The following is a 255891-nucleotide window of genomic DNA, read 5'->3' as shown; positions in this document are numbered from 1 at the left end:
TAGCATTAGTAGAATACGATTTGCAATTTGCCACGATAGTGCGGCAAAGATAGATTTGTATAAATTCATCCATTTTATTGATCAGACTGCGAGAGTTGATTTAAAGCGATTACATCATGTGAGAATGCTCAATCCTATATGTGGAATGTACAGTACAGTATGCAATGCACATAAACTCCACTCTCGAAAATCCATTGAATCCTTTTTCTGCTTCTTGAATACAGGAAATGTGCATCTAACGAGCAAAAACACGATATGGTAAAATCAATTTCTGTAGCGGAAGGATATTTGATATGGGACCTAAAGCTGCTGTTGCTGCTTTAAAAAAAATAAAAATAAAGATCGAACCGGACGGGTAAACTAACGAACGAGCGGACGGACATGATGTTTGCCAATTTTGCCCGAAAAGACAACAAACAACCACTAAGCAATGCTGACACAAAAAAAGTAAAATCCTTCAAATATCTTTGTATAGCTTCGACTGGACCTGTAGTTGGACCTGGACCTGGACAGGACAGAGACACGGGTTGAATGTTCATGTCGCTGTCATTTGCTGTTGCTTGCTGAAAACCAGGCAACGCCATCGTTCGCCATTCCCATTGTTAGCTGGGAGCATAGTTTTTTTGCGTTTGCTATTTTTTCTTTTCTTCGTCCTGGCGTGCGTTGATGTCGCCACTGCCGCGCTCCATGCCGCGCAACACCAATCCGTGCTATGATGTCCTGCTGGGTATATGACCGTTAAATCGGGTTTGAGACTTACGTTTAAGTGTGTGCTTGTTGGATAATCGAAGCATATGTCCAAAATCGGATTTTTAAATCCTTTTCTTTCAGGTTCCTCATGCGGAATGTTTTCTTCCATTGTAATTCTGTAATAATGTTTGTTCTTCCTGGAAAAAGGATTTTTATTCTCTCTCACACACACAATAGTCGTGTTTATTTTTGCTATTTATGCTGGTTGAATATCGTTTACTTTTATGTGTGCATTTTTGTTGTTGTTGTTGTTTTGTATTGAATTCAATATTTGATTGGGGATAACAATCATGACAGAAAATAAAGAAAAGAAAGGAATTTGACTTTTGAATAAACACATTCCATTCTTTGCGTAGTGTAGGAATTTATATTGGTTTGTGTCACGAAAAGGGTCACGGTTAAGCGGTTTTCCGGTTTGCCTTTGAATTGTCTTATAGCTCTTTGGTAAGGGGGTATGAGCGAAAAGATTTTAATGTTATTCCAGATGAAAAAAAGGGTTTAATTCCTCGATAAAATAAAAACAAGGCCATCGAATTTAAGGGGTTTGAAGGCATTTTAATTGTCGCTACCGACCTGATTTTTTAATAAAAATAAAACCTCACAATTTTATAGAAGATAGCTACTTAAAAATAAATGTTATCTTAATGAAGTTTTGACAGCAAAACATACATCATTAAGAGAATATTTTGTGTACCGATCTTAAATCTGGATTAAGAAACGAAATAAAAAAATGAAACTTCTCTGTTCTAACAAACAAATTGGTTTTTCAAGAGCTTGAGAACTTTAAAAATATTAGTAGGCAGAAATATTACTGAATTGACTGTTTTTTTTTTTTACTATCGGGTGGATAATTTTAATTTTAATTTCCAATTTCTCACAACTCTTTAGAATCTGGATGTGTTCCAATAAAATAAGTGCATCTCAGCCGCAAAATAAGTTAATTTCAATTGAGCTTGTATATTGTCGAACCCAATTTTAAGATGAAATCAATTTCATCCCTTTACACCGTAAATGAAGAATCACAAACAGATTTATTTTTTCGAAGTAAATTTTCACATTTTGGAAGCGTTAAAAGATTTATTGGGGCGTTTTGCTTCCCTGGGATTTTGTTATTCCCACGGAATTTTTCAATTAATCGTGAATTTCCCTGAACACACATTTGTTTCAAAAACAACTCAATTCAATGAAAGCTTAATTTCATTAAAATTTTGTTCTGATAATTCCGAGTTAAATTTCTGAGCATCATTCACGTTCTCAATGTTCGAGAGAATGAGCAATTTTGAGGAAACATTTTATCCACGGTATTAAGGAGGATATAAATTCTCAACTGTCGAACCATAAACAAAATCTATTAAAAGTTCTTATGAGCTAAAGAGACAACCTATACTTTTTATGTTTTTATATTAAATAATAATACATTTTTGTACTGCTTCCAAGATTTAGTGAGTACTCTTAATTTGTTTTTTTCAAATTATGAAAACTGAAGAGTTCTGAGCACAAATTCTGCTAATTGTTTAATAATTGCTACCTTTAACAGTTTTCTGAGAAATAATTAAACAAGTTTTGAAAAAATTTAACTAAGTTTAAACTAAAACGATTCATCAGCTTTTCAGAAAAGAAGGTTACGAAATAATTACCCAAGTATATTTCAAAATACTAAAAAATAGAACAACTTTATGTCGAGTTAAATATTCAGACATATATTTCTGAGAATAATGAGGACCGTCTTCTTGAACAGTTCTACGATAAAACCGTAGCCACTTTCTCTACAGTAAAGGTTTTCAACAGGCCATGTGTTTTTCAACTTGAAATTCGATTAAAGTCGTTTTAAAAAGAGTAAAACATACTTTTAGTAATTGGAAGCTGTTAATTTTATTTCCTTAATATTTTTGTCTAGAAATTAAATACATGTCTAATATTTACTTATATGTACTCAATGGCAAACTGAAAATCATTTTCATCCCTAACTTTTAATGTTCACACTTATATGATTAACTTAATCGAGGACCATTTTAACAAAAGATAGGACAAAAATTATATCATTGGAATTTTCCTTTTTCTTGTTGAGCAGCGGCGATAAGCAATAAAAGTTTCATGAAATTAGCAGTATGATGGAGAAAACTTCTTAAGTACTTATATATGTACATACATCTCTTAAGGACTCACCTTTAACATTAAGAAGAGGGTGACATCATTATTTCTAATTCTGAAACGATTCAAAGACGACTTCAGCTACTTCTTCTTTTTCTTCTACTTATAGTTCTCTATAAGAACAGTTTCGAATTGGTCGTGCCGTTAACACTTAAGGACAAAAAACACTCAATTTTACCCCAAAGCCGAATTGAACTTTGATAACAAACGCCAAAGATTAAGACTACACTCACAAAGCACCACTCACTGATATGTACCCCTAATGTCATTCAAATGAAACTCTTTTTCTAGCACTTTGGGGATGATTTTTTTAGTTCGCATGAAGGCATGAAGCTGAAAGAGGTTTGCGAAAGAATCCGCAAGAAGGAGGATAAAAAAAATTAAAATTAAGTGGAAAACTTTTTAACCTCCTTAATGCACATGCCAGTGATACGGTTGTGGTAGGTAAATTTATAGCTTAAAGCTGCAACTGATAGAATGGACCTATCTTAGCTTCGTCGTCGTTGTTGGCATTCAAGCCGGAGGAGTTTGATGCTAAAATTGCTTTTGGTTTGATGGTGCAAGAACACAATAGGAGGAGTATTTTTTTATCTCTTTATTCCTTTTGAGGATGAAATAAACAACTTTGTCTCCCATTGTGCATCATAAACAAAGTCCAGCAAAAAAATAAAAAAGATACACTCGAGTACCCTAGTGAGAACTATAAGAATCACACACAAATTCTATGTCTATGCATTGGGGTTTCTGGGGGGGGAAGATGGACAAATAGATATGCATTTTAGGTTGTATACATTTTGCCGTCACTTTTGCTGTCAATTCAAGTCCTGGTTTCAAACAAGAACCAGAAGCAAGAGAACTTAGATAGGATATATTCTAAACTCGATGCGAAAACTATCCAACCATCACATGTGTAGAGTAATCCTGTCCGACTGTTTAAAGATAATACATCCTGACAATGTATAAGAATTGCAAACACTTTTGACCAAGCTCCGTCCTAGTTATATGTCTTTATATCTCTTACTTACCCCCTGCTGCTATGTCACACTTCTCAAAAAATAAGTGGATATGTGGAAGTGATAGAAGGGGGAAAGGGGGGTTGGGTGTTGTAGAATTTGATGTGGCAGAACAACACACGAGTATATACTTGTATCTAAAACTATAATATACAAAGTGCTCGTCTGGTGGCAACTGTCCAGAGGAGTTGTGGCAAGTCAAGCGAATGAACTGAGATAATCAAATATAAGACTTTTATACATTTGATTGAGATAAGAGAGGTTAAAGCAGTTTATATCTATGGCAATAGACTTTGTATTAAAAATCAATCTTACAGGTTATATATAATTGATATAAATAACGTTTTGATTTTTTCTGTCCACATACAAATATGGTTGGTTTGGCAATGTGTGATTTTACAGCTTTTAAGGTTTTGAGGTATTTGTTTTATTTAATATTAAACAGATTAAGAAATATTTGTTTAACTGAATTATTATGTCCTTTTATTGATCGAAGCAAAAGATATCTAAATGTTAAATTTTTAACAGAATATTATAATGAAAAATATCTATGGTATACGCATTTTTTTTTTTTATGTTTGCATTTCCATTTTTTATTCCTGTAACATTTTAAAACCAATTTAGCAGACGATAGAAATAATTTTGGTTGAAAGGCTTAGTAGCCTACATCCCTCAATAATTCCTGAGCGCGAGTAATGTATGATTTGAAAGAGACTTAGGATTCTTATGCCAACGGCTAATTTGAGAAATCTCTTTTCATGATAAGAATTAGCCATGCAAGATTTTTCAATGCCTCGAAAGAGGCATTGCCTGTCAAAGAACGTTTAGGTGGCACCTGTAGGGATTAAATCCTGTCCTTTGACATGACAGTCCTACTCATTAGCCATCACGCCTCGGTTATGGAACTAAAAAACTTAAGAAACATTTTCTCAATGTTAAATTTTAACTTAAGAATATGCCACACTGTATTCTCCCCTGACATAAGAACATTAATGTCACACTAAGGAGTATACGTACTTTTTATTATAATTTTTCTTTCTGTTAAATTCTGTAAATCAATTTAGTAGAAAATAGAAGTAATTTTACTACTTTAACTTGAACATTTATATTCGAAAGTCTTTCGATTAATGCAATTAAATAATTTTACGGAAACATAATTAATAACTTAAATTCACTCAATTTTTAAATGAAATTATTTTCAATTCAACTGGAAGTGAAATTTTGACCCACATTTGGTAGTGTGCTATTTCTAATTTATATTTATATTCATTTTTAATCGTATCAATTTACAAAAACAAAGTTTTTATTATTTTGAAGTACATATTGAATTCAAAAACAATAATTAAGAAATGAAAAATGTAATCGTTACGTAAATTGTTGTTCTTTTTTCTTACTTGAAATTGTTTTGAAATTTCTCTAAGAAATCAAAATTCTACTTAAGATATTTCCAATCAATTAAGCTAATGAAAAACCTCTCTTCACCCATCTTCTCGAACACAATTTTATCATCACATCATTACTCGCACATTCAAAGGTACCTCCCCTATGGTGCTCCTCCTAAAGCACCTATCATCTTCATAAACATGTACTTGCTTTGCAATGCATCTTATGGATATTTTATCTTCAATATTGAGATTTTTTTTGAGAAGGTGAAGGAGAAATTGCCCCATTGACCAAAGTGTATCATCATTTTGCTTTCGTTAAAGACAAGACAAGAAAACACAAGAGACATAACAATGGCCCTCTTAAGGGGTTGGTTTCACACTTTGGCAAACAACACAAAACAGTTAATAATAAACTCCTTCTACTTAATGAAGTGGCTCTTAATAGCCTCTTTCAGCCGCAGGTATAAACATTATCCATGTGCCATGGCCTTTATCTTAATTCGAACCGGTGAAGTGCATTTATGTAGCTACATCTTTTTCTTCCTGTTCAAGAAGGTGGAAAACGGTACCTACTACTTTAAGTGACATTCTTTTTTCTTTTCAGTGTGTACCTAGTTTATTTTGTTTTCCATTTTTCTGATTAATGGGTGGAATGTAGTAAAAAAGAAATGAGGAATATATTGTTGAAGATACAAGGGAAAAAATATCATAATACTGCAGATGCAGAGTGCACATCGCACCAAGAACGAAAGCCACCCATACAAAGTTCACCATACGAGCATAGGATATGTAATGTGATGGCCTGAGAAAGGACAATTTAAAAGGAGAAGAAAACTGAATGAACCAACTCACAGAACTCAGAACATGGTTCAGCTATAATAGGCTTGCGTGTACTGTAGTAGCAAGTGAAGTCATTGAGTATGGCACTCGGAAGGATATGTTCTCTATAAATGTCAAATGACTTCCTCCATATAAGCTGAAAAGTTGTCAGGCATCGTCATTCTCATCGTCATCCGTTAGGGGGTCGAAGGAAAGGCTTCACTTAATTTTAAGTTTGTGTCATATAAAACAGAAAATGAATGTGAAAACATATTTTTTTATTTAGTTTCTTTTTTCAGTTTTAGATTTTTTATTTTCGTGTAGTTTAGTTTTTCTTCGTTTTTGTATATTCTTGGTAATATCTAGCTACACTTCCTGGGGAAAGTTTTATGTGTACGGCGGCTTTCAGAATGTTGCAATATCATGCGGATTAAAGTTTAGAAATGTTTGCTTTCAAAAGAAGAGCAGAAAAGAGATGTTTAGTTTTTAAAGTTGAATTTTGCATCCAGAACTTGTATTTAACTTGCTTTTCATGAAGAGTTTATGGGTTAACTTTTGTAGGTAAATATTGAGGTTTATGTACCTGAATGAATGTACATATATACATTACATTTATTCTGCCTCTGTACATGATATAACTTGTGTTTATTTTGAGTATTTTTAAGATCTTTTGTCCAAAGGAGTAAATTTTAATATGATGACTAAGCTAAAGACGGAATCTGCATTTTTGTTTTCCTTTGGATTTTTAAGGAAAAATGAACTAAATAATCAAAATAAATTAAATTTTCTTGATGAACTTATGGAGATGCATATACAAAGAATTCCAAATTTCACGAAACGAGGATAACAAAATTTAGTATCGTGTCTTGTGTCCTTCTAAACGTACGTGTTTTACGGAACACTAACACATTCCTTGTGTGACTCATTTTGAAATTAATAATTTTCAACATTCATCCGTTTGTATCTTAGAATTCGTATTTCCCGAAAAATTAATTCCTTAATTAAAACTTCAATTTAATATTCTCCAACTATAAATTCTAAATCTCAAATCATAAACTGCAATCGAATTAAGAAAACGAAATTGCTAAGTGCATTTATTTTTCATGAATTCAAGCAATTATTTTAGGTGCAGTAACATACTCGGATACTCTTGACGTGGTATATAAGCTTCTGTTGAGTTCACACCGAAAACTATTTCCCTTATTATGCAGCTGGTGGTTTCTTCATTAGTATTTTATAAATAATTATTCCCATTTGGGTGATTTTTCAAATTTTCACATTCCATCTTGAGATGGCAGAACTCCAGGACTCCACTCCAGCACCAGGAAGGAGCACAGTATAGGTACAAACATACATAATATAAGTATTTCAAAAACACTCTCACTGTTTAAGGTATACGTTACGTACATTATACTTCCTTGTTGTGAAATATAAAAAATTAAACAAACACACGCCATCCAAAGCTTAGCTACTCCATAAGGAAAATTCTGATGTACCTTATTGTTGCAAGAAAAAATATCGTTAGTCTTGGGCTTGGTATCTATAATGGCTCAGCAGAGTGTTGACTCTTTTGTAGCAATTTTTGAGTGTAGCATTTTAATTATTTAGCACGTAAATTTTCTTAAAACTCATGTTGGAGTATAATGAAGAAAATGCGAATGAAAGATTTCCCAAAGTGTACGTATTACATAAGGTACCAGTTTAGTAGTTCAGAATTCACTGAATGTGATGTGAATGGGGGGGCTTATATTTTTGACTTAATTATATTGCATTTTTGTGCTTCCTAATTTACAAAGAATTTGGGGGAATGTGAAACATTTTATAATCAAATATTGGGGGAGAATTCATTCGTGTTCTTTTCTTTTTTTTATTAATTTAACTTTAAAGTGAAGGTCTTATACATTTTTCCTAGGATTTCTGTCTTGAATATCGACAGAGCGATAACTTCAAAGGGCATTTAAATTTCTTACCTTGAAATTGAGGAGAGTGAATTATAATTAACTCGTCGCTAATGTACCAATCCAAGGAATTACTCGTACTTTTCTAAATTATATTAGGAGGATTCCAAAGATTTTGAATCTGATAGATGAAATTTTTGAATTTCTTTACAATTGCACAAAATAAAAATCTGTATTGGTTTTAGGAAACCAAAAGAAAAAAAGAAGCTAGGATGCTACCCAGACTGATAACTTCCTATCTCGTCTTGCCGATTCATCTTGTCTAAAAGGTTTGTAGGTTTTCGTGTTTTGTTAAAAAAGCTGTAAGTTAAATTATTCTAAGAAGGTTAAAAAACTACCAACAATATTTTGCAACATATGAAAATTATTTTATTTCAAAATCTTTTTTTTGTTAACGAGATTTTTAGTCGAAAACCAATTTTTACCAATTTTAGTAGCATTTTTATTTCTTATATTAATTTATTTTATAATTTTTTATAGATTTTATTTTTATATGCAAAAACGGACTGTCCAGTTTTTATTAAAAAAAAAAATCATTGAATTTCGAAAACAAAATTTTCTGTGAGATAAAATTAATTTGAAGCCAATTTTTTAATTTTTAAAAAGATAAAGTAAATTTTTACCAAGTTTTAGTATTGTTTTTTTTTTTGTTTTTATTTTTTGTACAAAAAACTAACAATTCAATTTTTTTCAAAACTTGGACGAATGCTTGAATGTCTTAAAATTAGTTTGAAGACATTATCTCAAGTTTTTGAAAAGATATTTGAGTCGTAAATCAATTTTTGGTTTTATTTTTTGTGAAAAAAAACTGTAAATGTTTTCGATAATATGAAAACATACATGTGTAAACGATTGTTCACTACTCCATGACAATTTTAGTCTCTTTATTTTGCGCAAAAATAATGGGTTAGACCTTAACTTGATCAAAAGTAATGCAAGCACATTAAACTTAGGGCGTATAAGCAGTTCAATTGATTAAAAAAAATCTCAGTACTTTTATGCATCGTTTTTATAATTTAAAATATATTGGAGTTCTTTTTGGGTTCTTATTTCAATTTTACTGAGAAAATTAGTAAAACTTACATCTAGCCATTTACTGGCAAGTTAAGGTTTTGAATGTTAATTTTAAAACAAAGATTAAGATAATAAAAGTATAATTGCGTACACACAAAAGTACATCACTGATAAAAAGTAGTGGTCCTAAACATCTACCCTGCGGAACTCCTCATTTAACAAAAAAGAACAAATTTCTTAATTTGGACTGGTAAGACATATATACAAAATAAGATAAATTGATAAGGAAAACCAAATGCCAGCTTTAGAATAGTCATTGTTAATACATATTATGTATGAGATACAATTTAGACCTAGTAGACTTATGGGTCACGTTTATGCCCTCTCACGTCTACCCCTGGATGAGTCAAGTGGTATCCCCGAAGACGAAATGGATTGTATAAATGTTTACAATTAAGGGAATGAAATTCCATTAGACTTCGAAGAGATTTGTAAATCGCTAAAATTGTGCACTGTCTTGAAGAAAATTTACAATTTTGCAAAATTCGTTTGGCCTTCAAAGAATGATGGTGAAATTAATTCATATTTTTTTAAAAAGGCACAATTTTCATACAGAAAATGGATGCTTGTAATATTTACATAGAATAGTTGTTCCAAATAATTTAAAAACATAAATGTTGAATGTTTTACATACGAATCATAATGGTATGGTCCTAATGAAAATGTTAGCTAAGTCATATGTTTGGTGAATGAAAAAAGACGATGACATTCAGTCATATGTGACAAATTATTTGACTTGTCAGTCAAATCGTAATGTTTCCACCAAGAAAATATATGCGTCTTGGCCAACTACACATTATCCTTATGAACGTTTTGATGTTGATTTCTCTATTTGAAAAATAAGAACTTTTTATTAATTTTCGACGTTTTTTCAAAATATCTTGATATTATTTTGTATGATATCAAATACAGCGAAAACAGTTATATCGAAACTTTGTAAAAATGTTAGTATTTTTGGTTTGCCAACTGTCTTGGTGTCGGACAATGGAGCTCAGTTTGATTCAATCAAGTTTACAACCTTTTTAAAAAATCAAAAAATGAAAAAGATACCCATCCCAGTATATCATCCATCTTCAAACGGTAGTGCTGAACGAGCTGTCCAAACCATAAAATCAAGTCTATTTTTTTTTTGAAAATCCTTTTATTTTGTTATAAAAGCTTAACGATACTACTTAAAGGATTCACATAGATCAAATAAGAAAACCCTCTCGCTCGGAGAAACTTTCTGCCAACTTTCACAATTTGCACGGCTCTGGTATCAAAAAAAGATGTCAAAAGGCAACACTAGAGTTAAAAACATCACCACAGTTCTGTTGTTCATCAACATTACCTCTCCAAACTCCTGGAATGTCCTTAAGACCAAGAAAAAATATAAAAAAAACGATAAGACTTGGATATGATACGTTTAAGAAATAAATCTGTATTACATTAGGAAATGTATTGTCTTGACAATAGTAATAAATAATATGTATTAAATAATGTGTTTTGAATAATAGATAAAAATAATAATAAAAAAAAATAATAGGCAACACTTATCCATGTACCTTCTTGATGAACGTCAAATAAAGAACTCTCTTCTGTATCAACCACCATCCGAGTAAGTCTTCTTTTTCTTGAGCTTAACTATATTTTAATACAGTCAACCTCTTGACCAACTTCTAGTACTCCAATATTCCTAAAATGATAAATTAAGTTCTTAACGATTGTAATTGGCCTTAGAAGGTTTATTTTATATGGGAAACTTATTTTGTCCTACCCTAATTCTGAAATAAAGTAACACTAGGCCAAGCTTTTAAGTATCTCATTAAAATATTTATTTTAATTTTTCAAGTTTTCCAATTTATATCGAAACATGTAAACGTGTCATGGTGTCAACAAGTTTAAATAAATCAATAATCTCAAAAAGAATACTCAACATTTAATTGTAGTAAAAAAATACAAAATGAAACCAAAAATATTTGATTCACAACTGCACTATGACATTCATTTTTAATCCTGTTTGAAATCAAAAAAACGAGAATAATTAAGAGTCAGAGTCCCATAACAATGACATCATCAGAATTAAATTTTATCGATTCATATTATAAAAGTATATCGGAATTCTCAGCTGTTACACAGATTTTGTTTATACAAATTATAAATAGCTCGCTTATTTCACATCATAAATATTATAATGGGAGTTTAATGCTCCCACTATTTCGATTGTTTGTTTACATTTTGTGTACACAATATAAATTCACTTCTCTGTTGTACTTTCATCCATTTTATCCTTAGAATATCATTGTCTTGCCAAAATATCCTGTTTAATGTCGATTTTAACTTGTAGTTCACCCAAATCCTTGTTAACGCTGTTCGCATACACTACTCGTAGGTGTACGTTATACGTACACGCATCACCCTTCAGCTTCTTCATCGTCATTTTTAAGTAGAGGAAACAGGAAATAGCGGCCATAAGCAGTTTAATACGATAGAGAGCCAAAACATACAAAACTATACCCACAGAGTTTACAATGTGTAAAATACACATTAAGCTTATTTACAACCGCATTGTGCTGCCGCATATTAAGCGGCTATTGGTGCGGCAATGGAGATGAAGAGGCCTGCTGCTGTACAATCAGTTGATAGGCATCAATGTCACGGTACGGCAATACCGCATGTTGCTGTGGCGTTTAAATGGTTTGCTGTGTAATGCAGCCCAAACTCCAGTGCTGCCAAACCCGAAAGCCACCTTCACCATCTACCATATCCACCATCGACCATCTACCATAACCATATCATCCTCCTTGTAGTGCAAACATCAACCACTATTTATGTTGTGTTCCCATAATCCCCTTAGCCCGCCCGCCCGTTCCAAGAGCAAAATAAAAACAACAACTCCACCGCATCAACCACAACCTGATACCTTCAAAAATATATAATAATATAGTGTTGCATGAATGCCTGCTTGCTGCCTGTAGCCTGTGTTGTGTCCTCTCTATCTCGGTTCAGAAGAGTACACGCAGATTTAACTGCAAAAATATATGAACAAAATAAATAAATAGAACAAAAAATACGACATCCTAGAGATGAATTATATTTGTTGTAGACTTTATAGCGATCCACCACCAACCACCACACCATATAACCCACTTTTTACCATAACCCGCCTGAAAATCCCACAAACGGGACCATAGACATGCACGCTTTGATTGTCCAGACCTTTTGTGCGGAAATATGTTTCTCAATGTTTCTCTTCTCAATCTCAATCAGGTGGCAATGAATTCGACCAACAGTCGGCTGATTTTTCAACCTCACACTGCAACTTGATTCCAATTCCCGCCGTGCGAGAACAGCTCAGTGCTTCGAACGCCACCCTGTCACCCCAGAGGGTGGGAAATTTACACCTAGCCCCCACCATGTCAACATCTTTATCGGCCGGTGGCAGCACAAATCGATACTTGACTCTGAGAAGCCCCATTCCCCCGATGCAGGGACAAGGCCAAAAGCCTCGAAATAGCTATCCGGAGTTTCTTCAGCCGAGGCTTTCGTTGAATGGAACCGTTTCGGGTCACCGGCACTTAGTGCCGTCTCCTCGGCCGTTGTTTCGGGAACAAAGTTCACGATCCTTTCAGCCATTTCTAGAGAGTTACACAGGCACAGTGGCTAGCGGCGGCGGCGGCAATGGCGTTGGCAGTGGCATGCACACGACAGAACTGTCAATTACGCCATCTGTCGCTGGCGACGAGCAGTATATTGATTTGGGCAGTTTAAGGCGCTTCTCAATAGATCGTCAGAGTTTCAATGGTAAGCAAACTTGACTGGTTCAAAAAAATGACATAGGAATTTCGACATCATCATTATAGACCTTTTTTAATTCAAACATCCCTTAATTTTTTATAAACTTAAGACCTAAGCAATTTTTAATTGAGATTTTAATTAACTTAGGTTATTTTTGTTTGTGTAATTTAATAATTTAGATCTTGGATCGAAATTTGGAATGTCGCGGCCGCAATTCGGTCAAAGCGTTTCACAGCAAGGTTTCTTTTCATCACACGACAGCCTAACAGCACCATGTGTAACACGTGCCTCAAATCCACATGTAGCCAGCACTGCCTCCGAAATGGATTTGACACGAAAGCCACAACGACGGAAATCAAGGGGCCGACTGAAAGCTGGCGAACAGCCTCTGCTCGGCTCATGGAATCGCACTGGAATGAGAGGCTCACAAGATAATACATTGGGCACTGGCGCTTTAGCGTCCAGTAATCAAATAAATAGTGGAAATTATTGCAATGGAACTGATAGGTAAGTTAATACCTAGAAATAAAATGGTTGTGTTTGAATGTGTTTTATTTTTGGAAAAATTAAACAAAACTTAATATATTTTACTGAGTAAATCTTCAGCTTTGTAGAAATTGAAATAAATATGAAGAACCAGCTTGGAATTCAAAAATTAAAGTTGAAAAACTTGAATTTAAAAAAAGAATTCTATCGAAAGTTTAGTGATAACATAAATTACGTTCGTGAATTGAATTTAGTTTTCCTTCAACTTTTTAAGTATTAACAGCAATCGCTAATTGACATAGGATTTTTTAAGACCTTTTAAGTCTTCTGTTCTTGAACATTTACTTCAATAAAAGGAAGATATAGAAATAAAAATTACACATTTTTTTTACAAATTCACAAAGGAAATTAGGTAAATAGTCGAACCAATAACCTTTATTTTAGATGTTCAAGGATATTAAGCTTGAACTCTTAAAGAATTTTGGGTACCTGTCATTTATATTACTACAGCGCCGGTCATTAGAATTAGGTTCACACCATTTAAAATAAACTAGAGCCGGAATAATTCTGTATTTGCATTTTTAAGAGTCCTCCTTTATTAACACTTTCTTCAAGGCATGAAGAATTGAATTCGTAAAAAATTTTAACTCGATATTTTAACCAAACATTACCACATTAACTTACGACGGAGGCGATAGAGAAGTCGAAAAAAGTGGATCCCCCTATTCCGTCCGTCTGTCTGTATATTTTCTTCCCTACAGCCCAAACATCGATTAACTTCAAATTTGGCAATTAAGGTTTTGTTACATTTTATGTTAGGTTTTTTTGATAAATTTAAGGCTAAAAATAGCAGTATACAAATGTTTTGGCCAAAAATCGTATTTTCTCACATACAAACCGATAAATTTTTCTCCCTAATTTTTTTTCTTAATTTCCCTTTTTTCAATTTAAAAAAAAAAATTTTTGTATTGGTCACTCCTATAGAATAGTTATTTTTTTTTAGTTTTCTTCTCAAAAACTAATAAACTGATTTCAATAAGTTTTTTCTGCACAAGCTCTTATAATATCTCAATAATATTTGGTCATCAAAAAAATCAAATTTTTGAAAACAGATTATTTGCAAACACATTTTTAAACCTTAAAATATATGAAATATTTTTAAACGACCTAATAGTGAATTTTATTAATCTTAAAATTTTTGCCTAGGCCTTTTGTCTTCACGTTCGAGTCATCCCCAAACAATAATATTTCGGTCAGGAAGACTATTCAATGTTTTGTTGTGTTATCTAAGCTTTCTTGGCTCTGTGGAAAGTCCTTTCATGAAAGTTCTTATAAGTATTTTTTGATATTTTTAATGAAAAAACTCTAATTCAATCGTTCTGAAACACAATACTATAACCTATACCAAAACAAGTGAATGCTTTATCCTTAATAACACTCTCTTAACGGTGAACCACTTTCTTTTTTTCTAATTGTAGACCTTATTTGAGGAGCTGACTGGCAACTACGCATAATTATTTACTTAAGGTGGCGCTATAGTCCTGTGTAAACTAGGGCCTCACCGAACAAACTACACCATCTAGATCGGTCTCAGCTCGATGTCTCCAGTTTCAAGCTCTAAATTGAGTGAGGTAACTTTCTAATTTCCACCAATGTGTGGATTCGAAAACTTTCCGGGCGGGAGCATTGGTTTCCGTGCGCTCTACGTAACCAGCCATCTTAGTCGTTGAACTTTTACACTTCTGGCTAAGTCTGTGTCGCAGTACAGCCCGTACAGCTCGTCATATCATCTTCTCCTCCACCCCCCTTCTATGCATACGGGACCTTAGATCACACGAAGAATTTTTTTTCTCGAAACGACCCAAACAGCTTTTATCCGCTTTTGTCATTGTCCATGGTTCAGCAGGACGGGGATGATGAGGGCCTTATATAGCAACTCTTGGTCCTTCGAGAGAGGGCTTTGCTACTCAATTGCTTTCTTAGCCCAAAGAAACAGCGCTTAGCAAAAGTTATTCTTCGTTTGATCTCAGCGATGGTGTTGTTTTCTGCATTTAAAGCGCATACTAGGAAGATGAAGTCCTTGACTACCTCATGCTATTAACCAACTTATCTCCAGCGAGTGGCTTTATTAGACTTCAGCTTAGATATGGCAATCTTTACTTCATCTAAGTCGGGAGGACGCGATTGTTGGCCTTCGTCGTTTATGTTGAATGGATCATCCTGCCTGACAGCGGAATTCGATTCGTCGTCGCCGTTATACAGTCTGCAGAAGTGGTCCTTCCATAGCTTTAGCATTGACTACGGTTCCACTATGATGTTTTCACTCTAGTCTTTGCAGCCTTCGGAATATTTGTCTGCCTTTATTTTTGTTACTAGATTTTCAATAAAACATGATTTCAAAAGAACATTGCTTTTTTTTTTGTTGTCTCTAAACTCTTGTTCTTGTTTGTTTCTTCTAAATATATAAGTGGAAAAAAGAAGGTTTTCCCTTATAAAAGCTGCGAAGCTATTCTATTCGACCGCAGTGTAAGACCTAATGATAAAATGTATGCAACTTTAATATGCTACCATGACTTGAATAACGTGTTTTACGGGCACCAACTGATCATGAGTTTGCTGTGCAATGCGTAGGGTATCGGCTCCAGTAGATTCTCCGTGTAGAAACTCTGATGTAGATACATCAAATTTCAGCCATCATAGTCAAGTTGTCTTTGAAGTATTCAAACCTTACAAATGTTTATATAGACGAGGGTTGGATGGCGTCTCATTGCTCGTATGGTAGTATATAAAACCAATTTCATATGCGTCCTTATACACAAAGCAAAAAAGGATTTTTTTAAACTATGCTCTCCATTCCGATATACTTTACTGCTCTCAGGTAAAACATACAATTACTATATTTAAAAAAAGTAGAAGAAAAAATAGTAATGAAGTCTTTGTTGATTTTAAAATAGCATAGCTCAAACTCTATTAATAGAAAACCGCACCGTCAATGAAACCAACTCATGAGCATGTCACAAAGCCAAAGAATACCCATCACTACATGTCAAAGTGGGTGCGTTTTTCCAGTCCCAATCCCAGTCCCAGTCAGAGTCCTTGTAGATACCTCTGTAATTATAATCAAAATCACAGGATATTTTTGCAGAACAAAAACAAAAATTAATATAAAAAAGTTTTCCTTTATTCCTCTCACAGGACTAAGGAGTGTATAATTAAATTTCTTTTTATTATTATTTTGGCTTAAAATATTCACTATGAAAAGAATAACATCTTTTTCCTTCTTTTTTATTTTGCACTGCTCACTGCTCAGCCATCTGGGGAAAATTAAAAACCTTTATGATGAATTATATTTTTGTGTACCGAAAAATGAGAGCTAGCCATTATATAGGGTGAAGAGGGGCAATGGGAGAGGGGTGCGAGTCTATTCTGAATAAATTGTTTTTAATTTAAGTCAATTTTATACGCGAGTCAAAAAGAAAATGAGCTTTCTGTGTCAAATGTATATGGATATTATTTTTGTTTAAATTAAAAACTCAAGTCACGTCGAGTTTTTTGAAAGTACTGAACCCCAGTATTCAGTACGACTACTGACTGATTATTGTACAATTGTCAAAAATTCCAATGAGAACGCTGCTGACTGCTTCGGCAATTACAAAACGGAATAGTGAAGAGAATTTTAAGCTTCTAATATTTCAGATTATTATCAAAATACAGTGGATTTTATTTAAGAATAAAGTAAAATTCCTACAATGGATCAGAAGTGGAATTAGCAAATAAAAATTTAATGAATTTAAGACAATTCTTCTTTCTTCAATTATATTTAATTTATAAATATTGTTGATCCTTATAAATGTTGTTTACTTTTGTTGTATATTTTCAGACTAAACCGACGTTCTGGTTGTGCGACAACAGCTAGCGGTTGTAATCCAAATAGTGGAAACACCTCAAATCTACGCTTTCGCAACAGTACTAGCTCAGCGATGACAGCCGGATCGGCGGCTAAATTCACATTCGTATTCGATCCGGCGGGCCGGCTTTGCTACTATTGGTCAATGGTTGTTAGTTTAGCATTTTTGTACAATTTCTGGGTGATAATCTACCGGTTCGCCTTCCAAGAGATCAACGGCAAGACCATTGTCGTATGGTTCTGCCTTGACTACCTCTCGGACTTTCTGTATCTTGTAGATATACTCTTCCACTTTCGAACCGGCTACCTCGAGGATGGCGTACTACAAACGGACTCCTCGAAACTCCGCCAACATTACATGAACTCAACGACATTCTACATTGATTGCCTGTGTCTACTGCCATTAGATTTTTTATACTTATCGATCGGTTTTAATTCGATACTGCGCTCGTTTCGTTTAGTAAAGATCTATAGGTTCTGGGCGTTTATGGATCGCACCGAACGCCATACGAACTATCCCAATTTATTCCGGTCAACGGCACTCATTCATTATCTCCTTGTGATATTCCATTGGAACGGGTGTTTATATCATATTATTCATAAGAACAACGGTTTCGGGTCCCGGAACTGGGTGTACCATGATTCGGAGTCGGCCGATGTAGTTAAACAGTATTTACAGAGTTATTATTGGTGTACGTTAGCTTTAACGACGATCGGTGATCTGCCCAAGCCCCGGTCGAAGGGTGAATATGTTTTTGTGATAATGCAATTACTTTTCGGTTTAATGTTGTTTGCAACGGTTTTGGGGCACGTGGCGAACATTGTGACATCGGTGAGTGCAGCGCGAAAGGAATTTCAAGGTAAGTTTTGTTTTTAAATATTTTCTTACTTGTTGTTTTTTGATTAACTATTTTTGTTTTTTGAATCTGAATCATGAGTAAAATGATAAATGATATGCGTGAATTGATTCTACAATTATTCGAATTAATAGTGCCTGCTTTAAGTGGGGTGGGAAACTTATTATAAATTCTAATTCAAACAATGGAAGGGCCTATAGAATAATGCGTAGGCAAGGTTCCTCATTTATCATTGAAGTTTTCTCCCTCACAAGTCACGACTGCTGATAAGAGATTTTCTTGTGGATTTAAATTTGTTAAAGTGAAGTGAAAAGTTGCTTCTAGGAAGAAAGGTCTGGTAGCTGTTGTGACTCTAACAAAACTCTATATAACCTAATCTGTCTGGGTGTTTGAAACACCTTTAATTTAAGAACTAATACTTTAAATAAATACAAGGGAACTTATTCCGACCAGAAACTTTTGAAAAGTGGTTTTAATTTCACGAGGGTAAGACTTTTAGGTATTTTGATTATTAATTGTGTCTAAGGATAAGCATTTGGTTTTTGATAAAGGAGTTTGGTATTAATTTTTCATTGATTTTCTAAAATTTTTAAAATCTTCATAAAGAGAGATTGTGATAAAAATAATCAGCATAGATATTTATTTGACAATGTTCCCAATTTTGGACATTATGCTGGCTGAATGCTTGATTTCCATACTCTGGGTAAACAATAGTACAACTTTTAAAATACATAAGAATTCAAAAATATTCTTAGAAATAACTTCAACATTTATATTTTCAAAATCTTATTTTTCCAAGAACTCTGACTTTGTCTGCCGTTCGTGTTTTTCTTTGCATTTTAAGTTACTTGTTTTTCTTTTTACTATTTTTCTCGCCAAGGGTGTCACCGCGAAAAAGTAAAATAACTCGAGTTAAAAATTCTCTGCACTCTCAAAACTCCATAGTGGTTCGTGGCTTTGTTTGAAAATTCCTTTTTGTTTTCTTTCTCTTTTAAGGAAAAGTTTAGTTTTTCTCTTGTTCTAACTCAATGGAGGAAATTAGAAGCGACAAGTAGGATTAAATCGTCATGGCTTTTCAGAAAATGCAAGACAAAAAGAAAAACTACACAAGTAAAGTGCAAAAAAAGAAGGGAAAATAGGTAACTTCCCTTTAGCATATAAAGTCAAAGGTAAGTTCCCTTCTAGGCAGCAAATTTTGTTTGGCTAATGGAAGCAGCTATGGTAGCGGCAGTTGGCAGTATGTACCTTTAGGTAATAGTAAGCGAGGAAGAGTGTAATATGAACGTGTTTGATGTGGGTAATGGCATAAAGGATAGGTAAATGTGTAAAAAGCATATAAAAGAGGAGCTTGGTTTCGATAAGTATGTTATATAAAAGTGCTGCTGTTGAAATTGGAATAAGGAAATTATTGAAGTTTTTTTTTCTTACTCAAGGAAAATGGTTTTTGAATCTTATGATTTTTTTTTGTTTTTTCTTTATTTTAGATTAAAGTCTTCAAGCTTAAGTTTCTGAGAAAAATGAGAAATAACGAACGATTTTGTTTTTGAGAATTAAGAGCAATAAAAAATGAAACTGATACGAGTTTGGTATCAGGATTTTGAACCGCATTCTGAAATATTATATGACCAACTGTACCTTTTGTACACAAGCCATCATCAGCTTTTTCGATTTGTAAAAACAGTAATGGTAAAATATGACTTCCTCTTTAACATGGAAATAAGATTATAAAAGTATTGTTTTTATATCCGAGTATGTATTTGTATTTGATATTTTTGAAACAATACAAAATAAAGAAGTATCGTGTTTTATAAGAGAATCTTAACTACTTTGTCCAACTTTTAACGAGTCTTTTCGATCTTTAGAAGATTAGAAGATTACGAAAGATAATATTTAGTATGAAGATAAAAGATTTTTCTTTGATAAACAGCTAATTTTTCATACTACTTTAGTACATTGCAAAAATCCATTTGGATCAATTGCAGGAAGAAGGAACCTTTTGCAAATTGAATCTTCAAGATAATCTCTAAATATATATGTAAAAAGCTCTAATAAGCACAACTATAGTGATTTTATCATATTCGTATATTATATGGTAAATTATTTTATGAGATAAAAATATAAGATTATATATAAAAACACAATTTGGATGTTACTATTTGGGGTTTCCATTAACCATTAACCTTTTTTCAAATATTAGGAACTTATACAAGTTAATAAAGAAAATAGAGTTGATTTAGAAGAAAAAACGTTTTGAAAACAAAATTCCAAATAACTAACACTATGTTCTTTATGATTCAATGGCCCTTTTAATAATAAGACAAAGCTTAAAAGGCTTATGTCAATATAAGAACATTATTAAAATGAATGAGTCTAAGAAACTCAAATTTTCAAATATAGAGCAAAATAAGAACTTTAAAGGACGAAAAACAGGCTTAAATATAAAAATAATTTTTTCAGTATAACATCATGTAGGTAAATTAACAACAATTTCAACCTTTCTTATTTTAGTTGGGTCAGATAGAATATCGTATTAAAACCTCGATTTCTTGATGATCCAAATAAAGAAGCCACACTTTTACTACTCTTAAAAAATCCATAAAGTTTCTGCACTAACACATTTCTGATGGAAGCGTATTGAAAAGTTTACAAGAAATAATAGAGTACGAGTTTCTGTAGTTTGTCGTGCAAAAAAGGGAATATTTATAAAGAAAGCGGAATTCCTATGTAGGTTTCTCATGTGCGAAAAAGGCTCTGTTGAAAAAAAAATGTCAATACTTTAAAATAATGTAAATGAAGTACAGATAAAACTTGCAAACATCGAAATGTTTCCATTGACTGCATTTAGCAATGATTTTTACAAATATTTCTTATGGATGGTTTTTAAATAATGTTGAGTTGTTGGAGATGGTTGACATATGCACCATCCCAGCAGCATATAGCATATTATTGTAGTTTTTAATTATTATTCTTCAAGAAATTAAAAGGGCATAGCTTTCTTAGCGACTGGGAGACAAAAGATCATTTTTAAAAATTGTTATTTTTTGGTCGAATTTAAATGTTGGACCATAGTAACACTAAGGTATTTAAAGTCTTCTACACTTTCAACTATAAACCAAATACTGTTGCAATCGAGGCTTCTTTCAAATGATTGACCTCTATCAGTATGTTTACTACAACTGTGTGAATGAACAATTATCGGAATGCCAGGCGATACTTTTCGGGTACGATTGAAAAAAAAACACAAGCTTTATTTTATTTCAGACGATTAGCTATGTTTCGCAAACTATAAGTAGGTGCAAATCATGATTTATAAAAGCAATTTGATTTTAGGGACCAGAAAATTTTACCTATCAAAGAGAACTTTAAAAAGGAGAATAAATGTAAATAAGAAAAAAAGGCTGAGATGCGAAACGTCTGAAAAGATATTTGAGTCGAAAATCAATTTTTACCAACTTTTGATAATTTTTGTGTTTAGTTTTTTATTTTTTGTCAAAAAACTGTCAATTCGTTTTTTTTTTTTCAAAATTGTGTGGACTGTTGAAAATATGTTTCTTATATTTAAAAATTTTAAATTATAATTATTATAATCTCAAATTTTTAAAAAGATATTCTAGTCGAAAATCAATTTTTAACAATTTTGATTAATGTTTTTTTTAGATTTGTATTTTTAATAAAAAAACCAGACGTTAAAAACTTTATTTTTCGTTGCACAAAATTGTTTTGGAGACAAAATCATTTTTTATTCGTAAAATTTCCGACGTGACAATTATTATTGTTCAGTTTTTTTGATTTATAAAAAAACCTTTAATAGGAGTTTTTTTTCAAAAATATACTTGTTTGGTATCACGTAACAATATATTATCTAAAATTTAATTTAAGTCTCTAGCGTTTTTGGATCGTGAGATATTAAGGGTTAACTACTATGTTCACCTTTTTTTAAACTGCTATGTTAAAAAAAAACCGCCTAGTAATTTTCTTGAGAGCCCTTTCTGCATCTTTCTGCCTTTTTGTCTGTATAACAAAATTTATTTGAAGTCGATATCTCTTCTGGTTCTTGACCTATGAACAACAAAAAAAACGTCACAAACGTACGGACGTACGTACACACGCACTTACAGACATCTTTGGACTCTAGGAACCTTGAGACGTCGAGAAATGCCAAAATTTTCAATTTGAGAAATCGGACCCATTAATAAAATGGGACCAAGTGCGGAACCCTGTGGAACTCTTAAGTGGTCAGTCTTAGGAAAACTATATCTGGACTGAATTTGTTTGCAACGCGTTCGAATCCACGGAAGCCAGCTTTATAAAGTTTATCTAGTAAAATGTTAAGACACCACGACGTACGTGCGTTTTGTTAACAAAGTTGTCAGTTGAATTATTCTAAACAATTTTAAAATTACTTAAAATATTTTGCATATAATGAAATTGTTTGATTTCAAAATCTATTTTTGTTAACGAGATTTTTAGTCCAATCAAATTTTAGTAGCATTTCTTAAAAGTTGATATTTCTTGTACAAACAAATACAAATTCGGTGAATTTAATTAATTTGAAGTCAATATCTTCTGTGATTTACGAGAATATCACTGAATGTTGAAAAAAATATTTCTAATAAGCCAAATTTAGTTTGAAGCCATCTCAATTTTTTTGAAACTTATTTGAGTCGAAATCAATTTTTAGCAACTTAAAGCAATTTTTTTTAAGGTTTTTAATTTTTATAAAAAAAATTACCAGATATCAAAAAATTTATTTTTTAAGGCACAAAATTATTTTGGAGATAAGATCACTATACGTTCGTAAATAATTCGTGGTGAATAATATTTTTCTTTTCAAATTGTAAAAAAATCGTTGATTGGATTTTTTCCAAAAATATATTTGTTTAGTATTACCTTACAATATATAATATAAAATTTAATTCAAGTCTCTAGCGTTACTGGTTTGTGAGATATTTAGGGTTAACCCAAATTGCTATGGTAAAAAACCAACCATCCATTTTTTTTTGAGAAATTAATTTTAACCAATTCTTAGCATTCGTTGTATTTCTATTTAGGTTTTTTTTTAACAGTCAATATAATTTTTTTAAAATTGAACAAAATGTCAAAATCGGAATTCTTTGTTGCAGGTACAAATAATAAGTTTAATTGTTTTAAGTTCACTCCGATTTGTAGTTGTTGACGTATTTAAATTTGGCATTATAAACAATATATAAAAACATTTCTTTGAAACATATTTATTAAATTTAAGTTTAAGGTATATACTGATTTAAATAAACGCTAATAGTATGCATAAAATTTCATATTTAATCCATTCAAAATATCCAATCATTTAATCGTTTTTAAAAAATATAATAAAATAAATTAATTAAAATAAAAAAAAATAAAGTTTTTGTTGTTATTTTAATCGTTGTTTGAGCCTAACAATTGTTTTATATTATATTTAACTAATTAATAATAATTATCAAGAAGACTGGGAAATAATCCTTTAAAGTTAAAAAATAAATACATTCATTGTATAAAATTAAATGAATATACAAATTAATTGATAAGAACAACAATACACAAAAGTAGAACAACATTTATGTTCACACATCAACAATTTTGAGTGCTCAAAAGTTAAAGTTTTTGAATTCAATTGAAGAGTTCAAATGAATGCACAATTATTGAACATTGTGTCAATTTAACAAGTAGAAAGTACACAATCATAAACTGATATCCTATCGACAGCGATTTTAATTCACAATTATCAAAAGTAACCTATTCTGATGTATTTACCTATACAGTTCGTGTCACATGAATAGGCACATGCTTTATACGTTTTTTATTTCCCGATATTTCTAAAACTCTTAGGTTTTTTTGGAAAAACCTAAATGTAGAACGAATGAGGTTTATATTAAATTTATATTTGAAAACAAAAATGTTTGGATTAAATTGATAAATTCAAGTTTTACGAAGGTTTTTCCAATGAACGTCATAAAAAGTACCAACAACTTCTTAATTTTGCAACAAATTACATCATTTGAAATCGAGAAAATCGGAATGGCAAATACCGTCGTCTTTTCCGATGAACAACAAACAAATTATTTGAATGGACCTGATGAATACAGCTCCTATTTTTATGATTTAAGAAAAAAGGAGATCTATCTTGCAAAACGGCACAGCCAAGGCGGCGGTACACAACATATCACAAAACTTTGTTTTTTAATTTTTTTCAGTACCGAAATCATTCTCCAAATTTTCAAAAATTTGTCGTTGGGATTCTACTGTGCATTCAGCTTTATGATTAAGAAGCCCTTGAAGTGAAACTTCAGCTAATGAATCCGATATTTTTATCGTTTCAAGTGGTGGGTAACAATCTTGTTTGGCATTAAGAACTTTTACATAGCTTGGAAAAACATCGATTTCAGTTTTTTGGTTTACCAAGTTCCTGATGATTTGGTACTGATGTTTTGACAATTTTGCTTTAACCTGTACTTGAAAGTATGATTTGTTTCAAGTGGTTTAATTTGAACACTTTCTTTGGACGCCTCCTCTTTGTTGTATACGAGCTTTCAAAAAATGGCTGTTTTGGTCTGTCTTGAGGTTTTTGTGAGATATTCACTTCTGATTGGTCTTGTACAGAATTAAAATCTTCTTCGAAGAAATCAAGCCAAGTACTAATTTTAGACAAAAGTACGTTTTTGTTCTTTGAAGAGGGCTCCCACCTTCTTTGAAAGCATTTACAAAGATTTATTATCTTCTTTTTTGCTTCCAAATCATGAATTGTATTAAATTGTTTAAAAATTGTCCAAGTTTAGTTGGCTTTTGAAGCACTACCAACTTTCTTAGCTGAATGCCAAATATTGAAAATATCGATTCCCTTTATCACATTGCCTGAATCTAAATCAGTGTTTTATTGCGGGTCAACATTTTAAGATTTGTGCCAATCTGCGCTCAATAAATCATATATATTCTGAAAGAAGAGAAATAGCACTAAATTTTGATGTATAGGTTATAATCGGAATTTAGCGGCATTTGATGGTTTTTTTCTTCAGAAAAACACAAATCATGCACCAGTTCTAATGAATGTTAAAAAAAAAGAAAAAAATATTCAGAAAACTATTTAAATGCCGTCATGATATATTGTTTCAATATTTAAATCACCTTTTTTCAAAAATTAACTTTGAACAATCTCCAAAAATTGATTTATGCGAAGTCGTTCTTTCAGATTTGTTTTTTATTCTAAAATGCGAAAAAAACACAACTTCGTGATGCGACTGAGAGCTAACAACTTATTATTAATGAGAAATCTTACTGTCACTTAACTGTCCCGTTGTCATAGATAAATTCTTCATTAAAAATAAGCAATTTGATTAACCTTGAAATTTTGACCTTTGACTTATGAGCGGAACCACTGTACAGTGTAATGGAATGGGGAACAAGGGAAACTATCACAGTGGAGCCGGATTTTCAAAGCTCTTAACTGACGGTAATAACTTACAAATCGATTCGGAATTATTTGGTGGACAAGGATAAACTTCCCAAAACAAGTTTAAATCTCTTGGATAGAATTCAAAAAAGGGCTTTTAAAATGATAGGCGACAGAACTATAATCGAAACATTTACATCGCAAGAACACCGCCGCAATGTTTCATGCCTTTCGTTGTGTAATCGATATTTTTACAAACAAAGTTCTGTCGAATTAGCCAGTCGCATTCCACCCCTTAAACAATTCAGCCGTAATACTCGCACTTCTAGGAATGCTCATCAGTTTACCCTTGAGCTCAATTTCGGACGTACTGTTAAGTACAGAGATTCTTTCTTAAATCGCACATCGAGAATGTGGAATGCTTTGGCCAACTCTGTTTTTCCCTCTCATTTTGATCTTCAGAACTTTAAGACCAATGTGCACCGGTATCTCCTTTTGAATCCTTCACTATTTTCCTAACGCTCGCATTGTGTTTAAATATAAACATATAAAGGGTACTAATAACCCCTTGAGTGCTTGTGAATTAAAAAAAAAAAAACAAGATAATGCACCTTTATTCAGGGCAAAATGTGAACCTTTTACCATGGCCCCCATATTCTTCTGAACTGAACATCATGGAAAACGTGAGAGGATGTCTTTCAAAAGAATTCTATAAAAGAGGACGGCAATACCAAAAAAACCGAAGAGATTATTGAAGCCATAAAACGGGCACAAATTTCGTTTATTATCTGACAGCACTCTATGAATCAATACACCACACGTCACTTGAAGTAATTCAGAAATCAAGAAATCATTAGGCATCACACTTTACTAAACATTTTTTCAATCCATTCGATTACACCAGTATTTACCCAAACCCTTGTTATTTTTTTTACTCTAAAAGGTCTTACAGGTAAATTTAGATCTTGTCCTTATTCATGTGACACGAAGTGTATGTTGTGTTTTATGTGAAAGGTACATATTTTATAAATACTCATTGTCATTATTATTGATGTTATCCTTGTTGAATTTACACATTCCACTCTCAATTCATATTTAATGTTCATGTGCATTATTGATGCAAAACGATTAGTATACATATATTTCATAATTTGAATATTAATTCAAGATTCAGAATGGAAACTAAAAAAAAAAAACAACAGGTCTGTTAACTTTATCATGATTTAAGGTTATTATACAAATAAGTGTGTCCTGATGGCTTGCTACTCCAAATTGTTTAAGAGTTTACTAGTTTTATTTATAAAAAATCATACAAAAAACTTCAATAAATATATTTATGATGAATTCAAGACAGTATAAATTATGCTCTTACAAAATAACAAATTCTTAATTTAATTATAGGGATATTCATTAAATTCATTGACAATTTCATGACACATAAATCCATCAAATTATTGTACTCAAACCAATATATTTATATAGGTTAGGTACTATGTCTCATTCCAACTTTCTATAATAGTCATGTAATACAGATTAACGATAGGAAATACTTTAATTGGAACCTATGTACTTTAGATACATATGCAGGTATATAATATATGCAATGAATAATCCCAATCGATGGACATTTGTAATAACGTGTTTAATAGCAATATATGTAAATTTAATTAATTTCAATTGACCAAATTGATGAGTTTACATTCTTGTAAGACAACAAATTCATTGTTTTCTATTTTAGTGCATCAAATTGCATAAGAAGAAAGGACTCAAATTTCAATATAACCATTTTCAAAATACATTAAGTTAATGGTGCACAAAAAATTATGATGCATTAGCAAAGAAAATAATGCAAACAAATTGAAATTGAGGTCAAAATGAAAAAGGAAGACGAAAAAATGAAAGAGGACGTCTCATAATTCTGTCCTCATAGCGGACTTCTTAAAAGTCACGCTGAATTAAAAAAAAAAAGAGTCTTGGATGTGACCAACTCTTATATCTTCCCATTTGTGCCCTTCAGTATGATTATTTTATTTTACAATAAGTGAAATTATAATTTAAGGAACTTCGAGAAGAATTAAATCAATAAATTGGAGCTGTTTTTGATCGAGACATTCAGAATCTTAAACAAATTTGATGGCACTTTTGGTATAGGATTAAATTTTTGTGTAAGAAATCTTTTAATAGATTAAACAAGAGTGAAGTCAATATCTTTATTTGTGTTCAAGATATTTGATTAAAAAATAAAATATAACTAATTTTAAGTAGTATTTCTCCAGTTTTTAGTTATTTTAAAAGATATTAACAACAAAATTCTTTTTAATTAAATAAAATTAGTTTGTAGTCAAAAGCTTTATATGTTCTCATGGTATTCAAATCACTTTTTGGATTTTATTTGTATCTTGAAAACTATTTATTGAATGTTTTTTAAAAATAAAACCATGTGTTAGAAACGTGCTTCTTTGCTGCACAAAATTATTCTACAGAGAGAATTTTTGTTTAATAAGGAATTCGGGGATACAAATACTTTTCTTCGGTCTCAGTTAAGGAAACACCGTATATAGAAAAAACCTTGTAAAATGTAAAGACTGTACATTTTTGGACTTAGGAATCAGACTTACTGATTATTTATTTATATTTTTCAAAACGGATTTTCTGAAGTCGAAAAATTGAATAATTTGTATTCATTTATAGAATTATCCTGCTTCCCATAGGAAGTTATTGTAATTGGTCCGATTTGTGGAATTTTTTTACATTTCTCTTACATTTGAATGTCCCAAAATATAAATACAAGATTTTTAGAGAAATGTATGTGCGTGCATGTGTACGTACGTTCGGGAAGCTTTTTTTCGTTGTCCATATTTCAAGGACCAGTAAAGACATCGACTTTAACTAAATTTAGTCATACAGACAATAATACAGAAACATGAAGAAAGGACTTTAAAAAAAAGTGCGGAAATGGTGGCTGGTGGAAAGCCGCTAAAACTATCACTGGAAGAACCAACACAATATTTCAGCAGAATTTTATAAAAATTGTTTCTTTGAATTCGTAGACAGCAACTGTTACTGCAAGCTTTAAAATGGCAATTATACCTAGGTATTAGGTATATCTACTACACAAAAAAGGATATTGTATGATCCCGAAAATAACAGCGCCATTCTCTTTTTTTGAATACATCGGCGAAGCTATTCAGTGCTCTGATTTTTAATAGGTTAACGCAGTGGGTAAATGACAAGGAAATACTACGCGAATTTCAAGCTGGGTTTAGGAGAAACTACCCGACCTTAGATCAAGTATTCAAACTCTTTAATATTGCGAAAAGCTTTAAACGCAGGAAGAAAAACTTTATGCTTTTTTCGTCGATTTTCGTGCAGCTTTTGATACAATCGCAAGTGAAGCACTCTTGTCATAAGCAATATTAATTAGGAATATCTTCCAAAATTGTAGTTCTATTAAAAGCAATGTACGAGAACAATGTGGCGTATGTATGGGATGGCGAGTTTGTTTCAGAGGAGTTAACAACACAAATGGGAGTAAAACAACGATGTGTCTTAAGCACTCTAATCTTCATCTTGTTTATAAATGATATCGTAGAAGCAACCGGTAGAGGAATCCAGTTTGGAAACATGCGAATACCTGCTTTAATGTTTGCTGATGACATAGTTTTTTGTCTGAATTTGTCGATGGATTGCAGCGAACGATGAATCGTCTTGAAAGCTTCTGTAAACTTTGGAATCTGTCCGTCAATCTGGAGAAAACTAAGGTGATGATCTTCAGGGAGAAGATAGTAGGCACGCAAACAACGAAAAGTGGAGATATCAAGAAGAGTATGTTACAATAGTGCGGGAGTATAAATACTTAGGGGTTAGAAAACATTTTCAAAGCTGGCCGATGTAAAAACGGCAATTTCTTCAGTGTGGAACCAATGCATTGATAATGAATACATTTATCATAGTTCGAAATTGAACAGTTTTCGTGCGACTGCTACCTCCATACTGCTTTATGGGGCACAAGGTTTGGGAATTCAAAGAAGTCGGAAGGTTTCTGAAGTATTTTTTAAAAAGTATTTTTCTATTACTAGCTTGCACACCAATAAATCACACTTACTATGACAAATTTAAGACGGAAGTACAATCATCACAGTACAAAATGATCTACAGCAAACTGAACTTCGACCTTAAAGAACTGACGTTCTTTCAAAACAGCTTTTCACTCAGCAAGCAAGAGGTGAAATCATCATTTTAAACTCATACTACACGTCGGACCTTCCAATTTTGTGTGACCTTTGGGAGAGAGAGGATATATATCATTTCATTGCCAGATGTCCCTTCCCAAAAGAATTCCGGGTTAGTAAGTTTGGTGTTACTTTGATGGATTTGGATGCAGTCATCGTGTTTTTTACACCTTCATGAAGATTTTTATCCCTTCTGATGTAGCTATAACCTACAAACCCTATATTCTTCCGAAACTTAAGTCCGATTTCCATATTTGGGCAGAAGATTCTATAACCCTTGAGTCTCTTGGACAGAATTTAAAAGAGAGCTTTAAAAATGAAAAGTGACCGTTGTCTAACTAAATTTCGTGCATCTCTCGAAAACCTTCGTAAGGTTTCATGCTTGCCATTATTTTATAGCTACTTTCATAAGCCATGCTTTAACGAAGTAGCTAGTTGCATTCCTCCCCTCAAACAATTCAACCGTAGTACCCGTTCTTCTGGGAATGCTCATCAGTTCACTTATGTACTTAAACTGGGACTTACTGTAAAGTAAATATATTCTTTCTTAAATCGCACTACACGAATGTGGAATGCTTTACCAGAATCAATATTTCTCACCTGGCATATAATGTAACGTGATACGAAACTTGTATAGTGTTGAAACGAATGTAATCAACGGTTTTTTATAAGTCAAAATAAACTGAACAAAAAAATTGTATCTCTAAAATATAATATATAAAATATTTGTGTTAAAGTTTTAAACAAAACAAGTTGACAGACGGGACGGGAAGTTATTAGTGTGGGTTGCATCCTAGAATATTTTTACTTTTTATTATGACATAAGTTTCATCAAGATGTTATTTTGAACAAGTTATTTTGAAAATTGATAATTTTTGAAAACGTGATAGTGAGATGAGACAAACCTCTCGCATACTAAATTCCACACGCTCAATCTTAATCTTCCTTATGAGACTCAAGTGGTTCTTGACATATGGCAAGATGATAAAGGGTTTCCCAATATGCAGACTTAGGACGATACTCGCTTAAGACTACGGATTTAGATTATATAGACCATGAAACTATTAGAAATATTTACCGATTACAATAACTTTTAATATTTGAAGTTAAAAATATTGATTGATTTTATTTTCGTTGCATTTTGTAACCGCAAACTATTCAAGCATATTTCTTGACAACAGTTTCTGTGATTTTTAAATGAGTCGAATTCAAATTAAATTTCTGTATTTTTCTTCATAAGATTTTATTCAAATAAACTTTTCCTTAGAGCAATTGTGCATTTATATAATTTCTTCATTGAATAATAATTTGATATTTTCAAGTGACTTCGACTACATACTGAAGGTTGTATAAAGTAGCATTCTTATACAACAAACAGGAATGTAGTTTTTTAAGTTGCTTGTTATGACCGCATTTATTTTTAACTTTCAACCATAATTTTATATACAAAATTCGAACCTTTTTACCTATGAACGTGAAAGAAAATAAATACAAAATAAAACTTCTGCATTTTTTAAACCACGTTTTGTAACATTTTTCAGCTGATGAATTTGGGACATCAAGTTTTGTTTGTTAAAAAAATTTGAACCAACCGAAATAGATAAACTTTTAAAAACTTTAATTTTATACCCTTTGTTATCCAGATTTTCTTCAAAATTATTATTCGCTTTCCCTAATAGGTATTTTACTACATTATTTTTATAGATATATATTTTACTTCGCGTTGTTGGTTGAACTTACGCGTATTTATAGTCGTCGTTGTCGTCACTGGTTGATAGATAAAGTTCTGATTAAAAGTTGGCAGTCTGTCGGCAGCTCTCAGAAGTTTTCAGTTTTCCAATTTAACGCGTCAATTCTTTTCTACCCACTGTACTCTACTTATACCCACAATCTAATTCTGAACTATACCTGATCCTTTTGGTGGAAAAGGATATACCCTTATTTTACTGTCTCTCAACACTTAATTAATTTAAACCTTTTCGTATATTATTGTGTGTTGAGCTCAGTTCCGTTTCCCGACAAACCAACCATTTTAATGGATTAAATGAAACTACTATAAAATGTTGCCAATTGGGTCCTTGAAATTCTTAAGTTCTACCGAAAAATCTTTTGGACATTTGTCAAGAGGAAGATATCTTTTCCTTCCTTAGAAATTTTAAAAAATTGTTAAAATTTTTCATAACAGTTGGCAACAATGAGTCAATCCTTGTATAATGAATAAGAAAACAAAAACAAGGTCCCAGCCCCCATCCTCCTCTGTTTTTCTGAGGGTTAAAAGAAGTTAAACAAAAATGTAGCAGATTCTCTTCAGGAGATTAAACCGAATGCCGACAAAGTTTACCCTGACTGATGATAGCGCTTTTGACATGTGTACCGAGGATATAAATTGTGTGGCCTGTCATCCTCATACAATGGATGAGAATGATTCGGTGTTCCGTTACGTTATATAATCATATCTCACCTATTTCCCCCTCCCACATCGCAGGATCCCCCCTATCTTAGAACATACCTTTCCCTCAGTCTTATTTATCATTTCTTCACTCAAGGCTCACAGTCACAGGGTAAGGATTAATGCTAGCTCACATTGAGATCCTTAAGTGTTCTGTTCGCTTTTCGAATTCGTTGAAGGAGTAGGAGTAGAAGTAGAAGTATAAAAATAATAATATTATATTGGTAACGAACGAACAAATAAAATATATATACATAGAAAGAAAAAATCTGACAGGGCTCTAAATGAAGGATGTGAATCAATATTATTATCGGCTTAATGGAGCGGCAGGATTGGATTAAGATTTACGTTTGCTGTCTAGGAACTTACGTATGCAGTGACAGGGCTGTTAATGGTGGAGATTGAAGGTGTCTGGGAAAAGAAAAGTGCTTAGCAATAGCAATCCCCTGATGGGAATTGGAAGTTACCTCCACCAATACTCCATTTCCACTGCCACTGCCACTTTCTCCGTCACCGCTTAATACTGACTACGTTCGTCTTCATCGGCGTCGCCGTCATCGTCGTAGTCGTAGTCGTCGCCATCACTTCACTTACATATTTATCAAATAAGTGAGAGTGATGAGGAACGTGCCTTATGATTAACGATAAGTGGGTCGATGAATAGGTGCCACATGAATAGTAATTCATTATCATCTATGGGTTTGTTCACTGATGAGAGCCTGATTGTAACATGTGTCGTACAAGCGATTGGATTAATCATCAGGATGATGTTCAGATTGATTTGGTTGGTGGCGGCGGCGGCGGCGTTGACGACGTTTTGTTGTGGAGCTATAGACACATAAGTGCTGTGCACAGATTTTCATACCGATACCTATAGGATTTTCTTTTTACAAAGGTAGTAATCTGTAATCATGAATTTAATTTTATTATTTATGATAGAAAATTAAGGACATGTTTCCTTTTTTGTCTTTTGATGTTATTTGTCATTTTAATCTGAGTAAAAAGAAGTTTTATTTGCAGAACAGTTAAGTTATTTATAAAAAAGGCTTTGAAGGTTACATGTCTGCTTATGATGAAGGGTCTATGCTAAAAATAAAAGCATTCAAGTATGTTGACCCCTTTTTTGGAGTTCATATTATTTTTGTTCGAAGAATGTTCGAGATGAGAAATATTTTTGTTCAGGTTTTTAATTTTGTGCTTAAAAATACTTTTGTTGGTTTTATTTTAAATTTGTACCAAATTTATATCACGGGATTTTGCGTGATATAAAATTTAATTGAAATTGATAGAAATTTTTCTTCTTAAAAAAGAAGGTGTAACGTTCAGCTTTTAAGGATCGTGGCAGAAGAAGTCGAAGTTGCAGGATATCAAAGTCGAGATACACTTTTTTGGTCGTCCACGGAGTTTTAGTGGTTCTTTTTCAGCTTTGCATAAATGCTCAGCTATTTCAAGTTTGAAATCGAACAAGGTTAGGTGAAATTGAAGTTGAAGCTTTGATCTCATTACAGACAGTCGATGCACTTCTTGCTTTTGTTTTCATTATGAACGTCCAATGCTCTCACTGTAATTTTCTAACTACAAAGTCTGATTTGATTAGTTGCGGTGTTTGCAATTCCGGTTTTCATATGAAATGTACTAAAATCAGTGATTCTGATCGGATCGCGCTCGAATCGAGTAGTGATTTGTTTTGGAAGTGTGATACATGTAAAAGCATTTCTTTTCTTGGATGCATTCCAAAGATCAAAGAACTTTATACTTTTTTTGTTGACCATAGTTCAGAATTTGATAATCTTGTGAAGCCTTCTCGTATAACGCGCTCTCAAGTTAAGCTTACGGCTGAACAAAAAAACAACAATAAACAATTACAACTTTTTAAAGAGAAGAATATTCCAACATCTTCTCCTAGAACATTGTCTTCTTCTTTAACTAAAAACACCTGCTCACTCTCATCATCTCCTGCTGTGAAGGGTGTTATTAAAAAGACACTTAAAGACAAAAAAAAGGAAAAACCGGTTTTCGCATCAAAGCTTAATACAAAAACAACAAGCAATTCGAACTCTTTAATAATACAGAGTGACGATTTTGCTGCTGCGTGTGATGTGAAAGCTGCGAATAATGGTGGGGATAGTGTGATTGCTGCTTGTGTCTCGTTTGCTGCTGTGACTGGTGCATCTTCTCTGTCCGCTGGTTCTGACAGAACTGATGAAAGCTTACTTCTAATTAGTAACGATCTGCGTACCTCTGATGACGTCAATAAAGAGCTTAATAATCAAGTAAAAAATTGTGATCATCATGTTGGTGGCGTTATTAATTTGGCTGGTAATGGGACAACAAATGGTGTTGCTGTAAATGATACTATTGTTGCCGATACTGTTGTTGCTGAAGGTGAAAATGGTGGTGTTGCTGGTGTTGTTGTTGCTAATGGTGTTGGTACTCAAAATGATGTTGCTGATCTCGATGAAGTTGCTGATGATGCTAATGTTGCTGGTTGCAGTGGTATTAGTACTGCTACTGATCCCAGTAGGAAATTTCAAAAAATTCATCGGTGAATCACCAACTTATTCCTTGGTGAATGGAAGCTACACCCCATGAAAACATGGTGAAAACATCAGTGAAATTAACATGAGGATTGGATTGGCGTTCACCAAGTTGTGAATTTCATGGTGACTGTTCAGTGAGGAAATCACCAAGCAAGTGCATTTGGTGTATTCCAAAGCGAATTGTAGTTGATGAAAAATACCGTGAACGCACACCGGGGAAATCACTGGGTTAGTGGAGTTGCTGATATACTTCTGTACTTTACATTGGTGAAAAATGTGATGAATGTTCACCAAGGAATTCACTTTGCAAAATTGAACGCCTTTTTCATAAATGAATATTGACCAGTGGTTTCCTTAGGGAAGCCAATGTAACTCATTCACTAATGCAAATTGACCTGGTGAAAAATGTAGTGAATGTGCATAAATGAAGTCAATCATGTTTTTATTATCGAATTATTTTTTACTCATACCTAAATCTTTGGATACAAATATTAAAAAAAAAACAGTCATGTAAATTTTTATGATTTTATTGAAAAAAATGATGCCAATGTGAAGATCCCATTTTTTAGCTGCTCCGTGGTGACACACAAACGTTTAATGTCCGCTCTCATTTCGTCTATCATATCTTGTTGATTCTATACAAAATGTAAAGCAGATATATATTAATTTCATTTAATAAAATAATAGTAGTTATAATTACCGTTTTCTTAAAAATCCGCCTTGCCTGCTTTGTGGGTGAAAATTCAATGGAGTCCATTGCCGACTGTTTAGATCCGGAAGCCTTTAGAAAAAGAGCAATAAAATATTACTAAATAATTGTAGAAAGGGATTTGTAATTTAAATGAAATTACCTGAATATTTTCCTTGTCAATTTGAACACAAATTCTACCAATTTACCAAAATATTCACTTTTTTACACTTATATTTTATTTTCTGAACTCTTTTTAATAATTTTAAGCTTTACTCACTTGTTGACACTATGAACAATGGAATTCAACTGGAAAATTGTTTCTCGAAAAAACAACAATGCTTTCGAATCCGAACATTGCAATCAGCGTTACCATTTCTCAAAAAAAAGTGGAAGTAGGTTTTAGGAAAAAAGTGAAAATATCTTTTCATATTGAAAACAAACAATCAATTCCAAAATAAGACTAGGGTCTAACTTTAAACATTAACAAACAGAAAAAAATAATATAGATATTCACTGCAAATGCAAATACTCAAGCGATTTTTAATTCTCTAGAAAGTTTTGAGACTACGTACAAGAGTGAGAGAAAAAAAGAGTAGATTCAGTCTATTTTTATTAAAATTGAAGTAGGTAAAAAACAAGATATTGAAAATGAAGTAGATTTCAATATTTTGACGATGGTGCGAATTAGGAAGTAGATTTTAAATTTATTTGAAAAAAAGAAGAAGATCTACTTCAATTGAAGTAAAGTGGTAACGCTGATTGCAATCCTTCAACCATCCGTCGCCATCACCGTCGGTCGTTGTTGTTGGAAATAACTTTGTTTCTCGAAGCAAAAGCTGCCGAACGGGATATGCAATTTTTTATTATATGTTAAAAACCCGAGCATTGAAATTCTAAAACTAAAGCCAATCTCCGTATTATTCAGTGGCAGGTAGAGAAGAAAAAGGCAAATATAAACAAAAACAAAACACCCATCTCGTGCTTCATATCGGGAATGAAATATTTTACAAGGAAAAAGATAGGGTGGATTGTATAATCATAGGAAAAACGCAATGCCTTTCAGTAAGGATTTCATTGCATGCTATTCCTCAATGATTCGAGTAGCTGATTTCCTTGGCGATTTCACACAAAATTTTCATTGGTGAGCAAATTTCCTACTGGGATATTGTTGCTATTGATGGTAAATGCGTTGCCGCTGATATTAATAATAAAAGTGATAGAGAATCTGATGAAATCCGAATTAATAATGAAAAATTGACTAATAATTCAAAAATACCAAATCGAAGACCCCAAGGCCTCAATGGTATTAGAGGTCAGTGTGATAAAATAAAGGTTATGCGAAAAAATAAATGTTTCCATATCTCTGGTTTCCACCCTGATACTACAATTAATGCAATCACTGAATTTATTGTTTCAAACTTATGTGCGTATCCAAATCCTACAGGGATATCTTGTTTTTTGCTCAATACTAATAAGCAAAGGAAGCAACATTTTATTAATTTTAAAATAATTGTCCCATTGGAGTACAGTAGTTCAATATACGATGCTGCTTTTTGGCCTAGTGGGGTTACGATACGCCCCTTTATAAATTTTCCAAAAAACGAATAATCACCAGTTCTCAGAGATCTGAGAACTATGCTTCATGCTCTTTGAATGAAAATACACAATCTGCTGCCAACCTGCCTCCGCTTTCATCTTTAAATTCTTCTACAAGATCATCATCTATCAAATTTGGAAATAAAAGCTTTTCTTTTTATTATCAAAATGTAGGTGGGTTAAGAACTAAACTTGATAATGTATTTGTTTCTTTTTCTGCATGTAACTATGATATTATTGTTCTTACTGAGACTTGGTTGTCTGAAAATCATTATACTTCGGAAATCTTTCCAAGTTATTTTACTGTTTTCCGAAAAAATAGATGCAAAATTAAAACAGGAATGGATAGGGGTGGAGGAGTATTGATTGCAATTCGTGCTTCTCTATCATGCAGGGAAATTGTATTGGAATCAAACTGGTCAGATACTAACCAAGATATTGATCAAATTATTGTTGCCATTAAAGTAAACGAATCAGAATTATTTATTGTTGCAAGTTATATACCACCTAAGAGCTTATTAGACTTTTATAATTTACATTTATTGAATTTAAAACAGATTTTAGATAATTTGAATAACCTACAACATATAATTTTTGCTGGAGATTTTAATATTGGTAATATTAAATGGGAATTCGACTCAGAAGATAAATATTTAATTCCATTTGGAGTTACAACTGAAATTGAATCACTTGTTATAGATTTTTTAAGTCAATATGATTTAGTCCAAATTAACCATGAATATAATGATCTCAATCGCATTCTTGATCTAGTATTTGTTGATAAAGAATTTTATATTTGTATAGAAAAGTCGAATTTTCCCATTATAGGAAATACAAAACACCACCTCGGAATTGAGGGTGATATAATGTTTTATAATTATTTAAAAAATGAAAATGTAAATAATATTTTTATATACGATTATCAAAAAGCTGACTTTGATGCAATGGTTGAGTTTTTGTTGTCTTTTTCGTGGCAAAATATTTTTACTGGTTTTGATTTAGAAAATGATTTCTTTGCCTTTTCGTCTGTTTTACAAAGTGCTATTGAACAATATGTACCACTGAAATATCTAAAAAAGAATTCTAACCCTATCTGGTTTAACAGGAGATTAAGTAATCTCAAAAACCAAAAAAATAAAGCATATAAATTATATAAAAAGAACAAAAATAATCCAAGTCTTCGAAACAGCTATCTAGATATTCAAAAGAGATTTGACTATCTAAATAAATTTTTATATCATAATTACTTACTTTCAGTTGAAATCGATCTTAGAAGTAATAGTAAAAGGTTTTGGAGTTTTTTAAATACTAAACGAAAATCATATGGATTACCAAGCTGTATGCAGTACCTAGGCACTATTACGAGTGAGTTATCCGAGATTTGTAATTTATTTGCAAGTTACTTCCAATCAGTTTATTCCTCTGAATCTGTTTTAATTGATGAGCCTTCAGGGGTAAGAAAATGTATTGATCTTGGGTCACTTATTCTAAGCCAGGTTGAAGTTGAATCAGCTCTTTTAAGCTTGGATGTGAATACAAGTGAAGGTCCAGACAATATTCCGCCCATACTTCTAAAAAAATGTGCGAGAGCGTTAGCAGAGCCGCTGACCCTAATTTTTAATTTATCTCTTGCGACTGGCAATTTCTTGCGTTCGTGGAAAATTTCGTTCTTGTCTCCGATTTTCAAATCAGGTTCTAAACACGAAATAACAAATTACAGACCAATTTGTAAGATCTCTGCAATACCTAAATTATTTGAAAAAATAGTTTATAACAGAATTTCACTTGTAACCCAAGGTAAAATATCGGTCTTTCAGCATGGTTTTGTTGCAGGTAAATCAACATCGACAAATTTGATGATTATGATAAATGCCATTATATCTAATTATATAACTCATTGGTTAGATCTGTGCTGGAATACTGCTGTACAGTTTGGAATCCATATTATTCAAATTCATCGAAAAGGATAGAAAATGTTCAAAGAAACTTTACAAGATATGCTTTTTTTAAATTGAGATGGAGGATTATAAGACCTTCCTACGAAACCAGATGCTTATTATTTGGAATGAAATCTCTAGAAACTCGGCGGAAATATTTTTCTATAATGTTCGTCAGGGATATAATAACTAGACATATAAAATGTCCTCCGCTTATAGATTTGTTCTATGAGGGAAATGCGCCCTCAAGAGTTACGCGCGAAAGATTTTTGATTTATGAACCATTCCATCAGAGAAACTATGGGCGCAATGAGCCTATCACCCGTTGCATCAGAGAAGCTAATGCATTATGCGAAAGAATTGATTTTATGTTAAATTGTACAAGAGATGCTTTTAAATCTATTATTCTTAGCCAAATTTAAATTTGATTCAAGATGTTTTCGAATTATGTTTTTATGCTGTTATGTTCTATTATTAACTTATTATTTATCTTGTAATACCTATGCGTGATTTCACTGTTAAGTTATTTATTTATTTATTTATTTATTTATTGTATAATACATAAGAATTTTTAATCTATTTATTGTATATATTATATACCCACCTACAAACATGTGAATATTATATTTGTATTTAATAAGTCTGTAAGAGATGAAAATTCTCTAATTGATGAAATAAAGTAAAACTAAAACTAAAACTAAATTCATGTTGATGTGGATTCTAATCCACACATTCACTACTTTTTGCAAACAGCTTGTGAAGTAGGAAGAATTGTATATGCTTTATCCTTTCGTTAATAACGAAGTTTCACTGTTACCGGATTCATTCCCACACCAAACTAAGGTGAACTCCATCAACACTTTTTCAAACATGCTTCCACGTCCTTCCTTCATCAATTTATTTTTCGGGATTCTCGAGTTCGGTACGCGGTTAAGCCAAAGGAAAATTAAATGAATAGACTTGTAAATTTGGGCTATTATACCAGTTATCAAAAGATAATTTGTAGTTGACATTTTTGGCCAAAGTAGATGTTAATCTGGTGGTAGAGCTTCCAGATCTGGAGCTCCATCAGGAAATGTATTGCTCTGGTGTCCAGCAAACAAGTCGAAATCGTAGCTTAATCCGGAAATTCCACTCAGAACTTGGTTCTAATAGCCCAATTCATTTGTGTGGATTGGCTGGGTTCTACTGCTTCAGTTCATGGCGACATTTTGTTGGTACGATATTTCATTCATCAACGGTAAGAAACTTTTCTTTTGGCATCGTTCTCCTATTTTCAGCAAAAGTGAAACAATTTGTCTTGTCCTATTGCCCAAGTGGAATGGAATTATAATCCTCGTTGAAATGGACGAAGCTATTGATTTTTTCAAATCTATTGCACGTTATTGTTTTGTAAATGATCGGTTGTCCTACAGTTTTTTTCCAGTAATGCCTTAAAGATGAGAGTCGGCAACAGGACATATCATTACGATGAATTGCTCTATTTCCTCTTTTGTAATACTGACCGTATTGTTTATATTGTCCTGGAATGCTTTTTTATTTGATTCGTCACTTATTTGGTTCATTATCCCATCAGTAAACAGGAATTTAAAACATTCCGATGGGGTATTTAGGGACTTTCGGTCTCGAAAATATGAAGGTTTTCTTTCCGTTCCCAGGAATATGTCACTTTTCTCCATGAAATTTTCTTTTTTAATTTTGTTTTCTGTACCCTGGATTTGCCTTAATAGTCTGAATCTATAGAGGTTCTTCCACCATAACGACTTCTTCTTTGTTTTCGAATAGCATCTCAGTCTTTAGTTCCATATAAGAGTCACCTTCCAACCGATCATCACTTTGCACTTGATCCCCAGGATTGGGAATCACAAAATCGGATCTTCCGTAAAAATGTCGAGTTTCCATTTCTTCAGTTTAAGAAAACAATTATTGTAGATAAAAGTGAAAAACAAGTAAAGCTAAAAAAAGAGTAATAGGCATTTTAAATCATTTCTTAGAAAAAGGGGTTAAAAAAGGATTAAAAAGTAAAAGCCAGAAATGGCCTTGTATGCGGTATAGGGTTTAAATAGGGCCGTTTACAATAGCTTCCTAATTAAGTTTAAAATGGTTTCAAATGTCAAGTACATTTAAGATTGTATTCATATTGCAGTTAATATGAAATATTTTTCAGTACAAAATTATTTGAAAAAGGAGTTTTTAATGCTCTTTGAACAATTTGGTTTGATATTTTTGAATAAACGAAAACTATTAACTCTCAGTCTTCCACAATTTCAAGAACTTATTATAAATTTGTTATGGGTAAGGCAAGTTACGGAAATGACAATATATACCACCCTTTGGCAAAAAGCCAATATTTAAGAAGCATAATAAACATTAACTGCAAAAGTCCAAATACAAACAGAGAACCTAAGGCTATGTCCTTTAATTTCACACTTATTTCAATTCAGTAAATTATCATCGCATCTGTGATTTATGAATCCAATCGCAAACTCCATACATTCAATACCATTACTTTGAGTCATTAATTAAACTCCAATTAAAGTTCACAAAAGTATGACGAACTTTTAAAGTTTCTCCAACAAAATCAACTATTGTTTTAAACTTAAGTCATATTTTTATTTCTGGTGTAGTTTTCTGTATTTTCGTTCTTTAATATTGTTTTTTTTTTTTAACTCGTACTTTTTACTTATATCTTTACTTTAAGTTTGGCTCAACAGAAAGCAAAAGCATTCAAACTTATCCCAAAAATGTTCATTTGGCTCTGAGAAGCTGTTTTTTTTTGTTTGGTTCTGCTCCCTTTTTGGTTCTACAATTTCTATAAACATTGAACAAACAACTTAAAATTTTGTTCTAGATATTTTTAGAAAATTCCTTACAAAAACAGAGGCTTCAAGGATCCTTTATTTAGGTGCCTTGCCTACCTTCTATACGACGACGAGTAGGTTAGGTACGTCGTCGTCGTAGTCCATCGTCGTCGTCGTCCTAGTCTACTTCTACACATGGCTATTATTTGATAATGGCTGAGGCTATTTACCAACTTGTTCAAGTCTGAATTAATTCAGTTGTTTTGCTAGAATGGAAGAAGGATAAGCAGTTCCATTGCCGCATGGCATATAATAGAATAGCACCGAACCAAACAATAGGAAAGGAACGACCTATGTACCACCTCTATATTATGCTTGAGCTTGGGTAGAGAGGAGAAGAGGAAAATCAGAGTGAAAATTAGATCATTGCCAATGGCAGGGGAGGTGTTTCCTGAAGCTGGAGGTTTCTGGCTGTTGGCTGTTGGTTGATGGTTGCTAGTTTCTGGCGGTTGCTGGTAGAGTATGGTGAAGAGCATCAACCGAGGCAAAACTTTGTCTTTTACATTAAAACGCAGCATGGAAAACCAACCAAGAACGTTGTCCTTGCTTTCCTCGTCCTCATCCTCATCCTCGTCCTTGACGCCTCGTTCGTCTCGTTATATAGTTGTAGTCCTAGTCGTGCTCGTGCGATGTGTATTTTGGAGCTCTTCCAAATTGAGTTTCGGTTTATTATAACAAATACAAATAACGCCTGCTTTGGTGCTACAATAATGCGGTGGTGGCTGCTGCTAAGACGGAACGGAGGGGTTTTGGAGGCTACCTCTGATGGTAGCAATAGAAACAAAAACAACAACAGCAACAGCGATCCTCAGATGGTTTCATCTCTGTTCTGCAATGTTTTCCCTCAAATTCTCCTGGTCATTGAAGAGTGTTAAATAAATTGGATAAGCATTAAGTTTGTACTTTCTATGATGTTAAAGTTTAATTAGCACTGCTTCATTGTTCCGTAGGAGCAGCAGCCACGACAGCAGCAGCATCAGCATCAGACGTCGGCATCATCGTCTTATCGTACGTCCGTCGTCGTTGTCGTCATCGTCTTCATGTATAACTTTTGATTCACTTACGTCTGCTGTTCAATATTAATTGGTCCGGAACTTGATTTCATTCGGATAAAAATTATTATTATATCATCAGCAGAAAATTTTTGGAAGAACCAAAAACTCAAAAAACAATATTTAAGGATAACGAGGTAATAAGTCTCCCTTAAATTATTCTTTGTATTGGATTGGTTAATGTACCGTGGATAAAGTCATTTAATTATAAAATCCAGTTATGGATGATAGAAAGGGGTTAAGTAATTATTGCGATTTGGATTTTTAATAGCTACTCAATTATGGACGAATAGAAAATAATAAATAAAAGATTTTATTTGTTTTCTTAAGGAATTTTATGTTGTTGGTTCTCATAAAGGACATAATAAATGTTAACGAGTTCATGAGTTTTTATTAAGGTATTTATATTTTAAATGTTTATCGTTTTAAATAAGCTGAGAAAACGAATTAAGCTATTTTATGTAAATTGTAGTTTGATTTTGTTTACGCAGGACTTTGTTTTAATGTAGATTTTGTGTGTCCTGTCACCTGATTGTAGAAGAGTATTTATATTCTAAAGTTGTGCGTTTTAATATTGCATAAACGTTTTTGAACGTCCTTGTAGCTGAAGGTTTTCAGGGAAAGACATGCGTTTAAATAATTTTCTTAAAATATTTAAGGAAATGTAAAAAAAATTTTTATAAATACATTGCATTGGATAACTTTTTCATATTTCTGAAAAAGGATAGTCTTTGGAAATAAATTATTCGATTGAAATAAGTAACTTATTTTTCCTTGAATAAAAGATAGGAATGTTTTAGTTTCAAGCACAAATAATTAAACTAATTTGAGGCCTAAAATAGGATCCTCCATCGTGGCATAAGGATTTTTAAATGATGTCTTGGATTTATCAAAGTTTGAATTTTTGCATATCCTTAAATGTGCTTGGAAAAGTGTAGAATACATTCCAGGGAAAATATAGACGAAATTATTGAATGTTGGTTTAGCTTTGAAGATCTGACCATAACAGCTTCAGTGTTGGTTAGATACTTGAAACAAAATATTAGATAAGAAAATTATGGATTTTATATTTGTTAGGCAATGTGGTTGCTTCCAATGTTCAATAGCTTGTATCAACGACAAATCTTAAAAAAACAACTTCTTCAACTGATAGTTTTTTACTACACGAGAAAGTATGTATTTAGTTTTAATTTGAAAATACGGTCTTTTAAGCTTAAGCTCAAGGTTGTCCATGTGTCTCTATTTTTAGCTTCGTTCACTCCATCTTTTATTGGGTCTTCCTGCTAGTCCATTGTTCTCTGGTCTCCATTTTGTTGTAATTTTTGCTTCCTGAAGTCTAAATGCATACATGGGCAGGACATGTTCCATTTCAGACTTCTTGTTCTATGTTTATGACGTCTATAATTCTGGTTCTAATTCGATTATCTTTGTTCGTATTTCAGAATTTTTCTTTCCATTTTGGTCTTACATATCCTTTACTGGTCAAGGGTTTTTGCATTCAAGTTCACTGTTTGTAGTGTTTAAGTAAGAATCGGTAGAATCGCAGAGTCGAAGATATATTTCATGGTGTCTGCACATTGATCCAATTGTAAAATATTTTCAAGGCTCCAGCCTTGTTTCAAGCTATTGGTCATTAGCCTGTTAATTTTCTTTATTTTCTTGGTCCTTAAATTATTTTTACTGTCCCAAATATATGTTATTTTATTCGACTAAATTTTGTCTTCGTCCAACGTTATATCGTCTTTTGTGTGGTTTGTCATGGCTTAAGTTCTCTAAAAACTGATTGATTTGTTTATTTGAAGTCCTCAATTTGAATACAGTTTAGTTTCGTCCACATGTTTTGAATGTAGAAATAAAACTATATCGTCTGCAAATCTGAAATTGTTAAGAACTTGACCATATATCCTTATTCCATATTTTGTCTTTCAGTTAGTTTTTTTGGAAATTTGAAAATGGATCACATTTCTAATTCCTTTTATTAGTTTTTAATCGTCTCTATTATATTTGGGTTTATGTTTTGATTTTTCAGGGAGGACCATAGCATTTCGTGTTCAACGGAGTCAAAAGCTTTACTAAAGTCAATAAATAGAAAATAAACCGGTAGTTTTAATTCATTGCAATTTTCTATTAGCTGATTCATTGTCTGCAAGTGGTCTATTGCTGAGAATCCTTCTCTAAATCCATCTTGTTCTTTTGCTTGATTGTTATTGTAGTCCTCTTTGATAGTCCTGTAAAGCGTTTTGGATAAGAGCTTGTAAATATTCGAAAAGTCACTTATGGGTCTGTAGTTATTGATTTCGTCCTTGTTTCCTTTTGTGTGTATTAATATTATCGTTGTTTCTTTCCATTGTCCTGGGATTTGTTTTGTTTTACTATTTCATCAAATATGTTTGTTAAAATGTTGGATAGGGAGTTCTTTAAATCAATAAGCGTTTCTGATTTTTTTTCTGTCGTTACCGGTTCATTTGTTTTTTTTTTAGATCGTATATGGTTATTTTAAAAGTTTCTTTGCTGAACATAGGGGTTTTTGAAAGTATTAAAATTATTGTTCATTCTTCTGTGAAATTTTTATCGAGGTGAACAGTTTTTCAAAAAGTGTTGTTGCGTTTTATTTGATGTTTTTTCGGTTTGTAATAACAGCTGTGTTTTGTTGCTTCATACTTTTAATCCATTCTTGTTTATTATACAAATGTCTTTTCTTTTTTGAATGATTTTGTTCGTCTAATTGTATCCTTTATAATGTTTTCTTTAAATGCATGAACATCTTTCGTTATTTTATATCTTATGGTTTTTCTGAGTTCGCTTAGCTCTATTCTTTCTTGGTTAAGTAGTTGTGTTTTTGTTCTTAACGTTTCTCTTCTAAAAATAAGAGCTTTAGTTTGGATATTTTTTTCAAAGGTAGTGTTTGTGTTCATGACTGACATTTTTGCTGTAGTCTTTATAATATTTTCTAGACTTTTAAATCTACTTTGAAAATCAATATTCTTGTTTGTCTGTTCTAAAAGCTGATTGATCTTTGTTTTTATATTTTCGTCACAGGTAATTATTTTTCGATCCGGAACTATTTTAGGGATGGTGTAGATTTTTCGATTTCTTTGCAACGTCTTATGGTCAACTTTTATCTTCATTCTCACTAACCTGTAATTGCTGTCAAAATGTGTATTATTAATAATAGATATGTCTTAGATGGTTTTAATTTTATTTGCAAATGCGGTCTAGTTCATTTTTAGTATTTCCGTTCGGCGAGATCCAGGTCCATTTCCTGCTATCTTTCTTTTTGAAAAATTAATTTCTGAATTTCAATTTTATTTCACCTTACCATTTGATTAGTCTTTTCCCTCTTTCATTTCTTGATCCATATTCATGATGTCCTATAGCTAAGTTTTCTTCTTCAGTCAATCTTTTTCCAAGTTTTGCATTAAAATCATCTATTACGTACATTAATTCTGTTTTGTTGTTATTGAATGTTTCTTCAAGAATGTCGTAAAAATGGATAATTTCTTTTCTGTCGATCCCTTTATTTGTCATTTTTGTGCTTCGGATGTTAAGCTGTATACTGAAAATTCTTTCATTATGGAATCGAATGTTAATTATTTTGTCTTTCAATTCTTTTTTGATCAGAACTCCTACTCCATAGAGTCCTTTAGTTTCTCCTATTTATCAGAAGATATCGTTGTCGTAATTAGTTATTTGTCCAAGTAGTCTTATTTCGGCTTGTCCTATTCCAATTTAAGTTTTTCAATGCGAGTGTTAATTCTTCGTCTGAAGAGAGTGTCCCGACGTTAAAGGTTAAAATTTAAAAAAATTTTTTTTGTTTTTAATTGTTATGTTCTCTGTTTGCTTTCTTTTGTATTGGCGGTTTTGATCTACTCTTCCCACGGTGATCGGGCTTCGGTATTTTCCAAATTCTGTCCATAATCCAATAAACTTTTTTAATCTTGATTAGATAAATGAATCTTCTACATTCAAATATGTTTTGATTAATACCCTGGGATCAATTGTTTTTGAGTTACATTGTGGTATTATTTTAAAACATTTTCTTCCTTTGACAGAAGCTTTTTATTTATTTATTTTGTATCAGATTTAGGATTAATCTAAATCAAACTACAATACAAACAAAAAAATAGATGAGATTTCGTTGATTTTTTACCATCAGGAAAGTTATACGTATTATTTTAAGGACGTCACGTTTTGCGATTTAATGAATTAAAAATGCAAATTAAAATTTCAAAAAAAAAAGAAAATAATACGAACAAAATTATACCTATCCTATCCTATATCCAATCCAGGACCTAGATATTTATATGAAAATGAATGTGAAAATGAAAGAATATAAATAATCTGCTTACAAATTACGCTGCTATAGCGATTATCATTAAACCTCGTATTCTGCAACACTGCACTTAATTTATGGAAGAGATGAACCTTAATTGCATTTTAACATTTTGTAGTAATTATTAAAATCGTGTCAGAGTGTAATGGAACAGGTGCAGGTGCAGGTTCAGGTGAACAACGTATATACAACAATAGTAGGATACTCATAGTTAATATAATGATTATTTTACTATAAAATGAAATAATAAGAATAAAAAAAAAACAAACAAAAATAAAAACAAAACTGTTGTTGTTGTTCTCAAACACTGCTGTTCATTTAAGTAAAGAGTTAATTTTTCGAATATTTTAAATTCCAGGAATGTTAATACTTAATGTATAAATATCAACAATTGAAAAAATATTAATCATAATAAAATATATAGACTTTTAAGGGTACAAAGGTATTTTGGAAAATATTATAATTTTAAGCTATGTATATTAAGCATTTATAAATCACAGTTAATTGCTCTTGAAATAATTTTTAGTACACAGTCCCTGGCCATATTATTAGACGCACTTTAGATTTTATGCAAAATCTTAATTTCCATCTATTTTAATCAGGTTTTCCAATATTGTAATGCATTTAAATTATTTTGAATGCAGAATATAAACTACTTCCCAGAAATAAAGCAAACAATTTAAAGAATTTTTTTTTAAATTAATATTTTCAGTTTTTTTGTTGTTGTTTTTGTAATTTGTTTCAATATTTTGTTGAACCTCCTTCTGCTTTTATAAGAGCCTTAATTCTGCACGGCATACTGTCAATGCTTGATTTGGCGGTTTCCTGCATTCGTGAAATACTTTTCATCAGCTCCCACACGTTTTCAATTGTGTTCATATCAGGGCTGTTTCCCTGCCAGTCCAACAAAGGGATGTTTTCTTCCCCTAAATAAGTTTTTATGGACCCGTCTGTGTGGCTTAAAGCTCCATTTTGCATAAAAATGTAACCATACATTTATTCTTGAACGTTAAAAATATTGCTAATGATCTAATAATTATTATAAAAATTCTATTGGAATTTTCACTAAAATAATGAACTTTACAATTACATTTGTCCCTGTTGCATATAAATATAAATACATATATAAATTAATCATTTATTGTTGTATCTGTGTTTTAGTACACGAGTTGCTCTTTACCTTGTGATACCCCAAATTGTTTGTTTATCATCAGGCGCGAAAACAAATAACGCAAATGGTCTTCCGATCCGTAAACATGCCACAATAATTGTAGGGTGATAAGCCAGGTACATTTAAGGATTTTAAAAATTCATCTTCATCTGTATTTCTGATCAATCAATAGATTTGAATGAAAACATTGTTCCAATGATCTTATTTTGAATTATGTAGTTCAGGTCATCTACATCTTAATTCTTAGCCGATGAAATTGTTTGCTCAAATGCTCACTCAACCATTTATTATTTTTGTACTTAGAAATGTATGGAAATATATTGTTGATAAGTTTCTCTTTTGATGAGACAAAATTACAGATATTATTTCGAAATGGTATCAGACCGCTCGATTCATCGACAGGTACTTCACCATTACCTTTAGTAAGCAATACCTAGGAAAAATCTTCAATAGATGTATCATTAAGCAATGCAACTCTCATGTTTGTTTTCAACTGCAGTTTCTTCACATAGCGCTATAGATTCGACGATTTGAGGAAAGCGTTTATTTCGTTGGCAGCCGTAGATCTTAGAATTATTGGCAGTGTTTGGTGGAAAACACCAGAGAGTAAAAAGATTTCTCCTCCAAAACATCTTAAGTCATTTTAAAGTTCGGTTAAGTGTTTCTAATGCACTTTTATGCGCCATTGTGCACTCTTCCCAGATTATGATTTTTGGTGCCGATAAAACTTTGGCCACTGCTGAAAGTTTTATATATTACACTTTGGTTCTTCGATAGTTTGAAGATTTAACTATAATTTAAATAGTGAATGGGCCTTCGTCATCCTTCTAACAATGTGGCTGCTATTCCAGAAGAAGCAAATTCAACTGTTTTGTTGGATATCGCACAAACAGTGGTTACAACTACTGACATGAGGAATGTCTTACCAGTTTCACCAGAGACATCTAGAAAATATATATCACGATTTTCATTCGGTTGTCTTCATTAAAGTATCATAAACTTCTTTTTGGTGGGAATTCAACATGGGTACATTCGTTTCAACTAATAAATCTAATTCTTAATGGTCATGTCCACATTGCTGTTCTAATTCTCGTTTAAATGCGTCTTTAATTTCACGATTTGGCGCTGTCATGGAAAAAATTACTAAGCTGTTCGAGATGCGCGTTTTGTTATTCCAAATCTGTTTATTTTTTTTTATATTAAGTTTTATAGTGACTGACCTTTTATGTCAATTCACAAGGGAACACTGTAAAACGGGATAAACAGTATCCTATGTCCGTCTCCTGTCTCTAAGCTACCTACCCACCAACTTTCATCCATATCGACTTTCTTTTATACATATAGATTGGACGAAAACCAAAAAATTGGTTTATATTTCACAAATTATGTACAGAATTTTACCAAGCAAACTGCTCTTTATTTCCAAAAAGATGCAGTAAAGGAATATTGACTCAATCTTCCTTCAGAAAAACACAAATTTTCAGAAGTGGATTATTTCAATAAATAAAATTTTGTCATTTCATTTCAAAGATTTGTCTGACATTAGTAATAATTATAGACCAATCTCTTAACTCTCCTGTCTTCCAAACTTTTGTGCAAGTTGTTAGTGATAGTTCAAATTTTCACTGCAATAATATTATATGTAATCAACAACATGGTTCTATGATAAAACCTTTGATAATTACTAATCTACTTGCATTTTTGCATAATTGTTGAATACCCTAGAACTTGTCCAGAGCTGATTGTTCTTAAAGTTTTGACCAACTTTCTCATGACATCATCGAATTTGAGCATGAGGCAATGGGAATTCCTCTGCCTGACTTTTTCTAAAAAATGTTTTTTTTGTTTGACTGATAATAGAGCGTCACATTGCGTTTTTAGTCTTAAAGATCAGTTCTTTTTAATTCTAATATCGATTTCATAGATCACAATAATTAGATCGTTATAGTGAAATTAAATGCATGTTAGGATTCTTTAAACTATGGTCTTAAGAATTTCAGGATGTTTATGTTACTCTTACAGTTTTTTAAAAAATATTAAAACCCAACAAAAACTGTATATTAAAAGTGAATACAAATTAATTTTTGAATTTAATACCATAGAACCATTACAGATTTTATATTTAAACTAATTTAGTTTTATAGAAAATTTGATTCTTAACATTTGGTGAAATTCGCAGAAATCACGTTAACAGTTTTGTTATTAAAATTAAAAATATTTATAAAAATGATTTTCGACACAAAATTCTCGATTCAAATTAGAAGATATCGTTATCAAAATTATTTTATTAGAAAAATCTAATTCTCCTATAAGGAATAAAAGCTTCAAAAAATGCCACACAACATTTTTAATAATTGGTTTATGACAAAAACAGCTTCCCCCAAAGAGAAATTAAGTTTACTGTATAATGATCTAGATTCGGACTTCCTTGCCCGATTGAGAAATGTCTGAAAAATGTTGTCATCTATAACAGAAATACAATAGTAAAGTTCATTCCTCCACGAATCTAGATAATCCAAACAAAACGTCAAAGGAAAGTTATGTTCTGAGGCCAAATCACTCCAATCTTTAAAAGATGTATATCTGTAGCGTAACGCTGTTAGGAGAATCCTTTTCTGTAAATTGTTGTTAGATCTTTGCATGACTTTGATTATATAGTCTGCATTCGCTTTTAGATTCTTTAAAATTGGTGGTAGTCCCGACTCAACGTGTATGACTTAATTGGGGGTATTAGATGGGAGTCTTAAGATTCGCTTGAAGAAATATCTTTGGATAGTTTCTATTTCGTCTAATTGCATGTAGCCATAAACTTCATTTCCATAGCAAAGGCAGCTTTTAACGGTTGAATCAAACACTTTAAATTTCGAAGCCGGATCTATATTTTTGTTATTGAAAAAATTTGACCACATACAGTTAATAGCTGCTTTTGCTGCGGTCAATTTATCTCTTATATGACTTCGAAAGTTCAGATTGTGTCTTATTGTGAAACCTTGATATTTGAAATCCTTCACTACTTCTATATTTGAACCGCTCAAGTTCCAAGAACGGTCATTACGTGCACTGCGATTATGGTGTCTGAATATCATGATCTTAGACTTCGCAGTATTTATTTGAAGGTCCCATAAATCACAATATTGTTTTAACTTGTTAATTTGGAGTTGAAGCTTCACAGGATTATCAGTTAAAATAACAAGGTCATCCGCATAAAGGAGCACCTTGATAACTAGATCACCAAAAACAACACCACCTGGTATATTATCTTCAATGTCATTTATAAAGAGCGAGAAAACCAACAACTGATTTCTTTTCAGAAATCGAATCGTCAGTTGTGAGAACAGAATAAGTCCATTTTACAAAAGTGTTGGGAAAAAGCAAAAATACTGTTTTTAAAAAACTGTAAAACTCAAAATAGTTTACTCTCTAATATTAAAAACCAAACTAGATAGTGATAAAAAATAACGTCAATTTATTGCACAAGTTTTTCGATATCCGGACACTTTTTTGCACAGTTTGAAAAACATACCTTTTTTTTATTTTGTTTCATAAAGTTCGTGAGGTTTCCTATTTTGGTAAAAATAATCATTTCTCTAAAAAAAAAAATATATAAATAGGTATCCAATAAAAAGGTTTTATTACCCTTCTAATAGGGCCAGGTATAAATAACGCAACTTCGCCTTAAAAGAGGCAAATCCTACATTTAATTAACAGAACTTGGGAAATTCCAAAACGTTTTCCTAGTGACCTGTCAAAGCTGAATTAAAAAATAATTAGTTTTCCTTTACAAGAAATGATTCCGAGAAAATCTTAAGAAATATACAACTCAAAAATGTACATCAAATTCCATAAGTTTCGATTTAGAAGATGTGTCTACGTCTAAAGATAACATCTCCATCAAAAAGTGAATTTCGAAAAAAAAGTGGACTTATTTCGTTCTCACAACTGGCGATCATCGATATCATTCAAAAACAAAATAATACAAATTATTAAGAACATGTTTTCAATGCAAAATATCTTGACAATAAAGAAAGATATTGATATTATTGTGAAAAATGGCGGCTTTGATTTTAACCTATTCATTTTTTCAGTAAAAGATAATAAAATCATGAAGATAGTTAAAGTGCACTTGGCAGTTGGTTTTGACTCATTTCCGGTCAGATTTTGAATGCATTTCAGAATCAATTATTTTTGAACTCAAAATTAAGAAGTGTGAAACAATGAAAAAAATATGTCTTTTTTATGGTGTTCCATAAAATAAGTTGACAATGAGACATTGACACAAACGGCTCAAATAAATAATGAAATCCTTACTACTAGTTTTTTCTCTCTGAAAACACTTTCTAAATGTTTATTTTTTTTTGTGTTAAACTGTCAAATTTTAACGGACGGAAAAGAGGTAGGCTAAGAAGTCGAATAGTAAGCTGGAAAAGATGGGTCTTCAAATCCAAATTATTAATTTATCTTCTTCAGAGTAGTTCAAAGACTAAAAAAAAAGCAATCATGTTTGTAAGTGTAAGACAAGGTGCAAGTATGGTCATATTGGAATACTTATATGAAAAAAATATTTTGGGTTAGTTTTTAATTTTACGTCAAATGAATTAGCATTTTTCAATTTTACGTCTGATAAAACAGCATTACAATCAAGAAATCAGAACAGCTATAAGTGAAGGGAAAGTATTTTTTTTAAGGGAACTGAAGGTAAACAACTATCAAAAAAGACTTTAAGATAATGGTACGTTATTATATTAGTGTAACTTAAACAAGAAGTGCAATAAAATTTATGTGAAATGTTGAATTTTCAAACCTCTTTTAAGCAGTGCACTCACGAGTAGGAATTTAACTTTTTACTAATGTTTAAACTTTCTCCATCTATGTAAATAAAACTTAAAAAACTTTTATTTAGTTGAGTAGTTGTAGTTTCTGAAAATTGCATCATCTCACAAACTCTAATCAATGTACAGAAAAGAAAAAGAATAACACGTAAGAAGTACTTTAATTAATGCTTGTCCGTTACGTCACACCCAAAGCAACCTGAGGGGTCTTTTTACCCCAATCTATAGCACCACCTTACTTGTACGTGTGTACCTATGTTGTTTTTATTACAAATTAAGAAAAGGCATAATCTATTTATATTTCATGTAAGCTGAAGTAGCAAAAATACTCATACCATAATTAGACTATCCTATTACCTCATTCACCTAACTATAGAAGGATTTATCCGGCTTTGGTATGCCTGAAAATAAGTTGAAAAAAGAACACGTAATTCTGCTTTAAATAAGTACATAGGTAGGGTAGGTATATGAGTTTATAAACCCCATCAGAGGGTTTTTATCGAATACACCTCAAGAGGCCCGAGATGAATTCTCAAGAGTACATACTGTACTTAACATATGCATACATTCTATAAAATAATCTGTGTTATCATAAATAACTTTTAAGAGATGCACTCAGTCATTTTGAATTCCATTATCCTGCTTCTTTATGCATATGTATGACTTTAGGGGTGGATAAATTTAACTTTTTTTTTATTATTTGTATTATTTTATAAAAAGAAACTCTTGATAAAATTCCGAGTACATATAAATAAATTTTGCCTCACTAATCCAGGAAGTTCAACTATTTCGACAATGCTTTCAATTTTATCGTGGCGGACCTTTTATCCTCATTTTGCCTTTGATCTGCCCCACCATCCCCTTCGTCCTGATTATGTTCAGGTATCTTCCCATATCGTAACCTAGTTTTTATATAATCGTCGTCCCCATTCCGTCTTCTTTTCTCTAAAATTATGTGTAGGTTAGAGTAAGTAGGTACTTCTGCGAATTTAGTTTTAGAGAAATGCGTTCTTCCCCTTGGAACCTGGAAGGTGTGTACTATATACGCGCTTGAAAATAATGTTATAAACGAAATAATAGAGAAAACATATTCACATTCTAGAATGCCAATATAAAGTTTAGATTCTTCATCGTTCCTATTTATATACTAAAATGTGACGCTGGCCTTGTGTTAAACCCCCAAGGTAAAAATACTTAACATGATTTTTAAAGAAATCGTGGGGTTCGCTTTTGGTATAGAGCAACAAAACCCATATTTTTAAAAAATATACTCGAAGCTATCGCTTGAAGGCAATATCGAATTCCTTATTATGGTGGCAGGCGGTTAGTGTCTAAGAACCGCAACGCGAATGCAATTCATGTCGCACTTCAAGAAAATGTCAAGATATTGAAGCAATCCGGCATAAGCGGTACGAAGCAGCGAGATTGCAGTTTTCATTGCAACATCACTTCAGAATATTCATGTCTCGTTAAACTCTGATTAAATTGCAACCGGATTCTCGTGTTTTCTATGTCAAAGTTCGAAATAAGATTATATACTATACGAAAGACGTGTTTATACATATAAAGGTATATAGAGCAGGAGATGCACTTTGAAGTTTGTTGGCTTAGTATCCTTTTTATATCCGTATGAAAATATTATGTATAATGTTATTTATACAACAGCGCAGGTATTATGCGTTTTTGTGCGAGTTTTAATGTCGTATCTTGCGACAGGGGTTACCGCAATGCAACCCTAGAAAAATAAAATGAAAATAAATTAGGTAGCGTAATAATCCCCAACAGAACTGGGGCATAGTTACTCTCAGCTCTCAACCATACCAGTGTGCGAGTAATGTTGTCAAAGATGAATAGGACCTCAGTTTTAAGCAGAACCATTGAACCTAAGACCTTTGAATTGAAAGTCCTACGCACTAACCATCAAACCACGGGTACTAAGTTACCCAAAAAAAACCTAAAAAACATTTAGAAAATATGGGGCTTGAAAAATATTCGGGAAAGTATTTTTTTGAATAACTAAAAAGTGCAATTTAAAATAAAATTCTTGAACTGTCAAGTATAAAAAACAAATCATTTACGATTCCCGGTTTTCAAAATTCCTTCCATTTATTAAATATATGTTTTTTAAAATGTTGTCGAACTTTTTCGAGGGGACCATTAAAATTCCTTTTATCTCGCTTGACACCACTTAGTCCAAATACGACTTTTATGTTAAAGTTGAGTAGAGCGGCCCAGACTCAATATTATAATCAAAGGTAATGTGACATTTTGACATTAAAAACGATTTTTGTGTGTTATGTTTCAAAAAACTTCAAAACATCCGATGATATCCGGTTATTGTAAGGAATCTTTTACACAACCCTTAAAAGGCTTAACGGATCTTAAGAATAATAAATGCGAAGTGTGTATTTTATAACAGAAGTTATATCATTTATGGAAATGTTGAAAAGAAGTGGACTAATTTGGCTACCCTGAGGCACGCAATTATATAACAAGAAACACAAAAATATTCCTTTTCATTCATAAAAATGAAATAAGCGAGATGTAAAATGTTATTAGAAGTATAAAAACTTTTATTGGATGTAAACAAAGTTACTTTTGTAGTTTCAAGTCCAAAATTTGAGGTGAGCTTTGGTTCCCATTAACTTGGCTTATTGTTAATACTACAAAACCTTACAACAGAACATATTTAGTTTTCTTGTTTAACATATGCAATTAAAACTTTTCCAACCATAAAACATTTGATATACCTGGCAACTCTGGACCAGAGGTAAAACTGCACTTCAACTCATAGTGTTTTCAATTCCTGTGCGGAAATTTATTTTCCAATATCCCTTAGGGGATAAGCGTTGGAAGGGGTGTTCTGTATATGATGGCTAAGAGTGGTGACGGTGTATGGATGGCAAGCAAGCACAGAAGGGAGGTAAGTTTGCAATTGCAAAACACCCTCTCACCCCTCAAAACGAGGTAAGTGAATGTTACATGCTTTAGATTGCTGCTGCACTCGTTGAGAACGACTACGACGACGACGATGGTGCAGCACTTTGCGCACAAAAACTTTACACACAGACACAAGTTAAAATTCACACAGCTATAAAATAACACAACTATACAGAGCCAAATGAGTGAGTGAGTGTGTATATTTTGTACATACAGTTATATAAAAATAGGTTATCCTTGCATTCAAGGATTTTCATGAACAACCATTTTGCTAAAAATAGATTTGCCGGTCAAAATATTGATCGACCTCATGCGACATCGTGGAAATTTCTATTTTTAGTTCTGGGTGGAAATCCTTGAGTATGTTTTTGGGGCTGGAAATAGAAGCCAAGGAAAAGTAGGTTACTCTCGTTCGTTCCTTCGTGATTTTAGCTCTTGATTTTCATCAGTTATTTTTTTCTCTGTGTTTTCTTTTTTTGTTATTTTGTTTTTTGTGTGTGTTCTTTTATGTTTTTTTGTTTGTTTTAATTTGGTTCGTTTGTGTGTCATCGAAAGTGTTGCTGACGTAAAAGAGATAATTAGGAGGTACTATGTGCTGTATTGAATTCCATTGGGATCGGGGTACATAGCTTTACTATATACATGGCTATAGAAGGATCTTCTATAAGGACTTGACACGTACGGAAATCATTATCCGCATAAACAAAGATAAAATGCTTTCTCATCTACACTTCATTAGCTTATTGAGTTACATAAAATAGAGGAGTAGGGGACTATCATTGAAGCCTTTTCCATACCCATTTCCTGATTGTGTCGTTTTTGTCTCCTTTGGTTGGTTTTTGGGTCTAGGGTTGAGAATCAACAAAAGAAAAACTAAATGATGCAATTTCGATTCTTTTTTCCGATGTTTTCTTTGTAAGCAGTTTTTGAATGTTGATGTTAAATTCCAGAAATCGAATAATATTTACACGGAATAGTGTTAGCAGTTACATTTAAGACAAGTGTGTTAACAACATTTACGTTTTCAATAACTAAAACTTGCCTTGTAATTTTATTTTTGTTCAGGAGGTTTCATCTTAAAAATATTTCTTAATAGACTGACAGACATAAGAAATAATACATATTATTAAAATAAATTGAAAAACAATAAGTGACTCATTCAATGAGTTTTTTTAATTTTAATGAGTTTTTTAAATATTGTTCAAATAGAAAAAACAAAAAGAGAATTATCCAATGGCGATATTTCCATGCCTTAAACAATTCAGGAACACTCGCACTTCCAAGAATGTTTATCAGCTTACCCATAACCTCAATTTCGGATATACTGAGATTCTTTTTTTAACCAAACATCGAGAATGTGAAATGCTTTGGTCAACTCTGTTTTTTCCCTCTCATTTTGATATTCAGAACTCTAACACCAATGTACACCGGTATCTTCACGTGAATAATTCATTATTTTCCAAACGTTCGCACTTTATTTAATTAAAAACATGTAAAGGGTATCAATAGCCCCTTGACACTTAGTGTGTAAAAATGTTTCATTTTTTTGGAAAGACGTTAAAACGAAGACTAACTTGGAAACGCTTTAAAAATAAGTTGGCAACACTGATTTGGTGAAATATAAAATCCATCATGTGTGTATCTAAATCTACTCATACGAGAACATCCTCAAAACAATCAAAATATTTGTTTTTTTCATTTAGAAGATACCCCTATCTTCATGCTACGTGCATATTCCGTTTATGTAACTTTTTAGCTATTCTCTCGTTAAATTTTTCATATTCACCAACAATTGTAGTTTCGGTGCTTTTATATAGCAAAAGTTGCCCTATATCACCCCCACAGTAAAAGTTTAAATTATCCCATTCTTTCATATTTACCACATAAACTAAAACTACATGTTGCATTTTGTAGTAAATTTTGCACTATCTCAAGAAAGCATAATGTGAATATAAGATGAGAAAAAAACACATCCTATAAACCCTAAACGTCCTAGAGACACCACCACCACCACTACTAGCAAGTATCTATTTTAAGAGCTCGTATTTACTATATAGTATTCCTCCAACAACCCCCACCTACGTCACTTTTTGCGTATACGTTTTCTCTGGCTGTTTAATATGACAATGGAATTTAGAATAGAATACGGCCACCGTCATTTAGGAAAATGTACATATCTCCCCCGGTTAATGTAGATGTAGATGATGTCTGTGCGTTTGCATTTCTGTGTTAAATATAAAAGCTTTAAAATAGACATATAATGTAGCTTTTAAGAATTTTCTTCTTTGGCATTATTTTTTAACAGTATGTCCCAATTTTACTCTTCAAAAATGGCATTGAAACGTTAAGTTGGTTTTAAGTAATTATTTTTTTTTGTTCAGTAGGTGTCTGTCTGCGAAAAATATTAACCATAAAAAGAAGATACTTTTCAGTAGATAAAAATAAAAAAATCAATAAGATTAATCGTTAGGTCCTAGTTTATACAGGACTGCGCCAAGTAAAATTAATCGTTATCGTTTTAGGGTTTCTGCTTTCATGGTACTTATGTGACAGCCTTCAGTCCAACATTGTTTTAACGAAAAACCTATTTTTTGTATAAATGTTTTACAATAACTTTTTCTATAAAGGTTTAAAGCAGTTTTTTAAGACCTTTATAAGAACATGTTTCCTCAAAAGAACTTGAAAAAACTCATGATAATTGAAGAATATCATAATTTTTAGTTAAACTTGCTTCAAATATAAAATTAGGGCAATTTTTTGGAAGCAAATTGGAATAAAATCATGTTGACATTTCTGTCCAGTACGGTTTGAAAATGTATAATGAATCGTTTATCGTCAGAACGTGCTCTTCCAATTCGTGCAAATTTGATTTGAAATAAAAAAATACGTTTTAAAAATTCATGGAGCATTTCGTTAACTTTACGGTCTGCAATTATGAAGCCCATTTTTGGAAAAAATGGTTCATCAATAAGAAAAATTGGCCTATATAAAGTGAAGACAATTTTTAAACCAGGGAAGAAATATCATTGAATTCAAATAAACAATGATTTTTCGGAGCTAAAAGACATCATTAGTCTTTATTAATTTCCCATACAAAGTTATTGTAATCCGCCTAATCTGTCGAATTGAAAATTTGTTGTTATTTCTTGAAATTTCAAGGTCAGTAGAACCTAAAAAGACATTTTCAGAAAGATGCACTTGCGTCCGTACATCCGGGAAGCTTTTTTCCGTCGTCGATATCTCGAGAACTAGTATCGATAACTGCTTTACAAAATTTATTATACAAATAATAATGCGGAAAGATGCAGAAAAGACTCGCAAAAAAATTGAGTACGTGTTTTTTTCAATATAGCAATTTAAACAAAATTGAAATTTAGTTTAACATAAAAAATATCTTAAGAACCAATAATTCTAGCGACGTTATTTGACGTAATACCAAACAACAGCAAAAAAGAGCAGAAAAATACTTGTCACCTCGTATAATTTATGAATAAAAACTGATTTAACTCCAAAATAATTTAATACATTAAAGAATAAGGACAGTTCTTGTCAGTTTTTCATAAAAATAATAAAAGCCTAAAAAAAATTACGAAAAGTTGGTATAAATTGATTTTCGACTCAAATTTATTCTTCAAACATATTTCATCACATAAAAAGTATTGTTCTTTAAAATGGCTCCCTCGTGCGACTTAACAACTCTTGTTTTCTTTTCAACTTCCCATAGGAAGTTTTTGTAATAAGTCCGTAATTAAACATTTTGACATTTCTCGACGTTTCAATGTCTTTAGAATTTTAATAAAAGGTTTTTAAGAATATGTCTGTGCGTTCGTACAGACGTACATTAGGAAAGCTTTTTTTTATTGTTATATAAATAATGCAGAAATATGCAGAAAGGACTCTCAAAAAATTGAGAGGGTGGTTACTTTTTTGGTTAACCCAAAATATATCAAGAACAAATAATGCTAGCAACTTTTAATTTCAAGTGAAGACAATTGTAAAAGATGTACATAGTTAAATAAAAAAAATCTTATAGAGTTGAAGCATATGTTGATATTTAACGCCATTGTTTACCAAAATTGAGATGACCCATTCATATTAAGATTTTCTTTGGTCATCTACAAGGATCTTCACAATTAACTGACTTAGAAACTTGTGTCAAATTTTAGTAGCCAGAATAAAGCTTTAGATTCAAAATTTATAAAGAGGGAAGTTGCAAGCCAAAAATACTTATCATCGGCATTGGTCCAAAAAAAACCTATCTTTGAACAAAAGTACTTTAACTCTTTTAACAGCCACATCCTCAGCTATATATATGGATGGGAAATTTTTGTAAAATACAAAAGAAAACCACACTTGTTAGTTTCTTCCTTTTTCCTAAGTTCCAACCGAATCCAGTCACAAAGGGGAGAACCTCGTTACTTCAAAAAGAGACTGCTCTCGTTGTCATCCTTCTCATCGCCTTGGGGTATAATTAGGAATTTTCGTCGCAGTTTCTGATGATGACATCGTTCAAATGTTAAGCTTGGATGGTTTAGTATGAAAAGTGAAATGCCATTTTTTTTTCAGTTTTCAGTTTGTGGAGCTTCAATTTTCTTTTTCGTTTTTATAAAAATATTTTTCATTATCCATAGTGATGGATGCGTTGACGTTATTGTGATAGAAAAGAAACAAATGGTGGGAGTTGTCTATATACATATGTATATATGTACTATATTTTTGCAATGGCAGAGAGATGCAAAGAAAAGATATAGTTACCTCGAGATTTTTGTATTTAGATTACAACATGCTATTTTATGGCATATCCTTTTTAAAATAGATGGATACAAATATACATATATCTATGCAATATATTCGCATGCAAAGCAAGGATGGAGTAATTTGAATTTTGTTCTTATTATTTTTTTTTGTTCAACAATGAAAAATGTGTCCTTTGATAAGTTAGGAATTGTTATCGCTTATAATACTTACCTTCATAAGCCATGAGGAATGTGAAATGCTGGTTTTTTGTGCGGTGTGTTATAAAACCTTTGTGTATGAGCATTGTGTGATTCATTTTGTTTTTGTAGTGAAATGATGATTCATTGTGAAGAATTTAAAGTTTAAGTTAAATATTTAAATAATGTTGGTCTTTTTTGTTAAGCTTTAAAAGTTTGTTCTCTTTTTGGTATAATGTAGGCTTTTTTTTGTATTTTAGTAAGAAACATTGTTAAAAAAAAGTTGTTATTCAGGATAGCAGAAGGATAATCGAATGACATCTCTGTTAATTTTAACAAGTCTTGTCAATTATTCAAACGGGAGTGTAGCTACAACCAGTGATACTTCTGACTTAAAAGATGTGTTGTACAGATATCTTTTAAGTATTTTGGGCCAGCTTATTTTGCAGCGATATTATTAAATCTTAAAATACAGGTTCTAATTTAAAAACAGATTCTTGTATTTTTCTTTTGTCCAGTTTTTGTGCTGATATTTATTAAATATATTAAGTAAAAATTGCTAAACGTTTTAAAGTTTTAAACTCGTTATGTTTATAAAATCTGAACTATGTATATGTTATCGATTTTCACATAGACCCATTTTTAAAAAACACAAGCTTATGTACATTTTTTATGTTTTTTAAAGATATGAAGATATAGTTTAAAATCAAATATTTTGGAAATTCATGTTATTCAGATTTCATGTAAAACTGCATTCTTTTTCGCAAGAAAAACTAATCATCCAATTAGTGATGCTGTTATGCAATATTTGTTTGCAATTATTCTTCGTATTAATTCAATTCTCTTTAAAAAGAAACATAAAATCAAAATGTTACTCTGGGCGTATACGTACTCTTTTTTATTTTAATTTTATTATCGTTGGATTTATAAAATTCAAAACGATAACATTTTACTATGTTTCTTATAATAAAGTAAATGGGTGTTTCTGTATGTAAACACAAATATTAAAAAAATGGGGTACATTATTCCTTTTTCTCGAAGTTAATAAATTTAGTCTCATGAGGGCTAAATCCCAAATAAGCAATTTAAATATTGATCTCGAGACGATATGATATTTTTAGTTACATTTTTTTGTAAGGAAAAATAAGATTGTATAAGGCAATGAATATGTGTATACTACGAATAACTGTGGTTTTGACATTGGAAAAAATATCAAAAAAAATTATTTGACACTTGAAAAAAAGCAAAAAGAAAAATACTTAAAAAGATTGAATGAAATTGTTTCGTGATTTAAATGTTTTGATAATCGGTTAAGATATTGCCTTAAAGTTCATTTTATTTTATTTGATTGATTGATTGATCGATTTGAAGATATTTTTTCTTAAAATCTAAATAGGTACAACAAGAAACAAGTGACAAAAATATTTGTAAAAAAAGTAGAGTTATTGCCACTTTAAGAATAATCTAAAATTTATTTTTTAAAATTGGTGGAGTTTAGGTTAAAATAACATACATTTATATGATGCATACAAAAATTAAATTAAATTGAAGTTGAATATTTTAAGAAAATATAAGGTAGAACTATTTACAAAATATTTAATGCTCTCACCATCAAGATTTAGGAGCCAGTATTTAACTTATTTCATAAATAACAAAAATGAGAAGTTTGCATCCTGATAACGTTATGAAACATTTCTTAATGTGATTTATCGGTAGGTATATCAGTTACTCTGAAATAAAGATTATCTACTTCTAAAATAACATTTTTAGAACTTTATGTATATGTCGCAGTGAAAGAATTCTTAAATCAATAAAAAGTGGAAAACTTGGGTACAAACGAGACTTACCATATATTTTCTTAAGAATTTTGCAAAACTAATAGAGGTTGTATTTTGTTTTAATACCTTCTTTCTAATACCAAATACATGAATTCATAAACTATTTCTTATTTAAAACATTTATCACTACATATCATGTATTCCTAATATGTTATAAAAGTAACCATAGGATTACAGGTGCGGTTGAAAAGCTTAAATTTTGTACACTCAGTAGCATGGAAAAAAATATCAGCATCAACAATCTTTTAGTCGAACAAACTCAAAACAATATCTTCTGCTTAGAGGTTAAAGTCCATAAGTTCAACTTTTTCCAAATTCAAGAAAAAGTCATTGTAAACATCTCCCATAAGTATGAAAAGTCCCTAAGTGAAAACTGTAATAAATGGAAATCAGAGAATGAAAAAATTCACTTTATAACAATTAACTATCGAGCGTATCCCCGTTTTTTTGCTCTGCTAAAATGTTTTGCTTTTGTTACAATGGCGATATCTCTGTTTTAGAACTAAATTGAGATCCCAATTTATATCAGATATAAGATTCAGACAACTATCTGTACCAAAAGAAAAAATAACAACATCTGCAAAATGCTGTCAAAGAACCCTTAAACGGCAAATTGAATTAAGAATCAACGTATACAAAAAAAGCATTGGTCCTAAAACCAAACCTTGTGGAACCCCTAACTCGAATGTCTTTAAATCACTGAACTAAATAGGGTGGGGCATTAGTCCGTTCAGAACTAAGGCCTAGTGACTTACATTTCTTAACCATTCCTGTGCACGGGTATTGTTGCCAGGGATGGAAAGGATCTACTAATTTGAGAAAGCACTTTTCATGACAAGAACTACTCTAAGAGAATTTGTCAATTTCTCACAAGAGCCAGTAGCCATGAAAAAAACTTTATATGGCAAAATCAGGGATCGAACCCAAGTCCTCTGGCATGACAGTCCAATGAACTTATCATCATGTTACGGTTATATGTCTTATATTTAAATAAGATCTTAGCCAATAACTAATGAAAATTCGAAACCCAGCACTTTCAATGTTTAAGATAAAAATTGTTTGATGTCTAAAATAAATGTATTAAAAAAAGCTGAAAATAAATGTTGGATTATTTTTCAAACAATTAAAATGTGCGATGTGCACCAAAAAAAAAAATCTATTGCACTAGTAAAGTCAATCAAGAAGAAGCACTTCAATATTGTTTGCTATATATTTTTGCCTGATGCCTTTTCTTTCTTAATCTTATCTTTAAATACCCACAAATAAGTTCAATTTTACCTCAAGTCAAAAAATTTAAAATATTCTATTTAAATAAATGTAATCGTTATTCATTTGAATTCACTTCTCTTCATAAAAATGAATGTAGGTAGGTTGAAACATCAACAAAATTGAAGATTGACCAAAATAAGCCCTCATTCGACTTTGATTAATGTTATAGCCTGACCCAATACTTCGCATCTATGTATACACATAAGTATGTAGGTATACAAATTGCCTAAGAACCTAAGAAAAGATATTAATTTACTTGCACGTGGTGTAAGTCTGGTGAATAGTTTGGTCAACCACCCTGGTACATGGCACTTCCATTAAAATGATTACACGCTCTAACTCTAACTGAACTCACATGTTCTATATCCTATCCATATCCTCGTCGAAGGGTCGAAGTTGAAGTCGAAGCAAATATATAGACTTAAAGCATTCGCATAGGAAACAAATAAAACAACAAATTTATATTTATATACATACTCGTGAGTATATATATCGACAATAGTAATAAACTAAGGTTGCTATTTCTGTTGGGACAAACCATGATCAAGTATCTCAATAAAAACAGAAACTTTGCTTTGAGAAATGGGCTTGAGCTTGAGAGATAAACTCGACGGTATAACCTCCTGCCCTAATCGAACTTGTATATGTACAGAGGCGGTAGAGTATGTTTTTCTATGGACTTAGACAAGGGCGTGTCGTCCTACTTTACTTTTCTCTCCGTTTTCTTTTTTTTAGAAATGACATTAGAAATTGATGAATCGTTTTTACCCGGACTTGGACGATTTCGCAGTAGCATTTCCTGCAGAAATACATAGGTCCAACAATAGGTAATTCATTTAAAACCTTCAATGTTATCGCAGATGTTTATCTTGAAGTTCGTTTAAGTGGCAAAAACCTTCAATCTTAAATCAAATCAAAAAACTGACATGAAACTAAGAAAATAAATTGAGACACACACAAATAGTTTTTTTAAATCATATGAATAAGACCTTTTGATTTCATCCTCTAGTACAAACATTGTTAGCTCTCATAGGCGTGTGGAAAATATGTCTTTCAATGAGCATTGCATAGCGAAAGTTTCCACTTGAGCTCTTTTTTTTAATTTATATTAAAGACAGCTCAACACTTTAAATTTTTTTCAGCGTCATAAAATTGCTTGGATAAGGCTGTAAGGCTAGAGATACTCTCGTAAAGTCAGTGAATTTCTCACAAGAAAGGTAGTAACAGTGAAAACATTATGACCGGGATACACTTTCAAGCAACCAGTTTTCGAATTTAAGTACTAGAGATATTGTTAATACTCAAACGCATTCGACTCATAACTCAGAAAATGTTTAGCTGATTGACTTGAAATTTGAACATATCCTGGAAATACATTCTTTTTCTAAGAAAATAGGATTTTTTGAAAGAGATGATTTGTTCGGTATCTAAGAGTGGTCTAAAGCCTTAATTAAATAATTATATCCAAACAAAGATTTCAAACTTAAAATTTGAAACCTTATGATTACGTTAGTGGGATATTTAAGTCTCAAGAGTATTGTAAGAGTTTAAAAGACGACTTTTTATGATCTGCAGAGTTGAGACTTAGTTGCTTGGTATATTTTTCAACACCAGCACAAATATCGTTCAAAAGAAAATTTTTCATGTACATGAAAACGGAAATGTATTTTTATGTCATACTCTTTCTGTGTACATTTTCCACATCAAAAAATGCTTTTTGGGGTTAATTGATTTGTATCCAGACTAAATGTAATTTTAACCCTTATAAGATGGTAAGAAAGTTCGTTCACAGGAATAGGAGACTCCGACAACTTCCTTTTAATGATCGTTCTTATATACAGCCCAATTGAAAACGAAAAATACTAAAAACAGAGTAATTTCATTTATTTGTAAGCTCTATAGAGCGAAAAATAAAAAAATTAAATAAACTGTTGTATACTTAACATTTTAAACAAAAAATAAATTAAAATTGTGTTTGTTATTTTTCTTTTAATTAAAACAACGCCATCAAAATCAACGATAAAATGTTTCTTTTTTCGTTTTTTTTTTTTGGGTCTGAACTTTCCACAACGTGTCATAAAAATAACCTTAAATGCCTTTCATTAAAAATCAAATTACTGTTAAGAGCTTTAAATACCACCACACCGACTTGCCCAAAAACCCATCGCCATCATAGAATGAGCCCTTCAAGAAGTCCATCGAAATTTTAATTGCATTTTCATTGAAGTTTTTCCGACCAAAGTGTTCGCGATGCTGATGCAGACATAAAGTCCTTCTCGTTATATCCTTTGATACAAAAAAAAATAAAGTACCTAAAGGGTTTACAACAGTGAGGAAGAGGTATAGGAAAAGGCAGGAGAAACAGAGAGTGCAATGCAACAATTTTGTTGCCGATTGTGTCAAAAGTAACCCAATCGAAATAGTGACATCCAATCTACTTTTATGCTTACGATATACTTCCGCCCTCTACATAGTGTCACGACTCGATAGATAGATGTGAAGGTACAATATTTTTCCACTCTTCTCTTGAATTTGTTTTTTTTTTTTTCATTTGAACTGATCCTTCAATCATCCAGTTGACAGTAAAATGGCACGGAAATTGTTAATTATTGTAATGGAAGAATCGAGAGGGAAAACAGAGTTATGATGAAATAGAGGGTGTTGCTGTAGGTCACGCACAGCTGCTCTTTTAATTTAAAGATAACCACAGAATAATATGATAAAAATATGAAAAACGTGATAGCCCTTAAAGGTCTTCCATAAAATATTGCCACATTTAATGAAAAAGGGCTCAAAACACGTTTAAAAAGCTTTATTTGTACATATGTATCTTTTTGGAAAGAACATTTTTTAAGTCATGTAGGTATTTTATGAGTTACGAACATATTTTATTTATTACGGTCATTTCCGTGGAAGGAGCGTCTAAATCGTGTTTGTAATTAACCAAGTCAAACTGTTTGTTATTTAGGTTTTGAAATACAAACAAAAGACACATGCTATCCCATTAACAAAACAATACTTTTTTAAAGGATGAAGATGCCCTTAATTACAATTTTGACTTAAAATTTTGCAATCACATCATGTTTTTTTTTTGTAAATGTCTCCTTTGAAAATGCCAAAAGCAACCAAACACGGTTTTTTAGGGCTAAGTTAGAACTCAAAATATCTCTTAACAATATATTGTTATTGTAATGATTTTGCAAGATACAAATCTCTCTTATTTAGATATAATCTTAAATATTTTATCATGATAATTAGTTTCTGGAAATTGTCATTGGTTATGACTCTTTATTTGGCAAAATGGGCATCTTCTCTAAGTGTTGTTCCCAGCGTTGTTCAAACGTATTCAGAAATATATTCATTCAGTGGAAGGATGCAACTAATTATCTGTCAAATTAAACATGAGCTAAGTGTTACCATTCAGAAATAGATGGCTGACCCTATAAAAAATAATATAAATAATTCAATTAAATATTGAAGAATGGTATTTTAGATTAAGAAAACCATCACGGATTTTATTGAAAAAAAACTACTTCATAAATATAAATAGCCTCAAAAAGCCTTCTATGCATGTTTCTACGAATTTTAATCTCTAATTAATATCTCAAAAACCTGACGTACTGTATTCATTTTGAAGTCGCATTTGAATTAAGGCCATAAAAACCCATTTGAAATAGAAAACCTTGCCGACGAATGTTGTTACTTATACAAATCAGTAAGAAGCATCCGTCTCTCCAGTTGTTGATTTTGTTAAAACTACCATCCCCTCCTTCATGAAACTTCCATCTTTTTTGAAACCATTTCAAAATTGAGTTTTCTAAAAACATGGTTTTATTTTTGTTTATTTGGAATCATTTATCATAAATGTCAAAAAGGAGCCACAATCTGCTGCGTTTAAGAAACGTGAAATATAATATGTGAAAAATTACGAAATGACAAGTTCTTAAGTCACAAAGGGGGTACATTTATTTTTAGCAGCAGTGTTATATCGAATGAATTAATAACAACAGTTGCTGTTTGCGATTAAATGATTACTGACTTCAATTAAGATCACTTTCAGAGTTTTTGAATTCTGATACATTGCGGATGAAAAAGGGACTGAAAACTCGCCATGTGATCAAGTAAAAATTGCTTGTAAACGGTAACAAACACATGAAAAGTGGGTTGATACTACGCCCCTTGAGACCATAATCTCCGATTTTCAAGTTGTTCCTTAATGCACATAAATCACTGCCAAGTTCCTCGATATTGTTTTCCTTTAAATATCTGAAGCATATCTTTTAAATATTAAAACGACCATTAAATGTGGGCGGTTACCAAACCCCCTGAGTAAAAATGTGTTTGAATATGTTTTTTCTTCTAGCGTACGCACATAAGTCTGCATACATACTACTTAACTGAACTTAAATGTTTTACTTCCTTTAGTTGTAGTTTTGACCTTATACCTTTGACTTAAGTAAAGCTATTGCTCCCTTGAACCCGAAATGATATGGTCCTCCCTGAAAAATCTTAATATAAACAAGACTTAAACATATTCAACAATAAGATCAATATTCATCCAAAAATGCGCCATCATCCAAAAATTATTTTTCGGTCAAAATGGGGTCCCTCTTCCAAACGATTCGAAGTTCAGTCAGCGAACAGGTCAGGTGTAAGCCCAAGTCCCGATGCAAAATTCGTCAAGTTGAAGTCTGCAAAAGGCCGAGTTCTCTTGCATGGCGAATAGACTGCATCGGGTTCTGATTTTCTGCCAATATTGTATTCCTTGAACGTGCGGGTGTCAGCTGATTGTATACTGAAGCGGTCATCTCAAATTCTCACGAAACGTTGAAGAGTCTACTGTGAAGGCACACCACGTCTATCCTAACGCGCAATGCGCGCAACGTTATAGTTAATAAACACTCATTTTGATGAAAAAGTTTTATTATTTGAACGTACTGTTTAATAGTGTAACTTGCCATAACAATGAATAATAAACAAAAGATTTAAAAAATGTCACTAACACAAAATGGCCGCCACGGGGAGTCAAAATACCCGTGCGAATCGAAAAATCATTTACAAATTTACAAATTTTAAATTTATAATTCCAGAGTTTTAATATTTAATATTGTGCTTCAGAAACTGTGGTTGTGGTTTGATTAGTTCTGAGATAAGAGGAAACTTAGAAACCACAGTAGATTCAGAACTTTGCTTATTACTATTTTTCAAATTTATTATAAGCCTTAAAATCAAATTCTTCAACTTAAAGACTGGCAAAATCATTCCCAATCTTAAGCTTTCATCGGTGTCATTTTTAAATATGAAATCGAAAATGTCAACAACAATTTCAAAATGTACACTAAGTTTTTACAAAATTAAATTCTGACTGAAAAAAAAACCTTCCTAAAAATCAATTGCTAGTGTAAACTATGAAAACCATTGATGGAAGAATGATCAACAATGATTGATGACTCAATACGCTATCTGAACAGTTCAATTCTGTTTTGTAATCACATATTTTTTTTAACAAAGCGGTCAATTACTTCGTTAAGTAAACTTGTTTATTTTAAATTGCACTCATCCTCAAAACCATCATAAATTTTTATTTTATGTTTTATTATTATTTTGCTGGTTTTGTGTGTCCAATTTTCAGGAATTGGTTTAGTCTTTGAGGTTTTTGTTTTACTATTTACAGACTAGATGATCCATTTTGCTGTTTTGAAATTAATGCCAATTTCCAGACTCTGTACACATTTATATGCAGAAAATGCCTTTGGGTATTTGCATGATGGTGATGTTGTATGATTATTTATTTATGAACCATCAGAGTGTAAGAATTGAACTGTGAAATTGTTGAAATATTAAAATGTTTTCCTCTTCCTTTTTGTTGTTTTATATTTTTTGGGCTTACACAAAAAATATTAAAAAGAAATATCTATGTGTCTATGTTCTTTTATATTTACACAGAATATGCACGTGTTTTTTGAAATTGAATTTAGATGTTTCGTGTGAAAATCTGGAACAAATCAATTTGTTATAAATTATGGTACAAGTTAGAAAAAAATAAAAAAAGAGGATAGACATGTCCTTTTGAAGGACTCGTTGACATCACAGGAAATTTGCTAAGCAAACAAAATAAAATGGGGCACTAAATTTCATTGCGGAAAAGTGTACATTTTGTTGTTATTTTTTGGGTATGGATATTTCTTTTTTTAATTTTTTCGTTGTAAAAAGGATGACAGATATTTTTGAACCCTTGTCAAAAATATATAAAAAAAAACATGGACAGTGGCAATCAATTTGCCTTAGGAAATCGAATGGACACTTTGAATTTGAATAATTTTATTCCTTTTCCTATTTTTGTTTGCTGTTGCAAGCTTTTTTGAGAAGGACATTAATATTTAAGTAGGTCTTGGTAATAACAGTTCATTTCAAATTTATTGGTTCGGTTTTGGGCATCAGCATGTTGATGGTTTCTACCCAAATCTTATTCAAATAAGGAGACACTTTAAGTATTACTTAATTAAAAAACATTAAAAAAACATGCATATATTCAATAGCTTATATCAATTCAGTCAAAAGTTTAATAGATATCTACACCGAAATATGGAACTGAAATTTACCATAGTTATTAATGATGGTGATTCTATCCATTCCTAAAGTTTCCACCCCTCGAATGACATGAGCATTATTCGATCAGATTGCAATTATTATTTGATCCAATATCTTCTTACATAGCTGACAGAAAACAATGATAGGTGTTGTTCGTGACTTCAAAGACGAAGGCGCAAGTCCCTTGGCGACAGAAAAATAAACTGGCAACACCTGCGGAAAAGATGAAATACAGCCGTCTCGCTCATCAGGCGCTTTCTGTCAACTACTAAATAATCTTCTTTTATTTTTATTTTTTGTTCTTTTGTTCACTCGCACTCTTGTTTTGAATTTACTAGTGACTGGTTGTGGCTCTTATTTCAAATTAATAATTAACTTACTCTTGAATAAATATTAAAGTTGTATAAAGTGTTTAGAGTATATAGGGAAGATAATAAAACAATTAATTTCCAATAATAACTTTCATTCCTCTGCGTGTGTGAAAACTAAATTTCATACATTTTTTGGTGCCTCCTGTGAGGAATGATAAAAACTGTTAAATAGTGGCGTCATAGCGGTACACTTTGCAGTTAATATTCTACGAAGTTCTACAAGCAGAACTGTACCTATTACGGCAATGGCAGAGCTTAACAGGCGTACCTCTGCATCTCATTCGATTTTGCGCATTTCAGCAAAGGTAGCAGCAGATGATTTTGCTGGAGATGAATTTAGTCTTCGGCAAGAGATGAATTCATTGCAATTGCATTTTGATCGTTTTGTGGCCACTCATGACATTTTAATAGATGCAGCAGAACCTTCTGAAGTTGGCGTCCACGTGAATCTTTGGAATGACATGGAAGAGCATTATAATACTTCAATGGCTAAATTGCATCGACTCATTTCCATTGCGCAAACTAATCCGAATCCAGGCATTGATAGTGCGGTCAAACAACCCTTGACATCGTCGTCCACCATGGACTTGAAATTGGACCCTCTGCCCGTTCCGAGTTTTGATGGTACTTTACAAAATTGGTTAGCTTTTAAAGATGCATTTGAGACCCTTGTACATGGGCAGGAATTTCCAGAAGCGTACAAACTCGGCAAACTTCGCGAAGCAGTAAAAGGCGATGCAGTAGCATTGGTTGGCGGAATGTATACTGGTGGCTATGAAGACGTCTGGAAAGCATTGAAGGCTCGCTACGACAACAGAAAACAACTGGCAGAAATCCATGTCTCTCGATTTATTGGCATGAAACGAGAACCGACTGAATCTACATCGGCATTGCTCACTGTGGTGGATACGGTGAGAGAAGCATTTCGGGCATTAACTGTTATGCAGTTACCAGTGGACCAATGGGATGCATTAGCAGTGCCTATTATCACATCGAAGCTTCCTACAACGACACAACAGGCTTGGGGTATGAGTCGAACTTCGAACGATATACCCAAACTTGATGATTTGCTAGGCTTTGTCGAAAAACGAGCTCATAGTTTGGCATCGGATGTACTGCGATGGAATGCAGTCGACCGCAACGACAAATATGGCGAGAGAATTACTACAAACACTTTAAGGCATTCACATCGCTTGGTGAAATCTAATTTGGCTGCCACTTCACCCGGCAATTGTGAATTTTGTAATAATAACTCGCATCGCATCAGCCGCTGCTCTCAACTTTTAGCACTTCCAGTGGCCGAGCGCTTTCAAAAACTTAAAGGGTCCAACCTGTGTTTTAATTGTTTAAGACCAGGACATGCAACTAAGGAATGTAGATCACAGAATTGCCGTCAATGTAATGGAAGGCATCACACGCTGCTTTGTCGTCGTTCATCATCACATTTGGTATCACAGCCTGGAACCGGCTCAGCTGCTATGACCACAACATCAGCGTCACCGGCCGTTTTAAAACCATCAACGACTCGAGCTCCCCAAAATTATATCTGACTAGATGGCTCCATAAAGACATTCGCGATTTTCAATGATCGTGTCATCCTTTTGGCAACAGCTTTTGCACGAATAATTGATGGCTTTGGCGATGTGCATCAGTGTCGATTACTATGCGATCCAGGCTCCCAGGTTAGTTTCATGACTTTACGCTTTTTTAACAATTTGGCTCTTCGTAGGAATAAATGTGAAATACCAATAGAAGGTGTAGGAAACTGTTTATCAACATACGCTCGTGGCAGAGCGACTGTACAACTGTCCTCTAACTTTAATCAACACTTTGGTATGAGTGTTGAAGTCTACCTCATCGAAGCTATCACTTCTCCCACACCTGTATCTAAGATTTCGGATGATTGTTGGCAACATTTACGCAATTTGCAACTGGCAGACCCTTTCTTTGGTACTACTGGACGAATTGATGCATTGCTTGGCGCAGACGTTTGGGACCAGTTAATCACAAATGGCATAGTTCGTGGTAGTAATACAGAACCATTCGCGCAATCAACTCAACTTGGCTGGGTTGTATTTGGACCGGCTACACTTCAATCTCATACAGTACCTACTGTAAGGTCATTGGCCACTTGCACTAAACATGATCTACGAGTTGACGAGTGGTTGTGTATACTTTTTGAGGCCGACAACGAGCACACGACATCTACAACTACTATGGAAGCTGATCTATGTGAACACATATTTATGTCTACACATACCCGTGATCTAGATGGCCGTTACATTGTGCAAATACCATTTAAGCTGAACGCATCAGCACTTGGGAATTCACACAATTTGGCATTACGGCAATTTTATCAACTAGAGCGCAGACTTACTTCAAACCCAGATCTACGGGAGAAGTACATTAATTTTTTGAGGGAATATATTCAGCTTGGTCATATGACTGCAATTTCGGATCGACCAGGTGAACCAGCACAGTCATACTACGTCCCACATCATGCAGTGACCATGAAGTTTCGCGTTGTTTTTAATGCGTCAGCGCAAACGTCAACAGGCATCTCGCTCAACGACACACAATTGGCTGGCCCGCTCATTCAAGAGTTATTGGTAAATATAATCCATAGATTTAGACGGTTTGCAGTTGCACTATCCGCAGATGTAGAAAAAATGTTTAGGCAAGTGTTAATCGACAAACGACATAGGCAATGGCAACAAATTCTATGGCGGGAATCTCCTACTGAATTATTGCGCACCTACCAGTTGAACACCGTCACTTATGGTACAGCTAGCGGTCCTTATTTGGCAGTTCGTGCGATGCAGCAGTGTGCTTTGGATAACTCGTGTATATTGCCTACAAACGAACGGGCGAAAGCAGCTCAGGAAAGCATATTACGGGACTTCTACATTGATGATTATCTCTGTAGTGCTCCATCAACAAAGGCTGCAGTTTTATTGGCAAGGGATGTTGATTCTGTGCTTAAAGAAGGACACTTCTGTCTACGCAAGTGGCGATCTAACGACTCAAGGGTTTTGGCAAAACTTACAAATACACCATTCACTGATGAAATTGAATTGCAAGCTATGGAAACGACGGTTCTTGGGTTGAATTGGGATCCCATAGCTGACGAACTATTCTACAAGGTTAAATTGGCAACTGATACTACCTCAACTACGAAGCGTCAAGTCCTAAGTGACACGGCAAGGCTGTATGACCCACTTGGTATGTTGGCGCCTGTAATTATCGTGGCTAAACTTTTCATTCAGCGACTTTGGCTGGCAGGATTGGCATGGGACACACCTTTGCCAACAGATTTGCTCGATGAATGGCTCACATTTCGTGGCGATTTGCAGAGATTGGAGAAAATTCGAATACCACGATGGATTGGTATTCAAATCGGTGCGACTCTCCAACTACATGGCTTTTGCGATGCAAGTATGAAAGCATATGCAGCGGTCATTTACCTTATCACAGTCGACAACGAGGGATATCGCAAATCAATTCTCATTACATCTAAGACCAAAGTTGCACCAAGCAAGGCTGTAACAATTCCAAGGCTGGAACTGTGCGCTGCCCAACTCCTTACTACGACGATGATAACTACCCGACAGGCTTTGGACCTCAACAACGTTACATATACAATGTGGAGCGACTCTAGCATTGTTCTCTACTGGCTTCGCAAATCAACAACACAACTTAAACCCTATGTGGCAAACCGCGTTGGCTATATACAACAGAATTCCGAGATTGGCAATTGGAATCACATTCGTACACGATTTAACCCAGCAGATTGCGCAAGCAGAGGCATAAGTGTTGATGCGCTTATATCACACCCGCTATGGTGGCATGGCCCAACAATTGACATCGAACAATCTTCTGTAGAAGGCACTACACTCACAGAGAACGAGTCTTTGGAAATGGAGACAGAACTAAAACCAATCAAGGCACATATGGCTTGTGCATTAAAAAGGCTTTCAATTGAAACTTGGTATAGACGGGGTACGGAAACTATAATTATTCCTTTGCTAGACCGTTTCAGTAAACTTGGGAAACTGCTTCGTACAACAGCTTACATTTTACGTTGGAGAAAGTCAAATCGCATATATAGATCACAATTTTTCGTCACAGCCGAGGAAATAGAAGAGGCTCTACGCTGGCATACAAAGGCGGTACAGCATACATTCTTTGCGGCAGAGATCATTCAACTTCAAAAAGGCAACAGCGTGGGTGGATCAAGCAAACTGGCATCACTTACTCCATATATGGATAAGGAGATGAATAACATTCTCCGTGTATCTGGCAGATTGGACAACGCAAACCTGGGTGGCTCTCGAACACATCCCATCATCCTTCCTAGGGAAAGCACATTGGCAAAGCTTATTGTGCAGAAAACACATGATGAAACGCTCCATGGTGGCATACAGCTTATGATACAGACGATTCGAGAAAAATATTGGATACTCCATGTACGTATTCTTGTGAAACATGTTATTCATTTCTGTTCTATTTGCAGAAGGCATCGACATACAATGGCTAAACAACGTATGGCATCGTTACCTTCAGCTCGAGTTCTGGCTTCTCCACCATTTTCAATCTCAGGTGTGGATTACTTTGGGCCATACAACATTCGCATTGGCTCAAAAAACGTCCGTACAGTGAAAAAGACCTATGCTGCTGTTTTTGTCTGCTTAGCTTCAAAGGCTGTACACATTGAGCTGGCCGAAGATCTGTCAGCCGAGGCATTCATCAACCTTTTCACTCGCTTTGTGAACCGTCGTGGCCCATGTCATCAATTGTTTAGCGATAATGGAACTGCATTCGTTGGAGCAAATCGGCTTTTGCAGGAAGACCTCAAGGAATGGCAAGGTGCTTATGCATTGCAACATTTGGCGAACCGAGGCACCCAGTGGCACTTCATTACACCTAGCGCACCGCATCAAGGCGGCCTTTGGGAGGCGGCAGTCAAGTCGGCCAAGAAACATTTGCGCCGAGTTATTGGAACTCAGTCCATTTACTATGATCAGCTGCATACCTTACTAGTGCATATAGAGGCATGCTTGAACTCACGTCCGTTGGTGGCTTTACACGATGACATAGACGACCGATTGGCTCTCACACCAGCAGACTTTCTTATTGGCCGATCTATTATTGCAGTACCAGACAAACCCGTTTTGGAAGTACCCACACAGCGGCTAAGCTACTGGCGACAACTAAGGCAAATGCAACAACATTTCTGGAGACGATGGCAGGATGAGTACTTGCAAACATTGCAACCACGTTCCAAATGGCATGAAGCAACTGAAAATATCAACATTGGCGATGTTGTTATCATCAAAAATGAAAATTTACCAGCAACACAGTGGCCACTTGGTCGGATTATGAAACTACACCCAGGCAAGGACGGCCTAACCAGAGTCGTCACAATCAAACATCAAAAGGGTGAATGCTTGAGACCGATACAAAAACTATGCAAAATTTTGGATGATCCTGAACGTACCCGCCCAGCCGGCCAGGATGTTCGTGACTTCAAAGACGAAGGCGCAAGTCCCTTGGCGACAGAAAAATAAACTGGCAACACCTGCGGAAAAGATGAAATACAGCCGTCTCGCTCATCAGGCGCTTTCTGTCAACTACTAAATAATCTTCTTTTATTTTTATTTTTTGTTCTTTTGTTCACTCGCACTCTTGTTTTGAATTTACTAGTGACTGGTTGTGGCTCTTATTTCAAATTAATAATTAACTTACTCTTGAATAAATATTAAAGTTGTATAAAGTGTTTAGAGTATATAGGGAAGATAATAAAACAATTAATTTCCAATAATAACTTTCATTCCTCTGCGTGTGTGAAAACTAAATTTCATACAGGTGTCATTAAAACATCAATCAGATAAAATGTTTATTCAAACCATACAAAATTATTATTATTATAATTATTATTAAGGGAGATTTGCAATTAACAACTAATTCGTAAAATTAAAACATGTTTTTTTTATTGTAACCTATGGAGAAATTTGTTGAACATTTAAATTTATTGGGAAATGTTGAAAGCACCAGATATAACGTTAAGCTCAGAATTATGTAAAAGCAGTCATATGAAAAGTAAAAAAAAAGGAGGATTGTTTTCGTTCTCAGCAAATATTGTTTTGGCTTCTCCCGAAAAAACAGCAATGAGCTTAAATTTCTAAAATCAGAATTAACGATATTAATTTTCTTTATCATGATTGAGAAAATAAGTATTTTATTTATTGGAAGTAAAGAACACTAATTTAAAATAATTTTTAAAAATAGTGACATAAAAAAGTACGTATTACCATAGACTAACTAATAATTATTAGTTAGTCTATGGTATTACGTAAACGAGTGTACAATTGCAAACTTGGCGGTGGAATAAAACACCTTTGTCTTTTTTTCTAAAACGACTTTCTTAATGATTTATGAAGTTTGTTAACTTCTTGCGGATAAATAAATATAATTTGTTACAAATTTTTTTCCAACTTCACCCCATCAAAAAAAAACTGAATGGAAGCATTTTCTTTAAAATGATTAGCGTTGGAAAACTAATTTAAACTTAACAAATATCTCTTATTACAAATATATTTTTCTTATAAGATACTTAAATAAATTTGAAGTCAACACCTTCGTTTGCCTTCAAAATATGAAAGTCGATAATCAATTTTTAGTTTTAGTATTATTTTATGTTAAAAATTATCATGACGAGTACTGTATGGATCCAAATGGATACCAAAAATGTGCGTCATCGTTGCAGAAAAGTTATTCTGCAAGTAATATAATTTTGAAAGTATCTTCAAAATGTAATACTAATTTAGTTTTATGTCACAATTTATAATATTAAATGTAATTTAAACTGAAAGCTCTATTGGTTTGTAAAAGATTTGGGTTCAGCTAAGGTTAGGTTAGGTTAGGTTAAAGTGGCTGTTCATGATGAAGTAGGATACACTTAGGTCTGTCTAATGGCCCATTGTGATACCACATGCATCTTGAAGCTTTTTTCTAAGCTCAATGAAACGAGTTTGAGTCCATTACAAAAGTTGAGAGACTAGTTATAAATATAAAAATGATTCAAATTGTTAAGATTGTTATAGAAGAATTATCTTAGGTAAATTGTTTTAAGCTTGAGCAGGGTAAGAGTACAAACGAGGTGAAGAACTGTTTCCTCCTTTTCATTATCTATGCAGCTTTTGCAAAAGTCATTTGAGAGTATGCCTAGCCCTATGATGTGCCTGTTTATGACACCGATTATCGAGCTCATATGCAATCTGCTTAGAGATAGCAAACACCTGAAGGGTTGTGTAAAAGTGGATGCCTATCCTCCCAGAAAGCGCAGTTGGAAGATGGTATAGTCTTTGTGCTTTGGAATTGATTCTAAATCCTTAAGAATAATGGAGTGGCCTGTGTTCTTTTTAACTCACAACCATGAAGCTTTGAAGAGAAAAGCAGACTTTTTTGCTAAGTATATCAAGAGATGTTTGGTAGAGTAGGGTATCGAGTGCCGCAGATGGAGCCATCAGAAACGATCCGCATTGTATATAGGCAAACTGAACGTTGGGCTTTATTTAATTTTTCACGGTTTGGAGCTTTTTTTAAAACACTCCACCATACTGGAGCACCGTTCATTAAAATTGGTCTGGTTACCGATGTGTATAACCAATGCGCAGTTACGGGTTGTGAGACCTATCAATTTCGATTAGCTTTCTGGCAAGAATAGAGGGCTTCAGTAGCTCCTTTGACTCTTTATTGTTAATTTTTTACCTAAAATAAGACCCAGGTACTTAGCTTTGTCTGAAGACTTTTATTGGATTCCTTTCATATAAAATGGTTAACATATGGATCACCCCAAAGTAGTAGGTTGTCTGAGGTATTTTGTAAGAGTTCTTTTATTGTGTTCAGATGCTTTTTTGAGACCGCTATAGCAACGTCATCCATATAGGCAATAACTCTGAAATCCTTAGGCATCCAGACTAGTTCGAATTTCATTTAACAGCAGGTTATAACAGAACCTTGTGGTGTCCCTTTACTAACGAATCTTTTAGCAGAAGAATTACCCAGTTTTGAGTTAATAATTCTGCTAGTCACCATTAAATGAATTAAATTTCCAAGTGAACGTAGAATTCAAAGAAAGATGTTAGCACAGATGTGATTGAAGATTTATCCACGTTTTCAAAACGCCTTCTCAACTGTTACGGAAATCAGCCGTAGTGAACTCTCTATGATTGATAGAGTATTCGATGGTTACATTTACGTGTGTAACGCCGTTTCCGGCGATTTGCCTTCACAGTAGATATGGGTTCAACCAAACTAGCTCCTTTTTTGATTGCTGTAGTGAAAAAAAACAAACCCTCCTTAATTTTAAATTTGTTTTCTGCTTATCTCCATTTTAGTATATATGATACTAAATTTATTTTAAAACGACGTCTGACATCTTTTTCAAAAAACGGCATTCCGAACGTCGTACAGATGCATACAAAAAACGTTTTTAAAACTATGGAGTTAGATTCTAGGCATCTTGTTACCTTTCAAAAAAAGCTGAAGTTTTCAATTTGACAAATCGTCACGAAAGTTAAAGCTTTCAATAGGAATTTAAAAAATTTAAATAAATTAAATACGTCAAAAAAGTTAAAAGTTAAATTTACTACACTTAAAATCTTGGAAAATCAAAGAAGAGATTATTAGCTTCTACTTCTTGTACAGTTTCCTTTCTATTTGTCATGAATTTGTCCACTTCTTTAATAATTCATCTTCATTGTTTATGTTAATACCTTCATAAGTATATAAGTCTGAAAGAATATAAAATTATCTGATTGATGAAATAAATAAAACACAACACCATAAACATATGAGTTGGACTTACAACATCCCTATATTTGTTTGTTTTTTAAGATACGAGCACAATAAATGTTAAATAATTCAAACCTCATCTGCTTAAGTCCATGTTCATATAAACAACTTCTCCTTAAACTCAAACTCAACGTTTTGTTTGTTTTTACTTGAAATTTCAAAATTGTCGACCATAAATTATTAAAAACTTACATTTTCGTTGTGCACAGCTTCCAGTTTTCTTTCCTCAATGATTAGTAAAAGGATCAAAAAGGACAATTATACTATCAAACGTAAACTGTACAGGGTACAACTACATTTCTGTAAGCTAAACAAGTGGTGAAAACATCATGAAGAAGTAAAAGAGCATTTTAAAATGACTCCCATTACAACCAACATCAATTTGTTTCTCTTTCTTTCTCTTTTTATAAAGCATGTGGTAGGACATTTGGACAAATGTCATGTGAGCCAAATCCATTAAAGTTGTTGCATAATTGAAGCCACTTGTCCTTAAGTAGGTACATACTTGACCCAGCTGTATGTTGGCTTTTGAATCTGGATCTGGATATCAGCATCATTGTATATAAACTTAGGTCTTATTCGAATAAGGAAGGAAGGATATTTATAAAAATGAATAGAAAAAGAATCAAAACTTAACATAAACCTAAGTAAACTCTATAAGACCCACTTTAAAATGTGCATTGCACATCCTGAAGTGCTAAAAATAAGTATATTCACAGTTACCATGAAGTTTGATGAAGAAAGTTCTACTCCCGTTTTCTAACTTTAACATAATAACAAAATAAAAATGAAGAAAGGATGTAGAAAAAAAAAACTTAACAAAAGCAATTGCAACAAATATTGCAGCCATGAAGTCCACATATCCCCATTTAGGATTGAGTATGAGTATATTATGCTTAACGAGTCCTTATGAAGTTGCAAGTGAAATAGAAAATGTAAAATTGATTTCGATAGAGAAGTTTTCAATTTTGTGTGCTTTTTACATACCATATTTTGGTAACTCGAGTTCATTCCATAATAGAAAAGGGAAGTTAGTTGTTTTCGAGAAGATACCGAGTCGTTAAAGTGGAAAGTAAAATATCTTGACAATAATATGCGAAAAAGTGTAAGGTATTTCAATTACTTATCAGTCAATACTTCAAGAAAAATTATTGGTCTTACGATCACATCAAATAGTTTGCAACTTTGCAACATTCTAACAGGAGTAGGGGAATACATGCTTATTGATATATTAAACGATAATACATTAAACATTTCGAATATTTTATTTGTAACTTGGATTTATTTTACTTACTTACTTACTAAAGGTGGCATTACAGTCCTGTGTGAACTAAGACCTCACCCAACAAACTTCTTCATCTAGCCCGCACCTTACTAGATGTCTCCAGTTTCGTGCTCCAAGTTGGGTGAGGTAAGTTTCCACTTCATGGTCTTCCTCTACTGCGCTGTCCTATGGGTGTGGATTCGAAGACCTTCCAGGCCGAAGAATTGGTTTCCATGTGCTCTATATGACCAAGCCTCGTCTATATATATATGAACACCTCGTCTTTTCAACTTTTTGTCCACTCCCCTTCTATGCATAGGAGACCGTATATTGCACGAAGAACTTTTCTTTTGAAACGACCCAAGGTGCTTTCATCCGCTTTTGTCATAGTACGTGCTTCTGCACAGGACGGGGATGATGAGGGTCTTATATAGCGACACTTTGATCACTAGAAAGAGGGCTTTGCAACTCAATTTTTTTCTTAGCCCAAAGAAACAGTGGTTTATAATTAAATAAATTTGGTGGCGCAACAGTCCGTTTGAGAACTAGGACCTAGTGAGGATGGAAGGGACCTACAGTTTTAAGCCGAATCCGAACGGCAAATTTCCTCGCAAGAGGCAGTACCCGTGAAAAAAAACTTTAGGTGGCATAGGCAGGGATCGAACCCAAGACCTCTCGCATGACAGTCCATCGCACTAACCATCATGCACGGGTACTACTCACTTAATTGTTTTCTTAGCCCAAAGAAACAGCGGTTAGCAAGAATTATTCTTCGTTTAGTATTGTTGTTTTTTGCGTTCATAGCGGAGTCTTGGTAAACGAAGTCCTTGACTACCCCAATGTTACCTCTGTCGATGGTGACGGTTTGACTGAGATGTCAAGTCTGCCTCAATACTCACAAAAGTCCTATTGACATCACACCGAGATCTTCCGATTATGTCAATGCCATCAGCTTTACTATCATATAATTGAACAACTCATCTCCAGCTGCTTTACAGAGCTTGGCATTCAAGCCATCTGCTCTAGCTGCTTTGTTAGACTTCAGCTAGGATATGGCAAACTTTACTTCGTCTAAGTCGGGAAGACGAAATTGTTGGCTTTCGTTCGTTCTTGTTGAATGGATCATCCAACCTAACAGCAGAATTCGCTTCGTCATCGCCGTTTTACAGTCTGCAGAAATGGTCCTTCCATATCCTCATTATTGACTGCGGTTCGACAATGATGTTTCCAATTTTGTCTTTGCAACCTTGCAGTTCAAGGTTTATGTACTTGTGAATTTCGTTTCACCTGGTCATTAAACTTCGAGCTTAACTCCTTTTTTTAAACTTCTCAACAACTTTGACCACACGTTTCTTATGCTTTCTCTTTTTCCTTCTGAGAAGTCGGTGTTAATCTCGCCTTTTCTGCTCATGGAGCTCTTGAGCAGCTTTCGTCCTTCTATGCAGTATCGTTTTGTATGCCTGCTGACATTCCTTGTCAAACAAGGGGTTCCTTGTTGGTGGCTTGTGATATCGACAGAGAACTTCGAGAGAGTAACTCGGTCGAAAAAGAATTTGGCGATCTCATGCAATTGTAGCCATTCGAAGTTGTTTCTTCTTCTATCATCTTGACACATCACATTGACTTTCAATTGACATTCTCAACAGTCCAATTATAGATAATAACCACCGAGGCCTCACGTAGTGTAGCCAAAAAACAGCGTATTATTCTTATAAAATGTACATTTATTTTTGAAAACTGTTTTCAAGAAATTTATTACTGAATTTTAAATCAGCTCGTTTTAAAAGTATGAAAGGGTATCTTTTAAGGAAAAATCAAAATTAATGCGATTTACTGCAGCTTCCTTGAACAACATTCAACAAGTTTGTAGTTCAATTTGGCCATTTTTACGGTAGTACATTTATTTTTCCTCAAAGCTTAAACAAACGTTTCGTCTATTATTTTAGAAAATAAAACGATTCTTTTTTAAATTGTTTTAAATGTAGAGATACCATTAAAGAGTTATATCTCTATACTTTCATATAGGTAGAGAAGAAAACTAAGAAATAAAATTACTATTAATTCGTGTACCAATTCACGTTTTTGTGCTAAAGAAGAAAAAATAATCTTCTCTTGGCATTATTCTATCCAAAAAGGAGTTATTACAGCCATAAATATACAAAGAGCCACACTTTGTGAGACACTTTATAGCCATTGCTGCAAGTACGAGTATATATGCGGTTTTTGTTCGTTATACAAGTTGCTATCTACCATACGTACAGTAAAAAGGACATAATAGATTCCACGCACAAAAAACATCCATTTCGTAACACATGTCGATGTAATAAATACATTTTTCGAAATATGTGTATAACCACCCAATATTGAGTTCCCTTCCTCCTTTAAGCCTGTTTGATGTTCAGTATAGTGAGTGTATTTTTGTACACACATTATTCCTTTTCCATTCCATAGTCGTCGTCGTCCTGTATGATTATATATCCTTGGACCTCCTCGTCACATAGTTAAAACGGACTTGCTGTATAATTTTCACATAACAAAATAGGACTTTTATTTTGTGATTCATGTAATATTGTGTGTCTCGTTGTTGGTGTTTCTTCTTCCTGTATAAAGTACAAATGGCTAAGAAGATCTGACGGGGCGATGGCGATGGTATTGGGATGGGATGGTGTGGTCGGCCCAAAAACTGAATTATCTCAAGACCAGACCCAGACTGCGCTGCGGTTCAATTTCATGCTGTTGCTGTTTCTGTTGCTATTCCTGGTCTTGTGCTGCCTGATGGCTGCTGCTGCAGTCTTCATATACAATTACAGATCTATATAGAGCCATATAGCCATGCAACCTCAATATCCTATCTTACATACTACATACTTATATGAACGAAACAAGGATATGCAGAAAATGTAAATTTCAGTTTTATTGGCAGAATTTATTAAGGCAATTTCTCGATAAAGTATAAGAATGCGAATGTTTTGACTTTTTTTTTCTTGGTTCTTTTGCAATCTTCTGATGTCAACCTAGATAGTTGTGTCGTTTTGGTATGGTCTATAGAATTAGTCTTGTGTCTATTATAGGAGGCTATGTGGCCTATATATAAAAGTTGTAATGATATCGAAAAACTCTCTTAGAAGAGTTGGATCAGTTATTAGGCGCCACGTCACGTTAACCTCATTGAGACTTCATTTGATCAGCTATAAGTATGTTAAAAGGTTTATTTCAACAAACCTTATGAATTCTCAAGAATTCTTTGAAGTATGTACAAGCAAGATGTGAATAATATTTAATTGTCTTTTATGAAGTACAGATAATAAACTGACATACTTGCTGAATCGTGGGATGGTTTCAACACCTTATTACAGTCAATGTCATTTAAAAGAAAAATATCATAATTTTTTTTATATTTCGGTTGTAAATTTAGATCTTCAAAACGTATTTCAGTTAAGCTTGATTTTCTTGGTGAAGTAGCTTTATAAAGGCTTTTAAAGTTGGCGCAGCCATTTTGTTTTGGTGACATCTGTCAAATCTTGAATAATAAAGTTGCTTTTGCCAAATCATCAAGGCAAGTTACTCGATTGAACAGGACGTTCAAACGATAAAATTGCTGTATCAAAATGATTGTTCGTTAACGCAAACGTTGCTCCCGTTTTACGGTAGAAGTGGTGGCTCTTCACAGGATTCATCGACTTTTTAACGTTTGGAGGCCAAATTTGAGACGACCGGTTCAGAAAGGAAACCGTACCTTTAAGGAACTCAAGATCGCTCGAGAACATGGCTGCGGTCCGTGAAAGTGTACAGCAGAACCCAAAACAGTCTGCTCCTCACCGTGCACAAGAACTCGCTTTTTCGCAAACTTCAACTTGGTGAATTTTGCGTCGGGACTTTGGACTTGGACCTCCATCAAGGCCGAAAAATCATCTTTAGTGACAACGAATGGATGAGTCGCTGTGTTAAACTAATTTTTTTAACACAAATGAAACCATAAGGGCATATACGACATGTGGTTTCAGCTGGAAGGCGCTACTTGGCACACAGCAAACGCCACAATTGACATTTTCAACATCTACCCGCCCTTATTGAAAAACCCTTTACTTGACAATTTACATTTCTGTTCAGTAATGTTTGGCAATCATAGTACTCCAAAACCCCGCTGTGGTTTAGGTCAAGGATTGCAAGATAAGCAACAGATACGTCGAAAGCTGATAGTGTGACGAAAACAAACATTTAAAAAAATGTGAGTTCACACAAAAAAACCGAACTTGAAAGACTGATTGCGGGCTCGTTTAGATGAAAGTCATTGAATTAATTTTTGTTCTTCACATTCAATTCCATTAGAACTATCTTCATGAGCAATTAAAAACTTTTAACCGAGATCAGGCTCTGTTGTTCATGGAGCTTAAAAATCTGCACAGGAACAAACTCTTTTTAACATCTGGCTTTTTTTCATTCCACTCTCGTGTCATTTTAACCCAATGAATCGTGATGCCTCTAATGCATGCATCATGCAACTTGCATACAGTTATATACATAGCTTAAAGTCTTCAACCAAATTTGAACTTATATTTGACCGGGAATCGAAGAGGGTGGTGGGGGGATGATGGGAAAGAAGAGTGGTGGACAGAAATAAAAGAGAAATGGAAAGATTTATTACCCTGGGATGGAAAGTACTTTACGTTGTCACGTATTTGGTTATAGAAGGAAAAAAATCCTAGCAGGTTTTTCTGATAGAAACGATATTCACAGTAATCAGGAGGCAGGACTTCTTCTTTGTTCAGATTTAGTAATATGGTGACCATGGGAGTCCTAACGAACTATTTTTGGTAGAGGAATAATGAAATTGCAGCTGAGTCTTTGTCAGTTGCTTTGGAGGGAGCCTCATAATAATTTATTAAAATATTGACGTTTTCAGTTTTTTACGACTTTCAGGGGTAGACTTGAGATAACTCTCCATTTTTTTTAACAACAATTCCTCTTTTTTAAAATTTTTTTTTAGAAAGTCATTAGTTTGAAGTTTAAATTTGACACAGAATTCAATTAAGAAAAATTCCAATCCGATCATGTAAATAAGTAGTTCGTAAAAATAACATACTTATTCAACCTTGATCTGAAGAACTAGCTTTCGAATTCGAAAATTTGACTTAAAGTTTAAGTGGCCATTAAATGATATCAACTGCAATAAATTATTGAAAGACATACTAAAATACTAAATGATGGCTTTTTTAAAATTATGTACGATTTTTTAATAGTATCCGCCGATTAAATGACAATCTTTTCCTTATAATCCCTAAGTAAAATCCCCTTCGAATCCCAAAAGACTGTAGCCCTGATTTTTCCAGCCGATTGTGAGACCTTCAACTTCTTATAAGGTGCTTCGAACTGCATCGAATATTATTTTGACTCAGGCTAAAAATGATGAACCAAATTTTTATCCCCAGTCACAATTTGGGCAATAAGTTGATCTCTCTTTCCATTAGAGAGATTCAAAAGCTCATACGAAACTTTACTCGCTTCTGAGCAGCTGAAAGCATTCTCCGAACCCACTTTGCAATGACCTTAGGAATGCCAAGATGGTCTTGATAAATAATAAAAATTCTTTCAAGGGATACTCCAACTTTGCAAGTTGTCTCTTATTTAGTCAACAATCTTCCAGAACAAGTGTCTCGACTTTTCCGATGATGTTTGATGAAGTTGCCTCAATCCGATCGAACTGGGATCTTCTCTATGGACCTTATAGTCTCTACCTTGTTTAAAAAGACTATGTCACTTGTAAATTACTGTTTTCTTAGGGAAAGAGTCTATCTTAACAGCTTACATCTCTTTCAACAAAGTTTCTCGACTTTTCCGACGACGTTTGAGGAAGTTGCCTCAATCGACTGAACGGGGATCTTCTTCTATGCACTCTCTTCCTTTTTTAATAACACTATGTTACTTGCAAATTATTGTTTTCTTATGAAAAGAGTCTATCTTAACAGCTTACATCCCTTCCAAAATGATCTGAGGCGATTAGCCTTGCTTAGTCAAGAACTTTATCACTGCACGAAACTCAATTTTGTTCATTATTTATTTGACTCACTCAGCAAAAGTTTAAACACTAATCTAATTTACTAAAATTCTTTTCGCATTTTACTAAATTGTTTAAAACGTGATAACAATGAAGTTAGCGTTGCTTTCTTTCATAATTGACAGTGAACAGATAAAACAGTTACATTAAATGTGCTTCAATAATGATCCAAATCCAAATTTATTGAGCTACGTTGATTGAACAGAGCAGATGGTCACCATAGCTAAAATACCTTCCAAGCCACATTTAACCACAGACAAACGTATCCAACCGATAACAATAGGAATAGTCAATGGATTTGCTTTGGTTTAGTTCTTCTTTTATTTGTTGGAAGGAAAATATAGGATAGGTTTTCAGTATCTATACCCGTATAAGCTCACTCTGGCCAACTCAGGAGGTGCAAATCGAAGCCATTCCTTTTTCTTTTTACAAAACAGTGGATATAAATGTCCAGGGATTTTAAGTGATGGATTTATGTGGTTTTGAAAGAGAGCATGCCATTTTTGTTTCCCTAAAAGATATTACTTTTTATTTATTCAAATGGAACGTGTCTCATGTGTTTAATTTTTTTCTTTGGTTTATTTTAATTGCAGCAAAATTAGACGGTGTAAAGACTTATATGCGAATGCGTCGAGTACCAAATCATCTGCAGGTCAAAGTCATCAAATGGTTTGACTATTTGTGGCTAACCCAAAAGTGTTCCGACGAAGAACGAGCCGTATCCTGTCTTCCTGATAAACTAAAGGTTCGTATAGCTTGTTCCTTCCCTAATCATTTTTGTCTTGTGTTCATTTTGGTGATTTGGAATTTTTAGGCTGAAATAGCAATTAACGTCCATTTAGATACACTTAAGCGAGTCGAAATATTTCAAAACACCGAAGCTGGTTTCCTGTGTGAGCTGGTGCTACGATTGCGGCCGGTACTCTTTTCACCTGGTGACTATATTTGTCGAAAAGGTAAGTCACAACAAAAAATTCGACTTTTTTTGTTTTAACTTTTCAAATTGAAAATATTTAGGTGAAGTTGGCAAAGAGATGTATATTGTTAATCGGGGTCGGCTTCAGGTGGTCGCTGATAATGGTAAAACTGTGATGGCATCATTAAAGGCAGGTTCCTATTTTGGCGAAATTAGTATACTTAACATGGGAACAGCAGGTAAAGAGCTTGGTAAATATCAATTCTGACGCCAGGTGGAACAATATACGCTTTCATTTAACAAAACAAACAAAAACAAAAATTCGGTGTTTAAACGTTAAAAAAAAAAACAAGAAAAGAAAAAGAAAATACAGAGTAAAATTGCTTAAACTTTTAATTTTCTTAATTTGTTACTATTATAATAATGGTTGAATGATGAATATAGATAAATTCAATGGATGGTGTGAATTTTTTAAATGTCGTAAATTTCATTCTTAACAACATAATTTTCCATCATGCTCTTTTATAATTTTCTTTTTTTAATTTATGTGTTGATAATATTTTTACAAATTTTCATTTTAAAAAACAACTACACTTCTAAATAGAAATATATTAAGCACTTTCTTACATCCCCCCAAATGTTATGAGTGTACCTAAAAATTTAAATTTCAAAATTCCTCGAATGTTTTTAACTTCACTATTTTTTAAAATTGGAATGATCAAGAAAAATATAAGAATTCTGTATTTTATTAGTTTTTTTTTAATGTTTTATCACACCAAACTCTAAGTTTTTGGATGTGAAAACAAATATGGTAAATGTTTCAGTTAGAACCCTTGCTAAAAATGTTAACCTATAATTTTGGAACCTGCCCCGCTTTGAATCTATGCTTAACATTGTTTAAGATATGATTTTATACAAAAAGGAAAACAGTCTCCAACATTTAAAAGATATATATTATGATTTATTTTTATAAAGAGGCTTTTCAGGTTCGTTGTGTTCAGAAAGAGTAAAATTTCGCTTACCAAAAAGCGGAAGAATGTTTTTCGTAGATTATTTTGAAAAAACTCGATAATTTGGAACACAAAAAATATCATTCAGGACTTATTTTAGGTTTAATTTTTAATACCGTATGTTTTTTTATATTATTTGCTTTTATTTTATGTTATTTATAAATTTCAATTCAAACTCAAAAGAATCAGTAACTTTTGAAGTGCCTTCAAATTTTGAACAAAGGTTATTTTTAGCACCGAATTTCGATTCTCTATTTCAACTTAAAGACTTCAAACTGATTGCAGCGAAGGATGAAACTTTGAATTTTGAAATAACATATCATTAATTAGCAATAATTTGATGATTGCAAATACTTTAAATGAATCAAAAGATTTAAGAAGAACTATTCAAAGATTTTGTCAAGGATGTTGAAATAATTGAAATCTCTTTTACAAACAAGTCAATCAAAACTTTAAATGAGTGAAATGATTCTTGTGATTGCCAGATGGCTTGATCAGCATCGAACTTCGATTCCCCATTTCAACTAGAAGACTGTAAGCTGATTGCATTCACTTCAAGACTAAAGGATTAAATTTTGAAATAACATTCATTAGCAAAACTTGTATATGATGATGGCAAATACTTTAAATGAATCAAAAGATTCAAGAAAAATTATTCAAAGATCAATACAAATGAATGCTCAAATGATTGAAATCAATTGAGATCAGTTAAATTATTCATGTAAGCGAGAAAATTTGCAAAGAATGCATTCATAAAAAAAACTATCCTCTTTTACAAATAAGTCAATCAAAACTTTAAATGAGTGAAATGAATCTTGCGATTGCAGAGATGGATTAATCAGAACCGAATTTCAATTCCCCATTTCAACTTGAAGACTGTAAACTGATTGCAGTGAATGCTGAAACTTTAAATTTTTAAATCACATACTATTCATTAGCAATAGCTTGTATATGATAAACTGCAAATACTATAAATGAATAAAAAGATTTGAGAAGAATTATTAAAAGATTCATTCAAATGAATGCTTAAATTATTGCAATCAATTGGTTTGAGTTAAATGATTGGTGTAAAAGAGGAAAAATTGCAATCTTTTGCTTGAATTGTTCCAGTTGAAATTAATTAGGGATTTTTAAAAAATACATTCAAAAAAGATTTTCCTCTTATGTAAACAAGTCAATCAAAACTTTAAAGGAGTGAAATGATTCTTTAGATTGCAGAGATGGATTAATCAGCACCTAACTTCGATTCCCCATTTCAACTAGAAGACTGTTAGCTGATTGCATTCATTTCAGAAGACTGAAACTTTAAATTTTGAAATATAATCCATTATCAAAAACTTGTATAAAGATGATTGAATATCTTCAAATGAATCAAAATATTTAAGAAGAATTACTCAAAGATTCATTCAAATGAATGGTCAAATGGTTGCAAACAATTGATTTTAGTTAAATGATTGTTCTAAAAGAAGAAATTTGCAATCATTTGCTTGAATTTATCGAGTTTCATTCAATTAGGGATTTTTAAAGAATCTATTAAAAAAAGATGTCCTCTTATAGTTACAAACAAGTCAATCAAAAAATTAAATGAGTGAAATGATTCTTGTGATTGCAAACATGGATTAATCAGACTTTAATAAATAAACAATAATTATTTTCTCTATTGAAATACGGAAGGATTTCTGGATGGCATCTACTTATGATTTTAGTTTGTCTTAAATAAATTAAATACAAAATAATTAAATTCATACGACACCCTTGCGGAGGTATGCGGAGGTACCATCTCCTGGATATTACCATGCTAATTAAATTATTATAAGTTCAATATCCCAATACATATGTATACGAATACTTCTATAGATAAGCATTTTCGAATTTATTTCTTGTTGAAATTTTAATGCAGCGATCTTTTTTGCGTTAATTTTAATTTAACTCCGCACCCTGGATCCTGAATCAATCGGATAATTATGCAAAAATGTACAAGTACATAATGTATATTTATACCATATCCATGTTTATCTATAGAGGAATGTATTTTATTTTAAATTTATTCAGAAATAAGCAAAATATTTTCCAACTTTATTTTAAAAAAATGTTTCAAAGTGTAATGCATTACGAATGTAAATTTTCTCTTCTGAATCGTAGCTTCGAAGGTAGGGAAGTTGGTATATTGATCCCCAACAATCGGAATCGGCATTGGCATCTGCATCATGTTTTTTTTTTATTTTTGGTCTTACCGGCTTATTTTTTAATTAAATGCGTTTCTCGGGTCATTTGAGTTTAATTGCATTTAAGAATGACCTCACTTTTGAACCTTTTCCAATGCACCATGGTTGACAAAAGTTACAACGCCCTCACATATGTACGTAATAACAATTTTACCATTATATTCAATCAATACCATGAGGATGGTTAATTTAAATCTTTTTTTGATATAGTATGCGATGATGATTTTCCAATAAGCCTCTACGCATTTTAAAGTGAAAATAAGACTTTATTTTGTATTTCGATGAATATTAAAAAGTCACCTTTTTGACAGCAAAGATATCTTAAAATTCTTAAATTAAAGTAAACTTTACAAAATGCGTGTTAATTATTTTGACAGACGATACATTTTTAACAAGAGTACTTAAACATTAATTTTAAAGTGCGAACTTCAACAAAGTAAAAGGCTATTGTACAGATTTAACATGTCAACCAAAATGTCAATGTAAATGAATCTTTACGTTATTAATCACTTTTAATACAATTTTTAACACTTGTACAATTATAGGGTCAGAGAAGTTGGTTGGTTGGTTGGTTAAAAAGGCGATACAGTAATGTATGAACTTCTCCATCTAGCTCGGTCCCTAGCTAGAATTCACCAGTTTTGCGCTCCAAGTTGGGTGAGGTCACTTTCCACTTGTGAAGACCACCTGACCCGCGGTCTTCCTCTACTGCGTAGTTCTGTGGATGTAGATTCGATGACTGTGGAGATGTTTGGGTATTTTATTTTATTTTTAATTTTAGGGTATTTATGTGTTCTTTAATTTTCCTTATAACCTTCTTAAACTCAAAGCTATAAGGTTTTATAGTTTTCCAAATAATTGTCGTTAATTAAACAATGGAAATATCCTTTAACTTAGTTTGTTGAAAATGCTTCATCATCATTTCTATTTTTAAGCATTTCAAAACCAAGATGATCGCATTGTCATTAATACTTAATAGCTGTGCAGAAACCGTCCTCAGCACTCTAATCTACCAACTAGAGTTATGTCCTTGAAGTAAACTTAATTTGTATTCCTTGTATGCGTTCTGGTATATAGTACGAGTATAGTGGTAGCGGTAACTGCTATATTTCGCTCTCAAATTAGTGACAAGTTATATTATGTATGTGAGAGTGTATATCCTTATTTTATCACACTATGTGGTATGAAAGTGATGGTATATAGCAGAAGCAGCTTCATCAGCAAGCAGCATGTCAATGGAGGACATATTAAATCAAATCCATTACCATATTATACTACTTAGAGTCCCTAGTGACTGAAACAAAGGAGTTTTGCACTTTGGAATTGATGATAATTATCCTTAGGGGAACAAGAACCAACTACAGGGATGATGGTATAATACGGCAAAAGTAGCACGTGGTGGCCGAGCGTAAGCATTATCAATTGCTCGTTCATTAGCATTAGTCCATGTGGCCAAATTAGATTATCCTGCAGCAAAACAAAGGGTTTGAAAAAGAAATTTTAATAAAACTCTGTTTTTTTGGAAGGATGGGACTACATTTTATGGTGGTTTTCTACTTTGTTCGCCGGTGCTTAGAAAACAAATTGAGTTTTAGCTTTGATTCAATTCAAACTAGTGACATTTTTAATCGTGATTAGTTTTTTTTTTGTATTGATTCTTTTCAGTTTCTTTGTGTTTGTGGAACTTTTGAAGAAGAAAATCTTTTTTGGATAACTTTCGTAAACTTCCTCCATTCTTACTCAGTGTGTTACTTTCACAATTTTTCCTTCGGGTTCTGGGAAGCAAGTGTTTGTTCATGTAGACTCTGCTTAAATATTTAATAAGATAAACTCTTAAGGACACTTTAAGTCGGGAAACCAAGTTAATTAAAGCAAACTGTAATTCAGCTTTCAGAAAATACTTTTCATGTTTCTTAAAAAAAATACAAATCTTTTACTGCTTTTCAAATAACTTTTATCTTCTATCAAAGCTAAATCTTTTTCTAAGAAGTTACAAACCATATGTATGTACATATGGATTTGTGTGCATTTTCAACACTCATCTGATGAAACTTTAATTCATCTTCTATATTTATTCGATTACTTTGCAGAGATGTACGAATAAAGAAGACCATTGAATTGTTGGTTCTTTTTTCCTTTTACCGTAAACGAAATCTTCACCGAAACTCCAAGCATGATGCAGATGTTTTTGAATTGAAAAACTTTAAATGCAAATACACCACCAACTGAGTAAAATAAGATATCATATTATGCACATATAGGTAAATAATATATGTACTTTCATATATCGTCAGCGTAATATTTGTCGTCGTTTCAGTACTCGTAGTTTTTTCATGTATTTGTTCCCGTCAAGCGTCTCCATAAGCAATTTAAAACTTGAAGTACTATATTCAGGATACGCAAGTTAAACTATCTCTTGACTTTTTTTCCCCCACCGTACTTTTAAACTTCTAAGTTTTACAAATATGTATACCTACATCTTTTTATATGTTCGCAAGACGAGAGTAACATCATAAATACAACAACAATCATAAGCGATTCGAAAGAGTTTAAGGACTTAAATAAACAGGGTGCTTATAAAATTGCACATTTCCAAATGGCTTATAAGAATTCTAAAATCCTCGAACAAAATGCTATGACACCTTATTATGATCCTATATCATTTTTTATTACATAAAAGGGGAATTTGAAAAAAAAGGACCTACTTACTCTTGAAAGGGTTGGTTTTTAAGAGCTTTTAATAGTTAGTCCTTTTATATATTTTTTGGACTCATATCAAATGAAAATAATTCATTTTCTTCCAAAATCTTTGAGTGTTGTTGAATTTTATTTTAATTCATCACTTTCAAAACCTACCACCCTGTTAGCTATACTTTTCGTTTCGCTTAATCCATTCATCGTTTACGACAGCAACTTTTTAGCCAATTTGAATTTCTCGCGCAACCAATTGTAATATCATGAGCTCCTTTATTGCTTCGTGTTCTTCAACGAGGTGAAAAGGATATAAATACGACTTTGTTGTTGCTATATTCAGCGTTGAGTTGAATTTTCGTCCTGCTAACATTGAAAATTTTATTAACAAAACAAAAATTAATAGTTTTTTTGAGCTTGAAGGAGTACATTATTTTACGTCACGCATATTAAGTACTCGTAATAATAAGTAAAGGGTGTTTATTTGAGAGTATGAGAAATTTCAGAAGCATCAATTGAGCCCAGTTCGGCGTTAAGTCACACAAACGAGAGGGTAAGTTTACAGGATCACTTCCACAAACGTCGTTGATGTTTAGCTGATTTTGTTTTTGAGCTCTATAGACCTCGCCATTAACCATAACAGCAGCTCATTACCGAATTCAAAAGATGATAACTGAAATAAATGTAATGCTTGTTAGTTAGGGTCTTGATGGTTGTCCTAGCTCCATGTATGTAAATTTTGTTTATTGACTAAGCCATTTATTCAGAAATTCTTAAGAGGACGTACTATTTGAAGTTCCGGACATTTTGTTCTTTTAAAGTAAATTTTCACAATTTGGAAACATTGTTCTAGCGCTAAACAATTCATGATGAATAACCAAATCTTACTGAACTTGAAGTCGACTTCGTTTCTTGAGGTCCAAATGTACCCCAGAGCGTGTTTAAACACTCATATCTTTTTTGTTTTTAATTTTATTTCTATGGGATTAATTGTTATCATTGAACAAAATTCAATATTCTATATATTGTATCTGTTTTTTATGGTCACTGACCTATAATAACTTTTTTTCTGGAAATAAGTTATAGACCTGTCATGGGGTCCATTTGTACCTCTCTTTAACAGTGATGGAAGCAATATCTTGCGCAACAATAACAGGTGGTTGTGGTTTATGTGTCTTTTGCTCTTGAACAAATGTGACATCTGCAACTTTTGCAAGGAAGTTTCTGGGGGCAGTTCGCAATACCGGTTGAAATCTTCCCATAAGACGAAGGGCAACCAGAGTAGTTTCCCCTATTTTGTTTTTCGAGGAAAGCTGTCAACGTTATTTCATTTTCGCTTTTACAGCTTTTATCGCCATTGGGATGAGCTTAACGTTTCTGAACAATTTTAAAATGTTAAAAAATTATGAAAGTCGCTACTACTGCTACGTCTAGAAACTTGTGAAACACAACAATCGGCCAGCCAGCGTAGTGTTTGGATTGGGGAGGAACATATAAAAACTATATGATCGAAAATATCGACTCCACCTTTAGTTTTGTTGTAGTCCAATATTATCACTGGCTTATTTTGAAAACTAGAAGTGGATTTCTTACATTTATGTTGCGTCCATACAAAACAATTTATTTGTTTAGCTTTAACATATAAGTCATTAATGCCTTTCTTTCAGAAACTACATTGATAGATGAGTGGACTAGCCGATACAGTTTTCTGTTATTGGCTTTTGCGGAATCGTTTTAATAAAAAAAATTTTTATAGCTAAGGGGTTTGGCACGTATGTTTTGTTTTTGTGGATTTTTCAGAAGACGGTGCGATTTATTATCGAGCAACTTAAATGTCAAGTCCACGGGTGCGAAGAAGTTATCCATTGTACAGTTGCGCCCGGTATTGAAATATGGTGGCATCAAAGAAATCACCACATCATATCCACTTTGATCAGAGCTTTACTATTACTAACCATTTGTTTTACCAAATATAAGTAAGTTATAGCAAATTAAAAATAATGAACCTTTTATACGCTTAAATGTACCTACTCAAGATCTTGAGAACCCATTGAAAGGGTTAAATTCTTATTACAAGTTACTAATTAGGGCATTCCAGAAATTCCTATGAAAGGTAAATTTGCAAGTAGAAAGTGAGTTTTAGGGGTAACTTGCAGAGATAAAAAATTGCCTTTCCGAGGTCAAACACAAAAAGCGGGCCAAAATTACCGATGTCGATCTGTTCGATGTTCACATTCAGATTTTTTCAAAGAATTATGTTCGTTGACGTGTTTTCCATTTAAAAAAAAAAAAAAAACAGTTTCAATGTTCACAGCTTCATAAGGCCATTTAAAGAAGATATTTCTCTGCAGTAGTTGAGAAAATGCTCGTTAACAGCATTCAGCATGTCAAAGGTTCTTTACACAGAGAAATATACGTAGTTTTAGATCAAAATCTTTGTGAAAACCATTGCTTCAATGAAAAGTACTCTAACAATATTATTTCTTCAGTTTTTAAAGCCAGAGGTGAACTTAAGGACTTGAACTTTATACCTCATAGGGAGGATTTACCAATATTTTGCTCTCTATGCAACCTACGAGAAAAAGAGAACATTTACCATTTCTTAGGAAGAAGATATATGCAGGGTCCGGCAAAAAAACCTGCCGTATTTTTAGACATTTTACATTTAAAGCTATTTATAGGTATAGATAGATAGAGGTCTACATGCCGTGAACACCGCGCATTTGTCGTAGAGGACTATATCCGTAATGATGGTTCTGCGATTACTACTCAGCGAGCATTTCGCATGCGATTTCAACTTGGACGACATGATCCTGTTTCGGATAGAAAAACGATTCAAGTTTGGTTATCAAACTTTAGAGCAACGGGTTCTGCGCTGAAGAGAAAATCGTCTGGCCAAACTTTTATCGCAACAACGCCGGATAATGTGGCACGTATAAGTCCGTCTATCCAGCAATCTTCAACGCGTTCAACACTTAAACATGCAGCTGCCCTTGAATTGTCTGATAGAATTTCAAGACAAATTTGCACACACATCTTCATATGCATCCCTACAAAATGATGGTCGCACAAGAATTGAGTCAGAGATTTTGAAACTCACAGAGCTGTTTGTGAAGACATTCTTCAAAAAATTCACGTTGGTGCTGTTTTAGTTTTATCTCACTAGGCCCATTTCCATTAATCAGGTACTGTAAATAAACAAAATTTCCGATACTGGGCAACAGAAAACCTTCACAAAATTCATCAACGATTATTTAACATCCCTTATGTGACAGTTTGGTGTGCTGTTGCTGAATTTGGTGTGTTAAAAAATTGGGTGGCACAACAGTCCGTTGAGAACTAGGGTCTAGTGACTTACAACTCTCAACCACTACTGTGTACGAGTAATGTTTGTCAGGGATGGAGTACCCGTGGTATGATGGTTAGTGCGTTGGACTGTCATGCCAGAGGTCTTGGATTCGATCCCTGCTTGCACCATTTAAATCTTTTCACGGGTACTGCCTATTGCGAGCAATTGACAAATGTGTTAGGTCCGTATTATTTCGAAGAAAATGGACAAAAAGTTACAGTTAATGCGGATCGCTACTGTCACATGATTGAGACCTTCCTCCCACCAAACTTAAATCAGTTTACTAGGAATCATAAAGAATTCTGGTTCCAACAAGATGGAGCCACAGCATACACTTCACGGCGTTTACTAAACATTTTGATAGAGATGTTTCCAGGGCATCTTCTTTCTTTACGAAGAGACATTACCTGGCCACAAAGTTCCCCGATGTATAACCTTGTGATTTTTTTGGGGACATTAAAAGGCCCAAGTCTACACTCCTCGCCCAACATCTTTAAAAGCACTTAAGGAGGCAATCACTCAAGAAGTGGCAGCCATTAAACCATGAATGACTCGACGAACAATGGAAAACTTCCGGGAAAGGCTTCGTAAATGTATTAATAATAGTAAAATGGCATAGTATTTAATTTAAAAAAATGCAATACAATTTTTTCTGTTAAATTGTTTATTTGTTTGTCATTGCCTTTTAAAATATGGGCAACTTTTTGCCTCAGCCTGTAATTATAAATAAGATACTCTTCGTCACATCCAGAAGAGGAATCTCTTGCAAATGTAAAACATTTTGGTACTTTCTTAACCCAAAGATGTATCGAATGTTACTATTGAAGGCAATGTTCAATTTAATTTTGTCTGATGGAATCGTAGTTGTAAAAAATTTTGCATCCATGAATATCTAGTTTTAAATGGAGTGATGTTTGTTTTGGTCTGTTCACGACGTCTTAGGCGTTCCATAAGTTTTACCTACCAATTGGTTGATGTGATCATTCCAGGTTAATGTTCTATTGAAAAATATACTTAGATTTTTATTGGAATTTACGAATTCTAATGGGTTTCTTGATATAACCAGGCATTTGCATTTGCTTGAGTTAAAAATCAACCCATTGCAAGACGACCACTAGGATATCCTTTCTAGTTCTTGTTTCTAGGTGTAAGACGAAATCGTCAATAAAAACCCAAAAGACAGCTTTTGTTAATTTGAATGCCATAAAAAAAAATGTTTTGGTACTTCATTTATAATGAAACTGATTTCATTAGTTTCATATAATGAAAATAGAAGGGGGATAGAATTGATCCTTGGAGAAATCCTTGATGAACCGGAAGAAAATCGGAGAGATGTTCATTTAAGAAAACGGCTTGCTTTCTATCATTTTAAGAAGAATTAAGCAGTTTTTTAGAAGTATGGAGTGATTCACTATGTCGAATGCTCTTGCAAAGTCTAGTAAAACTAAAAAATGTACCTTATCAATATTGAGTTCAATCTTAATGTCTTCGATTATTTTAGTTAATGCCATTATACAGCTATGCTGTGAACGAAAACCTGATTGAACATTAACTAGAATGTTGTTGCGACTGATTAATTTACTTAATTGTTTTTACATTATCCTTTTACAGATAAAGCAAAAGAAATTCACAGAAAGAAAAGGAAGTATTAAAATTGGCCTAAAATCATTACAAAGCGAGTTTTTGGGAATGGGAATTAGTTTTGCTTTTTTCTATTGATAGTGGAAAATGCCAGTGGTAAGGATTGAATTAACTACATGTGTGTAAAATAGTGTAGAAGCTATAAAAGAATACATTTAATGAACACTGAATTTAAATCATTCAAATTCAGCACGACTGGGTCGCACGAACTTGATCCTGTATACAAAGATATAAGTGCCATTTGATTTGTCAAAAAACCTCCATTTTCAACTTTTCCATTTTTTGTTAAAAATATTTGTGTTATGCAATTGTTAAGTGATTGCATAGAAATTTAATCTGGACAAAACATCATCATCATATTTTTTTAGGTCTGATACGGAACTAATTTGAACAAATAAAGTTTCAAAACAAAAATAATTGTCTGTAGACTATGCGAATTGTATTTTATTGAATATTCAGTTATAATTTGTTAAAAAAAAACTTAACTTTTTACTATAATAAAAATATGAAATACGCGGAAACTATTATGTTAAACGAAATGGTTTGTGTATTTGAATGAACTTATCGAATACACACCATTTTTTGTCGGTAAGCTAGTTTCATCCCAAGACACAACTCATCCAAAATTAAAAAACAAAGAAAAACGGTTCTATGAGCGGTAACTTTCTGGAGCAATACTAAAATATATTTTTCTTACTAAAAGAAGCCAAGTTAAAAAATAAAATTTTAGAGCAAATTAATTTTTGACCAACAAAATTGTATGGTTTGTACGGCTTACGCAAATCTGCTCAAAACCTTCTCTACCATCGTTATATCATGTTTGATTAAAATAGCGAGTTCGAAATTTTGCACGAATGCAAAATTGCCATATAGTTCCTATGTGTCGGAAGTAAAAATGTATCTGAAACATTCTGGGATACAAATGGATTTTTGCTGTGATGTTAAAGAGGATTTACTTTTAAATCATTCACAATATTAAGAATGTGAAATGCGAAATCTGTTTTTCTCTCCCATTTTAAACTATAAAAAAATCATTCTCATGTACCAGTAGTTAAGAAAAAAAACACTCTCTAGAATTATAGGTATAACAAGTACTTCAGATTCTCTACGTGGATATATGCACAGTCATTGAGTTAAGAAATTTGAAGCTATTAAAACTAAACATATTTCTTTATTTTTCTGTTTTATTGCCTAAGTTATGCAATTTTTAGTTGTTTAATTTTAAACGTTTCATCACATTATTTAGAAATCCAGTAATGATTTTTTGGAATGTATGTCTGTTAAAAAAAGTATTTAAAACAAATCATCTAAATAAATAAATAATTATACAATATTAAATGTTAAATATCAATTTAAATAATAAAAACTAAACTTTAAAAAAATAAATATCTTCCCGAACGAGTATGAACAGAACACTATTCCTTTTCTTAACTATACAAATTCACGGTAACTTTTTTTTCTAATTTTAATTTGTTTTTCCTTAATTAACACAAAGTAATATTGAAAGAAAAAAAAACAAAAATATTTATGATATTGCTTTGCCTGGCGGAATGTAACAGTTAAGTGTGTGTTTAATCCTTTTTATTTGTTCTTTTTATGTTTTGGTAATGAAAATATTATTCAATTGAACATTAATTAAATTTTAATGTTTGTAAGTATTTACTATTTTTTAGTAAATCCAATGCATGGAAGTAGACCCATTTTTTTGTATGAATTGGTTTTTAAATAAAAACAAAAATATATTTAAAATTGGTTTCTTTTTAAAAAGTTATTGATTTATTTTTAAATTAAGAACTAAGATCCATATTTGATTGTTGATAGTAAAATACATTTATAAATGAAATGTTTCAGTTATTATTTTCTAAAATTCATTTTTATATTGTATTTTCTTATAAAACAAACAAAATCAAACATTCTGTTAATTAATTTATTTATTTGTGATTTAACTATAAACATCACTTAAAGTCTGTTAAAAAAAATTACTAACACTTCTTTTATAGATTATCTTATACTCGTACATATGTGAGTTCTTATTTTTTCAAAAATGTTTACTCACTTCGTAGTAAATTTGCAATCAAGTATGAATCGGTAGTAAATAGTTTTTATTTTTTGAAATTTTTTCTAAGGTATAGTTTTTAAAGTACCAATATTTTATTTTGAACTTTTCGTTTAGAGATATTTTATTTTAAAATTCATTACTAACTATTAAAATTTACATCCTTAAATAGGTAATCGACGAACAGCAAGTGTACGCTCTGTTGGATACAGTGATTTATTTGTACTCAGCAAAACCGACATGTGGGATGTCCTTAAAGAATATCCAGCAGCGAGGGTACGTCTAGAGTCAATAGCAGTAAAACGTTTGGAGAAATACAAAAAAGCTCCATTAGAGAAAGGTATATTTTTAAACACTGTTTTGAATGTCGTACTATAATATTATGTAGTAATTCAAACATTTCGTGGTTATCTTTTGCCACACACCTGTGTACATTTAATTTTACTCCCCCGCCCCCCCTTCAAACTTAAATAAGAACACAAACAAACACTCAACACATTATCTTACAAAAATTATGAAACTTTCTAATTACGATACAGTAATATATTTTAATTCAGTTGCCATGGGACGATGCCAGTCAACGCCGGGACTTGTGGAAAGTGAGGGTCGGACGACACTAGAGGATATGTGGTTACCACCAGGACCATCATCTGTAGCATATACTCAACCATTAGCATATAGGTGAGTAGAATATTACAAAACAAAGCGGTACTCATTTTTCTGTTCTATATTCTAGTCGTGCCCCTAGTCCTAGATTAACCCAAACAGTAACCGAACGTCTTGCAAGGACGTCAGATTCACCAGGCTCTATGAGTCCAAGTGTACATAGTTCAGATGATCGGCCACGTAGTCGAGCCACATCCCATCAATCACGCCCCCAATCACAACCCAGTAGGACTGGTAATTCTACATAAGTTTAACATAAATTTACTCGTAATCATGCTAAATTTTATATCATACAATCAGGTCACATTTGCGGATCAATATCACATATTGAATGTTATGGTGGAGCTGGTGGTGGTGCAACACCTCTACTAGGCTCCCACGAAGCCCTAGAAGACGAAATCAAAAGGCTTAGGGAACGTTTGCACACAGTCGAGTCTGAAAACCAAGCTTTGAATACGAAATTATCCCAACAACAATGGGATCTTGAAAATCGACTGGCCGAAATTGAAATGCAAATTTGCGGTGCATCATCAACATCGAGTCTAGATCCTGAAAACGAAACCGAGGAATTGGAAAGAAATCGCGAGTCTATCATATAACACGGGAGCGAGCTGCCCCAGCCGATTGGTGTGATGTATGTATCGTGCATATCATGACATAATTACAAAACCAATAAAGGTCATCCTGCGCAGCTCATCCTAATCGGCATCGAAATCGGGCAGCTGTTGAATAATTTTAGCACTATTTCTCCTTTGGTCATCATTTCTTCAACATCATTTATGTTTTTCTAAGTGTTTTTATTTTTTGATATGATATTTTTGTGAGCTGTCAGAATGTTGAGGTTCATTGATAAAATTGTATTTTGTTTTAATTTTTAATATTTAATTTTGATTTACATCACACAAGGCCTTTTACGAACTTTAAAATCGAGTGGATCCTTCTTCTTCTTCTTGAAAATTATGTTTATGTATTTTTTCTTATTTGAAAGTTTGAATACCAAACGCCCAAGCCTGATCCTCTTTAGCTTAGTTTAAATTATTCAAAAGCTTATTTTCAAGAATGAACTATTTACAAAGACATTGTTTAATCTCACTGAAAAAGAAAAATCTAAATCTAAGGAATTCGGGGAAGATTAAGGATTCCTTAAGGCAAACAAAAAAAATAACAAGACCATCATCATCAACATTGTCCTTCATTAGACAGTTGTAAGTTAAAGTAAATTTAAATTTATTCACTTAAGCGTATTATTATCTTCCAGTAATCCTTTGTCTCTCATAGAACAGGACCTTCAAAGTCAAATCGGCTTCGAGTTCTCTCTAAAGAGATTTTCTGATTCTAATGCTAATGAGGTGAAAATTAAAACCTTAATTCAGCATAAAATTGATTTTGTTTCATTCTTTTTTTTGTAATGTACTCGTTTTCATAGTTTACTGAATTATTTTTCCAAAACTACATTTTCGTGTAAGAATTTTGAAATCTTCATTCATAAATTTATCGCTCATAGAAAAAGGAACTTTTGAAAAAAATTAACTAAGGCATAAAGTGCAAGTAAAATGCTTTCGCGAACTAATTAAACATTTACTACCTCATCTTGGAGTGGGGGTTATTTCCTTCGTTCTTTTTTTTGCCTGTGTCTATTATGTTTTTGTGTCCATAGTGTAATTAATTCGAATGAGCATTTTTGTCGGGGATGACAGGTAGCAGTGGCAATGGGAAGGACGTGTTATGAGTGAAAATAAAAATGTTGCCACCACTTTTTACCAAATGAGATGAGAAGATTGGTTTGGGGGTGCGCGTCAGCGCCGGCCGTCAGTTAATTGAATTTTTTATTATTCTTCCTGTCTTCAGTTAATGGGTGCATTTCACAAAGGGATATTAACAAAGGAATTCAAGGCATTACTTGTGTGGAATTTATTTTAACATTTTTCAAGTAGTTTTGTTTTAGGAAGACATTTTAGAAATTTTGTTTCAGGAGAAAAAGATTGTTGCAATTATTTTTGTGTGAATTTTGTGTAGGGATTATTTTTTATTCGTCTTGAAAATCAAACAATCTTTTTAAATGCCGTCTTAAGACTTAAGGTTTTATTTTAATTATATTTAAATAAAATGTATTAACATTTTTAAAATTACTTTTTTTAACACTTTGTAAAACATATCCGTTTTTATAAAATAGAAAAACATTACTACTTTTTGACTTTTCATGCTTTTAAGTACATTTTCTACAAACTTGAAACTTGAACCTTTCCATTCTGATGGACAACTTCTGTATACTGTATTCCACATATAATCATTTTTTTTTTAATTATTATTCAACATCTTAACTCTATAAAACACCTTGCGAAAATCTCTCAACATACATAGAAACTGATTTCGATTAAAAAACATACATAAATAAAATCATAGTCAAAGAATTCTATCTTCGAATTCATCTCAAAGCAAACGATTAAAATGATCGATAGGTTCAAAGGGACCACTGTACATAAAATTAAAATTTTTGACCCGACATACAAAATAAATTTAAAATGTAAAAAGTATATTACATTTCATAAAATGAAATTCACTTACTATTAAAAAACAAATAGATTAAACAAATTCGTATATTTTTAATTTCAAAAAAAAAAATATAGGTAACTAAATACAAATAGAATTTTGAAACAAAATAAAAACACACACACGTTGTATATAATGTCTAGTTTAAATGTATATTAAAAAAGCGAACAAATAGAATACAAAATAATGAAAAAAAAAACAAAAGAAAACAAAAAAAACATAGGATTTGCCATCATACAAAAATATATATATTAAACAAAAATTATGTATGTAATTTGAAATTATAGCAAATAAAATTATTAAAATTAAAATTGAAAATTAAACAATTCTCAAAAAACTGCCAAATAATGAAATTACAATAGGACATTACTTAAAATATTAATTAGGTAATTTAATTATCTGTGTAAAAAATCGTATTAAATTTTATGACTAAACAAAAAAGAAAATAAAATTCATAACTTTAAAACAAAAAAGACAACATTTTGTAACAAAACAACTTGGAAAGTTGAAAAATGTATAAAATAGAACACAAAAACTATTTCAAAAAAAGCTCAAATAAATGTAATCTGAAAATTAGATAAGCATTTTATGGATCAAAATTTTAATTTAAACATTAAAAAAATACAAAGTTAAATATTTAAAATTTTAAGAAAATGCATTGCATTGAATAAGAAGTGAAATTGAGAAAATTGTGACATAGTAAAGTTTGTAAGTTTACTAAAATAATGTTTTTTATTTAAACAAAACAAAAATCTTTTTATTCAATTTATGTAAATTTATAGAAGAAAAAACAAAAATTAAATATAATTAAATTTTAAAATTATTAGATGTCTTAAAGTACTGCTAATTATTGTTAAGTTTCTTAGACCATGTTTTATGTTTGAATTTAAAATAATTGTTAGACTTATATTTTATAGTTTGTTTTAAATAAATGGAGGAATGAAGTTTGAAAGAGTATTTATAGAAAGTTATTGTTAATTTTGTGTGTATACATACTTTGAAAAAGATTTAAGTTTCCAAAATGATACCAATTTTTAATTATGCTTTTTATTTAATATGAATTGAAAGAAAAAAGAAAATGTAAAATGCTTTAATATTACGCAGACAAAATTAGCGCATATTCATGGGGTTTCAATAAAAACAAAACAAACGAGAACGAATAAAAACAAACAAAAAACAAAAACAATTATAAATCACAAACAAAATATATATAACGGCACATTTTGTACATATAACTCTCATTCATAAATTAGATATCAAGAACTTATATCTTCATCTCTGAACCTCCATGAATTAAAATATATATATTTTATTTTTTAAATAATTATTATATGCTTAAAATTTATAATATTTAACTTTAAATGCTTTAAGAATTTTAATATTTATTCAAAAGAGAAATAAAATATATTTTATTTGCCAAATTGTTATCAACAAAAAATATAAACAAAATATCTTATTCAGATTGTATTTTAAAAAAATTTCGTTGCTTATTTTAAATTGTTTTCAATGTGAACATCGATTTGGTTGTGTTGTTGTAAAAAATAAATTGCAAGTAAAAATAAATATATAGAAGAGAAGTATTTAAAAAAAAATATGTTGTATGAAACATATTCATGAAAATATATTTACATTTGCTTTATTTATAATCGTGTAAAAGATATAAATGGATATTATATATTATATTATATATACATATATGTACATGTCAGCCCGAAAATGTGTTTTCGTATTATTTTAGTTTTGGTTTAACTCAATTTTCGTGTGCATGTCCTGTTGATTTTATGTTAAAATTAAATGAAATAGTTTAGATTTATGGAAAGCCAAACAAAAAAAAAAACATACAAAAGAAATACTTAAGACGTGAGAAAAGGTGTAATGTTTTATTATTACAAGATTAGTTATATACATTTAATATATAGTAAAATTTAAACCAAAACAAAAAAGAAAAAACAATTTTAAAAATCTCCCAAAATAAAACAAAAACAAAAAACATAAAAATATCTTATTTTCAAGAACCACGAAACAAAAATTAATAAAAATTCATTGTAATTTCTATGAAATAAAATGAAAATTGACAAATTATTTAATATGAGTTTTTCCTTAAACTATTGTCCCATCCCCATTTACATCTTTAGATAGATAGATATTCTTTATTTTCGTATATTTGGTAAGCTACCACACAGATTTTTTTTGATAATACAAATTTGTGTAATAATTTTGAAGAAAACTTTAAACAAAACCCTCAACGCAAAAAGAATAAGGCAGGTGCAGTTTGACTCAAATAAATTGAAGATTTCTAAACTTTTGTTTAGAAGTATGTTAGTAGAAAAAGGTTAGTTTAAATAATATGTGATCGGCCATTTACTTAGATATGCAGATAGATACTATATAAAGTTACAGAGTTTACAATATTGTGAAGTCATTGCACTGCACAGAGATATGATATCAAATTTTACTACTGAAAAATAATAATTAGTTTTTAAACAGCATGTGTATATCTTAATATTTGTAAGTTTGAAGGAAAACATTGCAAAGAAAAACCTTTATTCGAACTTTGTTTATAATTATATCACAGATAAGTTATGCTTAGATTTAATAGAAACTAATTTACGATGATTTATTTTAGCAGTGGAAAAAACTTGAACAGATAGATAAATAAATTTTCAAACAAAAATAAATAAATACACAAATTAATAAATAGATAATTAAATTACTAATATATATAAACAACAAATAAATACATTAAAAAATAAATAAATAAATATATATTTAAATTAGTAAATGGGAAAAAATAAGTAGACAGAAGAATGAGTATACAATTAAATTAGATACATTAATTAATAAATAAACAGAAAACACATATAATGATGCATAAATAAACAACATAAAAAATATGGTAAATACATAAGATAATAAATAATACATAAATAACAAGATGTATAAGTTATACAAGAAAAAAAAGAACATACATACATTTGATATACATATACTAAAAAAATTTTTATTGAGAATTTCAATTTTCTTGTCTATTTTGAATACGTTTGCACATAGAGACAGTGTAAGGCTTGGATTGAGAAATGCCAGGGGAGCTTGAGTATCATTTTTAAAATTTTGTTTTAAAGAATTTGCAATTTTTTAATATACATGTAGCACAATTACCCCATACAGGCGATTCAAATGTATTGCTTGAAAAACGACTCTATAAATAATAAATTTATTGTGTTTGATAAGTAATGCCTCAGGTTAATAAGCGGATATAACATTTTAATGCCGACATCTATTTTATTTGCTGTCATTTGTGTGCGTTCTTTGAAGGGCAACTTCTTATCTAAGATACTTGACAGAGTTGAACGAAGGTATACCTATCACAGTTATTAAAGTTGATATTACGTCTGTGTAAAAAACAATCCTCTATTTTTCTGGTGAAAAAGATAGCTTTAATTTTAATTTTCCAATGAAATTGTAATATTCGAAAATAATTTCTAAATCAGTTTAAATATTGTTTATTATATTGTTAGGATCTTCATTGGATGAGATTATTGGAATGTCATCTGCAGAAATACCAAATTTATAATTTTGCAAGACTGGAAAATTGGAGATAAAAATATTAAACAAAGCAGGGGGTAACACTGATCCTTGAGGAACCCCAACAGGAATAGTTTTCGGGACTGAATTTTGTCCATTAAATGAAACTATAAATTTTCTATCACTTAAGAAAGTTATAAGTTTAATCAAAAAGGTGAGACATTCATTTATAATGAGTTTGTGTATGAGTGCATTGTGCCAAGCAATGTCGAAAGCTTTTTCAACATCTAGCAAAACTAATCCTGTTGATTATCTCTAAATTTTTCTTTTATGTGTCTACGGATTCTTAGGACCTGGATGGCTTCGAGTCTTGTGACGTGCATGGCAGCGTAGTAAGGTAACCATATTGTACAAGGATATTCCAGAACTGTTCTCACAAATGAAACATAGAGTAATTTTTAAACACATGGATCACGGAAATCCCGACAAAATCTCTTAATAAACCCCAGAACTCTATTTGCTTTTTTAACTATGAAGTCAATGTGTTCATTAAATGTTAGTATAGGTTCTAAGACAACACCCAAGTCTGAAAATACATATACTCTACTTAAAAGACATAAATAAAACATGCAACTAAAAACGATTGAAATTTTTTGGCGTATAAAACTCATGGTTTTACATTTGTCAACATTTAAAACAAGACGATTATTATTGCACCATTCCCTGAATAATATTAAGTCTTCTTGCAAGAGAAGACAGGCAGATCTTCAGCATATATTAGGACAGACAAATTTTGTATGATCGAAGTCATTTATAAATAAAACAAATAGAATAGGACCGAGGTGACTACCCTGGAGGACACCAGAATTCCCAACAAATGAACTTGAACACTCATTACAAAATTTAACACTATAACGTATATCTTGCAAATATGAGGAGATTAAGTTTATGAAATAGTGGTTAAAACCTTGCTGTGATAGTTTTAAAAGTAATGTTTTATGACACAATTTGTCAAAGGCCTTGCTGAAATTAGCAAAGATACAATCTGATTGTTCACGTTTTTCAAAAACATCTATACAAAAGAACGTTAAGTGAAACAGATTAGTAACAGTTGAACGCTTTTTAACAAAACAATGCTTGTTATCACTACAGTCAAAAGAAAGGACGCTACATACGATTGATTTAACAGTTTAGGTATCACAAATAGTTTAGCAATAGGTCGGTAGTTCATTATTTCGTTTTTTGGACCTTTTTTATTGTACTGTTATTATGAAAGAGCTCTTCGAGATAAAAGGAAACAGCGAATTTCTTTAAGACGTGTTGAAAAGAACACATATAACGGGTGTGCTAAATACTCAGCACATTTCTTTAAATGGACTAAAGCATTCGTCAATTTAAAGGATACTGTTAAGGACAGTTTCTTCACTTATGAAAAAATTGAAAGAATTTACGTAAGTGTTGGAAATTTAAGAAAGTGATAGATGTGTTTGGAAAACTAATAATATTATAATCTACAAAAGCATTTTTGAAGTAGTTTTCATTATTCTCGGCTCATAATTATTTGATGACGAATCAGTCATTAAGTTAGGGTACCCACATGTTTTCTTCTTACGATTAACGAATTTCCAAAAGCTATCAACATTATTTTTAGGGTTAAATTCAATTTTCCGAATTTAGTCATCATATAGGATGTTAGAGTAGTCAGTTAAAAGTTGTTTTATTTTAATGAACATCCTATAATCATCATCAGTTCTTGTGTGATTGTACTTTATCCTGGTTTTTCCCTTTTGTTTTTTAAGTTTTTAACGTAAGACTCAAACCATGGTGGAACACTCAAGTTATTTCGCGCCTTTTTTAATGGAATCGTTTTGTAGACATATGGTATCGGAGAAAAATACCAGACCAATTGTTTTTCCAAAACGGTTCTTCACACCGTTGAGTTGACTTAAGCCACATGAAGACATACCATCTGATAATAAAATCTCATTTGAAGATGGAGCGTTTAAAGGAACGTAATAAATAATATATAAATTAATACAAACTAAATAAATAGATAAGTTAAGACACACAACATAAATAATGAACTACATGAAACTAGATTAATAAATTAATAATTTAATCAGTAACATTAAACATACGAATAATTCAAACTAACAAAAACATACTGGAAAAATGGTTAATAAATCAATTGGTTAATAAACGGATTTCGAAATGTTTCACAATTTAGCAAGAAGATGTTAGTCAGTTTATTGATTCTTAGAGAAATAAATTCAACATTTGCCTTCTCAATCTTAGTGTTAAGTCATCATATCTTCCACCTGATAATTGTCTATTTTAAGCTTGCTTTTGTGTTCTTAAATAAGCATTTGTTTAATTCTATTTCAAATTATCTCGTAACTAAGTTCACTCTTTTTCATAAAAATGCATTCAAATAAATTCCAAAAATTCTGACATCACTCACATCAACAACATTTAAAAATAAAATAAGAGCTAGACTTTGATTTGAGTCAAAACCTTAAACGAAACTTACCACACACTCATGGTGAAAAAAATCAACTTCACATATCCAACTCACCACCAGAGACGAGATCATTACGTCATAAGCTTTCAACTGGAATATCAAAAAGCTTAACACTTTTGAGTCACCAAATTGAGTCTTATGCACTTGTTACTTTTAGTTGTATTTTATTTGAGCTACGACACAGACGCGAAGTTATAAAACAAAAATAACGAAATAACTAATCAAAACGAAGAGGTGTGGAAACCTAAGTGTATATAGAAAAGTACATAATATATAATATAAATTATCTCAATCGGAATAGTAGCAAAAGAACCGTATTATAGTTTTTCTTTGTGTATTATAAGTCAAAAGTAAAAAAAAAGAAAAATATTTATAAATTATAGTAATTATTTGCTGAGTAGCAATTTTTAGTTCATTATTACGTCAACAATGGTTACGCTTTAGTGAATTACAAAATTAAAGGCAATCTTTATTTTTCTTTTTTTTCTTATCCATCACTTTATGTGTTTTTCTTAGTAAAAGTGTCCGTACATAAAAGAAGAGTACTCATAATAATAACACCTAACAGCTGACTGCAACAACGGTGATTGTTTTTTTTTTCTTCTTAATTCTCAAGGCAATGCCATTCTGTTCTGTATACTTGATGCATGCCACCGTCATGCCTTTAGCTTAACTTAACTGTCGATGTCAAAGGTGTAACCTCATTTCCACGATTGTTTTCTGTTTTCTATTTTCTGTTTCATGTTCTAGTTGTTTGCCTTCGTTGCATTTGCATTTATTCGCCATCATAGGTAAACAGTAATTGCTTAAAATGGCGCACGGAAATTACTAAAAAAAACAGTGTAGTGTGTGCTACCAGCATCCCCCACACCGTGTATAATAGCAATCTATGCGAACATAATAGCTCTAAGGTAACAATGTGTGTTACGTAACGCCAAGTCGCGACAACAAAACTCCATCAACTGCCCGGGCATACACACAAACCGGTTTTGTTAAAAACAACAACAACAGCAATTTCAATCTCCATCATGTGCATAAGTTTATTAAATAAAAAAGAATAAAAAAAACGTAGACACCGCAAAGAGTAGTGCAAAAACAATGTGAATTCAAATCCAAAACGAAAGAGCTGAAGTACGAACTTGGAAAAGTAATATAATATTTTTGTTTCCTCCTCCCGCCCCTTTAGTTCGATTGATTTTCGCACCTACAGTTTTTTTTTTTAATTTGCAGATATTTGCGCGGGATAAGTAAGAGAATTCAGAAATGAAACAACACAAATAATAATAATAAAACAAATAAAAATCATAAATGGGCGAAGTCAAGATAAAGTTGTAGGTATGTGTACCTGAACTCCCACAATGCTATATGGTGCTATAGGAGTAGATACTTGAACTTTTTGGCAACAATTCCCACAGAGTTGTTTTTGAAGCAAGAAACAAAACTTAAAAAAGATACAGATACCTTGTGCTGACCAAATTTGAAATCGTGGAATGCTTTTTTATTTTTTTGTTTAGTATTGTTGTTTATTTAACTCCTTCACCATATTTGGATTGCGTCACTATATGTATGCTGCTGCTGGAGTAGGTGGGTTGGGTATTGAGGTTGTAAATTGCTTTTGCAAGTCAATGTTGTTCCGATAATCCATGTTTTGAGATATTTATCTCAGTGAATTGGTTGAGGTTTCACAATCACAATAGTATCTATCTTTATACAAATGGTAACTCGGTTTACAAAAAAAAAAGTCAGAATTAATAGATTGTGGTTAGGAGATCAATGGAATTTTAAACTGTTTTGTGTGTGTCAGTTATTATTTTTGGATATTTAGTCAGTGGTTAAGTGTGGTCGGGTGCTATAATTAAGTTTTACAATGAATGTTTTATTTGTATGGCATTCTTAAATGATTTATTCTTTAGTTGTGAGACATTTTCTTTTATTGTTAAAATAGATGTACATACAATTTGCAATTAGTTTTGCATGGTTTCTTGTCAAGAAACCGTATTTAGGGAATAAATGCACTCATTTTTATACTTCAAAATTAAAGTCCCGTATCGTCTGCATAAAATCTTGATCAACACCTTTAACTATTTTGAACTGTCAAAAACATTGTGTTTGATTTACTAAAAATATAAAAAATAAGTCGCATTAACAATAAAATAAAAACTAATCACTAAAAATGTGACATCTTGAAAAGATTAACAGCATAATGTCGAACTTTAGCATTTGTGTTTGCAAAAGGTATAACGATCTTTGGATAGTTAAAGCTAAAAACGATTTTTGAAGTATTTAATGGAAATACAAATTTGATTACTTTAAATCTTATATCCTTTTTTTTTATTTCATTTGGAACTCAGTTTTCAGAGTTCATGAAACGATGTTTTTAACATAGTTGAAGAATTTGCATTTGGAAGTGTCTTTTTTATGTCTTATTGACCTTTTCTAAATTAACTTATAGTTTATTCCTTAGGTGTTTGAATATACACTCAGGCTACTTTTTGATGCAAATTCTTCTATGAAATACTAAAAACTTTTTCGCATTTAATTTGTTAATAACTTCAAAATTCATGTGCACATAAACTACATTTCCTAGTTGAAAAAACATTATTCAAATGACATACATAATTCTCCAGGAGACTTATTTGAAAAAAAAAAAAACAAAACGTTTATATAACGAAATTATTTTAATTTTTTCTTTAAGGGAAAAAATAATTCGTTCTTAGATTTCATGGTTTTACAACTTTTTACGTAGAGTTTTAAGTAATTCTGCTGAAAGAATGTTTTAAGTCTTTATTACATTTTATAAGAATGATCAATGTTTCCAACTTTAATATGTATAAAAGTCTTTTTATCAATAAAACCTAAAATGTATGCCTACACTCAAATCATGACTTTGAATAAAATAATATATTCAAAATCATCTCTAGAGACCACCAACTCCGTTAAAAAAGAAACAAATCTAGTTCCGACATAATTATGTACTATCGAACTATAAATTTAAATAACATAAAGTCCAATAAATTAAATTCAATAAGATTACATTCAAAATCCAAATATGGAAAAACTTGAAGTCTTAAATTAAATTATATTTTATTATAGCTAGGCATACCCTGTAAAGGTATGCATGAATAATTCATATCATGATAGCTATTCCAAATATCAAATTGTCGGTCAATTCTATATTACATCACCTTCACCGCACTGATGATGATGATGATGAATATAACAATTCCTAGCTACTACACAAAACATGTGTCAATTAAAACACTTAGCTATAAACGATCTAAAATAATATAATAATCATTGTCAAAGCAATAGATATAAAAGTTCATCATCATCAAAACGAAAAAATAAAAAAAAAACAAACGGCAATCAGCGATGCATGAAATAAAATCTTAACTGTTTACATATTCTAGTTGCTATCAATCTGAATTTATATTCCATTTGGAATTGTGTTCGAGAGTTAATTTCAGTTAACTCAACTAATTGTCAGAGAAAATTGGTTTGTTGTTCTCATCCGACTGGAAATTAGCTTGCAACCTATTTTATTTTTGCTCAGCAAATAACCCCTGACTACAGTGAGTTACACTTCTTAATTAGATTTGTTTCATTTGATTTTATTCATGAGAAGAATTGCTTATGTATATTTTTGAACAGAAAAAATAAATCTCTAAACTTATTTTAAAAGTGTTCATCACCTGAATTCTATCAACCGGATAAATGCCGGCCGGTTAAAAATGATAAAAATAGAAATTTTTATTTGTCTGACCACTTGCGGCGGGAAATGGTTATTATTTTTTGTATTTAACTTATTTGAAAAGTGAGTTGAAGGTAAGCCAAACAATAAACACTCAACAAAAGTTATTGTTGTTATAGCAAAACACTATACAAGTCTACAGCTACAACTGGTCGCTTGTCGAATGTCCAGTCCATAGGCCAAGTGATTTTCATGTGTCCTCTCATGCATGCAAATGACCTTCTCTTACTTCTATCATGCGATGACGGACAATTGTTAATGTTTTTTTTGTCATTTTGTTTTTAATTTGATATTAAGCGACATGAGTCTTTTCAGGACAAGCACTTATAATGACATGAAATAAAGTTTAAGCTTATTATTTAAAAAATGAACAAAAAGCAAACTAGCAAACGAATTAAATAAGCTTGGAAAATAAAACTTTAAAACATTTAAAATAGATGAGTTCGTCATCAAAAAGTTGACACACATTGAATAAGAGACCAGTAAAAAGTATATTAAAATTGTATTTTAAAATTAACCACAGCACAATTTAGATCAAAAGATTGAAAACTGTAACGCCTTATTTTTCATAAAATAATTTGAAATTAGCTTTTTAATAACAAGAAAATGTTTAGCGAAGCACGCTAACTTTTTTGATATTCTTACAGTTAAGAAGTAGGGTTCTCAATAGAACAGAGTTATAAAGGGTGATTTTTTAAAAGCTGTAGAAAAGTAAGAAAAAACACATGAAATTCATAAAAATGCATAAAATCTTTATTTAAATCGATAGTACGGTTTATATAATTCAATGTTTGAAGATTATTTCATGGAAATGTTGACCTTGACTACGCCTCAAATGGTCAATCCGCTTTGTCCAATTTTGGCATACTCTTTCCAACATTTCGGACGGTATCTCACCAATGAATGCTTCAATGTTGTCTTCCTATGCTTCAATTGAAGCGAACTTGTCTTCATAGACTTGAGCTTCATTATAGCCCCACAACAAATATTCTTATTGCGTTAAATCGCACGATCCAAGCGGCAAATTGACCGGTGCCGAACGTGAAATAAAATGTTCACCGGAGTCCATTTTTGCGCGTGCTGTGTTGCATGTGGCACCGTCTTGTTGAAATCACATGTCATGCAAGTCAAGCACTAGCATTTTGAGCAAAAAAAGTTGGATATCATCTCACAGTAGCGCTCACTATTCACAGTTACGTTATGATTCACATCATTTTTGTAGAAGTACGGTCCAATGATGCCAACAGCCCATTATTTCATCAAACTATGAATTTTTCTGGATGCTCTTGCAATGCGTCAGTCTGATATTCACTCCAAAATCGAAAATTCTGCTAAATTACGTACCCATTGAGGCAAAAATTAGCATAGTCGTTGAACGCAATTTTTCGGTAAAAAAGTAGATCTTCGGAAAACTTTCCAAAGCCCATCTACCAAAAATTTTACGTTGCAGTAGCTCGTTCGGCTTCAATTCTTGCACCAGCTGTATTTTGAAAGGTATCACTCCTAAATCCTTACGCAAAATTTTCTACGTTGTTGAGTAGCAGAGGCCCAAAAGCGCTCGATGAACTTTCTTAGCAGAGCACGCATTTTGATACTAAGACGATTCATGGTTAAGTTATAGACCAAAAAGAAGATGTTTGACAGTAAAACAAAATACGAAACGCGCGTCAGCTGTTTGAACTTAATAAAAATAAATTAGTTGTCGAAACATACCATGAAGAACCAGGGCCTAGTGACTTACAACTGTCAACCATTCCTGTGTGCAAGTAATGTTGTCGGAGATGGCAGGGACCTACAGTTTATATACCGAATCCGAACGGCTAATTCGAGAAAACACTTTTTCATGACAAGAATTACTCTTGGAGGATTAGCCAATTCCATCACGCTACGGGTACTACAGCTGTTTAAACAAGTGTTGCAAAAAAGATAATGGCTAAAAAATCACACTTTAATATCAAAGCTAGGAAGTAGGTACTCACGTAAGCACTTAAATTATAAAGAACTTTGGTTTTAACCCAATCTTTTAACAAACCTAATTTTTAGTCACAGGAAACTACGTCGTACTGTCATTAAATGAGATTTGTTCCTTAGCCACACAACGTGAATGTGAAATGCTTTTCAGCACTCTGTCTTTCCCTGTCATTACAATATTTAAGAATTCAAAACCCATTTACATCGACACCTCTCTATAAACTCTCTCTTGTATCCTTATACTTTAACTGCTTATTTAGGTTAAAAAGGGTACCCCTAAAAGGATACCCCTTAAAACAAACTACAAATGTTTGTTATTATATGCATTGCAATTCAAACTAATTATTTCAATCAATTTTCTTCCTCATGCAACTTTCATTATTTTGCAGTCGCGCATTAGGAAATTAGATGATATATGAATTTAAAACTTGTGTTACAGATATCTAAATACCCACAACTTTAATTAGTTCAATATAAATAAATAAAACCATAAATTTAATTGAAATGCATTTGATGATGTCTGATTTATAAATCACCAAAATGAGAAACAGAACTGGTTCGTCTTATGGACAGCCTTGATGTGGACTATTTAATTATATCACGCAAACAATTTTTTCTATACGAATATGATAAAATTTCTATTTGCTCCCATTTATGAATTCAATAAGCGATTAAACTAATTAAATACCTTAAACAAAATTTTAAACTTTCTATAAGCCTTAAAACCAAGTAAGGAATTTTTTGTCTTCGCACTATTTACTAAAAAAAAGAAAGTCAATGAATTAAGAAAAATGTGAATTCATTCAAGTTTTTCTTTTCTTTGATTTTGTCATTTATTTTTATATCGTTTCGTTCGTTGCACCAACTAAGTCAAACTCACTCAATCTCAATCAAGGTATTTATTTATACATATTAATTACTTTTTAACCTGCTCATCCGTTTTCTTCTTCTATTTCATAAATAAGAAAACAAAATATGAAACATGAAAGCCATTACCAAAAATGGAAAATCGAATCGAAGCAGTGTTTATGGCTTTTTTGTGAAACATGAGAATTTCTCTGGAATTGTGTTTGGTGTTTGTTTTTCATGTGAAATACCTGAGACTTAAACTAGATAAAAACGTCAACATAATCGTTTGGACAGGTGTGTAGTGTAATCTGTGTTCATGCGATTCCAAAATAACCTTCAAACCGTTGACTCAGCATCAAGATACGCCACCAATGTGATGTATACTTGATTCGATTGACTGACTGAAAATCTGGGAGTGCTACCAGAGCCGTATTGTGGTATTGAGACGTCTTCAAAGTCAACATCCGTCCACTATGCATTTCAAGTAACTCTCTAGACGAAGTAACATATTTTCACGACTTTTTTCGTATCTATAGAGGTAAAAGCCTAAAGGTTATACAAACCATTATATTGACAAATAGCTATGGGTACATAAGGCAATTGGTTGTGTGGCTTGTTGTAATTATCACAAATAGTAAACAGTTTTTTAATGGCCGTCTAAGTTAAAAGTTAATAATATTAATACTCATTGTCATGACAACTTATAATGATCAAAACAAAAACAAAAAACAATAGAAAATTGTTTGAAATATAAAATCACACTTTTGTTTCAAATCATTCGTGCTGCTACGCTTTTTTTTTTAATATTTGAAGCTTTTCGTTTAACGGAGAGAATTTAATTGGTTAAAAACAATTCTTCTTCTTTTGACTACAAAAGAATATTAATTTTATTCAAAATAACTTTAAATTAAAAAATCAGCACATTGCCATCATAATGAATATTTGAGGTTAGTTTTGAAAATCATCCAATGGTCTCCTTATTACTTACAACGATTGTGAATTCAATTTTAATTTAAATTAATTTAAAATGTCCATAAGTTTTTAAGCAATTACAAATGTATGATTATTGTATAGAGTTTTGCATTAGGCGTTCTTATCGGATATGTGTGTCTTAAGTTTGAAAGTCTTATTGGATTAGAAATTACATTTCGGAAAGTTTAGAACCATTAATATTGGAAGGTTAAAGTCTGAAATACATATTATGAATTCCGGTGTGCCTCAGGGTTCTATTTTATCTCCGAAACTCTTTGTTGATTTAATTATTGATCTTAGGTATCCAACTTTTAATTCATTTAATTGTTTTCATGGCTACTCTTAGTTTTTCATTTTCATTTACAGACTACACAATTCTTCCAAGAATATGAAATTGCACCGACACAAACATATTAAGCTTATTAAAAACCAAATATGTGTAAAGTTTCTTGTCTCATCCTTTTATAGACATTTTAGCGGTTTATGCTCCAGAGAAAAAGCCAGCTGTATTCCCTTAAACAGTTTAACCGTAATACTCGCGCTTCCTATACACCCTCGAGCTCAACTACGGTCATACTGTTAAGTACAGGGATTCGTTCTTTAGCCGTACTACACGAATGGGGAACCACACTCTGTCCCAGTGATTGCAATATTCAGAAATTCAAAACCAATATGCACCGACACCTCTTTTTAACCCCTCTTTCCCTTTCCTAGTGCTCACACTGTGTCTTAACTCAATAAGGATAGTAATATCCCCTTGAGTGTGCGCTTTCTAAAAACAAACTTTTTTACCATCATTTTAAAGGACTATGCTCTTGTTTATTTGCCAGTTGCACTTCTCCCTGTAAATAAGCACACTCGCGCTTCTAGAAATATCCTTGAGCCCAACTTCAGTCTTATTTTGAAATAAGAGATTCGTTCTTCAGCCGTTCTACGTGAATTTATAATTCATTACCACGCTATTTCTTTGCCTGACTTTGCAAGTTTTTAGAATGTTGTTTTCTATTTTTAAACAATTTTAAATCTTGATTAAGGGTTTTCATGTTAAACGTGATTTTTCAGTACACGGTTTTTGTAGGTTCATTATTTGTTAAGACAAGTTTTAGGATTTAAAACTCTAAATAAAAATAAAAAGACAGAAAAATGAATGGAATTAATTTCTGATTATGAAAATCTGATTTAAAATTTATAGTTTAAGAATTAACTTCCTTAATATAAGAAAATCCGGATAGGAGAGCACTCTATGACATATGATAATACCATCAAAACCGAACAGTCCGGGCGGACTTGAGGCTCAACCAACATGCGTTATCAGCCAGCTAGCGATCTTCAGTTTCGCACGCCAAGTTGGTTGAGGTCTTCACCAACCTGAGTGTTGCACCTGATTCTCGGTCTTCCTCTACTGCGTCGTCCCTCGGGATTGGATTCGAAGACCATCCAGGCTGGAGCGTTAATGTCTATTTGCCATTTGCGTCGTTATATCTTCTCCTCCATTCTCCATCTATGCGTACGGGACCAAAAATCACCCGAACAATTTTTCTCTCGAAGAATTCTAAGACCCTCTCATCTTTCTTTGACAGTGTCCAGGCCTCAGCGCCATAAATGAGAACCAGGATGATAAGTGTGTTATAGATATTGATTTTAGATACTCAAGAGAGGTGTTTGCCTTCTCAGTCCAAAGAAGCAGCGATTCGCAAGAGTTATTCCTTGTTTGATTTCAGCGCTGGTTTCGTTGCCTGTGTGTGTGTAGCGGTGCCTAGGTAAACAAAGTCCTTAACTACCTAAAAGTTATAGCTGTCCATGGTGACCTTTTGTACAACACGTCGTTATTCAATGTCCGTTTTTGATGACAGCATATACTTGGTCTTGCCCTCATGGACCAATAAACCCATCTTCTTCGCTTCCGTCGCAATGCTACAAAACGCTCCACTCACATCACGCTTTGATCTTCCAATTATGTCAATATCATCTGCGTATCCGAGTAATTGGATGGACCTTTGGAAGATTGTGCCTCTAGTGTTGACGGTTGAGTTTTGCACAATTCTTTCCAGAACGATATTGAAGAAGTCGCATGACAGTGCATCGCCTTGTCTAAAACTTTTTTTGACATCAAATGCATCGGGGAGATCTTATCCGACGTTGATAGAGCAGCGTGCATTCTCCATTGTCATTCTGCACAAACGGATAAGTTTGACAGGGATGCCAAAACAAGACATTGCTCTGTAGATCTCTTCCCTATGGATGCTGTCGTACGCGGCTTTAAAATAGATAAAGAGATGGTGGGTATCGATTTGAAGCTCCTGGGTTCTTTCCCAGATCTGCTGTAGCGTGAAAATTTGTTCGATAGTGGACTTTTCTTGTCTGAAGCCACACTGATAAGGACCTATCAGGTTGTTGACGAACGGCTTCAGACGTTTGCATATTACGGCACAAAGGATCTTACATGAAATGTTAAGGATGGCTCTGTAGTTGCCGCAATTAAGAGGGTCTCCGTTTTTATGTATCGATCGGGCAAACTATGCTGAGATTCCACTCATCGGGCATGCTTTCTTCCGACCATATTTTGCAGATGAGTTGGTGCATGCTCCCTACCAAGTCATCGCCTGCTGCTTTAAATAGTTCAGCAGCGATGTCGTCAGCTCCACCAGCTTTGTTTGACATCAGTTTAGATATAGCTCTTAGATATAGGTCGGGTAGGCGGAATTGTTGATCTCCATCGCCTAGGTTGAGTGGTTCTATCTCCCTTACAGCGGAATTCTGTTCGTCATCGCCATTACATAATTTGTAGAAGTGGTCTTTCCATATTCTCAACATAAAATGCGGTTCTACTACGATGTTCCCCTGATCGTCTTTACAGGCTTCGGTTTAACCATAGAAGAAACAGCTTAAAAAATACTCGAAACATCAGAGTTGTAAAAATAATCCTTAAGCACTTTACTTTGAGGCAAAGTCCATTATTGGCAAGATGTGTACTTATTTGATTTTCATTTACCTCCAAAATAAATAAAATAATCTTAAATCTTCAGTAAATGTCTTAAATCTCGTACATTACATACAAGGTTGATTGCGTTTTTCTATATTCATGCTAATAAAAAAAGCAGAATATTTAAATTATAAGCTCAACACATTAGTGTAATAATTTCCTATAATTAACGCCTCTTAGCTTCTTAATTATAAATCAATTTATACAATTTTTTTTCCGATACATCTTTGTTTACCTTGTCTACTGTCATATCCAATACAAGCTTATATTTTTTCAAGGTTATTTAAATCTCAAATTAACAAAAGAAGAGTCAAGCTATTGATTTGATTTGGAACTAAAGCTATTGAATAAAATTAAGTTTTTGTCCAACATCTGGTTCTTAATAGTTAATAATCATTTCTCTAAAAATAGTTAAAAATTAACATAGAAAATATTCCCATTTTCAAACTGTTCTATAGATACTATTTTTTAAGCTCTCCTTTTTTTCTCTCTTCTAAGCCCGACTCTCACAGAACTTAAACATAATCAAGAAAGCTATGTTAATAATTGTGAATTAAATTCCTGGAAAGCTATGAGGAAATTTAGCCAAAATAAGTAGATAGTAAGATAAAAGCAAATATTTAAGAGGTATACAAAAACCGGTCCGAACTTCAAACCTCGGAACCGACCACATGATTGTTTTCTTACTTCCAGTACTGAGTCTTCATTATTGAGTTTAATATATGTTTTGTGTTTTATTTTCGGTTCCTATTTTCTTTCTCCATTCAAAACGAAAAAAAACAAAAGAGAAGAAAAAAAACACACAGGTGGAGAGACAATGGCAAAATAAGTATCTGTCAGATTGTTTTAGCTATACAAAGCTTAAAAAGATACAAAAACCTGCTCAAAATTCCATTCCAATAGCGTGTTGTTTTTTTGTAGTTATTATTATTACTGCTCGACAAAAAATGACGTCATCGAATGTAGGTAGGGAATCATGGCATGGCTGCAAGTCGACAGTAAACGCGAGTAGGTACACCTGAATGAATGATTTTCAATCGAATCTCAGTTCGATTTAAGCTTTGAAACCTGTTGCATCAAAAAAAAACTGACTTAGGAACTGCGATTATACGTTAATTAAAAATTTTTATTCTTAAAGATAGATTTTTTTAATTAGTTTAGACGAATTAAAGGAAAAACAATAAAAATGAAATTCAAAAAATCGAAAAAGAAAACTCTGTTCTGAGAGAACGGCAGACGACAAGTGAAGTGCGCATAAGTGAATTCAATTCAAACTAAGTGCAAATCCCCGAAACGAAAGTGAATGTGAATAAAAAAAAATTCTTAATATAAGCGAAAAATTAAAATAATATCCAAGCGAAATTCTGTGAAATCGAAGAAAAATAAGAAAAATTATTTAATTGTGTGTGAGTGGTGTGTGCGGTTTTGAAAAGCACTTAAAATGGATTTAAAGGATATAAAAGGAGCGAAAGTTACTCATGCTGGTTTGCTGAAACACAATCCAGATGGGACAACAGATACGCAGAAGATCACCCACGCAGGTCTGGTCGCTCGCAGTCCCGAGGGAACGGCAGCCAAGGGCATGAATATACGCGGCAATGAGGATCTTTGGGTGGAGATTCAAGCGAATACATTTAGGAATTGGGTTAACGAGCATTTGCGAGGAACTGGAATGCAGGTTAGTTGAATTTTTTTTTTGTCATTTTATTAATTTTAATACTGTTACGAATGATTCGTTTTTAATTTTTGATCAGAAGCTGAGATTGAAGATATTTTTCTATCGATAGTATTTATTTTATACAAAACGGAACGACTTTTTAAAAATGGCCCAAAATAATCAGAAACGTAAAAGAAGGATTTTTCAGGAAAATGTATTAGGGTATAGCAATGTTCTTGAATTAATTTTATTTTAATTATAGGTTTGAAACCACATGAAGTGTCCTTTAAAATGATCCAATGATTTATATCGATCTTAAAAAATTTTGTCTTGCTACCGGAAATACTAGGAAAAAGTTGAAAGTAAGTTAATCCAAACCATATAGGATGTTGTCAAAATTGTAAACACTTCAGCAAAAACATTTCACAGGGTCGTTCTATAAGAATATTCATTTTCATTCTTTTGTAAAGAAGAAGGTAGGCTTTTAAAAATGGGAAAAAACATCAGCCACATGAAATGAAAAGTTAGCACAAATGTCCTCAATAGCTTCACGAAGTCCATCCTTTAGTTTTTTTAATTGATTATTGAGAGCTGGTCTTATTATTGAATAGGTCCATAAGAAAAAGTATAAAGTTGCTAGGTTTCAAGGTATTGATGGTCAATTGTGATCACTCTTTCGAAAATGTGTCTTTGAATCCTATATTGTTCCATTTTTAGTAAAGCACTAGTTTTGACTTGTCAATCGTCAGAAAATGGCAATTTCAAATGTGACATCAGTTAAAAAACACTGTGTCGAACTTTATTTTGTGTTTCCGTTCAAAATTAAGTCATATTCTTTTTAAAGCAACCCCTGTTTAACATAAGTTCACCCTACTCGTGGGATTTATTCAGACAGTTGCTTTGTATTTATTAATTATTTGGCAGTCGAACTTATTTTGCCCTCAAGCCAAATTTTCATCCAACTGTTCAAAAATATAATTATATTAGATAATTGATTAAAACCTTTTTGGAAAATTTTCAAAAGTACAGATCATGTTTTGAATTAGTATTTCTTCGTATTGAAAAAATAATGCATTCCTATCCAATCAGTTTTTTAGATTTTCTTTCTCAAAGTGTTAATAAACATCAATAATTTATGTTATATCTCATTTCCCCTATTTGGTGATTCTTCTTTGGTTCTAAAATTCCTTTCGTGTTAATTGCTTTTGCCCACATGAAGGTACATCATCATTATTATTGTTATTCCACATTCTACCTCACATTTTTTCCAATAAACATTTCTTGTGTTACAAAAGAAAAATAACAATTATTTCTTTGTACAACATGAAGACCAAACAAAAAAGAATCTGTTTTTTTTTTATAACAAAAATAACTGCTGCAATGCATTTTTATTTGGTTTATTCAAAACGAGTTATTTCACTTAAAAATAATTATTAATTTCTCAAGAATCAAACAGGTATTTCTCATTAGATTTACACATATTTTTATTCACTCCTCTGAAACCATTTAAATGGTCGTATCGAAGCACGCGATGAAATCATATTTAAATCCGCATAAATGACAGATCCCACAATATCACCTTTAGGTTTAACAACAATGTTAAAAATCCATATCATTAGAAAATGTCGTAAACCATGATCAGATCACGAAAATTCAATATTTTCAAAATGAGCCAAATCACCATTAAATTCGAATTGAGTTATGGATCGCCATAAAAATGCGTAAAGTATGTGTATCGATGTCACAAACTCATTTTCATTGAAAAAAAAGTCGAACTCTGCTTCACCATCAAAATATCAAAGTGAAACTATAGCTTAGCTACATATATGTATGTTCGAGCTCCTAGTGATTTGAATACAAATTTAGAAATTATAAATAAGCAATTTAAAGCATCTGGAGTCGAGTTGACACGTTATCTCGCTTCTATCTCAGCCAACTTCCATGTCAACGATCCACGCAAAATGCAAACCAGTCATAATGGCTATGATAGTCGTAGTTGTTGAGGAATTATTTCCGTTTCCATAAAGACAAAATTCAAATTGAAATTGAAAATAAAAATAAAAACACCTCACAGTAACCACTCAAAACGAGAGAGACTCCAATGATTTATCGCACATCCCACGCGAAATTAATTTAGATACGCATCATAAGATTTAGTTTAGCAAAAATAAAATTACAAAATAAAAAAACCGGCCAGGTATGAAAAGTAGCATGTAAGTTGAGCGTGAGGTGGTGGAAACTTGGGTTTTGAAGTGCGTGCGTGGACTTGGATTCCAAGTCGGCAGTTCCATTCACATTCACCCGACCCCTGCGGCAGCGTACAAGCTAATGGTATACGCGTTTGATAGCCTCAATTAAAATTCATTTCACTCTCGTTCGGCGAGTGAATTGGCATATGAGAAAAATTGCGAGGGCTTTCGTTACATTGAGCGTTACATTGTTGGTGATACATATACAATCTACAGAATGTACGTAGAAACGCCCACTTTCCATTTAGATGGTATGTTGGTGCTGCACAATCAAAAAAAAACGGAGTTAATGAACCGATTACGAGTCATTGATTTGCCATTTAATATGCATAAACAGAAAATAACAAGGTACTTGTTTAATTTTAGGTAACGGTCTGATTTTCAACTTGATTACAGTACGTTTTAGCATATAAAATAAAACTGGACACCGAAATATTATTTTATACAGTTTATTTCAAAATTTAAGCTTTTGACAGTGTTTCAGGAATAGTTTGAGAAATCTTAATATTGCTTTTATTTGGAAAGTCTCTAGCAATTTTCTTTTTTTAAAATAGTTATTCTTAGGCAAAATTTCGTTTTTATAATTAAAGTTGTTTAGAAGTTTAAAGGTTTTGAGAAGAAAGTATCAGTGTAGAAAATTGTAATTGCAAATTAAAAAAGAGACGTGTTCGATTAAAAAAGTTGTCATTTGAATTATTCTTAAAATTTTAAAATTACCAACAATGTTTTTCATATAAAGAAATAGTTAAGTTTGAAAATGGAGTTTTGGTAAATCAATTTTTAGTCGAAAACAATTTTTTAATAATTTCAGTAACATTTCTTAAATTCTTACAAATTCGATGAATGAAATTAATTTAAGAGATATCAAGAACCGAACATCAATTTTTACCAAATTTGCGTAGGTACTACTTTTTGTAGATTTTATTTTTTTATGAATGTATTATGTTAAAAAATATATTTTATGTGAAATAAGAAGAGTTTTAAGACAATTTTTCTAATTTTTAAAATCTTTTTAAGTCGTAAGTAAATTTTTACCATTGTTTTTTTTTTTTGTTAGTTTTTTATTTTTTTTTGTAAATAAAAACTGTCAATCCGATTTTCCTCAAAATTTTACTGAGTGACAACAATATTTTTTAAAGGATAAAAAACTTAAAGCCAATATCTCAAGGTTTTGAAAAGATATTTTATTCGAAAATGACTTTTTACCCACTTTTATTAATTTTTTTTGTTTAGGTTTTTATTTTTTGTAAAAAAACTGTCAATTTTAATTTTCTAAAAAAATTTCAGAATATTGAAAACAATATTTCTTACAAGATAAAATTAGTTGAAAGCCATAATCTCAAACTTTTGAAAAGATATTTGAGTCGAAATTCAATTTTTACCAACTTTGAGTAATGTTTTTTTTTTAGATTTTCATTTTTTTATGAAAAAACTGGCAATTCGATTTTTCTCAAAATTTGACCGTATGCCAAAAACGTTATTTTTCGTTCTACAAAATTGTACTGTAGATAAAATCATTTTGTATTCTCAAAATTTTCGAGGTGACAAATTTTTTGTTCAGTTTTTTTTTTAATTTATAAAAAAATTGTTTATTGTTTTTTTTTTAATATTATATTTGTTTGGTATCACTTTAAAATATATGATATAAAAGTTAATTCAAGTCTCTAGCATTTTTAGTTCGTAAATTATTTAGGGTTAAACAAAATGTTTACCTTTTTTTTAATCTGCTATGGTAAAAAAAATCGCCTACGCAATTTTCTTGAGAGCCCTTTCTGCATCTTTCTGCCTTAATATCTGTATAACAAAATTTATATGAAGTCGATATCTCTTCTGGTTCTTGAGCTATGGACGCCGAAAAAACGTCGCGAACGTACAGACGTATGGACGTACGGACGTACGGACGTGTGGACATACGGACGTACGGACGGATGGAAGTACTAACGTATGTGCACACGCACGCACAGACATCTTTCTAAAAATCTTCTATTTTGACTCTAGCGACCTTGAAACGTCGAGAAATGTCAAAATTTTCAATTCGACAAATCGGATCCAATACAATAACTTCCTATGGGAAGTTAAAAATTATTTTTTAAAAGTATCATGAGCTCCGAAAAAATGTTCACCTTTAAAAAACGTGACAATTTTAAACAATGTTATGTAACGGGCAATTAAACTTTTTTTGGTATGTCTTAGTTCGAAACCGACACCAACATTACATTTTCAAGTCTGGTTTTTGAGATATTACTTTTTAAAATTCGAAGTATTTTAATTCATTTAGTTGTTTTTTTTTGTCAATAAAATAAATGATGATTTTCCAAATCTTTGATATACAGCTAAAATATTTATTAAGTTTCCGAAAAATGATCATAGGTTATAGGTTTTACCTGGCTCACATAAATATTAAGTAACTGTTGACCCTTTTATGCTATAACGATTTTTAACAGAAAAAGGAAGTTTTTTGTAAGTAAGTTTCAATTTTTTTAAATAACTTGGTATGTTAACAAGACTCTAATATTAAACCATTGAAATTTATTTCAAAATAAAAAAGAATGTTGATTACTATTTTATTTAATTCAAGCATATAAAGGGTTTTTCAATAAGGGCGGGTGAGTTTGCTGTGTGGCACGTAACGCCGGCCGTCCTGTGGAACCACATTTCGTCTAGTTCCATATGGTTCAATTTGGGCCATACAAAATTAGTTATTACCATTATGTTGCGCTCGCTGTTAACAGTGGCCGCCTCATTAAGGTCGTTTTCAAAAAAATACTGTCCAATTATGCCGCCTTCGGGCCAAAATCCACATCAAACGGTAACTTTTTGAGGATTCATTTTGCTTGTTAACACAGCCATTCATCAAAAAATGATCCTCGTCACTAAAGATGATTTTTCGGCCAACATTGGGGCCCAAACGCTTCGAAGCCTAATCACCGAACAAACGTCGTTGTCTATGGCCATGAACTTTAAGCTCCAGGTCAATTGGATCTTGACCGGATGTCCAAGGTCCAAGTCCCGATGCAAAATTCATCAAGTTGAAGTCTCTCAAAGACCGAGTTCTTGTGCGTGGTGAGGAATAGACTGCCTCGGGTTTTGCTGTACCCTGTCAGGGATGGCGACGATGTTCTCTGGAAGTACGGGTGTTAGCTGATTGTTTACTGAACCGGTCGTCTCAAATTTGGCAACCAAATGTTGAAAGTCGACTTTGAGGGGCCACCACACCAACCGTAAAATGAGCTCAATGCGCTTACGAACGCTATTTTGATAATAAAGTTTTATCATTTGAAAGTGCTGTGCAATAGTCTAACTTGCCATGATGATTTGGCATAAGCAACTGAATAATAAACAAATGATTTGACAGATGTCACCAACACGAAATGGCCGCCATAGGGTGCACAAAATCTACCCGCGCCAACTTTTTGAAGTGAATTGAATGTCGGATTCCAAGTGAGCACTCAAAATAAACCCCAAAACGTTTTTTTCCAAAACCTTAAAACCAATAAATTCATGATATCTCAAATCTTCCAAAAATATAATTCTAAGATATGCACATAAAATTACTACATATGTCATACAAAAATCAAAATGCGCAAAATCCAAAATATCCCATTCAAAATGTCTCATAACCAATTAGAAATTCCAGAAACTATCTATGTAAGAAACTTAAATGATTTAAACTGTATCTAAAGTCGAAGTAACTTTCAAGATCATAATGCAATTTATTGTTGTGTCTTAACTAAGCCTTATAAAACTCGATTTTGTTTGTCTTTATCAATTTTAAACGGGCATGTTTTTGAAACATGGTGTGGTTGAAAAATTTGAAAGCAAGATAAAAATTGAGAAGGACTTTATACCAAGAAATTCTGGTTTTGTGTTCGAGACAGAAAAACAAATGGAATTTCGTTGACTAGTGTAATATATGTTTAACTACCTATTAAGTTCAAAATTTTGAAAACATTGTTTTCTTAAATGGTGAAACGTTTAATATATCGTGAATTTCTTAAGAACTTTTATGAAAATATTTGACTAAATACCTTAAGCTTAAGTAAGCTTTTTTTTTATATAAAAACGAAACTTGTAGAAACTTGGATAGGGTTGTATTATATATTGTATAATTCAGGCGTCAAGAAATTACGATGGGGGTCGATATCGGCTCATTTTTGTTATTGATGTTGAAAAAGGTTTCCAAATCAAAATTTTTAAACTGTTTTCAAAATTGTAAATTTGTATTTGTAATAAATACAAAAATATTTTATTTGTTGAAAATATCTAACCACCTTTTTTATGCACTCTTTATAAGATCTAAAATTCTAGACAACGATTGTATACCTAAGCTACACTTCACTCTTAAAACTAACTCGAAAATACTGGTACATAATTTAATGATTTCACGAACTTATGTAAATATTTTATTTGACGTCCATTTTACTGTTGAAGTATCGAAAGGAAAAATTATGACGAATGTATTTATTCAGAACCAACAACTAACGTCATCGCCCACATATAATATAAAATCAAAAACAACCATTTTAACGCTGTTTTGTTAGCAAACCATATTTAAAGGATTCAAAATACCTGATGTTGTTGTTTTTTTCTACAACAAACTAAAAATACACTCAGTCTCATAATGATTGACAAGTTCATTTGTTTTAACGGTGGAGGGTTCACCTTCATTGGACTGCCAAGTGAGCCTTATATGGAATCTTGTTCAATGTAATTGAATGACAATGAACGTTTAATTGCGCTCAAAGTTGGCAGTAGCAGTGGTTAAAATAAAATACAGACAAATATAAAAAACAAATACAAAATAAATAAACTAACTCAAATTGTTATAATGGAAGTTCATTAGATGACACATTAAATTGCAATTTCTAGAAAACAAAAAGGTTACACGTGCCCTAGACACGATATTTAACAGACATTTTTGAAATTCAAAATTTATAGAAAATGTATTCCATTACTGAATATCTCCGGTATTTTGTTTGATCATATTGAACAAGGTAGTGCAGTTTAAATCTTAGCATAATTAAATTTAATAGGCTATAACACATTAAGTGTAGGAGTTTTGCAAATAAACAAGCTAAAAGATCATTGCATCTGGCGTCAGATGATGACGTAATTTTTGTGAATAATATGACAAATATAAATAGTTGAGTTATAAACTGAATGTGGGTTGAATATTATATTCAGTATTCAGGGAGATCAAGACATAAGACAACGAACTACTTACAATAAGTATGCGGTGGTGGTGGCGTCATTACTTTTTTAGACGGTTGATTGACCTTGGAAATATAAGTTGAGGAAGTTTATTCCTTTTTTGGAGCTACAATATACAACATAGCTTTGAAAAGGGAAAGTGATGTCGTCGTAGTTGGGTGAACAAGAGTTTTATAGATTTGAAGGTTTCGATTGAAATGACAACTTTTGACAAACTTTTCCTTTTAAAGACTGAAAATGAACTGGAAGGAAGCATTTGAGGAAATTACGTTTTATTTAAAACATATATTTTAATTAATATTGGAACGTGATCTTCGAAAATAATTTCGCAAGCAAATCATCAACAATTCATTATTAACTTCTTATAGGAAGTTAGTGTAATCAACGTAATCAAGGTCCCTAGAGCCGGAATTTTAGAGAGATGTATGTTCGTGAGTGTGTACGTACGTTCGAAAGACCGTACGTTCGCGGCGTTTTGTTGTCGTCCATAGCTCAAGAACCACATACCGACTTTGAAACAATTTTGTTCTTTAGATAAAAATGCAAAAAGGACTCTCAAAAAAATTAAGTGAGTGGTTTTTTTACCATAGCAGTTAAAAAAAAACTTGAATATTTTGTTAACCCAAAACATCTCAGGAACCAACTCCGCTAGAGACTTGAATTCAATTTTAGATTATAAATAAATATAATTTGGGAAAAAAAGCCAATTACCAGTTTTTTTATACATAAAAAAGAAGATATTCTGTTCACTTAAGCAACTTCATTTTTGTGAAAAAAACTTTTAAGTAAAATGAAGATTAGGACATTTGGAGTTATCTCTTAAGCAGGTTTTATTGAAGTTTGATATATATAAAGTATCGACACTAAAGTATTCAACTAGAATCGATCTTAAGCAAAAATAAAATGTATATAGCTGATAGTTATTTCGGGTCAAGTCTTATATAGCTCCACGGCGGCATTTTAAACATCTAATATTTTAAAAATTGAAAAAAATTGGGAAAGTACTCCTAACACAAGACTTTGAAATAGAATTGCATACATTTTTTTATTAGCGGCACATCAAGAATGTGAGTGCTTTACCTAACTTTGTTTTTCCCTCCCATAATCATATTCAAAACTTTAAGACAAATTTCAAAACATTTATCAAATTATTATGACGATCTCCTTAAAAAAATTGAGCTAAACAATTCGTTTTTCTGCAGACCCCAAAATATAGAGAAACTTTCAAATTTCAATTTCACTAAAATCAATCACTGTTGTTGAACTAATTTGAAATGTCATATTTCCATTAACTCTGATTTAAAAGTTGTTGATTTAAATTATATTCGTACATAATTTCTGTGTCGCTACGCTGCTGTATTTAATGTAGGTATACACTTACCCACTTACTTTTCCATCCACATAAATTTGCTCATTGATTTGAATATTTAACGCTTCTCAAATCCAAGTTCCGGTTCCGCTGTTGCTGTTGGCGTAATGCATTTTTACACCAAGAAATCACATACATTCGTTTCCATTGAATAAAACATTAATTCAACATGTAAGGAAGCTTATTGAACCTTCCCACAGTTAAATTTGAATTAAAATCCATTACAACTCCTTCGATGTGAATGACGCGGCTAGCGACACGGTAGCTTACCTAAATTATTATTGTTGTTGTTTTTTAAAAGTCAAAGTAGTTTGCACGCCTCCATTCTGTCTTCTTTTTGTTTGCATTCAAAGTTTAGCTGTTCACACTCTGAGTTCATTTACACAAAAGGCGGATACAAATTTTAACAATTGAATTTTACTCCACACGCGTCCATGAATTAATTTAACTTTGACGCATTTTTTCGCGGGGTTCCCAATCAAATTGCATTGTTATTTAATTTTTATTTCTTTGAAGTTGTTATTCATGAGAATTTCCTCATTTTGCAGGTACACGACTGGGCGACAGATTTCTGCGATGGCACCCACTTGTGTGCTCTCATTGAAAAGCTGCAAACACGACCTTTGAAGCCCTCGTGGAATCGCAGGCCGGCTAATCAGCATCATTACCTCGAAAATGCCTCGACCGCGCTGAATGCCGTCGAAGCTGATCATATCAAGCTGGTGAATATAGGAAATGTGGATATCGTCAATGGCAATGTCAAACTTATCCTGGGTCTTATTTGGTCCCTGATTGTGAGGTATCAAATTGGTCGCAGTAAGTTCCCTCCAAGGAAACTGATGTTGGCATGGCTGCAAGCCGCTCTGCCGGAATGTAAGATTTCAAATCTGACCACGGACTGGAATAGTGGTGTGAATTTGTCAGCCTTGTTGGATTATTGTGAGCCTGGACTGTTTCCGCATTGGCGTGGTATTGATGCTAGTCAAAGTGTTCGTAATTGTACGACCGCCATGAATATTGCCCAAAGGGAGTTTGGAATCCCGAAAGTTCTTGAGCCGGAATATCTGGCCTCACCTTGGTTGGATGAGTTGTCGGGAATGACTTATCTGTCATACTTCATGAAGCCTGGGGCACCGGGCTATAATGCAACTCTTCGATGGGTGAACACGCAAACCAAGGAAAAAGTCAACAATTTTACGGTAAATTTCTTAAATACTTGAAGTCTTCCAATATTTTTACTAACTATTTTTATATTTTCATAGACCGATTGGAATGATGGTCGAGTTTTTTGCCAAATCATCAAGAATCTTGGTGGTCCAGCCCCAGCACCGGAAAAACTCAGTACAGATCCGTTTCATTACGAGAATAATATCCGTAAGGCTGTCGAAGCTGGAAGTAAGCTGGGTGTGAAGCCTTTCCTTTCGCCCAAGGATATGGCAAGTCCCGATGTTGAACATTTAGGAATAATGGCCTATGCTGCAAACTTGCAGTGGGTTACTCCCAGAGCTCCTCTTTCAGATATGATAAACGTCTATTTGGAAAGCACTTCTGGAAGGGTTGGAGAACAGGTAAATATCAATTTATACTATCCCTAACTGTATTATATTGACGTATTATCTTTTTTAGACTCATTTCCGTGTGGATGTTATGTCCCGTGAAATTGATATCAGTTCTGTTCGAGCTGTCATCGTTCCACCAACTGGTAGCGCTTATGTTGTCCGTCTGAACAATCATGGAGAGGGTGTCTTCATTCCCGAAAAGTACGGAATGCATGAGATCGTAGTTGAAGTTGGTGATGATAGCATTGGGGGGCATTTCTTTCGAGTTCTACCGCGTTTCATACAAGTAGCTCCTCCTGGCATGGCACCTTGTGCTCTTGGAAGCCTGGTTGAAGTCTTGGTCAATGCAACTGGAGCTCCAAAGACCGAAGATATTCTAGTAACAGCTGTCAGTCCGTCAGGTATTTCTCACAAGTGTCCCCTGAAAAAGGTCGAAGAAGGACACAGTGCCATATTTAAGCCTGACGAAGCTGGAATCTGGGAAATCGCTATCACCTATCAGGGAAGACATATTCAAGGTGGACCGTTTACATGCGCTGTCTTTGATCCAACTGGTGTGTCCGTCCATGGTCTGGATGGCGCCATGCCACTACGAGCTCACTCATTTGAAGTTGATGCCCGTGGGGTTGGTGTTTCGGGAGAACTCCATGTAGATATTGTCCATGATAAGCGCTCGTTGGTGTGCTCCGTGGAAAAAATTGTCGACAATAAATACAGAGTAACCTTTATGCCACGTCAAAATGGCAAATACAGAGTTTATGTATACTTCAATGGCTACGATGTGAAAGGATCACCGTTTATTATGAGAGTTGGAACTAAGGGTCGTTCGGGGAAGACTCGCAACAGCCCTCAACATGAGAGTAAACACCGCTCGGAGAGTCCTTCATTACATTACACCACAACCACAGCCACTAGACATAAGGACTACCGAAGCGCCAAGAACGAACTTTTAAATCAGGAACGTCAGCGATCTTATTCACCGCAGTACTCACCAAAGAACGAACCTGACTATCGATCTAGCAGCTATTACAAGCGTGAGAGTGAGGTGAGTTCCCAAAATATGAAAATTCTTTGTAAATATACTTTGTATGTCACTGTAACTAAAATCCTTGCATAAACCAAAAAATTCCTTCAAAAACACAAAACCAAACAAAAATTTAACTAACACACAGGGTTCCTCACCACAATTGGCCTCACCATCTCGTGACACTGTCGATGCCTCTCTAGTCCATGGTAAATACAGCGTGAGCACAGCAAACGATGACAATTCGTATTCGACAAGTCGCAAGGACTCGAAATTCATGAATTCTTCATCCTCGAAGACAGATTATTACTACGATAAAGAGAATGAGCTTTATGCGCGAAAGAGAGAACGAGATCAAAATTTAACACTTAGTCCACCACGAGAAGATCGCTATGTGTCGAAATCGAGAATTTCCGACAGCCCGGTCGCGAGTCCCTTACACGTAAATTACACTTTTATACACTTTCCTTAAACCTTTTATGTGTAGCCTATGATTCCATGAGCCAAGTGACTAACATGAAATTCATTTTAATGTTTAGATACGATCCAGTGAAGTTACCAGGAACAGCCCCCTTACGATCAAAACTTCAAATCATTTCGAGCAGACTACGAGAAATTCATCGTCGAGTCCCAGAACTCTGTCGGCTTCACCAATACCCCAGAGGCAGTTCAGTAACTCTCCAAGTCACTATGTTACAACAGCTTCTCACAGGATTGGTAGTCCAGTCACCGTTAGTAAGGTCTGTATTCAAGTAAAGAATATTGTGGTTCTTCGGTTTTTAATTCGTCACTTTATTACACAGGGTCCTGGGTATGAAAGTGTTCGCCATGTAGAAAAATCTTCAACATACAAGTCAAGTTCAAATTACGTCACAGACTCAAATGTCCGAGCAAGTCCACTTTTTACAGCCGGTCTAACACGCCGCACGATAACTCCCGAACCAGCGATCGATCATTCATCCAACGTAAGGGTATCATCCATCAAGCCAGCTGCAGCCCGTCGTGATAGCTGGGACGTTATCAACAAAACGAAGCATATGCTTTCGCATAATTCCCTAGAGTCCTTGGCAAACATGACCGAAAAGCAATTGAATACGGATTTGTCCTACCATCGACCCGATATTGACCATGAGACCCATCGAAACACCCAGTACAACAAATTCGCCCTGGCCGAGCAGAAGCATCACTCAGATCGCCAAGGATCCGATGAATCTGATTTATACAGGTTTGTCATGCCAAAACCATGTGTACAAAATTCTCAAGACACTTTTATTATTTTACAGACCAAGTTCAATCACTGTCAAACAAAATGACAGCTCTTACAACACCAAGTCTTCTGGCTATACAACGACCATCAAAGAGACTTCAGAACGTCACGTTACAGAGAGATCAAGTGATTCAGGAAACTATGGATATTCTTCTTTGTCGAGATTTCGACCAATCGATAGCAATGCTACAGGCTCACAAGCAATAAGAGTTCAGGACATACCCAATGGAGCTATTGGTAGACCGGTTGAATTTGAAATCGATGGATCAAAAGCAGGATCGGGAAATTTAGAAATACTTGTCAATGGAGGCAGAGTGACTTCCTCGGTGAGATCTTTGGGTGGTCAGAGGTTTATTGCTTCCTTCACACCACACGAGCCAGGAACACATACTGTACAGATAACGTTCAATGGAGAAACAGTGCCAGGTATGCTTTCAAATGAAATTGATAATGTTGAAAAATAAGAAGCTTAAATTATGAAAAACAAAGCTACAATATTTTTTGAGAGGTCCTTACAAATATTAGTCTTTTCATACAAAAAATAATCATTTACCAGAAAAGAAGCTTTATAAACAATTTATTTTTATAAATCCATTTTTTGAATATTCAAAAGTTATAATTTTCAAAAAATGTGGTTTTTGGAAGAAGAAAGAAAAATGATACAGAATATTTTTAGTGTAAAGCTTATCATCGAAATCAGAAGTTTTAACTCAGTAGAAAAAGCTTTGATTTAGCCATTCTATATTTTATTAATAAATTTGTTAACTTAACACCAACTCATAATAGCACCCTCCAAAAAGAAGAAGCAAAAAAGTCTTCTTTTGACAACCTTACTGACGAATCGTTTTTCGTTAATTTGTCAATCTTCTTTTGTTAATTTTTAGGGCAGTGTTTTATAATATTTCGATACTTTCTGGGACATTCAAGTCAACTTATCAAAGTACTCGCACAAAATCGTTACAACTTTTTACATGACATGAGTTTTGGTTTATAAACTGTTGGTTAATTAACTGTCAATTAGGTGTTAAACTTTAAATTTTGACGTTTTCAAACATCTTTAATTTTTTTGATAACTCTTTGACAACTTATGAAATACAGTACAACACCAAATTTTCTAATAAAAACCGTGAGTCTTTTTAAGAAGTTCATTCCATAGTTAACGATGTAAGCTCATATAAGGCACACGTTCTATATCATCCATCGTTGGGTTAAATTGGATCCTTAATTTGTTATGTCGATAGGATAATGTCGATTTTCATTTATTTACGAAGACCAGTCCTTTAGTAAAATGTCAATATTAAAACTAATATTGTTTTTTAAAAACATGAATTCCGAAAAGTCGGCTTTGACTGCATTCTTGATACGAGAAATCTTCAATTGAATTTATAGTCTTTTTTCAATAACTTGTATTGCATTAATCCTAACTAATTTTTTCAAGGACATTTTGATGGTCAATATAAAAAATTAGGTACATTTCTACAAGACCTAAAAAGCATATTTTCATTTGTTTTAATGATAGCAATTCTTTAAGCTTGTTTTCCACAAAATAAGATTGAACTCACTGTGAGTTCATCACAACCACCTTCATTCATGATCATGACTGAGGCTTCTCAGATCAGTCTGAGCTAAGGTAACACGCCTCTAGAGTTATATTTCTCTGTGGAGGTGTTAAAGTAACAGGTTCTCTGAACAATAAAATAACATCCGACTCAAGACACACCACAGTTCATTTCTCGAAGCTCCGAGAGAGGCTCAGACTCTTTTCTTTACCCCAAGCAGATACAATTATACCGGTTAAAAGTATGATTATGAGTTGAATATCTCATGAGTTTCTTTAAAAAACCACTTAGAGACTGAAAGACTCGTATACCTTTACCTGGTGATGGTGAATAGCAGGTATCTCATAGATACAAACAAATGAAACGATCGTCGTAGTCGTCACTCGATGGTTCATTGGAATATCTGCAAGTAACTTTTCAACAGTCTCTACTTTACTCTCGCTTCGTTCAAGTCTGGCATACGCCGAGCCGCATTAAGCCACACGGGAAAATTTTAAAATTGAAGAAAAAAAAAGATATCTTTGGTCATTAAAAATACAAGACTGATGATATTTCTTGATACAATTCGATACAGAAAATCAAAACAACAACAATTTACAGAAGTTTAAGTGGATCTTTGACTAAAAAAAGGGTTCAAAGTAAAAGTTTTCTCCGGATTAAGACTGATAGTTGTTCAGACTTCAACTTTTAATGCAACGTCGCCATTTTGTATGTCGGGGTGTTATTTTTTTTAACTGTTTTTTGTTTTTATTTGTCTTAATGACTTATGAAAACTTGCACTTCAACTATGAATACGAAACAATTGCTTTAGTTTATTAAAATAATTGTTGTTTTCTTTGCTTCATAAGCAAAACTTATAATTTCGAATACAAGAAAAAAAAAAGTATCTACAACAAGTATCTATAAAAATTCTCAAGCTAAAATCGAACGCAACTCATAGATTTGAATTCCACATTCCGATACATTTTTGCGGGATGACGTGACTGTTTTATTTTTCTGTTCTGTTCGCTGTTTTGTCGTCGAATTACCTTACCTGTGTTAACAAAAAATTTCTTTTATTTTGTGTATTTTTCGTCGCTGCTAAATCGCTGACAATAGATACGTTTTCTTGTTTTTGTAGATCGTTTTATGATCAGTGAAATTGAGATACATACCTACTTTAAAGTGGGAGGAGTGGCAGCGGAATTTCAAAACAAGTTTTTTTTTGTGTTCGGTTCGGGTTTTTCGCTTACAAGTTGCGACTTTTGTTATCCGAAAAAAGCAACAACAAATTACCCAAAGTCTGAAAAATTTATCAGAAACAAAAGTGAAAAGTGCTCTGTTTATTTCCGGAGAATTAATTTTGTTTTTGTTTATTATTTCCAGTATTTTTTTTGATTGAGTGTATCTTCTGCTTGATACCGCTAGTGTATGATTGATTTCAAAGATTTCTGCATTTGTTACCATCGTCGTCATAACTACGAAAATAATTAACTTCACCTTTAATAAAATAACAACAAAGAGAAAAAATATTGCTAACCCGTTATCAACCACCTGCTTGTGTGCATTTTGGAATACCTGCCAATCCGGAAGTTTCTTGTATGCTAAGCACACTTCTCCACGCATCTATAGTTAGAGCTAGCGAGCGACCTGTACAAGAACCCGGAGTTTTCATTTGTATCTCCAAACTAAAACAGGTAAAAGATATGAAATTCTTTGAAGAAAAAGAATCTAGGTATATTATGAGAGTTATGTATTTTTAGAAGACGCATGAAGAAGTAAATGGAAAAACCATTTCATCGTTATTTTTTTTTCTGCTGTTTTGTTACCATTGCTGGCTGCGTACCTGTTTCACTTGGCAGTGCACTTTATTATATAATTTACTTCTTGAAATATTTGCTGTTTATTTTTAATTCGTTTTTATTTTTAATTTTTTTTATTACTAAGACCGTTTGGTATTGCTTGAATAACGGGTCTAGCCGCTGAGATACGTGAAGAATTTTATAATAATTTTTGTTTAAACAAATTTCAAGACATATTTATTGTTCATGAATATTGATAGGAGTTGAGTATAATGGAAGTTACATTTCCACTTTAAAGCGTGTTCGTGACTCGTTCAGATCGATGACCGGGGTTATGTTAGATAATGAAGTTTTTTGTCTTCATAATTTTGGCATGTTGGCCAAGATAATTTAAATAGGCAATATTTTGATTATGATGTTGTGCCAAGGTAAACTATTTGGGTGTGTAAAACATTCAAATTTGAGAAATATAATTCGATTTGGAATCAGAGGCGCTTAGCAAATTAAAATGTTCATTTATGGACGTACGAGTATTGTGAATTTAACTCCGAATTTCCACTATCATACTGGATAATTGCTGCTATCATATTTTAGCCGGAAAGCAATGTTGAATATGTGCATCATATAAACCTTAATAAGTCATAAAGGCCAATAAATAACTTTTTAAAGTAGCTTTAACCACTCTTAACATACAATAACTGCTAAAAAGGTCATATTTTGCAAACAAAATATATATCCGAATTTTAAGATGTTCCACTAGTCCTGGAAATGAAGTTAAACATTGCCAAGTTTTTTTGGCATTCCATGAATTGTATATTAGAAAATTCCCAAGAAAACGCATCAGCAGAAAATAGATTTTTGTATTTAAAAATTGGCACAGCTGGAACAAGATCTGTCAAATCAAATTACAAAAAAAATGGACATCGAGTAGGTAACATATTCTTTTATGGTGCTTAACTAATTCAACGAATACAAATGCAATATCAATCATACCAACATTTGAAAACGAAATCGCATAAGTTCCATTCAAGACTCGTATAAATGTCAACAAACCATTTGTAGTAAGATTCTACTTTAACTTTTATCGGTATTATTTATACTGCGGATATTGATTTTGTTATTCGTGTAAAACTTACTATACTATTGATAGATTTTCCAACAAAACACGGGTATTCATTTTTATCATTTCATCAGCTATCGGCGTTTTTTAAAGAGCTTGAGAACTTTAAATACAGAAATATTATTGAAATTAGTTCCATATTATTATAATTTGGTAAATAATTTCAAGCTAATTATTTTATACACATGATTGCCAGCATATGTCCTCCAAGGCGAAGAATAACATAGTCTAGTCAATTTCTTCTGCCAGCATGACATCAATAGTCGGTTGAATATTAGCTTTCAAAATTTTAAAGCTGACCGTTTAAGTCGTTTAAGTGAACTAGTTAGAGAACACTTCTGGAAGTAAAATTGTGACCAACCAGATTTTGCAAAAAAAATGATGCTTAAGCGTTTCGTTTGAGAAGTTGCACCATCTTGTTTAAACGAAATGTGGTCGATGTTTAACTAATTTCAGTAACAGCAGATCCTGTCTCATTTCGAAAGAAGAACCGATGATTTCGCCAAAGTTTCAACCACACCAAACAGTCAGTTTTAATGGATGGAATTGTATCGGGTTTTCAATAAGAGCGCTATAAAAGTGTTTTTAAAATAAAACAAAAACGGTTTTGAATATTAATGAGCGACTTGACCATTTCGTGAGATAACACCAAACTTGGTTTCCAATCAATTAATTGTGACATTCGCTGCTTGGCTTGTGGCGCCACTTTCCTGTTGGAACCACATGTCCTTCAAGTCCATACCATCCAATTGGGGCCAAAAATATTCGCTTATCATTAAACGGCAGCGATCCACATTCACAGTGATGTGCCGGTGTTAATCTTCACGGAAGAAGTACGCCGCAATGACGAACGCCGGCCCATAAACCACACCAAACCGACATTTTTTTGGGATGCAATGACGACTCATGGAGTACGTGTTGATTACTGCCTGATACAACATATTTTGTTTGTTCACAAAGCCATTCAGCCCTTGAGCCTCATCGCTGAAGATGATTTTTTTGTTAAAAATCTGTATCTGTATCTGGTGGTCAAGTGGCCTCATTTCTTGCGTCAATTTAATTTTGTAAGGATGTAGGATAAGATCTTTTCGAAAAATTCGCCTCAACGACGAAACAGAGATGCCCAACGCTTGAGAACGACGTGTGAGAGACACAGTTAGGCTTTCTGCAACTGAAGCTTCAGCGGCAGCAATATTTTCGACACTACGGTTACTTCTTTGTCTCAGTGGCACGGGAACATTTTGTATTGTGTCTTTGGATTGAAATTTTTCGCCTAGCCGCTGAATTATTGATCTGCTAGAATGATTATGACGACTATAAATTGGAAGTAGCGCTCTTAGCGTTGAGGCCAATGACTCTGAATTTCGGTAGCAAATTTTAATAATTTCGACTAGTTGTTGGCTCGTATATCTTTCTATTATAAAATGGTAAACCTTACTGAAGAGAACTGTCAAAAGAGCGGTAAGAAACATGCCGTCGTTTGCTGTCTCAGTCGCTCTACTACTGGCTTGAGCAATTGTTTCATAAATGAAAATTTATTTTCGGACGAAGTTCTGTATGCGGTTCGAGAATAGATTTATTTTGTCAAAGTAGATCTAGATAATTTGAAAGCTTTGTCCTGGTTTTAAATGACAAATTCCAAGAACAGAAATGTGAACACTGAACGAAGTTTAATATGCTCAACTATCAAACCATTGACAACAATTCTTGGAACTTCTAATGCAGCTTATAAAGAATCCTGTAGCAACCTTAGCTAACGTAAACATACAATACAAATATTTCAAAACACCTTTTACAGATAGATTTGTTAGATATTAAAAAAATTATTATATTAAAAAGGGCTATGAATACCCTTATAATGATTTTAAACAGTGAGAGCAATTAAGAAGGGAAGATTAGATAGAAGAAATGTGGTGCACATTAATTAAGAATGTCTGCACATTGTGATGTGTGCGAAATATTGGGCCTGATAAAGCGTTGCACATTCGTATAGTGCGGCTGAACAAAGATTCTTTTTGATTACCAGTACGTTGGAAGTTGGTCTCAAAGGTAAACTTTTGAGCATTCCTAGAAGTACAGGTATTACAGATAAATATTTTGAGGGGAGAAAACGAACTGAATATTTAAATAGAGCATTGCTGGTGAAAATATGGACAAAACAATATTAGGCGTGAAACCTTTCGGCGGTGTTCAAGAGAAGAAAATGACTCAGTAACAGAACAATCACTTTTCATTTCTCATTTTCTCTTTTTTTTATTCTATCCAAAAGACTCAAGTAAGTTATTAGGCCACCTGCACAAATATAAGAATTATACTCGGATACTGGACGAATTAAAGCTTTGTAAATTATACCCCGATAATAAGGGGTCATAAACTTTTTGCATCGTCGAAGAACACCAAAACAATTAACGACAGTTTTGGCGATGTTTAATATGTGATCTCTCTACAACAAGTTGTTTGTGATGCACATACCTAGACCTGAAAGCTTCTCAGTCTCCTTGGTGCAAGTACCATCCATAGAAATTGGAATTGGGGGAGGGTTACGTTTTTGTGACAGTAGACAAAATTAAATTCTAAACAGTTTTTGTTTCCTCATCGGAGAGTGCTGTCAAAATCGGAATTAAATGAGCTGCCGTTGGTAGTCCCCATCAAAAAAACAAGTATAAAAATCTGAATACGAGAAGGTAAGGGTGCTGTCATCACCGAAACAATTTAGCTATAACTAAACGGTGTTAGCAATTTACTCTTTTAAGATGTTTCATTTTGATGTTTCATCGCTTTATCATGTTTGTACATATTTTTTAAAAATGTTTTCCTTTTAAACTATTAAGTGCATAGAATATGAAATTATGAAACATCAAAAAGAATTGCCTCAAAAGATTGTAATGTAAATACCTGTTAAAAGAGTTCAATATGAACACCGCTCTAGGAACTAATTTAAAAACAAAAGTTTTTGGGCAGACGGAACTTTTTGTGCAATCCGTAGTGCTGCTCATTGGAAATTCCTGATTGCTTTTTAATTGTGTTTCAATTCATCTTAATTAGACTTTATAATGAATTATTAAGCTATACTCGTATGACTCTCTTTTTCATTTTCGTGCCAGGTGTAAGTTAAGCATAACTCGTTCACGGAAAATAACCTTTTTGGTATCCTTCCTTTCGCCAATCATTTTGTTCATCACTCACATCAGTCAAATGATTGACGACTTTGCTGATCGCGAATGGTTGTTCATGTGTAAATTGCAGACGAATGGAAAAATAATCATTGTGCATTGTACTCCTCGGCTCGAACATAAAATAAATGGCTATTTTAATTGACTGATAATAATACTTTACTCCCTATTTGGCGGCCACCGATGCGATGGTTGTGTCCGAATAACATTAATGTTGGTGGCGGTGGAAGATCGTTACTATACACACCATCATCATCCACGATCGCAATGTGAAAGTCAAAGTCAAGGTGTTTTCGTGATGAAAGCCTCTCGTGTGTAAGTTGCGCTTTAAACGCGATTTACTACAAAAATTCAACTACAAAAAACTCGTGAGTAGGAAATGGTTAGCCATGTATCTGCACTCCACTTGGCAATAACGATAACGATTGACAATCCAACAAAAACTGCAAACGAGAAGATGAAACTGAAACAATGAACCAGAAATTTCCTCGAGGAGAAAACTAAAGACTTTACCTGTCACCACGAGACAAACTGCAAATAGTATAATAATTCGTATATTTGATGAATCAATTAACATTGTTGACTCTCCGACAGGTATAGATGTTCCGTAAATTGACTTAAAGTCAAATGATAAACACAGACTTGGTAGTTATAGTTGATGGGGAAATTTCACTTTGAGTTTTGTTTTTCAAATCACTGTCTCGTGAGAAATTTATAACAATCGGTAAACAATGTTGATAAAAAAGTGGAATTCCGTTAATGTTTATTGGAGAGTGAGCGGTTTTTTTTAAGGAAAAACGTGATTTATTGATCGGACAATGATGATGATGACAAGTGGACACATCACCAAAGTACTTTTTCTTGCTAATAATAAAGAATTTTGATAAGTTGTCAAAGTTAGAAAGTAGTAAATACATTCTTTTTAGTAAGTTACAACTTAAACCGATTTCTCTTAAACGATCATAAATACATCAGTTGGAGTTTTTAGTTCAGTAAGGTTGATCATGCTAATTAAGTGTTGCAAACTTCTTTACATTTAATTTGGTTTTAACTTTCACGCTTTTTCAATAAGGTTTCAAAAACTGTTTTATGAATTTCTTCGGAAGTTAAGACCTATTCTGTGACTTATTTTTCTCAACTATTTAACATTTAAAATGTGTATCCCCTGTGAAAAACTCAACATTTTTAACTCTTTTATTTACTGATGATTAAGAAGAGGCGGAGATACGGTTCACTTTACCTAGAAAATTATTTATATCGCAATACTTTTTTAGAATTTGGTCTTTTTGACTATATTATAATGAACAATCTCTTATTCACGACGTCAGAAGCATTAGATAGTTTTGTTTTTTGGATTGCAGTATAAAAAACCCGAGCTATACTATTTTGTACGTATGTTTGAATTGTGCCGAGATGGGATGAGGCCATACTAAGTGTGATTGTCATAGGTTAGGTTAATACATTTTAAGAAGAAGATAGGTTACTGCAATATATTTTTATATACGACGTTTTTTGTTTTTCCTTCCTTGACCAGAACGTAAAGATTTTGTGGGTTTGAGACTTGTGAGTACGCTACATATTATTGTCTATGGGAAAAACAGTTTTTTTTTTTTTCAAAAGTACAACTGCATCAGTTGGAGTTTTCCCCTGAGCTTTATTTATTGTTATTGCAAATGCTGCTTTTAGAAGAAACTACTCTCATTTAAACAAAACCGGCAAATCGGTTGGAATTATCAGACTGCGGGGAATTAAAACATTTTCTTCTTTTGCTATTCCAGTCATGATTATTGTTTTTATAATATTTCGTCCTAGGTGAGTAATCTGTAGCCGTGGACCATTACATAACTTTGGAGCGCCAAGACTTCAATCTCAACTTATGAAAAGGCACCCCTGATAATTCCAAAGAATTAAGAAGCTCTATTGGGTATTTTACCGCGCACTCGCCCCACGCCTCAGCCGAAACAGAATTATCAGAAGTAGAAGACAGACCCGGAGAATTATTTGTTGTACCTACATGGCTCGTGTTTGGCAATGAAAGGTTGAGCAAAGCAAAGCTTAGGTTTAAAGTAATTATATGTGTAACTTGGTGGGAGACACAGTTTGTTTAAAGCGTTGTTTACCCGTAATACCAATTTTATCCAAATATTATTAATATCTTTGGTAATTTAAGAGCAAAAGCGATCAGATTTCCCGGAAAGAAATGTTTCCCATGGGAATGCGTTGTTTTCCCGGGGTCGAAAGTAACTCATGTCCTTACTCTCAAACTATCTCCAAATTTCATTCAAATCCGTCCAGTAGTTTAGGCGTAAAACCGATCAGCCCACATGAATTTTTCCATGATAATGCGTCATTCTCCCGGGGTGAAAAGTAGCCTATGTTCTTTCTCGGGTACCAAATTTCATGCAAATTGGTCCAGTAATTTAGGCGTGATTGAGTAACAGACAAACAGACAGAGTAACTTTCGCCTTTATAATATTAGTATGGATAGACTTATTTTGTACACATTGTGCGACCCGTTCAAATTTATTACCAAAAACAGAGGCTGGTAAGCGACCCACACTGATAACTTCCCATTCCTTCTGTCGACAGGATATATTTTTAAGTTTTAAAAAGATGTTTGAGTGGAAAAAAAATGTTTAACGAACTTTTACTAATGTTTTGTTTTTGTTCTATTTTTTTAACTATCAATTTGATTTTTCCCAATATTTTACTAAATGTTTAAACAATGTTTTTTATAAGATAAAAATAGTTTGAAGCCATCCACTCATTTTTTTTGCATCTTTCTGCATTATTATCTGTATAACAAAATTTATTTGAAGCCCCTATATCTACTGGTTCTTTAGCTATGGACAAGGAAATGTCAAAAAATTTAATTTGACAAATCGGACCGATTACAATAACTTCATAGGGGAAGTTAATAATGGATCGACTTACGCGAAATTTTAATGAGCGCATTCTCTCACGTCATTGGCTTGTGGCATGGCCTCTAAGATCGATGATTTAACAGCGCTGGACATTTCGTGGGGCTATGTGATGATGCTATTCTACGCAAATAAGTCCAAGACAATTGACGCTTTGGAAGAGGGAGAATAATTGACGAGTCATTTCTGACATTCTGAAAATTGCTGCAAAAATTTGTCGAAAATTGAGCTTCTAGGCTGAAATTTATTCAGGCCAGTCATAATAATTTTTAAAAAATTATGACAAACCCTTATTTTATAATTAAGCTACATTCTTAAATTTAGCGTTATATAATATGCGTTGTCTTTCCTTTTCTAAAACTACACGTTTATCAACTATCATTTGATATTTAACAAATCACAAATCGGGCGAATACACACTTTTCTTAAAAGTCGTTTTTGCATTGATAGCCTTGCAGTTACGTGATATATAAGACTGACGGAAATTGATAATCCAATAGTGCAGCCATATCGAGTCTTTCGAATTAAATCACTTGAGTAGAAAATATAGAAATGGTATATATACAACATTTAACAATAACAAAACAAATTGGAAATTTTAAATGACATTTAAAATTTAATAATGACTTTAAAATGACTTTAAAAAGTCAAGAGGTTAGTCAAATAAACATTTAGTAAATTCACTTCCTCAGTTAACTTCAAGTCAGAACTTTAAAGGCCTGATTATTTTTTTTTGTAAGATAAAGTCAAACCACAAATCAAAGGTTTAAGTTAATTGAGTGTGGCTCCTGACTGACTGCGGTCAACAATTAATCCAAGTTTTTAATACGCTTCATTCTAAGTTCCGCTGATAAGTAAAATATTTTGCCTGACTAAAACCATACCATTATTTTCATATGCTATTAAGTTAATAACAATAATTAAAACTCAAGAACTTAGTCCATAATTGAATTTGCTTTAATCCTTTTACAATATTTGATGGTTTTATTTGTAATACAAAATTTGTTCAAAGTCGAAATCACTACTGGTTATTGCTATAAGACTGAAATTTGAAATGATTTTTTAATGGCTCTTAAAATTCAACGAGACTGCAATCGAATAAACATTTACTCAATTGACTTCCTGAGTTAACTTCAAACCAGAACTTTGATAAAGGCATGACTATTTTTTTAAGTTAAAGTCAAGCCACAAGTCAAAGGTTTTAGTTAATTGAGTGTGACTCTTAACTGACTGCATAGTCAACATTTAATCGAAGTTCTTAATAAGCTTGTTTCTTAGTTCCGCTGATGAGTTAAATATTCTTTTTGTCTAAAACCACACCAATTAAATACCCATAAATATACCTATTTTTATATGCTATAAAATTTATAATTAATAAATCACATATGTTAAAATTTAGATTTTTATTAAATTTAAGGCCACATATTTTAATCTAAACTAAACACTAATTAAAACTCAAGAACTTAGTCGCCAAGTACGTATTCAAGAGAATAAATTTAAACGTTTTTTAATGAGATATCAGATTTTTTTAATGAATTAAATTCTGACAATCTGCCATCAAAATAGTTAAGGCAAGGTGATCCAATTAAAAACAATAGATAGAAAAAAGAATACTTAAATAAAAGTGAGATTGTTTCATCATCATTCACGTCTAATTTACATTATTTTCAGATTAAATGTTTAATTTATTAATTAGCTTTTTGAATGCAATTTCACTTTCTTCTGTTGTCCGAATATTTTTATTTTTTCTTAAGACCTCAAGCATAACAAGCTAAAAATTTGCATTGCACGATCGACGGCTTCAAAAATGCAAAGCAGCAAATATCAAAAAACAAAATAAAAACGAAAAACACTTTCGCATGAGAAAATGAATGAAATAAATCAATCATGAAATTATCAAATGTTAGATTTATAACGTGAAGCTTTATTAGGCTATCGAAAGTAAATAATGCCACAGGAAAAACTTTTACATTATCATATGAATATTGAGTCATCATAGAAACTCTGTGTCATGAAGTATGGGGATATAATTATTTTATAGGTATAAAGTTATAAAATGAAATAATTTATTAGTTCTATCTTTTAAATCTTTTACCAGTTTTTATTATAGTTTAATCGTAATTCGTAGTTCTGTTCAAAAGTCAAGCAATTTATTAGTACGTAACGTCGTAACGTGTCACAGACGAACAGAGCGCTAGGCCGTCATCATAAATTATATAGACACATAGAGGTGACAGTGGTTGTTCACTCATGCTCATATTACATAACCAAATCGTAACAACTGAAATTTAAATATAATTGCGGTATGTTGCTTTTGTCAGCAGTTTAATAAAACAAATGCACATTATTTCCCCATTCAGGTCATTAAGTGAACAATTAGATTCTTTTTTCTACATTTAACCTACAACAACAACATTTTTTAACTATGTAAATGTTTGTTTCTTTGATTTCTCTTTTTATAAAATATTATTATGTGTTCTTTGCAATTATGTATAATTTTGTGTATGAACGTTAAAATATACAAAATAATAGCTTAAAGAAATTGTTATAATTAAACTTATAAATAATAGCGGAAGAGCCCTTTAATGAGAAAATCCATAAAACAAAAACTGAGTTGAATTAAGATTTAGTTCAAGTAGAATGGAATAAGGGCCTTTAAAGTGTCTGGCCAGGCAGAAATAATACTCAAAATTATCTCAAAAGAAGAAGGCATAGTAAAGGCCCTAAACTTAGAAATTTAAGTACAATCACGATTCTACTTACAGTTTACATAACTGAAGTAATTTTTTTTAAATTCTGACATTTTTTGTTACGCCTTAATCACGTATTGTTTGATATTTACCGTAAATAGTTAACGTTCAACTTTTGCACTCGTTCAGTTGCTATAGAACAAAAAGATCTTGACATTCACAAATCCTGCTATTCTGCTATTGTTCTGTTCTGAAGAGGTGTTCTTCAACGCTGTTCTTCAAAATCACTGCGAAAGCTTTTCCATCTGTCCTATTCTGTAGGTCTCTATCCAAGTGGATGGAAAACAGAATTTGTTCAGCCTATCCCTAAAAATGCGAATCTTATTGTCGTCCAACTGCACTTACACCCCTTCATTCAAAGGTCGTGGTAACGCTGATAAATTTTTAGCTTAAGAAATATCTTGAAGAACAAAAGCTTCTTAATAACCGGAGTTATGGATTTTGTAGCTATAGATCCAATGGTGAACTCATGGTTTTTCTTACCGAACAGTAGAGCAAATCCTTACATCGTTTTGGAGAAACTAAGATCATAGCACTTGATATCTCAAAACGCATTTGATAGAGCTTGGCATCAAGCTCTCTTATTGAAAATGCGTGCTTTTGGTATTGATGATTTTCTTCTTTGTTTTACCTTTCAATTCAAGTAGTTTTGGACGGGTTCACATCTGATATAAACAAAATAAACGCTGGTGTGCCCCAGGGTTCCGTTTTGTCTCCGACACTCTTTCTTATTTTTATAAATGATCTTCTGTCTGAAACTTCTAACCCACTAAATTGCTTCCTTGTTGACAGTACAATCAGCTTCTCATATTTGTTTCTTAATTTGCATCCTTGTTCTTCGGATGTGAAATACCAACGGCAGCGTATGATAAGCTCTTTATATTCTTATCTTGACAGCATTGTTCAATGGGAAATCAAAAACCGTGTAGAATTTAATTTTTTGAAAACTCAATGTGTCTACTATTGCAAAAGCGTAACCCTCCTCCAATGCTGCTATACCTACATGAGTGGTAGTTTTGTCGAGGAGACTGAATAGCTTTCAGTCGTAGGTATGTGCATTAAAAACCACTTATTGTGGAGTGATCACATATTTAATTTTGCCAAAAATGATGCCAAGAGTTTAGGTTTTTTCCGACGATGCAATAATTTGTGTACCCCTTCTGATGTGGCTATAATCTAATAAACCTATATTAGTAAGAAACTCGAGTACAATTGCCATATCTGGGCATGTGCTCCTATAACCCACGGAATTCAAAAGAGCTCGAAAAATAGGTGAACGTTGTCTAGCTGAAACGTTTGTATCTTTCGAGCATCGTCATAAGGTTTCATACCTGTCATTATTTTATCGCTACTTTCATAAGGAATGTTCTAATAAAATAGATAGTTGCATTCCTCCCTCCTAACAATTCAACCGTAATACCCGTTCTTCTAGGAATACTCATCAGTTTACCCTTGAGCTCAATTTCGGGCGTACCTATTAAAAAATTGTAAAGTACAGAGATTATTTCTTAAGGCGCACTTCATGAATGTGGAATGCTTTACCAGGCTCAATAGTTTAATATTACAATGTGCAGACGTTCAAAACCATGTACATCGGTATCTCTTTTCTAATCGTATCCTCCCTTCCCAATTGCTTCCACTGTTCTTAATCATTGTAAGTTTAACAGGTGTCAATTTTATTCTCTACCAACTTGAGAAAAGAAATTGGATGACATATTTATCTGAGACTTTAAAATTTGTTTGAAAATTAACTTGAATCTGGTTTACTACGAAGGATGACCTATTAGGTGTAAGGTTCCTCACATTTTAGATAGAAGTTCCTTCGAAGATTAACTAAATTTTAGGATAAGCTCGACGTCAAAAAAATGTGTTCGAAAAAGACTTCACATATTTTCATTTAATAGCAAGCCTGCTAAATCTTTCTTAATGTTTTTGAATTTTCTAAAAACTCCAGAAATCCACAAATATAAGAAGTTATGAAGAAAATACATTTACAACTTATATTGTTGACAACCCTTGTCTCTTAAATCCCTTTTAAAACGGTATATGTATGCATGTCATCTTATTCGACTTTTCAGTTTTATTTGATACGAAAATGGACCTTTTGTTTTTGAACTTCAAATGCATAATCTTACAAAACTAAAAGTTCAAATTGTGTGCAAATAAATTCGGTCACCCTATTTTTAAATCTAAAAGAGAGTTCTCTAAAATTTTAGCCTTGTGACTTGCGAATGCAAAAATATTTCAAAAATTATAAATTATAGTTTCTAATGAAAATTCCTTAAACGTGAGAGTGCATCAACAATTCCAAGAGCATCTGATTTCAAAAGAATATTAAAAAATAAACTGTTGACCAAGTTAGGAGCCGTTATCATTGTAAAATACAAAATTTGTATTCAGCACCAGGATATAATTCATGCCTAACCCATAAATGAAAATGTATAAGCACTCCCACTACGTATGGCTGCGCTACGCGTCGTTGTGTCGCCATCCTCTCAACTTGCATATTATCTTCAAATTAATTCAAACTTAGAAACCTTAAATAGAAGAAAAATCTCCAAGCCTTGTATTACATTTATTTATTGTTTGAACTGAAACTTAAGAAAATTTAATGCAAGCGATCCAAGATCCAACCAAGCGAATCTCAAGACCGAGTGTTGAAAGAAATACAAGACGAAGTGAAAATTCTGCACAGTTCCATGACGAAAGATAACAACAACTACAACAACTTTTCTCCTATAACCACTCTGCATGGCTCCATGTCATGTCTTGAACAATTTACGAGTATCTGATTATAATATTTGCAATGCGTTTTTATCAACCTGTTCCGCTTCTTGGGGTATCTTCGTAGGTCTTCAATATCTTTAACCGTCTATTCAACCAATGCTGTCGAAGGTACTATAATAGTTATTTAAAATGATCGGTTTCGCTGTAATGAAATTATCTTACTTATTCAATTTCATGATTCATTTGTCCTGCAAAATTAATAATTCAACTTTCTAATATTTCGTAGGGTCTTGAAAATTCTATTCCAGGATTCTAATAGTAAAATTTGATTCAAATAAAAAGTGAAAAGTGCAAATTTTAAGAACTTTATTAGCGACAGCACTGATGCTTGAAACAAAATATTCACCGCATGCATGACTAACTGCGCTTGTTAGACCGAAGAAGAATAATAAATTCTATCTACCTGTGATTGATTATGTGTAGCTTACTTCATTACATTTACGTGACTTAATTTGAACTTAAGTATGTATATCTCATGTTTTGTTTTTTTTTTCTTCTTGATTTCAGGATCACCGTGGCACGTTGAAATAATGTCTTCACCGGGATTAACAGCATTAGGCGAGTCGACACGCCTCGTACCAGCAAATACACCGGCGGTTTTTGAGATACTGCCGCCTCCTGGAGCAAGCCTTACCAAAGGCGAATGCGTGGCCACAGTTTTAACGCCTAACAAATCTAAACTAAATGCCCGCGTTACCCATGAGGCGGCTAACGGTGCAGTGCGCATCGAATTTGTCCCCACCGAAGTCGGAACGCACATCATCGAAGCTGCAATTAGCGGAACAAAAATATCTGGTGGCCCTTTGGTAGCAAAGGTCTATGATGCCAGTTTAATACAAGTAACCGACGTCAATGGAGGAGTTGTCGGACAGCCATGTCAGTTCCGTGTAGACGCCAGCGCTGCTGGGGAAGGTCAATTAGAAATATCGATTAACGAAGGGGAAGTCCCCAATCATGTGCAAGTTGTAGGTGGTGGACGCTGTTTGGTCTCTTTCACGCCCGAACAAGCCAAACCGCATCTCATTGATATTAAATTTAACGGAGAAACCGTCCGAGGGTGTCCGTTTGTATGCTCTGTGGCGGACACAAGTCGTGTCATGCTGAATCTCACAAATCTCGAACTTATCCCGGTGAATAGACCGGCCTCGTTTCACATCACAGTTAGCGGTGGTGGGGCAGCTGAATTGGCAGTCAGTGTTCGAGGACCACATGGTGAACTACCAGTCCGCGTGACTGGAGACATTCATGCTGGTTTCACTGCGGAATTCACTCCGAACACTGTTGGTGGACACTCGATAAATGTGGAGTATAATGGCTTCCCAGTGCAGGGAACACCGTTCCTGGCCAAGGCTTACGACGCAACCAAAGTCGTGGTGGGAAGCGTGTCCAGAGGAACGGTGGGTCGCTCCGTCCAGTTCACAGTTGATGCTGGAGATGCGGGCGAAGGAAATCTAGAGATAACAATTTCCGCTAAAGGCCTTAACATACCCACACAAGTCCATCCACAGGGTAATGCAAGGTAAGTTTACTACCATTAACATAAAACAGAAAACTTTCTTACGTTTTGATTCGTAATTTTAGATTCTCCGTATCATTTGTCCCGGCTGAGGCATGCGAGCACACAATCAACGTTTCATTTAATAAAATGCCCGTTCCCGGGTGTCCCATTACCGTTAATATAAGCGGTGGAATGTCAGGACCGCAAGTTTCATTAGGTGGGCCAGGCCCAGTACATCAGCCAAATTCTTTTGTAATCAATCATACCGGCGGTCGCTTAGAAGATATCGAAGTAAATGTCGAAGGTAAGTTTCGAACTTGATCCTTAAAATATTTTGGATCATTCAATTATGGTGGATACGAAATTCTAACTGTTTTTTGTGTTTTAAAATGATTCGGTTGCCTATACAACCGCACACATCATTTCTGTATAGCAAAGAGTTTTATTCTTCTTTTGGAATGTGTGCATTTGTATTAATTTACTTCCTGATACCTCCAGAACTCCTCAAATTTTTGACTATTTTGTACTAAAGTTATTTTCCAAAACAATTTATCATAAATTTTTCACACCAAAATGTGCTAAATTTGATTTTCTTTCCAAATCACTTGTCGAAAATTGCACGTTTTGTTTTCTTTTTTTGTGTTTCGGGAAATGTACGTTATTGGTTGATAGCTTATAAACTTTTCGATGTGATACCATTATTCTTCAAACTCATGCATTTTCTTCTATCATGTCATGTCAAAACCTTCTTACAAAAAAGGCCTTAGATCATTTTAGCCAAAGTCAGCCACAAATTCGATCCATTGCGATACTAACTTAATTTATTATTCATATTTATTTCTTTTAAATTGAGTTACAATTACAATCAATCTTTTAAACAATTTAAAATCTTAAAAGTTCTCTAAAAAGTAGTATCAAAATTTGTAGTGCATTACTAAGCAGTATTTATTTCCAAATATAGCTCTTTGATAAGTTCTGATTTCGTCTTTGCTAAACTAAACATCAGTTTAAGTTATGCATAGACAATTTAAACCCATTTTAAAACGATAGCCAGAAGTCTAAAAATAAATACGGAAGAACCTATGTTTAAGCTGTTTTTGAATCTATAAAACGTCACAAATTAACAAACTGATTGAGAAAATTACGTTGCTAGAATTTGTTTTTGAAAACTTAAAAAGTGAAATAATTTAAGCATGTACCAATAGTTTGATATTTCGCTGAATAAAGATATGCTATCAGCTCAACAGAAAACAAAAGCTCTACTAAACCCGATGGATGCCTTTAAAATAGATAAGAACGATTTGTATGTAAAATGTCGGAAAGAAAAATTTTCAAATTTATGATTGACCTTCTAAATATTGAAGATAGGAATTTATGGAAAGATTTGCGAATATCTGTGTGTTTCCATGTTTTAACAGCTCCACGGGACTTACATACAATTTTTCAACTACCGGCAAACAGAACAATGTAAACAAATTTAAGGATTACGATCTCCAGCTAACAGATTTTATTTTGTTCCTCTCTACAAGCCATTTTGTATATGTTCAAATGAAATTGTGCTAGAATTGTAGTAGAATATACCTTAAACCTAACCGAACTAACGAACTAGATATTAAATTCAGACTCCACTTCAAATAGAGTAGAGTTTAAAGTATGACTATGAATATGCCCCAATATATTCAAAATCTTGAAAGTTATCTAAAACCTGGTATCAACATTTGTAATGGTTAAAAATAGTCAGTATTTATTTCAAGACAAAAGCTAAATATTAATTATGAAAAACAAATAAACTTGAAGTAGATATAACATTTTTGAATGAAACGATTTCGATTATAAATTATTATTAAAATCTATATAATGGAAAAAATAGTACTGGACTGAAAACGTTCCCTTGTGGGACACCAACTTAAGGTTGGCGCTACAGTCCGGGCGGACCTGGGCCTCAACCAACTAGCCGACTTGGTCCCTAGCCAGCTTTTTCCACTTTCGCACACCAAGTTGGTTGAGGTCTTCACCCACCTGCGTGTACCATCTAAGTCGCGGTCTTCCACTAATGCGCCGTCCCTCGGGATTGGATCCGAAGACCTTCCGGGCTGGAGCGTTGATGTCCATTCACTCTACATGACCTAGCCATCTACGCCGTTGGACTTTAATTCTGTTAACAAGGCTAGTTTCGCTGTACACCCCGTACATTTCGTCATTATATCTTCTCTTCCATTCTCCATGGACTTTACTTCTCAATTACCTTCTTAGTCCAAAGAAGCAGCGATTCGCAAGTGTTATTCTTCATTTGATTTCAGCTCTGGTGTCGTTGTCTGTGTTAAGAAGCGGTGCCTAGGTAGACAAAGTCCTTAACTATCTCAAAGTTATAGCTGTCAATGGTGACGTTTTGTCCAACACGTCGTTGTTCATTGTCTTCTTTTGATGACAGCATATACTTGGTCTTGCCCTCATTGACCACTAAACCCATCTTCTTCGCTTCCGTCGCAATGCTCAAAACCGTTCCACTCACATCATGCTTTGATCTTCCAACTATGTCAATATTATTTTCGTACCCGAGTAATTGGATGGCCCTTTGGAAGATTGTGCTTCTAGTGTTGACGGTTAAGTTTTGAACAATTCTTTCCAGAACGATATTGAAGAAGTCGCATGACAGTGCATCGCCTTGTCTGAAACCTTTTTTGACATCAAATGCATCGGTGAGATCTTTTCCGACCTCGATAGAGCAGCGTGCATTCTCCATCGTCATTTTGCATAAACAGATAAGTTTGACAGACGTTCACATAATACGGCAGAAAGGAACTTATATGCAATGTTAAGGAGACTGATACCTCTATAGTTGGTGCAATTAAGAGGGTCACCGTTTTTATGTTTCGGGCAAACTATGCTAAGATTCCACTCATCGGGCATGCTTTCTTCCGACCATATTTGGCAGATGAGTTGGTGCATGCTCCGTACCAAGTCATCGCCTGCTGCTTTAAATAGTTCAGCAGCGATGAGGTCAGCTCTACCAGCTTTGTTTGACTTCAGTTTAGATAAAGGTCGGGTAGGCGGAATTATTGATATGCGTCGCCGAGGTTGAGTGGTTCTATCTCCCTTGCAGCGGAATTCGGTTCGTCATCGCCCCTATATAATTTGGAGAAGTAGTCTTTCCATATTCTCAACATAGACTGCGGTTCTACTACGATGTTCTCCTAATCGTCTTTACAGACTTCGGTTTGTGGCTGGTACACTTCGGAAGTTTTTTTTACCTTTTGTTAAAATTTACGCACCTCATTTCTGTTGTGACATCCCTCTATCTTCTCGATCGCACGCTTCTCATGCTCTCTTTTTGTATCAAAACTAGTATCGATAAAGTTAAACTAAAATTATTAGGTATTTGAATTTTAAACCCAATTCAAAAATATGACACATGAATGAAAAAGTAAGAAATTAATGGCTGTGAGATTGCAATGTAGAGAATTTGACCGTAAGGCTAATGTTGTTATTTTTAAATCCAAAAACATGGAGATTTTTCAATGTTGTGTGTTGTAGTTTTTAATAAACTTTTAGCAATTTAGTAACCTTTAGTTTTATCAACCAATTTCACACGTTTCCTCATCTCTTACCTTGTCTCTCACACTGATTTTCTGTTAAATGTTTTTCTCTTTAATGTTTATGTTTTTTGTTTTATACTCGTAAGATTTTTATACATAAACAACAAAAAAAAGATATACATAATTTATTTCCTTTTTATTTTATTTTTGTTTATTTCTCACTTTTGTATCTGTATATTATTTCAGGGCGACGAAGACTTTTGTACTAGACTTTTATAAATATTTTATTTTATAACTTTTTTTGATTTTTATATAAAAATGAAGGAAACCAATCTTACAATTACTACTTTTGCAATAACCTTAGACTTAGATAAAAATCCATATGAAACACACAAAGTTTTATGAATTTGTTATATTTTACTTTTTACCACACTTTTCTTTTTTTTTAACACCGAATGAAACTTTTAAAATAAAAAATTATTTACTAATTGTGTGGATTTTATTTTGAAGATTATTTATTAAGACAAAAAGATTGTTTTTTCTTTTTGTTCGTTTGCGCACAATTAATTCATTTAGTTTATAATCTAACAAAAATCTAGTGCCTTAACTTTCCTTGGTTTGGATTATGGTAGATAATATTGGAATACGTATTTGTACTTTATTGGTTTAAGAAATTAAGTCTTGAGCATGCATCCTCCTATAGCAAATAACTATAAGAACCACTGACCTTTTTCCAACTGAGGCTTTTGTTATTAAACAATTCATTTTCCACCTGAAACTCCCACCCGTCCACACGCATCCCAATCATATTTGTATTTGCTGACATAAAAAAATGTTGACTTCATTGTCTTCTTCCTTATTGCTACAACAACAAACAACAAAAATATTTAATAAACATAATTGGTAACAAAATATAAAAATAAAAATGAACATAAACAAATCGCGAATATAAATTTGCGAACCAAACCTACGAACATTTTGGACTATTTGTGTCCGAAAATCAGGACCTGCTGGGCAATCTGTGCCAGCGCAAGTTCACCAGACCGCTGAGGGAGTTTTCAAGGCTGATTTTGTTCCACGCTCCGTTGGGGAGCATCGTGTGAATGTTACGGTAAATGGTTTACCAACTGCTGGAAGTCCATATGCCGCTAAGGTGAGTCCCCAAGTTACATTCTGTCAAAAATGTATGAACTAACATTGTTGTTTTTTTTAAAGGTCTATGATGTCAATGCGATCAAAGTTAAAAATGTCAGTGCTGGAACAGTTGGCAAGCCAGTCACATTCCTCGTTGAGACTTCACAAGCTGGACCAGGAAACCTGGAAGTAACCGTTAATGGTGGTCGAGTTCCAACCTCGGCTCAGGGTCAGGGCCAGCACACCTACGCAATCAGTTTCACTCCTCGTGATGCTCAGAATCACACAGTCGAGCTCCGATTCAACGGGCAGGATGTTCCAGGAAGTCCATTCACTTGCAGAGTATCGGCAGCAGCCCGCATAGTTTCCCCGGAAACTATGGATAAGGTTAGTGTTGGGCGAATGTTTGACTTCGTGGTGGAATCCGATACCATGCCTTTGGTTGAGGTCCTCGGTCCCGCCCGTCGTAGTGTTGCCACAAAAATCGAACGTGCAGACGTTGGCTACAGCGTAAAGTTTGAACCTATCGATGTTGGGGATCACTCAGTAGAAGTTCGTCTTCCGGGAGGAGGACATGTCGAGGGAAGTCCGTTTTTATTGAAGGCCTACTCTGCCGAGAAAGTAATCGTAACTGATATTCGTCCAGGAGTTGTTGGAAAGAGTGTCAGTTTTGGCATCAATGCAAGTCAAGCTGGTGCTGGAAATTTGGAAATAATTGTTGCAGTAAATGGTAAAAATGTTCCCAATTTCGTTCAATCCGAGGGAAATGCTCGATTCAAGGTAAACTTTAAGCCAACCGAAGCTGCAGCTCATTCGTTATCTGTGCGGTTCAATGGACACCCAGTGCCTGGATCGCCATTCACGTGTCATATTGCTGCGGCTCCAGTTTCTCTTCCCAGAGCTATGGCTTCCGGAGAAGGCCTCAAACAGGCAGCTGTGAAAATGGAAAATACATTCGAGCTTGACGGATTCGATGGAGTGGAACCACAAATATTTGTCACATCTCCGTCTGGAGACAATGTGGCTTGTCAAATCAACCATAGAGGAGATACCTATAAGGCTTCATTCCGTCCGGTTGCAGTTGGACGTCATTTGATCAGTGTTACGGCCAATGACCAACACATAAATGGTTCCCCCTTCTCATGCAATGTTTTTGACGTATCTCGTGTGACCATCAGTGGACTGGAACAGCACGAGGGGCCGTCACCACTTGGAATTCCGGTAACTTTCAGTGTTGATGCTGCTGGGGCTGGAGAAGGTACTTTGGAACTTGTTGTTTCCACAGACACAAGCACTGTTAAAGCAGAGGTAGTTGCCTGTGCTCGGGGATTGTATGATGTCACTTTCATACCACAGAGTAGTGAACCCCACTACGTCAATATTACTTTCAATGACGTTCCCGTAGATGGTAGTCCCTTCCATGTTGACATTCAGCAGACAACGCAACAGATTCAAGTTGGAAGTCTTGCCACCATCGACTTTCCTACCGATGACCAGATTGCGGAAATCTCGGGTCCTGATCACAAACCTGTGGCTTACACAATCACAAGACACAGCGCTGAGTTCCGGACCAACATGATCGGAAACTATTTGATCCGATTTATTGACCGGGATACTAGGCAACACGTCGCAACACGGACTCTCACCGTTTTCGATCCATCGTTGGTGAAGATAACTGAGGTAGGAGAAGCTCTCTGCCACCGACCCGCTAGCATTTCAGTGTCATTGAATGAAGCTGGACAGGGAACACTTACGGCTTTGGTTCGTTGTGGTGCTGAAGAAGTGCCCCACTCCATTCGGGGACCTTCGAAGAGTGGTATCTGGGAAGTTGTCTACCATCCCACAAGAGTCGCACCACATAAGATAACTATTTTATACAACGGAGTCCCAGTATCACTGAAGCCTCTCGAGATCAGTGTGCTGCCACCTGGAGCTGGTAAGGAAATCAGTGTCAGTGGCTTGGGTCTCTATCAGGCTCGAGTGGGAAAGACGACTTCGTTTGCTATCGACACAGTTGGGAGACCGGCAAGAGAGTTTGATGTTGTGGTTTCGGGACCAGGAGGGCAGGCTTTGCCTGTTCGTTGCTATCAGACAAAAGGGGGACAGTTGCAGGCTGAGTTTACAATCAACAAAGTTGGACAATGTGTGCTTGGTAAGACTTGGCTTGAATTTCTAGAGTTTTCAAACTAAGTTTTCTTCTATTTAACAGAGGTGCTTCATCAATCTAAACCACTGCCGGGAAGTCCGTTCACATGCGAAGCATTCGATTCATCTAAAGTGGCCATTCAAGGTGTTCCAAAGGGACAGATGGCTCTTCATAGCCCGATTTGTTTTACATGTGAGTTGAAATTGTTTTTGTTTCCGTTTGTGTTTGTTTAACTTAATGAACTTATTGAATTTATTTTTAGTGAGAACTGATCAAGCTGGAGTTGCAGAAGTCGAAGCATATGCAGTTTCTCCAAGCAATCAAAATCTTCCAGTTCGGATAACAGAGCAGAGTGATGGTGTCTATTCCGTCGATTTTCTTCCGTCGGTTCCAGGAAATCACAGACTTACAGTACTCTATGGTGGAGAAACTGTGCAAGGATCGCCTTTTAACTTCACGGTTTCCGCAACTGGAAACAAAGGTGACACTCGGGCAGCTGGAACTGGTCTTGAAGTATGCCACAGAAATAAAGAAGCTTCATTTGTTGTTTATTGCCCTATTGCCCCAAATGTTCAGATCGAACGAATTGATGAATTTGGAGAAAGAATTGAACCCAAAATTAAGGTTGAGATAAATGGTTTCTTTTTTAAACTTTTTTTTAATCAAAAATTTTATATTTAGGCCCTTGGAAACAATGAATGGCGAATTTCTTACACAATATTGTCTGTGGGCAGGTATGAAATTCGAGCAAGCTGTCCCAACAGAGGCTCATTGCCCGGATCTCCATGGAATGTGTCATGTGTCGAAGCCTCGAAGGTCACCCCAGTTGGAGGTTGGGGAACTCTTCTTGATCATGAGGGCCGTCTAATTTTGCCAGCTCGGATTGTTTTCGATGTTGATCAGGCAGGTCCAGGCGAGCTCGTTTGCACAATCGATGAAATTGAGATTCCAGTTGACAAATTGAGTGATGGCAAGACAAGACTCTTCGTTTCCGCCGATAATCTTGCTCCTGGGGAGCATGATCTCGATTTAACATGGAGCGGTATGTCAATTGTGCAATGCCCTAGGAGTGCCTACGTCACAGCTCAACAAGCAGCCGATAAGGTTGTCCTTACTGGACGGGGTCTTGCAGCTTCTCAGGCTGGAGAGGCTGCCCACTTTACCATCGACGCAACAAATGCTCCAGCTGGAAGACCAGAGGTGATCCTCGTCCACCAAGACAACACCTCTGTTCCGGTGAGCTTGGCTCAACCACGACCTAATGAAAACATCTGGTTGGCTTCGTATACTCCGCAAAAGTCGTCCTCTGGTTCATTGACTCTTTCGGTCAAGTGGAACGGAAGACTTGTTAAGGGATGCCCACTTACCGTAGCAGTTGGTTCTTCCATGGATGCTTCAAAGGTCATAGCCTCTGGTGAAGGTCTTCGCCATGGAGTTGTAGGAAAGGAAATTAAGTCGTGGATAGATACTAGACGAGCTGGTCCCGGAGAACTAACAGCTCATTGTGCTGGTCCACGGAAAGTTGCCTATTGTGAGTTATACGATCACGGAGATGCCACATTTACACTGAACATCAAGCCCCAGGAACCTGGAAGGCATTTACTAACTATCAAGTATGGTGGACAGCATGTGCCTGGTTCACCATTTGGCTTGAAGGTTGCTGGAGCTCCTGATGCTAGCAAGGTAAAATTTGAGACCGTCTTAGACTTAGATGATAGCTTTTCTAACTTCTTAAATATTTATATCAAAGGTTCGTGTATATGGTCCTGGTATTGAACATGGAGTGCTGGCTACGTTCCAGTCGCGTTTTATTTGTGACACAAGAGGAGCTGGAGCTGGTCAACTAACTGTGAGGGTGCGAGGTCCAAAAGGTGCCTTCCGTGTTGAAATGCAACGGGAAAGTCAAAAGGACAGAACGATACTTTGCAAGGTAAGATTTTTTTATTTTTTTCAAGAGTTTGATAACTTGTATTTTGCCTCCATAAAGTATGATCCAACGGAACCTGGTGACTATCGAGTAGAAGTTAAATGGGCTGGCGAATTTGTTCCGGGTTCACCATTCCCGGTTATGATTTACGACACAGAAGAAGAACTGCGACGCTATATACAAGGATTATAGAGAAATCTTATCAAGAATTCTGCTACTCACACACTGAACAAAAAATTTTGTTGAACTTTAAAAGGATCAACAAAAAGCAACAAAGCTGTTTTCTTTTAATTTATTGTTTTACTCTGCGAAATTGTTTTTATTATTTTATTTCTATAAATTATATACACAAAATATTAATTTATAAGGCTTTTAAATGTATACAAGTAAATAAAATAAATTATAATTTAAAAATTTCTTTTTAAAAAGCAACGAATAATGTTAGTTGGATAATCCATTATTTGCAGACATAATAATGTAAAATTAATGTTTTGTATAAATAAAAATGTCACTAACAAATAAAAGAATGAAAAAAAATAACACTGGAAACATTTTGGTCTGAAAACATTCTTAGTGTAAAATTTCAGTTTGAAAATAATATAATTTCTGATGTTATAAAACTTATAAAATGAATCTCCATTTTATTTACCTAACGTTAAATAAATCTACACAATAATATTGGATTTTGTTTTATTTCATCCGAAATTTTTTAGAACTTTGAAGTATAAACTCTAATGGGGTTTCGAAAGGTTGAGATTTTTGGGGCGAAAGGAACAAGAACGAATTGATTTAGTTGTCTTTGGGGTGGGGGTCTTTATAATTGTGGGACAGATGCTAGTGTAGCCTTAAAACTATAAGGTTTATTTTTAATCATCCTACGAAAATACATTGAACTCCGTGAACCATTGTGCTCATAAGTTAGGTTTTAAGTTAATACATTTAAAAAAGAAAACAATACAAAATCGTTTTTAATAGCTGCTAACTGTAAATCTTGCAATTATTATGTTTTCTTTTAAGTTTTAAACTAACTGGAAATCAAATCTTGCTTGTAAAGGCGATCACGATGAAAATTAGAATTACATTTCTTGATGTAAGAACTTGAAGGTTTGCGATTTAAAACAGTTTGTTTCTTACTTTCACTTCTTTAATATTTTGAGCTTGACCTTGTGGCGTTATTCACACCACACTCGAAATGTTCTGTTAACTTGGTCCCAACCTTTATGGAGCAGCGGGAATTCTCCATGGTCATCCTTCACAAACGGACGAGTTTGGCAGAGATATCAAAACTAAACATGGCTCCGTAGAGCTCGTTCCTGTAGATGCTGTCATATGTGGCCTTGAAATCGATGAAAAGATGGTTTCTTTGAATGTAATGTTTTTTTGTCGTAGTTAAATTTTGATCTTTTAAAGACTGATTTTAAGGATGTTACTAAATAAAGTAAAACAATAGATTCGAAATTGTGTTGTAAATTTTAAGTCAATTATAAATTACTCAATGGTGCTTAATGACTTTTGTATGTTAAACAACATTTTTGAGATATTATAGATTTGAGCTTCTGATCTTGTAATTTTAATCACAGCAGTCGAATTTAAATTCATATTTTTAAAAAAAAATCTGCAAAAATGTTTGTTAATTTTGTTTTGGTTTTTAATTTTTTGTAAAAAAAAATTTTTTTTACAAATTTTTATCAGATGTCAAAAACATTATTCTTCGTTGCACAAAATTGTTTTGGAGATGAAATCGTATTTTAGTCGTAAAATTTTGGAAGCGACAAATTTTTTTTTCAGTTTTTTTGATTTATAAATGGATTTTTTTTTTTAAATATACTTCTTTGATATCACGTTACAATATAATTATAAACAATTTTATTTATGTCTATAGCGTTTTTGGTAAGATATTTAGGGTTAACCAAAATTTTCACATTTTTTTCAAACTGCTTTGGTAAAAAAACCACCCACTGAATTTTCTTGAGAGCCCTTTCTGCATCTTTGCGCTTTATTATCTTTATAACAAAATTTATTTGAAATCGATATCTCTTCTGGTTCTTGAGCTATGGACGACGAACGTACGGACGTACGAACGTACGAACACACGCACGCACAGACATCTTTCTAAAAATCTTTTATTTCCTCTAGGGACCTTGAAACGTCGAGAAATGTCAAAATTTTCAATTTGACAAATCGGACCCATTACAATAACTTCCTATGGGAAGCCGTTGCAAGTATAAAGAAAATTGTTAAGGCCATTGCGTTATACACCGCCATCCATGCCCTCATAATGAAAAAAATGCCGGTTTCCCTTAAAGATGTGTTGGACAAAAGTGAAAAGCGTGAAAATAATAACCTTTATTAAATACAAGACTTTTTAAAGTAATGTGTGATGACATGAGTAGTCTACATACGTCTTTACTTCTTCACGTAGAAGTAAGGTGGCTTTCTCGGGGAAAAACACTGACGCGGCTTTTCGAAATAAAAGCTGAAGTTAGAACCTTTCTCATTGAGACAACTTTGTATTGGGGGCCATGTTGTGTAATGAGCGTCGGTAATTGAAATAGACGTATCCGTCAGATATATTTAAAAAAATAAATGATTTGAGTGAATCACTTCAGTAAAAGGCAACTGTTTTCGATGCCAGTGACAAAATAGGAGCATTTAAAAATAAAATGGGCTGAATCTATGCAAAATCGAAACCTAGACAGCTTCCCAATGATTAAAGAAGAAATAGATTTGGACATACCCGATGATATTTTAAATAAGGTTCATATCCACCTAGTACAGGTTTGCTGGATAACTTCTCCCAACATTTTCCAGAGCAATTCCACTTAAACATTTTGGAAAACGTATGGGTAATAAACCCGTACTCTGCTGCGTTGGAAAAACCACCTTCCCTGACATGGCTGCGGTTTGAGTGCTTGATTGACCTGGCATCAGATTTTTCAATAAAAGAACTTTTTGCAAAAAAGAAGTCCTTATCAGAATTCTGGTGTATGATGACAGACGAGTTCAGTTTACTGAAAAATGGCATATGCGCAACGAAGTGCTCCGCGTGAATTTTTGCACGCGAAAAGTGATCCACGGCTTAAAAAGATTGGGAACCGCTGCTTTAGATGTATGAATCATCTCCGAAAAATATTCTTTTACAAAAGCTGAGAGCCGGAAAGTCAGATACGTAAATATCATATAGCAGAGGAGAAAGGATCGATAAGTGAGAAACGCCTGCCTTTATAGAATATAATAGACATTTGCTTAGCGAAATTTCAACAAAAAACCTTTCTTCCATTTAGAAAACTTTTAATGTTTTTAACAAGACAAATGGGAAAACCATTTACTAGAAGGTTTTGAACGTTTCCGTCATGCCATGTGCAATCAAGAGCCTGTCTAATGTTAAAGGACACAACTCCAACTTTCTGTTCTTAAGAGCTTTTCTGTATCTTTGCTTAGACCTAGAAAGATAACCATATTTCAAAGCTCATAAGTTATACACATGATTTTTACGTCAATTAAACGTAGGTTATCTTTCTATGGTTAATCGCATAACCTGTTAACCTGTTAAAGAATATTCTTTTCTAAATTCAAACTGCTTGGGTAGAAGAATATTTTTTGTGTGAACGATTTCTGTTATTTCTAGACAGATAAACACTTCTTAATGCAATAAATCTTTTATGTTAATGTTCATTTTATATTTAGGCTCCCAAAACGTTCATAAGTATTCGACGTTTATTCTTGCTTAAAAAAAACAACAGTGAAACAAATATAACAATGAAATACAAATAAATCTGTTAGCACCAGTGAAAACAATTTGAAATTTATTCTGATTATGCTTCGTTCTTTCTTGGATTAATGACACATTCTTTAAAATATGCGATTTATCGCAAAATTTTTAAAAAATTGTATTAATCACTATTCACCTCAATAACACTCCTGTAAAACAAACACACTATTGACGTCTGGTGCCTCTTAGGAGAACTTATTCTGGTTTAAAGACATAGTAAGCAATGACAGCAACCTCAGAATAACAGTTACATTTTTTGTTGCTAAGCCTGGCCACAAACCTATTACTGAAAGCATTCAGACCAAAAAGTTTGAGTAATTAGAGATGGGAAAACCTTTTCGATAAAATTGATGCTATTTTGTTTAAAAAATAAAAGGCTTTCAATCATACTTTCATATAAAATGTCACGGATTAGGATGTATTTAATAAAATTGTGTTCATTACTGTGTAAACAGTAAAAGAATTTTGATATTTTCTAACTTTATTCAAGTGTGAGACAATTTTCAATTTTTAACAGTGAACTGTTGAATTTATATTGTTTTTTTGTCTTGTTAATACAATTTTGAAGTGCCTCCGAAAACAGAGCATTTTATTTAAGGATTTAGAATTTGATTTAAATAATTTTCAATAGTTGCTATAGTTGTTAATAGTTACTTTCTTTATGTTACGAAAGTAAAAATAACAATCCCCCAGATTGGTTTAACAAGCTTACTGCATGTTCATGTTACAATAATTACCTATCTTTTAGTTTTTATATTTGAATTAACTGATGGCTTTACTCGTAGTACCCGTGTCATGATGGTTATTGCGTTGGGTTCGATTCCTGCCTATGCCATCTAAAGCCTTTTTACGGGTACTGCCTCTTGCGAGGAATAGACAAATTCTCCAAGAGTTACTCTTGTCATGAAAAAGTGCTTTCTCAAATTAGCCGTTCGTATTCGACAAATAAACTGTAGGTCCCCTCCATTCTTAACAACATTACTCGCACACAGGAATGGTTAGGAGTTGTAAGTCACTAGGCCCTAGTTCCCAACGGACTGTTGCGCCACCCAATTTATTTATTATTTATAATGGCTTTACTCAATCTTGTTTTTAATACCTACGAAGCTGAGTCAGCCAAATAATCAAAACTATAAAAAAGAAACGCTTCAAAACAGCGCACTACAGCGCTAATTGGATCTCAGGCTAGGTTGCCTTGAAATCGCCATTTCTACCTACCTAAACTCTGTAATAAAACCTGATATGATTTATTAAAAAGTATTTTCTTAAGTTTTCCGTAAAACGATTCCAGATTCCATTATTTAAAATATATTGATATTTTGGGATAGGTATCTATCTATTTTGAAAACTTTGTTTCTTCTAACTTACCTGCTTATATAGAATTAGTATTTTTAAGCTACAAAAAATTCATTGAAAAACAATAAATATAATTATAACGAAAGGCAAGAAAAACTTAAATTCATTTGCCAGGAAAGGAAACATTTTGAAGTGGGGTTGATGTTTGCACCCCCACCTAGCATGAGAATGCATTCCATGTTTCTAAATTACCAAAACGTGACAAAGCACAAATATTACGGATCAGGCTTAGCACTAAATAACAACATATTCGACTTAATTTACGGCGCCAAATTGAGTGTAAATGAAGCAAGACAAATAAACAAAAGGAAACCCAAAAACAAAATTTTACTCTAAAGAAAATAATTCAATATTATGTACCTTTGAGCTTGACGACGATAGACAAAACCATAACCAAAATAGGATACATATGAATACTGCGCTGTAAATACCGTATAGAACATACCATATAGCCTTCGTCGTTAGAAGCCAAAGAAAATATTTTAATTAAGATTCATTGACTTCAAAGTCGGTGGTCGGTATGGTATTTGACTTGGTAACCAATAATTTAAATCAATATTCAAAACCATTCAAGCGGCAAAGATCCTTTTTCTGTTTTAAGGAATTCTATGAAAAGAAAAGAAAACGCTTCAATTAAGGGCTGCCATTCCTTCCACTTGACATTTTTTTTCTTTCTATTTTGTTGAAAATAGTTTTATTCCTCCATTTCGATCTTCAACGGAGCACTAAACACTCCATTGCTATCGCTATGTACGTACGTTCTTGTACGTGTGCTGTACTGTGGAAATAGACGAAGACATGTTGATGGAGGTTGCTAGGACGATAGTGGAATTTCAAACACCAGATGGACGCCATTAACACACATAGAATGCACTAGCAGCACTATTGCACTTCGTATCAATCCTGTAGCACTTATCAAAACATTCCCCGCAGCGCGATAGATAAAATGACTCAGGAGAGGATAGAAAAAAGCGAACAAAAGTGTATAGGAACACTTCACTACTTTTGTCTCTGATACTGGCGCACCCTATAATTTTGTTTTAAGATTAAATGGTTTTCAAACCTTTACAGCCAATATTGATAATAAGGGTTTTTTTTTGGCTAAATGAGAGTAAAACTCTAGGACATAGTGACTTACAACTCTCAACCATTCCCAGGTGCGAGTAGTGTTGTCAGGGAAGTTGGGAGCCTACAGTTTTTAGCCGAATTTTAACGGATAATTTGAGAAAGCACTTTCGATGCATCATTTTAAATTTACTCTGAAAAAATATAAATATAAAAATATAAACCAGAAATGCTTAATGGTTTCGTCAATTAGCAAAATTTTCGTTTTTAAAGCGCACACAAGCCAATAGCGAATCACCTTTAAATCTTTTAAAATTGACTATTTTTTGTATTGACTATCTGACATTTACTTACACGCTTGTGACAAGCACTTCTCATAGTGACAGATCTTGAAAAAAAAATGTTTGCAACCAAACATCTGAACTCTGTCTCTACAAACTCTAAACAGTCGATAACTGTCAATCATCTCTAATGGAGTTGGCACAACAGTTTAATATTTACCTTTGTTGGGTACCGGGCCATAGAGACATTCCAGGAAACTGTAAGGCAGATTAACTCCCCAAGAATGGTACAGTACGTACCGAGACTCTATCACGTTTAGCTAATGCTGGCATACCAATCGCTACGTATAAACTATTGGTAATGCAGAAAGCCATGAAGAAGGCAAACACAAGGTCGAATAACATCACCAGTACACCAGTGAGATAGTACATGCCATGCTCTAGCTCAAAAATGCATGAACTACTTAGAAGAAATCAGCCTCTCACGTTTCGTAAGAGACTCAACCAAGTTTCATTGAGCTTAGTAGAAAGTATTAAGATTTGTGTGGTATTACAATGAGCCATTAAGCTTGCCTAAGTGTGTCCTACTCCATTACGGACAGCCATTTTAAACTAACCTTAACCTAAAAGGAGAACAGGAACATTAGTTTGAACTGTCAAACAATTAAAATCAGAAGTCATTTGAATATAAATACTAAAAGTAGAAGAAGCTATTTGGTCCTTCTAACTTTAGTAAAATGTTAATGTTAACATAAAAGATACTAAAATATTTTAAATGTCAAAAAATCATTTTAATAATACGTTTTTCAAAGCTTCTTTATGTGGGCACAGTTTTTTTTAGAATAAAAAAATCTATTAAAATTCAATTTACCCTATTTTAAATAAGTTATATTATAAAATCGAAAATAATTTTTCCGTCTCTGTTACACCCTCTCTGACTCTAGGTACTTGATAAAAACTTAACCTAAGAGTGCGAGTAAAAGTGGATATAATATCCAAGCGTTAATCGTGAAATCTGAAACATATTTTTCCTCCAGGCTAACCTTTCTTCAGTTCTAGAGGCGGCTAGCCGCCATTAAACCATCATCATCATGATCTTTTTTCTATGTCCTCATCTTCATACTCATGCTCAAGCTGATGGGTCTTTGGAAAAGAAATTAAAAGCAAAAGAAAATGTTAAGTTGTTTTTTTTTGTTGTAAGTGGACGAACGCGAGGGCGTCACTCAGAACTGATTATAGCGAACACCGTTTGATCTTAGAGACGGAGGTTCCTCTATTTTATATTATTCTTTTACTATGACGTTGATGTTTATTGTTTTGGTCTCACTGGATAGATGCTATGAATTCTAATCTCGTAAACTCTAGCAGATGTTTTTCAAATTTAATTTGAGCCTTTTTTTTTGGATAGATGTGCTGCTTGTGTGGTGATGTTGGCCTGGGTTAAGGACGAATTATATTGAGTGCCTACTACTATGTATGTGAATATGGAAGGAGGTCCTGGTTATGGTTTTACTCGCATAGAGGATATGTTATATTCCGGCTGTTGGAATTTATTTTGAAGGGTATTCATGGTGTTTTTCTAGCAGCCAATTAGCTCGAGTTCAAACAACTGTTTTATTTTTATTTCATGGAATTTTAAGACAATTATCGTCAGTTACCCAGAATGAGATTCTAAATATTAATTTCTGACTTTAATTTGTGTAGAACTCAAGTTCTAAAATACATTATTTGTATTTAGGTATAAATGTTAAAAAAAACACTATTTACATCAAAATGTCATTTTAAAGTTTTAATTTAGATTTGTAGCTGTCTTTCTTTTTAATAAATAAATTGGTTAAGTACAAAATCAGCATCCTTGTAACCATTTTTTGCTCTGAAATTGCATTAAATTCAATGATTGTAGTTAAAGCTTTTAAGCAAATATGAAACGACTATATCCCTCCAATACAGCGTAAAGTGTGAAAAATGTATCAAATATCAGTTTCGGCAGCGTGTAGTCTCAGCATGGTTTTTTTTATTAGTATAGTTTAATTTGCTGTGTCAACTTTACTGGTCTAAGTTTAGTGAATAATCTTTAAGGTTTTAAATAATAATGTTTTAAAAACCGTTAAAAATGGGACACAAAGGCAAATGACTAAATTTATCGTTGTTTACATCTACTGAGATAATTTGCTTAGCTTATTATTATCTTTAAAATTTTACATTTTTTCGACTTGAAACCTTTAAGTCAACATTTTTGTATTTTTTAACATTTAAAAAAATATTTAAACCATCAATTTTGGAAATAAATGTTAAACAAAAAGTATTTAGTGAACTGAAACTATAAGACCCGAGAAGATTAACTGAAAATGTTGGAACCACGTTAACAGCCGCTTTCTTGTATCGGATGTCTTTCACAAATGAAAATTAGTGTGCAAAGTGCTGCGATTTTTTTCTATTGCTGTAAAGCTTAAAAATTATCGTTTTTACCAAAAATCAACAATATCAGAAATGTTCCTAACTTTATCCATTTTTCAAATACCTTCTTTAATTTTGTTTATTTTGAATTGATTTTATTCAAACAAGTTGCTAGAAAAGTTTGAATTCAAATATTTTAAAACTAACAAAATAATGTATTTGAGAAATGTTAGAAAAATTGCTGATATTGATGATTTTTTGGAAAACGATAATGCTTAAGCTTTGAGCAATATGAACAAAAAATTGCAGCGCTTTAAATCTATCACTTTCATGAAACAATATACAATGAGTTACAAAAAAAGTGGCACAGTCATACTTTATGATGTGTTGTTATTATTTTAATAATGTACCGCTTTATTTTTAGAGAGATATTAGGTGCCTTAAAGTCGCCAAATAGTGTTTGAAGTGTCTCACAGACTTTAATCAGTAAGAGGGATAACTTTGAATGCTTAAACGGTGGGGTGGCGTTTAATTGAGGGTGATCCCGTCGAGTGAATGAAATTTGCTCGCTTTTACCAGGATTGAACCGAACGCCGAGGTATAGTTCTGTTCACTGATAAGTCCAGGTTTTGTCTAAGCTCACCAGATGGATGTAAAAGAAAATAGAGAAGATCCGGTGGAAGATACAATTCGACAACAGTTGCCCAGCGGGAACATTTCTGGGGAGGATACGTCAAGGAGTTGGCAGTAATTCCGTGGACGGAATAGTTGGGCTGTGCATAGTGGAATAATTGGTGTACTCCAATTATTACATCACCAACATTTTGGAAGAATATGAGGTCCATTTCGAACCATGTATTGGTGAAAATTTCTTGCTGATTCAAGACAATGCAAGACCTCACGATTGCCAGGTGCATTACGGAAGAAGTAGACAATGATGTGATGGCTTGGCCTTCCATGATCCCGGACATGAATCCCATTTAACATATTTGGGATCTGCTGGAAAAAGTGATAAGGAAGCGCCCTGCTATTCCCGAGACACTAATTGGCTTATATCTGGTCAGATTGGGAATTGGGATAATTCGAAGGACGCGATCGTGAGAAACCTTATTTAAAGTATGCCGAGGTGAATTAAAGCTTTGATAGATGTAAGGGGAGAGAGTATCCACAACTCAGTGCAAAAAAAACTCATTTATTTTATGTTTCAGTTCTTGTAAATTTGTTTATTTTGATCTTTTGAAAAGATCTTTTTTACATAATATGTATTTCAAGTTATTGCGAAATTTCAAGGTGCCCCACTTTTTTTTTAAGTAATAATAATAATTAAGTGTAGTAATGGTATCAAAAAAGGCATTTTGCATATTCCGTAACAATGCTTTTATTTGCTGTGTGATTATTATTTCTGAAGCTTATGATAGCCAAGTTAGAAAAGTGTCATTTTTGCTCGAAGAAAAAATTGTACAAATGTCCACTAAAGGGGAAATGAATAGGAATTCAATTTTCTAGAAGGGTTTTCAAGACAAAATTTAGAAGCTTTAGGCTATACAATAGACGTTAAAAGTGGAGCAAAAATATTGGTATCATTTTTTTTCGAAATATAAACCCGTTTAAATAGTACAATTATTTTCCTATCGCTTAACTTTTAATAGTTAAATTCTTTATAATCTTGTTATTTCTAGTCCTAATTATTCAAGAAACACTCATCAAATTTGGAAAGTTGACTCACTAGGGTTTAATTTGATAAGCATTAAACTTGAAACTTAAAAATATGTTTCTTAATTATCGCATACAAGTAATGTAATGTTTACATCAAAACTACAATACAATTAGTTTTTCTATAGAAAATATCAATACATTTCAAAATTTGCTAAATTATATTAAGCACAATTCAGTACAGTTTATTTTTCTTTGATTTGAAAACAGCGATGTCGATATCTGTACTCTTCGTTACTTAAATATGCATCGCTTGTTTGTCAAATAAAATTAAGACTTTATTTTTTTTAAGATCTTCTTATGGATGATTGCTTTCAAAAGCCATCTGCATTCGAAGACAGTTCTTTCGACAAACTGATTTATTTCAAAAGAAATTCAAAAATATTTTCTTCGTCTTTCTATTAAAAATAAAGCTGATTTATTTTTCTTTCAATTTTCGATAATTGTTTCTTATTTCCGGGATTGCAAACAAATCCATAAGAAAAGATAGCCTTTTCTTTGTGTAGATAAAATAATAACAATAAGAAGTGATTGTACCCAAAATAACGATACCAATACCGCATTCACTTAGCTAAGTAAATGCAACGGAACGGTACAATGAAAATGTAACTTCCCTTGTTACTTTATCATCGTAAAGTAAAATATACTTACAAATAGAAATTCAATCAGGTAAACCAACCAAACAAAAATCAAAACCATGTCCCTTTTCTCTTTGTATACGACTGAGTATGTATATTTAGGTACGTAGTATATTTATCTGATTCAAATGACAATTGATCTATGTTGAGTTTTCAATACGAGACCAAGACTGAAGCACGAAACAGCTCAACTTACATAAACATAGACTAGGTAGTAGGTAAGGTATATGAGGTATCCTGTCAAGGATTACGGTTTCCTTTTAGTTTCTCAATGCTCTACCTGAACCCGGTGAGTGTGAGTGGATTTATTTATAGATTTATAGGTAAATCATAATAAGGACGATGACGATGATTGTGATTTAAATCCTCTGGTCTAGTCCTTCGCTTGCCTCATTTCCATTTGAAAAGCAATACACACTCCTGAGGATTATCCCTGTAAAGCCTTTTTTCTATATTATAAGGCGCACCTAATGTATGATGTTCAATACCTACATCAATAATCCAGCAATTCGAACAATGATTTTGGGATTTAGCAGAAGCTTTTTTCATATTTCAGTTATGAAATAATAAAATTCGAAACGTCTTTTTCTTTGTAAGGAATCCGGAATGTGGAGGAGTAGTAAATCCTTCTGCAATGATTTAAGTGCTTGTTTTTAAGACATCCACTTTCAAAAATCAATTCATTTAAAATGCCAACGTATTGTGTTCCAAAATATATTCTAAACTAATTAATAAATGAATGGAAAGTGTAACTCCTATTTCAATATCCACTTTTACTTGGAAAATGCTCAGCTTTTTGTTAGTTTATTAGAAAAAAGCCAAGAAGAATCTCAAATAAACAATTTCTCTTTAGTTTTGTAAAAAGGGTTTAGAGGACGGTTTTAACCTTAAGCTATTAAAAATTAGTACTTTCTCATTGCAATCGGTATTACTTAAAATACACTCATATAAGGCTTAAAATTAATCCAGTCCCGGTTAATGATAACCAATTAACACCAATCGAGTGACTCTGCTTCCAAAAAAAGAAGGTCCGACAAAGTGCGAAAACTGGAGAGGAATTTGCGTTCTACCCGCCGTTGCAAATAGTAGCAAAAATCATACTGGAACGCTTCAGAGAACAACTTGAGGCCACACTTGATGCCGAACAAACAGGACTCCGCGCGGGATCTTCCCTTTGATTAAGGTGGCGCTACAGTCCTTCTGTTAATTAGGGCCTCATCCAACAAACTTCTCCATCTAGCTTGGTTGGGTCACTTTCCACTTGTGTGCGCCACCTGATCGGCGGTCTTCCTCTACTGCGCTGTCCTGTATGTGTGGATTCGAAGACCTTCCGGGCCGGAGCATTGGTTTGGGATCCTCCTTTATTGATCATATTAACACACTGTGGATCATTACTGAGCAGTACGTTGAATATCGAGCCTCACTACACCTGCTGTTCATCGACTTTGAGAAGGCCTTTGATAGCGTCAATAGGGAGTACATCGGGTTAGCTTTGCGGAGGAGAGGCATTCCAGAAAATTAGTTGCAATTATGGAAGCAACATATGATGGATCCAAGTGTCACATTCTGCACGATGGTAGGTTGTCAGAGGATTTCCAAATCCGTAGCGGAGTCAGACAAGGCTGTATTCTATCGCCAATATTGTTTTTGTTGGTGATAAGAGATGGATAAGGTAGTGATCCAATGGACTTTGACAGCCTATTTAAAGCACTTGGATTATACGGAAGATGTTTGCTTACTCTCTCGTAGGAACGTGGTCAACAAATGACAACAAGTGTGGAAAGAGAAGCAGAAGTCATGGAGCTGAAAATTAATTCTGGCAAAAACAAAAATTATCAGCCTTGTAACCCGGCCATCCTCTCAATTAAATAAGTATAGAGCTTTTAATAGCTTGGAAGTATCGTCTCCATTGAAGACGGAACCGAACAAGACGTCATCTGCCGCATCATTAAAGCAAAAGCGGCGTTCGGTATGCTGTCGAAAATTTGGAGGAGTAACTCTATCACCTTAAGAACAAATCTACAACTGTTTCGCACAAATGTTGATTTTGTGCTTCTTTATGTACCTAGAAGATTACTTCAGCTATTACAAGAAAGCTGCAAACCTTAGTGAATAGACGTCTTCGTAACATCCTTAGAATTTTCTGGCAAAACCGAATATTCAATGAGGTCCTTCATAGAAGGATAGGTCAGGAACCTATAGACTCTATTATACGCATAAGTGGCAATGAATTGGACATACGCTACGAAAAGGTAACGACTCACACAAGAAGGAAGAAGAGCTGGATGACCGAGAAACACATGGCACACGGGAGCTAAAACACTTCTCCGGACACCTCACACGATGGCACGTAGGCGTAGTAGAGGCCCCAATGTCCCTTAAAAGTTTCATAAAGAACTTAACAGGTCTGAATCGCCTAAGTAAGAGTTATTCGAAGTTCCTTAAATGAAAATCGAACTTATTGCAAGAAAATTAATATATTAAATGCACTAATGTGAAGCTATCAGTGTGGGTCGCTTCCAAACCTTTTTTTTTAATTCTTAAATCAACAGTTGATAAAATGTTACTTCACGATATAGGAACAAGTTTTCTTCTTTAAAAAATTCAATCTGATATATTAAAAAAAATAAAAGATAGCACACATTCTTCCTTGACCTATTTAAGAAATGTTCTACAAATCACTTTTCAAGCCCTCTTGTCAACTTGTTATTTTTTAAACCCACAAAACATCAACCGATACGACATCATGACACACGTGACTATGTTCTCTCTTCTCGTCTTCAATAACCCTTAACTGCTTTACTTTTACTTTCCATTAACTGGAGTGAATCATCAGTTTGAAAAATTACTCCAAATAAGCATGATCCTTCAGTTTTTCAACTTCCACTCGACATTGCCATTTTTGCTTTTATAACATACATACATATATTCGAGTATTACACAACAACAATATAATCCATTTGTGCTGTTTTTGTTATTTTATTTCCGCTCAGATAAAATTAATCAACTAAGCTCGTCCAAGCGAAACATTTAGAGATGAAGAAGTATCAAGGAGTACAGAGAAGAATTTAACAAAACCAAAGCCACAGGATATTCGGGAGAGAATCAATCGAGTGGCTATGTGTAATCTCTATTAAAGCAATCAGTTTATTTTGTCTATATATTTCAAAGAGGAAGGGGATACATTTTCTGAGTTCTGAGTCCTGATGTACGAGTATACACTTATACAGTGTAGTTATATGAAGTGGGTAGGGTGGCAATAAAGTGGTTCCGAAAGTGTCTATTATATATTATTTGAGAATTTATGCATACAGACAGAGAGATATGCTGTGGGATAAAATGTTATGTCCTTATTTTGTGATCCTTTTCTAATACTCGATGTGTTTGTGTTTGTCTGCTACTTTTTGAAGGACGTTAAGTCCATGATGCACAGCTGCACTAGTTTTGTAATTTATTGAAAAAGGATGTAGTTTTCCAAAGAAGTTGCAGAGTCCATCCACTTGATGGTAGATATTTTAAGCCACAATCATGGATACATTGATTATACTTAATCAATTAAGACTGAATAAACAGACCATTAGGGAGTAAGCAATTTGAGTGTAGTATAAAATCTTGGTGATAATTGAAAATATATAACCCTTAATACGGTAGCGATTTAAAAGGATGCGAATGATGGAAATTTGGAATTAAAAATGTGCCAAATGCTTTTACGATGTTTAAGGATCTTTTTTCAAATTTTATTTACATTGTATCTTAAAAAGATTAAGTAAATATTGACCGATCCTAATGCATCTGTTAATTTGCCGATTTCTCAAAGATTCTTCTTTGAACACTTAGTTCTATCTGAAAAAGGATCTTAAAAGAATGTTTCTTTCTTCTTTTTGAAATGAATCACGGTAGATATCAAAAAGGTTTTTTATGCGTTCCTTGGTTAGACTTACAATTCTTTTTCTTAACCCGCATTGTATTTTAAATATTTGCGATAAGAATCAACCCGAAACAGAGCAAAATGTAAAGAAAAAAAAAAGAACCAAAACCAATGAAATAGATTTCTATTATCCTTCTAGTTGATACAAAATAATTTGAAGAACAAAAATTGCACCTGGCTTACCTAAATACATTATGGTGAGATACATGTATCTCATACCTATATGGACCTCAAAAAAGTGACTTATCCACTTTGTTCCTTTGAAATGAGATGTGCAGATGTTTTGTGTCAGTGCACTATTATCCAGGATCAAAATTGATGGAACACATTCCAATTGTAATCTTTGCAAAAAAGGTGTGACAAAAGGACATCATGTTGCTATACCCAAAGGTGTTTTATTTTTTCTTTCCCAAAACGATGACAATTAATTCTTGAAAATAATGAAAAATTGCAGTGACCATGTGAAAAATTATTTTTTATTTGATACTTTAACATTTTTTATCCCACAAAAAATGTGTTTGTTTTATAGATACTCGTATCCTTTCAGAATTTAGCAACTATGCGGACATCGTTAAATCCTCTTCATAGATACAATATATTGATGGGAAAAACATTGCATTAATAAAACTTTAAAGGAATATCATGTCCTTTGCCTGGGAATTTGTCCTGATAATATCTCAGGGGTAGAAGAATGATACAATTCGAACAACCCAATTTTATATACAACAAAGAAGGATGTGGTCATAATTTATACAGAGTGCGCGCAGGATATATCGAGTTCGAGGGTATATTTTACGATTTTCTTTGATGCCATTAAATTGTAAAATTAAATCTTTTGTTGTTAAGCGAATCGAATTGAATGACGGCGGAGCGGTTCTGCGGGATCGATGTTGGAAAATGCAATTTTCCGAAAGATCAATTATTTTTCAATGAAAGGAATTTGTATTTTTCTTTTTTAATTTGGGTTTTGAAGGCGGGCTGGAAACAATTAGAGTAAAACAGGTCGAGAATTTAAGATTTATGTGAAACGAAATTATATTGTTTCGTAGGCAATGATAGATATTTGGGATTGGTTTTCTACAACTTATGGAGTTTTTGTATTTATGAAAACTCTCTGCATCCTCTCTGATACCAAATCGAGAAACAAATAGAAGCTGGCTGATTTTCTGTGAAAATTGTAAATGTTGCGTTTAGTAACTGTTACTGTATTTCCCTTCAAAGAAAGAGTGTCCAAGAAATGTTTGAACTTTTTAAACTTAAATTACATCTGAGACAATTATAACGATGAGAATGAATTCACGTTTACTCTTCTGGCTAAGTCTATGTCGCTGTACAGCCCGTACAGTTCGTAGTTCTATCATCTCCTCTACTCCCCTTCTATGCATACGGGACCGTAGATCACACGAAGGACTTTTCTTTCGAAACAGACAAAAGTGCTTCCATCGTTTTCGTAGCCCAAAGAAGCAGTGGTTAGCAAGAGTTATTCTTAGTTTGATCTCAGCGCTGGTGTTGTTTTCTGCGTTCATAATGGAGCCTAGGTAGCCCTTAACTACCTTAAAGTTACGTCTGTCGATTGTAATATTTTGACAGAGACATCGCGTTGGTGTTGTAAGTCCTTTCTTGACGAAAACATGTTCTTTTGTTTGCCCTTATTACCCGATTAAACTATTTTTGCCGACTCAGCTTCAATACTCACAAGAGCTTCTTTGACATCACCCTGACTTCTTCTGATTATGTCAATGTCATCAGCATATGCTAGTAATTGGACAGACTTTTAAAAAATTGTGGCTCTAGTGTTGATGTGTGAGCTCGGCATTATTTTTTCAAGTACGACGTTAAAAAAATCGATTGACAGCGCATCAGCTTATCCAAAATGTCTAGGTTTGTTAAAATGAAGCCATATATTTTTTTAAGTGGTATATTGATGATAAAACTAAGCCCCTGTTTACCAAAAGCAGGTTTCTAGGAGTTGAGTTATTTTAACAAAGCAAGAAACACAAAATTTATCGCTTATTTCACTTCAAATAAATTAAATGTGGCCCCAAAATTACTGTCACTCTATTTTGAGGTAAGCAAATCCTGGTTTGGAATGTTCTTTACTAAAATCAACTTTTTTCTTTTTTTATTTAAGTAGATACTTCAAAACAGACTCAAATAAGAATTTCTGTAATTATTTGCATGGGAGACACATCTTGCCAGAAATTTCCAACCATATTCCCCGTTCAAAACACATAAACATTCTTCCGATGAAAAGAAGCTTTTATCAAAATGAAGTCTACGAATTTCTTGTAAAATGTTAAACGTTGCTAAAAAAATGGTAAACATCTTCGTTTTTGTTTGAGTTGCCAAGCGAACAAATTGCATTTAAGTCAGTTCTATGTGGCCTATAGTTAAGCTCAAGAGTTTCTGTCCATATTTTGAATATTAAACTTGCTAAATTATGTGCTGTGGCAAGAGCATGCCAATTTCTAAAAGGAGAGTATCCACAATGGAGTGATATAAGCATAACTTTAATAAGATAGTCTGCGTTAGCCTTTAAGTTTCTAACATATCTTTGCGGAAGCCCGGACTCAACATATATGGCGTAATCAGGCGTGCTACGCGGCAGTCAGAAGATTCTTTTGAAACAGTATCTTTGAATAACTTCCATATGCTCAAGAAACACTTGATTCCCATAACAAAAGCAACTGTAAACGGTAGCCTCAAAAACCTTACATTTCAATGTAGGGTCCACGAAGCTTCTTAAAAAAAAATTGGACCACATCGAGTTTATAGCTGATTTGGCTAGTACCAGTTTCTCTTTAATATAATTTTTGATGATCAAATTATGAGTGATAGTAAATAGTGGTACCATCTAATGTCCAAATTCGTACATTATTACGTGAACGGTTTTGAGGTTTAAAAATCATAATTTTAGTTATAGAAATGGTGATTTTGAGATCTCACGAATCGCAATATTGTTTAAGTTTATTTTTTTATCAGAGAACACCACCAGGTCATCAGCATAGAGCAACATCTTCAAAGACAAATCGATATAGTTGACGCCTCCCGGTAATTAATTTTCAATATCATTGACAAAAAGAACGAACATCAGCAGAATCAATATACAGCCTTGTGGAACACCTGTTTCGGTATTAAAGGATTTTGACATACGAGTCGATAATTACCATTACAAACCATTGCACACGTGTTTAATAAAAGTTGTTCATAAATTCGAATAAATTTGGTTGAAAGACCAATAATTGCTAGCTTATATAAAAGTGATCTTCTGTTGATAGTATCAAAAGCAGCTTTAAAATCGACGAAAAAAGTGTACAAGTTCTTTCTTTTTGTCGATAAAACGCCTAGCAACGCTCGTATGAGCAAAAATTTGATCAATCGTTGAAAGGCCCGCCGGAAAACCAGCCTGATATCGACTTATCAAATTATTTCTTTCAATCCAATTCACAAGCCTATAACGTACAACATTTGTGCAAACAGTTTTCTTAGTGAGCTTAGAACTGAAATGCCTAATTTTCTGGTGAACTCGGATAACGTTTTTTAAATATAGGAAGTATTGTAGCCAAACGAAAGTAGCTTGGAAATGTCTCTTCTGTAAACACTTTGTTTAATAACCTTACAACACACGTTCGAGAAATTCAGGAATTGAATACTTATAGATTTCGATTGGAATGCCATAAAAACCCGCTGCTTTTCTGCTTAGAGATGCCAATATCTCAACTATGGTAAAAGGAGAGTCTAGCTCATCGATTGAAACATTTTGCAGGGCGAAGCTGATGGCATTCTGGTCAAGATCTGGCAGTAATATTTAAATCTTCAAAGTATGTGGTCAAGTCATTAACACTAATACTTAAAGACAATGACTTGCTGCGACCTGCCAAAATCCGTACTTTGTACCAGAATGACTTTGAGTCCTTACAGTCTAGAAGTTTCTCGGCCGCTTTAATTAAATATAATTGCATTTTTCTCTTGACAAATCTTTATAAATTTTATTCTGTTCAAGGTAATTTTCTCTGTGAGTTTCGTTGTTAGATGGTCTAAACAATTTTAGGTAATTGAAAGACTTTTCCCTACATTTCTTACATAAAAATTACATACAGTTTCTTAATATCTGCCCTTAGGTCTTTGGTTAAAACAAGTTTTGCTACGTTTCCTCAATTATTCGATATGTATACACGTTTTTCTAATTTAATTAATCCTACATCGAAACCCATTTCTTGTTGAATTTAAAAAGTTAAAAAATGAGAACGATAAAATTATGTTCTTAAACTTTAAGGTTAACCACACCAAGTTACTAAATCCTCTCCTGAATATGTATGTCAAATTTTTCGTTTAAATCATATAAACTTAGCTTAAAGTCTTTCCACTGACAGAAAGTCGTAAATATCCATTTCTTCTCTAACTCTAAGACTTCTGAGTTCACTCCAAACCGAACATAGGTGTTTGGTTGATATATATACTCTCACATACTTTTGAGCTGCTGCTATTCCTATAAGTTTCCATTATAATGTTCTGTTCATATGATAGGTCACCACATGACATAAAACTTTTCTCATTATGATAAAAGCCTTGCATGAACTTATAACTGCATTCAAACATAATATGCCTGATATGCTTCTGTGGCGCTATAAATGTTCCTTTCTCATCTTTCCATGGCCTGGCCACACACGGTGACGACACGCAGAAAAGTCAAATATGTAGTTCTTTGGTTCTTCTGTCATATTCGAGTATGGAGAAATTCAATCTGCGTGCTTGTCCTTCTTATTCAATATTTCACAAAATTCTATACCTACCTGGAAACTAAATTCTTAAGTACCCCTTCTTCTAAGTCCGCAGTCCTCAGTTCTCGCCTATATGTATGTATGTATATGGAAGAAATAATCCTTTGAAAGTTGGTTAGTTTTATGGATGTTATATGGATACAGACTTTTGGTAGATTGCAAGCCTTAGACGACAGACGTGTGCGGTCTCAAAGGGTATACAAAAGATATCAATACGCAAAAACCACAAAAAGAATAGTTTCTATTTATAGTTCGAAATGAATATTATAGATTCAGATTCTGAAAAAAAGTTCTTCTACCGAAGTTCTGCTTTTATGAACCATGAGTTTGTATGTCCTTTGACTATCCACTAAAATAGGACAAAAACATAAATCATAAAAGATGGATATTTGAAGTAAGCTTTAATTGCATGTATGTATTTTTTAAAGAAGAAACTATACACTAAATTAATTACGTGCTTGATAAAAAGTAAAAAATGAATAAAACATTTGACACTAAAAAAGTAGGGGTACTTTATCTTAGGTAAAATATAATAAAAGTAATAAAGGTAAGCCTAAACATTAATATTTACATACCTACCATATTTCTATTAGTAAGACTAAACCCACTGTGACTATAAAGATCTCTTATTTCGACCCTCAAACTTACACTTTCACTAAGTTTACGATGATATTTCACTTTCACGTCATGGTAAATAATTAGGGCCACCCATAACTCGACACGCGGAAAGCCATAAACGTTGTTTCCTTTTTCTGTTGTTGAAGTTGTAGCTTCCACCAAATTTGAAAGTAGAAACTTCTTTCAAAAAAGGATTTATAATTACATGGCATTCTCTCACCTTTGGAAACATTAAAAAATCGTAAATCATTAAAACAAGAGCATTCAAAAGTATACCTAAGGATTAAACAAGAAAAGACCTATATAAAGGTTTCGGTATACATAGAAAAGTATAAGAAAATGCCTTTCACAGACGAAGCTATTTTGAATCTTTAAGAGAAAAGTTCTTTGGTTTTTATGAGTTTTATTTTTCGAGTAGATGTATTTGTTAGTCACCTTTTTTGTACTTTGAAACCTATGATTAGGTAGTTTCATTTTGGGTTTCAAAATTGAAATAAATTCTTGGCGCCAGCCACATCCGCCAAGTATTGCCAAAATAAGAGCCGAAACGTTTTATATAGCGGGAATACTATCAATTATCATATCCTTTTTATAAGGGCATCGTCGTCGCGTCGGCGGTGTAGGTTATCCTTACATTTCTTAGTTGCAGGTAGACCAAAATGGACTCACATCATTCTGGGAATGGGCCTACATTAGAGAAATAGGTTTATAGGATCAATAAGATAAGAATAATATTTATTGGGATCTTAGAGCGGAATTTTCTTTTTTTGGTATTTTCTTTAGGTAAAATTGAATCAGTGGTCTTGTTAACCATCTATTATGCTATCGGAACTAGTGACAGTATATCAGAGCCTATATTCAACCAAACCAATACCTTATAATTACGGATCTTATAATGTAGGTATTATGCAGTTTCAAGTAACTATCATTGATTATGTCGAGATTATATTATGAGACTTATTTAACTGTTGAGGAGAAAATCTTCGACACCTTTTTTTCAAAAACTTGACATAAAAGTACCGAAATTAAAGCGCATTGAAGCGTTTTCTAACTTTTACTGTTTCATTCCAGGTGGGGTCTTGTAAAATACTTGCGGAAGCAAAAATAAAGGACTTTTTTTTGAACAATAATTAGAATTGATACGCTACGCATACGCCCCAGTTAACAATTTTCATAAACTTATTTCTAACAATTGTAAGGTTACGTTACGATAAAAAAGAACTGTTACAATTTTCCTAAAAAAGGTTTGTGGAATTAAAGTGGTGTAAAAACTAGACTAAGAATTTACGTTTTCAGAAAGTCATTAAGCATTCATGTTCAAGCATTCCTTTTCACTTAATAGTTTCCTTGCATTTAATTGTTGTTTTATCGATATTTTATCGATTTTTCTATAGAAAATTAAAATTCAAATAATTCTACCGTAAAACTCGAACTCATAGAAATTAATAGTAGTTTAAGCTTGAGCTCGATTTTGTATTAAATACAGAGATTCCTTTCTTAAATCGCCTATCATGAATGTGCCATGCTTTACCAAACTTTATTGTTCCCTCCTATTTTGGTGTTTAAGGCCTTAAGAATAATATATTATATAATATTACGATGGTAGAGAAGTCGAAAAATGTGGGTACCGCGATTCCGTCCAGTCTGTTCTGTCTGTTTGTCTACGCTCCTACAGCCTAAATCATTGGGTCTATTAAGTTCAAACTTGGAAGTTAAGGTTTTAAGCAGATTCGCGTTAGGCGTTTTTTAAAATCTTTTTTAAAGATCAAAACTACCAGTGGTCCCCATACAATTTTTTGTTTTTTTAATTTTCTTAGCAACTTATGAACCTATTTTAATTTTTTTTTGAACGAGCTCTTATATTAAATAAGTAAATTGGGTCGCGCAACAGTCCGTTTGAGACCTAGGGCCTAGTGACTGACAACTCTCAACCATTCCTGTGTGCGAGTACTGTTGTCAGGGATGAAAGGGACCTACTGTTTTAAGCCCAATCCCAACGGCAAATTTGTAAAAGTACTTTTCATGACAAGAATTACTCTTGGAGAATTTGTCAATTCCTCGCAAGAGGCAGTATCCGTGAAAAGACTTTAGGTGGCATAGGCAGAGATCGAACCCATGACCTCTCGCATGAAAGTCCATCGCACTAACGTCTACACATTATACCCTTTATAGGTATTACGTACAACCTCTACAACTACTACAGACGTGTCACTTCATAACTAAAATCCAACACGTACAAGGGCCTGACTGTAACAACACATGAATTGAAATTTTTTGTACCTGTTCGTATGCTTGTTTTTTTTGTTAAAACTTTATCGAAAAAATAAACTGAACTTAATAACTTCATGTTTGCACTAAAAAATTGTAGCAAAGAAGAAATGTGATTGGATTGTAGCAAGTACCTTCTACCTAATAATAACATTACTTCATTATCATCATAAACATGTCGTTATCTATCCATCTGCATAAAGCTGAGCACTCCAATGAACTATTCCTTATTCGTTTTAGACACCTACCGAACTACACAACCAATAGGCGATCGCATTACAATTTAAATATTCATGTTCTGCCTCTTTCTTGTGTTCACATAATTTATTTTCCATCCTGGTTCTTCTAATATGAAATTCAAACAAAGCTATCCAAAGGAAAAAAGCTTTGAACGAACTAGTTGAATACACAAACAATTGTTTTCGTTAAGTATGCTTACAAGTATTTTTCATTTTTGGGATGAGTTGTCCTGGGATGAGTTGTGTCTTGGGATGAAACTAGCTTACCGACCAAAAATCGTGTGTATTCGATAAATTCATTCAAATACACAAACCATTTCCCTTAACATACTTTTTTCCGAGTATTTCATATTTTATTATAATATAAAGTTAACTTTTTTCAACAAATTATAAATTAATTTTCAATAAAATACAATTCGCATAGTTAACGGAAAATAATCTTTGTTTTGACACCTTATTTGTTAAAATTAGTTCCTTATGAGAGCCGAAAAAGGGAGACATGCTTACAAAATAATTTATGATAATGATTCTTCCAGACTACACTTCTATTCAATCACTAAACAATTGCATAACAAAAATATTTTTAAGAAAAAATGGACAATTTCTTTATCTTTGAAGACAAACTTGTTTTACAGGTATATTTTTAAATCTTATATAGGTACTTTTTCAAACAGACTCTTTGTTTAAAGGAGCAAAGTTCATACGATCTAGCCGTGCATTTTATTTTCTAACGCTCGTAACACGTTGAAACTTGTTAAGTGTGCTAAATATTAAATTCATAAGTGTCTGAAAATTATATAAAAAAGATTACTTTCTTGAATGATCCTTGCTTTATGTCGTTGAACTAACTCAAAAGGAAACAGTAGTGAACTTGAAAAAGCATAAAAAAAACCTTTTAATTTTGAACTTAAATGGCTTGATATTTTTTGAATATATCACATATTTCAAAACGCTGGTGGATTAATTAGTGAGCATGATGTATTAGTCCTTAACATTAGAACTCTGTTCCTCTCAAAATCTCTCATATTAAAATAAAAACAGACTAATGTTCCTGAGATTGTACCTTGTGTCGATACATAGAACCTTCCGATAATTTTGCTCCTTTCCGTTCAATTTCACACCATTTAATTCAACACACTTTTCTAACTGAATTTTTCAAGTAAAATTCTGCTCGAGTTAAATTTTCCATCATAAAATGGACGACGAAGGCGATTTTGAATGCATATGCATTCCATCCATCAATCCCTCCAAACGTTCGAAATTCTGATTGCACATAGGACGTTCGTATACGTATGACCTACGTATACGTAACAAGAGTGTACCTATGTCCAAAAGCTCCAAGTTGATATTCAATGAGCGCACAAATTGAACATTCGCATATTACGTGACGAGGATGGAACGTGTTGAATGCACTCATTTGTTTACGCAATTCACTTTGCTCTTCTCGTCGCTTGAAGAACCATCAGGAAGTCAGGACTCTGAATCCATTTCCAAATATGAGATACTTACATTCAAAAATATACGTATGCTACTAGTATACCATGTTATGTAGAGTCTACAGGTAGCTGTGGTTTCGTATTAATTTCAGCACTTTTAAGTTTACTTTGGTTGTAGGATGATAGTCCTTTCAGTGGTTGTATACGTTACCCGTGTCCTTCATGATGGTTTGGGTTGGCAAATAAATCTTCAATGCCCTAGATTCTGTTTCTCTTTGAAACTGCCTTTTTAGGTAAAATCTTATATTTTTTTTTAAATTGTGTGCAATGCAAATTTATTAAAAATGTAATTAAATATTGATTCAAGTGAAAATTTCAAGGAATTATCCGTTATGAATGTCTTCAAAAAAACAAGAGCAACAATTCAGCAAGGTTCTTTTCTCTTTTTGTGAAAAACTTCTTCAGATAAACGCACTAAGCCCATCAGAGAAAATTATTAGCGTTTAATTCTACCATTAACAATGAAACAAAAATACAAGTTCTCTGTTTTTTAAATAACCTTGATTTTATTTTTCAAAAAATCATTGAAAACTGCTGAGTTAAATCAATAGTTACTGCAATATGTATATTTACTTTGGGACAAAGGAAAACCAAGGTCTACTTTTTTTTTACAACTTGTCTAAGCGTATCAAGTTTCTAATGGTTAACTTAAACCACAATCAAAATTCACATCCTCTAATGAGCTTTTCTATAACTCACATCCTTTTAATTTTATAGCGAAAAAATCCCTCTCTGCGTGTATTCAATTCCACTGATTTCGTTGAATGGAACTTAATATAAATGCTCCTCTAGAGAAAGCTCTTCGAAATTCATTATTTAAGTCCTAAATCACCGCACAAGCCGCAGCCCTTCATCATTACAACCAACGCTGTGTGTCAACGTCAGTCAAACCAACAGTCGATACTTTTCTCTATACCCTTACCCTTACGTTAAATCTACTGAATGACTCTGAAATAATATCCTTTTGCGTCGGAAAAGCAGCTCATATTGTACGACACGACAGCAGATAATTACTAAAATGTTGCAGTAAACCACAATATCGCGAATCCCTCTCCCCTGCGTAGGTTGATGATGGTATACCCCAAAACCCCAATCCTATGCCTGCTTTACCATACTTCTCCCAATACGATTTGAATAACTCTTTCAATCTATATACAGATACAGGATACAATCCAGGTCCCCACAATGCAACTGATGAATTATTTCAACGTAAAATCCTTGAAGTATACAATAAACGTAGGTAAATGTTGTAGGTAGGTAAATAAGTTGCATAAAAACTTTCAAACGTAATTCATCAATTGATGGCCATGATGGTTATAGCGTTGCGTCGCTACTGGCAAATGAAAATTAAAACAACATTTTAAAATCCTAATTAAGGTCGTGCAATGTTGTTCGAAAATTCAATACAAATTTCAAACCTTTAGATCATTCCCTTGGGATACTGAGAACTTAGGTTGAAGTCTCAGCTCATCTAATTGAGCTCGATAGGAGATTAATGTGACTTTTCATTTGGCAAACTTTTTTCTTAGCTTATCAAAAAGAAAGGAAGATTTTTGTCCGACTACAATACGTATCCTTTTGCAAGGACACAATACAAAGAAACCCCCAGGTCTTACAGTTTTACTGAACATAATATTGATGCTCAAAGCAACAGTATTCACGAATAGACTTTGCCGGAGCACACTTATCCCACCTGCCACCCACGCATTCCACCCAATTCCAGTCCAACTGTGAATTTGTTTTTGGACGCCTCAAAGGGTTGTTCAAATTAGTATGATATTGCCAATTATGCGTGACCACAGCGTACTATAAACAAAGCTTCGTGATGCTGGCTGGTATGTTTATTTACCCTAGCTATATGCGAGGAGGGTTTGAGTAGTGGTTGGCCATGGCCTGGCCATCATCTGATGGAACATAGTAAGTCTTTACCAGTCGTATTTGGACCGAGTATGAAGTGAGAGGTAACATTTACCTTTATATAGCAAAATGGCTTCCGGTATATTGAAATTAATATGTTGCTCTAGCGTAGAATTATATCTTTTCAATGTAATTTGAACGAGCAGTGGTAGGAGTGCATGAATTAATATGAAACACAAAATGGTATAGACTTTCACCTATCATTAATAAAGGTTTTCAGTCGCTCTGTATACGTAATACGTAATAATACGGCGACGGGATCTATAACAAGGCAAATTGGAACGAGTTGGTAGGTTTTATAATTTTTGAAAAATAATTTTGGGTGATTCTTTGGTTCAAAAGCCCCAAATGCCTTTGTTCATTTAGAATTAAACTTTTCCACATAACCTAGAGGTACTGAAAAATCGATAGGGCTTAATTGGGAACGATGCAAAATTATTTTGAATATTCGATGAAGAAAAAAGAGATTTTGACCAAATTTTCAAATTATCCGTCTATAAAAAGATGGTAGAGTAAATACCAAAATGGGGATCGCACGAATTTGTTTCTTTATGCAAAGAGTCTGTTTAAAAAAGCACCTACACATAAACGATTTAAAAATATACCTGTAAAATTTGTTTTAAAGAATAAAGAAATTTTCCATTTTTTCTTAAAAATATGTTTGTTATGCAGTAGTTAAGTGATTGAACAGATATTTAGCCATTATTATTTCGTTAGCATGTCGCCCTTTTTCAGCTCTCATACGGTACTAGTTTAAACAAATAAGAAGTCAAAACAAAGGGAATATGCCAATTGTGTTTTTTAAATATTAAATTATAATTTGTTGAAAAAAACTTAACTTTTTAATATAATAAAAATATGAAATACTCGAAAAATAATATGTTAAGGGAAATGGTTTGTGTATTTGAATGAATTTATCGAATACACACGATTTTTGGTCGGTACGCTAGTTTCATCCCAAGACACAACTCATCCTAGGACAACTCATCCCAGAAATAAAAAATACTTGTAAGCATACTTAACGAAAACAATTGTTTGTGTATTTAAATATTTCGTTCAAAGCTTTTTTCTTTAGGATAGCTTTATTTTAATTTCATATTAGAAGAACCAGGATGGAAAATAAATTATCTGAAGATAAAAAAGAGGCAGAACATGAACGTTTAAATTGTAAAGCGATCGCCTATTGGTTTTGTAGTAAGGTAGGTGTCTAAAACGAACAAAGAATAGTTCATTGGAGTGCTCAGCTTTATGGAGATAGATGAAGGAATGCTATTGGGTAGAAGGTACTTACTACAATCCAATCAAATTCCTTCTTTCCTACAAGTTTTCATTGCAAACATGGATTTATTACGTTCAGTTTACAGTCAGACTCTCGTGCGTTTTGGATTTTAGTTATGAAGTGACACGTAAACAGTAGTTGTAAAGGTTGTACGTATACATACCTTAAAAAAGTGATTCTAATGGAAAAATACGTTTGCTATTTCAGGCCCTTTACTTCAACTTTAACTAAGTATTTATTCTTTTATATAGGCGAAGGCAAGTAATATATGTGTAAAACAAAGGTACCGCAGTACCCGTGGCATGATGGTTAGTGCGTTGGACTGTCATGCCAGTGGTCTTGGGTTCGATCCCTTCCTACGCCATCTTAAGTCTTTTCGCGGGTATTGCCTCTTGCGAGGGATTGACAAATTCTCCAAGACTAAATCTTGTCATGAAAAAGTACTTTCTCAAATTAGCTGTTCGGATTCGGCATATAAACTGTAACATGACATGACATGTAACTGACAACATTACTCGCACACAGGAATGGTTGAGAGTTGTAAGTTACTAGGCCCTAGTTCCCAACGGACTGTTGCGCCACCTAATTTAATTTATTTTTATACAAAAGTACCAAGATAATACTGCTTGATAGACACTTTAAAATAGATTTTTGATCAAACGTATCATATTCGTTAATCCTATGCAGTGGCGCTCCATGGTTATCGTTGGTATTAACAATAGTTATAGTTATAAAACTATATAAATATGTACCAAATGCATTAATTTGGATAAAAGATAGGAATGTAATCAAAATAATGCATTCTTTCTGGCATACAAGCAAAATAATTTTTGAAAAAAACTAATTCAAAATTTTACCTGAAAAATAAGTTTGTCTTCAAAAATGGACAGACAGACAAAACCGACCGGTCGGAATCGCGGAACCCACTTTTTTCGACTTCTCTACCATCGGAATATCATGATTAAAATCTCAATTTCAAAATTTTGCACGAATGCAAAATTGGTTCCTATGTGTCGCAATTAAAAATGAACCAATAACGCTAGAGACTTGAATTAAATTTTATAATCTATATTGTAACACGATGCAAAAAAATTTTTTTTTAAAAATGCAATTAACGGTTTTTTTTATAAATTAAGAAAACTGAAACAAATGTTTTATCTCCGAAACAATTTAAGCAACGAAGAATAACTTTTTCGATCTAAAACACATTACTTAAAGTTGGTAAAAATTGATTTTCGACTCAAATATTTTTTAAAAATTTGAGATTATGGCTTCCATCTTATTTTATCATTTAAGAAATATTATTTTAAACATTCGGACAAATTTTGAGAAAAAATGAATTGACAGTTTTTTTTACAAAAAAATAATAAAAGTTGGTAAAAATTGATTTCGACTCAAATATCTTTTCAAAAATTAAAAATATTGCCTTTAAACTTATTTTGTATCACAGATTATTTCTAAATTTAGTACATTTTTATAGAAATCCAACAGTCCGTTTTTTCATAAAAAAATAAAACCTACAAAAACTAGTACGCACGTTTTTAAAAATTCATGCTCGTTTCCCGATATCTCGTGAAAAATAAGGTATTGGGTCATATGCTAAAAGATGAGAAAGTTCTCAGAGTCAGAGCTGACGAGATTGAAATTGCATGTGAGATCGATCGAGCAGACTCTCAGTTTCTTATGCAAAAAAACGAGTTCACTCTCTACAGTTCTGCCCCAGTGAAATAAGAACGATCTCAAAGCTCTTTGTATGTTAAAACAGTAGTTTCTGTGAGGTCAGTCGAGACAAGAAGGAAAAATGTCTTCTGAAAGCGAAAATAAAAGTGTAGGTAATTATAAATAATAATTCTGACCATCTCAACTCAAACTAAATAAATTTTTACTGGAGAAGTCGCAGTTAACTAATTGCGAGGACAAAAGTGAAAACAAAAATTCAAAAAAAGTCAAATATGAAGTCCCGCTTAAAAATCAAAATAGATTTTAAAAAAAAACTGAAAATAAGGAAATAATTCTTAAGGGCTGGGAAACAGATTTGCTTGTTTTGATGCTTGTAAATTTTTCATCCGCGTTGCACGTAGCCTGTATATTTATTGAGTAGTATCCTTTGCGATTGACGTACTCCTCGTAGTGATAGAGTGGTTTCCTTATACGCACATGTGTACAATCCAGAGCGCCAATGTCGTAAGGAAACTCATACTTACTGCTCCATAACCTTTGCGATTCTTCTATTTCTTCAGAATTGTGTTTGAATTTGATCTAATCAGTTGGAATTTTTGTTGCGACTTGCTGTACAATCCTACTTATCGTTGATTGATTGACACCAATGCCTTCACCAAAACGGCTTTGAAATCCAGGATCTCCTACATAACTCAGAAAAATCCTCATTTTTTCTTGATGAGTCAAAGCACTACCGCGTGTTTCCAGGTTTGCTAGGATTGGGCCCAAAAACTTAGCGGTCAATAATTGCACACCTGTTTCACTAAATCTATACAATTTTCGAAAACCTTCGCCAATCTTCTATTTTTATAAACAGAATTTGTAGCAAAATTATTCAGAAACCCGGCCATTTTGATAGTTGTTTATCGACTGAGTAAGAGAAAACCAATCCTCACCAATTTGTTTGATCGATCTCATGCACTCGAGCGTTTGCTCATCTTTTGGCATATCAAAACTAGAACTTTCACACATAGAGCTTTCGTGGAGAGATCGATCTCAACACTTTGAGTTCGAACTCACAGCTTGAGATGGATCTCGGTCTCTGTATTTTTATGCATACTACTCTAGGAAAGTTCTCAGAAAAGTGAGTAACGAGCTTGAGCTTGTCTTTGTGCATATGACCCAAATGCTCCTAAAATTGGTAAAAATTGGTTTTTGAGTAACAAAAATAGATTGCGAAATCAAACTCTTTCATCATATGCAAAATATTGTTTATAATTTTCAAATTTGTAAGAATAATTCAACTGAAAACTTCTTTAACAAAACATGAAAACCCACAAACTTTTAAGCAAGAGAAATCCCGAACGGGATGGGAAGTTTTCAGAATTGTGTCAATTAGGACTCCTAATGCTTAAAGACTTGCTAACTGCTTATTTTCTTAATGTTATAAATGAAAAGTTAAGTCCACTTTGTGACAAGCTTTGTCATCTTTTTGAAAAGGAAATGTCGTCGATGTTTAGGTGATAAGTTTTTGGAAACAAAAAATCATTGAGAGAGGCTATACGACTCGTCATTCAACCAGCAACACAAATTCAATGCTAAAGGATGTAATAATGATTTGTTAATGGCTTGAGAATTGCCTGTGCTCCATTATTTGGCAATTCATTTACCCATCCGCTTTATCAGTAAACACCGTAGAATGGACGAAGTGCTTTGTGAACACTGAACAGATTGATTATTTTTCAAATGAAATTTCGACAATTAGGAAGCGTTGTTCTTGCGTTAAGAGATTTATGATGAATTTCCAAATTATACTAAACATAACTACGCCGCCGCGCCGTTGGACATTTGAAACTGTCAAACCATGACAATAACTATCATAACTTCTTATTCAGCTTAAAAAACATTATACATTAATAAAAAAGTGGGTATACGCCCAAGTGAACAAATGAAATTTCTTATTCTTTCTTTCAATTTAAAATATACTCTACTCAATGTTTGAAAAACGTTCATCTCAACGGAAGAGTACAAATATAAGCTATATTTTACATTAATTGATAGAGAGATGTTCCTTTTAAGACTATTAACGTCAGATTAACGAACATTTTTATGTTCACATTTAAAGAAATAACCGTTTTAAGTGTGATATTGAAATCTTTTTCTATGCCGAATTCATACAGTAAGAAAAACCAACTTATTTATGGTGTATGCTTTAAATTTCACTAGACTTTTGAAAGGAATATCCAAACGATTTGATGTCGAACATAAACCATAAAAACAAAAGAGATTGAAAAGTTATAGTCCATATGAATGTTTCTTTTTCTTTTTATTATTTTCTAAAGCTTCTTTGAATTATGATACGAGTTTATCTTGGTTTGGATGCCTACATTTATTTTTTCATATTTTCGAAAGATAAAATAAAAACTTTTAAAGAATAAAATATCCCGACGGATTTTTAAATTCATCCTCATACCTTTACATGGCTTTCGTCCTTGACTCTTATCTCTCCTCTTAGTATTTTCAAGGTGTTCCATCAGGACTTGTTTTACGTGTTTATTTATTATTCCTGAAGGCTTTAAGTACAAACCCTTTCATTATACGATAGTAGGTATATTTATATAGGTACACAACACACCTAACCTACTTCTGTTACTGCTCCTTCATTTGTTGGAGTTTTAAGTGCATACGAAAAACCAACCACTAGAGAAGAAGAGAGTTTTACACAAAAACCTCAAAAATACACAAGAACATTATTTTAAGATACAAACGCCCCATTACACCCCCATTATTGATCCACTTCCGTTGTAGAAGCTTTGCTGCTCTGCCATTAATATAGTGGAGTTCGAAACACGCACGAATACACTCACTCGGTAGTCCTGTGGGTTTAATTAAATCCTGTGATTGTTTACCGGCGCGGTGGCAACGATGACGACGATGGTGGCGCGGCAGTGGCAGTGGCAATGGCAGTGGCGGGTTCGGTCTTTGGTGTTAGCAGTAAAAATACAACTCTTCCGCCCGATTTGAGTGTTTGCCTCTTAACAAGCACCTGCACTGCAGCATCAACGTACTCTTCTTGCTGGATGGTTTTTAGTTGGCGGGAACTGAGGCACAGGTATGGTGTAAGTATTCTTAGAAGCATGTATAAGTTAAAAACAAAAACAACCCCCTGCAATATACATTCCATTATAGCGAGACATGAGTCCTTAGAAGTAGTCGAGCGTAAAGTGCTGACAAGACACGAGTACGAGTTTGAAGGAAGGGTGAGGCAATATTGACGTTTAATTCTGCTCCAGCAGCGAACAAGGTTAATTCTCTATGATTTACCATGTTCCACATTTCCGGAGATTAAGCTATCATCCGGTTCGTAACTGGATTTATCATTGCTTTCCTGCATACACTATGTACATATACTTTTTGTATCAACGAGAGGAGGGTGTGATGTGATGATGGTGAAAGTGGAGCATTTCTATATTTTCTTGTGCTTTTTTGATTTTTTCAGGGGGAAGGGAAGAAATACTTTCGGGTTCATTAGAGTGTACTTTCGTGTGATTGTTTTGGTAAAGGTGATTGTAGTGTGGCGTGGCGGTACTGTCGGAGATGGTGTGAAGAAAACACGGTGGAGTGTATACGAAGACGGTTTTTCCCCAAAACATTTTTCTTTTTCGGAATGCTGGAATTTGTAAGGTAATTGGTGATGGTTTTTTTTGTTCATCCAATTAAAGGAATATGAAATTGGCTGGATTAGCAAAGATTAAATGATTAGCGAGGATATTTAACTTAAGAAAATTAAAGATGTTTGTATTTAATCAGATTTTGTGGCTCGAAAGCTTTTGCATTACTGTATGTATCCTAATTAGTCAAGGAAGTTTTCTTAATTCAGTTCTCATTTAAAAAAAAAAACAAACAATAAAAGAAAAGAAAAACAGCAAAAAAGTAGCAAATGAAATAGGAAAATAATTATTTATTTTTGTTTGCTTTTTTAACTTTTCTCAGAGAAAAATAAAAACTATTTTCAAACTTTTTTAAAAGCAAAACAGAAAAAGTTAGACACACAATTTTCACAACATAAAATTTCCTGATTTGTTTCCAATACAAAAAAACTTCAATAATTAACCATCTAAACAAATAGTTTTCCCCGAGACTCTCATTGCAATACCTTCCATCATTTGAAAAAAAAAAAAAAACTAAAATACCTAAAAGTTAAATGCCATTTTTAAATTAGTTGCAGTTTTTCATTCAATTTAATTCCAAAAAGTCTAATAGGCAGAGTCTCTACGATTAAGCTTCTAATTAAATTAAAAGGGTGGAAGCGAGGTAAAATGTTTTCGGAATAAATTTGTATTGGCACTTTTGTTCAATTGAATGCACTTGATTAGAAACGAATGGCTACACTCGTAAGTACCCCTTTAGAAACCCTTCAATTTTAATATCGACATTTATAAATATTACAAAAAAAATTTCAAAAATACAATTTATGTCAGGGATTATGTATACTTGAACATAAAAAAAGAGAATTCCTGTTGAATAGAATGAAATAAAAACCGAACAAATGCAATAATTCAACATTAGAAAAAAAGAAATCAATTCAACCCCAGGAAATTTACTCATGTGGACAACACAGTCACTTTCAGGGAAACTTTCTCCACCTCTTCATTACTCGTTGCCGTACAAACGAGAAAAGGACTTTTATGTATTTAACTGCAACTGACAGGCCGAAATCAAAAATCCCCCTATGCACCGAGAGTAAGGGTAGCGGTCTTCCTCTAATTCTGCCACCCCAATTTCGGGCAAGGATTATAAGTGTATCCTGGTTATTATTTGAGGATGACCAATCACTTTTATTTGTTTTTTTTTGTTTTGTTTCTTAATTTCAGCTATCCAAAGGTATCCTGCTGTGCAGTGAATTTGTTCTCCCTTTAGAAGTGAATCGAAGGATGAGACAAGAGAGTCCACCCTGTTTGAAGTGACAGTCAAATAATAAAAAGCAAAGGACATCAGCAAATAAAAATGTTCGTCATTGTGGGATGTGCACTGCACTTTGATGGGGCATTTCGATCCTTTGTTTGATATTTTTTTGTCAGTGTCGCCTTTTGCACAATCTATACTCGTTTATAGAAAAGCAGGACATCATTTTCATTATACAGGATATACCTACTATAGGTACATACATATAGACTCATATTATTATTGCACAATGGTTAAACACACTACATGTGTTTTGCACAGGTCCTCTGTGTGTCTTACACTATATAAGAGTATGTACACATCTGTTATTTCTGAGGGTGACGGAAGGACCACAAAGCAAGTGTCATATGGTTGACAGTAATACTCTTTCTTTTTTTTGTTTTTCATTCGTCCTTTTGCTTTAGGGTGGTTGTCTCTTGGCATATCTTCTGTATTGATTAAGGAATTAACCAGATTAGGGACATTTACTTGGTCACGCCGCAGTGGGACCAATTCATATTTACTCAGCTTTTGTGCTCCTTTATCCGGTGTCACGTTGCAATTTTTACTCATAGCCCATCGTCAGCAGGACACCGACACATATACATCAGATAAGGATAATAAAAGAACTCTCTGACGACGTTGCATCTCCTTGGTTTTTTGTTTTCCTGTTCGTTTAGTTTTTTTTGTATTTCTTTGCTAAAAACAAGGTGAAATATCCCTTATGGCGTCGAAAATATATTTTTTATTCAGATAAAATCATCTCTGCGGAATATGATGTGTATTTAGTTATGACATATGGTTCCTGTGCGGAAAAGGAACAAGACCCGCATAAATGTGTGCATAACTTCGAGTATAGGTTCCTGTGTGAAGAGTCAAAAATCCAACAAGGGTGAATTTAAAAAAAAATGTGAAGAAAAACTTTAGATCATCTTGATTTGATTTAATTAACATGAATGAAACCTGATCCTTTTATGGGTTGAACCGAAGGTAAACATGAAAAACTGGGTAAACAGCTGAGACATTAAGTTAATTACCACCCTCAGATTGTTCAGAAAAATGTATAAAATAAAATGCAGATGCATCTTTTCTTCCTGTTTTGAAAAATATGATTTGGGGTTGAGAGTTGAATGAGATACAAAATATGCACATACGTACATAAATACATTCATATGTATCTTGAAGGTGTAGGCTTTGTCGGAAATGTTCTATTTGCTTGCTTTAATGGAAATTGCATTTGTTTAGCGTGAAAGGCCATGTGCCAATGAAACAGATGATACCCATTGGCACGTGGTTAGCGGAAAGTAAAAAGTAAAAAGAATCTATGGGAGTTTTGGAAATCAAATTTCATATTGAGCGAAAAGAGCAGATGATTTCGAGATTCTATTTAATTTTATCAAATCAATATTTTATGGTTGGAATAAAAACACAATAAGGGTCTTAATGTAGTTAAGGTACTGTAAATCAACATTTTTTTATTTCAATATTCTGAGTGGTCAAAATTATTATGTAAATAGGCTGAAAGGAAGCAGCGTACATTCCCAATGTTATGTAGCTGGCAATCAAATTTTAATATTTTCTATAAGGTTTTGGATGCCCTCAGTTTGCATCCGACTTCAAAATCAGTCTATCGAAGTCATCAAGTATTTTTGTTTTAAATTAAATTTATGATGATTTTCCAAATCTATAATCTCTATTCAAGCTAAAATTTGTTAAGTATTTTATTCATTTTTTAAAAAAGAGGCCAACACTGATAAATTCCGTCTGTCGATTTGTCCTGCTTGAAACTTTAAGAAAATATTCAAAATCAAATGGGGTGGCGCAACAGTCCGTTGTGAACCAGGGCCTAGTGACTTACAACTCTCAACCATTCCTGTTTGCAAGTACTGTTGTCAGGAATGGAAGGGACCTACAATTTAAGGCCGAATCCGAACGGCTAGTTTGAGAAAGCACTTTTTCATGACAAGAATTACTCTTGAAGGATTTGTCAATTCCTCGCAAGAGGCAGTACCCGCGAAAATTAATTTTTTTTAAATTAAGGTGGCACAGGCAGGGATTGAACCCAAGACCCCTTGCATGACAGTCCAACGCACTAACCATCATGCCACGGGTACTACTAAGAAAATATTAATGCAAATATTTTGTGTGAGATAAATAATTTGAAATCAATGTTTATATCCAAAATGTTTGTAAAGATATTTAAGTTGAAAATCAAATTTTACCAATTTAAGTAGTGTTTTTATTTTTTGTAAACAAAAATGTCATTTCAATCTCTTTCATAATTCTTCTTTTTACAAAATGAATTAAAACTAAAGCCAATATCTTTTATTTTTAAAATTATAATAATTAAGTCAAAATTCAATTTTTATTAGAATTTTTGTTGGTCTTTATTTTTTGTAAAAAAACTGTAAATTTTTCCGCAAAACTTTAACAGATGTCAGAAACGCTATTCTTCGTTGCATGCAATTATTTTGTTTTTTAACTTCCCATAGGAAGTTATTATAATAGGTCCGCTGTGTAAAATTGAGATTTTTAAATTTTTCGTTCAAGTTCACAAGAGTCGAAATAAAATATTTTTAGAAAGATGTATGTGCGTGCATTCGTAAGTCCGTACGTTCGCGACGTTTTTTTCGTCGTCCATAGCTCAAGAACTAAAAGAAATATCGACTTCAAATACATTTTGTCATACAGAAAATAATGCAGAAAGATGCAAAAAGGACTCTCAAGAAAATTGAGTGCCTGTTTTTTTTACCATAGCAATTTAAAAATAGGTGAACATTTTGGCTAACCCTAAATATATCACAAACCAATGACGCTAGAGACTTGATTTAAATTTTATATAATATATTGTAACGTGATATCAAAGAAGTATATTTTTTGAAAAAAATCCATTTAAGGGTTTTTTTTATAAATCAAAAAAAAAACTGAATAAAAAAATTTGTCACCTACAAAATTTTACGACTTAAATATGATTTTATCTCCAAAACAATTTTGGGCAACGAAAAATAATATTTTTGACATCTGGTAAAATTTTGAGAAAAATCAAATTGACAGTTTTTTTTATAAAACATAAAAACCTAAGGAAAACATTACTCAAAGTTGTTAAAAATTAATTTTCAACTCAAATATCTTTTTAAACATTTGAGATATTGGATTTAAACTACTTTTATCTTTTGAAAACACATCATAGCAGGACTTATTACTTACAAATTTATATTTACCGATTTTTTAGTTTTGTTAATCAATTCGACATGTTCTTTCTATACGAAACATATTTAAATAGTTATAACTTTATAAAGTACGAAAACAAGTTTAGTAACTATAACCTGGAAATTATACCAGCAATAAGAAGACATGCGAAAGGAAGTACGGGTGGTGCCTGTATTTTCGGTTATAAAAAAGATATTGATAGTAACGTCTGCGAATTCAAAAGCTATGAATAGATAATATGTCTGGATCTAAACATTAATGGCATGAAATTCCGCATATTGCCAGCTTATATAAATTGTAACCAATGGGATGCGGATTTTGAAAAAACTATTGAGTTTGTTAGATCGGTAAACCTGGTTGAAAATTTCCTGATAGTTGGAGATTTAAATGCCAGGATCGGTAACGAAGGAAGAACGGAAAATGATCGAATTGGTATGAGCAGGAGAATGAAAGATGCAACGAAGAATGGAAGGGGTGCGAAGTTGTTAGATCTATGCAATTCTTTCGGGCTCCGGATCCAAAATGGTATCAGTGAGGGAGAAAACCAAGGTGAATTCACATTTGTTGGGAAACAGGTTAGATCTGTTATAGATTATAGCTTGGAAAGAGGTGAATGGAGCTCAATTATAACTGATTTTGAAGTTCAAAAAAGAAACTATTCACATCTTATGCCAAATGTGGTAACATTTAAATGTGGCACTCGTGGCCTTAGAACTTATGCCCAAACTTCAATGGATTAATACAACGGCCTCATATTCCAGAACAAAACTGAATTCACTCTTACTGTCCGAGTGAATTCAGTTTGTAAGGAAAAACGAATAAACTATTATGAAGCTGAGGCAGAAAAACTAGCTAGATGTAGCAGTCCCTCTGAATTTTGTAACTTGTCACAAAAGCTAAATGGATTGAAGTATATCATCAGCCGAGGATTAGATACTTCTACTCTACGAAATCATTTCAATCAACTGCCGAACCCAGCAATGTTGGACCCAGTCATGATCTACTATGCCCAACCCTATATTCAAGACGAGATTTTATACAGTGCAGTTTCCCAGCATGAGGTTCGCGTATCGGTCAACGCACTTGCAGATAGAAAAGTGGCAGGTGCAGACAGGATACCAGCGGAATTTTACAAATATGGCACTGACAAACTGATTAAGAACCTGGCAAACATATACCCATAATCAAATTTTTGAAACTGGAATAATCCCTCAGCAGTTTAAAAATGCTTTGATTTTTCCGATACACAAAAAAAGCAACATCGAAGATCCAGCCAACTATAGAGGAATCTTGTTTTTGAACGCTTCCTATAAAATCTTTACTGGGATTTTGCTAAAGCGGCTGAACATGTGAATAGACTGGAATAATTTATTATGTGAGTCTCAAGCCGGATTCAGGTCGGATTACTCGACCATCGATCATATATTCGTTTTAAGGAGCGTTGCTGAGTCTTTTTTGGAAACAATTAAAAAGCTGTACACTTTCTTTGGGGATTTGCATTTGACTCAGTGGATCGAAACGCATTGATGTTCAAGTTGTTTAGATCCGCGATGTCGTTTAAGTTTGGAAGAGTTATTCAGAACTTGTACGCAGACACGAGAGCATCGGTATGGAATAAAAAGCAGGTATCTGAATAGTTTCATACGCAGTCGGGAGTAAGACAGGGCTGTGCTCTCAGTCCTAGCTTCTTCGCTTTATTTATAAATGACATCACTGACGCATTACCAGGAGGTGTTAGATTTGCTGAAGAGGTCATTAAAGCCTTACTCTTCACAGATGATATAGTCTTGCTGGCAAACTCAGAGCAATCCTTACAGCTTATGGTAAATCGATTTTCGGAATACTGTAGATAATGGAGCTTAGTAGTGAACCTGAACAAGTCGAAAGTGATGGTTATCAAGACAGGTGGAAGAAAGCTAAGCTCAAATGAACAATGGTATTTCAACAATGAGGACAAAGAAAGAGTGAAAGAATACAAATACTTAGGAGTATATTTTTTACCAAAACTTAAGTATGGAAAAACACCTCAACGAAAAACTTCTTAAGGCTAAACCACGATTAACGTGGCATGGAACGAAAGTTTCAACAACAAGTTTCCTTTTTTACGCTGCCCAAGTGTGGGGAGTAAAGAAATTTGAGACTGTGGAAAAACTCCTGAGATTTTATTTAAAATGAACAATACGCCTTCCTTCATGCACTCCAAACTACATGATAATGTTAGAAACAGGCTTATCTCCACTCTTCATAAAAACGTTGAAGCTGCAAGTCGATTACATTCTAAAAGTACAGAATATGCCTATCAATCTCTTACCAAAAAAAGCAGCTTTACAAGCGATACAAAGCAAAAACAGGATGGGTAAAAAAAATGGATTGGGCTAGCAGAAGATACAGGTGTAAATTTAAATCTCAGTGAACAAAGTACATGGAAATCGTCACTGTACCAGATAATAAGGCGTCTGAATGAACATTTTAGAAATGTGTTTACAGAACAGGCATCCAGCTCACTTCATCAGATGATCTATAACAGGCTGAATTATAATCTTAATGAAAGAAACTACTTCCGGAACATAAATACTGTAGAGCAAATCTCCAACATGTTTCGGCTAAGAGGTGAACTGCTTAACATAAATTACGTTCCACATCGCAAAGATCTTCCACTGCTATGTGATATTTACAACATGGATGAACGAGAGGATATTTTTCATTTTGTTGGAAGTTGTCCAGTCCTGAGAGAAACTAGAAGAAATGTAGGTACTTGGTAGAGACTTTTTATCCGAAATCGAAACTTTAGCTCTCTTAAATGAAGTAGATGTGTCTAAAATGCTTATATATTGCAAAACAGCACACTTATTTAAAGAAGCAGAGTTAAAGATAAAAAATTTTAGTTAACACAACTGCAATTTAATTAATTACAAAAACTTTAATACAGTTAAAACTTTATCAATCAGGCAGACGGCAAAACGTTGCTTTCAAGATTGGTAATAAAATTGTACAAATAATTGCAAGTAAATAAAATCTATCTAATCTAAAAAATCAAATCTAATCTATCTTTTGAAAAATAATGTTATCAATATTCACTCAAATTTTGAAAAAAATCTAATTGACAGTTTTCTTACGAAAAATATAAACCCAAAAAAAAAACAGTACTTAAACTTGGTAAAAATTCACTTTCGACTAAAAGTCTTTCCAAACTTTTTTGATTTCACAGAAAATATTATTTTCAATATTTAGTAATTTTTTATAAAAATCCAACAGTCCGTTTTTTCATTAAAAAAAATTAAATCTACAAAAAATAGTACGAAAATTTGGTAAAAATTGATGTTCGGTTCCCTATATCTCTCAAATTAATTTCATTCATCCAATTTGTATTTGGTTATACAAGAAATAAAAAAAATTAAGAAATGCTACTAAAATTGGTAATAATTTGTTTTCCATAAAAAATCTATTAAACAATACTAGATTTTAAAACTAAACAATTTCTTGATATGAAAAATATTGTTGGTAATTTTAAAATTTTTAAGAATAATTCAACTGACAACTCTTTTAAAAACTTTTATCAGTGTTGGTCGAATCCCAAGCTCTTTTTTATTCATTAAAAGTAGCTTATTATGGACCTATTATTATTTGACGTCATCATTTTTATTATGATAATATTATTTCAAAAAATACAGAACATGTGTCTGCAATGTGACTTTACAATAAGTTTCTGACTACTGAAGTAAGCTCCTAAAAACCTTTTCCTTTCTTCGCCCTTAGAAAAAATCAATAAGTGTGCGTTAATTTCGTAAAAATTCGAGGTTTTATTAATTTATTATGATTTTTCTTATTTTTAGACTAGTAACTCCAATACCAATAAAGTTAAGAAACTTTTTACGTTTTTTTTCTGAGAATATTACTTACTAGATAGTCTTAGCTTATCTGTTATTATAGATACTATAAAAATACGGTATTTTTAAGACTTTGTTCTTTTGCTTGTTTCTATTTTACTTACTTTTTTTTAAAGGGTGGTTGCTTGTTTTTGTATACTTACCTAAGTTACATTTTTTTATTGTTGCAAATAATTTGAAAAGTTCCTAAACACAAATTGTAGAACTCAAAACTTCCTACATTTTTGTATTGATAGATAATTTCTGTTAATAACTTCTTATAACACTTTATATCGCTTTTAAATACAAAATTATTAAATTTGTCTATGTTAGCTGCATAAGCCGTATTACTGCCATCAACACAACAAATGTCATTAGGGGGGGTTTTGAGTAAGTGTTAAACGAATAGAAAAATTGTAAAATAAATCCAACAATTTTTGTTTAATTTTTGTGTGTAAAACATGATTGGAGTTCTGGCTCTAATTCAGACTTCCACATTTTGTTTCTTACCAAATTATTTGGATTAAATTACACATTTTAGCCAATCAATTTAAGATGTGTTAACCTAATTAAAAGTTGAATACATGCATTTCTTAATAAAATATAGGTAGGTGAATGCGGAAATAGCGAAACACCCTTTAAACTTATAATTTAAAACTATTAAGTCTTAAATGAGTTAGGTACCTTTAAGGAAAAATATACTCAAATGCTACGATACAAAAGATATCAATACCGATCAATGCCAGTGGTTAGATTTTCAATTTCCTTCCGCCCAATATCGACTTAAACCTAGACTTCTATTTATGTAATTGTACCCTCAACCCTCGTCGTCACGTCGCTTTGAAGTTGCGCCAAATTTTGTGAGAACTTGAGGAATGGTTGTTTCGGGCGAACCTCCATGACTAATTAAAAAGTATTTTATTTTTGTTTTATTCTTTTAAGAACACATTCCGCCACCCGTGAAATTAAAATTACGTTGACTTTGTGCGACTTTTAAAAGATTCTTCAAACTCTCTTCTCCGTCGCCGCCGCCGCGCCGTCGTCATATCGTCGTCAGTAGTCATATCGACCGGCTGTTCTTGTTCCAGTTCCAGTAGTATGCCGCTGATTTTCTTTTACTTTTTCTGTGTTTTTTTTGTTGTTGCTGTTTGTCTGTCGGCAAATTGAATTTTGAAGTCAATTTAACAAGCACATGGAACATAAGATCGAACATGACCATGACGAATTATGCGCTTCTGAGTAAAAGTCCTTTAAGCCAATGTTGAACAGGAGATAACAATAAGGGTAACGGAATCGATGACAGCAACAGAGGGTAATACCTTACCAATGCATGACGCACGTAGGGGTAGAGCCAGTATGTCGTCCTTAGCAGCGTGTGCCTTTTTAAAATTCATTCAACTTTTCTTTTTCTTTTTTGAACACAATGCAAAAAGATAATGCATTCAAAACCAATTGCATCATCAGGGTGTCATCTGGATGGGTTTCTCGAATGATGTACTTTTGCACAGTTGCAAGGATGCTGCTGCTGTTCAATTTCGTTATCTCTATGTCCACACAGTAGCGCAGGTGAAAATGTGTTTTTTGGAAAGGGAAATTGAAGATGGTGATAAAAAAAGAAAAACATTTATAAGATTTTTCTGTATATTGTGCCGAAGTTGTTAAATATGCACCTTTTGGCGTTTTTCTGAAACGATATCTATTTAAGAATAGTTAATGGTTTTTAGGATACGGCAACAACCGAACCTATAGAAAAAATGTTTGGTATGTTAACCGTTTAAGAGTATCAAACATTTCTCAAAATTACTTTTTCTTTTCCTTTGTATAATTGTTTTTATTTTCTGCTTAATGAAGTCCAAAAATGGTTTTAAGATCAAAAAGTATAAAGATATGATTTTCACAATTTGATCGATCTTATTTCTTCTACCGAATGAAACTACAATGAATAATAGAAATATTAATAAATTGAAAAATTGTTTGAAAAACTTGTACTTTTCCTAACGCTCGCACTGTGTTTAAATAAAGGGTACTAATAACCCCTTTAGTGCTTGTGAATATAAAAAAAAACATTGAATATTGAGGATATTTAAAAGCCATTTTCAAAATACAATAACTGGAAAAATGTAATTATAACTTTTATTCTAATCACACATTATTCTGTTGTTGATTTGGAAACATTGTTAGATTTTACAAAATTTTCAGGATTTGTCAAAAGCTGTAAATTACCTGATAACAGGTAAATAGTTTTTCAAAATCCTACTATTTATTGCCAAACAGTTATCTGATTAGATTATTTATTCTCTATGACAATGAAAAAACTGTCAGCAAGTGTCATATGTCTAAAACAACGACATATGACAGTTTGAATATCAACGTAGTGAACAAAATTACGTTTTAAATTGAAAGTTAACATATTTTACGGAAAGACCATAATATTGTAAATGTCTGGTTCGAGAATATTTGTCTTGAGGTTAAACTCATATAAAATTAAAAAAATCAACAAATTTTCTAGCGGAGAAGTATGTATGTAGTTTATTTTTCAAATTAAAATTCTACACGAGTTTCATTTTGCCTGAAATTAATCTAAACTTAAAAAAAAGCTAAAGCAAATTTTGATGTATACCTACCCTCCGACCCAATGATAATATCTTCAACCTTCAGGGCCTTTGTTTTAGTTTTAACTTTGATTTTGAACCATCATTAAATCATCGAAGTTTTGGATGGTGATGATGGCTAAGATGATGATGATGGCGTTTTGGCAGGGGTCGAAGTCATTATCTCCTTTTTTTCTGACCACTTTGTTAATGGAGTTTTTGATTTGATTGAGGTTGCGTGTTTTTGATTGCATATTATGCCTTCATAAGCCGCAATTTTGAGTCGAACATCATAGAAAATTATTTAAAAAAAAATAAGTTTACTCAAAAAAATGATGGACTGTATAGATAGGTATATACATATGGGTGTATTATCTTTGCCACGGTGCGCTATATAACAGATACCAATCAAGCACCAAGTCCATCTCTATAATATAGTCCATGGATGGACCATGAACACACGATGATAATGATGAGGATGATGCTAGTGATTATACCAATCAGTGGAAGTGGTACAATCAAAAGGGACCAACACATCACACAAAAAGAAAGAGGCATAAGAAAGGCAGGTCTGGGATTTCAGACTTTAACAACAATAAAAAAAATACCATTTTCAATATTAGGTATATACCTCTACGCCGGTATACCTACATTTATACCTTCATTGGGTGAGTGTATAAAAGATATAGGGTATAAAACGGTGCTAAGGCAGTAAAGAAATGCAAAAAGGAAGATGAACCCAAAGAACATATCTATTTGTTGAGGTTGTAAACGAAAAAAAGCAAGATTATAAAGAAACAACTTGGTCGCTGGATCTTGCCCTTAAATTTGTAGATACCCACTCAACATTTTATTGGGGGTCTAATTATTTCATAACCTTTTTTAAGGTTGATGCTTCTTAAAGCCTTATTTAATCAATAATAAGTGTGGGAATTAGAAAAGGAGTTAGGGGTTAGAATTGTAAATAGATATAAATGACTTTAAGCAAAAATGATAAAACAGACAAACAAAATTTAGTGGCAGTGAACAACAGTAAATACTTACTTACTTACTTGCTTAAGGTGGCGCTACAGTCCTGTGTGAACTAGGGCCTCACCCAACAAACTTCTCCATCTAGCTCGGTCCCTAGCTAGATGTCTCCAGTTTCGCGCTCCAAGTTGGGTGAGGTCACCTTCCACTTGTGCGCGCCACCTGATCCGCGGTCTTCCTCTACTGCGCTGTCCTGTGGGTGCGGATTCGAAGACTTTCCGGGCCGGAGCATTGGTTTCCATTCGCTCTACGTGACCCAGCCATCTTAGTCGTTGGACTTTTACTCTTCTTGCTAAGTCTACGTCGCTGTACAGCCCGTACAGTTCGTCGTTCCATCTTCTCTCCACTCCCCTTCGATGCATACGGGACCGTAGATCACACGAAGAACTTTTCTCTCGAAGCGACCCAAGGTGCTTTCATACGCTTTTGTCGTGGTCCATGCTTCTGCACCGTATAGCAGGACGGGGATGATAAGGGTCTTATATAGCAACACTTTGGTCCCTCGAGAGAGGACTTTAAAACTCAATTGCTTTATTAGTCCAAAGAAACAGCGGTTAGCAAGAGTTATTCTGCGTTTGATCTCAGCGCTGGTGTTGTTTTCTGCGTTTACAGCGGAGCCTAGGTAGACGAAGTCCTTGACTACCTCAAAGAACAACAGTAAATAGTGAGTTTTATTTCTCGACTAATTGTTATTTAAAGACTTTTCAAACTAAACTAAGTGAAAATCCCGGATACTTTAAAAATGAAATTCTATACTTTACATATTTGAAACTTCTCCTCTGTCTCCTATATTTTCCACCTTCACCAAATGTTCATCACTAACGATTTTTGAGTACCTAGTACCAGCGTTACCACTTTACTTCAATTGAAGTAGATCTACTTCTTTTTTTCAAATAAATTTAAAATCTACTTCCTACTTCGCACCATCATCAAAATATTGAAATCTACTTCATTTTCAGTATCTGGTTTTTTACCTACTTCAATTTTAATAAAAATAGACAGAATCTTCTCCTTTTTTCTCTCACTCTTGTATGTAGTCTAAAACTTTCTAGAGAATTGAAAATCGCTTGAGTATTTGCATTTGCAGTTAAGTTACGTCTTATCTAGTGTATTCTAGTGTAACCCTTTTGTCATTTTCGACATACATGAAAGGGTCTAGAAGGACCTTTATCATAATTTCTAGTAAAAATGGGCTGTTGAAAATGTCTAGGCCGTATTTCAATAACAACGACTTGATTTCAATAGACGAAAACTATTTATTGTTTTTGTTTCGTTTTCAAAGCTTATCGATCTCCCAATAACAAATTTACATAGTTTGATTTTGTAAATATCTTTATCTATCATACATAAAGGGCCTGTATTGCAATTTTTGCGTTCGTATACAAATTCAAATTCGAGATTTTAATCAAACATAACATTACGACGGTAGAGAAGACGAAAAAAGTGGTCCCCCGATTTTTTCAAACTAAGAATAACATTTGTTTCAATACAAATTTGTACGGTCAAAAATCGATAATTCGATTTTTGGTTCAAAAACAAATCGATTGATTTTTTTAAATTCTTGCTAAAATTTGTGTTCTTAGTTTAGCTTCTTCCAATATAAAAAATATATAAAGGTTATCCCATCCCAGCTAGAACCGTTATTTTGTTTTTGAGTTTTCTCAAGAACTAAGATATTTTTTTTTCTGCCAAAAATATCATTGTTTTTATTTTCAATTCAAGAACGAATTATTATTTTTTTTCGAAATTTGATTTCTTGAAAATGGGTTATCATTTTTAAAAAAATTGAAATGCCAGTCGTCTAATAATAAGTTCAAAATTATATACCAAAAATATTATTAAACTGAAATTCAAAAACGATTTTAAAACGCATATTCAAATTTTTTTTATTTTTTCTTGAGAAACCAAATGGCATTTACATTTTTGAAAACAAACGTTTTTGCAGGTACGTTTTAATTCAATACAGGAAATAGTTTTACACAGACATTTTTGAATACATGAGCGAGTTCATGCGAACCAGTCGTGCATTTTATTTTTTTCTGTTTGTTAATGTTTTAAGTTGTGCCCTAGTCTTATTTTGGATTTGATTGTTTGTTTTCAATATGAAAAGATATTTTCAAGTTTGTTCAAAAACAAAGATAAAAGGTTTTTTGATGTACTAAAATTGTAGTACGATTACAATAATAACTATTTCTTGAAGAACTCGTCATTTGCAATAAAAACATCTTTAAGTCATTTGATATGACCAACACGAGCCCAATCTTTGCTTTTTCGTTGTTAACAACCAAGATTTAATTTAAGAAATGTTACATTAACATATTGAAGGATATGATATGGAGCCTTAAATAATTATTTTTTTTTCTATTTTTTTTATTGAAATACTGTAATTTAAAAATATGAAAAAGTTAATTTTTGAAATCTACTTCCATTTTTCTCAATCTACTTCACTTTTTTCCTAAAATCTACTTCCACTTTTTTTTTGAGAAGTGGTAACGCTGCCTAGTACTCGTGGCGTGACGGTGATTGCATAGGATTGTTAGCCAGGGGTCTTGGGATCAATCTAATCAAATCTAAAGTATATTTTTACCGGTACTGCCTCCTGCAAGGAATTGAGAAAATTCTTGAATTAAAAGTGCAAAGCCGTTAGGATTCGCCTTAAGACTGTAGTACCCCCCATTCTTACGACATTACTGGTACACAGGAGTGGTTGAGAGTTGTAAGTCACTATAGGCCCTAGTTCTTAACAAATTGTTGCGCTATCTAATTTATTTATTTTAACGATTTTTGAACTTCTCATTATATCACAAACGTTTATTTGTAGATTTTCTGAACAAGTTGTCAAAAGACAAACACAAATATTGCTTCTAGCTTATTGTAATTTTGAAATCCGCTTTTTTCTTTTTATACTGCTTGTGAAGGGTTTATAAGGATCCATATAAATAAAGGCAATTAGGAATTAGGGACACAATTACAAAGGAGAAACTCAAGGCCATTGGTTTAAATGTCTGCACAGTCAATGAGTGCGAAAAATTAAGCCTAAAAGCGTTCTACATTCGTGTGGTGTGACTAGAGAGAAATTATCTTCTGTCCTTAATAGTAAGAATAATATAAGAAAAGTCTATTACTGTTTTTCTTAAACAGGTCTTATTGAAATTTAATAATGATGAACTTTGAGGTTTAATTTTAATTTACAATTTAAGCTGAACTTAAACAATCATCAAAACTCGACTTGTTCATCAGTTTAGTTTTTTGAAGTAGTTTTCAACTTAAAAGCTAAAAATGCCAAGAATGGATCTGTAAGAACCGCGAAAGACGAGCACTGAAAGTATGATGAAAAAAGTTTAGACGTAGTAAAGACTTATATTATTTATTTAGTAACGAAGTTCACTTTCAATTAAAAGTAAGAAAAACATCTCAAAAGCAAAAAAAATAAGACTAAATCAGCGATATTGCGCAAATTGGAAAAAAATCTATAAAAACGAGCTAAAAGCGACTGACTTAAAATATAGAGTGTTTAATGCTACTGTCCAAGCTATCCTGTTTTATGGTGCGCATGTATGGGGAGTATAAAACTATGGGCTAGTTGAAAGCCTTTAACGGTTTTTCTTAAGAAACCTATTCTTTTTGCCGATAAAAGCCCCAAAAAATTTGTTTTATTTGGAAACAAGTCTTCCATCACTGTTTATTTCAACCCTTAAACTGAATACTGACTACATTGTGAGAGTGCTAAATATGGAAGAGCATAGACTATCAAGAAATGTAATGGAGCATGAGAGAGAGGATGTATTACACTTCGTAGGCGCTTGTCCAATGCTGACGGAGATAAGACGTGTTCACTTTGATAAAAGCTTTCTGCAAGTTAAAGAGATTATAAACTATCTGAATGGTGTGAGTTAAATGCGCCTTTATGAATTCTACAAAGTAGCGATAAAATATAGAGCTCGAATCATCGATGAACATTTTTGATCCAAACCATTAAAGGTTTAAAAAATCCATTCACCGAATACATTTTTGGTTTTGATTTAACTAATCTAAAAGTCCCAAAAAAAAGGACCTACAATTTAATATAAATAAATACAATATATAAACAGGAATGCCCCTCAGGCAGACGACAGCCCATGTCATGTCTTAAACATTTATTCAAAAATTGTAACAATGTATATATCAAAATGGTAATCACAGAATAAAGAATATTTATCCATTTATCTCAACGAAAGTTGAAGATGAAAAATGTCATGTTTTTCTTCCTCTCCAAACCCAATTTGGATGAAACGGTTGGTATAGTTAGAGCTTATGAATACCCTCATACCCACACTTCATTGGTTTTGAATATATTCACAATATTCACAATGTGTTGCAAATATTGCGCCTGGTAAAGCAGTCCACATTCCTGAAGTGCGGCTAAAAAGAGAGGTTCTTTTAAGAAGATTCTATTGATGTTTCTCTTATGCGGTTTTATCGTACACCGGCATGACTTTTTTTGAGCATTTTTTTAAAAATTATCTTAAACTTTAATCCATGATTTAAGCTGCAATTTAACAAATATTAAAATTCGAGTTGTTTATGTCCTAAATGTGTATCTAAAAGCCACAAAGCAAGTTTCGTCCTCTTCAGGCTCAATCTTGATAAATTGGAGGTAAAGTTAGAACTTATCTTCCTACCTCAGTTCTAATCTTTCGAGGCCAATACTTAACCTTAACGCTTCTATGTCATGTCAAAAACTCAAACAAACCCATTATCATAAGGGCATCTCTTAAATCTATACAAAAAAAAAACGATGCGTCTGCCATTGATTTATCCTCGTCCCGATTGCATTTGAGTGTGTGTTAGTGTTCGTATATTTGTATCTCACATCATCATCATCCTCCCATCCCATCCCATCCTATCCCTCACCCAGATAAAAATGAACAACAAAAAAAAAAAAACAATAAAAACAAACGCACATTTTGACCCATTAGAACATCGTGGATAATAAAATAGAAAACAAAATCCGAAGCCATAGAAAACACAAAAACTGAGGGTGAAAAACTGAACACTACAGAAAAAAGAAGAAGAAGCAGCAGAAGCAACACAAGGAAGACAGAGAAGCAGCAATCGATTGCATCTACAACAAAGCAATCTACATTACCAACAAAAACAACAACAAAACAGAGACACACTGAAACTGAACGTCCGTCCGATCCGAACCGACAACGACGACGACGACGACAAAGATTCCAAACAAAAATTTTCGGATTGAGAATTTAGTTTTTGGCGGTCCTTCATGTTGGAAAGAATATAATTTTACGAAAGTGCGTGCGGCGTTTGTTTATTCGTTGTCGTTCGTTCGTACCACAATTTTGATTTTGAGATTCGTAAGAAAAGAAATAATTTAAATTTTTTCGGATTAATTTTGATTGATAGTTTGTTGAATTTGATTTGCGTTTTATTATAACTCAAAATGTTAACAACACCAAAAAAGAAACTCGCTGCAGTTGCAAATTCAAATTTGAAACGCAACCCCAAGGATACGGAAACAACGGTGGCGTCATTAGATAGTTCAAAGGATAGTGCTAAACGTGATTCGATGAGAGTGTTTGAAAATGGCACCCTTGAGGGTGCAGTCCAAAGTGCTACCCCCTTAGGGGCAGCACGTCAAAGTGCGACATCCTTGACGCGTCCATTGTCATGCGTATCAGTGGTTATTTCAAATAATGATGACGACACCAAATGTGATAATTCGGTTGAAGAAGTAGTTGAAGAAGAAGAAGACGAAGTAGTGTTGAATGAAAGCACAGCTCTTCTCGACGAAGAGACTGTGAATAACGATTCCGTCCTCAATTACTCCGGGAGTGATAGTAATATCCTAGAAAGTAGCATTTACAGTGAAGTGCAGCTGCCTGCAGCCCCACAATCACAACAAGCCGCCATCGATGTCCTCAATACCAGTACTTGCTCGAGAGAATCTCGCCAGAGCAAGAAATCACGCCGAAGGTCGAAAAAATGCAATTCCCTGCGAACGGCTGAAGCCTTTGCTAATGCATTCCCACCGCAATACACAGCAATCTTCATTGACCCGAGTGCCAATCATCCAGGAACACTCCACCTTTCTAGCAGTCCAATTGAACAAATTGCTGCTGCGGCAGCGGCTAGCCCGTTTGTCGATAGACAACATCATCAAATGATGTCGGCAGTTCCTGTAAGCGGTCACAGGTAATGATACCAATAATCATAATCGCTATCGTTCTTCTGCTTCTCCCGCATATATGTAGGAACGAGAATAACGCCTCCTTAGTTCAACTTATATTTCCCCAAATTACCTATCTGCCTTGATTTTCCTTTGGGCCATCATCATCATCGGTTTGGTTTGGTTCGAGTTCGGTTTCGGTGTATACCGAGGTTTTGAGTGTGAGCATTTTAGTTTTATGGCTTTGGTTTTTATTCCTTTATTCATTTATGGAGGTATAGAATAGGTAGTATAATTTATTCTTGATGTTTGTTACAATTGAGGCTTTGGAAAAAAAAATGGGGAGAAGAGTAAATTAAGTTGGGGTCGATTTCTTCAAGACATTTTAGTTCCTTTAGAAGATTGTTGTTTTATTTTTAGAATGATGGATATATTTTGAGGGAGAAGACTTTTGTTAAATGATCACAATGGTATCACTAACCAATCTTAGCTGGTAGACATTTTCGAGGCTTTGGAATTCACTAATTGGAATTCTTTAAGATGACGACACATTTGGGATACTTTTAAGGGGCTAAATAAGAAAAGGACATTAATCACATAACATCTATACACATATTGAACAATTCTAAAGACATTCTGTTATTTTAAAAACTCAAGTTGCTCCTTTTACTTTGGCTGACGAAATGTGCTACAACTTGGCTTTATTATCTAAAGTCGATGTTTTGGTCTCTTAAAACAACTACCTACTAGTTTAAGTTTTGTGGTTTGCTTTGCTGAGGGTTGGTTTGTTTTGCTAGAGTCAGAATATCTTTTTACCATATTACCAAAGTTAATATTTCTTAAAGTCTTAAACTACGATTTAGGGGAAGTTTATTAAAAATAACTATTTATAAAAATAAGTAAACTGATTGACACAATTCCACTTAAACTTTTGTAAGGTTTTGATTTATTTTCGAAATTTAAGTCTATTTCGATATTGATGACATTTACTAGAAAATTATGGTTAATGGTTGCACCTTCTAATTTCTGATTTTCAAACAATCATAAAATCTTAAATATTGTTACTTCCGTAAACAGATTCAACAGAAAATTATACTTTGGTTGACATTCAGCTAACTTATACCAAGCAACTTCAACTTCTTAAGTTATCAAACAATTTACTGTAGACTTCGAAACAAGTTCGTATTATAGACTTTTTTGCCAAAAAAAAACATTCTCAGTTGTCTAAAAGTTATCACAGATATTCATAGGTTACAAGATACCTATCTAGGTAATGACACTCTTGTTATCCGTAAGGCATATGTAAAGGGATCTTCTTATTTCTTTAGTCTTCTAATATTATAAAAAAAACTATTCACCATATAACCTCACGAAATCTGATCCTTTGGCTTCAAATAAAAATAAAAAAACAACTTCATTCATCTATCATCAACTTTATGAATGGTCCAATGAATTTATTAAAGAAAAAACAACAACGATAACACGTTGTTCGTACATAAGAACGTTGAACCCTTTTGGTCTTTTTTTTCCTTTAAGATGTCAAAGTACGAAGAGTATATTTAGTTTACCAACTTCCTTTGGGGTTTCAAATGACAATATACCTTTACCTACCTACTTGACAAAAAATAGCCTTTGTCTGAACGTCTCTTTATTTTTCTATCTTATGCATGCAAACACATTTGGAGAGATAGATGTATATAGATTGACCTGGCCAGTTTGTTTGACTTTTTGACAAGATTGGCCTCACATGATGATCACATATGTTGGATGATGGAGACGATTGAATATGTGGATAACATGTGCCATGTGTTTGTGAAACTATTAATTTTTTTTACGACTTTGATGTTTTTTAAGTGTTTCTCTTTATATTTTCTTTTAGCTCCCGAAATAGTTTATAAAGATGAAAAAAGAAATAAAAGAGTTATAAGATGACAGAAGAAATGTTTGTTCTTATGTTGACACACTAAAGAATGTAAACAAAGCATATGAACATTCTTTCGGAAATATTGTAAATATTACCATTGATGTAAATTTCTACAAATCCCAATAGAAAAAGATGACACTTAAATCTCGTTCCATCGTAAAGTTCAAAGAGTGTAGGTAAAGAACAGAAGATTTATAGATTTCCATCTTCATCAAAAAGTATTTATTAGAATTAACTTAAGCTAAGATCAAACGATGGTCAAGTCTTAAGATACTATCAGATCAATCAGTTCTCTAAAAATAGCTGATAATAGCTAAAAAAGCGTTCGATAAAAGACTGTCTATTCAATTGGTTAGAAGATTTTTCCTGTCAAAGTCTAACAATTGTATTCAATAAAGAAATTGTTAGTTATTGTCAGAAGTCTAAAACAACGGTTTAAAACAATTGAAAAATGTCGTCTGATAGTAGATGACAATATTCTGCTGACAGTTCATACAGTATTAGGTGTTTTGATTTTTAAGCTCAGAGCAGAGAACTGAGCTGTCAAAAAATAATCTGTGTTTCATTTTTTGCTTCGAGATATCATCGAGATGTGAAGTCTGAAAGAGACAAATGGAAAGTTCTTAAACTATAGACAGTTAATTTCTCCAGTATTGTTCGTAAAGAGAGATGTGATCAAACTCTGCTTAGAGAGTACCCGATGTGCTGGAGCTCTGCTCGTAACTTATTATGAAAAACCTCTATTATCGGTTCTGACAATGTTACCTATCGACTAAGCTTCTTCAGTTATTTATTAAGACGGCATTCAACTTGTCGAAAATACATTTTTACAGCAAAATTAATTACATTTTCAACTTCTTCAATGGTCCATAATAGGTATAAAGAACCGAAAAGGGAAAAACATTTCTAAGACACGAAAAACCTTAAACGCTTTAAGTTTAGGTTCATGTTTTAAATAACGTTTTTGAGTGAAGAGAATTTTTAACTGAATCTATTCATTTTTTAAAAAAATCTTTTTAATCTTGAACTCAGCAAAAAATTGCTTTATCAAAACTCAAAACCAAAAACAATATTTGGAGGTATAAACGGCAATATTCTTTATTCTTAGTTTTATTTTCTTGAAGATTTATAGCTATTTGAACAAACTTAGTAGTAAAGCCTATCAGTAAAGCTAATTCCAATAAAAATTGATTTATTTTCGAAAATAAAATCTATTAGTTTTAATCTTTTGGATTGTTTAAATCATTTTCACACCTTTGAGGCTATTAAAGCCTTAATTATGGCTAACATCAGTTAAAACAAAAATTACAACCAATCTTCGATGATGATTAATAACAAACCTCCTTCATGAATAATTTATTAATATTTTCCTTACACACAATATCACGCTGAGGAAAGTGGTGATAATTATAATAAAACAACGGGTATTTGAAAAATGAAACATTTTCAAGCTCTTAATGTCGCTTTGCTATGCTGTAAGATTTAACGAATATGGCCCTGTCTCGAACCCTGATAAACATACCGCTATAATATGTACCTTCTCTACCCTTGAAAGTATTTGAAAAAAAAAATACTCGTTAAAGTGCCGAATAAAATTTACTTGATTTTTCTTTCCTGATAATGTGTAATCTTGTCGGTGGTGGCACAGCGACGATGGCGGCCGGCGGCGTCAAATGGCAAAAGTAAGATCGTAAAAATTTACTTAAGGTATATACGAGTCTAAAAGGAATTGAATGAACCACGACAAAGGGACATAAAGTTAAAAAAAAAAAGAAAATAATAAAATGTGAACACACGATTTCTCGTAAGAGTACCTACCTAAATGTAAATCGCATTAGCAGGCACGCAATTTCTAAATTCGTCCTACCAACGAGTATGTACCTTCTCTAAAGCGAGAGTACTGTAGCAGGTACATGGTACAATAACCTATACCTGAGGATTTTTGTGGGCTACTGGGGCATGTCACGGAACATCGCATATCCTGTGAAATGGATCGAATTTTCATTTTCAGATTGTGGTGCCATCTATTTTGTCTTTTTTTTTGTATAGAAACCTACCAACTGTGCTTCAATGCTCGAGCTCGTTTTTTAAAACCAATTTTTTTTTTATATTTTTGGAGGGAAATTGAAATTTTCAATTCGACAAATTTATCACTTTGAATCCGGATGGAAGACAGATTTCAATCGGTTAAAATGTCCTTCGAACAATGGGATAGACACTTATACATGCGTGCACCCTGAATTTGAATAGGCAATCAGGATAATGCCTCTGATGGTGGAGGTGTTGGGTTTTGTATTTTTAGTATGTTTCGCAGAATTTTTGTGGTTAGAGCTTTATGCTAAATTTCAGGATAAGTACTTGTTTTGTTATACAGTACGTTTCTAATACACTACACAACACATAGGTACACATTAAATATTTTAAAAGGTCTGGAAAATTAAATTTAATAGAAAAATCAATTTGATGATGTACAAGAGCACTTAAACTGATGTAGATGATCCTTGATACATGGAATTGATTTGTTTGATATTTTTCATTGAATTGAATAATAGTAATTTAGAATGGATTAATTTTAAGAAGACTTGTTTTTTTTTCTTACACTTCAAAATTTACATAAAGTAGTTAGCTTAGAGCTAGCAACAAACTATGATCAGAGTACATTCGAGACTCGTTTAAACGTCAAAAACCCATTCGTAGTAAGATTCTACTTTAACTTTTATCGGTAGTATTCATACACGATAACGACGAACAGGGTAATTACCATACAAAGAAAGAGTAACATAGGGATCATGGAACTCCTTTGTCCGGGGTTTAATAAAACCAAAAATAGAACTTGCTTTATGGACACTAAAATTAATGTAGTTCTAAGTTGGAACAGAAATGAACACCTTAATCTTTAAATTTGAAGACACAACAGAGTGTTTGCTGTTTTTTTTTATCAAAAGTTATCGTCTGGCATTTTAAAGGGTAGAGGGCAATGCTATTTTTCCCACACCATAATGTGAAACTATCAAAGTCGGCTTGTAAAAGAATACGATCATGAATGAACTAAATTATTTTAAAAATCCTTATATCGTCAGCAAAAATTCGAACTTCACTTGAGCGCAGATATATTGATACGTTGTAAATAACCAGGATAAACAGAAAAGGCCCAAGATGGCTTCCCTGGGGAACACCAGATTGAGCAACAAAAGGTTCAGAATGAGAATTTCTAAATTTTACCTCATAAGATCTGTTTTCAAGGTATGATTTAGTCCAAGCTTATAAAAATGGTGGAAAACCAAAAGCTTTAAGTTTAAGTAAAATACTTCCGTGCATAATTTGGCCAAAAGCTTTCAAAAAGTCAATGTATACACAGTGAAATTCATAACCTTGTCTAAAGCGTTGGAACATATGTTTGAGAATGTGAGGAAATTTGTAACGGTTGTTCGCAAATGAGATTCTTACTAAGAAACGCTACACTTTTCCAAACAACTTGTTCAAACACTTTAGGAATGGAGGAAAGCTTTGCAATGGGCCTGTAGTTGGTTATAATTATAACCGCCTTGTTATCTTTTTTGAATATTGCTGTTTGAAATGACTTCTTCCATATACTAGCAAATTTTGCCTGTTTTTACAGAAAGTTAGGGGTTCAACTAAAGCATTTCTACACTTTTTTAATACTATCGGGGGAGTTGTTAGTTATAATTCTGTTTGGAGGTTAAAGTCACTAAGTGCATTTTTTTCTAAATTGAAAAAGAGAAAATTTACCATTTAACTGTTAACTATTGAGAGTATTAGCAGACGATATCCTCTTATATATTATTATGTACTTATGTCCACGTTTCTACATTTTACCATTGATGTTACAGGACGAGTGAGGGCTTTAAGTTAATCGTTTTGCATTCGAAACAGTATTAAATTCATTTCGTATGACAAGATTAACTTCACAAGTACATAAATTAGGAAAAAGGAGAAAAGCGGTTAATTAACGAAAAATTAATAAAATTTAATAACTCATACAATATACAAAAATTGTATTGTACTTTTTGAAGTCCTTTCCTAAGTTGACTTCAATCTCACATCTAATTGAATGGTAATCAAGAGCAAGTTACCAGCTAATTAGGTTTTAGTAATATAACGTTTAAGCTCATTTTCTGCGGGTCACATTAATAAGTTGACAAGAAGCAAGTAAAGCAACAAAAAACATAGAAAACATTGCAAGATAAATTCGAATACGACACATAGTGAAAAAGAACATACATTATTCAAAAAAAAATCTGAATAACTACAAAAAGTAAGTTAAATACTCAAGACAAGACCTCTAAATGAAAGCAACAGCAAAAAACATAGAAGACATACACAGATGACATAGAACGTAAAAATCACAAATGTATCTTGAATGTTGTGATTCTAAGTCAACTCTTAACAAAATGTTTACTAGTTCCTGAAAGGAAGTCAAGGCTTAAACATCCGTTCCTTTGATTTTCTACCTTATTAAAGTAACTTCACTCGGAAATACTTATTTTAGAAATACTCTTATTTCAGAAAAAGTATAGTTTTCCGGTTAAAGAGATTCTTAAATTATGTCAAACAAATGATTATACTTACAAATAGACAAAACCCTTAACAAACTCAAAGTGACCCACTTCACATCGACTCAACGTTAAGAATAAGAATTTCTTTTAAACATCATTTTGTTTAAGACAAACAAAATTTTCTTAACATAATCACTTCAACTTTTCCCACATCATTAAAAAAAAAAGTATCAACCATATCGCCATTGGATATTTCAACACCTTTGACTTTGTGATCCTAATCATCTGTCAAATCGAATAAATACAACAGAAAAAAGAAATCACGACTAATTTTGAAATCTCGAACTAGGTGAGAAATGATATGTCGATCTCATTAAATTTGTCATTAGTGTCACATCATAATCACATCACTATGTAGATATTTCAGTCGTCTTTTGTATCTATACTCTTAGAGCTGTTAAAATTAAAGTGAAGCCCGTTGTCCGTCGTATAGATAATGACAAAATCATATCTTTCTTGAAGCTTAAAAGTTTCATGAATAAGCAGCTTACGAACAGATTTTGAAATATACACAATGCAACGTTGTTGGGCGGCAATTAATATTTAAAATTTGAACCCTTTGAAGGTGTTTCTTTTTTTTTGTGTGTAAGTTTTTAAAGCAAAAGAGAGGTTTTTAATATGAAAATTAGCTCGATTTTTTTTCCTTTCTTAGCCTTAATAGTTCTTTTGTCATTAGTGGGGTTTTATAAAATTAAGTCTCTCATTGTCTTTTATTCTTCAGTTCTCAGTTCGTTAATTTGAGACTTTCTGTTTGAATCCACCGACCGACCGCTCTCTCTGTGCGATAGACATTAGAAAGGTAATTAACAAACGCACTTCCTGTCTCCATAATAATATGGTGGTTAGATGTTGTTGTTATAATTGTTGGTTCTTCAAAATGTCTCCATCTTCATATTCCCTCAAGTACTATCGTCTCTGTGAAGTAAAATTCATGTCTAATGAGTCCAACAACGACGACACAAAATCTTGAAATGGAAACGTATCCGAGCACTCTCAGGTTCGCTCCTAAGGTTCGGGTGTATCTTTATGTGGAGAACGAAACGTTATCGTCATTCCAATGCCATTGGAGCACGATAATGTAAATAACACAGGCAATAATTATGTTTGTTCGTGTCCACTTATTTGTCCCTCTGTCTGTCCTCCGATGACTTCCAACTTCCAACGTTTGATTACGGCTGCCTATTAAGTTTCTCATTACAAAAAACCACTTGTCATCAAATTTTGGTGAGACACGACGTGAAAATCATACAAAATAGAAGAAAATTCAGGTGGCATCAGTGATTTTTTCAGTCTAATGTTGACTCTTATTTCTATTTGCTTTTCAGAGTGGATAGGTGTTTATTCCAAATATTAATATTAATCGATTGAATATTTACAAGTTGCTCATGCAAGGCTTGTAAGTTATGGGAAACATACACAATTTAAGGTCGGGCATGCATTGCTTCAGCAAACTTGCCGAAACACAATTTACCTGAAATTAAATACCGGAATTAGTTGCTTAAACTTTAAAAAGGCAACATACCATAATTAAGATTTATCAAAATTTAGGTTACCTTGAAAAGGTATGGCTTATAAGAAATATTCGTTTTAGGCGCACAAATTGTAATTAGCTCAAAATTGTATTGACTTAAACGTATTCTACGTGTTAGTTTTTTAATAAAGCACTGTTCTTCTTTAATCTAAAAGAGTCACGAAGTATTCAAACAAAACATTGTCAGCCTTCTTGGCCTTCAAGTTTGATGTTAAAAGTCTATTGGGAAATCTGTTTCACAAATAAATTATTTTCGTAGCTCTGTACATGATAATTGGGTTAACGATCAAAATAGGTGGTATATTCGTATATACATAGGAATGGAACAACTCTGAACTATGTAATAAGATTATAACCCACCGCGCTGTACAGGATATGATATTTATCGGTCCTAAGGGTGTACCCTATAGTATGAAGATACAATGCTGGAAATGGAAACCCAATCTCAGCTAAATGCATAAATCATTTCTGAAAGTGTGAGAGATAAAATCCCTTAACTCATACACATTCATTTGGTTAAAGCTTCCGGTTTCCTCCATTTCAAATTTCCTCTTAAAATATCTACAAGAATATTATAGATACTCGTATCTACATGAAGGTAAGGTAGTAAAAGAGTTACCCTTATTCATTTTTTTTATTATTTTAAAATTGGTGTGATGATAATTTATGTTTCCTATGCCCGCAACTATACAACCGGTAGTTGATATGAGCTGAGCTCAGCATAGAGAATAGAAACTATTGCATAAGGGCACATTATTTCAATTTCATAATGTACCTTCATTCTATGACAACGCCAACGAACGTGTCCAGCATCATATCTCATCTCATCATCTGCATCACTGACCACCAACCACCATCAAGCCCTCGATTTAAGGGAAATCATTAAAATAAAATGCATCTCTAACCCATGCTGACCTCATGATGATGACCATCATCAGTGAAGGTATAGAGATTCAAACAAGCGTCCGTTGTTTGATTGTACATGTCTTCCTGCTGTGGTTATCTTTATAAGAACTCTTGATAACAGGGTGTTTAGAAAAATTTACACAACCACATAGATTTCCTTATTTTACAATCTTAAAACTATTTTGAATCTTGTTTATTCCATTTACTAATGTTCCTCTAGATTTGCAAAGTTACTTCTATTAAAATGCTTTCATTATAGACTCTTAGTTTAAGAATCAAATGTTTTTAGACTTTTTGAAGTTTTTTGAGATACTTTATTCAATATTCTAAAGCATCTATAAGCCTAACATCTCTACTTACTTCTAGAACTCTAGTTTTTGCGATATTACATAACTAATAAGCTTTTCCCTTTTTGCGGAAAGTTGTTATGAATGCCTTTAAAAAATTAATTTCAGTTCGAGGAATAAGGAAATTTGCTTTTAAATGTCTGCAGCTTATAAAGAGTTTGAAATATTGACTTTGTCAAAAAAGTTCACATTCGTTTAGTGCGGCTAAGAAATAAATCTCTGTACTTAGTTGTATTGAAATAAGAATGCAATTGGCTTTCGCTAGGGCATTGTTTATGAAAACAGCGACAAATAAATACAGACTTATATATGTCCAAAGTTTGAGTATAACTCCCATATCTAAGCTGGTGCTCCTGCAACTTACTTAAGACTCTTGGACAGTATTGAACGTAGAGGATTTAGATTGATTGGTGATATTACCATCATAAGATCATTTACTTCACTTGAGCATCGTCGAAATGTTTCTTGTCTCACCCTCTTTTACCGTTATTTTAACAGTTTAACAGTTCAACCGTAATACTCGCGCTTCTAGGAATGCTCATCAATATACCCTCGATCCCAACTTCGGTCGCACTGTCAAGTACAGAGATTCGTTCTTTAGCCGTACTACGCGAATATGGAATGACTTTGCCACACTCTGTCTTTCCCCGCTATTGCAAAATTCAGGAATTCACCGATACCTCCTTTCAACCCTTTACTCCCTCTCCTAGTGCTCACACTGTGTCTACATAATAAGGGTACCTAGTACTATCCCCTTGAGTGTCAGCTATGATTTTTATAGCACTGTTTTGTATTCTGTCCAAGAGATTCAAGTGGGTTATTAGGGCACCTGCCAAAATATGAAAATTGTACTCGAGTTTCGGACACATTAATATTTAGTAGATTCTTAAGTTCAATCCCTCAGCTAGTGTCGACTATCAATTGATAGTTGATAAATATTAAAAGTCTAATTAGCAAATAAGGCTCTTAATTGATAACTATAAATTACATTAAATATAAGTAGTAATTATCAAAACCCTTATCATTTGCTATTTATCAATTATCAGAAGATATGTGGGAACAACATCACCACGTGTCAAGTCACAAAAAACATCTGACCAACACTGGATTAAAAATTTCAAGGTGCTTGCCCTCTCTAAGCAAATCACATATAAGCTCGATAATAGGTGTCTTAACCGAACACTGTCTAATAGGAAAGCACGCCAGAGACTAGGCGCATTCTCAAATGACTTTTGCAGAAACTGTATGAACGAGGAAGAGGAAGAGACGGTTCTTCATTTTCTCTGCACATGCCCTGCTCTGGCTCGAAAACGCAAGAATTACCTAGGACAATTTTCCTTTACCGATCTAAGTCATATCAGCATAATCAGCCTCTCACGTTTCGTAAGGTACTCAAACTGGTTTCATTGAGCTTAGGAGGAAGCCTCAAGATTCATGTGTTATCACAATGGGCCATTAAACTGTCCTAAGTGTGACCGTTTTCATCTTGGACTGCCACTATAACCTAACCTAACCTATGGGGGTGAAAAATAAATGGCAGTAAGATCTAAATTTCTGTAAAGTCAACTTATCAAACAGTTCGAAATAAAACACCCTGTTAAAAGTAATTATTCAACAAGCTTTAAAACATACCAACTCTTTCAGAGAATTTTGTTTAAATTTTCTTTGTATTTTATGACACGTGTCGTAAAATAAAATTATTTTTAAGATCATACAATTCCTATTTTTTTCTGTGTCTGTTTTAAAGCTTAACACACAAAAGGAGTGTTTATTGCCTCCGAGCTCGTTAAACAGAAAATCACACAAATCTTCGTAACTGCTAGTTTTTGTCTACGTCTCTAACTTTATCAACACTTTATTGAATATTCAGTCAAAAAAGTCAGAATTATACAATCATAAACATTCAAACACACAAACACAAATAGAAAGGAAAAAATATCACTCTAAATCCGAAAACAGACATTTTGTCTCAATTCTAAAATTCAATTAAAGTTGATCTGACAATCATCGATAGCACCCTGGGGTGTTGATATGAAGTACGACCTTTTTCGAAATATGGCCTGCATCTTGTGCGTAGCGTATTTGATCGCATGTGGGAGTGGGGAGTTTATATTTGAGAGCTATAGTCAAACCATCATCAACTGAATTTCAATGGGACTTCTGGCTATATCCTAAATTTTCATAAAATGACTTTCGAACATCAATTTGTTTGGTTCTTTTGCCTTCGGGGAGAAGAATTTATTGGCTCTTGGATTTTAAAAAGAAAAAAGAAACCACTTAATCATCACTTGGGGAGAAAGAATGAATCTTATATTCAGCTTTCAGTTAACAAAGTCGAAGAAGAAACATTTTTAAAGAATATTCAAAGACACAAACACAAAAATTGAAGAAAAAAGAATGGGATGTTCCATGGTTCTGGTTTGCTTGTAATGAATGTTCACAGCTGCTTTTTAGGATTTAAAAAAGATGAGAAGAAAATTCTTCAAGTTCCTTGATAATATAGAAATGACAATATTCTTTTTGTCTTGTTGGTTTGTAGAAAGAAAATTGAATGCCATGATTTATTGCAGGCGATGCGATGGTAGAACAAAATATTCAGTTTGCTTAACTTTTATTATGATGATAAGGTGTGATACTTATTGATTCGAGATTCTTAAAAGAAAATAATACTTTTTGCACCTGACTTTCATATCAAAGCTTTTAAAAAAGAGAGGAAATGTTTTTAATTTAATGTGTGCCGGTCGTTATTTTTATAGATTTTATGAATAAAGTGGGATAATACTTTAGAATGTGTTTTATTTCTCTGTTTTTGAGATGGGAGAAAGTGTGATATTTTGATGTTTTCTAAATAGATTTAAATGTAAGTCTTTATTAAATCAACTGTAGGAAAGGTGTTTGAATTGCTTGAAATAAATACTGTTAAATATTCTAGTTTCAAAATACGCAATGATAGAATACATAAATGAGATCTCAAAAATTCGAAAGTAATGTTTTTTTATCAAACTACTAAAGGGTGATTTTTTAGCTATTATCTTTTTGGCAACACTGCTTTAAACAACTGACGCACATTTCTTGTTTTGTTTTACTGTCAATCATTTTCAGTTTGGTCTATAATTTAATTATGAATCGTCTTACAAACGAACAACGCCAGCAAATTATTTAATTTTATTATCAATATGCGTGCTCTTTTAAAAAAGTTCATCGCGCGCTTCTTCCATTTTATGGTCAGTTTAATCGACCCACTGAAGCGGCTATTCGGGCTATTGTGGCTTAATTTAGGAAGCCTCAAGATTCATGTGTTATCACAATGGGCCATTAAACTGTCCTAAGTGTGACCGTTTTCATCTTGGACTGCCACTATAACCTAACCTAACCTATGGGGGTGAAAAATAAATGGCAGTAAGATCTAAATTTCTGTAAAGTCAACTTATCAAACAGTTCGAAATAAAACACCCTGTTAAAAGTAATTATTCAACAAGCTTTAAAACATACCAACTCTTTCAGAGAATTTTGTTTAAATTTTCTTTGTATTTTATGACACGTGTCGTAAAATAAAATTATTTTTAAGATCATACAATTCCTATTTTTTTCTGTGTCTGTTTTAAAGCTTAACACACAAAAGGAGTGTTTATTGCCTCCGAGCTCGTTAAACAGAAAATCACACAAATCTTCGTAACTGCTAGTTTTTGTCTACGTCTCTAACTTTATCAACACTTTATTGAATATTCAGTCAAAAAAGTCAGAATTATACAATCATAAACATTCAAACACACAAACACAAATAGAAAGGAAAAAATATCACTCTAAATCCGAAAACAGACATTTTGTCTCAATTCTAAAATTCAATTAAAGTTGATCTGACAATCATCGATAGCACCCTGGGGTGTTGATATGAAGTACGACCTTTTTCGAAATATGGCCTGCATCTTGTGCGTAGCGTATTTGATCGCATGTGGGAGTGGGGAGTTTATATTTGAGAGCTATAGTCAAACCATCATCAACTGAATTTCAATGGGACTTCTGGCTATATCCTAAATTTTCATAAAATGACTTTCGAACATCAATTTGTTTGGTTCTTTTGCCTTCGGGGAGAAGAATTTATTGGCTCTTGGATTTTAAAAAGAAAAAAGAAACCACTTAATCATCACTTGGGGAGAAAGAATGAATCTTATATTCAGCTTTCAGTTAACAAAGTCGAAGAAGAAACATTTTTAAAGAATATTCAAAGACACAAACACAAAAATTGAAGAAAAAAGAATGGGATGTTCCATGGTTCTGGTTTGCTTGTAATGAATGTTCACAGCTGCTTTTTAGGATTTAAAAAAGATGAGAAGAAAATTCTTCAAGTTCCTTGATAATATAGAAATGACAATATTCTTTTTGTCTTGTTGGTTTGTAGAAAGAAAATTGAATGCCATGATTTATTGCAGGCGATGCGATGGTAGAACAAAATATTCAGTTTGCTTAACTTTTATTATGATGATAAGGTGTGATACTTATTGATTCGAGATTCTTAAAAGAAAATAATACTTTTTGCACCTGACTTTCATATCAAAGCTTTTAAAAAAGAGAGGAAATGTTTTTAATTTAATGTGTGCCGGTCGTTATTTTTATAGATTTTATGAATAAAGTGGGATAATACTTTAGAATGTGTTTTATTTCTCTGTTTTTGAGATGGGAGAAAGTGTGATATTTTGATGTTTTCTAAATAGATTTAAATGTAAGTCTTTATTAAATCAACTGTAGGAAAGGTGTTTGAATTGCTTGAAATAAATACTGTTAAATATTCTAGTTTCAAAATACGCAATGATAGAATACATAAATGAGATCTCAAAAATTCGAAAGTAATGTTGTTTTATCAAACTACTAAAGGGTGATTTTTTAGCTATTATCTTTTTGGCAACACTGCTTTAAACAACTGACGCACATTTCTTGTTTTGTTTTACTGTCAATCATTTTCAGTTTGGTCTATAATTTAATTATGAATCGTCTTACAAACGAACAACGCCAGCAAATTATTTAATTTTATTATCAATATGCGTGCTCTTTTAAAAAAGTTCATCGCGCGCTTCTTCCATTTTATGGTCAGTTTAATCGACCCACTGAAGCGGCTATTCGGGCTATTGTGGCTTAATTTCACACCAAATTTACATTGTTTGACATCAAACCACCAACACGCTTACGTAGAGTGCGAATTGAAGAAAATATCGCAGCTTGGTGTACCAGTTTTAATGATGACCATCAATTATCGATTCGTCACCGTTCGTAGCAATTGGGCCTCTGTTACTCAACAACGTGGACAATTTTGTGAAAGGATTTGTGTGTGATTCCTATCAAAATTCAGCTGGTGCAAGAATTGAAGCCGAACTTCCTACTGCAACGTACAATTTTTTGTGAATAGTCTCTTGGAAAGTTGGCCGAAGATCCACTTTTTTACCGAAAAATTGTGTTCAGTGACGAAGCTCATTTTTGTCTCAATAGGTACGTAAATAAGCAGATTTGTCTAATTTTGAGTGAATATTAGCAAAGAGCATTGCAAGAGCTACCAATGCATCCAAAAAAGTCACAGTTTAGTGCGGTTTATGCGCTGGTGACCGTACTTCTTCAAAAATGATGCGAATCGTTACGTAACTGTGAATGGTGAGCGCTACCGTGAGATGATATCCAACTTTGTTTGTCCAAAATGCAAGAACTTGACTTGAATGACATGTGATTTCAACAAGTCGGTGCCACATGAAACACTGCACGTGCAACAATGGACTTATTGAGAGGCGAGTTCGGGGAAAATTTTATCTCACGCTTGGGACCGGTCAATTGGCCGCCTAGATCGTGTGATTTAATGCCTTTAGATTATTTTTTGTGGGGTATGTTAAAGCTCATGTCCATACAGACAAACCCGCTTCAATTGACGCATTATAGGAAAACATTTAAGCATTTATTCGTGAGATACCGGCCGAAATGTTGGAAAGAGTATGCCAAAATTGGACTAAGCGGATGGACCATTTGAGGTGCAGTCAGGTCAACATTTGCATGAAATAATCTTCAAACGTTAAATTACTATCGATTCAAAAATTTCATGCATTTTTCTAAATTGTATGTGTTTTTTTTAACTTTCCTTTAACTTTTAAAAAATCACCATTTAAAAGTTCTAATAGCTAAATTTTGCTTTTAGGTTTCGAAAAATGTTAAAAGATAGTAAGATGCTTAAATCGTTCTAAATTAGTAAAATAATGTTTAACATTTAACGCATTAATTCAAAATGAACGGGAATGTAAATGTAGGGGTTAGTCCAACATAGAGGTCAAATAATATGCGTTTTGTGTATTTTTTTTTTTGTTTAGAAATACTAAAAAATATATTGAAATTATAGTAATTTTTTGAAGCGATTTATTTTAGAACGGACGGCGGCTATGTTTTTGCTTTGAAATTTCCCTTTTTGGACATTAAAGGGTCCACGGTCGGATTAACTGCTCCATGGTGTTAAAAAAAGTACTTGAAATTGTTGGACAGTTGTCACATTTATAAAGTGAAAGTACTTCCTAAGACAATGTGTGTTCAACGTTTTGATTCAATTGGTTAAAAGCTAACTGAGTTTGGACTCCGGCCAGTTAAAAATAGTATATCAGTATTGAGATGAACGCGTTTGACATATTTTTTAGGAGCTTTAATCGTTAACAATTTCTCAATAGCTTCTTAAATACCTTTATTTAAAAACCAAACACTTAAAGATGTTGCTCAGTCATAACATCTTTTGTTACATCATTTTTGAGTAACTATTACAAATTTTAAAAAAGAGGCTGGGATGCGACCCACACTGATAACTTCCCATCCCGTCTGTCGATTTGTCTTGCTTAAAAGTTTGTCTCTATGCACTCGTATCAATTTTTGCCAAATTTGCGTACTATTTTTTGTAAATTTAATTTTTTACGAAAAAAAAAAAAATTATATAAAAATTACTGAATATCGAAAACAATATTTTCTGTGAAATAAAATAAGTTTGAAGCCAATATTTCAAATTTTTGAAAAGATATTTGAGTCGAAAATCAATATTTACCAACTTTTGTTAATTTTTTGTAAAAAAAACTGTAAATTCGATTTTTTTCAAAATTTTACTGAATGTTGACAACAAAATTTTTTGAAAGAAAAAATAAATTAAAGCCAATAACTCAAAGTTTTGAAAAGATATTTGAGTAGAAAATCAATTTTTACCAACTTTTAAACATTTTTTTTAGGTTTTTATTTTTTTGTAAAAAAAACTGTCAATTAGATTCTTCTCAAAATTTTATCAGATGTCAAAAACATTTTTCTTCTTTGCACAAAATTGTTTTGGAGATGAAATCATATTTTATTCGTACAATTTTGAAGGTTACACATTTTTTTTTCTTACTTCTTACCTACTTCTTTGATATCACGTTACAATGTATGATATAAAATTTAGTTCAAGACTCTAGCATTATTGGTTAGTGAGATATTCAGGGTTAACCGTAATGTTCACCTTTTTTATAAATGCTATTCTGGGTTTCACGCACGCACAGACATCTCCCCAAAAATCTTTTATTTCGACTCTAGGGACCTTGAAACGTCGAGATATTTCAAAATTTTCAGTTCAGTTAATTTTTAAAAATTCAAGTATTGACTTACAAAAAAAACAATATCCTGTTTTGATAGAGTAATAGCTATGTTGCCTGGTTAGCTCCAAATCCTTTGATAATTGGTATAAATAATCTTTGTGTATCCTTCTTTACTTAAATACCTATAATGTGGAGTTGTAACTTATTAACTACTTAAATTACTAGGCATATGACCTAAACCACAATATAATACAAAAACAATTTCCTTTACATTTCATTCTAAAGACTTGATCGAAAATATTTCAAACTAAGCTGATTTATGTTTCCGTTGGATTTTTATAAGTTGTTAATGCTTTTTTGTTTCGGCAGGTATTAAATTTATAGATGCAATCATGCATTTCAATCTTTCAAATAATATATCATTGCACTAATTCGTTATTCAACAACAACTGCACCTACCTGTTGCACAAAACAAAAGAGAACACAAAGAAAGGTCGGCAACCGAAAAATATTGTTTAGAAAAAAAAAGAAACCGATAAAAACCAAACGTACAAACCTACAAAATTACCTAAGAAGAAATACAAAACCGTACCGCTTACCCTCTGCAACACATCGAAGTGCAATCAAGCTGAAAAGAATTCAAAACATGAAGTAATGGGGATCCTTAAAATGCCCTTTTATTCCACTCAAATACTGCTTGCAGCGTTTATGTTCCTTTTTTCTATCTTTATCGAGACACCCGCAGATAATTCAAGGAAAATGGTATTTCTGAATAGAAATTACACAAAGAAAAAACTCATACACACGTAGACGTAGGTTTTTATAGTCCTTAGGAAAAATAACACCGCCACAGTTGAATTTCCTATAATTTTTCCGAGACAATAATAGATTTGGCATCCCAATAAATTTCAAAAACTTCCCCATAAGAATTTCAGCACCTGCTCTCTCACACACTCAAATTTGTTTTATTTTTCTTTACATTTTTGGTAGGTAGGTAGGTATAGATACTTCTTATATATGGAACCCACACATATGTCATTCTTATCCTTGTTTTCCTTTTATCTCTGATTTAAAAATTATTTTCTTTTGAAAATCTGGACGACATATGTGTTACATAGTTTCCAGAAGGACAAAAGACTTTGGCAACATTCGTGTGAGTTGTGTTTTTCTAACAAAGCGAACAATTCTTTTTTTTTCTTCTTCATTTTCACATTAGATCAACACCCGAGGCAAGTCCTGTGCAACGAGGATGCTTTAGAAAATGGTTTTCCAGGCCATCTCTGCCATTTGTAATTGGAATTCTAGCACTGGGCGGTGTGGCGTGTACTCTGGGCGGAATTGTTTTGGGCTCTACTGGACTAATCGAACATTCAACACAATATTTAAGTGCGGCTCTGCTCATGATTGGAATCGGAGTGTCTCTATTGGTGATATCGGGTGCAATCTGGAGACTGAGCATACCCGACGAGGCCGATGAATGTCCCTGCTTCAGGCACTTGGAAACATGTCGCAATTGCAACAGTCCCTATTGCAATAATCGAATTCTCCCCGGAGGTTACCATATGTATCCAGAATTCCAGCATCGTCCTCCGCCACCATCGTATTTAACCAGTTTGAACGAGTGTGCCGTTGGGTAAGGAGCGAGAACACAAAAGAAACTCATTAAAAACATTTTCTAAAAATAATAAATTCTATTTCCAGATTACTTTTCCACAGGGACATGACCAATACCCTGGCCCAACATCCCCAGTTTCGAATCAATACACCTCCACCCCTATACAGATCGACAAACTCGTTAAGGTAAGACTAACTGCATTTGTATCCCTAATAACATATCGAATTAACCCTTATTGTCCTTTTGCTTTCTCCCCTCAGTGTCTTTGTCCCAGTCAATAGTCAAATGGCAACAGCTACAGCAACGAATGGTATTTCCCAGTCGTCGACCACAGAGAATACTATGGCTCCTTCTGCCCATCTGTTCGAAGGCCCGGTGCCAAAGGAGATGACATACTTAGAATTGGACTGAACCTAATGAACTTCCATTGTGTTCAAGGAGAGAGAAGCTTTCAATTGACTCACTACATTATAGCTACATAATAATAATAACTATCTATAATTAGAGTATTGTTTGTTAAGGTGCATGACTGATATTCAAAAATTGTACGGATATTATACAGATTTATATATATTTTGATATTTATGTGGAAAAAGAATTAGAAAAAATATTTTTATATATTGTCTAAGCTTTAAAAAATATCGATTTTAGATTTAAGGGGAAGAATAGTGAGGGTTTTGTGTGGTCCTTGCTAGATCAAGAAATATTGTAAATATCAACCAAACTGTATTGTAATTATTTGTATTATTAAAAGTTAAGTTTTTTTTTATAAATTTGATGTACAAAAATATTATTTCCTATGTACATAAGTACCTATTGAATTTAACAAATATTTCCTCCTATTAATATTAATTATTTACCAAACATCTATTGTACAAAAAAAAACTTTAACAATTCTATTTAATGAATGTGTTCAGGAATTTTAAGATAAGTAAATAAAGTAACACCGTTAAAGTAATATAATAATTCTAATATTAATATTTTTAATTCAATGCTGAGACAATTTAAAAGTAAAGTATAAACGATTACCTAAGTCGGGATCAAATGGAATCTGGCATTGAGCTTGTATTTGTTCATGCGAAAACTGAGATATTTGCACTTTAATCTAAAAGTAGTAAAAAGAACTTTTCTGTTTTTTCGCCAAAATAACGTAAAATAATTGTGATATCACGAAAAGGTATTTTTGAAAGCTTTAAAATGTATTTTTTTTTGTAATGTAGAGACCTTGAGATGTTCGAATTTAAATGTTTAAAACCGTTGAACGTTAAATTTCTTTTAAGAGGACCTTTAAATTGATTTATAGAAGGTATAAGAAAGTTTTTCAAAAGTTTATAGGAAAGTTTTTCAAAAAAAAATACAATTTAGAATAATGCATGAAATCTTTATTTGAATCGATAGTACGGTCGATATAATTTAATGTTTAAAGATTATTTTATACAAATGTTGACCTTGACTGCGCCTCAAATGGTTCATCCAATTAGTCCAATTTGATATACTCCTTCCAACATTTCGGTCGGTATCTCACGAGTAAATGCTTCAATGTTGTCTTCCAATGCGTCAATTGAAGCGAGCTTGTCTTTATAGACATGAGCTTTAAAATAGTCCCACAAAAAATAGTTTAGAGCAGTTAAATCGCACGATCTAGGAGGCCAATTGATCGGTCCCGAAGGTGAAATAAAATGTTCACCGAACTCGCCTCTCAATAAGTCCATTGTTGCGAGTGCTGTGTGGAAATTGGAACGTCTTCTTGAAACCACATGTCATGCAAGTCAAGTTCTTCCATTTTGGGAAAGAACAAGTGGGATATCATCTCACGGTAGCGCTCACCATTCACAGTTACGTAACGATTTCGTATCATCTTTGAAGAAGTACGGTCCAATGATGACACCAGCCCATTAACCCCACCAAACTGTGACTTTTTCTGGATGCATTGTTAGCTCTTGCAATGCTTCTGTCTGATATTCACTCAAAATTAGACAATTCTGCTTATGGACGTACCTGTTCAGACAAAAATGAGCTTCGTCACTGAACACCATTTTTCGGTAAAAAAGTGGATCTTCGGCCAACTTTCCAAGAGATAATTCACAAAAAATTGTACGTTGCATTAGGTAGTTCGGCTTCAATTCTTGCACCAGCTGAATTTTGATAGGAATCACACCCAAATCCTTCCACAAAATTGTCCACGTTGTTGAGTAACAGAGGCCCAATTGCTACGAACGGTGACGAATCGATAATTGATGGTCATCATTAACACTGGCAGATACATCTGCGATATTTTCTTCAATTCGCACTCTACGTAAGCGTGTTGGTGGTTTGATGTCCAACAATGTAAATTTGGTGCCAAATTAAGCCACAATAGCCGGAATAGCCGCTTCAGTGGGTCGATTAAACTGACCATAAAATGGAAGAAGCGCACGATGAACTTTTTTAAAAGAGCAGAAATTTTGATAATAAAATTCAATAATTTGCTGGTGTTGCTCGTTTGTAAGACGATTCATAATTAAATTATAGACCAAACTGAAAATGTTTGACAGTAAAACTAAACAAGAAACGTGCGTCAGCTTTTTAAACGTTGCCAAAAGATAAAAGCTAAAAAGTCAGCCCTTACTTTATATTTGATTCTACTTTAAAACAAATAACTTATAATTTGTTATAAAATACACATAAATAGTGAAATTGACATAGAAAACATACAAACATATATTTTAGGCTGGAATACATGACATATTGATAAGGATATGATTGAAAAATTTCATCCCATACAAAAAAAAAAGTCCGAGGAGTCACAACTATTGATTTGTGACAAACAGAAAAAGACATTGGAATTCTTTTGTTATAAATTAAGGTGAGTATTTAAGATTAGTCTAAACGTGTATGACTGTGCCTTGACACAAATACCAATAAAATAAGACCCCTTTAACAGAATGGCCTTAATGCTGGGTGTTACCAAATTGTTGAAATTGGTGCCGTGAAATGAGGCCAATTGAAATAATACCAACTTTTAAAAATTGTCTTTCTCGCACTTTGAAAAAGTGTAAAGAGGCTAATTTTCAGAAGTTAGACTTATTGCACTTTGACACTTCCTGGAACCTCCTGCTTGGGCACACTATATGACTTGGGATAGGTGCAAAATTGAGGTGCAAAAATGAATTAGCACCAATTTGGATTCAGTTCACTTTGTTTCAGTTTAATAAAACTAAATGTTGGAAAAAATCTCTAGGGCTTATTTTCGAAATTTGACTTAACTTCACTTGGCTGTATTTCACGGCACCGTTTAAGTTAAAATGAAACGAAATTAGGATTGTTTGAAATTGTTTGAGTTTTGGAAATTTTGGAAAGCTGGCTTATTTCATGGCCCCATGAATAAAATGATATTGATGTCTTTTTTTTAAATTAAATCTAAGTATTAGGTGGCAACAGTCTATTGAGAACTAGGGCCTAGGGCAGGGGCGAACGCAAGTAGGAATTTGGGGGCTTGTTAGTTGGTTGCATTCCATCCAGCAAAATATCAAAATATTGATATATGCTTAAGTCTTTTGGCATTTTAATGTTGGTTTTAAAATTTTGAAATAAAATGTCTCGTTACTTAATTTATTTCATTAGTTTGTTTATTTTTGACGTTTAATAGATTTAGAAACAGCTAAAACATAGGTTAAATTGTCTATGAATAACATAAACTTAAGTTCAATTTAGCAAAGACACAATCAGAACTTATCAAGGAACTATGAATGATGAAATGAAAATATGTCTTCGATCTAAAGGTTTAGAACGCATTCAAAATTATTATTTCTAGTATTTCATGGTCAGTTTAAGAAAAACGTGTTATTAACGTCCCATAGGAAGTTATTGTAATGGGTCCGACTTGTCAAATTAAATTTTGATATTTCTCGACGTTTCAAGGTCCCTAGAGTCGAAATAAAAGATTTTTAGAAACATGTCTGCACGTTCGTACGTCTGTACGTTCGCGATGTTTTTTTTGTCGTTCATAGCTCAAGAACCAGAATAGATATTTACTTCAAATTAATTTTGTTATACAGATAATAAAGCAGAAAAATGCAGAAAGGGCTCTCAAGAAAATTGATTGGGTGGTTTTTTAATTAACATTTTGGTTAACCCTAAATATCTTACGAACCAAAAACGCTAAAGACTTGAATAAAATGTTATATAATATATTGTAACGTGATATCAAACAAGTATATTTTTTGAAAAAAATCCATTTAACGGTTTTTTTATAAATCAAAAAACTGAAAAAAAAAAATTTGTCACCTCCAAAATTTTACGACTAAAATATGATTTCATCTCCAAAACAATTTTGTGCAACGAAAATTGATGTTTTTGACAACTGAGAAAAATCAAATTGACAGTTTTCTTACAAAAAATAAAAACCTAAAAAAAAAATTAATAAAAGTTGGTAAAATTGATTTTCGACTCAAATATCTTTTCAAAACTTTGAGATATTGGCTTTAATTTACTTTTATCTTTCAAAAAATATTGTTGTCAAAATTCAGTAAAATTTTGAAAAAAAAAATCGAATTGACAGTTTTTGCACAAAAAATTTAACAAAAATTGGTAAAAATTTACTTCCGACTCAAATAGCTATTCAAAAATTAAAAGTATTGGCCTCAAACTTATTTTATTTCACAGAAAATATTGTTTTCGATATTCAGTAATTTTTATATAAAAATCCAACAGTCCTTTTTTTCATAAAAAATAAAATTTACAAAAAATAGCACTCAAATTTGGCAAAATTGATTCGAGTATAGACAAACTTTTAAGCAAGACAAATCGACAGACGGGATATGAAGTTATCAGTGTGGGTTGCATCCCAGCATCTTTTTCAAATATATTTTTGTCTAAGTTATAAAAGGAGGATGAAATTATACTATGATTTAACGTTATAATACACATCCTTTCAAGATTATTTTAGATTGAATTAAATGTCAAAAAAAGTACATAGAATTGCTGATTTTTTTAAAGGCACAATCTGTATTAGGTACAAATATAGAAGAACAGTTGAGCTTTAACAAAAATACCTTAAAGCTGTGTCTAGACGCTCAATAATATTTTGCAATATCAAATATATATTATTGTGCAATATTTGATATTGCACAGAAACAAAATAACGGTTTCTTCTAGAGCAATACAAAAATATTTATTATATTTAAGGAAACCAAATTAAGAATAAAAATGTTAGTGGAAATTTAAGAAATCTATCGGTTCATTTTTGAGAAGATTCGAATTTTCGAGTTTTAACCAAAAAATTTGTATGGGGACTACTGTTATCTTATCTGTAGTCTTAAAAAAACGTATAACCCGAATGGTCTAAAAACCTTTATTTACAAATTTGAAATCAATCAGCCGAATGGTTTGGGCTGTATTATTGTATAAAATATTGAATCGTTTGCTGCTCCTAGCCAATATGTGCAAAATATTGCACAATAATATAGAGGGTCTAGGAACCGCTTTAACTATCTTTTATTACTCAAGCTAATTATTTCGACAGCCACACAAAAAATCACGGTTTTCAACTGATAACATTTCCATACCTCAATAACTTGAAATTCCTGTCAATCCACCTAAGAATATGAGACCAATTTCTCACGTTTACACTTTTCACCAAAATTGAGTCATATCCTAAAACAAAGCACCATAATTATTTTGCTGTCTTGTTTAAAATATTATTGCATAGTTTTAGGTGTTGAATTCGATAACCATCATTTATGCACACCACATCCGCTTCCTCTGCTGCTATCTGTTGGAATTTCTCCCACCAGTTTTTTCGTGCTCTGATTGCTCGATTTAATATTTATTGGACTTATATTTTATACTAATAATGGCATCAATTTGATAAAACATAATCTTTATTTTGTTATTAAGTAAATGTTTCAAAAAATAACTTACCCCATAGGTGTCATTATGATCTCTTCACTAAAAAACGATTATTTTCAAACACTAAACACTACACAACACATATAATTTTAATTTTTTCACATAAGGCGACTAAAAAGGAAACACAGAAAAAGAAAATTTAAATACTGACAAAAATAATTTATTTAAATAAAACAAAATGGTTTTTAAAACACTCACTGCGCACTCGTAATGCGGAAACACCTATCGCTCTTTAAATTTGAATTTAACGACTTTCTTATAACGGCGGCGGCGGCGTGCGGCGACAACGAATAACAGAATTTACCAGACCACTTCCGACGAAGAGCAAACATGAAAAAAGGAATTAACAACGAAACGGTATTATTGATATGAGAGAATCGAATTTTATTTTCACGATAAAATCACTTTTTAGTCGGAAAATTAATATTTTTATTTTGGAAAAATGATCCACGCGTATAAATTAACAATTATTTTATAAATTTACTACCGAATACTTGGAATTTAATGCAAAATTATTAATTTTTTTTTAAGATCGCGGAGACGAAGTAATTTGTTTAAGCTCGAACTGCACTCTAATTAAAACTAAACCAATGGAATAGAAGAGAGGAGGGCATATTTGCAGAAGCTCAGCTTACAGGGTGAATTTGAACGAAGGAAAGAATTTGAAAAATGGAAATGCACTTTTTTGGAAAGTTTTGAGTGTAGGTGTGAATAGTATGGCAATAGTTGCATTGGCATTAAATTGTTGTTGTTTAAAAGTGCATTTATTTAAAAGGAAAATATTGAACGAGATGACAGGATGAGGTGTAATTTTTCTTTGAAAATAATAAAGGCCAATTAAACAGGTACTTGAATAATTTAAAAAAAAATAAGTTCAAGACGGACTGAAGGCATAAATACAAATCGGTATTTAATGCAGTGATGTAATGATCAAACATCGAAATATATAATTTGTCAGTGTTAACTATTTTTAAATCATTAACAACACTTTAACATAAGTAAAGTGCACGAAAAAAGGTTAGAACATTTTAAAATAAAATCAATAAAATACTAGGACAAAAAACGTAGTTTAATTTGAAGTGCGTGGAATAGTTCCCAATCTTCCCGGCAGTTGATGGCTGATAACAATTTATCAGTTGGTGTTCTTTGCGTTCAGCAAACTTTAAGTCGTTCCCAACATCTGAAATGAAATGAAGCGTAAACTAATGCTGTCGCCAGGTAATATTGAATGTCGCGAATAGTAGGTACGCTTTATACCACATTCAATGGACGAACCAATTGCGGAAAATGATTTTTTCCGACGAAAAAAAATTGTATGTGGACATTTTAGATGGGTTCTCGTGTTATTGGCACGATTTTCGCACCGAAGCAAATTTTCAGCAAGCGCCAATCTAGCGGTGTTTTCTTCATGGTTTGGGGTGTAATCGGATATCTAAAAAAGATGCCTTTGTCGTTTATTAGCACCAGATTGAACGCAATACAATACCAGGAGATGGTCAGGATTTATTTCCAGGCCAGGTCAACTTTGGTCGAGTTTGAGCGGTGTGAAACAAATGTTTTTGGCAATTGGCCTACAAAATCACCGGATATGAACATTATAGAAAATGTCTGGTCAATTATGACTCAAAAAAACAATAATAAAGACGAGTTGAAGAAAGCCCTCACGGCGGCAGAGTGACAAAACATCCCGCACGAGGAAATCCAATCACTATATGACACTCACCCGCGTCGAATAATCGAAAAACATGATGCCAAAAGGAAATAGACAAAATATTGGCTGCAATTCAACAAAAAAAAGTGATTTTGAAACCAAAACTGAAAGTAGTTCTCAAGTAGTAGCTCAAGAACCAGAAGAGATATCGGCTTCAAATAAATTTTGTTATACAGATAATAATGCAGAAAGATGCTGAAAGGGCTCTCAAAAAAAATTTACTGGTGATAGTAGTTTAAAAAAAGGTGAAAACTTTGGCTACCAAACAACTATTTTAATTTAAAAAAAAAGATCCAATAAACTTATTTTTATAAATCAAATAAGAAATATTGTTTTCACCATTAGGCAAAATTTTAAGAAAAATCGAACTGACGGTTTTTTGAACAATAAATAAAAACCTAATTAAGACATTACTCAAATAACTTTTCAAAACTTTGAGGCATTGACTTTAAACTAATTTTATTTTATAAAAAATATTGTTGTCAAAATTAAGTAACATTTTGAGAAAAATGGAATTAACAAATTTTTAACAAAAAAAAATTAAAAACCTAAAAAATAATTAACATGAGTAAGTGAAAATTGATTTTCGACTTAAATATCTTTTTAACACTTTGAGATTTTGGCTTGAATCTAATTTTATCTAATGAGAAATATTGTTTTGAACATTCGATACAAATTTTTGAAAAATCGAATTGAAATTTTTTTAAGAAGAAATAAAAAGCATTTTTAAAAGTTGTTAAAAATTGAATTTCGGCTCAAGTGTCTTTTCAAAAATTAAAAATATTGGTTTCAAACTAATTTTATCTCACATAAAATATTGTTTTCAGTGAATTGTTGATAAAAATCCAACAGTCCGTTTTTTCAAAAAAAATAAAATCTACAAAAAACGGTACGAATATTTGGTATAAATGATATCACATGAACAATAGAAGGTATTGACTTCATATTAATTTCATGCATTCAATTTTTATTTGTTTATATAGGAAATAAAAACTTTTAAGAAACTCTACCAAAGTTACTATAAATTGGTTAACGACAAACTAATTTCACGACTATATACCTTTACTTGGTTACTTTAAGATCATTTATCGTCTTTTAAAAACTTTATAAACATTACTATTTTTCTATTTAATATAGGTAACAACAAATAAGGCTAAAAGCTGAAAAACGTTATGTAGAAAATACCTAATTTTTGTGTTTGTTTAACAATTTTAGACAGCTGTTCAAACATAAAAAATAATCGTAAATTAGGTAATCAGTGGGCAGATTCAAACGACATAAGGAAGTTGTAAGTAAGGCAAGTGCTTTTGGTATCTGATTGGTCAGCTGCCAAAAACCTTCCAATTAAAGCAATTTTATTGGAAATTTGACTGGAAAATTATTCAAGAAAAATCTCGCTAAATGTCAAAAAGACAGATAATCATGTTTGCTTTCAACTGAAAGAACACTGAAATTTATTACTTAGTAATTTATTTATTTTCTGCACAATTCCATTTGAAGCGTTGTGTAAAGGGGGTTCCTTGTCAGAAAGGAATAAGGAGTTTCTATTTACAATTCAAAATAAAATAAATGTATTAGGCGATTTTGTCAATAATAATATTGTTGGTACTTTCTGAAATAAAAAGATTGTCAAGTAAAGTTCCCAGTTTGAAATTAATGACAACTTACAAAATTACTAGCTGCTTGGTCTTATTTTTCGTTTAAAGAATTTAATTTACTGCAAATGAAGTCCCTTATGTTGTCTGAACCTGTCTAGTGTTCAGTGTTTATTTGTTAACCCATTTGAGTATACCTTATTCCTGTTTTTCTTAAACACCAGAAACCTAAGAATTTATTTTACATTCAAGCTTTAAAAAGAAAATATGTCAAATGCCTTGCATTCTTGTAAACTTATACATTTGTATTATGGATGCGTTTTACTTTCGAAAATATCCAAAAAGGTTAACTTTTAACACGTATTAAAAGAACAATTTAGGATCCTGGTTTCTATCTGGATCGATTTCAGGAACCTACAAATTAGTTTTCATTATATGAAGGGTAGATGGCTATTTTGTGGTGCAAATGGTAAGGTAATGTAAACCTTAGTTGAAAAAAAAAGCTAGAAAATTATAATAATTAAAACGTTGACCTTATGTTTAATAAGCAAAAATGAGATAGCTTTAAGAAAGTTGGTGTTTTTTTTTAAACTTAAGATATTTGACAGATAGCTTCGATTTTAACCTAACATGTTTCCATGTTGTTGATTTGTGGCATTTTTGCTTTATTTTTCAAAAATTGGAAGCGTTGTTCTGCTGTTGAAAGATTTTTTATTAGTTGTCAAACTTTACTTAGCACAAATGTTTACATAATTTTACATTTTCAACTGTCAAACCATGGACAAAAAGTATTGTGATTTTTCATACAGTTAAAACTTAATGCAAAAAAAGAGAATACATATTTGTATTTGTTGACAACTCTGGTATTCCCGGCCGGCGTTGTTCTTTGGAAAAGTCCGTAATATTTTGAGATACCTAGTTTACTTATCTACTCATTTTTCATTGCTTCATAAAAACATATAAGTGTCAGTCCAAATATACAAATAAAAAATGGATTTAATTTAATGAAAGTTACTTAAATTATCCTCAAGTAATGTTTTCCAAATTGAAAAATTCTATAAAACATTTCAGTTATATGCACGGATTGGATAGATCCTTTCCTTATACTCGTACAACCCACTCATGCAATACATATACTTCATAAAAGTAAACCATCATTTAAATCAATATCCTTTGGGAAGGTCTACCTACTTATGAGAAATTGAAGTATGAATATCCTGATGATATTAATTTATGAACAAACCTGCTATAAAGGTAGATATTGATGTTCAATGTTCAAATTTATATCGAAACATTCGAAATTCCAAAAGAAATTGGCATCGTTCAATACCCAGGTTTAATGAACACATAAATGTATATATATTTTGTATAGGTTAACCCACAGTGGGTCGACACTGACTCCGACTTCGACTTCGATTTCGACATCGACATCGGCACTGACATAAAGAGCTTTACTACCATGTATCATGTATGCGCATTATGACATGGAAGTCAATTTGTTTTCAGGACAAAAGTCGATCGATATCATGTTTCAGGAATAAACCAACTCCCTCCCGTTGCTTCTCATACCTTAAACCCATTCGCATCTACTCCATATCCCTACAAAGTTCGAATTCTCGTTTCTCCCATCAATTTGTGAACCCAAAAATTATCCTGAATCTTCTGGGTATAGGTATAGATATGGAAAAGACTGAAATCGTTGAGAATTCGATTTCAGAATTTTCAACCTCATTCACAATGCTGCCTCGACAGAGCTTCAAGGAACCATATACGAGTATGTAGTGCCTTGCTTGATGTACCTACCAACAATCTCACTAAAAATAAAGGACGACCAATTCTGAGCAAATATATACCAAGCCCGATATATGTAGGTACTATAGAGACCGGGGCAATAGAAAACAGAGCTCCTTTTAGTCAAGTCTATGTGATGTTGACAGTTATAAACTTTTTGTGCCTTTTTGCAGGATGGCTTCGGCTTGGTTATAATGGTTGCACACTTTGGTACATCAGAGTGAATTTTAAACAATAGGACCGCAGTAACGGATCGGTATGGCGTCGTCGATGGCAGTGGCGATGGAGATGGTGATGGGTTGGATAGTTTAAGGTTTGGGTGTGGGGAACACGGTCTCAAAAAAGGCCCTGAGGAACTGCTCGAACCGATTCAATGGAAAACATCAAACGTGTGTTGAATTCCCAAAATTTTTAATTGACAGACGATGCTTTTGTTTCAATAAGGAGACAAATGGATTGCTTTTATGCTGCGCAAAGCGAATCAAATTGATTTTAACTGAACAAAAAAACTCAGCATGTACTCGTTCATAACTGTTATATCGACCCTATATTTTTTAGGGTCTGGCTTTATATTAAAAATCACATAAAAGATGGTTAATGTTATAAAATAAGTGATTTAAACATCTTGCAAAAAAAATGACAAGTCTAGATTAAAATGAAAAACGCAAAAACCGAAGAACAGAATGAAAAATGCATCTTTTCGGACTTCTGGATGAGACAGAGGTGTTGATTTCCATAAAAGCTTTGATGTTTTTCCAGAAAAACTAAAAGAAAGCTTGACCTGAAATTGGTAAAACAAAAATCAGCACTAGTGAGGTATCTGCTCGGAGAATTCTGAAACTTTATACAATTCTGAGAATTTTTTGCTTCGAGTTATTCTTCAAACAAATTGTTCGAAATTTGTTTCAGCATGTTTTGTAACGAAGCCTGCTAATTGCGTTGAAGTGCCATTCAAGCGAATTTTTATGTGCAATTTTCTACAGTTAAATGAAAATGCTTTTGTCCAATTCTTCAGACATAAGTTCTTAGCGGAACAAGCTAAAAATTAAAGTTTTAGAAATGTGTTTTAAATTTTTGTTTAAAGTTAAATTTCAAACGAAAAAACAAGCACGCAAATACACGCTCCTGCGGTCTGGTGAGTATTTGACGCATTGGCTCGGACGGTGTTTAATCTGGAGGCTCAATTTTAATTGACTATTTTTACATTTGTGGCCTTTTATCAGCAATTACGAGGCAAAGTAGTTAATTTTTTCGGGCTAATCGGCCACTTTACATATTCTTACAGAACAAAAATCCAGCAGCGAACCGTAACGTAAAAATATGCTACTACCTAACGTTTTCTTCAATAAATCAAGTGTGGCACGAGCTTCGTGGCCACAATCTTGTTAAACCAAAGCTTCTGCACATCATGGTTTTTCATTTGATATACCGCTCAAAATTGACTGTAACGTTCTGCCACAATAGTTCTTTACAGAAGTTCAGACAAATTGTTCCAGGATCTCATATAGCGCACCAAACAGTCTGAAACACTGAAAATATGTGAAAGCAATAAGGACAGGGATTGACAATTTGGAAAATCAAAAAGTTAAATTTGAATACATTTAAATTTTACTTATTGTATTAACAAAACATCTTAGTTAAAAGTTCCTAAGGACATTCTACCCCTTTTGTTACTTTTGTCCTTCAAATGTTTTTTGTTTTAAATAATTGCCTTTATTTTTTTAGTTCTTATTTAAACGACTCTATCCAATGTTATTATTTCGGAAAAGTCTTTTCTCAATTTAAAATAAACAAACTACATTTTTGTTTACATTAAATTTAATTAGAAGCAAGTCCACTTCCACCACCATCATCGCCTACGCCCACTCAAACTCATAGTTGTACCCAAAACCATAACCAAATCATGTGTTTCACAGACTAACACCTTTTCTCATGGCAAAAACCTTCTGATTTCTGAGATGTGTTTTAAACAAACCAATTTTCAAAGAAAACAAATTAAAATCCTCCAATCCGTGACACCAAGTTGCTCATCTTCTTCCCTCGCACCAATTCCAATCCCAATCTCAATCTCATCCCAACCCAAACATCAAATCACAATTTTCTTCCGCACGGATACCCCTTTACCCCAAGGGTTTCCTTAGCGATGGTGGTGGTGATGGCGATGAAAATAAACGGAGGGTGGCGGGTGGTTTTCTTGATTATTTGAATAAACTTTACTTCTATTGTCCGTGCGTCGTCTTCGGTCGTCGCGTCGCTGTTGCGAGTCAAGTCATTTCGGTTGGTTTGGAAATGTACTCTTTGAGATAAGAAACGGAACAGGAACAATATTCTTCATCTTCCATCTTCATATATAGATCTTTTTTTTATCTTTTACCATCGCCATCTCGATTTTCAACACCCAGGTCTGTGGCGTTGGCGTTGGCATTGGCGGTAGATGGCGACGGGTTTCGCGTTTCTAGGTTTGTGTTCTTATAACTTTTTGCTTCTCGCGCTGACTTTAATGCGCTATGCTGCTGTGTTGGATGGAAATGGAATTATATTGTCTCAGTCTCAGAAGTGGAATAAAATCTTTTCTTATGCTTGTTCCTGGTTCCTAGTTCCTGTTCTTTCTACATTCTTCATTGTCGTCGTTATCATCAACGAACCTCCCAAAGGCAGGATAAGGATAAGACTTAACGGAGTGGAACGGGCAGGGTGAATATAATTGAATTTATCAACACGTTTCTTTGTCTTCGCAATGAATTACTCATCTTATCTGTCAGCCCCAACCCCTCCCGACCTCTCTTCGGCTCTTGCCTTCCCATAAGATTTTCTTTTTCTTTCTCGATGCGAAGAAGTTGGTATGATATTTTTCATTGCTAGGCCAGGCCAGAGTAGGGCAGGCTCTAGCTAACTATGTAGGGTAGGTATTTGCTTTCCAGAATAAGGAACAAGGATAAAGACTTAAGTTTGAATTTGAGTCTATTTGTATTTTGTGCGCTTGAATTGAATTTTCACAAATTTCAATATTTGCACACGAAGTAGGTGATGGCGATGGGCAGATTTTCCACAGAATGATAAGATTTAATGGAGTATTATCTTGTCTTGTCTTACGTATAGTATAGCTATCTATAAAGGTATAAGGATTTTAATGGAAGACTAAAACCATCAAGAGAGAACAAGATAATGCGGCAGCAGGGGTTTGGAAAAACAATTGAAGGAGAAAATTAAAAGCAATTTAGTGGCAAGGCAAGGCTATGGAAAATATATTAAAAGTATAAAGAGAAGCTACCTAAGTCATTCAAATTCAGAGCCAGAGCCAGAGCCCTATTCTAGAGATCCAATTAGTTGTTTGATGGTTTTATGATTTGGAATATAACATCGGTAATAAGAGACATAAATGTTATAACCAATTGCAAGGAACTCAGCAATCAAGGAATGTTATACATTTCTTACAGTTGGTTTTGGTTTGGACTTAAAAATAATTTAAACAAAATTATAGTTAGGTCCTGCTCACAACCTCAACTGATGCATATTTTTCTTGTTTAAAATTATCCAAAATAAGTATAGAAAACTTTTCCACAGTTAATAATGAATGACTTTTGTTATTTTTGTGAGTTTAAAAAATCGGCTAGGAATCTAAAATGTAGACTGTAGGTTTTAAACATTTTATAAAAACTTTTAAAATCAACATTTAAAAGTATTTTTCGAATAAATTATGATTTTATATGAAAATTTTGAAATTTAGTATACGTAGAATAAATGTGAAGTCATTCCAATCCCTATACAAAAAAGGATCGTAACAAAATCTCGCTTAACAAAAAGTGCTACAAACTTTTATATCTGAAAAAATGTTTGTTTTTTCAGGACAAATATATTTGGACCAAATTTGTTTCAATTTTTTAAACTTTTCCGCTGAAATAGTGACTTAAGTTTTTAAGTCTAAGACTAAGGCTAAGCATTCAAGTTTAAAAGGAAATCTCATATGAACTTTCTCAAAAGCTTGTAAAACAAAACTACCCAGCCAACAAAAGTTTTAACATAAGACCCTTTCAGGCGTTAGAAAAGATTCCCAATGAGAATTAACAAAGCGCCACAAAACAGTTTTGAGCGCTATAATCAATGCCAAAAAGAGAGCCTGCTTATAATTGAATCGGTTTACAATTTGTGTTATAAAAACTTGACGTATAACTAATAAATTGTGGTGATAATTTATTAATCATTTATTTTATCTTAAATTCAAGTTAAATTGGAATTATTTTCCAGTAGTTGTTCAACCTGGTTATTGTGTATAAGACAGTGACGAAAAAGCATTCCTTTTAACTTTTTCAAACACAAATTTCTTTTTTATCTGTTTGCCTTATATACGCCACCTTCGTTCTTGTTGATTCTTACGATTGAGGGTAGGTTAGAATATTATTATTAATTACTTTTGTTGATAAAACTTTTGATGCAACGATGGAGTTGTTTGTGGGGTGTATACCCCAAAACAAATTTTAAACCATGAATTTTATACTTAGTCTTATAGATTCTCACGATTTCATAAGACCTTAATCGATACAGTGATGCGTACTCAAAATATACAATTAACAAAAAATTCGGTCACGTTAATTCCCATCAATGTTTATATTGTGCTGGATTTCGGTACACCGGATTTTGTGATGTAAGATTTAGTAACCAACCTATTGTAATTACAGCAAATTGGAATCTTTTAGTACTTTTATAATCAGTTTGCCATAAAAAGCAGTTGGAACAGACATTTTTATTTTTTAAAGGGATCCCCACGAATGATGTACAAATTTTAATAATTAGTTAATAACACACTAAATATCATGTCAAAGAAATGTTTCTATAGATTCACATTAAAATCACGAACATATAAATTGATACTTAACTTAACATTTGTTTCTTAGCATTCGAATATTATACATAATGTTCAACATTTCCTTGGATTGACGCTTCTAGGAATATATTCCATACATTTAAATCTACATATTTTTGAATATTTAATTTCCATATAAAACTAACTTCAATTTTCATACTTAACTTGCAGTATTAGGACATCTAATCCTTTTATTATATTATACTATATATGCATTGACCAATGTAACAAGAACTGCATATGTACATATTGAACAATGAACTGAACATATTCCGAACTAACGATTATTGAACAAATTCCATTAGCAACTTCCATTTTCATTAAGCAATTCTATCATGAAAAATAATGGTCATGTACTCTTACACACCCGATTTCATATGAAGAAGCTTTGTAAACTACACTTTTGGCAATTTCCTTTAATTCGATGAAAAAGCATTAAACTATTCGATTACATACATGATGGGTTATAAGATAAACACTGAAAAGTTATCCTTCTAGATTCCTCTTAGTTTATAAAATATAAGAGGTGGTAATTTTACAGGACGAATATAGGTATATGACCAATAAGTTATATAGATATTTTGCTCTAGGAGTCGATTCATTAGAGCATTTTGTATGAACTGAACATCATGTATAAGATTTTGAGGATTTTTTAATAAGATTAAAACAGAATTTTAACATAAGTTTGATTTTTTTTGTACTCGGGAGAAGTTTATATAACATTATTTCAAAATTTGGAATGATCTAGAATACATATATGGATTCAAATGTTTTTGGATGCACTTAAAGTCACATAGAAATGTATTGTTCAAATATGGCCCTAAACATAAGCAAATTGTGATAGTTTAATCGGAAAAAATGTGTTGAAAGATCAACAAAAAACATAATTTCTCCAATGCAAAGTTTGTAAGTCACTTTGCATAAGCAACATATATAAGTACGTTTTGAAAATATAAACACCAGATTAAGACTTGGCAACAGAAAAGTCTGTTGTTTGACTTAACATCCAAAATAAATGAAGCCACGATAAAAGATCTCAATATTACATTTGTATCCTTGGTTTTTTCAAAAATATCCGCAGTTATCGAATCAACATCAATTTCTATTGTTTGCAGATGCAAATATTCATCTATACTTTTTGGATTGATTCCTTTTTTTCTATCTACGGTTTGGTATGTCTCTGGATGGCAGTCACTCACTAAACCACTCCATCATTGCACTGAATTGTGTTTTACCAGGCATGGAACTCTGAATATAGAATGAACTCTTTTCTGGCAGCATTCTACCGTTATACGTATACTTAAGTAGTGCAGCGCATATCCTGCTGTTAGTTCGTTTTTCTAACTATTTTACATGTTCCCACTCATCACACGTCCGTACCTTACCCATGCTGGTATATCTAAGAGTACATATATGTACTGTACATAGTCTGTAGGATTTTCTCTTCCTTAAATGTGATTCTAACCAGAACCGTTTACGACAGGTCCAAAGGATAAGTTCCAGCAGCTTTTCAAATCCGAATCCGAACGCCAGTAGCAGAGAGCTCTAAGCAGTGTCTGGTGTTCCATATATTTTTCTTGTTTTTTGTTTTTTTTTGTTATTTCTACTCTAGAAAACTCTGCTCTTCCGAAGCTCCACGGCACGGTTAGAGGTATTCCCTCACGTACCATCCTGGAAACAACAATTGTAATGATAACTGACACAGTTGGTGAGGGAAATGATTTAAAAGGGATGTGCACGTGATGCTGAAACATCTTGCGAATATTGATCAATTCCGGATGTGAAAAAATCGTTTCTGCTGCTTCTGCTGCTACTAGTGATGCTGCTTCTCGGGCTGTTTTACCTAAAGGTTGTGGCTGGTTGTGCGAGATGCGATTCAAATGATGATACGTACGACGAGGCAAGGAGCGAGGAACGAAGCTATGGTGCAAATGATATCGTTTCGTTTGAATTTCAATGATTTGTTAAGTGAATTCTAAATTGTGGAGCTTTTATAAGAAAAAAAAGAGCTAAGAGTGTCAAAGCTATATGCGTTGAAACAGATGTACCGATAAAATAATTGAGAAGAAACGAATTTTTTCTTATCACGGATTTAAGAAGAAATATGTGGTCGAAAGAAGGAAGATAGTTTTTTTTCAACTTAACAGAAAGTTTTCTAGTATTTAAGACTTTAGGTAGTGTAAAATAATTGATATCAACGATATGGAAAGATGTAATATTGGAACAGAAATAGGTTACACAAAGTTTAACAAATGAAAGAAAATGAAGCTGACAAATGTTCAGCATACTTAAGAAACTGGTTTGGAAAACAACGTCAATCAAATGACCTCCTTCAACTTATATAAAAAGCAGCAGAAATTCTGCCTAACATTAATGAACATATCGAGCGCTATAGCTGCTATTTCGGCTCTTATGTAAGCATTGAGTTCGTCAATGTTATCCAGCATGTTGGCTTAAATATTACTTTTTAAATACCCAAACAAGGAAATATGGTACTAAACCCTTTTGTCAGAAATGTGTTTGATGAAGATGAAAAATTACGTAGTTATTAAATGTTAAAAAAGGATACATCCAGATGTCACATCGTCTACGTAAAATCAGCAAGATATCAATTGACAATTGATATATCACAAAGTTCAACAATTGAAAAACTAATTATAAAGTTTGTTTAAAATTTAGAATGATTCAAAATATTGTAAATGAAACATTACATAATTTTAGAAGAAATAAAGTTAAATAGGCCATTTTCGATATGTTTAGTTTTTACCAAATTTCATTGAGTGTGTCCCTTGACTTGAAAAATTTTGCGGTCGACTGCTTTCACAATAATATTAAAATTCTGTGTACATAACATTATTTAAAGTTTTTTAAAGCTCTTGAAACATTCTTGAAGTTAAATTTCCAATTCGGAGTAAATTTGAAACATTAAATTTCATAAAGAAAGGTTTTTCAGTGAATGACAACAATATCTTTAATTCTCATACTCATACACTGCTCATTAATGTCGTCCTTTTTTGCTTTGACATAATGATACAGTACATTCTTTTTGAAAAACCAAAAAAAGGCATTAAAACAAAATTTGACCATCAAAGAAATTATAGCATATCATCATGATGGTCGTATCCTAGATGCTTAAATCCTAGATGCTACAGTGTTCTGGTTCTCTGCGTTCTATTCTATATATACCTCTTATGCTCGTCTAAACTCATTACTGTTTTAGCCGTCCATCATGATAGAAATTATTCAACTTCACACTCAACTAACACTGAGTCCAACACAAAAACTTTGTCGTGATATCATCTGAATGTGTGTTCCTCTTATATATTCTCTATGGATACTACCCAGATGATAGGTCCAGCCATAAGGACGATTCATCATTGCCCAAGAGAAAATGAGAAAATGTATGGCAAACTATATGATAACTGGACCAAACCATGTTGCTCACTATCGCAATCTAAAGTGTAAGGATTGCAAGGACTTCTAACATAACATCGCACTGCTCACAGTACCCACTACCCAGGACTATGTTCTGTACAATTTTAATTAAATAAATTAATTCGAGATGAGCAAAGCAAGTCCAGGAAGGCGGAATAGACGAGCTAGTTTTAACAGGTACTTGGTTATATCCCCTATAGACATCAACATGTTCAATTTGATGAATCTCTGCAGTGTCTATGATAAAGGGGATCTTTATGATGAGCTCTGATGGTAGAATCTAGGTATATCAGACTCGTATCCCGTGTACATAGCTACATATATAGAGGAAGGAACTGGGCAGTTAAATTTTATTCTGTGATGTGCAGGTGTAGATCGCATTTATGTACGTTTATTGCAACCACAATTTTAGTTTAAAGGGATTTAACGATACGAGAAGAGCAGAACCATGCCATAAGTTACATGTCATTCTGTGAGTTGGATTTTGTTTTAAGCTTTATAGTCCTTTTAATGCGTAAAATAAGAGATTTTAAATTATTTTTTTGTATAATTTTATTACAAATGGCATGGTTAGATTAATTAAGGTGGTTTGGCTACGGTATTAACTTTAGAATGCAATGATTTTGTAGAATAAGTGCCAATTTGTAGTACAAATATGCACAAAGGCTTTTGTAATCGTAGAAAACAATAAAGGTTTTTAATAGATAGCCTCACTTTATGTCTCAATGAAAGGTGTAAAGTTTTAATGTTTTGGATTAGGGCCTTGCGAAGGTTTTTATATTATTTTAAGATTAATTTTGAGCTTTAGGTTGAATTGTTTGTACTATTTGATAGCTAGATATTAAAAAAGACAAAGAGTTATTCTCGGGAATAAAATTTCATCGTTAAACACAAATTCAAACCTGACTGATGTTTTTTACTGCGAACAAGCCAATTAACTTTACCATGAAAAATTAATTGTGATTAGTACTAAATTTAACATAACTTGAGAATTATAACTCATAACCTTAAAATTACTAGACATATTAAGTAAGCTTTGGCGTTGAAGACATTCTAAGGTTTTATTCTATTAATTAGGGTTTTAGAGGATTTGGTTTAAATAACAAAAACTAAGTTTGAGGAAGTACAACATTTTAATTGTTGGCATGTTAACAACTTCGGATCAACCCCAACCATATCAAAATGTCTAAAATCTATCTATACTAAGTTGCAGTGTCTAAATTTTGTAAAATAAGTTCAAATTTCACTTGTGAAATAATTTTTTCTTTGTAACATTATGTGTGTCAAAAATTCTATCTCGCGTTAGATAATGTTTTACCCTTTAGAATATTTGGATTCCTTTTTACAAAATCCATTTTATAAAAGTGCTAAAACATCGGTAATGTTAAAATCAGGAAAATGTGTGCAGAAAATTTCACACACAAATATTCATTTCAATTCTCAAAAAGGCGTTAATATTCTATAATTAGGAATTGGTGGTTTTGAATTAACACGAGTCGAGTATGATGTTATTTTAATGAGAGATACAATAGACGACTTTTCTTCGAAATCCGTTATGTACAAATTTTTGAATCCATCACTGATGAACCTTCCTCTAATTGAAATACAAATTCGTCCTGCACCTACACACATATGTACAAAGGAAACGTTGCCATTTTCGCTACAACATTAGGTATGAGAATTATTTTCGCTATGGGATCGTAGGAGTTTTGGGTAACATTTTTGAAAATCATCCTGCCCCAGGATATGGCAAATAGCTGCAATCTAAACACCAACATGGACTGAACATAGATGGATACCCTTTTTATGACTAAACAGTGTTGTTTACCTCTTTCGGGATTAGTGCAGTGGAAAATCAAATTCAAATCGAACTCAACTGAGAGAACGACGACGACGGACGATGGACGCCCCGTTGGCGTGACGGGTATGTTGTGATGTCTGAACACGCGAAATCACAAGCAGAAAATCGAAAATGGAGTAGGCATAGTTGGGTGTCATGGATTTGAGGTGGATTAAGCGGTAAATTGGCTCGTCGCGTCGTCGTCCACGGTACGCGGGAAAGGTGGAGGAAAATTCGGTCGCACAGCATTTACATGTACCGAAAATCCCTCAGCGACGACGAGGACGAGACTTAGCCATCGCAACGTGCATTTAGTCATATAGGGATCCATTAGTGCTGCATTTGCATTTGGGAAATTATTTTTTGCTAGAATGCGTTCGGGTGAAATCATCCGCGTGTTACTGGCACGCGCGCTGCCTTCTGACAGTTCAGACGGACACGATGTGCATTTGGTACAAATTTGCGTGACGATGACACGTTGCTATTTGAATTGATGTGGACATAGCGTTTTCCAATTCATTTCGCCAGACGAGAATTTTAATGGCTTTATCTATATCCCATCCTTATATTGTTTCTCCCTCTGCTCTCTGTAACGTCAGACCTTAAAGTTATATGCAATAAAAATGAATTTAAAAAATCAATCTATGGAGAAATTCAGTTTCAGTCATAACAAGTTCTTCAATTTATCTCCTAGCCAAATTTGCATAAGACATGCTACATTTACCCATCATCCTCCATCACCCCCAGTTACTTGCCACTGGTCCTGGACCAGGGCCCAAAGTTTAACTCCATATACAATCTAATCACAGAGATTGCGACATAAAAACTCCATTTCTTCCCTTCTTTACATTTTGTCCCCAGAGCAACAAATGAAAGTGTCAAATACGAACCTGTAAAAGCCAAAAGCACAAGAGAACATTTATTATGCCGGGGGATACGAAAAAAAGGATATCATTGAGTTGGGAGTTGGGCGTGTGTCGTTTTGTGAGTATACTTTCGTTTGTACAGGAGATGGAGAATATATAAGAATAAGAAAATCATACCCGGTCACAATTCAATGGAGATTCTCGGGTATGAAAGTTTGTAACTCCTCCATAAGTTGTCCTGGAACAAGGCAAAAAGTTAAAGCTGAACAGCAGCGCGGCAGGGAATCTTGAAAATATTTATGTAAACTGCGTTCTCTCCGAAACCCCTTACAACTTCCCTAAAAAGCAAAAAACACCAGCAAAACAAAAAAAGGAACACGCCTTTCAGCCACGACAGTAAATAATAAAAGTGGAAAGTTTTATTCGACTAAAAACGAGCACAAGACCATGGAGTCTTGAAAAGAATCACTCAAGTGGAGGCGAGGATTAATCCTTTAGCGCCGTTAACTCCCAGAGAGATGCTCGCTTTGGGTTGGTTTTCTTTCTCCAGATTCTCTTCATTTAAGATTTTTCATTTCCATCCCAATTTTTTCTTCTTTCAAACATTACCTATTTTTTATTTTGTGTTTTTTTTTGGAAAAGATTTTTCGTCTCGGAGTTTCAAGAGATGAGTTAATTTTTACTTTTTCTCCAGAAGTGCTTAAGGACGTCGCTCGTCGGTTCTTTGGGATGTTGTAATATGCCATGAGAAAAAAAAAAGGTTTTCTTACATTTTCAACAAAATGCGATGTTTTATTTTTTGTTCTTATTATGGTTGTTTTATTACCAGAGAATTCAGGAAGGAGAGATGGTGATTTTCTTGATGATGGTACTCGTATAATATGATAAATATATATATAAATGGAAATGTGCTTAACTTGTTTTAATATACTTCAAGGTTTTCTTGTATAATTGTAATGAGATGTAAAAAACAATCAACTTTCTGTGATATTTCAAGTGTGAAAAATGGCTTCTTTGTTCAGCAACAACAAAAAAAAGAAAAATAGGTTTTCATGTTAAACAAATTACATTGACGCAATTTTTGTTGTTTTCTTTTAATATTAAAAGTCTTCTATGTAAGTCGTTAGGAATGCGAAACATAAAGACTTTGCCTTTGTGATAATTTGTACCCTTTTAACTTTTCCTTTCTTGTGAACAAAATGTTTGTGCCCTTGCATTACTACATGGCTATAAGAACACGCAATGAAAGGCAATGTGATATCATAACAAAGTATTTAGATTTGGCCATTTATTGAGCTGCAACTATTAAGTGTTAATTTTTTGGCAATTTATATTTCCTAATGGTGTTCATATTTAATGTTTTTGTATAATATTTCATCGTTCTAAAACGATTAATTGTGTTAAATACCGTCAAGCTTTTTGATGAAAAAACTCTTTCAGTTCCATATAGTTATCAATTCTTTTTCAAATTTTAGCATAGTCAAGATTTTCGATTTATTTAAAAGCACAAGAACGAGATATTGGATCATTTTTTCCATAGTTGGACTCGGTATAAAAAAAAGATATTTCTTTCCATGAGAGGTCTCGAAGGAACATGAATTGGGTAAAGTGCAAGCAGCATAGAACAATCTATATGGTCTATTAATGCTTACTGCATAATATATTGGGCATCAAATTCAACTAGCATATTCTAACGAATATCACCAATGAGGTATAAATCAATTTTAAAGTATGCGGATCAGTAAATTCCTAAGAAGTTCTTAATAAAAAACCCAGCATTTTATTTGACTTCGAAATAATATAGTCGTAGTGATCATTAAAAGTTAATTTCGTATCGAAAACAACACTTAAATTCTTAAAAACCGAAGCTTTATCTAGGCTTGTATTATTGACCATATATTTGAATTGAATATTGTTGCGTGATCTAGTAGGTATAAGACATTTGTTTACACTTGGAGATATTGAGATGAAGGCAGTTATCTTCACACCACCGAAAAAAAACAATTGAGATCATCTTGCAAAAAGATTGGAATCAAGTGAACAATTAATAGGTTTGTAAATTTTCAAATCGTCAGCAAATAGTACATTTTCAGAATATTTGACACAGTCGGGAAGGTCGTTTATTAAAAGAACAAACAAAAGTGGTCCGAGATGGCTTCCTTGTGGGACCTCTGAAAAGTTGAATACAAGCTTATTGAAGTACCTGGTACAATAGACCCAGCATAAACAGAATAGATAATTTTTTTACTAAAGCTTGATCGAATCACGTTGCAAGAGCAATGTCCTCCACCAACAGCTTAATTTTTGAGGCCTACTACTCCAATAACGAATACTACCAAAATGTGCGTGTAAGCGGCTTTATACCTCCCGATGCTTTTCTCTATTCAGACAATCGAGGTCTGATACAGGATAGAGAGGCTTTAGCGCTAATCTACCACGTCACCCGTAAAACTGTAAATATGCGACTTCTTTACAGTCAAGACG

The 255891-nt window shown here is 33.0% G+C and overlaps 3 protein-coding genes and 1 long non-coding RNA gene across 9 annotated transcripts; 3 read left to right on the top strand and 1 right to left on the bottom strand.

Annotated features, from left to right (window-relative positions):
- Positions 1-12411: 12411 nt before the first annotated feature.
- Positions 12412-106848, top strand: LOC129948922 (cyclic nucleotide-gated channel rod photoreceptor subunit alpha). Its single transcript, XM_056060072.1, has 10 exons — positions 12412-12933; positions 13107-13434; positions 17294-18180; positions 87985-88136; positions 88206-88347; positions 88409-88558; positions 101452-101619; positions 101837-101960; positions 102016-102179; positions 102246-106848. The coding sequence occupies exons 1-10, from the start codon at positions 12546-12548 to the stop codon at positions 102542-102544; spliced, it is 2802 nt and encodes a 933-aa protein (XP_055916047.1). The 5' UTR covers positions 12412-12545; the 3' UTR covers positions 102545-106848.
- On the bottom strand, positions 35315-35785 carry LOC129951274 (uncharacterized). The gene is made up of 3 exons (XR_008782167.1): positions 35655-35785; positions 35504-35584; positions 35315-35438 (listed from the first exon to the last, which is right to left on the bottom strand). It is a non-coding gene; the product is annotated as an uncharacterized LOC129951274 (long non-coding RNA).
- Positions 106849-110719: 3871 nt separating the features above from the next.
- On the top strand, positions 110720-162413 carry LOC129950084 (filamin-C). Of its 6 annotated transcripts, XM_056061882.1 has the most exons (18): positions 110720-110803; positions 122224-122745; positions 132102-132752; positions 132816-133121; positions 133180-134157; positions 134285-134578; positions 134676-134876; positions 134940-135361; positions 135420-135829; positions 152002-153013; positions 153076-153296; positions 157533-157681; positions 157744-159814; positions 159872-160000; positions 160071-160432; positions 160490-161491; positions 161559-161738; positions 161796-162413. In XM_056061882.1, exons 2-18 carry the CDS (start codon positions 122509-122511, stop codon positions 161925-161927), a joined length of 8757 nt encoding a protein of 2918 aa, XP_055917857.1. In that variant the 5' UTR covers positions 110720-110803; positions 122224-122508; the 3' UTR covers positions 161928-162413. The 6 variants fall into 6 exon arrangements, with proteins under 6 accessions (XP_055917857.1, XP_055917861.1, XP_055917856.1 ...); XM_056061881.1 differs by lacking the exon at positions 110720-110803 and having other exon boundaries at positions 122139-122745; XM_056061883.1 differs by lacking the exons at positions 110720-110803; positions 134285-134578 and having other exon boundaries at positions 122141-122745.
- A 49607-nt stretch (positions 162414-212020) lies between these two features.
- Positions 212021-232391, top strand: LOC129951203 (uncharacterized). The gene is made up of 4 exons (XM_056063242.1): positions 212021-212974; positions 231021-231437; positions 231506-231604; positions 231680-232391. The coding sequence occupies exons 1-4, from the start codon at positions 212223-212225 to the stop codon at positions 231828-231830; spliced, it is 1419 nt and encodes a 472-aa protein (XP_055919217.1). The 5' UTR covers positions 212021-212222; the 3' UTR covers positions 231831-232391.
- The last annotated feature ends 23500 nt before the right edge of the window (positions 232392-255891 follow it).

The sequence above is a fragment of the Eupeodes corollae genome, chromosome 3 (assembly GCF_945859685.1).
Source record: "Eupeodes corollae chromosome 3, idEupCoro1.1, whole genome shotgun sequence".
NCBI lineage: Eukaryota > Metazoa > Arthropoda > Insecta > Diptera > Syrphidae > Eupeodes > Eupeodes corollae.
This window is presented reverse-complemented; position numbering and strand designations above follow the sequence as displayed.

Bases quoted from the DNA above. Each gene is read 5' to 3' on its own strand.
- LOC129948922 (XM_056060072.1), top strand. From the start codon at position 12,546: ATGTCAACATCTTTATCGGCCGGTGGCAGCACAAATCGATACTTGACT. The intron at 101,961-102,015 runs GTGAGTAGAATA...TCTATATTCTAG, and splicing joins ACTCAACCATTAGCATATAG to TCGTGCCCCTAGTCCTAGAT. The intron at 102,180-102,245 runs GTAATTCTACAT...TCATACAATCAG, and splicing joins ATCACAACCCAGTAGGACTG to GTCACATTTGCGGATCAATA.
- LOC129950084 (XM_056061882.1), top strand. From the start codon at position 122,509: ATGGATTTAAAGGATATAAAAGGAGCGAAAGTTACTCATGCTGGTTTG. The intron at 122,746-132,101 runs GTTAGTTGAATT...CTCATTTTGCAG, and splicing joins TGCGAGGAACTGGAATGCAG to GTACACGACTGGGCGACAGA. The intron at 153,014-153,075 runs GTAAGTTTACTA...TCGTAATTTTAG, and splicing joins CATCCACAGGGTAATGCAAG to ATTCTCCGTATCATTTGTCC.
- LOC129951203 (XM_056063242.1), top strand. From the start codon at position 212,223: ATGTTAACAACACCAAAAAAGAAACTCGCTGCAGTTGCAAATTCAAAT. The intron at 231,438-231,505 runs GTAAGGAGCGAG...TTCTATTTCCAG, and splicing joins TTGAACGAGTGTGCCGTTGG to ATTACTTTTCCACAGGGACA. The intron at 231,605-231,679 runs GTAAGACTAACT...TTCTCCCCTCAG, and splicing joins AGATCGACAAACTCGTTAAG to TGTCTTTGTCCCAGTCAATA.